Here is a 285,614-nt window from a genome sequence, read left to right on the forward strand (position 1 = left end):
TGTGTGATACTTTATCCTCCCTTAATATATCCCTGCATAGAAACTCCCCGACCCATATTCATGGCCATCCCCTCGACCTTGCCATCTCACGTGGCCTCTCGACTCCCGATCGTGTCAATCATGGATAAGGCCATCTCTGATCACTTCCTTGTGTCCCTCTCCACCCACATGGAATCATAGAATCATGGAAAGGTGAGAGGTGCTGTCCTTTGAATGAGGTGTTTCATGGGGGTCCCTGCTTTCTGCTCCGAAGAGTATAAGATCCCATGGCAATTTGTGAAGAGCCGTGTCTTGTTCCTTGTCTCATTGAGACTCTCAGTTAAATGGTCTGTTCTCTGCACAGATTCGGCCTGACTCGCTGAGTGTTTCCAGAATGTTCTGTGTGTGTTTCACTGAGACTCAGGTTTTACAGTAAATAATAAAATGATTGTCGTCAAACACTTGGCCATGAGCTGCTGAGTGACCTGTCGGGACATTGTTGCTTGCTTCCCTTCAGCTTGTGGGACTGGCTTTTTCGTGCACTGTCCCTTGAAGAGCTGTGGTCCGTCTCACTTCTCAGTGTGATTGAGGGACTGACACAGAAGCGAGGGAGGAAGCAGCAGCCACAGCCCGGACTGCAGGCAAATTGGGAGGCTGGGACTAAAAAGCTCTTATTTCCACACCAGGAATCGAACCTGGGCCGCTTGGACGAAAACCAGGAATCCTCACCGCTGGACCACATGGGAACGGAAAGAAAAAGCACCAGGAAGGGCACTGAGATTACACCTAGAAGGTTTAATGGAGGTTCACGATTATGACAGGTTTTGATACAGTAAATAAGGAGAAACTGTTTCCAGTGATGGGAGGGTTAATAATCAGAGGAAACAGATTTAAGATCAATGGGCATAAAAGCCACGGGCGGGGGAATGAGGAGAGATTTTTTTCGGTTGCGAGTTTTTGTGATCGGGAATGCACTGCCTGAAAGGGAGGGGGAAGCAGGTTCAATAGTAACTTTCAAAAGGGAATTGGATAAATACTTGACGTGAAAAAATTCACAGGGCTGTGGGGAAAGAGCCGGGGAGTGGGACTAACCCACTTCCTTCTGTGTTCATCCCTGGAAAAAACTCTCCCCCCAGGTCACTTACAACGGCACTTTCAAATTCCCAACTGTCCAGCCTTTGGCCCTCCATTCACCACGACATTTCTGCAGCTACTGATTTGCTCAATCACACCCTCACCTCTACCTTTGATGCCCTTGTCCCCATTAAAACCATTACTCTTCTCTCACCCTGGTCGATCCTCTTGGTGCTGCCCTCATTTCCACTCCTGTGAGCCCAAGGGACGCAGACTTGATCATTTATGGTGGAGAACTGGTTAACCATTCATCACCAGATCTGTGCTGGACCACATAAAGCACTATCGGGTCCTGCTCTCCTCTGACAAAACTGCTCACTATTCCAGGATGATGTAAAGATAACCCCCGGCTTCTCTTCACTACAAACCGTCTTCTGACATTTCCCTCCCCCCTATCTTCTGAAACATCTCAATTAGATCACCACTTAATCTCCGAAACTCAAGGGAATAAAAGTCTCGCCTACAAGACCTGTCCTCATAATTTAACCCTTTTAGCCCCGATATCATTCTGGTGAATCTGTTCTACACCCCAGTCAAGGCCAATATGTCCCTCCTGGGGTACGGTGCCCAGAACTGAACGCAGTTCTCCAGATGTGGTCTCACCAGGGCTTTATGCATCTGTATCATAACTTCCACCATTTGTATTCCAGCCCCTTCAGATGAAGGCTCACATTCCATTAATTATTTTTTGTACCTGCCCGCTAGTTTTTAGTGATTTCTGGAGATGGACCCCTGAACCTCTCTGCTCCTCCATAGTTCCTAGTTTCTCGTCATTTAGAAAATACTCTGATTTATCTTTTTAATGTTCCAAGTGGATTATATCTCACTTCCCCACATTGAACTCCATCTGCCACAGTTTTACCCTCTCATTTAATCATCAATGTCCCTTCACTACTTCCTGCTCCCATCTACACTATTTACTGCGCCACCTAACTTGCTGGTTTAGGGGTGAAAACTGCCCTCCGCTTCACTGTTAGTGCAAGAGACAACTTTGTAGATGCCGTGTAGTGTGACAGACCGGCTCGTTGGACCTGCTCGTTTCATCTCATCTCATTTTCAGCAAACCGGAATATTCCTGAAATAGAGGATGGTGAATCACAGCTCGAGAAACCGATCCCCTCGACCAATGGGGACTGCGCCTTCCAACAAATAGGCATTGATGGGGCAAAGTGAGTCTGCTGCTCAGAAATAATACAGCACAGATCATCACTCGTGCAAGCTTCACACCCTTTAGTTTGGAAAAGTAAACTGATGGGAGACAGCTGCTGTCGTGAATGGGTTTCCAAAACTCAAATCAAATGGATTTGTCCTGTGTTGTGAATTGCTATTTGTCTGATTCAGGTAATCAGAGCAGTGGGGACTGCATTTTGGACATTCCGAATACCAATGCCCTGTCACGTGAGCCTGTCGTTCTATTCCCGTTCCAAGTTCTCTTTTAAATTTCGATGACTTCCCCGAAATTTGCTTGGAAGACTGTTCGAATCGCAGTCCAGCCCTTCCCACTGTCGCATCCTCTAAATCTCCACCCAGGATTTTCACTGGTGCAACTTTCATCAACTTGGGCTACTTTTTAATTTCACAAGTAAAGTGCTGCGGATGCTGGAAATCTGAACTATAAACAGAAAATGCTGGATACACTCAGCCGGTCAGGCAGCATCTGTGGAGCGAGTTCTGATGAAAGGTCACCGACCTGAAACATTCCCTCTGTTTCTCTCTCCACAGAGGCTGTCTGACCTGCTGAGAGTTCGCAACATTTTCTGCTTCTACTTTTTAATTTGTTCTTTGCATTCACTGTGCCGATACGTTACTCGACCCACTGCGCGGCATCTGGTGGTTTGGATTCGGGGCTCTCACCACCGCGGTGTGGGTTTGATTCCTGGTCAGGGAAATAATTTTCACAAAACAATTATGAATTTTAATAAATGAACACATGAAACTCTGTGAAAGATGAATGATTGTTGTAATCGCCATGAATGAAGCGATAACTTTCTGCAGACTGACTGACGGAAATACTAACATGGTTACCGAGTGACACGTGGGGAAGTTATTGTGTTTTGCATTTGATGAATTTTCATCCGTTCTCATTTTAAAGACTGTATTTTAAGAGAGTGGTTAAAATGTTCAGTGTTTATGACACCAGGAATGTGGTGCAGCCGTTGTTAAATTTATCAGGAAAAGCCAATTATCTCCCACTTTTCACAAGAGCAAATTCCCAAATAATATTCCCACCTGGGAACCTTTCGCGTGTGAGGAAAACGCGATAACCGCTACACTCTGGAAACCGCTGCTCATGTTAATTTCATCGCGTGACTTCTCCATGAAACAACATCACTTCTGTCCCACACTAAAAGCTCTCAATCCTTCCCTTTCACAAACATTTCACTGATCAAAACTTCACAAGTCACACAGGAAAAACTCTTCATTCCAAAATCATTAAACTCCCGAAGGAGCTGCGGGGACAGACTGAGCAAACCTGCGTTCAGTCGTCAAAGGCGGTGTGTGAAGGGTGTGGGTGTCTCCTGAGAGACAGCGACAGGCCCGTGACACAGAGCGAAGGCAGGAACTGAGAAATGTGGCCATTCAGGTCCATAAATAGGCAGACACTCAGTCCCAGTCATTCATTCCGACACACGGTCCGGCAGTTAGTCAGTCAGTCGGGTCGGGAGGCCTGCAGACAGCAAACAAAGAGCCAGAGAATAAAGCAGCGACTCAATCAGACGGATAAACCGGGAGACAGACAGACAGACGGTGACGCGGGCGGGGACTCAGCCCTGTAGATAAGCAGACTGTATCCTTTGCCTTTTACTCTGATTTGTCAGTAATAATTTAAAACCACTTCTGGTTCGGTCCCTTCCTTTAATCCTGGACAGCAGCAGTGACAAAAACTTTGTGGATTTGAGGGTTGAGCCGAATCCGAGTCAGTTCCCCGGTCCCCGGGAGAAATTCCCCAATTCCTGGGCACTTTGTATCAAGCAGCAGTTAGCAGCAAAAAGTGTTATTAATGGGAGTAGTGGGACTGAGAAATACTTAAACAGCCGACACCCTGTAAAACAGAGCTCCAAGTATCGGTTTAAATAAAGTCCTGAACTGACAGAGCGGAGGGCAGATGAGGATTGAATTAAATCCCAATTCACTGAATCTAAACAAGGTTTAAAGAAGTGAATCTGTCCGGAGTGGGATTCCTGGGCCTGTGTGTGAGCTGCACCTGGATCGGTCCCGTTCAGTAAAGAGAGACCGGCAGGCGGCTCCCAGACACGGCTCAGGCCGGGACCGGCAGCTCTCCGCCGGCAGCGGCTGGATGAGAGAGCGGGGATCCTGAGCTGTTGTTGAGGCGGTCTGGCTGCTGCTGCTTCCGCCTCTCGCCCTCCGAGAGTCCCGGCGGCGGTCGGTACCAATCTCCCTCCTCTGGATCCGGATCCACCTCCTGTCGCAACTGACAGCGTCTGATTCCCGATCAGAAAGCTGCGAGTTCGAATCAGGTCGGGATCACAGCATTTTCACAGTGGCTCGGGGTCCTGGGACTGGTTTTAAATCAGTGTTTGAGGGATGGGCTGTTCAGGTTTCATGCTATAATAATGATCAGAATTAAGTTTGATGGATTAAAATGCTTTTTTCTGTTACTTTCTATTTACACACTCACCAGTTTCAGACAGAAACGGGTAACAATGTTTAAGGGATGTGATGTGCAGCCTCATCTCCCATCCTTTAAGTCCAAGGTCGCAGACTTGAACGTTTCTGGCAGACAACTGGTTCAGCCATTCATCGCCAGATCTGGCGGGAACACTTAAAGCACCATCAGGTCCTGCTCTCTGCCAAAACTGCTCCCTATTCCAGGATCATCCTGGAATGTAAAGATAACCCCGGCTTCTCTTCACTATGAACCATCTTCTTAAACCCCTCTCCCCTCCTCCCTCCACCCTCACCTCCAACAACAAGTGCGAGGAGCTCATGGATTTCTTTGTCACTAAGACTGGGACCATCCGTTCAGCTGCCTCTTCCGTTTCTCTCCCTTCCCCCAGCCCACAAGCTAAACTTCCCCTCAGGTTCCCCCTGCCCCAGCCCTGAACTCGCATCTTTCTCTAGTTTCTCTCCTATCTCCCCTCTTGCCCTCTCTGAGCTCATCTTGACCATGAGACCCACCCCCTACTCCTTCGACCCTATTCACACCAAACTACTGACCACCAAACTTCCCTTCCTGGCCACCATGTTAGCCCGATATTGTTAACGGTTCCCTCTCCTCAGGTACTGTCCCCCTCCCCTTCAAATCTGGCGTCATCGCACCCTCCTCAAAAAACTCACCCTTGACCTCTCGGTCCTTGCAAACTACTGCCCCCATCTCCAACCGAGTTGAAAAGTGGGATCATTATATCAAATCGAGAGACTTTTCACCTCCCCCTCCAAATATTCAAACCACCGTTCAGGAGGAGAACCCCTCTGCTCGCTGACCTACATTGGTTCCCAGTCCACCAACATCTCAAATTTTAAATTCTCATCCTCGTGTTCAAATCCCTCCATGACCTCGCCCCTCACGAGCTCTGAAACCTCCTCCACCCCTACAACCCTCCGAGATCTCTGAGCTCCTCCAATTCAGGCCTCTTGCGCATCCACGATTTTCATCGCTCCACCATTGGCGGCCGTGCCTTCAACCGACTGGGTCCAAAGCTCTGGATTTCCCTCCCTAAACCTCCCCGCCTCTCTACCTCTCTCTCCTCCCTTAAGATGCTCCTTAAACGCTCTCTGCTTGCTTAAAAACTGTTTAATCTTCAACCTTTTCCAGTTCTGACGAAGCGTCATCGACCTGAAACGTTAACTCTGTTTCTCTCTCCACAGACGCTGCCTGACTTGCTGATTATTTACAGCATTTTCTGTTTTTATTTCAGCTTTCCAGCATCTGCAGTATTTTGCTTCTAATATCTCCTTCTGTGGCTCGGGGTCAAATATTGTTTCAAAAAGCTCCTGTGAAGCGCCTTGGGACGTTTTGCTACCTGAAAGGCGCTATTTAAATAGTTCGGGCAGATCGCTAACCACTGACATGTGGCGCCGTGATCGTATAGTGGTTAGTACTCTGCGTTGTGGCCGCAGCAACCTCGGTTCGAATCCGAGTCACGGCATAGTGTGCGCTGCTCCTTTTATTCTCTCCCACGCTTGCAAATAAAATGCAACAATCGATCAATCCTTAATACGTGAAAAAAAAAAAATTTTGGTGGCGAAAACCTATTTATTCCATCAAATCCCAGCACTCTCACATGCCTGTACTTGATGTTCCACAGTTCAAACCCGCCTCTTCTCCCAGCTTTTTCATCCTTCCACAATCAATAGGCCGCCTTTACTTTCCTCCTTCCATTTCATGGACACTTTCCTGCTCCATTGCCGACTCTAACATTCACTTTCACGATCTCACGCCTGATAAGTTTGTTCTGCTCCGACCGCTGTTTCGATTGGGCACATGTCCCATTCACACCAATGTTCATCTGTGCCTTGAAACCAGTCGATACATTTCGATCTGCGTGACCGCTCGACAGACAAACACAAAAAAAGCAGGGCGAGTCTCTGGAAAGACAGCCGCCCGAATGTTCACGAAATTTACTTGGGGAATCTTGTGATCCAGGGGATGGTAACTGAAGAACTTGTTTTTGTTTTGATGCTTGTTGGCTCTTTTCTCTCAGCAGTTGAGTTGCGTGAGCGACGGGCAGCGCGACAGAGCTGTGAATGGAGGTTGAAAGGTTCACATTTGGCAAGTTGGGGCGGTGCAGTAAGATCGGAAGTGTTCCGCCTTGATCTTAATAGTTCTGTTGAAACATGCGATTGAATCGAGTAGAGGATAAATGTAAAGAGCGCCTGTGGGGAAAAAGGAGCGATTACAGGCCATGAGCGAAAGGTCTTTCAAATTCTCGTGGCGCAGGACGCTGTGTGCGGAAACGGCAGATTTTAAAGCGCGTGTGTCGGAAAGTAAAGTGTGATCTTGTGTGTGAGAAGAGCACAAGAAAGTTGTGCTTGAAGCCACGCCCTTGAGGCAAGTTGCAGGTTGTCAGGAAAACTGCTATAGTGAAAGGACAAAAATGAACCCAGAAACTGCTGGTAACACTCAGCAGGTCAGGTAGTATCTTTGGGGAGATACTCAAGTATTTATCCAATTCTCCTTTTAAAGTTACGATTGAATCGAGCTCCACCATCCTTTTAGGCAGTGCGTTCCAGATCATAACAATTCGCTGTGTAAAAAAATATCTCCTTATTTCCCTTCTGGTTCTTTTGCTAATTATCTTAAATCTGCGTCCGTTGGTTGCCGACCCTCCCGCCAGTGGGTGAAGTTTCTCCTTATTTACTCGATCAAAACCCCTCTTAATTTTGAACACGTGGATTACTTCTACCCTTAACCTTCATTGCTCGAAGCAGAACAATCCCAGGTTCTCGAGTCTCTCCACACAACTAAACCCCATCCCTGGTATAATTCTGGGAAATCTCCTCTCCATCCTCTCCAAGACCTTGACCTCCTTAATAAATTATAGTGCCCAGAATTGGACACAATACTTCAGATGAGGCCTGAACAATGATTTATAAACGTTTAACATAACTTCCTTGCTTTTGTGCTCTATTTCTCTATTATTAAGCCAAGGAACCGGATGCTGTTTTAACGGCTTCACCAACTTGTGCTGCCACATTCAAAGATGTTGATGAAAATTACCAGGAACACATTGAGTCAGCTCACTCGGCACAGGCCCTGGACTGAGCCTCGGCTTTTCTTGCTCCGTGTCTCAGTCGCACACTTCGTGAGATCAGCTCACTCAGTACAGGCTGGAGATTGAACATGTGCCCATCCTGCTCTGTGTGGGTCTCAGTACCACACCAGTTGAGATCAGCTCAATCAGTGCAGGCGGGGAGGGCGGAGAGAGACAGAGACACGTGTTGTGATCTGTAACTTTTTATAAACACTTCAGTTTATTGCACTCCGTGTCCAACACCGTGCGATCTCCCCTGGTGTGTCAGCTTTCTGTGTTTATACAGAGTGTAATGTATTGAATTGTCTCTTGGATCACACGGAGTGGTAGACGGGGGTCTGTGTGCGGAAGGTTCGGGGGGTGAGCTCTGATTCCCGCCCTCTTCTGGATTGAAAGGAGAAAAGAATGAATGAGAGAGAGAAGCGATGTGGGAGAAGGGGTGATGAAAGAATTTGTCCATGAACCTGATTAAAGTGGCCCAAAAACAAGATAATATTAAGATATCATCAGCAGAACATTAATACAAGCTGTAAAACAAAAGCAAAATACTGCAGATGCTGGAAATCTGAAGTAAAAACAGAAAATGCTGGAAATACTCAGCAGGTCAGGCAGCATCTGTGGAGAGAGTTCTGATGAAAGGTCATCGACCTGAAAGGATGTTTCTCTCTCCACAGATGCTGCCTGACCTGCTGAGTGTTTCCCGCATTTTCTGTTTTTATTATTAATATAACCTGAGCTCTGTCGAGCGTTTGTTGTTCGATTCACTGATAAAGCTGGGAATTGAGGGGAAGCTGGTTCATGGTGAACCCCAGCTCTGAATCCCCCCGGCAGAGAGTTCAAGGAATGTTTAATATAAATGAGATTCAACGACAGGATCAGAAAATCTCTCCTTGATGGTCGGTCTCATTCTCCCGAAGTGAGGAATGAGCGGGAGGGGCAATTCCACCCGGGGTTATATTTTATTCCAAGAGGATGACGCAAAAGTACTTCTTACAGTGGGGCCGAAATAGCTCAGTTGTGAGAGCGTTAGACTGAAGATCTAAAGGTCCCGGGTTTCGGCAGTTTTGGGTTATTTTGTTTCTTCTTTGGGCCGATTCTCAAACATTTATTTGCACTGACATTTTTACCCGACACTGAACGGTTGGGGATGGAATAGAGAGACATCAAGGATGTCTGTATTTAGCTTTTATTTCTTTATTTCCTTCTGCCTTTCTCTCTGGTTTTTGTCTCTCTCGGTGCCCGATGAACATTTGATTTGATGCATTTGTCCTAAACTGATGCCTTTTCCACATCTCAGGGCGGTCAGACACGCTCTGTCTGTCTGTTCTTGCTAGTGACCATTAACGGGAACAGGCCGCGAGTTAAACATTTATCAGCAAACCGCCAGAGAGATAACACAGCGGGAATAAAATACATTGCCTCACATTGTTAGACACCGAGTGACACAGATTGTAATGTGTGTCAGTAAACAGACCCGGAAAACAGAATCCGAGAAAGGAAAGAAATAGAGAGATAGAAAAGAGTGATAAAAAGACAGAAAACCCTTTCTCCACCCCAACAACAACAACTTGCATTTATATCGCGCCTTTAACGGAGTAAAACGTCCCAAGGCGCTTCACAGGAGCGATTATCAAACAAAATGTGACACGGAGCCACATAAGGAGATATTGGGACAGGTGAGGTAGGTTTTAAGTGTCTTAAGGGAGGAGAGAGAGGTAGAGAGGCGGGGAGGTTTCGGGAGGGAAATCCAGAGCTTTGGGCCCAGTCGGTTGAAGGCACGGCCGCCAATGGTGGAGCGATGAAAATCGTGGATGCGCAAGAGGCCTGAATTGGAGGAGCTCAGAGATCTCGGAGGGTTGTAGGGGTGGAGGAGGTGACAGAGATAGGGAGGGGCGAGGTCATGGAGAGATTTGAACACGAAGATGATAATTTAAAATTTGAGATGTTGGTGGACTGGGAGCCAATGTAGGTCAGCGAGCAGAAGGGGTTCTCCTCCTGAACGGTGGTTTGAATGTTTGGGGGGCGGGGCTGTGATAAATATCGAGATTTAATATAATGATCCCACTTTTCAACTACCCCGAATTATTACAATGCTGACCTGGAACAATCTTGAACATACCGCAAAACAAGACATTATGATCAATGGTCACTTTAGCAAGGAGTTTAAAAGATTCTTCTAAGAAGGAGAAGGCTGAAGAAACGGACTGTGAACATTTCATGACGGCCTATTTATTTGTGTCCAGGGACAGGGATGAGACACATGAAATGTTTCACACATTTCAAATCTCCGCGGTCAGACTGCCGATTGTTTATTGATCAGGAAGATAGCTGGTAATAATCTGAGACCCAGTGAAGAGGTGAGAACAGAGCAGCAGGGAATGATCCCAGAACAATAGGAGCCAGCAGCTCACCGTCTGGTCCCTGTGTCAGGGACAATACACAACACCTCAGCTCCAGACCAGGAACAGAGAGCTGCTGTTAACGTGGCCCAGCCCTCGCAAACTGCTGGAACTGTGGGATGGAAATCAGACTTTGGGTCTTGGAGGCTGCTTTAGGGGCTCCGTGGCTGATCGAAAGAATAATTTCTATTAAAGAGCAGGGCTCTGCTCCATCGCAGACTGATACTGTACAGTACATGGCAGAGTAAAGCTCCCTCTACACTGTGTCATCAAACATTCCGGGGGCAGGTGCATCAAGTGTTAGATCAAGATTAAATCTCCCTCTACACAGTCACAGAGGATGTCATTTGTGACTTTGACAAGGGCCGTTTCAGTACTGTGGCAGGAGTGGAAACCTGATTGGAGGGATTCAAACATGGTGTTGTGGGAAAGATGGACATGGATTTGGGAGGTGACAACACTTTGGAGAGGAAAGGGAGGTGGGAGATGGGGTGGTAGTTTACAAGGACACAGGGGTCAAGGGTGGGTCTTTTGAGAAGGAGGGTGATGACGGCAGATTTGATGGGGAGGGGGACAGTACCTGAGGAGAGGAGACCATTAACAATGTCAGCTAACATGGGGCCAGGAAGGGAGGTTGTGTGGTCAGCAGATTGTTGGGAATAGGGTCGAGGGAGCAGGAGGTGGGTCTCATTGTCAAGATGAGCTCAGAGAGGGCATGAGGGGAGATAGGAGAGAAACTTGGTGAGCTCGGGGAAGGGAGGGGAGCGGCAGAGGCAGCTGAATGGATGGTCTCAATCTTAGTGACAAAGAAGTCCATGAGCTCCTCGCACTTTTTGTTGGAGGTGAGGGTGGAGGAGTGAGGGGAGTGGGGTTTAAGAAGACGGTTTGTAGTGGAGAAGAGAAGTCGGGGGTTATCTTTACATTCCAGGATGATCCTGGAATAGTGAGCAGTTTTGTCAGAGGAGACAGGACCCGATAATGCTTTATGTGGTCCAGCCAGATCTGGCGATGAATGGCCAAAGCAGTTGTCCACCATAAACTTTCAAAGCTGTGTCCCTTGGACTTAAGGAAGCAGAAATGAGGGCAGACCCAGGGGGATTGACCAGGGTGAGGGAGAGTGATGGTTTTAATGGGTACAAGAGCGTCAAAGGTGGAGGTGAGGGTGTGATTGAGCAAATCAGTAGCTGCAGAAATGTCGTGGTGAATGGAGGGCCAAAGTCCAGAGAGTTGGGAATTTGAAAGTGCCGTTGTAAGTGACCTGGGGGAGGGTTTTTTCCAGGGATGAACACAGAAGGAAGTGGGTTAGTCCCACTCCCCGGCTCTTTCCCCACAGCCCTGCAATTTATTACACGTCAACTATTTATCCAATTCCCTTTTGAAAGTTACTATTGAACCTGCTTCCACCTCCCTTTCAGGCAGTGCATTCCAGATCATAACAACTCGCTGTGTAAAAAAATCTCTCCAAATCCCCCAATGATTTCTTTCAATTTATCTGAAATCTGTGTCCTCTGGTTATTAACCATTCCATCACTGGAAACAATTTCTCTTTACACACTCTGTCAAAACCTTTCATAATTGTGAATACCTCCTTTGAATCGTCCGTTAACTTTCCGGTTGTAGTCTCAGTGCCCTTCCTGCTGGTGTTTTGTTTCAGTTCCCATGTGGTCTAGCGGTTATGATTCTTGGTTTTCACCCAGGCGGCACGGCTTCGATTCCCGGTGTGGGAATAGTGAACTTTTAGTTTCAGCCTCCCAATTTGCCTGCAGTCCAGGCTGTGGCTGCTGCTTTCTCTCTCACTTCTGTGTCAGTCCCACAATCACACTGAGAAATGAGGCAAACCACGGGTCTTCAGGCGACAGTGCACCAAAAACTGAAGGGAAGCAAGCAACAATGTCACGACAGGTTGGGCAGCAGCTCATGGCCAAGTGTTTGACTACAGTCCTTTTATTATTTACTGTAAAACCCGAGTCTGAGTGAAACACACACAGAACAATCTGGAAACACTCAGTGAGTCGGGCCCCATCTGCGCAGAGAACGGACCAATTAACTGAGAGTCTCAATGAGACGAGGAACGAGACACGGCCCCCTGTGAGAAACAAGGAACTTGCATTTGTATAGCACCTTTCACATCCTCAGGACATCCCAACGCACTTCTCTCGAAGATCAGTCACTATCGTTTTTAAGAGAAGGTAGCAGACAAGTTGTGTACAGCAAGATCCCACAAACAGTGATGAGATATTGAGCCGATCTCCTGTTTGTTGGGTGCTGATGGTCGAGGGAAGAATGTTGGCCAGGACACCGGGAGAACTCCCTGCTCTTCACAAATTGCCACGGGATCTTTTACACCTCGGAGCAGAAAGAAGGGACCCCCATTAAACACCTCATTCAAAGGACAGCACCTCTCACGATGCAGCTCCCTCTCAGCACGACACAGTCAGTCTGGATCATGTGTCCCAGTCCTGGAACGGGAGCTGGAACCCACACCCTTCTGAACACCATCCTGACTCTCTGGTGTTACTCTCACCCCCGGCTAGTCATGAACCCGACTGTGCCACTCCCAGAGTAACTGATGACCACAGCCTCAGCCCTGGGTCCCGGTCTGCACCATAACCGCAGCCTGTTACCGCTCATAGAAAGTGGCGTGGGATTCCTGAGTTCATTCTATGATGTGCATTGGGGGAGGGGGACCAGCTGGATTGATCTTGCATGGAGCCGGTAAGGACTCGATGTGCCAAATGGCCTCCTTCCATGCTGTGACCTTTCTATGATTCTCTGATTCCATGTGGGTGGAGAGGGTTACAAGGAAGTGATCAGAGATGGCCTTATCCATGATTGACACGATCAGGAGAAGAGAGACCACGTGAGATGGCAAGGTCGAGGGGGTGGCCATGAATATGGGTCGGGGAGTTTCTATGCAGGGAGAGATTAAGGGAGGATAAAGTATCACACAATAGACTTGTTAGAAAAATTGAAGCCCATGGGATTAAACGGACAATGGCAGCATGGATACAAAATTGGCTAAGGAGCAGAAAACAGAGAGTAGTGGTGAACGGTTGTTTTTCAGACTGGAGGCAAGTATACAGTGGTGTCCCCCAGGGCTCGGTATTAGGACCACTGCTCTTTTTGATATATATTAATGACCGGGACTTGGGAGTACAGGGTATAATTTCAAAGTTTGCAGATGACACGAAACTCAGAAATGTAATAAACAATGTTGAGGATGGTAACAGACTTCAGGAGGACAGAGACAGACTGGTGAAATGGGCAGATGAAATTTAATGCAGAGAATTGTGAATTGATACATTTTGGTAGGAAGAATGAGGAGAGGCAATTTAAACGAAATGGCACAATTTTAAAGGGAGTGCAGGAATGGAGAGACCTGGGGGTGTAGTTACACAAATCTTTGAAGGTGGCAGGACAAGTTGAGAAGGCAGTTAAAAAAGCAAATGGGGCCCTTTGCTTTATTAATTGAGGCATTGAATACAAAAGCAAGGAATTGATACAAAACCTTTATAAAACACTGGTGAGGCCTCAGCTGGAGTATTGTGTTTAATTCTGGGCACGAAACATGAAGAAGGATGTCAAGGCCTTAGAGAGGGTGCACAGGAGATTTATTAGAATGGTACCAGGGATGAGGGACTTCAGTTATGTGGAGAGACTGATTAAAGTTCCATCTGAACTGCCCCATCAAACACTCCCAGGACAGGTACAGCACGGGTTATATGCAGAATGAAGCTTCCTCCACACTGTCAAATCAAACACTCCCAGGGCAGGTACAACACGGGTTAGATACACAGTAATGCTTCCTCTACTCTGTGCAGTTTATATCTCGCCTCAGATTTCAGATAAAAGGTTGGTTTCCTGGACACTCTGCTGGTGTCTCGCTGTCTCTCTTTACTCAGTTACACCGCTCTCTACCTCCCTCTGCTGGTGTCTCTCTGTATCTCTGTACCCAGTTACACCGCTCTCTACCTCCCTCTGCTGGTGTCTCTCTGTATCTCTGTACTCAGTTACACCGCTCTCTACCTCCCTCTGCTGGTGTCTGTCTGTATCTCTGTACTCAGTTACACCGCTCTCTATCTCCCTCTGCTGGTGTCTCTCTGTATCTCTGTACTCAGTTACACCGCTCTCTACCTCCCTCTGATGGTGTGTCTCTGTATCTCTGTACTCAGTTACACCGCACTCTACCTCCCTCTGCTGGTGTCTCTCTGTATCTCTGTACTCAGTTACACCGCACTCTACCTCCCTCTGCTGGTGTCTCTCTGTATCTCTGTACTCAGTTACACCGCTCTCTACCTCCCTCTGCTGGTGTCTCTCTGTATCTCTATTCCCAGTTACACCGCTCTCTACCTCCGTCTGCTGGTGTCTCTCTGTATCTCTGTACTCAGTTGCACCGCTCTCTACCTCCCTCTGCTGGTGTCTCTCTGTATCTCTGTACTCAGTAACACCGCTCTCTCCCTCCCTCTGCTGGTGTCTCTCTGTATCTCTGTACTCAGTTACACCGCTCAGTCTGTCCCCGCAGCTCCTTCGGGAGTTTAATGATGTTGAAATTAAGTCTTTTTCCTCTGTGACTTGTGAAGTTTTGATCAGTGAAATGTTTGAGAAAGAGATGGAATGAGAGCTTTAAGTGTGGGACAGAAGTTGTTTAACGGAGAAGGCACACGCTGCCTTAAATTGAGCAGTGGTTTCCCTCGTGCAGCGGTTATCATGTTTACATCACTCATGAAAGGTCTCTGATTCAATCCCGGGCGGGACCATTATTTGGGAAATTGCTCCGCGTGAATCTCCAGGATGAGTTTCTTCTCCTGTGAAAAGCGGGCGATAATTGATTTTTCCTGTTAAATTTGACAACCGCTGCACCACATTCCTTTCAGGGAGAAGGGATGATGGAAGAAAGTGCCCATGAACCTGATTAAATGAGGCCAAACACAAGATAATATTAAGATATCATCAGCTGAACATGAACATAACATGAGCTCCGAGATCTGACCGGGTCCCATTCCCCCAGAGTGAGGAATGAGCGGGAGGGGAAGTTCCACCCGGTTTATATTTTTGTCCAAGGTGATGTCACAAAGTCCAATTTACAGTGGAGCCGAAATAGTTGAGTTTGGAGAGCGTGAGATTGAAGATCTAAAGGTCTCTGGGTTTGATTCTGTGTTCGGTGATTTTTGTTGCTCTGTTCTCGTTCTTTGAGTCGATTCTCGCATTTATTTACACTGAAATTTTAACCGGCACAGAAAGGTTGGGGAAGAAATAGACAGGCATCAAGAATGGGAAATATTGATAGTGTCTTTATTGAGTTTTTATTTCTCTTTTCTCTTCTGCCTTTTTCTCTGGAATTTGTCTCTCTCGGTGCCGGGAGACCATTTGATTTGAGGCATTTGTCCTGAACTGATGTCTTTTCCACATCTCGGGGCGGTCAGACCCGCTCTGTCTGTTACTACTTGTGATCAATGACGGGAACAGGCCGCGAGTTAAACGTTTATCAGCAAACCGACAGAGAGAAAACACAACGGGAATCAAACTCATTGGGCATGATTTTATCGGGGAGGGGGGTCACGGGGGTCAAGAGGTCATGGGTGGGTCAGTCATCGGGGGCATCGGCGAGTCAGTCATCGGGGGTCGGGGGTCATCGCGGGGGTCGGAGATCATGGGGTTCGTAGCTCGTGCAGGGGTGTCGGAGATTTGGAGGGGGTCGGCCGATCGCCTGTGTGGAATCACGGCAGGTTGGCTTGTTGGGCCAGGGGGAAGCACTCCTGTTCCTCCGGGCCCACAAGCTGTGCTATAAAGGCAATTACCTGCTGTTTCGGGCCTTCTCGCCTCCTCTCATGTGGTGTGAAGGAGAAGGCCCAGGAATCCCGGCCCCCAAGAGTTTAAAATAAAAAAGCTGTAAAAATGGAGGCCCACATGCTAGCTACATAAACACTCACACACAGACATACACACACAAACATACACACACCAATAACATGAAAGTAACACAGGACTACTTGACAAACAGCATGCTGCAGACAGAGCGAAGCGATCCCACAAACAACGGATCAGATCAAAGCTCTGCAGTCCTGCCACACCCATTTGTGAATGATGGTGGATAATTAAACAACTAATGGGAAGAGGCTCTATGAACATCCCCATCCTCAATGATGGTAAAGCCCAGCATGTGAGTGCAAAGGTTCAGAAACCGTCTTCAGCCAGAAGTGCCGAGTGGATGATCCATCTCGGCCTCCTCCCGAAATCCCCACCATCACAGAAACCAGTCGAACATCGAGGTGAAGAGTGAAGCTGAGAGCAGATTTTAAAACCGCTGGAATGTCAGTGAAATTAAATTGGGGAAAGTGGGAAACTCCGAGTCAGTTTTGCACTGTATATTCCGCATCCAATATTGGAGATAAATGTGAGAAAAAGCTTTTCAAGGCGGCGAAAGTTTAATCTCCCCGTCGGGGAATTGAACCCCGGTCTCTCGCGTAACAGGCAGGAACACTCACCACTATACTAACGAGAAACTGCTGCATTGACTGTGCACTCATCCCAGATGGTGTCAGACATGCTTCACGTATCAGTGCATTTCTTTTAACTATTTATTTGATGACAGTTTGTTTCATTTTCCACGGGCCACTCTTGAAAGAACCATTTACATTTCCATCTCTTTGTTGGACAACGACAACTGACTCTGTCTTTCTTTCGTTCTTTCTTTCTCTCTTCTCGTGAGTTGCCCCACCTTCATCCGGGGTTTAATACCCCGACTGGGAGGTAGCAGTTTTCAGACGCTAACTTTTAATTTTATGTCTTCGCAGAGCTTCTTCCGAAACAAAAACTACAGAGCAAAAAAACAGGTGATTGTCACTTTCAGAATATCATTGTACGGAGACTATTTGAGGACTGGATGCAGAGCAATTGTGATTTTTACCAACTGGTGGGTTAGGTGACAAATTCGAAATTCATTCATTTCCCCCGCGGAGGTTCAAATCTGACAGACTTCAGATCCCGTCATTCATCAACCTGTTTCATCTCTGCGTTTCAAACTTCAACAAGTTTCTTGTAGAATTAATAATTCTTAAGTGAATTAAAATTCCACAGCATTGAGTACCTCGAGTTTTATGCTCATTTTAATTGATCTGCAAGATTTCACGAAATCTACGACAGAAATAGAACAAAAATCAGCCAAATTATCCATATTCTGACTCAGTATTTCTGAGTCAATCCATGTGTATGTGTGTCTGTCTGTCTGTCTGTGTATGTGCCTCATATTTTCTATATTTTCCTGAGAAGATCTGTCTCTTTCTGTCTCACTCTCTCCCGCGTTACCCACATCATGATCCAACATGAGATGGAAAAGTGGTCGGTAATTCTTCTTTCAACAGTGGTCCGTGGAAAGTGAAACAAACCGTCATCAAATGAACAGTTCAAACAGATTCACTGAAACGTGAAGCATCTGTGGTGAATATACGGCAAATATCTATACGAATTCCTCGTTAGTATAGTGGTGAGTATCCCCGCCTGTCACGCGGGAGACCGGGGTTCAATTCCCCGACGAGGAGGTTAATGCGGCTTTCGAAGCTTCACTTTCATTTATCTGCAATATTGGATGTTGAAAATACAATGAAAAACTGACAGCGATTTTAAATATCTGCTCTCTGCCTCACGCTTCAGCTCGATGTGAGAACCACAATAATGGGCAAGAAATAAAACGCAGAATCGCGCTGTCACCAGCCCGAAACAGAGAGAGACAGGTCTCGGAACAGGCGCAGACATGAAAGATCTCACATACAGCAATGAAAAGGATGCATGTTTCAGTGAATCTATTTTAACTACTTCTTTGATGACAATTTGATTAACTTTCCACATGCCACTGTTGAAAGAAGACTTACTTTCTATCTCTTTGTTAGTCAAGGTCCAGAGAAAAATTATTTGGGGAGCAGGTTAAAAGTGACAGATAGAAAGAAAGAGAGAGACACTCAGAAACGCATATAACAAGTGAGACAGACATAGTCATATTCACACATACACAAACACACACATTCCGAGCTACATAAACACTCGCACACAGACATATACACACACCAATAACCTGAAAGTAACACAGGACTACTTGCCAAACATTGGAAGCAGCATGCTGTAGACAGAGCTAAACGATCCCACAAACAACGGATCAGATCAAAGCTCTGCAGTCCTGCCACACCCATTTGTGAATGATGGTGGATAATTAAACAACTAATGGGAAGAGGCTCTATGAACATCCCCATCCTCAATGATGGTAAAGCCCAGCGTGTGAGTGCAAAGTTTTAGAAACCGTCTTCAGCCAGAAGTGCCGAGTGGATAATCCATCTCGGCCTCCTCCCGAAATCCCCACCATCACAGAAACCAGTCGAACATCGAGGTGAAGAGTGAAGCTGAGAGCAGATTTTAAAACCGCTGGAATATCAGTGAAATTAAATTGGGGAAAGTGGGAAACTCCGAGTCAGTTTTACACTGTATATTCCGCATCCAATATTAGAGATAAATGAGGGAAAAAGCATTAAAAGGCGGCAAAAGTTTAATCTCCCCGTCGGGGAATTGAACCCCGTTCTGATGCGTGACAGGCAGGGATACTCACCACTATACTAACGAGGAACTGCTGCATTGATTGTGCACTCATCCCAGATGACGTTAGACATGCTTCATGTATCAGTGCATTTCTTTTAACTATTTATTTGATGATAGTTTGTTTCATTTTCCACGGGCCACTCTTGAAAAAACCTTTTACATTTCATTCTCTTTGTTAGACAACGACAACTGACTCTGTCTTTCTTTCGTTCTTTCTTTCTCTCTTATCGTGGTGAGTTGCCCCACCTTCGTCCGGGGTTTAATACCCCGACTGGGAGGTAGCAGTTTTCAGACGCTAACTTTTAATTTTATGTCTTCGCCGAGCTTCTTCCTAAACAAAAACTACAGAGCAAAAAAACAGGTGATTGTCACTTTCAGAATATTATTGTACGGAGACTATTTGAGGACTGGATGCAGAGCAATTGTGATTTTTACTAACTGGTGGGTTAGGTGACAGATTAGAAATTCATTCATTGGTTCAAATCTGACAGACTTCAGATCCCGTCATTCATCAACCTGTTTCATCTCTGCGTTTCAAAATTCAACAAGTTTCTTGTAGAATTAATAATTCTTAAGTGAATTAAAATTCCACAGCATTGAGTACCTCGAGTTTTATGCTCATTTTAATTGATCTGCAAGATTTCACGAAATCTACGACAGAAATAGAACAAAAATCAGCCAAATTATCCATATTCTGACTCTCAGTATTTCTGAGTCAATCCATGTGCATGTGTGTCTGTTTCTGTGTGTCTGTGTGTCTGTCTGTGTATGTGCCTCATATTTTCTATATTTTCCTGAGAAGATCTGTCTCTTTCTGTCTCACTCTCTCCCGCGTTACCCACATCATGATCCAACATGTGATGCAAAAGTGGTCGGTAATTTTTCTTTCAACAGTGGTTCGTGGAAAGTGAAACAAACTGTCATCAAATGAACAGTTCAAACAGATTCACTGAAAAGTGAAGCATCTTTGGTGAATATACGGTAAATGTCTGTACCAATTCCTCGTTAGTATAGTGGTGAGTATCCCCGCCTGTCACGCGGGAGACCGGGGTTCAATTCCCCGACGAGGAGGTTATTGCTGCTTTCGAAGCTTCACTTTCATTTATCTGAAATATTGGATGTTGAAAATACAATGAAAAACTGACTCGGCCTTTCCCACTTCTGCAATTTGATTTCACAGCGATTTTAAATATCTGCTCTCTGCCTCACGCTTCAGCTCGATGTGAGAACCACAATGATGGGCAAGAAATAAAACGCAGAATCGCGCTGTCACCAGCCCGAAACAGAGAGAGACAGGTCTCGGAACAGGCGCAGACATGAAAGATCTTACATACAGCAATGAAAAGGATGCACGTTTCAGTGAATCTATTTTGATGACAATTTGTTTAACTTTCCACATGCCACTGTTGAAAGAAGACTTACTTTCTATCTCTTTATTAGTCAAGGTCCAGAGAAAAATTATTTGGGGAGCAGGGAAAAAGTGACAGATAGAAAGAAAGAGAGAGACACTCAGAAACGCATATAACAAGTGAGACAGACATAGTCATATTCACACATACACAAACACACACATTCCTAGCTACATAAACACACCAATAACCTGAAAGTAACACAGGACTACTTGACAAACAGTGGAAGCAGCATGCTGTTGAGAGAGCTTAGCGATCCCACAAACAACGGATCAGATCAAAGCTCTGCAGTCCTGCCACACCCATTTGTGAATGATGGTGGATAATTAAACAACTAACGGGAAGAGGCTCTATGAACATCCCCATCCTCAATGATGGTAAAGCCCAGCACGTGAGTGCAAAGTTTTAGAAACCGTCTTCAGCCAGAAGTGCCGAGTGGATGATCCATCTCGGCCTCCTCCCGAAATCCCCACCATCACAGAAGCCAGTCGAACATCGAGGTGAAGAGTGACGCTGAGAGCAGATTTTAAAACCGCTGGAAAATCAGTGAAATTAAATTGGGGAAAGTGGGAAACTCCGAGTCAGTTTTTCACTGTATATTCCGCATCCAATATTGGAGATAAAAGCTTTTGAAGGCGGCGAAAATTTAATCTCCTCGTCGGGGAATTGAACCCCGGTCTCCCGCGTGACAGGCGGGGATACTCACCACTATACTAACGAGGAGCTGCTACATTGACCGTGCACTCATCCCAGATGGCGTTAGACATGCTTCATGTATCAGTGCATTTCTTTTAACTATTTATTTGATGATAGTTTGTTTCATTTTCCACGGGCCACTCTTGAAAGAACCTTTTACATTTCCTTCTCTTTGTTAGACAACGACAACTGACTCTGTCTTTCTTTCGTTCTTTCTTTCTCTCTTATCGTGGTGAGTTGCCCCGCCTTAGTCCGGGGTTTCATTCCCCGACGGGGAGGAAGCATTTATCAGACGCCAACTTTTAATTTTATGTCTTCGCCGAGCTTCTTCCTGAACAAAAACTGCAGAGCAACAAAACAGGTGATTGTCACTTTCAGAATATTATTGTACGGAGACTATTTGAGGACTGGATGCAGAGCAATTGTGATTTTTACTAACTGGTGATTAAGGTGACAGATTAGAAATTCATTCATTGGTTCAAATCTGACAGACTTCAGATCCCGTCATTCATCAACCTGTTTCATCTCTGCGTTTCAAAATTCAACAAGTTTCTTGTAGAATTAATAATTCTTAAGTGAATTAAAATTCCACAGCATTGAGTACCTCGAGTTTTATGCTCATTTTAATTGATCTGCAAGATTTCACGAAATCTACGACAGAAATAGAACAAAAATCAGCCAAATTATCCATATTCTGACTCTCAGTATTTCTGAGTCAATCCATGTGCATGTGTGTCTGTTTCTGCGTGTCTGTCTGTCTGTCTGTGTATGTGCCTCATATTTTCTATATTTTCCTGAGAAGATCTGTCTCTTTCTGTCTCACTCTCTCCCGCGTTACCCACATCATGATCCAACATGTGATGCAAAAGTGGTCGGTAATTTTTCTTTCAACAGTGGTTCGTGGAAAGTGAAACAAACTGTCATCAAATGAACAGTTCAAACAGATTCATTGAAAAGTGAAGCATCTTTGGTGAATATACGGTAAATGTCTGTACCAATTCCTCGTTAGTATAGTGGTGAGTATCCCCGCCTGTCACGCGGGAGACCGGGGTTCAATTCCCCGACGAGGAGGTTATTGCTGCTTTCGAAGCTTCACTTTCATTTATCTGAAATATTGGATGTTGAAAATACAATGAAAAACTGACTCGGCCTTTCCCACTTCTGCAATTTGATTTCACAGCGATTTTAAATATCTGCTCTCTGCCTCACGCTTCAGCTCGATGTGAGAACCACAATGATGGGCAAGAAATAAAACGCAGAATCGCGCTGTCACCAGCCCGAAACAGAGAGAGACAGGTCTCGGAACAGGCGCAGACATGAAAGATCTTACATACAGCAATGAAAAGGATGCACGTTTCAGTGAATCTATTTTAACGACTTCTTTGATGACAATTTGTTTAACTTTCCACATGCCACTGTTGAAAGAAGACTTACTTTCTATCTCTTTATTAGTCAAGGTCCAGAGAAAAATTATTTGGGGAGCAGGGAAAAAGTGACAGATAGAAAGAAAGAGAGAGACACTCAGAAACGCATATAACAAGTGAGACAGACATAGTCATATTCACACATACACAAACACACACATTCCTAGCTACATAAACACACCAATAACCTGAAAGTAACACAGGACTACTTGACAAACAGTGGAAGCAGCATGCTGTTGAGAGAGCTTAGCGATCCCACAAACAACGGATCAGATCAAAGCTCTGCAGTCCTGCCACACCCATTTGTGAATGATGGTGGATAATTAAACAACTAACGGGAAGAGGCTCTATGAACATCCCCATCCTCAATGATGGTAAAGCCCAGCACGTGAGTGCAAAGTTTTAGAAACCGTCTTCAGCCAGAAGTGCCGAGTGGATGATCCATCTCGGCCTCCTCCCGAAATCCCCACCATCACAGAAGCCAGTCGAACATCGAGGTGAAGAGTGACGCTGAGAGCAGATTTTAAAACCGCTGGAAAATCAGTGAAATTAAATTGGGGAAAGTGGGAAACTCCGAGTCAGTTTTTCACTGTATATTCCGCATCCAATATTGGAGATAAAAGCTTTTGAAGGCGGCGAAAATTTAATCTCCTCGTCGGGGAATTGAACCCCGGTCTCCCGCGTGACAGGCGGGGATACTCACCACTATACTAACATTGACCGTGCACTCATCCCAGATGGCGTTAGACATGCTTCATGTATCAGTGCATTTCTTTTAACTATTTATTTGATGATAGTTTGTTTCATTTTCCACGGGCCACTCTTGAAAGAACCTTTTACATTTCCTTCTCTTTGTTAGACAACGACAACTGACTCTGTCTTTCTTTCGTTCTTTCTTTCTCTCTTATCGTGGTGAGTTGCCCCGCCTGAGTCAGGGGTTTAATTCCCCGACGGGGAGGAAGCATTTATCAGACGCCAACTTTTAATTTTATGTCTTCGCCGAGCTTCTTCCTGAACAAAAACTGCAGAGCAACAAAACAGGTGATTGTCACTTTCAGAATATTATTGTACGGAGACTATTTGAGGACTGGATGCAGAGCAATTGTGATTTTTACTAACTGGTGATTAAGGTGACAGATTAGAAATTCATTCATTGGTTCAAATCTGACAGACTTCAGATCCCGTCATTCATCAACCTGTTTCATCTCTGCGTTTCAAAATTCAACAAGTTTCTTGTAGAATTAATAATTCTTAAGTGAATTAAAATTCCACAGCATTGAGTACCTCGAGTTTTATGCTCATTTTAATTGATCTGCAAGATTTCACGAAATCTACGACAGAAATAGAACAAAAATCAGCCAAATTATCCATATTCTGACTCTCAGTATTTCTGAGTCAATCCATGTGCATGTGTGTCTGTTTCTGTCTGTCTGTCTGTGTATGTGCCTCATATTTTCTATATTTTCCTGAGAAGATCTGTCTCTTTCTGTCTCACTCTCTCCCGCGTTACCCACATCATGATCCAACATGTGATGCAAAAGTGGTCGGTAATTTTTCTTTCAACAGTGGTTCGTGGAAAGTGAAACAAACTGTCATCAAATGAACAGTTCAAACAGATTCACTGAAAAGTGAAGCATCTGTGGTGAATATACGGCAAATATCTGCTTGAATTCCTCGTCAGTATGTGGTGAGTATCCCCGCCTGTCACGCGGGACACCGGGGTTCAATTCCCCGACGAGGAGGTTATTGCTGCTTTCGAAGCTTCACTTTCATTTATCTGAAATATTGGATGTTGAAAATACAATGAAAAACTGACTCGGCCTTTCCCACTTCTGCAATTTGATTTCACAGCGATTTTAAATATCTGCTCTCTGCCTCACGCTTCAGCTCGATGTGAGAACCACAATGATGGGCAAGAAATAAAACGCAGAATCGCGCTGTCACCAGCCCGAAACAGAGAGAGACAGGTCTCGGAACAGGCGCAGACATGAAAGATCTTACATACAGCAATGAAAAGGATGCACGTTTCAGTGAATCTATTTTAACGACTTCTTTGATGACAATTTGTTTAACTTTCCACATGCCACTGTTGAAAGAAGACTTACTTTCTATCTCTTTATTAGTCAAGGTCCAGAGAAAAATTATTTGGGGAGCAGGGAAAAAGTGACAGATAGAAAGAAAGAGAGAGACACTCAGAAACGCATATAACAAGTGAGACAGACAAAGTCATATTCACACATACACAAACACACACATTCCTAGCTACATAAACACACCAATAACCTGAAAGTAACACAGGACTACTTGACAAACAGTGGAAGCAGCATGCTGTGGATAGAGCTTAGCGATCCCACAAACAACGGATCAGATCAAAGCTCTGCAGTCCTGCCACACCCATTTGTGAATGATGGTGGATAATTAAACAACTAACGGGAAGAGGCTCTATGAACATCCCCATCCTCAATGATGGTAAAGCCCAGCACGTGAGTGCAAAGTTTTAGAAACCGTCTTCAGCCAGAAGTGCCGAGTGGATGATCCATCTCGGCCTCCTCCCGAAATCCCCACCATCACAGAAGCCAGTCGAACATCGAGGTGAAGAGTGACGCTGAGAGCAGATTTTAAAACCGCTGGAAAATCAGTGAAATTAAATTGGGGAAAGTGGGAAACTCCGAGTCAGTTTTTCACTGTATATTCCGCATCCAATATTGGAGATAAAAGCTTTTGAAGGCGGCGAAAATTTAATCTCCTCGTCGGGGAATTGAACCCCGGTCTCCCGCGTGACAGGCGGGGATACTCACCACTATACTAACGAGGAGCTGCTACATTGACCGTGCACTCATCCCAGATGGCGTTAGACATGCTTCATGTATCAGTGCATTTCTTTTAACTATTTATTTGATGATAGTTTGTTTCATTTTCCACGGGCCACTCTTGAAAGAACCTTTTACATTTCCTTCTCTTTGTTAGACAACGACAACTGACTCTGTCTTTCTTTCGTTCTTTCTTTCTCTCTTATCGTGGTGAGTTGCCCCGCCTTAGTCCGGGGTTTCATTCCCCGACGGGGAGGAAGCATTTATCAGACGCCAACTTTTAATTTTATGTCTTCGCCGAGCTTCTTCCTGAACAAAAACTGCAGAGCAACAAAACAGGTGATTGTCACTTTCAGAATATTATTGTACGGAGACTATTTGAGGACTGGATGCAGAGCAATTGTGATTTTTACTAACTGGTGATTAAGGTGACAGATTAGAAATTCATTCATTGGTTCAAATCTGACAGACTTCAGATCCCGTCATTCATCAACCTGTTTCATCTCTGCGTTTCAAAATTCAACAAGTTTCTTGTAGAATTAATAATTCTTAAGTGAATTAAAATTCCACAGCATTGAGTACCTCGAGTTTTATGCTCATTTTAATTGATCTGCAAGATTTCACGAAATCTACGACAGAAATAGAACAAAAATCAGCCAAATTATCCATATTCTGACTCTCAGTATTTCTGAGTCAATCCATGTGCATGTGTGTCTGTTTCTGTGTGTGTGTCTGTCTGTCTGTGTATGTGCCTCATATTTTCTATATTTTCCTGAGAAGATCTGTCTCTTTCTGTCTCACTCTCTCCCGCGTTACCCACATCATGATCCAACATGTGATGCAAAAGTGGTCGGTAATTTTTCTTTCAACAGTGGTTCGTGGAAAGTGAAACAAACTGTCATCAAATGAACAGTTCAAACAGATTCACTGAAAAGTGAAGCATCTTTGGTGAATATACGGTAAATGTCTGTACCAATTCCTCGTTAGTATAGTGGTGAGTATCCCCGCTTGTCACGCGGGAGACCGGCGTTCAATTCCCCGACGAGGAGGTTATTGCTGCTTTCGAAGCTTCACTTTCATTTATCTGAAATATTGGATGTTGAAAATACAATGAAAAACTGACTCGGCCTTTCCCACTTCTGCAATTTGATTTCACAGCGATTTTAAATATCTGCTCTCTGCCTCACGCTTCAGCTCGATGTGAGAACCACAATGATGGGCAAGAAATAAAACGCAGAATCGCGCTGTCACCAGCCCGAAACAGAGAGAGACAGGTCTCGGAACAGGCGCAGACATGAAAGACCTTACACACAGCAATGAACACGGTGCACGTTTCAGTGAATCTATTTTAACGACTTCTTTGATGACAATTTGTTTAACTTTCCACATGCCACTGTTGAAAGAAGACTTACTTTCTATCTCTTTATCAGTCAAGGTCCAGAGAAAAATTATTTGGGGAGCAGGGAAAAAGTGACAGATAGAAAGAAAGAGAGAGACACTCAGAAACGCATATAACAAGTGAGACAGACAAAGTCATATTCACACATACACAAACACACATTCCTAGCTACATACACATATCAATAACCTGAAAGTAACACAGGACTACTTGACAAACAGTGGAAGCAGCATGCTGTTGATAGAGCTTTGCGATCCCACAAACAACGGATCAGATCAAAGCTCTGCAGTCCTGCCACGCCCATTTGTGAATGATGGTGGATAACTAAACAACTAACGGGAAGAGGCTCGATGAACATCCCCATCCTCAATGATGGTCAAGCCCAGCACGTGAGTGCAAAGTGTTAGAAACCGTCTTCAGCCAGAAGTGCCGAGTGGATGATCCATCTCGGCCTCCTCCCGAAATCCCCACCATCACAGAAGCCAGTCGAACATCGAGGTGAAGAGTGAAGCTGAGAGCAGATTTTAAAACCGCTGGAATATCAGTGAAATTAAATCGGGGAAAGTGGGAAACTCCGAGTCAGTTTTACACTGTATATTCCGCATCGAATATTAGAGATAAATGAGAGAAAAAGCTTTAAAAGGCGGCAAAAGTTTAATCCCCCCGTCGGGGAATTGAATCCCGGTCTCCCGCGTGACAGGCGGGGATACTCACCACTATGCTAACGAGGAACTGCTGCATTGACAGTGCACTCATCCCAGATGGTGTTAGACATGCTTCATGTATCAGTGCATTTCTTTTAACTATTTATTTGATGACAGTGTGTTTCATTTTCCACGGGCCACTCTTGAAAGAACCTTTTACATTTCCATCTCTTTGTTGGACAACGACAACTGACTCTGTCTTTCTTTCGTTCTTTCTTTCTCTCTTCTCGTGGTGAGTTGCCCCGCCTCAGTCCGGGGTTTAATTCTCCGACGGGGAGGAAGCATTTATAAGACGCCAACTTTTAATTTTATGTCTTCGCCGAGCTTCTTCCGAAAAAAAAACTACAGAGCAAAAAAACAGGTGATTGTCACTTTCAGAATATTAATGTACGGAGACTATTTGAGGACTGGATGCAGAGCAATTGTGCTTTTGACTTACTCGTGTTTCAGGTGACAGATTAAAATTTCATTCATTTCCCTCGCGCAGGTTCAAATCTGACAGACTTCAGATCCCGTCATTCATCAACCTGTTTCATCTCTGCGTTTCAAAATTCAACAAGTTTCTTGTAGAATTAATAATTCTGAAGTGAATTAAAATTCCACGGCATTGAACACCTCGAGTTTTATGCTCATTTTCATTGATCTTTGAGATTTCTCGAAATCTACGACAGAAATAGAACAAAAATCAGCCAAATTATCCATGTTCTGTCTCTCCATATTTCTGAGTCACTCCATGTGTATGCGTGTCTGTGTCCATCTGTCTGTGTTTGTGCCTCATATTTTCTTTGTTTTCTTGAGTCGGTCTTTCTCTGTCTCACTCTCTCCCGCACTCCCCACATCATGATCCAACATGAGATGGAAAAGTGGTCGGTAATTCTTCTTTCAACAGTGGTCCGTGGAAATTTAAACAAACTGTCACCAAAAGAATAGCTCAAACAGATTTACTGAAACGTGAAGCATCTGTGATGAACGGACATGCCCTTCCGGCACCAGTTCCTCGTTAGTATCGTGGTGAGTATCAGTGTCTATCACCCTGGAGGCTGGGAGCAATTCCCCGACGGGAAGGTCTGCCTTTAGAAGCTTCACTTTCATTTATCAGCAACATCGAATGAAGAAAATACAGTGAAAAACTGACTCGGACTTTTTCACTTTCTACTATTTAATTTCACTGATCTCCGAGCAGATTTTAAAATCCTCATCTCGATATCAGAACCACAATAATGAGGAAGAAATAAAACGCAGAATCGCCCTGTGAACAGACCCGGGCTAATTCACCAGCCCGAAACAGAGAGAGACAGAAAACTGGTCATTATTCCAGGATTATCCAGGAATCCAAAGATACCCCCGGTATCTCTTCTCGACCACAAACCGACTTCTTGCACCCCCTGCCTCCTCCACCCTCACCACAAAATTTGCGAGGAGCTCCTGGACTATTTTGTCACAAAGATTGAGACCATCCGTTCAGCTGCCGCTTCAGTGGAAAACTCTCCAGTGGCTGGAGTCAGAAGGAGCACAAAAGAAGATGGTAGTGGTTGTTGGAGGCCAATCATCTCAGCCCCAGGACATTGCTGCAGGAGTTCCTCAGGGCAGTGTCTTTGGCCCAACCATATTCAGCTGCTTCATCAATGAGCTTTCCCCCATCATAAGGTCAGAAATGTGGATGTTTGCTGATGATTGCGCAGTGTTCAGTTCCATTCGCAACCCCACAGATAAGAAGCAGTCCGTGCCCACATGCAGCAAGACCTGGACAATATCCAGGCTTGGGCTCATAAGTGGCAAGTAACATTGATGCGAGACAATTGCCAGGCAATGACAATCTCCAACAAGAGAGAGTCTGACCACCTCCCCTTGACATTCAACGGCACTACCATCGCCGAATCCCCCATCATCAACATCCTGGGTGTCACCATTGACCAGAAACTTAACTGGACCAGCCATATAAATACTGTGGCTACACGAGTAGGCCAGAAGCTGGGTATTCTGTGGTGAGTGACCCAGCTCCGGACTCCCCAAAGCCTTTCCACCATCTACAAGGCACAAGTCAGGAGTGTGATAGAATACTCTCCAGTTGCCTGGATGAGTGCAGCTCCAACAACATTCAAGAAGCTCGACACCATCCAGGAAAAAGTAGCCCACTTGTTCGGCACCCCATCCACCACCCTAAACATTCACTCCCTTCACCACCGGCGCACTGTGGCTGCAGTGTGTACCATCCACAGGATGCACTGCAGCAACTCGCCAAGGCTTCTTCGACAGCACCTCCCAAACCCACGACCTCTAACATATAGAAGGACAAGGGCAGCAGGCACATGGGAACAACACCACCTGCACGTTCCCCTCCAAGTCACACACCATCCCGACTTGGAAATATATCACCGTTCCTTCATCGTCGCTGGGTCAAAATCCTGGAACTCCCTACCTAACAGCACTGTGGGAGAACCTTCACCACATGGACTGCAACAGTTCAAGAAGGCGGCTCACCACCACCTTCTCAAGGGCAATTAGGGATGGGCAATAAATGGTGGCCTCGCCAGCGACGCCCACATCCCATGAACGATTAAAAAAAGGCAGTAATGGCGCGGCTGGGATGCAAAACCATGCTGGCAAAGCTCAATGGATTAGCAGTCCATCACCTCAACTACTCAGCCACCTGGTCGCAAGAACAGTGCAAAGAAAGCCCTTTTATTTGATTCTTTCAAGGCAAAAATCTTGGACTCAAAGGTCAGAGTCGGAAAGCCGCTTTTCAATCACCAGTTCCGAGATTCTGGACAACACTCTTGTGATGCGGTAGCGTGGCCGAGCGGTCCAAGGCGCTGGATTTAGGCTCCAGTCTCTGCGCTGCCATAATCTGAGCTGTTGAACATTTTAGCCTCATCACCAAAATCTTTCTTTTCTCAGCAGTGTCATGCGTGCCATTAATGTTGTTGGGGCACAACTGCCACACCTCATGTGCTGCGTCGTGATCGTTTTGAGGTTAACACTCTGCGTTGTGGTCGCAGTAACATCGGAGCAAATCCGAGTCTCCACAGAGTTTCATTTACCGATTTTTTCCTTTCCCACATGTGCTGAGAGGATGCAGCAAGAAATCAATCTTCAGAACATGAAAGAAAAATGTTTTGGTGAAAACCTTTCAATTCCGTCAAATCCCAGCTCTCTCACATGCCTGGACTTGATGTTCCACAGTTCAAACTCGCCTCTTCTCCCAGCTTTTTCTTCCTTCCACAGTCAATAGGCCGCCTTTCCTTTCCTCCTTCCATTTCATGGACACTTTCCTGCTCCATTGCCGACTCTAACATTCACTATCACGATCTCACTCCTTTAAGTTTGTTCTGCTCCGACCGCTTTTTCTATTGGGCACATGTCACATTCACACCAATGTTCATTTGTGCCTTGAAATCAGTCGACACATTTCGATCTGCGTGACCGCTCGACAGACAAACACGACGAAAGCAGGGCTGGTCTCTGGAAAGACAGCCGCCCGATTGTTCACGAAATTTACTTGGGGAATCTTGTGATCCAGGGGATGGTAACTGAAGAACTGGTTTTTGTTTTGATGCTTGTTGGCTCTTTTCTCTCAGCAGTTGATGTGCGTGAGTGACGGGCAGCGCTATAGAGCTGCGAATGGCGGTTGAAAGGTTCACATTTGGCAAGTTGGGGCGGTGCAGTAAGATCGGAAGTGTTCCGCCTTGATCTTAATAGTTCTGTTGAAACGTGCGATTGAATCGAGTATAGGATAAATGTAAAGAGCGCCTGTGGGGAAAAAGGAGCGATTACAGGCCATGAGCGGAAGGTCTTTCAAATTCTCGTGGCGCAGGACGCTGTGTGCGGAAACGGCAGATTTTAAAGCGCGTGTGTTGGAAAGTAAAGTGCGATCTTGTGTGTGAGAAGAGCACAAGAAAGTTGTGCTTGAATCTGCGCCCTTGAGGCAAGTTGCAGGTTGTCAGGAAAACTGCGATAGTGAAAGCACAAAAATAAACCCAGAAACTGCTGGCAACACTCAGCAGGTCAGGTAGTATCTGTGGAGAGATACTCAAGTATTTATCCAATTCTCCTTTTAAAGTTACGATTGAATCGAGCTCCACCATCCTTTAAGGCAGTGCGTTCCAGATCATAACAATTTGCTGTGTAAAAAAACCTGCTTATTTCCCTCTCGTTCTTTTGCCAATTATCTTAAATCTGCGTCCGTTGGTTGCCGACCCTCCCGCCAGTGGGTGAAGTTTCTCCTTATTTACTCGATCAAAACCCCTCTTAATTTTGAACACGTCGATTACTTCTACCCTTAACCTTCTTTGCTCGAAGCAGAACAATCCCAGGTTCTCGAGTCTCTCCACACAACTAAACCCCATCCCTGGTATAATTCTGGTAAATCTCCTCTCCATCCTCTCCAAGACCTTGACATCCTTAATAAATTATAGTGCCCAGAATTGGACACAATACTTCAGATGAGGCCTGAACAATGATTTATAAACGTTTAACATAACTTCCTTGCTCTTGTGCTCTATTTCTCTATTATTAAGCCAAGGAACCGGATGCTGTTTTAACGGTTTCACCAACTTGTGCTGCCACATTCAAAGATGTTGATGAAAACTGTCGAAACTTAACACTATACAAATGCATTAACACCCAAACAAGTAGTACAAGGAGAAACTTTATTGAACCCCAACTTGTATACAAGTGGATGTGCACCTCAAACAATGGTTGAGGGTGGAACTTCGCCGAGTCAATGAATCAGTTCATGTTTATACAATTCATGAGGCAACGCCCACCTGTTACAGAATATGGGCGTACACGTACATTCTTTATTGGCTCAGGTAGTTGGTCAATCAAGTAGTGAGCCAGCCGCCGAACATCCATAGACATCACGTAGGCCTGAGCAGATGTCAGCTATTTTCTTTCTCTCTGCATTCCTGTTCCTTGTTATCAGTCAGGCTGGAGCCAGTCTCTAGGCTTCATGGCCATTCATCAACTCTATTATTATTATATTCTGTCCTTCTCTCAAGGAAGGCCTGGCTGTGCTAGGCCTAATTATCAAAATAGCAAGGCTCAAACGCAATTACACAATTGTGCTTACTTTGTGTTTGTGGCTAATCCTATCATGTGAGTTAATAAAGAGTTAATATGGTCAAGTATCCCGTCATGCACTTCCACAAAATTACCAGTAACACATTGGGTGAGAACGAATAACAGAGCACAGGCCGGGATGGCGGAGAGAGACAGAGACACGTGTTGTGATCTGTAACTTTTTATAAACACTTCAGTTTATTTCACTCCGTGTGCAACACCGTGCGATCTCCCCTGGTGTGTCAGCTTTCAGTGTTTATACAGAGTGTAATATATTGAATTGTCTCTTGGATCAGAAGGAGTGGTAGACGGGGGTCTGTGTGCGGAGGGTTCGGGGGGTGAGCTCTGATTGCCGCCCTCTTCTGGATTGAAAGGAGAAAAGAATGAATGAGAGAGAGAAGTGATGTGGGAGAAGGGATGATGGAAGAATTTGTCCGTGAACTTAATTAAAGTGGCCAAAAATAAGATAATATTAAGATATCATCAGCAGAACATTAATACAAGCTGTAAAACAAAAGAAAAATACTGCAGATGATGGAAATCTGAAGTAAAAACAGAAAATGCTGGAAATACTCAGCAGGTCAGCCAGCATCTGTGGAGAGAGTTCTGATGAAATGTCATCGGCCTGAAAGGATGTTTCTCTCTCCACAGATGCTGCCTGACCTGCTGAGTGTTTCCCGCATTTTCTGTTTTTATTATTAATATAACCTGAGCTCTCTCGAGCGTTCATTGGTCGATTCACTGATAAAGCTGGGAATTGAGGGGAAGCTGGTTCATGGCGAACCCCAGCTCTGAATCCCCCCGGCAGAGAGTTCAAGGAATGTTTAATATAAATGAGATTCAACGACAGTCTCAGAAAATCTCTCCTTGATGGTCGGTCTCATTCTCCCGAAGTGAGGAATGAGCGGGAGGGGTTATATTTTATTCCAAGAGGAAGTCTCAAAGTGCAGTTCACAGTGGGGCTGAAACAGCTGAATTGGGCGAGCGTTCAACAGAAAATGTAAAGATTCCTGGTTCGATCCCGGGTTTCAGCAGTTTTCTGTTATTTTGTTTCTTCTTCTATGGGCCGATTCTCAAACATTTATTTACACTGACATTTTTACCCGACACTGAACGGTTGGGGATGGAATAGAGAGACATCAAGGATGTCTGTATTTAGCTTTTTTTCTCCATTTCCTTCTGCCTTTCTCTCTGGTTTTTGTTTCTCTCGGTGCCCGATGAACATTTGATTTGATGCATTTGTCCTAAACTGATGCCCTTTCCACATCTCAGGGCGGTCAGACACGCTCTGTCTGTCTGTTACTGCTTGTGACCATTAACGGGAACAGGCCGCGAGTTAAACATTTATCAGCAAACCGCCAGAGAGATAACACAGCGGGAATAAAACACATTGCCTCACATTGTTAGACACCGAGTGACACAGATTGTAATGTGTGTCAGTAAACAGACCCGGAAAACAGAATCCGAGAAAGGAAAGAAATAGAGAGATAGAAAAGAGTGATAAAAAGAAAGAAAACCCTTTCTCCACCCCAACAACAACAACAACTTGCATTTATATCGCGCCTTTAACGGAGTAAAACGTCCCAAGGCGCTTCACAGGAGCGATTATCAAACAAAATGTGAGACGGAGCCACATAAGGAGATATTGGGACAGGTGAGGTCGGTTTTAAGTGTCTTAAGGGAGGAGAGAGAGGTAGAGATGCGGGGAGGTTTAGGGAGGGAAATCCAGAGCTTTGGGCCCAGTCGGTTGAAGGCACGGCCGCCAATGGTGGAGCGATGAAAATCGTGGATGCGCAAGAGGCCTATTTTTTCATGCCCTCTCTTTGCTTTCCTATTTTCCTTTTTAATTTCACCAACGTTTAATGATTTCTCACCATTTAAAACATATTCTGATCTTTTATTCTTCCCATCAAAGTGAATAACCTCACATTTCCACACATTATACTCCATCTGCCACCTTCTTGCCCACTCACTTAACCTGTCTATATCCCTTTGCAGACACTTTGTGTCCTCCTCACAGCTTACTTTCCTATCTATCTTTGTATCGTCAGCAAACTTGGACACATTGCACTCGGTCCCTTCATCTAAGTCGTTAATACAGATTGAAAATAGCTGACGCCCAAAAACGGCCGGCATTGCTCTCTGTTCAGTCAAGAGGAACTTCCCTGCCTGGAAATTGGTCCCAGCCTTGTTGAGGTGCAACACGTCCATCTTGTGCAGGTGTTTAATATTAATCAATGCACAATGAGGCCCTGGGAAAGCGAGTATCTCTCCACAGATACTACCTGACCTGCTGAGTGTTGCCAGCAGTTTCAGGGTTTATTTTTGTGCTTTCACTATCGCAGTTTTCCTGACAACCTGCAACTTGCCTCAAGGTCGCAGCTTCAAGAACAACTTTCTTGTGCTCTTCTCACACACAAGATCGCACTTTACTTTCCGACACACGCGCTTTAAAATCTGCCGTTTCCACAAACAGCGTCCTGCGCCACGAGAATTTGAAAGACCTTTCGCTCATGGCCTGTAATCGCTCCTTTTTCCCCACAGGCGCTCTTTACATTTATCCTCGACTCGCTTCAATCTCACGCTTCAACAGAACTATTAAGATCAAGGCGGAACACTTCCGATCTTACTGCACCGCCCCAACTTGCCAAATGTGCACCTTTCAACCGCCATTCACAGCTCTGTCGCGCTGCCCGTCGCTCACGCAACTCAACTGTTTAGAGAAAAGAGCCAACAAGCATCAAAACAAAAACCAGTTCTTCAGTTACCATCCCCTGGATCATAAGATCACCCAAGTGAATTTCGTGAACAATCGGGCGGCTGTCTTTCCAGAGACCAGCCCTGCTTTCGTCGTGTTTGTCTGTCGAGCGGTCACGCAGATCGAAATGTGTCGACTGATTTCAAGGCACAAATGAACATTGGTGTGAAAGGGACATGTGCCCAATAGAAACAGCGGTCGGAGCAGAACAAACTTAAAGGCATAAGATCGTGAAAGTGAATGTTAGAGTCGGCAATGTTCATGAAATGGAAGGAGGAAAGTAAAGGCGGCCTATTGACTGTGGAAGGAAGAAAAAGCTGGGAGAACAGGCGGGTTTGAACTGCGGCACATGAAGTACAGGCATGTGAGAGTGCTGTGATTTGATGGAATATTTAGTTTTACTTCATGCATTAAAGATTGATACATTACTGCATTCGATGAGCAAGAGAGGCAGAAGACAAAAACTATGCCATGACTCGGATTCGAACCGAGGTTGCTGCGGCCACAACGCAGAGTACTAACCACTATACGATCACGGCACCACACCACAACTGGAACTACTCTACCTGTACGATTTATAAAGCTCCTTGAAAGTAGCAAAAGATCCCAAGGGGCTTCACAGTCACGTTTTCAAACAAAATTTGACACTGAAGGAGATATTAGAAGCAAAATACTGCCGATGCTGGAAATTTGAAAAAAACCCCAGAAAATGTTGTAAATAATCAGCAAGTCAGGCAGCATCTGTGGAGAGAGAAACAGAGTTAACGTTTCAGGTCGATGATCGGTCATCAGAACTGGAAAAGGTTGAAGATTAAACAGAAATTGTGAACTTTGATTGATACTTCACGTTATTCACATCTTACACTCGCAGCACCTCCGGCCGCCAATCAGGACTTTGCTGATTTGAGCAGAGTTCAGTGAGCAATGCAAAATTCATCCACCGTGGCTTCGGATTGGACTGAAACCCAGGACTTCTGGATGAATAAAATGAAGGAACCAACACATCAAACGGTAAATGTAATAATGGCGCGGATGGGATAAAAACCATGCGTGGAGAGAGAGGTCGAGAGTGAGCATGTGGCGGTGCGTGGCGTTGAGCGTGGATCTCAGGAAGCGGCGGGAGCAGTGGTTGGAGGAACGCTGAATATCATGGAGATATCTGGAATCATGGGTGGATCCGAAACTTGAAGGGTGGAATTTAAGTTGGAATCCACGTGGAATAAGTCGGAGCCGGACACAGTTGCTGAGGAAGGAGATGTGTCTGTGAAAGTGAGTTTTAGTAGAAACCTGATCAAACACTCTCTCTTCAGCAGCACCGACTCTCTCCACTTCAGAGCTGTCCTGGTCCGCAGTTCCATTTCATCCTTCGCCTCATCCGGCGCTTTAATGAAAAAAACTTTTTTCCTTCCTTTCAGGTGTCAAGGACCGCAAGTTTCAACAACTCTTAGATACCAACACCCCTCCCGATCCTTCTTCCCCTTCACTTTCCTCTGACCCCATCCCTCCCTCCAATCTCTTTGTCGTGTTTTCACCATTCCCTCTGACCTTCCCCTCTCTGACCCCGAACGTCAGTCCTCAGTAAAAGCCTCAGCTTCATCCCCTTACGCCCCCACCTCAATGAGTTTCGAGCTGGACTCGATGCTGAGCTCTTCTTCCATCACCTTCACCTCCGCGCCCATTTCTTTGTCCAGGAGTCTTCCCCCCGCACAGCGGACCCTTTCTCCCATCTTCAGAATTCCCGTTCCACCTGGACCCCTCCCTCTATCCTCTTACCCTCTCTTGAACTTTTCATTGCGAACTGCCAGCGTAACATCGACCGTCTCAATTTCTTTACTCCCCTCACTCACTCTGACCTCCCTCCCTCTGAACTCGCAGCACTCCGTTCTCTCGAGTCCGATCCTGACATTGTCATTAAACCTGCTGACAAGGGCGGCTCTGTTGTTGTTGTGAGGTGAGTAGACCTCTACCTAGTGGAGGCTGAACGCCAACTCTCCGATACCTCCTCCTACCTTCCCCTGGACCATGACCCCACCACCGAACATCAAGCCATAGTTTCCCAGACCGTTACTGACCTCATCTCCTCTGGAGATCTTCCCCCATGGCCTCCAACCTCACAGTCCCCCAACCCCGCACAGCCCACTTCAACCTCCTTCCCAAGATCTACAAACAGGACTGCCCTGGTAGATCCATCGTCTCAGCCTGTTCTCGTCCCACGGAACCAATTTCTTCCTATCTCGACTCTATTTTCTCTCCCCTCCTCCAGTCTATTCCGACCTACATCCATGACTCTTCCGACATCCTCCGCCACTTAAACAGTTTCCAGTTGCCCAGCCCTAACTGTCTCCATTTTTTCTGTGGACGTCCAGTCCGTCGACACCTCCATCTCCCTCCAGGGCGTCCTGCGGGCTCTCTGCCTCTTCCTTGAACGAAGACGCAACCAGTCTCCATCCACCACCCTCCTCTGCCTGGCTGAACTTGTTCTTACATTGAACAACTTCTCCTTTGACTCCACTCACTTCCTCCAAATAAAAGGTGTTGCTATGGTAACCCTTATGGGTCCTAGCTATGCCTCCCTTTTTTGTGGGATCCGTGGAACATTCTTTGTTCCAGTCCTACTCAGCTCCCCTCCCTCTCCTCTTTTTCTGGTACATTGATGACTGTATCGATGCCGTTTCCTGCTCCCGCCCTGAACTGGGAAATGTCATCAAGGTTGCTTCCAATTTCCACCCTTCCCTCGCCTTCACACGGTCCATCTCCGAATCTTCCCTTCCCTTCCTCGACCTCTCTATCTCCATTTCCGCGGATAGGCTGTCAACCAATATCTATTATAAGCCCACCGACCCTCACAGCTACCTTGATTACACTTCCTCCCACTCCGATTCCTGTAAGGACTCTATTCCCTTCTCACAGTTTCTCTGTCTCCATCACATCTGTTCTGACGATGCCGCCTTCCACTCCAGTGCTTCCGATAAGTCTTCCTTTCTCCTCAACCGATGATTCCCCTCCACTGTAGTTAACAGGGCCCTTGACCGTGTCCGTCCCATTTCCTCCACTTCTGCCCTCACACCCTCCCTCCCAGAACCATGACAGGGTTCCTCTTGTCCTTCCTTTCCACCCCACCAGCCTCCACATTCAACGTACCATCCTCCCCCATTTCAACCACCTCCAGCGGAATGCCACCACCAAACACAACACCCCCTCCACTCCCCTTTCAACATCCTGACGCGACTGCTCCCTCCTCAACACCCTGGTCCACTCTTCCATCACCCCCAACACCCGCTCTCCTCCCACCGCACCTTCCCATGCAACTCCTGCCCTTTCACCTCCTCCCTTCCCACCTCCCAGGGCCGTTATGGTTCTAATGTTGCCATTAACAGCTCCTCTAGACCCATCTTTTGTTTCTTTACTTGTCCCATTACCACCCTCCTTGACTTGCACCATCATGCCTTTTGTTATTTAATCACTCCTGCCCTCCACCCTATCAGAGACCTACCCTTTTGTTCTTTCCTCCCCTCCCCTTCCTCCCCCATCCCTTTTCCTGACTTTGTACTTGCTGAAAAACTGTTTAATCTTCAACTTTTTCCATTTCTGACGAAGGGTCATCGACCTGAAACATTAACTCTGTTTCTCTCTCCACAGACGCTGCCTGACTTGCTGATTATTTGCAGCATTTTCTGTTTTTATTTCAGATTTCCAGCATCCGCAGTATTTTGCTTCTAATATCTCCTTCTGTGGCTCAGTGTCAAATTTTGTTTAAAAAAGTTCCTGTGAAGCCCCTTGGGACGTTTTGCTACGTTTAATGTGTGATATAAATGGACGTTGTATTTGTAGTTGTTGTTGTTGAAACTGATTAAAGTTTCTCTCACACCCAGTGTCCATGTCAGTGTTTCTGTCAGTCTGCAGCAGAAAGTTATCGGTTGATCAATGGCGATTACAACAATTATTCATCTTTCACAGAGTTTCATTAATTTCCTGTAATTAATGTAATCAGGTTCTTGTCGCTGCAACCTCAAACTTTAGCTCGGTGAATTAATGGTTTAGTTTGTAACAAGTCGTGTTACCTGCGCAAAGCAGCCGCACAGGAGTTCCAAATCCACCCTCTCACCACCATAAGATCATAAGACCATAAGAGATAGGAGCAGGAGTCGGCCATTTGGCCCTTCGAGCCTACTCCGCCATTTAATGAGATCATGGCTGATCTTATTTTTACCTCAACTCCACTTTTCCGCCTTTTCCCCATATCCTTTGACTCCCTCGCCACTCGGCAATCACATTAACTGAACTTTGCTCTGGCCCAGTGTCACCGCGCTGAAATCACGTCTTTCTCCGGCAGATGATTTTAACATCAGGGTTGCTGGTTTACGAGTGCAAAGTGATCCCGCTTCACTCTAGGGGCATTGGACAAATGTGTAGATGCCGTGTAGTCGGTTCTGGGACCACTGCTTTTCTTGATATATATTAATGACTTGGACTTGGATGCACAGGGCACAATTTCAAAATGTGCAGATGACACAAAACCTGGAAGGGAGTGGCCAGTGAGGAGGATAGTGATAGACTTCAAGAGGATATGGACAGGCTGGTGGCATGGGCGGACACGTGGCAGATGAAATTTAACACAGAAAAATGCGACGTGATACATTTCGGTAGGAAGAACGAGGGGAGGCAAAATAAACTAGAGGACACAACTCTAAAAGGGGTACAGGAACAGAGAGATCTGGGGGTACATGTGCACAAATCGTTAAAGGTGACAAGGCAGGTTAAGAAAGTGGTTAAAAAGCATACGGGATCCTGGGCTTTATAAATAGAGGCATAGAGAAAAAATTATGGAAGTCATGATGAAACTTTGCAAAACACTGGTTTGGCCACAACTGGAGCATTGTGTCCAGTTCTGGGCACCGCACTTTAGGAAAGATCTGATGGCCTTGGAGAGGGTGCAGAAGAGATTTACAAGAATGATTCCAGGGATGAGGGACTTTCGTTACGTGGACAGACTGGAGAAGCTGGGGTTGTTCTCCTTGGAACAGAGACGGTTGTGAGGAGATTTGATCGAGGTATTCAAAATCATGAAGGGTCCAGACGGAGTCGATAGAGAGAAACTGTTCCCATTGGTGGAAATGTCAAGCACCAGAGGACACAGATTTGACGTGATTGGCAAAAGAACCAAAGGTGAAATGAGGAAAATCTTTTGACACAGCGAGTGGTTAGGATCTGGAATGCACTGCCCGAGGGGGTGGTGGAGGCAGATTCAATCATGGCCTTCAAAAGGAAATGGATAAGTACTTGAAATGAAAAGAATTGCAGGGCGACCGGAATAGGGCGGGTGAGTGGGACCAGCTGGATTGCTGTTGCATGGAGCCGGCGGGGACTCGATGGGCCGAATGGCCTCCTTCCGTGCTGTTGCCTTTCTATGATTCTAGGATTCTAGTGGGCCAAGTAAAGGATCAGGACAGATAATACCGAGAACAATTCAAAAAGAAGCACAAGTTGATGAAACCAGCACTGGTGAAATTGCTGGGTGGATATTAAAAGGATGGGCCGTGGGAGGGGCTGGACCGCTATTCTGCAACAATTTGAGGCGCTGCTTATTGCTGTGGTTCGGGTCTGGTAACAGCAGCTGAGGTGTGGCGCCGTGATCGTATAGTGGTTAGTACTCTGCGTTGTGGTCGCAGCAACCTCGGTTCGAATCCGAGTCACGGCATAACTTTCTCACCTCTTTTATCCTCTGCCACACATACTGATAGAATGCAGCAATATATCAATCTTTAATATATATAAGAAATATTTTTTGTTGGTGGCGAAAACCTATCCATTCCTTCAAATCCCAGCACTCTCACATGCCTGTACTTGATGTTCCACAGTTCAAACCCGCCTCTTCTCCCCGCTTTTTCTTTCTTCCATCGTCAATCGGCAGCCTTCACTTCCCTCCTTCCATTTCATGGACACTTTCCTGCTCCATTGCCGACTCTAACATTCACTTTCACGATCTCACGCCTTATAAGTTTGTTCTGCTCCGACCGCTGTTTCTATTGGGCACATGTCCCATTCGCACCAATATTCATTTGTGCCTTGAAATCAGTCGATACATTTCGATCTGCGTGACCGCTCGACAGACAAACACGACGAAAGCAGGGCTGGTCTCTGGAAAGACAGCCGCCCGAATGTTCACGAAATTTATTGGGGAATCTTGTGATCCAGGGGATGGTAACTGAAGAACTGGTTTTTGTTTTGATGCTTGTTGGCTCTTTTCTCTCAGCAGTTGAGTTGCGTGAGCGACGGGCAGCGCAACAGAGCTGCGAATGGCGGTTGAAAGTTGCACATTTGACAAGTTGGGGCGGTGCAGTAAGATCGGAAGTGTTCCGCCTTGATCTTAATAGTTCTGTTGAAACCTGTGATTGAATCGAGTAGAGGATAAATGTAAAGAGCGCCTGTGGGGAAAAAGGAGCGATTACAGGCCATGAGCGAAAGGTCTTTCAAATTCTCGTGGTGCAGGACGCTGTGTGCGGAAACGGCAGATTTTAAAGCGCGTGTGTCGGAAAGTAAAGTGCGATCTTGTGTGTGAGAAGAGCACAAGAAAGTTGTGCTTGAAGCTGCGCCCTTGAGGCAAGTTGCAGGTTGTCAGGAAAACTGCTATAGTGAAAGCTCAAAAATAAACCCAGAAACTGCTGGCAACACTCAGCAGGTCAGGTAGTATCTGTGGGGAGATACTCAAGTATTTATCCAATTCTCCTTTTAAAGTTACGATTGAATCGAGCTCCACCCTCCTTTAAGGCAGTGCGTTCCAGATCATAACAATTCGCTGTGTAAAAAAATCTCCTTATTTCCCTTCTGGTTCTTTCGCCAATTATCTTAAATCTGCGTCCGTTGGTTGCCGACCCTCCCGCCAGTGGGTGAAGTTTCTCCTTATTGACTCGATCAAAACCCCTCTTAATTTTGAACACGTGGATTACTTCTACCCTTAACCTTCATTGCTCGAAGCAGAACAATCCCAGGTTCTCGAGTCTCTCCACACAACTAAACCCCATCCCTGGTATAATTCTGGGAAATCTCCTCTCCATCCTCTCCAAGACCTTGACCTCCTTAATAAATTATAGTGCCCAGAATTGGACACAATACTTCAGATGAGGCCTGAACAATGATTTATAAACGTTTAATATAACTTCCTTGCTTTTGTACTCTATTTCTCGATTATTAAGCCAAGGAACTGGATGCTGTTTTAACGGCTTGAACAAATCGTGCTGCCACATTCAAAGATGTTGATGAAAATTACCAGGAACACATTGAGTCAGCTCACTCGGCACAGGCCCGGGACTGAGCCTCGGCTTCTCTTGCTCCGTGGCTCAGTCGCACACCTCGTGAGATCAGCTCACTCAGTACAGGCTGGAGATTGAACATGTGCCCATCCTGCTCTGTGTGGGATTCAGTACCACATCAGTTGAGATCAGCTCACTCAGCACAGGCCGGGATGGCGGAGAGAGACAGAGACACGTGTTGTGATCTGTAACTTTTTATAAACACTTCAGTTTATTTCACTCCGTGTCCAACACCGTGCGATCTCCCCTGGTGTGTCAGCTTTCAGTGTTTATACAGAGTGTAATGTATTGAATTGTCTCTTGGATCACACGGAGTGGTAGACGGGGCTCTGTGTGCGGAGGGTTCGGGGGGTGAGCTCTGATTCCCGCCCTCTTCTGGATTGAAAGGAGAAAAGAATGAATGAGAGAGAAGCGATGTGGGAGAAGGGATGATGGTAGAATTTGTCCATGAACCTGATTAAAATGGCCCAAAAACAAGATAATATGAAGATATCATCAGCAGAACATTAATACAAGCTGTAAAACAAAAGCAAAATGCTGCAGATGCTGGAAATCTGAAGTAAAAACAGAAAATACTGGAAATACTCAGCAGGTCAGGCAGCATCTGTGGAGAGAGTTCTGATGAAAGGTCATCGACCTGAAAGGGTGTTTCTCTCTCCACAGATGCTGCCTGACCTGCTGAGTGTTTCCCGCATTTTCTGTTTTTATTATTAATATAACCTGAGCTCTGTCGAGCGTTTGTTGGTCGATTCACTGATAAAGCTGGGAATTGAGGGGAAGCTGGTTCATGGCGAACCCCAGCTCTGAATGTTTAATATAAATGAGATTCACCGACAGGATCAGAAAATCTCTCCTTGATGGTCGGTCTCATTCCCCCGAAGTGAGGAATGAGCGGGAGGGGCAATTCCACCCGGGGTTATATTTTATTCCAAGAGGCTGACCCAAAAGATCAGTTTGCAGTGGGGCCGAAATAGCTCAGTTGGGAGAGCGTTAGACTGAAGATCTAAAGGTCCCTGGTTCGATCCCGGGTTTCGGCAGTTTTGGGTTATTTTGTTTCTTCTTCTTTGGGCCGATTCTTGAACATTTATTTGCACTGACATTTTTACCCAACAGTGAACGGTTGGGGATGGAATAAAGAGATATCAAGGATGTCTGTATTTAGCTTTTAATTCTCTATTTCCTTCTGCCTTTCTCTCTGGTTTTTGTCTCTCTCGGTGCCCGATGAACATTTGATTTGATGCATTTGTCCGAAACTGATGCCTTTTTCACATCTCAGGGCGGTCAGACACGCTCTGTCTGTCTGTTGCTGCTTGTGACCATTAACGGGAACAGGCCGTGAGTTAAACATTTATCAGCAAACCGCCAGAGAGATAACACAGCGGGAATAAAACACATTGCCTCACATTGTTAGACACCGAGTGACACAGATTGTAATGTGTGTCAGTAAACAGACCCGGAAAACAGAATCCGAGAAAGGAAAGAAATAGAGAGATAGAAAAGAGTGATAAAAAGAAAGAAAACCCTTTCTCCACCCCAACAACAACAACTTGCATTTATATCGCGCCTTTAACGGAGTAAAACGTCCCAAGGCGCATCACAGGAGCGATTATCAAACAAAATGTGACACGGAGCCACAAAAAGAGATATTGGGACAGGTGAGGTAGGTTTTAAGTGTCTTAAGGGAGGAGAGAGAGGTAGAGAGTCGGGGAGGTTTAGGGAGGGAAATCCGGAGCTTTGGGCCCAGTCGGTTGAAGGCACAGCCGCCAATGGTGGAGCGATGAAAATCGTGGATGCGCAAGAGGCCTGAATTGGAGGAGCTCAGAGATCTCGGAGGGTTGTCGGGGTGGAGGAGGTTACAGAGATAGGGAGGGGCGAGGTCATGGAGGGATTTGAACACGAGGATGAGAATTTAAAATTTGAGATGTTGGTGGACTGGGAGCCAATGTCGGTCAGTGAGCAGAGGGGTTCTCCTCCTGAACGGTGGTTTGAATGTTTGGGGGTGGGGCTGTGATAAATATCTCGATTTAATATAATGATGCCACTTTTCTACTACCCCGAATTATTACAATGCTGACCTGGAACAATCTTGAACATACCGCAAAACAAGACATTAAGATCAATGGTCACTTTAGCAAGGAGTTTAAAAGATTCTTCTAAGAAGGAGAAGGCTGAAGAAATGGACTGTGAACATTTCATGACGGCCTATTTATTTGTGTCCAGGGAGAGGGATGAGGCACATGAAATGTTTCACACATTTCAAATCTCCGCGGTCAGACTGGCGATTGTTTATTGATCAGGAAGATGGCTGGTAATAATCTGAGACCCAGTGAAGAGGTGAGAACAGAGCAGCAGGGAATGATCCCAGAACAATAGGAGCCAGCAGCTCACCGTCTGGTCCCTGTGTCAGGGACAATACACAACACCTCAGCTCCAGACCAGGAACAGAGAGCTGCTGTTAACGTGGCCCAGCCCTCGCAAACTGCTGGAACTGTGGGATGGAAATCAGACTTTGGGTCTCGGAGGCTGCTTTAGGGGCTCAGTGGCTCTTCGAAAGAATGATTTCCATTAAAGAGCAGGGCTCTGCTCCATCACAGACTGATACTGTACAGTACATGGCAGAGTAAAGCTCCCTCTGCACTGTGCCATCAAACATTCCGGGGGCAGGTGCATCAAGGGTTAGATCAAGATTAAATCTCCCTCTACACTGTCACAGAGGATGTCATTTGTGACTTTGACAAGGGCCGTTTCAGTACAGTGGCAGGTGTGGAAACCTGATTGGAGGGATTCAAACATGGTGTTGTGGGAAAGATGGACATGGATTTGGGAGGTGACAAGACTTTGGAGAGGAAAAAGAGGTGGGAGATGGGGTGGTAGTTTACAAGGACACAGGGGTCAAGGGTGGGTCTTTTGAGAAGGAGGGTGATGACGGTGAGCTCGGGGAAGGGAGGGGAGCGGCAGAGGCAGCTGAATGGATGGTCTCAATCTCAGTGACAAAGAAGTCCGTGAGCTCCTCGCACTTTTTGTTGAAGGTGATGGTGGAGGAGTGATGGGAGAGGGGTTTAAGAAGACGGTTTGTAGTGGAGAAGAGAAGTTGGGAGTTATCTTTACATTCCAGGATGATCCTGGAATAGTGAGCAGTTTTGTCAGAGGAGACAGGACCCGATAGTGCTTTATGTGGTCCAGCCAGATCTGGCGATGAATGGCCAAAGCAGTTGTCCACCATAAACTTTCAAAGCTGTGTCCCTTGGACTTAAGGAATCAGAAATGAGGGCAGACCCAGGGGGATTGACCAGGGTGAGGGAGACTGATGGCTTTAATGGGTACAAGGGCGTCAAAGGTGGAGGTGAGGGTGTGATTGAGCAAATCAGTAGCTGCAGAAATGTCGTGGTGAATGGAGGGCCAAAGACTGGACAGTTGGAAATTTGAAAGTGCCGTTGTAAGTGACCTGGGGGAGGGTTTTTTCCAGGGATGAACACAGAAGGAAGTGGGTTAGTCCCACTCCCCGGCTCTTTCCCCACAGCCCTGCAATTTATTACACGTCAAGTATTTATCCAATTCCCTTTTGAAAGTTACTATTGAACCTGCTTCCACCTCCCTTTCAGGCAGTGCATTCCCGATCATAACAACTCACTGTGTAAAGAAATCTCTCCAAATCCCCCAATGATTTCTTTCAATTTATCTGAAATCTGTGTCCTCTGGTTATTAACCATTCCATCACTGGAAACAATTTCTCTTTACACACTCTGTCAAAACCTTTCATAATTGTGAATACCTCCTTTGAATCGTCCGTTAACTTTCCGGTTGTAGTCTCAGTGCCCTTCCTGCTGGTGTTTTATTTCAATTCCCATGTGGTCTAGCGGTTAGGATTATTGGTTTTCACCCAGGCGGCACGGCTGCGATTCCCGGTGTGGGAATAGTCAACTTTTAGATTCAGCCTCCCAATTTGCCTGCAGTCCAGGCTGTGGCTGCTGCTTTCTCTCTCACTTCTGTGTCAGTCCCACAATCACACTGAGAAATGAGGCAAACCACGGCTCTTCAGGCGACAGTGCACCAAAAACTGAAGGGAAGCAAGCAACAATGTCACGACAGGTTGGGCAGCAGCTCATGGCCAAGTGTTTGACTACAGTCCTTTTATTATTTACTGTAAAGCCCGAGTCTGAGTGAAACACACACAGAACATTCGGGAAACACTCAGTGAGTCGGGCCCCATCTGCGCAGAGAACGGACCAATTAACTGAGAGTCTCAAGGAGACGAGGAACGAGACACGGCCCCCTGTGAGAAACAAGGAACTTGCATTTGTATAGCACCTTTCACATCCTCAGGACATCCCAACGCACTTCTCTCGAAGATCAGTCACTATCGTTTTTAAGAGAAGGTAGCAGACAAGTTGTGTACAGCAAGATCCCACAAACAGTGATGAGATATTGAGCTGATCTCCTGTTTGTTGGGTGCTGATGGTCGAGGGAAGAATGTTGGCCAGGACACCGGGAGAACTCCCTGCTCTTCACAAATTGCCACGGGATCTTTTACACCTCGGAGCAGAAAGAAGGGACCCCCATTAAACACCTCATTCAAAGGACAGCACCTCTCACGATGCAGCTCCCTCTCAGCACGACACAGTCAGTCTGGATCATGTGTCCCAGTCCTGGAATGGGAGCTGGAACCCACACCCTTCTAAACACCAGCCTGATTCTCTGGTGTTACTCTCACCCCCGGCTAGTCATGAACCAGACTGTGCCACTCCCAGAGTAACTGATGACCACAGCCTCAGCCCTGGGTCCCGGTCTGCACCATAACCGCAGCCTGATACCGCTCATAGAAAGTGGCGTGGGATTCCTGAGTTCATTCTATGATGTGCATTGGGGGAGGGGGACCAGCTGGATTGATCTTGCATGGAGCCGGTAAGGACTCGATGTGCCAAATGGCCTCCTTCCATGCTGTGACCTTTCTATGATTCTCTGATTCCATGTGGGTGGAGAGGGTTACAAGGAAGTGATCAGAGATGGCCTTATCCATGATTGACACGATCAGGAGAAGAGAGACCACGTGAGATGGCAAGGTCGAGGGGGTGGCCATGAATATGGGTCGGGGAGTTTCTATGCAGGGAGAGATTAAGGGAGGATAAAGTATCACACAATAGACTTGTTAGCAAAATTGAAGCCCATTGGATTAAACGGACAATGGCAGCATGGATACAAAATTGGCTTAAGGAGCAGAAAACAGAGAGTAGTGGTGAACGGTTGTTTTTCAGACTGGAGGCAAGTATACAGTGGTGTCCCCCAGGGCTCGGTATTAGGACCGCTGCTCTTTTTGATATATATTAATGACCGGGACTTGGGAGTACAGGGTATAATTTCAAAGTTTGCAGATGACACGAAACTCAGAAATGTAATAAACAATGTTGAGGATGGTAGCAGACTTCAGGAGGACATAGACAGACTGGTGAAATGGGCAGATGAAATTTAATACAGAGAATTGTGAATTGATACATTTTGGTAGGAAGAATGAGGAGAGGCAATTTAAACGAAATGGCACAATTTTAAAGGGAGTGCAGGAATCGAGAGACCTGGGGGTGCAGTTACACAAATCTTGGAAGGTGGCAGGACAAGTTGAGAAGGCAGTTAAAAAAGCAAATGGGGCCCTTTGCTTTATTAATTGAGGCATTGAATACAAAAGCAAGGAATTGATACAAAACCTTTATAAAACACTGGTGAGGCCTCAGCTGGAGTATTGTGTTTAATTCTGGGCACGAAACATGAAGAAGGATGTCAAGGCCTTAGAGAGGGTGCACAGGAGATTTATTAGAATGGTACCAGGGATGAGGGACTTCAGTTATGTGGAGAGACTGATTAAAGTTCCATCTGAACTGCCCCATCAAACACTCCCAGGACAGGTACAGCACGGGTTATATGCAGAATGAAGCTCCCTCCACACTGTCAAATCAAACACTCCCAGGGCAGGTACAACACGGGTTAGATACACAGTAATGCTTCCTCTACTCTGTGCAGTTTATATCTCGCCTCAGATTTCAGATAAAAGGTTGGTTTCCTGGGCACTCGGCTGGTGTCTCTCTGTCTCTCTGCCTCTCTGCACTCAGTTACACCGCTCTCTACCTCCCTCTGCTGGTGTCTCTCTGTATCTCTGTACTCAGTTACACCGCTCTCTACCTCCCTCTGCTGGTGTCTCTCTGTATCTCTGTACTCAGTTACACCGCTCTCTACCTCCCTCTGCTGGTGTCTCTCTGTATCTCCGTACTCAGTTACACCGCTCTCTACCTCCCTCTGCTGGTGTCTCTCTGTATCTCTGTACTCAGTTACACGGCTCTCTACCTCCCTCTGCTGTTGTCTCTCTATCTCTGTACTCAGTTACACCGCTCTCTACCTCCCTCTGCTGGTGTCTCTCTGTATCTCTGTACACAGTTGCATCGCTCTCTACCTCCCTCTGCTGGTGTCTCTCTGTATCTCTACTCAGTTACACCGCTCTCTACCTCCCTCTGCTGGTGTCTCTCTGTATCTCTGTACTCAGTTACACGGCTCTCTACCTCCCTCTGCTGTTGTCTCTCTATCTCTGTACTCAGTTACACCGCTCTCTACCTCCCTCTGCTGGTGTCTCTCTGTATCTCTGTACACAGTTGCACCGCTCTCTACCTCCCTCTGCTGGTGTCTCTCTGTATCTCTGTACTCAGTTACACCGCTCTCTACCTCCCTCTGCTGGTGTCTCTCTGTATCTCTGTACTCAGTTACACCGCTCAGTCTGTCCCCGCAGCTCCTTCGGCAGTTCAATGATTTTGAAATTAAGTCTTTTTCCTCTGTGACTTGTGAAGTTTTGATCAGTGAAATGTTTGAGAAAGAGATGGAATGAGAGCTTTAAGTGTGGGACAGAAGTTGTTTAACGGAGAAGGCACACGATGCCTTAAATTGAGCAGTGGTTTCCCGAGTGCAGCGGTTATCATGTTTACATCACTCATGAAAGGTCTCTGATTCAATCCCGGGCGGGACCATTATTTGGGAAATTGCTCCGCGTGAATCTCCAGGATGAGTTTCTTCTCCTGTGAAAAACGGGCGATAATTGATTTTTCCTGTTAAATTTGGCAACTGCTGCACCACATTCCTTTCAGGGAGAAGGGATGATGGAAGAAAGTGCCCATGAACCTGATTAAATGAGGCCAAACACAAGATAATATTAAGATGTCATCAGCTGAACATTAACATAACCTGAGCTCCGAGATCTGACCGGGTCCCATTCCCCCAGAGGGAGGAATGAGCGGGAGGGGAAATTCCACCCGGTTTATATCTTTGTCCAAGGTGATGTCACAAAGTCCAATTTACAGTGGAGTCGAAATAGTTGAGTTTGGAGAGCGTGAGATTGAAGATCGAAAGGTCTCTGGGTTTGATTCTGTGTTCGGTGATTTTTGTTGCTCTGTTCTCGTTCTTTGAGTCGATTCTCGCATTTATTTCACTGAAATTTTAACCGGCACAGAAAGGTTGGGGAAGAAATAGACAGGCATCAAGAATGGGAAATATTGATAGTGTCTTTATTGAGTTTTTATTTCTCTTTTCTCTTCTGCCTTTTTCTCTGGAATTTGTCTCTCTCGGTGCCGGGACACCATTTGAGTTGAGGCATTTGTCCTGAACTGATGTCTTTTCCACATCTCGGGGCGGTCAGACCCGCTCTGTCTGTTACGACTTGTGACCATTGTCGGGAACAGGCCGCGAGTGAAACGTTTATCAGCAAACCGACAGAGAGATAACACAACGGGAATCAAACCCATTGGGCATGATTTTATCGGGGAGGGGGGTCACGGGAGTCATGAGGTCATGGGTGGGTCAGTCATCGGGGGCATCGGCGAGTCAGTCATCGGGGGTCGGGGGTCATCGCGGGGGTCGGAGATCATGGGGTTCGTAGCTCGTGCAGGGGTGTCGATGATTTGGAGGGGGTCGGCCGATCGCCTGTGTGGGATCACGGCCGGTTGGCTTGTTGGGCCAGGGGGAAGCACTGCTGCTCCTCCGGGCCCACAAGCTGTGCGATAAAGGCATTTACCTGCTGTTTCGGGCCTTCTCGCCTCCTCTCATGTGGTGTGAAGGAGAAGGCCCAGGAATCCCGGCCCCCAAGAGTTTAAAATAAAAAAGCTGTAAAAATGGAGGCCCACATGCTAGCTACATAAACACTCACACACAGACATATACAGACCAACATACACACACCAATAACATGAAAGTAACACAGGACTACTTGACAAACAGTGGAAGCAGCATGCTGCAGATAGAGCGAAGCGATCCCACAAACAACGGATCAGATCAAAGCTCTGCAGTCCTGCCACACCCATTTGTGAATGATGGTGGATAATTAAACAACTAACGGGAAGAGGCTCTATGAACATCCCCATCCTCAATGATGGTAAAGCCCAGCACGTGAGTGCAAAGTTTTAGAAACCGTCTTCAGCCAGAAGTGCCGAGTGGATGATCCATCTCGGCCTCCTCTCAAAATCCCCACCATCACAGAAGCCAGTCGAACATCGAGGTGAAGAGTGACGCTGAGAGCAGATTTTAAAACCGCTGGAATATCAGTGAAATTAAATTGGCGAAAGTGGGAAACTCCGAGTCAGTTTTTCACTGTATATTCCGCATCCAATATTGGAGATAAAAGCTTTTGAAGGCGGCGAAAGTTTAAACCCCCCGTAGGGGAACTAAATCCCGGTCTCCCGCGTGACAGGCGGGGATACTCACCACTGCACCAACGAGGAACTGTTACATTCATCCCAGATGGTGTTAGACATGCTTCACGTATCAGTGCATTTCTTTCAACTGTTTATTTGATGACAGTTTCTTTCATTTTCCACGGGCCACTCTTGGAAGAACCATTTACATTTCCATCTCTTTGTTAGACAACGACAACTGACTCTGTCTTTCTTTCGTTCTTTCTTTCTCTCTTATCGTGGTGAGTTGCCCCACCTTAGTCCGGGGTTTAATTCCCCGACGGGGAGGTATCAGTTTTCAGACGCTAACTTTTAATTTTATGTCTTCGCCGAGCTTCTTCCGAAACAAAAACTACAGAGCAAAAAAACAGGTGATTGTCACTTTCAGAATATTATTGTACGGAGACTATTTGAGGACTGGATGCAGAGCAATTGTGATTTTTACTAACTGGTGGTTAAGGTGACAGATTCGAAATTCATTCATTTCCCCCGCGCAGGTTCAAATCTGACAGACTTCAGATCCCGTCATTCATCAACCTGTTTCATCTCTGCGTTTCAAAATTCAACAAGTTCCTTGTCGAATTAATAATTCTTAAGTGAATTGAAATTCCACGATGTTGAACACCGCGAGTTTTATGCTCATTTTAATTGATCTGCAAGATTTCACGAAATCTACGACAGAAATCGAACAAAAATCAGCCAAATTATCCATGTTCTGTATCTCTGTATTTCTGAGTCACTCCATGTGTATGTGTGTCTGTTTCTGTGTGTCTGTGTCTGTTCGTCTGTGTATGTGCCTCATAGTTTCTAGGTTTTCCTGCGTAAGTCTCTGTCTCTTTCTCTCTGAACAGAGTGAGACAGAAAACTGCTCACTATTCCATGATCATCCTGGAATCCAAAGATATCCCCTGTATCTCTTCTCGACGACAAACCGTCTTCTTGCACCCCCTGCCTCATCCACTCTCACCAAAAAAATTGCGAGGAGCTCCTGGACTATTCTGTCACAAAGATTGAGACCATCCGTTCAGCTGCCGCTCCGGTGGAAAGCTCTCCACTGGATCGGCATACCGAGCACAAAAGAAGATGGAGTGGTTGTTGGAGGCCAATCATCTCAGCCCCAGGACATTGCTGCTGGAGTTCCTCAGGGCAGTGTCTTTGGCCCAACCATCTTCAGCTGCTTCATCAATGACCTTTCCCCCATCATAAGGTCAGAAATGGGGATCTTTGCTGACGATTGCGCAGTGTTCAGTTCCATTCGCAACCCCACAGATAAGATGCAGTCAGTGCCCACATGCAGCAAGACCTGGACAACATCCAGGCTTGGGCTGATAAGTGGCAAGTAACATTCACGCCAGACAATTGCCAGGCAATGACAATCTCCAACAAGAGAGAGTCTAACCACCTCCCCTTGACATTCAATGGCATTACCATCGCCGAATCCCCCACCATCAACATCCTGGGGGTCACCATTGACCAGAAACTTAACTGGACCAGCCATATAAATACTGTGGCTACAAGAGTAGGTCAGAAGCTGGGTATTCTGTGGTGAGTGACCCACCTCTGGACTCCCCAAAGCCTTTCCACCATCTGCGAGGCACAAGTCAGGAGTGTGATGGAATACTCTCCACTTGCCTGGATGAGTGCAGCTCCAACAACATTCAAGAAGCTCGACACCATCCAGGACAAAGTAGCCCACTTGATTGGCATCCCATCCACCACCCAAAACAGTCACTCCCTTCACCACCGGCGCACTGTGGCTGCAGTGTGTACCATCCACAGGATGCACTGCAGCAACTCGCCAAGGCTTCTTCGACAGCACCTCCCAAACCGACGACCTCTAACATCTAGAAGGACAAGGGCAGCAGGCACATGGGAACAACACCACCTGCACGTTCCCCTCCTCGTCACACACCATCCCGACTATGAAATATATCACCGTTCCTTCAGCGTTGCTCAGACAAAAACCTGGAACTCCCTACCTAACAGCACATTGGGAGAACCGTCACCACATGGACTGCAACGGTTCAAGAAGGCGGCTCACCACCACCTTCTCAAGGGCAATTAGGGATGGGCAATAAATGGTGGCCTTGCCAGCGACGCCCACATCCCATGAACGATTAAAAAAATACAATAATGGCGCGGGTGGGATACAAAACCATGGGTGCAGAGCACAGTGGATTAGCAGTCCGTTCCCGTAACCACTCGGCCACCTTGTCGCATGAACAGTGCAAAGAAAGCCCTTTTATTTTGTAAAAGCAAAAGTCTTGGACTGAAAGGTCAGAGTAAGAAAGCCGCTTTTCAATCACCAGTTCCCAGATTCTGAGGGCAGCAGAGGTGACATGGTAGTGTGGCTGAGCGGTCGAAGGCGCTGGATTTAGGTCCCAGTCTCTGTGGGGGCGTGGGTTTAAATCCCACCGCTGCTACAATTTGAGGTGCTGGTTGTTTTGGCCTCATCGCTCAGAATCCTTCTTTTCGAAGCAGCGCCATTGCTGTTGTTCGGGCACAACTGCCACACCTGATGTCCCTCGTCGTGATCGTTTTGTGGTTAATACTCTGCGTTGTGGTCGCAGTCACCTCCGTTCGAATCCGAGTCTCCACAGAGTGTCATTTACCGATTTTCTCCTTTGCCACATATGCTGAGAGAATGCAGCAAGAAATCAATCTTTCGCACAAGAAATAATATTATTTTGGTGAAACATTTTAATTCCGTCAAATCCCACCTCTCTCACATGCCTGTACTTGATGTTCCACAGTTCAAACCCGCCTCTTCTCCCAGCTTTTTCTTCCTTCCACAGTCAATGGGCCGCCTTTACTTCCCTCCTTCCATCTCATGGACACTTCCCTGCGGCATTGCCGACTCTAACATTCACTTTCACGATCTCACGCCTTTCAGTTTGTTCTGCTCCGACCGCTGTTTCTATTGGGCACATGTCCCATTCACACCAATGTTCATTTGTGCCTTGAAATCAGTCGATACATTTCGATCTGCGTGATCGCTCGACAGACAAACACGACGAAAGCAGGGCTGGTCTCTGGAAAGACAGCCGCCCGAATGTTCACGAAATTTACTTGGGGAATCTTGTGATCCAGGGGATGGTAACTGAAGAACTGGTTTTTGTTTTGATGCTTGTTGGCTCTTTTCTCTCAGCAGTTGAGTTGCGTGAGCGACGGGCAGCGCTACAGAGCTGCGAATGGCGGTTGAAAGGTGCACATTTGGCAAGTTGGGGCGGTGCAGTAAGATCGGAAGTGTTCCGCCTTGATCTTAATAGTTCTGTTGAAACCTGTGATTGAATCGAGTAGAGGATAAATGTAAAGAGCGCCTGTGGGGAAAAAGGAGCGATTGCAGGCCATGAGCGGAAGGTCTTTCAAATTCTCGTGGCGCAGGACGCTGTGTGCGGAAACGGCAGATTTTAAACGCGTGTGTCGGAAAGTAAAGTGTGATCTTGTGTGTGAGAAGAGCACAAGAAAGTTGTGCTTGAAGCTGCGCCCTTGAGGCAAGTTGCAGGTTGTCAGGAAAACTGCTATCTTGAAAGCTCAAAAATAAACCCAGAAACTGCTGGCAACACTCAGCTGGTCAGGTAGTATCTGTGGGGAGATACTCGCTTTACCGGGGGCGTCATTGTGCACTTTGATTAATACTAAAGACCTGTACAAGATGGACGGGTTGCACCTCAACAAGGCTGGGACCAATGTCCTCGTAGGGATTTTACCCTTGACTTATCAGCGAGCGATACCGGCCTTTACTGGGCCTCAGCTATTTACAATGTATATGAGTGTAAAAAGATCTCTGACGCTAGCTCCGTGGGAAAGTAAGCTGTGAGGAGGACACAAAGTGTCTGCAAAGGGATACAGACAGGTTACGTGAGTGGACAAGGTGGCAGGTGGAGTATAATGTGGGGAAATGTGAGGTTATTCACTTTGATAGGAAGAATAGAAAAACAAAATGTTTTAAAATGGTGAGCAACTATTGAATATTCATGTTCAGAGAGACTTGGGTGTCCTGGTGCAAGAAACACAGAAAGTTAACATGTTGGTACAGCAAGCAATTAGGAAGGCAAATGGCATGTTGGCCTTTATTGCAAGGGGGCTGGAATACAAGAGTAAGGAAGTCTTGTTGCAATTGTACGGGGCTTTGGTGAGACCACACCTGGAGTAATGTGTACAGTTTTGGTCTCCTTATCTAAGCAAGGATAAACTTGCCTGAGAGGCGATGTAAGAAAGCTTCACTTGGAGATGAGGGTGATGATGCCTTTCCTCGTGGACTCTGCCATGCTGTCTGCCAGAAGCATATCCCCGTACACTTCCAGTCGGTCTGGGTCTATCCAGTCCCACAGAGCCAACGGCAGTTTCATGCCAGAGCGCCAGTACCGAATCTGCCCCGGTGACGAGGAGGTGTCGACATATGTCTTCACCACCTGGAGGTCATTTGGTGGGCGGATCGCCCGCCGTTTATACAAACCGCGGGAATTTCCCTGCCGTTCATTTCAATGGGAATCAGAATGGTCTTGGGCTGTAGCACAAAGTGGGTGATAGCGGATAGGCCGCCCATCACACATCCCACCTGATATTCAGTTCCCTTGACTTCAGTGGGACTTGACTGAATATCAGGAGGAAGCTTCAGCGAGCGATACCGGCCGTCAGGCGGTACCGTCCAGGAAAAATTCCTGCCCCAGGTGGTTTTAATAACGAGCGGTCAATCTGCAAGGCCAGTTTTACACCAGATCACCAAGCGGAAAATGTACCCCAGAGAGTCTGTAATTATTCGTTCTGGGAACTGAAGTATATAGAAATTCAAGACAATAAATTTTCTGAATTTGTACATTTCCTGTGACCAGAACCACGACCATCTCCTGTGGAACAAACGGATTTGTGTTAACATTGCAGAGAATCCATTGGAAATCCACATTGTGAATTGAAACATTCAGCATTGTACAAATTCCGGATTGGTGTCGGTCATTCAAACATTATCACAGACACTCGCTTTATTTCATCTTATTCATCTCTCTCCCACCGTGAGATAAATATCTAACCCTCTGACACCAAAATCAACGAGCGACATTTGTTTTCATCACGTTCATCGCTAAGAACTAATGGATAATCTTTAGTACAGCTGATTCAGACACTATGAGAGGCCTCTTTGGGCCTCTGTGAATGATCAATGAATGGATTGAAAAGGGCAGGTCAGTTAAAATCTGATTTTTTACCGTATTAACAAACAGCCAAGTGATTAGGAGATTCTAATTGCCAGTTCAGTGCAGACACCATGTGATGAGTTCAGCACTCACTCGAAAGCAAACTGAGAGCTGGTCTGTTTCTGGCTCTGTGATATTGGAAGGAGTGACTGGTTGTGTTTCAGAGGTCTGTGCTGTGCTGATGACTGGAGCTGAAAAAAAATCTTTGGGCTGAAATCTACGCCTGATTCTTTGATGCCTCGTGTGTTTGGACCTTTTGAACATCTGCTTTGCTCAGACAGCCTGCCATTGTCCTTCTTACAGAAACAAATATATGGAAAATATACAATCCTAGAATCTCACAGCACAGGAGGCCATTCGACCCATCGTGCAGTGGCCAGCTCTTTGAAGGATGTAACCGATTACTCCCATTCCCGTGCTCTTTACCCATAAACTTTGTAATTTTTACCTTTTCAAGTATTTATCCAATTTTCCTTTTCAAGTTACGATTGAATCGAGCTCCACCATCCTTTGAGGCAGTGCGTTCCAGATCATAACAATTCGCTGTGTAAAAAATCTCCTTATCTCCCTTCTAGTTCTTTTGCCAATCATCTTAAATCTGCGTCCGTTGGTTGCCGACCCTCCCGCCAGTGGGTGAAGTTTCTCCTTATTTACTCGATCAAAACCCCTCTTAATTTTGAACACGTGGATTACTTCTACCCTTAACCTTCATTGCTCGAAGCAGAACAATCCCAGGTTCTCGAGTCTCTCCACACAACTAAACCCCATCCCTGGTATAATTCTGGGAAATCTCCTCTCCATCCTCTCCAAGACCTTGACCTCCTTAATAAATTATAGTGCCCAGAATTGGACACAATACTTCAGATGAGGCCTGAACAATGATTTATAAACGTTTCACATAACTTCCTTGCTTTTGTGCTCTATTTCTCTATTATTAAGCCAAGGAACCGGATGCTGTTTTAACGGTTTCACCAACTTGTGCTGCCACATTCAAAGATGTTGATGAAAATGATCAGCAACACATTGAGTGAGATCAGATAACAGAGCACAGGCCGGGATGGCGGAGAGAGACAGAGACACGGGTTGTGATCTGTAACTTTTTATAAACACTTCAGTTTATTTCACTCCGTGTCCAACACCGTGCGATCTCCCCTGGTGTGTCAGCTTTCTGTGTTTATACAGAGTGTAATGTACTGAGGATGTGACAGGCGCTGGAGAAATGCAAGTTCCCCCTCCCCGGGGCCGCCCTCCGCTCTAATCCCATTGCCCGTCTCTCGGTCCTGTCCCCGGGCTCGGGGACTCTCGGCCGGTCCAGGGCCCTTTAAGAGGGACGCGCCACACTGCGCATGTGCGCCGTTTATTTAAATCAAACCGCGCGATTCAAAGGAAAAGTGACGTCAGTTTCCGTCACAATAAAAACCGCTCGTTCTCAACCGAAAAAACGGAAAGTTTGTCTCGCGACACAACAGGAAGCGGCCGCTGATTCGGCGGGTGATGTGCGCATGTGCGAACATTCTCCCAGAGTGCAGCGCGGCCTGTCCCACAGATGGGGCCTTTTCTCTGCCGCTCTGCATTGTGGGAGATTCGGCCGCCATGACGGGCCCGGGTCACCGAGTTCATCCAATCACAGGTTAAGCTTCCCGGATTGGTGGAACCGACAGAGTGCAGGTGGTCTGTGGAGCGAGAGAATCTCTGAGAAGAGGGGCAGCCAATTGGGGAAATCACAGGAGGTGGTGACCGGTCATAAACCCAATCGGTGAATGACGGATTGAACCAAGGAAAGGAATGAAGAAACTCGACTGGGACCTGTGGGAACAGGCGGACTAATAAATTTAACCCGTGTCCAGTTCAGGTCACCACATTACAGGAAAGATGGGATTGCACCAGAGAGGGTCCAGAGGAGATTTACAAGGATGTTCCAGGACTGGAGAATTTTAGCTATGAGGAAGGATTGGATCGGCTGGAGTTGTTTTCATTGAAACAGAGGATGCTGATGGGGGATTTAATTGAGGTGTATAAAATTATTGGGGGCCACGCGGACTGCGTCACTTCAAGGCGGCAACTCACCCCCACCTTCTCAAAGGCAAATGGGATGGGCAATAAATGCTGCCCTTGCCAGTAACACCCACATCCCATGAACAAATAAAAAAAGAATATGAAGGTCCGATATCCCTTAGCAGAGAGGCCAATAACCAGGGGGCATATATTTCAAATAATTGGAAGAATTCGAAGGGATCTGGGGATAATTTTTTTCACCCAGAGGGTGGTGTGGGTTTGAACCTGACTCGCTGAAAGGGTGGTAGAGGCAGAAACCAACATCGCTTTTTATAAGTACTTGGATGCGCACTTGAAGTCCCGTCACCTGCAAGGCTGCGGACCAAGACCAAGAGTGCGATTAGGCTGAATAGCTTTTTCAGCTGGCACAGACAATGGGCCGAATAGCCTCCTTCTGTGCTGTAAATTTCTATGATTCTATAACCCCTAGGTTCAAATGTAACATGGCAAAAGATACATGTCTACGGTTCAAAAAAATATCTTTATAGGGAGGGGACAATGTAGAGTTCTGCCCGAAAATGTTGTTCACACAGACTCCATGAATTATTTTAAATGGGAATAATAGTGGAGGCACCTTGGAACAGAGGAACATTAAATTGGATGAGGGGGCGAGAGGAAAGTCACCTGTTTCTGTCCTGTAAGATCCTAAGCTTCATTGAGAATGAATTCATGAAGCATTTCTACATGGTATTTTGTTGCAACATTTTAAAAATACCCCAAAGTAGTTCTCCTGGTGTCCTGGTCAGTATATCCAGTTTGTAAAGCCTCCCTGAAATGTTTACATGTAAATCAGACAACAGTCAGAAGAGGGTAGGATGGCCCTACACTACACTACAATGTATTGTCATCTATTGGGTTTAATGTTTCCTAACATTATTCATCAATAGTGTGAGGAAGCTCAGAGTGAAAGTGAGGAGGGGCCGTCTGACTGCAGTTTCCACTGGAAGAAAAATCACCTTGTGTGTAGTGAGCAGAAATGAATTGCTATTGTTAAAAGTTCCCACTAACTTATTGTGATTCTACTGCAACAGAACGAGCCTGGATCTCCTGCTATGTTTAAACACTAAACTTCAGTGATTATAGCTGAAGTAAAATATTACTATGATTTGATTTAAATGGAGAAGTGGTTTCCACCCACCAAAGAATGTTGTCTGAAGCGAGGGTGTTTACTGCTAACAGCTCCCATCCTGTTTAATAGACCCCCTGAATGTCTGATTTACCAAAAAGAAAAACCCAGCTCAGTAAAGATAAACAAATATGCTCTTATTAAATCTGAAGAACATTTTATGAACAAATTTCAGTATTTCAAAGGCAAGGTTGTCCCAGACATGGATTGTACCCAATTCACTGTAAAGTTATAAAGACACAGCCAGTTTAACGACCAGGGGACATAACCTCGAAGTTCGAATTAGGACTTTCAGGAATGAAGTTAAGAGACACTTCGACACACAACGAGTGGGAGAAGTTAGGAACACTCTTCCACAAATGGCAGTTGATGCTAGCTCAATTGTTAAATCTATTATCTCAGGTTAAAATTTTGTTAATCAAAAAGGTAAGGGATATGACTAAGGCAGGTATATGGAGTTATGTCACAGATCAACCATGATCTCATTGAATGGTGGACCAGGCGAGAGGGGCTAAATGACCTACTCCTGTTCCTATTGCCACCCCTCAAATATAGTGAATGATAAACAATAACGTAATCTGAAAAATAGGACTAACTACTTACAATACAATCCTGAGGGCCTGCCGTGAGGGGAAGCTGAGGATAACGAAACTTCAGTCTGTGCTCACGAGAAGACAGGTGAAATTCAAATCCAACAGAGGTAAATCACAACCGCTGGGCTCCCCGTCCCTCGCACTCTGTGCCTGTACCCAATGAGCACAACATTGCCCCCTGTGAACATTAATCTTTACACTGGGCATTGGAAATTTACTTGGAGCCCCAGCCCAACAAAACAAAGATCTTCACACCAGGGACAGAGATCTTCAATCTTGGAAGAGAGTTCAAGTCCACCCACTTTCAATCCTATTGGTGTTTGGACAATTAGCTCCAAATGGGAAAGTTTAGGAGTTTGGAGCCCATGTGCGGATTCGAGTGATCAATGGCCACAGAGCACCAAGGGAATGATTGGGCAGTCAACCACCCGGCACCAGTACTTCAGGCCAGTCCCACTGTCCCTTCAGAGCTCATTGACCTGCACAATGAGGGCCTGGCAAGCCTTCACCCATTGCTGCAGCCATCCCTGGACTGGGCCTGGATACACGATTACCAGCCATTTTGCCACTAGTTACATGGACCCATTTCAACCCATTTCACTAACAGGAGGAACTGACGGAGGAGTGCAGTGTGTTACTAACACGGTATTGAGCACTCATTGTGTCGTTGACTGGAGACAGTGAGAAATGAGCAACCAGCCATTAGAAGATACAAGTGGTCACTGCTTTATTGGTCATTTGATAACTAGTTAAACTGGGTTTGCTTGTGTTTCCTGTTCAGGAACAAGGCAATCCAAGAAGCAGAGATCAGAGAGACAGCGCTCACAGTCAGGGCCAAGATCAGGACCACCTCAGACGCCACACCTATAAAGCAACAAGAAACCAATGGTTAGTGAAGGAAATACTGAGGGGAAAATGGAAACGAGCAGTCGGCCAACTCACCACCTGGAGACCTCTCCTGCACCCTTGGCTCAACATCATTCAGGGGCTCAGTTGCCAGGTCTGTCACATGAGGATCCAGAATGACCAAGGGTCGAAGTGAGGCCTCACCCTCCCACTTCAACTCAGCATCACTCTCTGCAATATCAAACATTCCAGTTAGAGAGGGTAAAGGGTGACCTCCAACAATCAAGAGGATCAATGTCCTACCAGGTCCAGATACAAGATCCCTCCTTCCTCTGGAATCAACGAGGAAATCCCTTGTGGCACTGCAGTTGCCCAGATGACAACAGGCACACACGTCATTGGTCGATTCTTCCAATGGGGTCCAGCTCAACCAGAGAATCAGTTTATCAACCAGGTTGTCAATCATCCTTTAATCAACACATCCCTGAGCGAGAGAGGGCACTTACATATTCTGGAAAGTACAAGCTTTGTTCATGGAATCTCTCCGATCCACTGCAGCAACTTTCAGGTGACAGGTGATGAAAATCTGAGGGACACATTCAATACAAGTTGTTATTTAGTGACCTCCTCCCAACATGGGGAACCCAATGTTTGGCTTCCTCTTACCAAGGAACGGTCATCTCCAAAGAAGCGGAACGCATCCAGATCAAACTGGAGTTTGTCCAGCTCACGTTCACCTCTTGGCAACACAAAGGTTGAAAAGGAGTCCTCAGCTTTGCTGTCCAGGAGGCAACTGAAGAAAGATTTAAAAAGGGACAAAGTGAATTAAGTGAACCGATTGAGACAGAACCAGCTGGAGAAAGCAGAGAGCTCCTAACCCATGGGAGTCAATGATGTTGTATCTTGGGGTGGAATCCTTGTCTGGGCTCAATGCAGCTGCACAGCTGTCAATGTAGAGCTTCAAGGGCATGTGGTTGGTCATTGAAACAGAGGCCTCAATGTGAATGAGGTCACCCAGGTAGTAGACAGTCGAGGTGCGCTCTGTAAGCCAGTCATCTGAAGTACAAGAGGAAAAGGGTTGGAGACAGTGGGTGTAACTCCCAGTGGGAGACGACAGAAAAGCACTCCCCATCCACCCATCACATACCGTTCATAAGACGCAGTGAGAATGACAGAAGCCCTTCTCCAGACTTGGTCGAGCTGAATGGGATCCAGGTGGGCTTGATAGGGTCACTGCTCACATTGCCCTTCCTGAAAGGACAGTACAGTAATTTCAGGACAACTTCACAGAACTGCACCTGCTGTAGACCTTATTTGCAATAGAGTAAAGATTCTTACCTAAAATAGTGGCACTCAATGGGAATGACTGCTCCATTAGTTCTCACAATAACAGATCCACGAGCATTTGGGGTGTGGTTCAGGTGGGTGGTGCCATGAACCAATTGTCCCAAAAGCTATTTCTGGTCATTTTCCTGCCCTGTTGAGCAGCAGTTTGAGGGGTTTCAGTTGCTCCTCAATGACACATGATTGAAGCAGCTCCACCATTGGTGGAAGTTGCCTGGAGCAGCCTCTGTTACTCTGCTCAGTCCACCTTCTGTTACAGGGGACTTCAGGCCTGCAGTCAGAAACCCTGAAATGATTGGCACTGCCAGATTTGATGAGCATTCTTTCCCATATAGATTAGAGCTTTCACCTTAAGGGGCTCAAGTTACCCCTGATATGGAGCACAAAACACAACATCACTTTTAAATCTCATCTGTGTCCGTGGAATCAATGGTCTTGGCAGGTGTAACAACCAAAAGTGGAGTTCCCCTTTAATACAGTGCATCCCAATTATTGTTCCACTTGTTTCATCTTTCAAGGGAAGTCTCAACAGGAACTTCCACACTGAACATTCATTGACCACAAGTTGAGGCAACAGGCCTGAATATCCACAGGAAGGAACGGAAAAGATAAATCAATTGAGGCACAAAAGAACAGAGTGGTTTGGAGAAATGCAGGTGAAGGTTCAAGGTCAATCGAATTGAATCTCAGAGTTAGAGAGTAGCAATGACCCATTTAAGAAAGATGCAGTCCCTCAGTGACAAGTTGAAGTTCTTTTTAAATATAAAGCGAAGATTGACATGTCAACATAAAGAAGTAGTTTCACACAGGGTGATACTTCACAGTGGGCAAAAAATTTATACACAGATTTCATTCAGGGATCTCCTCAGTGGCTGGAGTTTCACCCGATGTTAATGAGTTCAGAGTGGGCAGTAATCTGCACAGTGAAATTGGAGCAAGAGTTGAGGAATCACATTACCTGCAATCTGCTGCCACATTCATGGAGCCCATTGTCAAAGAGGACAGTGTGGTTCTGTGAGTAGATCCCAGTTGGCCGACAACCTGCTGTCCCCAGGGTCAGGTCAGCAGCTTTAATCAGGTGCCTGGTTCTAAATAAATCCATGTCTCCCCTCACCAGCAGGTTCTGCTCTCCACACTGCACCATCACAGTCTGCAGTGGAGAGAGACTTCTCCCCTCAGACACACTGAAATGGGAACCAAAGGGAGGCACAGGGGGAGGGACTCTCTGGGGCACAGGGGTGGGTTTTACTCTTCTCCATGGAAATCTCTGGCCTCTAAACTGTTGCCAAATATCAGAGCAACAAACCGCTCCAACTAACACCAGCACTGGGAACAAACCTCTCACTACAAAATCCCCCATGATACCAAACAACTCAACTATCACTTTACCCACCAACCAGCACCTTTTTTTTTTCTTTTTTTTTGTGTTTTTTAGGCCCCCCTTTTATAAGAAGGGTGGGGGGGTGTAGGGTGTGCTTAAGTACAAAAAACCAAATAAAACGAAACCAGGCATCAAATTAAAATTTTATTTTCCTCGTCCAGGATGCACTCCAGCCCCTGCGGTGCCCACCGGTCGCGGAAAGCCTCAAGCGTACCGGCAGACACCGCGTGCTCCATCTCCAGGGCCACCCGGGCGCGGAGCAACCCGCGAAAGAGAGGCAGACAGGCCGAGCGCCCGCCCCCACGGACCGCGAGCATCCTGGACCTGTGGATATCCAGGATGCACTCCAGTTTTGTCTAGTTTTCTGGTGGGTCAGTGGCGGGTGGAGTCCCTGCCGGAGGAGCTCAGGCCTTTCGCCTGGAGTACCACGCACCTCCGGTACCTGGGAGTCGACCTCGGCCCTGCCGAGGAAGCCTGGCCGGCGAACTGGGAAGAGCTGGAGGCCAAGGTCGCCGCTCGCCTGGCGCGCTGGACAGGACTGCTCCGAGTGTTATCCTACAGGGGTCGAGTGCTGGTCATAAACCAGCTGGTGGCCGCCATGTTGTGGTACCGGTTGGTCACTTTGACCCCACCCCCCGAGTTTGTCGCCAAGATTCAGAGGAAGTTCGTCGACTTCTTCTGGGCCAGACGGATACACTGGGTCGCTGCTGCGGTACTGATTCTCCCGCTTAGGGAGGGCGGTCAGGGGCTGGTGTGCGTCCGCATCCAGGTGGCAACTTTCCGCCTTCGGACGCTGCGGCGATACCTGTACGTTGAGCGTCCTCTCAGATGGCGTGCGCTGGCGACGTATTTTTTCCGCCAGGTGCACGGCCTGAACTACGACACGCAGCTCCTGTTCGTCTCGCTGGTGGGCGGCCGCACGTCTTTGCGGGAGCTGCCTGTCTTTTACCAGGATCTGCTCAGGGTCTGGAACATGGTCGCCTCCAGTCGGAGCTCTCGCCCGTCAGGGGTTGCGGCCGTCCTGCAGGAGCCGCTGCTCGGGAATCCGTTCCTCCGCGATATCGGCTTCGGCCACTCGCGGCTGTCGGTGCGGAGGGCCGTGGCCGGTCGGGTGACCAGAGTCAGGGACGTCCTGGATGGCGGTGGGTCGGGTTGGTTGGAGTCGTGGGCGCTCGCCGCCCGGATGTCCTCGTGGCGTGCCGGGGACGCGGCCATCGCCATCCAGGCGTTGAAATCGGCGCTCGGCCCTGACTCCACTCGGGATGTGGAGGCGGCTCAGGCGTGCGGAGCCATCCTGTCCGACCTGACCCCCGTTCGGACGGAGTTCCTCCTCGGCGCCAAACCCCGGAACCTCCCTCGGGGGGCCGCGCCTCACAACTTGAGCCGTCTCTCGGAAATTCCCTCCGTGCCGTTTCACACTGCGTGGAGGGATTTCCTGTACGGGCTGCTCCTGCACACCATCCACTTCCTCGCCCTCGTCTCTCGGCCGGACACGCCCTGGCGTGCCATCCTGCCGTCCGGCGGAGATGGGGGTCCCCAGTGGGGGGCTCTCTACTCAGGGATCCTCCCGTGTTCCATCGGGGATCTGGGGTGGAGAGTGTTGCACGGAGCAGTCGCGTGCAACCGGCGGTTACGCCATTTCACGGACACCCAGGCCGCTTGTGATTTCTGCGGCCTGGAGGAGTCCGTGTTCCATCTGTACACTGGGTGTGCGAGACTGCAGCCCCTGTTTGATTATTTGGAGTGGCTGCTCCTCAAGTTCTGGCTGCACTTCAGTCCCACGCTCCTGATCTTTGGCCGCCTGGTGAGGAGGGGGGCGGGCAGGTCGGTGGACGTTCTCGTGGGCCTGCTCCTGGGCCTGTCCAAGGTGGCCATCCACAGGTCCAGGATGCTCGCGGTCCGTGGGGGCGGTCGCTCGGCCTGTCTGCCTCTCTTCCGCGGAATGCTCCGCGCCCGGGTGGCCCTGGAGATGGAGCACGCGGTGTCTCCCGGTACGCTCGAGGCTTTCCGCGGCCGGTGGGCACCGCAGGGGCTGGACTGCATCCTGGACGAGGAGAATAAAATTTTAATTTGAACACTTGGTTTTGGTTTGTTTGGTTTTAGTATTTAAGCACACCCCACACCCCCCTTCTTATAAAAGGGGGGCCTAACAAAATAAAAAAAAATAAAAAAGGAAAAAAAAAAATCTGAAAGTGAAAAAAAAAAGAAAAAAAAAAATCTGAAAGTTTCTCTTTGTTTCAATCTCTTGGAATCATAACTTTGAATTATTTGATAATAATTTGATATTTTCACTGAAGTGGCTTTTCATAATCTGGTCAATTTTATTACTTGTTAGTGATTGTGATGTTGAGACAATATTCAAAGCAATCAAGTTGTCTTGAGTGAATTTGCAAACCATCCATTGGTCAGAGAAATGGAAATTCCATCCCATGGATGGTGTGAATCGTCCCCAGTTCTAATATAGAGAATGGGTGTGTCTGAGGATTGGCAGCATGGGGGCATCAACTGGGCAAAGCATTGTGGGATGCATCATTTTTAGTTTTGATTCTCATGAAATGTTGTTTGGTAAAATTCAGGATATTCAGCGAGAATGAGAGGCAGTGAAGATTACTGAATGCAATGTCACCCACACAAACATCTCCATTTGTGTCAGCTGTGGCTCAGTGGCAGCACTCTCACCTCAGAGTCAGAAGGTTGTGGGTTCAAGTCATCATCTCGAGACTTGAGCACATAATCTAGGCTGACTAAGGGAGTGCTGTACTGTCGGAGGTGCCGTCTTTTGGATGTGATATTAAATCGAGGCCTCATCTGCTCTCTCAGGTGGACGTAAAATATCCCACAGCACTATTTCGAGGAAGAGCAGCGGAGTTCTCCCCAATATCTGGACCAATATTTATCCCTCAACTAACATCACTAAAACAGATTATCAGGTCAATATTTCATTGCTGTTTTTGGGTCCTTGCTGGAGGCAAATTGACTGCCGCATTTCTTACCTTACAACAGTGACTACACCTCAAAGGTGCGAACTATGCAGCAGTCAAAGCTACCAGATAATCCACACTGACTCGTAAAATTATGGCTCAACAACGTATGAAATGTGGTGACATTGATATCCCAAAAGTGCCTTTAGAGATCATAATATCCAACTATTACAGCACAGAAAGAAGCCATTCAGCCCATTGTGCCTATGCTGCCTCTTTGAAAGAGCTATCCAATTAGTCCCACTCCCCTGCTCTTTCCCCCTTCAAGTATTTATCCAATTTCCTTTTGAAAGTTATTAAATCTGCTTCCACCACCCGATGAGGCAATGCATTCCAGATCAGAACACTGAAAAAAGTTTCGTGTCACTTCTGGTTCTTTTACCAATCACCTTAAATCTGTGTTTGCTGGTTACTAACCGGTCTGCTACTGGAATCAGTTTCCCCTTATTTACTCCATCAATATAAAGATATTAACATGGACTGACTGAAGACGGCAATTCTATCACACCCAGTGCAAGTCACAAGTTCCTAAACTTCACTTGGAAACACTGGATAATTACAGCTACAGCATCAACATTTGAATCCATTCATAGGGGTGAAGGAGATGAATGGAGAACCCATAGGATTTGGAAAGGTTGATTACAATTTGGTATGGAACGCACAATAGGACTATAGGCAAATCGACACATTTATGGAGGAGCTGATTGTATTGTGTTTATGAATTGATGGCATTGGGATGTGGAGTTTCAGGCAAAATATCTATTTAACCTGGTTTAAATGAAATGGTGATCCAGTAGAATTTAGAATTGTAATCTAGTATTAACTGCACAATGGGATAAATACAAATTGATAGATTTATGGATGAGCTGCTTATATTGGGTTTATGAATTGATGGAACAGTAGTGGTATGGAAGAGTTTCGGAGCCTTATCTATTCAACTTAATGGTTCAAGTTAGTTGTTTAGTGCATTTACTACATCTCCCAGAAGGAAGATTTTGTTTGCTGGAGTTTAGTTCGAGGTATTTTTTCCTGTACCATACCCAATTTATTATTCATGGGGGAGATTAACAGGGGGTTGGGGGGGGGGCAGAAGATGAAAATGAAGGGAAATAGACAAACAGGGAACCTGCACTCCCCCCTATGAGACCTATTTGACTCCAAACAAACAGTTTATTAGGAGTAATAGTGAGTGATTTCATAAGCTACCCCAACTACCTACTGAGGTCTGTAGCATCTTTGAAAAAAAAAAGCATCTGGATTGTTCTTCCCCAGGCAGATACTATTCTTAAAAAAATTGCCGATTGGACTGAAATTACTAGTTCACTTTCCTTGTGTTTTATTGGAACAAAATGTTAAATCAGCTGATTTTGCATCATTAATGAGTTAAACAGTTGATAATATGCAGTACTAATAGGAACAGTAACTCATTACTGTATTGTTCTTTGCATTGAAATCAGCAGTAATCATTTTACTGCATAAATAGAATTTACACTCAAGGCAGACCCATTGGCCCTCAACACCCAAGTCACTACATTGATATGACCCCAGAAGAAAAAATGTCATAGGGCAGAATCTCACCCGAAAGCCAATACATAGCCCAATGTAATTTGTTACAACAGCTGAATTATGTTAATCTGAAAAATAAGCAATCACTCAATTTACAAGGAGCCAAAACCCAGTCTTCTGTAACAGTTTATTTCCAGTTACTATTACATTTCACATCAAGAGCCCAGGTCTCACAGCTCTTAGTACAAAGTCACCATTGCTACAGGATAGGGGTTCTTCAGACTATAAACAGGAGTACTGAACAATAAGCTTTATCCCTGCAGTCAGTTCAATCACTCTCCCCCAGGGTGAGCTTGTCAAACAGGTACACTCCCATGCCATTCTCAGGGGCTCCCAGTCTCTTCAGGTTGATGATGTGATCTCCAAGCTTCTTGATCATCTTCACTTGTTCATCCAAGTAGTGGGTCTCCAGGAAGTCACACAACTGGAAGAAAAGATGGAAAATAGTTATGTCCAGCAAGAGATGGAGGAAGATCTGAGCTTCTCCAAGGGTTTGGATTTTAATCTTCTTGGTCTGGAGGATAGTCAAGTGGTGCACTTTAGATTGATGCATTTTATACAGTAACTTTGCTCTATTAAGTGCTTAGATCCTGGGATCAGATACATTTACTTCTAATGCAGACAGTAGGGCAATCTCCCTTTCCTGTCTCCCCTCCCCAATAAAATTTGAGCATGACACCAACAAAGCTATTGGGTATGAAGATCTTTTGAATAGGCTCAAGGACAGTAAATTTCCACCACCTCGAACTTACCCAAAGGCCCACATTAAAAACTTACATGAGGGTCTGTCCTCTCAGTGGAGAGTTTGTGCAGATCCAGCAGACTCTGGTTCACATTCTTCTCCATCTGCAGAGCTCTCTGCATCGCCTCCAGACCATTGCTCCACTCATCCTGCTCTGGCTTCTGAAAAGGGAATCAGGTCTCAGCCAGTTCACTTAATGGATTAAACAAAATACACAAGAAAGTACTGAAGGAAAATAGGGGTGAAAAGCAATCAGATGTCCATGTTGCCATGAACCAATTGTCCCAAGAATATAGAATTACACCACCACAACCACGAGTCAAATAGTATAAATGTCTTTAAGGAGAAGTACTGAGGGAGACAGTAATAGATGGATGTGATGATAGGGCAAGATGAAGGTGGGAGGCAGCTCATGTGGAGCATAAACACCAGCATAGACCAGTTGGGCTAAATGTCCGGATTCTGTGCTGGACATTCTATGTAATTATGTGCATTAGAACAAATTGCTTTAGAAATATTTAAAATTGTCCATTTAAGGGGAGCCATTCAGAAGGCCACTCCATTAAATCTAACCTTGATATCCTCCAAGATGACTCGGCCCCCACGCTGATTCTGGAATTTCAGCAGTTTCTCAGCGTGCTCCCATTCCTCATGCGACTGCTCCTTGAAGAACTCAGCAAAGTGACGCAGGGCAACATCATCCCGGTCAAAGTAATAGGACTGGTGAGATCAAAAGTAGTTGGGTATCAGAATTATCATCATGGGTATTGTACATAAAGCCAACCTCAATATTTTGCTTTCTGTCAAGGGTTCAAGTCTCACTGAGCTTGTAGGCAGATGGTTCTGAAAACTAGCACAGGCTGACTTGCTTCACTAACCTGGTAGTGAGATAATCTCACTCCTAGCAATAGGGAAGCTGGCCAATGGAAAATTACCAATTCAGCTTTGAACATGCTCAACACAATATTTCACTTTAATCTTCACACCCAAGACTGAATTATATGTCTAGAAATTAGTGAAGGAACATAAAAGCTTACATCCTTTTCATGACTGAAATTTGAAACAAACCCCTTTCTACAACTACCACAAACAGCATTAACTTAGCACCTTCAACACTAAACATCAAGGCATTTCAGAGGAGAAACAGATACCAAGCAGTAAGAGTTGCATGACTAGAAACTGTTAGCATTTGAATGCTTTGAGAGACAGACAGAGGTAGGAAGGCAAAGGGATTAACAGTTACACTGAGTAGGACCAAAATGGCTGAAGGCCCTACCACCAATAGAGCAAAGGCAGAGAGAGAAGACAGACAGGGACAAGCTGGTACTTAAAAAGTGAAGGTTCAGAGCATAGAAACAGAAGTGGGACATACAGCCATTTGAGCCAACTCAATGATTTAATTAGAACATGGATCTGTACATCAACTCATCCTTCAATACCCTGACCCAACAAAAGATTTCAGTCTTGAAAGCACCAATTAATCCCCAACATCCACAGACTTTCAAGGGAGAGAGTTTTAGATTTCCAGTACCTTGGAGGGGAAAAGTGCTTCCTCACTTACCTCCTAAATGGACTAGCTCTAATTTAAGATTATGACCTCCCCCCTCCCCCCCCATTGCAAGGAGAATGTGGGGAAAGACTGTGGAGAGATGTAGAATAGAGGGTAAGAAATATGAATCCCAGGCATTGAATGCAGAGTGTATTGCAAAACACAACTTCAATAGAAAGCTCAGACACCAGGAAAGTGAACAATTGAGATTTAAGATATAGAATGTGGTGCAACTACTGCAAGGAAGAGGGAGACATTTTGATAATGACTGTACAATAAATCACATTATATTACAGCTTTAAAAAGACACTCACCATCCATCAATTGGGGGAGGGGGTGCAGATTAGAGAAAAGGCAATAGATGAGTTGGAGAAAACAGAATTTTGTAATGTCACATTAGAATCTCCAATGTGAAGGGGTCAAAGAAACAAAACTCACCATAGAAAGATAAACATAGGAGGAATAGAGCTCCATATTGATCTGCTTGTTGACACCATCCTCACACTCCTTGTGATAGTTCTGACACACTTGGGAAGCCATCTTTAAATTAACTTTAACAAAACTAAACAACTCTATTGAAGCAAGAAACTGAAAAACAGCCACCCAAAGCTCCATATTTATACTGCTGGTTAATCCTGGGCGTGGCAGCCTCGATGATGCGTGACAGTTGGCAATACCCAATCAGAAATTACATCCTCTCTCAGAACACCAATCAAGAAAAGAGAGGAGGGGAGATGACACCCAGAGCCAGTCAGAACTTTGAAGGAGGAGCATCATTGGCTGACAATTCAATAAAGATCCAATTGCTTTGACTTTCCTCAAACTGTAAAATCTGTTTCCGTGACCGGTGGGCACCGCAGGGACTGGAGTGCATCCTGGATCGATGTAATAAAATTATAATTTGACACTTATTTTGGGTTTATTGATTTACTGCACATAAACACAACCAAACCCCCCCTCCCCTTCTTATAAAAGGGGGGCCTAAAACACAAAAAAAGGAAAAGAAAAAAAACCATGGCTGCTCTTCCATCCCACACTCCAAAGAATAAAAAATCTGATCGTGACCATATTCTTGACCATAATCGACCTTTCTTTGATGGACCAATAAGGGAGACTCTGGGTTGCCCCAGGGTCACCAAACATAAACCATCACAAGTGGCCCTCTCAGGGCACCACTAATATTGGATGGTCCAATCAAACTGAAAAGATACCAAAATAAGCATCAAGTGCCACCAAAAACAACAGGATACTTTCCCAATTAAATCAGGATTCTATTATTGATGTCTGAAAGACAGTCTATACCCTGCGGTGCCCAGCGGTCGCGGAAGGCATCAAGCGTAACGGTGGACACCACATGCTCCCTCTCCGGGGCCACCCGGGCACTTGACCATAATGGACCAAATTGTCAATTGGTGGATCTGCCCCCATCCCATCGGTTATGGTCACTGATCGTGACGGTTCAAAGATCCAGAACCACAGGTTTAATTGTTGTTTGCGGGTCAGTGTCTTTGAATAATTCTGGATGGATCCGTGAGTTGGTTATTTGGCAAGTAGCTGCGGGTTTGAGGCAACATCCAAACAGATCAGAGCCTGTGAACAACAACCAACAGCGAGTCAGGCGAATGGAAAGTGGGTGTGATGAACGTGTTAAACACAAGTCCTTCAATACTCCATCAATTCTAGGGTCAGTGAGCATCTGTACACACATCGGCTGGAAAGTGAAGGGGGCCACGGCATGTTGAGTTCTTTTTTGGTCATCATGACATTTTACAAACAATAAAATGCAGAGCACTCCACGGGGAAGAGACTGTGGACCATTGACTGAAGGGATTTGGGGGGGGGGGCGGGTTTGGTGTTGGGAGGGATTGCGGTGAGAGGCAAACACTGTGTGTAGTGTTGGTTGTATATACAGTGAGCGAGAGTGGTGAACAGACTATCTGGTATTTCCTGGGTTTGGTAATCCCTTGTTTCAATGATTAATCTCTTGTACTTTTTGGACAGTCAAACACCAAGTGGAAAGAGTCGAGTGGTGAATTTTCTCATTAGAAAGGGGAGTTACTGATATTTCCCTAAATCCGGTCAGGGAAGGATGGGGCCCCGTGGATATGTTGTGTTCCAGAGCACATCAGAATACTGTCGGATCAACAACAAACAGCAGGCTAAAAAAAAATCAAAGGTGGAACCTAGTGAAGGAAAGATGAAGCAACGAAAAGTGGGGTCGATGGACTGATCTGATCATATGATCCCTGTGTGAGAATAGCCTGAACATCACTGGTGCAAACTCAGTTAAAGCTTTAAACAGACCAAGTAGTTGGTGGTTTAGCCTTTAATTAGATGGCTCTATTCTCCAACTCTTCAGTAGACTTACAAGTGGCAGTTTTGGCAATTGGGATCTAGTGTTATTTGGTTCCAGGCCAAAAAAGATTACACAAAGATTGTATTCGCAAGGAGAGGGGAATGGGGCAAGAACTGTTTAATGAAACAGAATCCAGCAAGGGAAACTTAGAGGGACTCTTAGATTTGCAACAGCAAATGGAAGTATTTTAGAGGCTATGGGGTCCAGGATATAAAAGGTGCAGGAGGTGAACAGAGACTGGAAAATAAAAATTGAGATTGAAACAAATAGCAGGAGCTGGACCAAAGTTCTGCACAGGAAGAAAAAGATGGGCTGAAGAGAAGGAGGAAAGAGCCAGGTAACACTAGCAGGAACAATTGGAGATTTGGTCTTACTTTGCTCCAGGATTTTTGTAACTACTTAAATTTGAATACCTGCTTCAGGGAACACTTCCCTCATGTCCTACAATGGACAAGTCAGCAGCAATGTGTGGGGTTGTTTATTCAGAAGGTTAACTACTGTAATCACCATTGATGCCCACATCCCATGAACAAATAGTAATAAAAAAATGCACACTCTCCAAAAGGGATTCAAGCCTATGTGGAGGAAGAGGTCTTACTGTAATCAGATTACACTTTAATCTCTACTACAGAACACCAAATATTGAAAGCTGTTAGGTACAAATCTAATTTTGGCCTGATGGCCATCCTAGGCTGCTACAAAACCAAATTAAGCCTTCTGGAGGGGAAGGGGTTAAAACATCCATGTGCCCAAACAAATCAGATTTTATCACGGTGACAACCTATTTCTTAGAATTTTTTTTTGTTTGACTCAAGGCCACGTGCATTGGTGTTAGAATGTGCTCAATTACTGAAGAAAAGGAACCAGTTCAACATCAAAATGTTTTATTTCAGCTGCAAGAACACTCAACTACAATGTTTGGAAGTTAATCTTAGACTTTGAATTCCATTCCCAGTTCAGAGAGATGGCAACATAAAACTTCAATACACAAGTTGAATATCTGCAACATGGACAACAGTCCAGTCACTCCTCCCCCAGGGTGTGCTTGTCAAACAGGTACACTCCCATTCAATTCTCAGGGGCTCCCAGTCTCTTCAGGTTGGTGATGTGATCTCCAAGCTTCTTGATCATCTTCACTTGTTCATCCAAGTAGTGGGTCTCCAGGAAGTCACACAACTGGAAAGGGAAAAATAAAAATCAAGCTAGCTACTTGAATCATTAGGTTCCTTTAATCTCACTTCCCTACTGGGGAATACTCAAGGTCTCATTACAAAATATGGCCAAGAGACTACTAGATCTAACTCCTTGCCCTCCCAGCCACTGGTATTGAAAATAAATGCTGCCATGCCCCAGTCCCTCATCTAAAGTCAGTATCCATTTGAAGGTTCCCTTCAAGCCCAAGATATCTCAACCCTTGAAACAGATTGATTTCAAGGACAGATTTTAATGCTCACCTTCAGTAGATTTAACAAACCTCAGATTTAGAAATGGAAAGTATTGAGCTGCATTCAGTCTGATGTGATTTTAAAGGACAGTGCTAAATTACACAATCCCAAATTAAAAATAAACCCAAAAGCTAAATGTCACTGATGCACTAAGGACTTACATGAGGGTCTGTCCTCTCAGTGGACAGTTTGTGCAGATCCAGCAGACTCTGGTTCACATCCTTCTCCATCTGCAGAGCTCTCTGCATCGCCTCCAGACCATTGCCCTACTCATCCTGCTCTGGCTTCTGAAAAGGGAAGTCTTTCAAGTCACAAAATGCTCAAGCTCCCATCTGCATCCCATGCAGTATTAATCTCAAACTAGCCTGAAACAAGAGGATGACGGGAGAGTGGAAGAAAATTGATTTTTGCCCTGATGTTAGCAACAAGTACTCTGTTCAGTTATAATGTAGAACATGTGGCTCATTAATGAGAAAACATCTTCTCTGCTGTGGAGAAATTTTCCACATTCTGAAAGCTGGATAGAGGCTGCACTGGGGACCAATCATTCAATATGAAAAAAAGCCTCAATAAATTACATTTGGTCCAGTCATGATCTCAACAACTGGCAGGTGGGTCATTAACCAGAGGACACACATTGAAGATAATGGGCAAAAGAACCAGAGGGAAGATAGAGATTTCATATATAAACAGTGAATTGTTACAATCTGGAATGAAATGCCTGAAAGGGAAGCTGATTCAATAGCAACTGTCAGAACAGATTTTTATGTATAGAATCATGAAAAGGAATAATTTACAGCTCTATGGGGAAAGAGCAGGGCACGAGGGACTAATTGGATATTCTTTCAAAGAGCCAGCACAGACACTATGAGCCAAATGGCCTGATTCTATGAACAAACCTTGATGTCCTCCAAGATGATTCGGCCTCCACGCTGATTCTGGAATTTCAGCAGTTTCTCAGCGTGCTCCCGTTCCTCATGTGACTGCTCCTTGAAGAACTCAGCAAAGTGACGCAGGGCAACATCATCCCGGTCAAAGTAATAGGACTGTAGGCACAAGAGTCAATTAAACAATCATACCAAATTAAGATCGAGAACAAACATCAGTACAGTGATTTCACCATGGATCAGGGAACCAAGGAGTTTGATCATTTTTAAAGAGTACTCATATTTCCTAACTCAGTTCACCTGGTGAAAGTAGACAACAGGTGGCCAGTGGAGAATGGAATCACCTCAGTCTTTGACCACACTGAGCAACTCAACTTAAACCCAAGCTTGAGCTACTTGGCCATTCAGGTACCTCCTGCCCACATCTCAATTTATACAAAGCATTAACCAGGAAGTCACATGACAGGTCCTCCTTCAGTGTTGGATACTGTGACCAAGGTGCCGAAAGCTACCTGTTCCACCACAAGTGATTCAGAAAGACCAGGGTGCACAATTAGTCAATTAACTCATGCAATGAGTCTCCTCCTTTTAGAGGGTCTGTGTACTAGATCAGAACTTGTGACATTCCAAGAAAATAAGTTGTAACAGAGACAAACAATGTGAGAGGATAAAACTCAAATTAGTTCAGATCACTAAATTAGGGAAAATTTAGATGTACATTTGACATCTGAAAAACTTGTCCAAATCAATAATCTGAACTCACCACAAACCCCCACCCCCTATTCACATGTCAAGGATCAGCACAGCCCAAGGAGGGCTGACCTGCTTCGTTCATGGTCTTGCCCAGTCCCATGTGGTCCAGGAGAGGGAGCATGCAGTGTCCACCAGTACACTCATTTGAGGCCATGACCAGTAGGCACCAGTGAAGAGTGAGATATAAATTTCCTTTTGCTCAAATTAGGCTTTATGTTCATTGCTTTGTAGCAATTGGGCACTTTCCTGATAACAACAGAGAGCAACCCAATGTCAGCCTTACTTGATTAAAAAAGGCACACATTTCTCCACTGTGTTCTATACAATTCCATCAATTACAAGTTTCTTGCTATTGTACAGACAAGGGTTACACTCCATCCCAAACCTGAACAAAACTCCCTTCATTAAGCAAGAAACTCCACCCATTTTGAAAATTCCCAATTTGATTTTAGAAACTTTGAGAAGTTCAATTAAACTTTTGGCTGGAAAAGACAGGTTACAAGATCAAGAGTATGGAGCTATGGCTAAGAATGCCCATGGATTTGTGTTTTGACTAAAGATTTCACCACAGGTGTTTCAAAGACCCCAACTATGGGCAAGTCACCTGTAACTCAAAAGACACTCACTGACCAATGTACTGAATAGGCTTTTTTTTGGGGGGTGGGGAATGCATTTCACAGTCTCAATGTAAACTCCAACATGGAAACTATATAAAAAAGGACCCAGACAATCCATTTGAAAGGATAATGAAACATCACAACTATAAAGATACTTAAAAGAAATATTAGAACAGCAAATTCAATTATTTTACTGAATTTAAAAGGTTAATTCACTAGAATTCAGTAAGTCTACATTAGTTAATAAGAAAAAATACCCAAAGATACCCAAAGCTCACCATAGAAAGATAAACATAGGAGGAATAGAGCTCCATATTTGTCTGCTTGTTGACACCATCCTCACACTCCTTGTGGTAATTCTGACACACTTGAGAAGCCATCCAAACTATTTTTTTTTTAATAGACCAGCAACTGACTATAAACAATATGAACATAAGGACCTCAAACCTAAGCTGCTATATTTATTCTTTCAGACCCAACCCATCTTTAACTACAGGATATGACATCACTGATGATAAATGTTTGGCAGCCAATCAAATAGCTGCTTTCTCATCACACGAACAGAAAAAACCCTAACCCCTCCCCCTGTAAAAAGTGGGGGGGGGGCCTAAAAACACCAAAAAAAAAGGAAAAACACACAAAAACCCAATATCTTCAGGATCCTCCTTTCATTCAATCACTTCTCTTGTTCTATTTCATAAGTTTCTTCACTTCATTTTAACCTGCTGTTTGTTTTTATTCTGTGACCTGTCTGTTTTTAACCTCTCTTTCCAAAGATTTCTCCCCCGCTCCTCATTTGTTCTGTTCTTTTCTCCCCATCTCCCCCATTCCCCAGAATCCCACCCATTCCCATGTCCCCTTGTAACACTGTGCAGTCTGCAGCCTGTGTGTCCATGTCCCTGTGCTTCAGTCAGCCTGAGTCACTCTCTTCAATAAAAAATATTCCTTCCACTACGAGCATGCTATCCAGTCCCTCGGTGCCATTGTCTCAATGTTACTCTTTTAATTGAACAAGAAGGAGACACTGAGTTTCTCTTTTTTTCTAATGGGTCTTTGAGCCCCAGTGTCAGGAACCCCGAAAACCTATTCAAGTGCTGTAAGAATTTTTTCTTGTGGCACACCCAATCATAGCAATGAAACCGAATTAAACCAAAATGTCACTGTCGTAATCAACTATCCACTCCAGTCCCCGGTCTCAAACATAACGGCAGACACTCCGTGCTCCTTCTCCAGGGCCACCCGGGCACGGAGAATGCTGCGGAAGAGAGACAGACAGTCGGAGTGACCGCCCCCCCATAGGCCATGTCTAGCCTGGACCTGTAGATGGCCACCTTGGACAGGCCCAGGACCAGACCCACGAGGACTTCAGTCCCACGCTCCTGATCTTTGCCCACCCGTTGAGGGGAGTGGGGAGTTTGGGGGGGGGAGGGGGCGTAGGCAAGTCGGAGGACATTCTCATGGGTCTGGCCCTAGGCCTGTCCAAAGTGGTCATCTACAGGTCCAGGCTCGACCCGCCCCATGGGGACGGTCGCTCCGACCGTCTGCCTCTCTCCCGCAGCATTCTTCACACCGCGATGGCCCTGGAGAGGGAGCACGTGGTGTCTGCCGGTACGTTTGAGGCTTTCCGCGACGGATGGGCACCGCAGGGATTGGAGTGCATCCTGGACCGAGATAATAAAATTATAATTTGACACTTATTTTTTTTTTGGATTTACTGCACATGAACACACCCTAACCCCCATTCTTATAAAAGGGGGGCCTAAAACACACACAAAAAAGCTGACTGCCCATAAAAAAAAAAATTAAAATTATTATTTGACTCTGTTATCATTTAGTTTTTGGATTTTAAAAAAATAAATAAAGTTACATCCTGAACCTCCCTCCCTCAATCTCATAAAAGGGGATCGAAACATACAAAAAAAGTCAACCTGATTCAGAAACAAATCTACTTAATTGAAAAAAAAAAGTTCTGATCGGCCTTAAATACAATCTCGACTACGCCTCTTTCTTGATTGGTGTCCTCAGTGGGCGTAGAGCTCTGAATGGCTAGTGTGAGTTTTTACTCATCATCGGGAATGCCACGCCTTGTATTACAGGCAGGCTGTCCCCAGACATATAAATAGAAGAGTTTGGGAATGCTCTGCGCCCGGGTGGCCCTGGAGATGGAGCACGTGGTGTCTGCCGGTACGCTCGAGGCTTTCCGCGACCGGGGGGCACCGCAGGGGCTGGAGTGCATCCTGGACGAGGATAATAAATTTTTAATTTGAACACTTGGTTTTGGTTTGTTTGGGTTTTTAGTATTTAAGCACACCCCACACCCCCCCTTCTTATAAAAGGGGGGCCTAATAGGAAAAAGAAAAAAAAGAAAAAAAAAGAGTTTGGGAAGACGTTAGCCTGGTTCAGCTAGTTAAAATACCTTCTTAGACAGTTAGAATGGATTCCCAGGTGTGTTAGAACTATCACAAGGAGTGAGGATGGTATCAACAAGCAGATCAATATGGAGCTCAATTCCTCCTATGTTTATCTCTCCATAGTGAGTCTTTTTTTTGGACCCTATTCAATCCCTCAATCTATGTACAGTGGGTGTATTTTTGAAACCTGTAATTGTGCAAGTTAAATTGAATTGTTATAAACAAACTGTCTCCCTGTTCCTTACAGTAATTGTACTATAGGCTGAGTTTCTTCAATCTCTGACTCACGTTCCTGGGCTCTGAGCTTCTTCAAATTTACTTTTGGAATACACTGCATTCAATGGGGGCATGATCCTGGTGAAAGGAATGTTATTATTGGTCCTTCACTAATTTCCAGATATACTATTGAGTGTCATAATTTCAAGTTAAGCAAGTATTGATTTGTGAGCATATTCAAGTAAAATTTGAATTAAAGCTGAATTGGTGATTATTTTCCATTGGCTAGCTTCCCAATTGCTGGGAATGAAATTATCCACCATCTTTACCAGATTAGTGAAGCAAGTTGGCCTGTGCTAGTTTTCATAACAATCTGCAGACCAGTTGAGTGAGCCAGAAAGCAAAATATTGAAGTTGGCTTCATGTACAATACCCATGATTGGTCTTTGAGATATCCAACTACTTTTGATCTCTCCACAGTCCTATTACTTTGACCGGGATGATGTTGCCCTGCATCACTTTGTCAAGTTCTTCAAGGAGCAGTCACAGGAGAAATATGAGGATGCTGAGAAATTGCTGAAATTCCAGAATCATCTTGGAGGATATCCAGGTTGGGTTCAGCAAACAAGTGGTCTTTTACATGGCACCACTTTGCTTGTTCCAATTTATATGGAATTTGCTTCACAGAAACAGGTCATTTGGTCCAACTGGTCTATGTTTATGTCCATGCTCCAGAAAAGCCTCCTCCCACTTTACTTGATCGAATGTGATCAGCATATCTTTCTATTTCTTTTGCACTCATGTACATGTCGAGCTCCCCTTTAAATGCATCGACACTAATTGTCATTAATTTGACTCTTGTGGTTGTGATGGCTTAATTCAGTAATTCTATATTCTTAACACAATTGGTTCATGGTAACATGGACTTTTACTTTTTCCACCCTATTTTCCTTCAATGCTTTCTGGTGTATTGTTCGTTTGTTTAATCCATTAAGTGAACTGGCTGAGACTTCCTTTTCAGAAGCCAGAGCAGGATGAGTGGAGCAATGGTCTGGAGGCGATGCAGAGAGCTCTGCAGATGGAGAAGGATATGAACCAGAGTCTGCTGGATCTGCACAAACTGTCCACCGAGGACAGACCCTCATGTAAGTTCCTAATGCTGTTAATGTGGGCTTTTGGGTAAGTTAGAGATGGAGGAACCTTGCTGTCCTTGAGCCTATTCAAAAGATCTTCATTCCTAATCGGTTTGTTTGTTTGTGTCTTTCTTGGAATTTTTTGGGGAGGGGGGAGACAGGCAAGTTGGCCTATTGTGTACATTAGCAGTAAGTGTGTCCCAGTGACCCCAGGATCTAAGCACTTACTGTACAGTAAGTTTGCTCCAATGATGCAAAAAATGCATCAATCTGAAGTGCAACACTTGCCAATCCTCCAGACCAAGAGGATTAAAATCCAAACGCTCGAGGGGAAACTTAGATGTTCCACGATATCTCCTGCTGGACATAACTATTCTCCATCTTTTCTTCCAGTTGTGAGACTTCCTGGAGACCCACTACTTGGATGAACAAGTGAAGATGATCAAGAAGCTTGGAGATCACATCACCAACCTGAAGAGACTGGGAGCCCCTGAGAATGGCATGGGAGTGTACCTGTTTGACAAGCACACATTGGGGGAGAGTGATTAAACTGACTGCAGGGATAAAGCCTATTGTGTTTAGTACTCCTGTTTATAGTCTAGTCAGACCCCCATCCTGTAGGATTGATAGCTTTTGACTTTCTACAAAGAGGTGAGATCTGGACTCTTGATGTGTAATTGTCATTAACTGGAAATAAACTGTTTCTAACATTGCACTGGGTTTTGTCTCTTAAATTGAGTCGTAGCTTTTTCAGATTAATGACATTTAACAGCTCCAGTGTCGGGTTCATTTCTGAGTTGTTTTTCTTCCCTTTTGGAGTAATTCTGAAGAATTAGATGTTCAGGGCCATGTGTTGAAGGTCAAATTTCAATTCTGTGTAAACCTTGAATGCAAATTTCATTCATGCATTTGAATGATTGTGTTGAAAGCAGAAGTAAAGAGCAATGCTGTAATAGAAGTTACTGTTGTCACTGGTGTTGTGTGTTGTCTTTGATGTAACAAAATATTAGATATTGTAACTTTTTTGTTGTTCCACACCACTCATCCATCAATTCATAAAGTCAATACAATCGCTCCTCCATAAATCTATCATCCTTTCCAAATCCTACCAGCTCTCCCTTTGTCTCCTTGACACTTAGGAGTGGATTCAAAGACTCTGGATGCAATAGCTGTAATTATCCAGAATTTACAACTGAAGTTAAGAATGTAGTAGAGGATTGCAGTTTTGTGAACCCAAAAAAAACTTTTTAACTGTCTGGATACGTTAGAAGTATATGATGTCATATTAAACATTTCATATGTTGCTGAGCAGCAACCGAGTTGGGTTGGATTTGCTGGTGGGTTTGATGGCTTCATTGTTCAGACAAACCAGTCTTTAATGTGCTGAACTTCCATGTGCATCAGCTGCAAGTATTCCCTCCACAGATTTCAACTGGGCTAACACTGGTTAACTGTTCACACCATACAGACTATTAGGTTAATAATCACCCCGTACCCAACTGATGTTTCCTACAGTCTGCCTACAACGAGGCAGAGCTCTGCTTCTTTGTAGGTAGACTCCCTACAAGTATTCCATACATAATTTAAAGGTCATGTGCAAAGCATAAATCAAGTACTCGCAGAGCCAGGAATCAAAGGACTTAATTGAAGTCTCTGGTGTGCACCTGCCTGGCTGTTGAGGATGAACTTGTGGTGTCCATCCATTTGGTCGAAGCTCTGCATGACTGCAGGTCATTCGCTACATCTTGGATCCTTTCTGGCCAATACAGGTATAAATACCAGCTATATTTCCAGTTCATGTGGGTCAACGATGCTCATGGGTTGTATCTCCCAAAAGACTAGTGTTTGTACAATGATTGGTGGCTCCAGCTGTGAATCACTTCCATCCCCTCCAGCCCATCTAAAAAAAAAATTTTTATTCCAAGGCAACATATCTCATCACATAATCCAGGACTGAAAACCTCAACCATTTTGCAATGAAACCAGCTGTCAAGACTTTGGATCTCAGAGAAACACCAATGTGATGAGCCAGACTGTTAGAGAACATCAGAGTCTCATTTCAATCAGATTTAAATATTCTTTAGCCTCATTGAACGCTGATCATAAAAGGAACACGATGGAAAAAATAGAAAGAAAGAAAGACTCCCATTTCTATAGCACCTTTAACAACCTCAGGACGCCCCAAAGTGCTTCACAGCCAATGAAGTACTTTTGAAGTCGAGTCACTGTTGTAATGTTGGGAACGGGGCAGCCAAATTGTGCACAGCAAGGTTCCACAAACAGCAATGTGATAATGACCAGATAATCTGCTTTAGTGATGTAGGTTGAGGGATAAATATTGGCCACTGGAGAGAATTCCCCTGCTCCTCCTCAAATTAGTGCCATGGGATCTTTTACAGGCAACTGAGAGAGCAGAGAGGGCCTCAGTATAATGTCTCATCTGAAAGATGGCACATCTGATGTGGGGAAATATGAGGTTATTCACTTTGGTAGGAAGAATAGAGAAACAGAATATTTTTTAAATGGTGAGAAACTAGTAAATGTTGGTGTTCAGAGAAATGTTGGGTGTCCTCGTACAAAGAAATACAAAAAGTTAGCATGCAGGTACAGCAAGCAATTTGGAAAGCAAATGGCATGTTGGCCTTTATTGCAAGGGGGTTGGAGTGCAAGACTAAGGAAGTCTTACTACAGTTTTACAGGGCTTTGGTGAGACCTCACCTGGAGGACTACGTACAGTTTTGGTCTCCTTATCTAAGCAAGGATATACTTGCCTTCGAGGTGAAGGTTCACTCAATTATTTCCTGTGATGAGAGGGTTGTCCTCTGAGGAGAGGTTGAGTAGAATGGGCCCAAACTCTCTAGAGTTTGGAAGAATGAGAGATGATCTCATTGAAACATATAAGGTTCTGTGGGGGCTTGACAGGCCTGAGAGATTGTTTTCCCTGGTTGGAGAGTCTAGAACTAGGGGGCATAGTCGCAGTATAAGGGGTCGGCCGTTCAGAGTGAGACAAGGAGGAATTTCTTCACTCAGAGAGTTGTGAATCTTTGGAATTCTCTACCCCAGAGGGCCATGGAAGCTGAGTATGAGACAGATAGATGTTTGAACTCAAGGGATATGGGTATTGGGCAGGAAAGTGGATTTGAGGTCGATGATCAGCCATGATCTGATTGAATGGCGGAACAGGCTCGAGGGGCCATATGGCCTACTCCTGCTCCTATTTCTTATGTTTTTATGTCTGACAGTGCAGCACTCCCTCAGTGTTGCACTGAAGTATCAGTCTAGACTTTGTGCTCCAGTCCCTGGAGTGGGACTTGAACCCACAACCTTCTGACTCTGAGGTGAGAGTGCTGCCACTGAGCCACAGCTGACACTAATGGAGATGTTTGTGTGGGTGACATTGCATTCAGTAATCTTCACTGCCTCTCATTCTCGCTGAATATCCTGAATTTTACCAAACAACATTTCATGAGAATCAAAACTAAAAATGACACATCCCACAATGCTTTGCCCAGTTGATGCCCCCATGCTGCCAATCCTCAGACACACCCATTCTCTATATTAGAACTGGGGGCGATTCCCACCATCCATGGGATGGAATTTCCATTTCTCTGTCCAATGGTTGGTTTGCAAATTCACTCAAGGCTACTTGATTGCTTTGAATATTGTCTCAGCATCACAGTTAATTGAATTTTGCACTTCAGTCCTGCGCTCCTGATCTTTAGCTGCCCGGTGCGGAGTGGGGGAGGCAAGTCGGAGGACCTCCTCATGAGTCTGCTCCTGGGCCTGGCCAAGGTGACCAGCCACGGGTCCAGGTTGGATATGGCCCATGGGGGCTGTCGCTCTGGCTGCGAACGTCTCTGCCGCGGCTTTCTCCATGCCTGGGTGGCCCTGGAGAAGGAGCATGCGTTGTCTGCAGGTACACTTGAGGCCTTCCACGACCGATGGGCACAGCAGGGACTGGAGTGTATGGTAGACACTGCCAATAATATTATGAGTTAATTTGCTAAGTTTTCTTTGTCTTTTGTTTGATTTTGGTGTTTATTAGTTGTGCCCCTTTGTTAGATATCCTTTATTTTGGGTTGATGACACGAGGGCAAACCCAGTGTCTCCTAAACGGGTTTATTTATATATTTCTTTTGCTTTTGATTTTATTTAAGCCCCTTTGGCTGGGGGTAGGTTTAGGATGACAACTTTATTTTTAATACAAATCAATAACCAGAGTCAAAGAAGAATTTTAATTTTCCTGATCAACTCTTTTTTTCTTTTTTTTTTATTAGGCCCCCCTTTTATAAGAAGGGGGGTGTGGGTTGTGCTTAAATACTAAAAAACCAAATAAACCAAAACCAAGTGTTCAAATTAAAACTTTATTATCCTCGTCCAGGATGCACTCCAGCCCCTGCGGTGCCCACCGGTCGTGGAAAGCCTCGAGCGTACCGGCAGACACCGCGTGCTCCATCTCCAGGGCCACCCGGGCGCGGAGCATTCCGCGGAAGAGAGGCAGACAGGCCGAGCGACCGCCCCCACGGACCACGATCATCCTAGACCTGTGGATGGCCACCTTGGACAGGCCCAGGAGCAGGCCCACGAGGACGTCCACCGACCTGCCCGCCCCCCTCCTCACCGGGCGTCCAAAGATCAGGAGCGTGGGACTGAAGCGCAGCCAGAACTTGAGGAGCAGCCCCTTCAAATAATGGAACAGGGGCTGCAGTCTCGCACACCCAGTGTACAGATGGAACACGGACTCCTCCAGGCCGCAGAAATCACAAGCGGCCTGGGTGTCCGTGAAATGGCGTAACCGCCGGTTGCACGCGACTGCTCCGTGCGCCACCCTCCACCCCAGATCCCCAAAGTAACACGGGAGGACCCCCGTATAGAGAGCCTCCCACTGGGGACCCCCGTCTCCGCCGGACGGCAGGCTGGGACGCCAGGGCGTGTCCGGCCGAGAGACGAGGGCGAGGAAGTGGATGGTGTGCAGGAGCAGCCCGTACAGGAAATCCCTCCGCGCGGTGTGAAACGGCACGGAGGGAATTTCCGAGAGACGACTCAAGTTGTGAGGCGCGGCCCCCCGAGGGAGGTTCCGGGGTTTGGCGCCGAGGAGGAACTCCGTCCGAACGGGGGTCAGGTCGGACGGGATGGCTCCGCACGCCTGAGCCGCCTCCACACCCCGAGTGGAGTCAGGGCCGAGCGCCGATTTCAACGCCCGGATGGCGGCGGCCGCGTCCCGGGCACGCCACGAGGACATCCGTGCGGCGAGCGCCCACGGCTCCAACCAACCCGACCCACCGCCATCCAGGACGTCCCTGACTCTGGTCACCCGACCGGCCACGGCCCTCCGCACCGACAGCCGCGAGTGGCCGAAGCCGATATCGCGGAGGAACGGATTCCCGAGCAGCGGCTCCTGCAGGACGGCCGCTACCCCTGACGGGCGAGAGCTCCGACCGGAGGCGACCGTGTTCCAGACCCTGAGCAGATCCTGGTAAAAGACAGGCAGCTCCTGCAAAGACATGCGGCCGCCCACCAGCGAGATGAACAGGAGCTGCGTGTCGTAGTTCAGGCCGTGCAGCTGGCGGAAAAAATACGTCGCCAGCGCACGCCATCTAAGAGGACGCTCAATGTACAGGTATCGCCGCAGCGTCCGAAGGCGGAAAGTTGCCACCTGGGTGCGGACGCACACCAGCCCCTGACCGCCCTCCCTAAGCGGGAGACTCAGGACCGCGGCAGCGACCCAGTGTATCCCTTTGGCCCAGAAGAAATCGACAAACTTCTTCTGAATCTTGGCGACAAACTCAGGGGGGGGGGGGGTCAAAGTGACCAACCGGTACCACAACATGGCGGCCACCAGCTGGTTTATGACCAGCACACGACCCCTGTAGGATAACACTCGGAGCAGTCCTGTCCAGCGCGCCGAGCGAGCGGCGACTTTGGCCTCCAGCTCTTCCCAGTTCGCCGGCCAGGCTTCCTCGGCAGGGCCGAGGTAGACTCCCAGGTACCGGAGGTGCGTGGTACTCCAGGCGAAAGGCCTGAGCTCCTCCGGCAGGGAGTCCACCCGCCACTGACCCACCAGGAGTCCGGAACATTTCTCCCAGTTGATCCTTGCGGAAGACGCCGCAGAGTAGACCTCTTGGCACTCGCGCATCCTCCGCAAGTCAAGGGGATCCGTGACCACGAGGAGCACGTCGTCGGCGTAAGCCGAAAGGACGACCTCCACGCCCGGCTCGCGCAGAGCCAGTCCCGACAACCTCTTGCGCAAGAGGCGCAGGAAAGGCTCCACGCAGACGGCGTATAATTGGCCGGACATGGGGCACCCCTGACGCACTCCTCTCCCGAAGCGAAGGGGCGCCGTCAAGGATCCGTTAACCTTAATCAGACACTCCGCGGCGGCGTACAGAAGTCGGATCCGGGCGACGAAATGCGACCCGAACCCGAAAGCGCGCAGAGTCCCGAATAGGTACTCGTGATCCACCCTGTCGAACGCCTTCTCCTGATCTAAGGAAAGGAAGGCGACCGACAGACCAGCCCTCTGGGAATGGTGGATCAGGTCCCGGACCAGGTGGATGTTATCGTGGATCTTCCGGCCCGGGATCGTGTAGGACTGGTCGGGGTGGATCATGTGGGTCAGCACGGTGCCCAGGCGAGCAGACATCGCCTTGGCAAAGACCTTATAATCCGTGCTGAGGAGGGAGACCGGGCGCCAGTTTTTAAGGTTGCGGAGATCCCCCTTCTTAGGCAGCAGGACCACGACCGCCCTGCGCCACGAAAGGGGCATCTCCCCGGTCGCCAGACATTCCCCCAGGACCCGCGCGTAGTCGCCCCCCAGGACGTCCCAGAAGGCCCTGAGGAACTCCACGGTCAGCCCGTCCTGCCCCGGGGACTTGCCCCTGGAGAGCTGGTGGAGGGCGCCCGTCAGCTCCGCCAAACTGAGCGGAGCGTCCAGACGCTCAGCGTCCTCCGGGCCGACCTTCGGCAGGTCCTCCCACAAAACTCTGCGCGCCTCCTCGCTGGACGGATCCGGAGAGAACAGAGCCTCGTAGTAAGATCGAGCACGGGCCCTGACTCCCTCCGGGTCCGAGACGAGGGACCCGTCGTCGGCCAGCAGCGTAAGGAGCTGCTTACGAGCCCCCCGCCACTTTTCCAGCGAGTAGAAGAAGGGAGAGCCGCGGTCCAGGTCCCGCAGGAGCTGGAGCCGCGACCTCACGTACGCTCCTCGGGACCCGACCAGTTGCAGGTCCCTCAGAGCGTCCCTCCTCTCTTCGTACACCTGCCGCAGGGCCGGATCCTCGGCGGCCTGACCGAGACGGGACTCCAGGCCAAGCACCTCCTGCTGCAACCGCTTGACCTCAGACTCCCGTCTCTTAGTCGACCCCCTCGCGTACTCTTGACAGAAGAGGCGGACGTGAGCCTTGCCCACGTCCCACCATAGCCTCAAGGAGGAGAAGCCTCCCCGCTTCCCTCTCCAGTCGCTCCAGAACAGACGGAACGAGTCCCGGAACCGCGCGTCCTCCAGCAGCCGGTTGTTAAAGTGCCAGTACGCGGACCCCGACCGGGCGCGGAGCAGAGCGAGCTCCATCCATACCAGGTGGTGGTCCGAGCACGACACCGGCCGGATGGAGGCCGACGGGACGCAGGAGACGTACGCCCGCGAAACGTACAGGCGGTCGATTCTGGTGCTCCCTCCTGCAGCCCTCACAAAGGTGAACTGGCTGGAGTCGGGATGGAGATTCCGCCAGACGTCCACCAAGTCGAAGGACCCGACCAGGTCCCTCAACTTCCCCGTCGCCGACCGGCGATCCGCGGGACCGGAACGGTCCCTCGCCTCGAGGGTACGGTTAAAATCCCCCCCGAGGATAATGCACTCGCCGGCGTCGATGGAGTTTAGGTAAGTGGACACTTCTTCAAAGAAGCTCACTTGCTCGGCTCCGGACCAGGGGGCGTACACGTTCACCAGGTGAAGCGGCACGTCCCCGTGGCGAAGGGCTACGTGGAGCAAGCGGCCCGGCACCGGCTCCTTGACCCCCAAGATCTCCGGCTGAAAAGTCGGGGCCAACAAGATGGCCACCCCGCTCGAAACGCTGGCGAGGTGACTCAAGTAGACCCCCCCTCCCCATTCCAGGATCCACGTGGCCTCGTCTCCCGGAACGGTGTGGGTTTCCTGCAGAAAGCACACCGCATACTTCCTGTCCCGAAGGACCGAGAACTTGTCAAATCTACGGCGGGCGTCTCTGCCGCCGTTGATGTTGAGGCTGGCTATGGTGATCTCCATGGCGAGAGCACAGCGCAACCTACTTCAAGCTAACGCGCGGAGGGAGCGGGGCCGCTAGTCGACCGCCACTCCCTCAAGAGCCCGGTGAGGAGGGATCTGAGCCGACGCAGCCCGACCCCGCCGCCGTCCCCCTCCGCGGCCACGGACGCGACGGCGGCCCGGACCGAGCGGATTAACTGCGCCGGCTCCGACCAACGGTCGAGGGCCAGCCGGACGCCATCGCGACGACGGCTCCAACCGGACGCAAAATCCCGGAGTTCCTCAACGGGGATGAGGGGAGACTCGGTGCAGGGCACGAGGGCATCCACCACCTCACTGGCGGCGAACTCTAAATCCTCCCCAGTGCCCACCACCGAGTCCCCGTCCTCCTCCGGATCATCGTCGCCCGCGGCCGACCCGCTCCCCGCACAAAGCGCGGGGAACGAGACGGCCGCGCCGGCCGGCCCCGCCTCCGCCACGATCCCACCCCCAGGATCGTCGGCAGAGGAGTCCTCCCCGGGCTCCACCGGGGGGTCCGAGTCAGACGGCGGCGCCGGGCGGGGACCCTCCCCAGCCTCCGAGCGGTGAAAAACCGGCACCCGGATATAAGGGGAACCCGGGGAAACCGGGGAGAACGTGTACTCAAGTTCTCCCACCTCCCCCGGCTCCGTGCCCAGAGACTGAGAGGAGGGGGTCCCCGCACCCACGTCGCCACCGACCGACCCGGCCGGTGAGATATTTTGATTAAAACCCACCACCAGGTCGAGCAGGTCCTGGGAGAGGTCGAGCCGGGGGCAGACGAATTTGGCCGCAACGGCCTCGCCCACCCCGGCACCCAGGACACCCGACCCGGTGAACAGGGTAGTGTCGGGTAAATGCGGATCCGCGACCCCCCCCATCGGCGGGGTCTCTCCATCCCCCCCGGGAGGCACGGGCACGATCTCCTCCCCCCGAGAGGTAGATGACCCCCGCCGCTGTTCGGATGTCACGGGCGGGGCCGCAGGATCCGCGACCGGCACCGACTCCCCTTCCACGGGGGGCCGTCCCTTAGCAGGGAGCCCGTTCGCTTCCGGGGAGTGGTGCCTCTTTTTCTTCCAGGAGGGTCGCGGAGGGAGGGGGGACTCCATGTCTGCTGGGACCCCCGCCTCCGCTCCCTCCTGATCACCCGCCAGCCCGGGCTCTGTCGCGACCGCGAGATGTTGACTGGCCGCGGTCACGGCCTCGGGCTGACTCAGATCTTCTCTGTCCCGGGGACCAGCCTCTAGATTCTTCCTCTTTCTCCGCGCCTTTCTCTGGCGAGGGTTCCCCTCCTCCCCCCTGGCGGAGGCCTCGACGCCAACCTCCACCCGCGCAGTTGACTCTCCCGACGCGGGGGCGGGGTTGGGGGGAGGAGCGGTGGCGGCGCCAGCCCCGGCCGCCGTAGCTGTTTTGGCGGCCTGAGAGGCAGGGCAGTTCCTCTTCAGGTGCCCCACCTCCTTACAGGCATGGCACCGCCCACCCTCTGCCGTCCAAAAGACACGGTAAGGGGTCCCCTCGTGGAGGGCGTTAAAGCCCCCCTCCGTAACCTCCTCCCGTGCCAGCTTGACGAATGCCTGGCGACGGAAGGAGTAAACATGCCGGAGGCTGTTCTCCCTGAGTCCGAGCGGCAGCGGCGTTACCCCCGACCTCACCTCCCCCAGTTGACGTAGGTGGGGGAGGAGGAGCTCGTCCGACAGGAAAGGCGGGACGTTGGATAAAATGACTCGCTGCGCGGTGGCCTCCAGCGGGTCCACCGGCAGGAAGGTCCCGCCCACCGTGAGCCCCTTACTAAGGGCCAGGGACACCGCCCGCTCGGACCTCAGGAAGAACACCGCCCTCCCGTACATTTTCGAGGCCGCGACGATGGCCGAGGGGCCGACAACCTCGGCCATGGCCTTTACGCAGGCCTCAATGGTCATGTTGGGGTGGGCGTAGCTCTTCACCCCATGCTTCCTCGTAATGAGGCGGAAAGGCGCCGGCCCAGCAGGAGCGGCACGAACTGTAGGAGCGGCCCCCGAGGTAACCGCCGCATACGTCCTGCTGGGTCCCGGCACCGGCGAAGATGGTGACGCCATGACCTAGAGAGCCACACCCACCCCAAGTCTCGGGCCTACTGATGAAATTAGGCCTTTTTAAAAGAAGCCCTGAGGAAACCTCTCTCCCCGAATCCCAGAGCTTGGTTGGGAGAGGGGCCCCTTTGCTGGTTTTATTTTCCCCCAGAATATCCGGGAGAGCAAGAGAAGGTGGGAGGGATTAATGGTGGAATGGGAAGGAGGGAGTCTGCAGGGGTAGGCTGCTGCAGATGTGGGTGGAAGTGGGGCGGGGTTGCACCTTAAAAGGTGGATCTTCTTCTGTCTGTCTTCCGGTGGGCAGGGGGAGGAGATGTCTTCCCCTAGACAGCTGGAGCTGCCTAGGCTCAGTCCTCCAAAGATTGAAAAAGTAACTTCACCCAGGCAGCTCCAGCTGTCCTGGGCCAGACACTTGGGGGGGACCCCCTGTCCTCTAAGGTCTTCTTCCTCCCCCTACCTTCAGCCGACGCACCTCACTGCACCGACCTCCTCTTCCTCCCTCTGTTCGGTGTCGCAAACCAGCAGCAGCAGCACAACCCCTCCCGGCTGCTCTTTGGTCGTATTCTTCTTCTCCCTCCCTCCTTGTTGATGGTGGTTTCTCCTTCTCCTTCTCCTTCTCCTTGACTCAGAGGGACCCGGGCAAGGGCCTGCTCTCTCTGCTCTCTCTGCTCTCCACTCAGTGGCAGTTCAGCCACAAACACCTCCAATGCCGAGCTGGTGTGTCTCAAAGACAACCCAACAGAGATGTGATCAGATTTTTTTTTAATTTTTTTTATTAGGCCCCCCTTTTATAAGAAGGGGGGGTGTGGGGTGTGCTTAAATACTAAAAACCAAATAAACCAAAACCAAGTGTTCAAATTAAAATTTTATTATCCTCGTCCAGGATGCACTCCAGCCCCTGCGGTGCCCACCGGCCGCGGAAAGCCTCGAGCGTACCGGCAGACACCGCGTGCTCCATCTCCAGGGCCACCCGGGCGCGGAGCATTCCGCGGAAGAGAGGCAGACAGGCCGAGCGACCGCCCCCACGGACCACGATCATCCTAGACCTGTGGATGGCCACCTTGGACAGGCCCAGGAGCAGGCCCACGAGAACGTCCACCGACCTGCCAGCCCCCCTCCTCACCGGGCGGCCAAAGATCAGGAGCGTGGGACTGAAGCGCAGCCAGAACTTGAGGAGCAGCCCCTTCAAATAATGGAACAGGGGCTGCAGTCTCGCACACCCAGTGTACAGATGGAACACGGACTCCTCCAGGCCGCAGAAATCACAAGCGGCCTGGGTGTCCGTGAAATGGCGTAACCGCCGGTTGCATGCGACTGCTCCGTGCGCCACCCTCCACCCCAGATCCCCAAAGTAACACGGGAGGACGCCTGTATAGAGAGCCTCCCAATGGGGAACCCCGTCTCCGCCGGACGGCAGGCTGGCACGCCAGGGCGTGTCCGGCCGAGAGACGAGGGCGAGGAAGTGGATGGTGTGCAGGAGCAGCCCGTACAGGAAATCCCTCCGCGCGGTGTGAAATGGCACGGAGGGAATTTCCGAGAGACGGCTCAAGTTGTGAGGCGCGGCCCCCCGAGGGAGGTTCTGGGGTTTGGCGCCGAGGAGGAACTCCGTCCGAACGGGGGTCAGGTCGGACGGGATGGCTCCACACGCCTGAGCCGCCTCCACATCCCGAGTGGAGTCAGGGCCGAGCGCCGATTTCAACGCCCGGATGGCGATGGCCGCGTCCCCGGCACGCCACGAGGACATCCGTGCGGCGAGCGCCCACGGCTCCAACCAACCCGACCCACCGCCATCCAGGACGTCCCTGACTCTGGTCACCTGACCGGCCACGGCCCTCCGCACCGACAGCCGCGAGTGGCCGAAGCCGATATCGCGGAGGAACGGATTCCCGAGCAGCGGCTCCTGCAGGACGGCCGCAACCCCTGACGGGCGAGAGCTCCGACCGGAGGCGACCATGTTCCAGACCCTGAGCAGATCCTGGTAAAAGACAGGCAGCTCCTGCAAAGACGTGCGGCCGCCCACCAGCGAGATGAACAGGAGCTGCGTGTCGTAGTTCAGGCCGTGCAGCTGGCGGAAAAAAATACGTCGCCAGCGCACGCCATCTAAGAGGACGCTCAACGTACAGGTATCGCCGCAGCGTCCGAAGGCGGAAAGTTGCCACCTGGGTGCGGACGCACACCAGCCCCTGACCGCCCTCCCTAAGCGGGAGACTCAGGACCGCGGCAGCGACCCAGTGCATCCCTTTGGCCCAGAAGAAGTCGACGAACTTCCTCTGAATCTTGGCGACAAACTCGGGGGGTGGGGTCAAAGTGATCAACCGTTACCACAACATGGCGGCCACCAGCTGGTTTATGACCAGCACACGACCCCTGTAGGATAACACTCGGAGCAGTCCTGTCCAGCGCACCAGGCGAGCGGCGACTTTGGCCTCCAGCTCTACCCAGTTCGCCGGCCAGGCTTCCTCGGCAGGGCCGAGGTAGACTCCCAGGCACCGGAGGTGCGTGGTACTCCAGGCGAAAGGCCTGAGCTCCTCCGGCAGGGAGTCCACCCGCCACTGACCCACCAGGAGTCCGGAACATTTCTCCCAGTTGATCATTGCGGAGGACGCCGCAGAGTAGACCTCTTGGCACTCGCGCATCCTCCGCAAGTCAAGGGGATCGGTGACCACGAGGAGCACGTCGTCGGCGTAAGCCGAAAGGACGACCTCCACGTCCGGTACGCGCAGAGCCAGTCCCGACAACCTCTTGCGCAAGAGGCGCAGGAAAGGCTCCACGCAGACGGCGTATAATTGGCCGGACATGGGGCACCCCTGACGCACTCCTCTCCCGAAGCGAAGGGGCGCCGTCAAGGATCCGTTAACCTTAATCAGACACTCCGCGGCGGCGTACAGAAGTCGGATCCGGGCGACGAAATGCGACCCGAACCCGAAAGCGCGCAGAGTCCCGAATAGATACTCGTGATCCACCCTGTCGAACGCCTTCTCCTGATCTAAGGAAAGGAAGGGGACCGACAGACCAGCCCTCTGGGAATGGTGGATCAGGTCCCGGACCAGGTGGATGTTATCGTGGATCTTCCGGCCCGGGACCGTGTAGGACTGGTCGGGGTGGATCATGTGGTCCAGCACGGTGCCCAGGCGAGCAGACATCGCCTTGGCAAAGACCTTATAATCCGTGCTGAGGAGGGAGACCGGGCGCCTGTTTTTAAGGTTGCGGAGATCCCCCTTCTTAGGCAGCAGGACCACGACCGCCCTGCGCCACGAAAGGGGCATCTCCCCGGTCGCCAGACATTCCCCCAGGACCCGCGCGTAGTCGCCCCCCAGGACGTCCCAGAAGGCCCTGAGGAACTCCACGGTCAGCCCGTCCAGCCCCGGGGACTTGCCCCTGGAGAGCTGGTGGAGGGCGCCGGTCAGCTCCGCCAAACTGAGCGGAGCGTCCAGACGCTCGGCGTCCTCCGGGCCGACCTTCGGCAAGTCCTCCCACAAAACTCTGCGCGCCTCCTCGCTGGACGGATCCGGAGAGAACAGAGCCTCATAGAAAGATCGAGCCCGGGCCCTGACTCCCTCCGGGTCCGAGACGAGGGACCCGTCGTCGGCCAGCAGCGTAAGGAGCTGCTTACGAGCCCCCCGCCGCTTTTCCAGCGAGTAGAAGAAGGGAGAGCCGCGGTCCAGGTCCCGCAGGAGCTGGAGCCGCGACCTCACGTACGCTCCTCGGGACCCGACCAGTTGCAGGTCCCTCAGAGCGTCCTTCCTCTCCTCGTACACCTGCCGCAGGGCCGGATCCTCGGCGGCCTGACCGAGACGGGACTCCAGGCCAAGCACCTCCTGCTCCAACCGCCTGACCTCGGACTCCCGCCTCTTAGTCGACCCCCTCGCGTACTCTTGACAGAAGAGGCGGACGTGAGCCTTGCCCACGTCCCACCATAGCCTCAAGGAGGAGAAGCCTCCCCGCTTCCCTCTCCAGTCGCTCCAGAACAGACGGAACGAGTCCCGGAACCGTGCGTCCTCCAGCAGCCGGTTGTTAAAGTGCCAGTACGCGGACCCCGACCGGGCGCGGAGCAGAGCGAGCTCCATCCACACCAGGTGGTGGTCCGAGCACGACACCGGCCGGATGGAGGCCGACGGGACGCAGGAGGCGTACGCCCGCGAAACGTACAGGCGGTCGATTCTGGTGCTCCCCCCTCCGGCCCTCACAAAGGTGAACTGGCCGGAGTCGGGATGGAGATTCCGCCAGACGTCCACCAAGTCGAAGGACCCGACCAGGTCCCTCAACTTCTCCGTCGCCGTTCGGGCACGCGCGGGACCGGAGCGGTCCCTCGCCTCGAGGGTACGGTTAAAATCCCCCCCGAGGATAATGCACTCGCCGGCGTCGACGGAGTTTAGGTAAGTGGACACTTCCTCAAAGAAGCTCACTTGCTCGCCCTCGGACCAGGGGGCGTACACGTTCACCAGGTGAAGCGGCACGTCCCCGTGGCGAAGGGCTACGTGGAGCAAGCGGCCCGGCACCGGCTCCTTGACCCCCAAGATCTCCGGCTGAAAAGTCGGGGCCAACAAGATGGCCACCCCGCTCGAAACGCTGGCGAGGTGACTCAAGTAGACCCCCCCTCCCCATTCCAGGATCCACGTGGCCTCGTCTCCCGGAACGGTGTGGGTTTCCTGCAGAAAGCACACCGCATACTTCCCGTCCCGCAGGACCGAGAACTTGTCAAATCTACGGCGGGCGTCTCTGCCGCCGTTGATGTTGAGGCTGGCTATGGTTATCTCCATGGCAAGAGCACAGCGCAACCTACTTAAACCTAACGCGCGGAGGGAGCGGGGCCGCTAGTCGACCGCCACTCCCTCAAGAGCCCGGTGAGGAGGGATCTGAGGCGACGCAGCCCGACCCCGCCGTCGTCCCCTTCCGCGGCCACGGACGCGACGGCGGCCAGGACCGAGCGGATTAACTGCGCCGGCTCCGACCAACGGTCGAGGGCCAGCCGGACGCCATCGCGACGACGGCTCCAACCGGACGCAAAATCCCGGAGTTCCTCAACGGGGATGAGGGGAGACTCGGTGCAGGGCACGAGGGCGTCCACCACCTCACTGGCGGCGAACTCCAAATCCTCCCCAGTGCCCACCACCGAGTCCCCGTCCTCCTCCGGATCATCGTCGCCCGCGGCCGACCCGCTCCCCGCACAAAGCGCGGAGAACGAGACGGCCGCGCCGGCCAGCCCCGCCTCTGTCACGATCCCACCCCCGGATCGTCGGCAGAGGAGTCCCCCCCGGGCTCCACCGGGGGGTCCGAGTCAGAGGGCAGCGCCAGGCAGGGACCGTCCCCAGCCTCCGGGCGGTGAAAAACAGGCACCCGGATATAGGGGAACCCGGGGAAACCGGGGAGAACGTATACTCCAGTTCTCCCACCTCCCCCGGCTCCGTGCCCAGATACTGGGAGGAGGGGGTCCCCCCACCCACGTCGCCACCGACCGACCCGGCCCGTGAGATGTTTTTATTAAACCCCGCCACCAGGTCGAGCAGGTCCTGGGAGAGGTCGAGCCGAGGGCAGACGAATCCGGCCTCTTCGGCCTCGCCCACCCAGGACGCCCGACCCGGTGAACGGGGTACTGTTCCCTCTGCCCGGATCCGCGACCCACCCTATTGGCAGGGTCTCTCCATCCCCCCCGGGAGGCACAGGCTCTGTCTCCTCCCCCCGAGAGGTGGATGACTCCCGCCGCTGATGGGAAATGGTGGGTGGGGCCGCAGGATCCGTTGCGGGCGCCGACACCCCTTCCACGGGGGGCCATCCCTTTGCAGGGTTCCCCTCCGCTCCCAGGGAGTGGCGCCTCTTTTTCTTTCCGGAGGGTCGCGGAGGGAGGGGGAGCTCCATGTCTGCTGGGGCTCCTCCCTCCGCTCCCTCCTGATTAACGGCCAGCCCGGGCTCTGTCGCGACCACGAGGTGTTGACTGGCCGCGGTCAAGACCACGGCCTCGGGCTGACTAGGAGAATTTGTTTCTCGGGGACCAGCCTCTAGACGTTTTGATTTGCTCCGCGCTTTTTTCCAGCGAGGGTTCCCTCCCTCCCCCCCGGCGGAGGCCTCGACGACAACCTCCGCCCGCGCAGTTGACACTCCCGACGCGGGGGCGGGGTTGGGGGGAGGAGCAGTAGCGGTGCCAGCCTCGGCCGCCGTAGCTGCTTTGGCGGCCAGGGAGGCGGGGCAGTTCTTCTTCAGGTGCCCCACCTCCTTGCAGGCATGGCACCGCCCACCCTCTGCCGTCCAAAAGACGCGGTAGGTGGTCCCCTCATGAAGGGCGTTAAAGCCCCCCTCCGTCACCTCCTCCCGTGCCAGCTTGACAAATGCCTGGCGACGGAAGGAGTAAACATGCCGGAGGCTGCTCTCCCTGAGCCCGAGCGGCAGCGGCGTTACCCCCGACCTCACCTCCCCCAGTTGACGTAGGTGGGGGAGGAGGAGCTCGTCCGGTAGAAAGGGCGGGACGTTAGATAATATAAGCCGCTGCGCGGTGGCCTCCAGCGGGTCCACCGGCAGGAAGGTCCCGCCCACCGTGAGCCCCTTACTAAGGGCCAGGGACACCGCCCGCTCGGACCTCAGGAAGAACACTGCCCTCCCGTACATTTTTGAGGCCGCGACGATGGCCGAGGGGCCGACAACCTCGGCCATGGCCTTAACGCAGGCCTCAATGGTCATGTTGGGGTGGGCATAGGTCTTCACCCCATGCTTCCTCGTGATGAGGCGGAAAGGTGCCGGCCCAGCAGGAGCGGCAGAAACAGCAGGAGCGGCCGCCGCGGCAACTCCCGCATACGTCCTGCTGGGTCCCGGCACCGGCGAAGATGGTGACGCCATAGTCTCAGGCCGATGGATGCAGACGGCCTTAATGGACGTCGGGATAACCGCCTCTCCCACGTCTGCCAATATTAAGTTGGGAGAGGGGCTCCTTTGTCCGATGTTTGTGTCTTAAAAAAAGGTGTAGCTCGCAAGAGCAGGAGAGCAAGTGAGGGAGGGATGGCGCCCGAAAAAAGGAGGGAGTCCGCAGGGGTGGGCTGCCGCTGAAGTGGGTCGAAGCGGGGCGGGGCTGCACCTTCTTCCTTCTTCTTTCCTTCCGGTGGGCAGGGGGGAGGAGATGTCTTCCCCTGGACAGCTGGAGCTGCCGAGGCTCAGTCCTCCAAGAATGGAAACAAAGAAAAGTAACTTCACCCAGGCAGCTCCAGCTGTCCCAGGCCAGACACTTGGGGGGAAAACCCCCTGTCCTTTTATGGTCTTCTTCCTCCCCCTACCTCCACACGGCGCCGACCTCCTCTTCCTCCCTCTGTTTGGATGACCGAAACCGGCAGCAGCACACCCCTCACGGCTGATGTTGATGGTGATGGTGTTCTCCTTCTCCCTCCTTCCCTGTCGATGGTTCCTCTCGTCTCCTTCTCCTCTCCTCTGGCTGACTCTGCTCTGCTCTGCTCTCAGCAAGTTGTCAGTGTCACAGTGATTAACCTCTCACTACAAAATCCCCCATGATACCAAACAACTCAACTATTCCTTTACCCACCAACCAACACCTTTTATACACTGCAGTCACCTGACTCCAATTCAATGAGTCGCTGTTGTGATACGATTGGATGTCTTTCAGAAAAAAACTCAATATCTTTCTGATCCTCCTTTCATTCAATCACTTCCATTGTCCTATTTCATAAGTTTCTTTAGAAAAAAAAGAAAAAAAGAAAAGAAAAAAGACGGAGGGAGAGCGCGGTGCAACTGAGTACAGATAAAGAGAGACACCAGCAGAGGGAGGTAGAGAGCGGTGTAACTGAGTACAGAGATGCAGAGAGACACCAGCAGAGGGAGGTAGAGAGCGGTGTAACTGTGTACAGAGATGCAGAGAGACACCAGCAGAGGGAGGTAGAGAGCGGTGTAACTGTGTACAGAGAGACACCAGCAGAGGGAGGTAGAGAGCGGTGTAACTGGGTACAGAGATGCAGAGAGACACCAGCAGAGTGTCCAGGAAACCAACCTTTTATCTGAAGTCTGAGGCGAGATCTGAACTGCACAGTGTAGAGGAAGCATTACTGTGTATCTAACGCGTGTTGTACCTGCCGTGTGAGTGTTTGATTTGACAGTGTCGAGGGAGCTACATCTGCATATAACCCGTGCTGTACCTTCCCTGGGAGTGTTTGATGTCACAGTTTGGAGGGAGCTTTGCTCCCTATCTGACCTGTAACTGCCCTTCTGCAACTGGAAAGTTTCTCCTTCTTTACTCTTTGACAACCCTTCACAATTTTGAACACCTCTATCAAATCTCCACTTTATGTTCTCTGTTCTAAGGAGAACAGCCCCAGTTTCTCCAGTCTCTCCACAGAACTGAAGTCCCTCATTCCTGGCACCATTCTAGTAAATCTCCTCTGCATCCTCTCTAAGGCCTTGACATCCTTCCTAATGTTTGGTGCCCAGAATTGAACACAATACTCCAGCTGAGGCCTAACCAGTGTTTTATCAAGATTTTGTATCAATTCCTTCCTTTCTATTCTGTGCCTAAATTAATAAAGCCAAGGGCCCCACTTGATTTTTTTAACAGCTTTCTCAATTTGTCCTGCCACCTTCAAAGATTTGTGTAACTACAACCCCAGGTCTCTCTATTCGTCCACTCCATTTAAAATTGTTCCATTTAGTTTACATTACATCTCCTCATTCTTCCTACCAAAATGTATCGCTTCACAATTCTCTGTATTAAATTTCATCTGCCATGTTTCTACCCATTTCACCAGTCTGTCCATGTCCTCCTGAAGTCTGTTACTATCCTCAACATTGTTTATTACATTTCTGAGTTTCCTGTCATCTGCAAACTTTGAAATTATACCCTGTACACCCAAGTCCCGGTCATTAATATATATCAAAAAGAGCAGTGGTCCTAATACCGAGCCCTGGGGGACACCACTGTATACTTGCCTCCAGTCTGAAAAACAACCGTTCACCACTACTTTCTGTTTACTGCTCCTTCGCCAATTTTGTATCCACGCTGCCATTGTCCCTTTAATCCCATGGGCTTCAATTTTGCTGACAAGTCTATTATGTGATACTTTATCCTCCCTTAATCTCTCCCTGCAGAGAAACTCCCCGACCCATATTCATGGCCACCCCCTCGACCTTGCCATCTCACGTGGCCTCTCTACTCCCGATCGTCTCAATCATGGATAAGGCCATCTCCGATCACTTCCTTGTAACCCTCTCCACCCATATGGAATCATAGAATCATAGCAAGGTTACAGCACGGAAGGAGGCCATTCGGCCCATCGAGTGATTACCGTCTCTATGGAAGATCAATCCATGCAGTCCCACTCCGCCAATGCACATCACAGAATGAACTCAGGAATCCCACCCCACTTTCTATGGGTCGGGGAGTTTCTATGCAGGGAGAGATTACGGGAGGATAAAGTATCACATAATAGACTTGTTAGCAAAACAGGCTGCGGTTATGGTGCAGACTGGGATCCAGGGCTGAGGCTGTGGTCATCAGTTAGTCTGGGAGTGGCACAATCTGGTTCATGACTCGCCGGGTGTGAGAGTAACACCAAGGAGTCAGGCTGGCGTTTCGAAGGGTGTGGGTTCCAGCTCCCAGTGTTTCCAGAATGTTCTGTGTGTGTTTCACTGAGACTCGGGCTTTACAGTAAATATTAAAAGGATTGTAGACAAATACTTGGCCATGAGCTGCTGAGTGACCTGTCGGGAGATTGTTGCTTGCTTCCCTTCAGCTTGTGGGACTGTGTTTTTGGTGCACTGTCCCTTTAAGAGCTGTGGTCTGCCTCATTTCTCAGTGTGATTGTGGGACTGACACAGAAGCGAGGGAGGAAGCAGCAGCCATAGCTCGGACTGCAGGCAAATTGGGAGGCTGGGATTAAAAGGCTGTTATTCCTACACCGGGAGTTGAACCCACGCCACCTGCAGGAAAACCAGGAATCCTAACCACCAGACCACATGGGAATGGAAGGAGGAATCAACAGCAAGGGCACTGAGACAACACCCAGAAGGTTAAGGGGCGATTTAATATAGGTGTTCACAATTATGAAAGGTTTTGACAGACGAAATAAGGAGAAACTGTTTCCAGTGATGGGAGGGTTAATAACCAGAGGACACAGATTAAAAATAAATGGGAAAAAAAGCCACGGGCGGGAGGAATGAGGAGAGATTTTTTTACGCAGCGAGTTTTTATGATCGGGAATGCACTGCCTGAAAGGGAGGTGGAAGCAGGTTCAATAGTAACTTTCGAAAGGGAATTGGATAAATACTTGACCGGAAAAAAATCACAGGGCTGTGGGGAAAGAGCCGGGGAGTGGGACGAACCCACTTCCTTCTGTGTTCATCCCTGGAAAAAACTCTCCCCCCAAGTCACTTACAACGGCACTTTCAAATTCCCAACTGTCTATTCTTTGGCCATTCATCGCCAGATCTGGCTGGACCACATAAAGCACTATCGGGTCCTGTCTCCTCTGACAAAACTGCTCACTATTCCAGGATCATCCTGGAATGTAAAGATAACCCCCGGATTCTCTTCACTACAAACCATCTTCTTAAACCCCTCTCCCATCCCCTCTCCACCCTCACCTCCAACAACAAGTGCGAGGAGCTCATGGACTTCTTTGTCACTAAGATTGAGACCATCCATTCAGCTGCCTCTGCCGTTCCCCTCCCTTCCCCGAGCTCACCAAGTTTCTCTCCTATCTCCCCTCATGCCCTCTCTGAGCTCATCTTGACCATGAGACCCACCTCCTGCTCCCTCGACCCTATTCCCTCCAAACTTCTGAATACACAACCTCCTTTCCTGGCCCCATGTTTGCTGACATTGTTAACGGTCCCCTCTCCTCAGGTACTGCCCCCTCCTCATCAAATCTGCCGTCATCACCCTCCTTCTCAAAAGACCCACCCTTGACCCTCTGTCCTTTCAAAAGACCGCCCCATCTCCCACCTCCCTTTCCTCTCCAAAGTCCTTCAATGTGTTTTTGCCTCCTAAATCCGTGTCCATCTTTCCCACAACACCATGTTTGAATCCCTCCAATCAGGCTTCCACTCCTGCCACAGTACTGAAACGACCCTTGTCAAATTCACAAATTACATCCTCTGTGACTGTGTCGAGGGAGATTTCATCTTGATCGAACCCTTGATCGAACCAGATTCACTGAAATGTGAAGCATCTGTGGTGAATGTACGTTAAAAGCCTGCACCACTTCCTCGTTAGTATAGTGGTGAGTATCCCCGCCTGTCACGCGGGAGACCGGGGTTCAATTCCCCGACGAGGAGGTTATTGCTGCTTTCGAAGCTTCACTTTCATTTATCTGCAATATTGGATGTTGAAAATACAATGAAAAACTGACTCGGCCTTTCCCACTTCCACAAATTGATTTCACAGCGATTTTAAAAATCTGCTCTCTGCCTCACGCTTCAGCTCGATGTGAGAACCACAATGATGGGCAAGAAATAAAACGCAGAATCGCGCTGTCACCAGCCCGAAACAGAGAGAGACAGGTCTCGGAACAGGCGCAGACATGAAAGATCTCACATACAGCAATGAAAAGGATGCACGTTTCAGTGAATCTATTTTAACTACTTCTTTGATGACAATTTGTTTAACTTTCCGCGTGCCACTGTTGAAGGAAGACTTACTTTCTATCTCTTTGTTAGTCAAGGTCCAGAGGAAAATGATGTGGTGAGCAGGGAAAAAGTGACAGAAAGAAAGAAAGAGAGACACTCAGAAACCCGTATAACAAGTGAGACAGACATAGTCATATTCACGCATACACAAACACACACATTCATCGCTACATAAACACACACACACAAACAGAGTGAATTAAAATTCCACGGCTTTTAACACCTCGAGTTTTATGTTTATTTTAATTAATCTGCAAGATTTTACGAAATCTACGACAAAAATCAGCCAAATTATCCATATTCTGACTCACTCCATGTGTATGTGTGTCTGTTTCTGTGTGTCTGTCTGTGTATGTGCCTCATATTTTCTATATTTTCCTGAGAAGATCTGTCTCTTTCTGTCTCACTCTCTCCCGCGTTACCCACATCATGATCCAACATGTGATGCAAAAGTGGTCGGTAATTTTTCTTTCAACAGTGGTCCGTGGAAAATGAAACAAACTGTCATCAAATGAACAGTTCGAACAGATTCACTGAAACGTGAAGCATCTGTGGTGAACGTACATCCCCTTCCGGCTCCAGTTCCTCGTTAGTATCATGGTGAGTATCAGTGTCAATCACCCTGGAGACTGGGGTCAATTCCCCGACGGGAAGGTCTGCCTTTAGAAGCTTCACTTTCATTTACCTGCAACATCGGATGAGGAAAATACAGTGAAAAACTGACTCGGACTTTTCCACTTTCCACGATTTAATTTCACTGATATTCCAGCAATTTTAAAATCTGCTCTCTGCCTCACTCTTCACCTCGATGTCAGAACCACAATAATGAGGAAGAAATAAAACGCAGAATCGCTCTGTGAACAGACCCGGGCTAATTCACCAGCCCGAGACAGGGAGAGACAGAAAACTGCTCATTATTCCAGGATCATCCTGGAATGCAAAGATATCCCCGGTATCTCTTCTCGAGACAAAACGACTTCTTGGACCCCGCCCCCCACCCCCCCCCCCCCCCACCCCCCTGCCTCCTCCACCCTCACCACAAAAATTGCGAGGAGCTCATGGACTATTCTGTCACTAAGATTGAGACCATCTGTTCAGCTTCCGCTCCAGTGGAAAACTCTCCAGTTTCTGGAGTCATACCGAGCACAAAAGTACCCGCGACATCGACCACCGAGAAGGAAAAGGGCAGCAGGTGCACGGGAACAACACCACCTGCACATCCCTTTCAATTCACACACCATCCTGACTTGGAAGTTCATCGTCGCTGCGTCAAAATCCTGGAACACCCCATCTGACAGCACTGTGGGTGAACCTTCGCCACACAGACTGCAGCGGTTGAAGAAGGAGGCTCACCACCACCTTCTCAAGGGCAATTAGGGATGAGCAATACCTGCTGGCCTTGCCAGCAATGCCCACATCCCATGAAAGAATTTTAAAAATCGTCCAAATTACCTATGATCTGTCTCTCCGTATGTCTAAGTTACTGTATGTTCATATGTATGTGTCTGTTTCTTTGTGTAGGTGTGTCTTTCTGTGTGTATGTATCTGTCTGTCGATGCATGCGTGTGTCTGTGTGTGTCTCACATTTTCTATGTTTTCCTGAATGCATCTGTTTCTCCTTCTTTCTCTCCCACTCTCTCCCGCGCTCCCCACATAATTTTACTCTGGACATAATCGAACAAAGAGAAGATCTTCCGAGTCTGCTTTCTCATCTGCGCCTGTTCCGAGACCTGTCTCTCTCTGCATCTCCGTCTTTCAACAGTGGCCCATGGAAAATTAAACAAACTGTCATCAAATAGTAGTTCAAAAAGAGTCAGTAAAACATGAAGCATCTGTGGTGAATGTACGATCACAACCAACATCAATTCCTCGTTAGTATAGTGGTGAGTATCCCCGCCTGTCACGCGGGAGACCGGGGTTCAATTCCCCAACGAGGAGGTTATTGCTGCTTTCGAAGCTTCACTTTAATTTATGTTGGATGTTGAAAATACAAAGAAAAACGAACTCGGCCTTTCCCACTTCCACAATTTGATTCCACAGTGATTTTAAAATCTGCTCTCTGCCTCACGCTTCATCTCGATGTCAGAACCACAATGATCGACAAAAAATAAAATGCAGAATCGCACTGTGGACAGACCGGGTCTGAGTCACCAGCCCGAGACAGGGAGAGACCAATCGACAGAGAGAGAGAGAGACATTCAGAAAGAAAAAAGACGGAGATACAGAGAGAGACAGGTCTCGGAACAGGCGCAGATGAGAAAACCGACTCGGAAGATCTCACATACAGCAATGAAAAGGATGCATGTTTCAGTGAATCTATTTTAACGACTTCTTTGATGACAGTTTGTTTAACGTTCCACGCACCACTGTTGAAAGAAGACTTATTTTCTATCTCTTTGTTAGTCAAGGTCCAGAGAAAAATTATGTGGGGAACAGGGAAAAAGTGACAGAAAGAAAGAAAGAGAGAGACACTCAGAAACGGGTAGAAAAAGTGAGACACACGCAGACATATTCACACATACACAAACACACACATCCATAGCTACATACACACTCACACACAGACACACCGCATGTACACACAAACACACACCCTCCAATAACCTGAAAGTAACACAGGACGACTTGCCAAACAGCAGAAGCAGCATGCTGCAGACAGAGCTAAGCGATCCCACAACCAACGGATCTTCTGCAGTCCTGCCACACCCAGTTGTGAATGGTGGTGGTCAATTAAACAACTAACGGGAGGAGGCTCTGTGAACATCCCCATCCTCAATGATGGTAAAGCCCAGCACGTGAGTGCAAAAGACAAGGCTGAACTGTGAGCAACCATCTTCAGCCAGAAGTGCCGAGTGGATGATCCATCTCGGCCTCCTCCCGATATCCCCACCATCACAGAAGCAAGTCTTAGATCGAGGTGAAGAGTGACGCGGAGAGCAGATTTTAAAACCGCTGGACTATCAGTTCATTGAAATTGAGGAAAGTGGGAATCTCCGAGTCAGTTTCACACTGCATTTTCCACATCCAATGTTGCAGATAAAAACTTTGACAGGCGGCGAAAATTTAACGTCCTCGTCGGGGAATTGGACCCCGGTCTCCGGCGTGACAGGGGGGGATACTCACCACTAGACTAACGATGAATTACTGCATTGATTCTACACTCACCCCAGATGGTGTTAAAAATGCTTCATGTGTCAGTGAATTTCTTCAACGATTTATTTGATGACAGTTTGTTTAATTTTCCACGGGCCACTGTTGAAAGAACCTTTTACATTTCCTTCTCTTTGTTAGACAACGAACAACTGACTCTGTCTTTCTTTCGTTCTTTCTCTCTATTATCGTGGTGAGCATTTATAAGACGCCAACTTTTAATTTTATGTCTTCGCCGAGCTTCTTCCTAAAAAAAACTACAGAGAAAAATAAACAGCTGATTGTCGCTTTCAGAATATTATTGAACAGAGACTGTTTGGAGACTGGATGCAGAGCGATTGTGATTTTAACTGACTCGTGGTTAAGGTGACAGATTAAAATTTCATTCATTTCCCTCACACAGGTTCGAATCTGAGAGACTTCAGATCCCGTCATTTATCAACGTGTTCATCTCTGCGTTTCAAAATTCAACAGGTTTCTTGTGGAATTAATAATTCTGAAGTGAATTAAAATTCCACAGCATTGAACACCTCGAGTTTTATGCTCATTGATCTGTGAGATTTCACGAAATCTACGACAGAAATAGAACAAAAATCAGCCAAATTATCCATGTTCTGTCTCTCCATATTTCTGAGTCACTCCATGTGTATGCGTGTCTGTGTCCATCTGTCTGTGTATGTGCCTCATATTTTCTATGTTTTCTTGAGTCGGTCTTTCTCTGTCTCACTCTCTCCCGCACTCCCCACATCATGATCCAACATGAGACGGAAAAGTGGTCGGTAATTCTTCTTTCAACAGTGGTCCGTGGAAAGTTAAACAAACTGTCATCAAAAGAATAGTTCAAACAGATTTACTGAAACGTGAAGCATCTGTGGTGAACGGACATCCCCTTCCGGCACCAGTTCCTCGTTAGTATCATGGTGAGTATCAGTGTCTAACACCCTGGAGACCGGGGTCAATTCCCCGACGGGAAGGTCTGCCTTTAGAAGCTTCACTTTCATTTATCAGCAATATTGGATGAAGAAAATACGGTGAAAAACTGACTCGGACTTTTTCACTTTCTCCGATTTAATTTCACTGATCTCCGAGCAGATTTTAAAATCCTCACCTCGATGTCAGAACCACAATAATGAGGAAGAAATAAAACGCAGAATCGCGCTGTGAACAGACCCGGGCGAATTCACCAGCCCTAAACAGAGAGAGACAGAAAACTGCTCATTATTCCAGGATTATCCAGGAATCCAAAGATACCCCCGGTGTCTCTTCTCGACCACAAACCGACTTCTTGCACCACCTGCCTCCTCCACCCTCACCACTAAAATTGCGAGGAGCTCCTGGACTATTTTCTCACAAAGATTGAGACCATCCGTTCAGCTGCCGCTCCAGTGGAAAACTCTCCAGTGGCTGGAGTCAGACGGAGCACAAAAGAAGATGGTAGTGGTTGTTGGAGGCCAATCATCTCAGCCCCAGGACATTGCTGCAGGAGTTCCTCAGGGCAGTGTCTTTGGCCCAACCATCTTCAGCTGTTTCATCAATGACCTTCCCCCCATCATAAGGTCAGAAATGGGGATGTTTGCTGATGATTGCGCAGTGTTCAGTTCCATTCGCAAACCCACAGATAAGAAGCAGTCCGTGCCCACATGCAGCAAGACCTGGACAATATCCAGGCTTGGGCTCATAAGTAGCAAGTAACATTCATGCCAGACAATTGCCAGGCAATGACAATCTCCAACAAGAGAGAGTCTGACCACCTCCCCTTGACATTCAACGGCACTACCATCGCCGAATCCCCCACCATCAACATCCTGGGTGTCGCCATTGACCAGAAACTTAACTGGACCAGCCATATAAATACTGTGGCTACACGATTAGGCCAGAAGCTGGGAAATTCTGTGGTGAGTGACCCACCTCCGGACTCCCCAAAGCCTTTCCACCATCGACAAGGCACAAGTCAGGAGTGTGATGAAATACTCTCCACTTGCCTGGATGAGTGCAGCTCCAACAACACTCAAGAAGCTCGACACCATCCAGGACAAAGTCGCCCACTTGATTGGCACCCCATCCACCAACCGAAACATTCACTCCCTTCACCACCGGCGCACTGTGGCTGCAGTGTGTACCATCCACAGGATGCACTGCAGCAACTCGCCAAGGCTTCTTCGACAGCACCTCCCAAACCCACGACCTCTAACATATAGAAGGACAAGGGCAGCAGGCACATGGAATAACACCACCTGCACGTTCCCCTCCAAGTCACACACCATCCCAACTTGGAAATATATCACCGTTTCTTCATCGTCGCTGGGTCAAAATCCTGGAACTCCCTACCTAACAGCACTGTGGGAGAACCTTCACCACATGGACTGCAACGGTTCAAGAAGGCGGCTCACCACCACCTTCTCAAGGGCAATTCGGGATGGGCAATAAATGGTGGCCTCGCCAGCGACGCCCACATCCCATGAACGATTAAAAAAAGGCAATAATGGCGCGGCTGGGATACAAAGCCATGCTGGCAAAGCTCAATGGATTAGCAGTCCATCACCTCAACCACTCAGCCACCTGGTCGCAAGAACAGTGCAAAGAAAGCCCTTTTATTTGATTCTTTCAAGGCAAAAATCTTGGACTCAAAGGTCAGAGTCGGAAAGCCGCTTTTCAATCACCAGTTCCGAGATTCTGGACAACACCCTTGTGAAATGGTAGCGTGGCCGAGCGGTCTAAGGCGCTGGATTTAGGCTCCAGTCTCTGCAGGGGCGTGGGTTCGAATCCCACCGCTGCCATAATTTGAGCTGTTAATTATTTTACCCTCATCACCAAAATCTTTCTTTTCTCAGCAGTGTCATGCGTGCCATTAATGTTGTTGGGGCACAACTGCCACACCTGATGTACATCGTCGTGATCGTTTTGTGGTTGACACTCTGCGTTGTGGTCGCAGTAACATCGGTGCGAATCCGAGTCTCCACAGAGTTTCATTTACCGATTTTTTCCTTTCCCACATGTGCTGAGAGGATGCAGCAAGAAATCAATCTTTAGAACATGAAAGGAAAATGTTTTGGTGAAACCTTTCAATTCCGTCAAATCCCACCTCTCTCACATGCCTGTACTTGATGTTCCACAGTTCAAACCCGCCTCTTCTCCCAGCTTTTTCTTCCTTCCACAGTCAAGAGGCCGCCTTTCCTTTCCTCCTTCCATTTCATGGACACTTTCCTGCTCCATTGCCGACTCTAACATTCACTTTCACGATCTCACTCCTTTAAGTTTGTTCTGCTCCGACCGCTGTTTCTATTGGGCACATGTCCCATTCGCACCAATGTTCATTTGTGCCTTGAAATCAGTCGATACATTTCGATCTGCGTGACCGCTCGACAGACAAACACGACGAAAGCAGGGCTGGTCTCTGGAAAGACAGCCGCCCGATTGTTCACGAAATTTACTTGGGGAATCTTGTGATCCAGGGGATGGTAACTGAAGAACTGGTTTTTGTTTTGATGCTTGTTGGCTCTTTTCTCTCAGCAGTTGAGTTGCGTGAGTGACGGGCAGCGCGACAGAGCTGCGAATGGTGGTTGAAAGGTTCACATTTGGCAAGTTGGGGCGGTGCAGTAAGATCGGAAGTGTTCCGCCTTGATCTTAATAGTTCTGTTGAAACATGCGATTGAATCGAGTAGAGGATAAATGTAAAGAGCGCCTGTGGGGAAAAAGGAGCGATTACAGGCCATGAGCGGAAGGTCTTTCAAATTCTCGTGGCGCAGGACGCTGTGTGCGGAAACGGCAGATTTTAAAGCGCGTGTGTTGGAAAGTAAAGTGCGATCTTGTGTGTGAGAAGAACACAAGAAAGTTGTGCTTGAAGCTGCGCCCTTGAGGCAAGTTGCAGGTTGTCAGGAAAACTGCGATAGTGAAAGCTCAAAAATAAACCCAGAAACTGCTGGCAACACTCAGCAGGTCAGGTAGTATCTGTGGGGAGATACTCAAGTATTTATCCAATTCTCCTTTTAAAGTTACGATTGAATCGAGCTCCACCATCCTTTAAGGCAGTGCGTTCCAGATCATAAAAATTCGCTGTGTAAAAAAAAATCTCCTTATTTCCCTTCTGGTTCTTTTGCCAATTATCTTAAATCTGCGTCCGTTGGTTGCCGACCCTCCCGCCAGTGGGTGAAGTTTCTCCTTATTTACTCGATCAAAACCCCTCTTAATTTTGAACACGTGGATTACTTCTACCCTTAACCTTCATTGCTCGAAGCAGAACAATCCCAGGTTCTCGAGTCTCTCCACACAACTAAACCCCATCCCTGGTATAATTCTGGGAAATCTCCTCTCCATCCTCTCCAAGACCTTGACCTCCTTAATAAATTATAGTGCCCAGAATTGGACACAATACTTCAGATGAGGCCTGAACAATGATTTATAAACGTTTAACATAACTTCCTTGCTTTTGTGCTCTATTTCTCTATTATTAAGCCAAGGAACCGGATGCTGTTTTAACGGCTTCACCAACTTGTGCTGCCACAGTCAAAGATGTTGATGAAAACTGTCGAAACTTAACACTATACAAATGCATTAACACACAAACAAGTAGTACAAGGAGAAACTTTATTGAACCCCAACTTGTATACAAGTGGAAGTGCACCTCAAACAATGGTTGAGGGTGCAACTTCGCCGAGTCAATGAAACAGCTCATGTTTATACAATTCATTATGCAACGCCCACCTGTTACAGAATATGGGCGTACACGTACATTCTTTATTGGCTCAGGTAGTTGGTTAATCAAGTGGTGAGCCAGCCCCCGAACATTCACAGCCATCACGTCGGCCTGAGCAGATGTCAGCTATTTTCTTTCTCTCTGCATTCCTGTTCCTTGTTATCAGTAAGGCTGGAGCCAGTCTCAAGGCATCATGGCCATTCATCAACTCTATTATTATTCTATTCTGTCCTTATCTTAAGGAAGGCCAGGCTGTGCTAGGCTTAATTATCAACATACCATGGCTCAAACGCAATCACACAATTGTGCTTACTTTGTGTTTGTGGCTAATCCTATCATGTGAGTTAATAAAGAGTTAATATGGTCAAGTATCCCGTCATGCACTTCCACAAAATCACCAGTAACACATTGGGTGAGAAAGAATAACACAGCACAGGCCGGGATAGCGGAGAGAGACAGAGACACGTGTTGTGATCTGTAACTTTTTATAAACACTTCAGTTTATTTCACTCCGTGTGCAACACCGTGCGATCTCCCCTGGTGTGTCAGGTTTCAGTGTTTATACAGAGTGTAATGTATTGAATTGTCTCTTGGATCACACGGAGTGGTAGACGAGGGTCTGTGTGCGGAGGGTTCGGGGGGTGAGCTCTGATTCCCGCCCTCTTCTGGATTGAAAGGAGAAAAGAATGAATGAGAGAGAGAAGCGATGTGGGAGAAGGGATGATGGAAGAATTTGTCTGTGAATTAATTAAAGTGGCCAAAAATAAGATAATATTAAGATATCATCAGCAGAACATTAATACAAGCTGTAAAACAAAAGCAAAATACTGCAGATGCTGGAAATCTGAAATAAAAACAGAAAATGCTGGAAATACTCAGCAGGTCAGGCAGCATCTGTGGAGAGAGTTCTGATGAAATGTCATCGGCCTGAAAGGTTGTTTCTCTCTCCACTGATGCTGCCTGACCTGCTGAGTGTTTCCCGCATTTTCTGTTTTTATTATTAATATAACCTGAGCTCTCTCAAGCGTTTGTTGGTCGATTCACTGATAAAGCTGGGAATTGAGGGGAAGCTGGTTCATGGCGAACCCCAGCTCTGAATCCACCCGGCAGAGAGTTCAAGGAATGTTTAATATAAATGAGATTCACCGACAGTCTCAGAAAATCTCTCCTTGATGGTCGGTCTCATTCTCCCGAAGTGAGGAATGAGCGGGAGGGGCAATTCCACCCGGGGTTATATTTTATTCCAAGAGAATGACCCAAAGTGCAGTTTACAGTGGGGCTGAAACAACTCAATTGGGCGAGCGTTCAACAGATTGTAAAGGGCCCTGGTTCGATCCCGGGTTTCAGCAGTTTTGGGTTGTTTTGTTTCTTCTTCTTTTGGCCGATTCTCGAACATTTATTTGCACTGACATTTTTACCCGACACTGAACGGTTGGGGATGGAATAGAGAGACATCAAGGATGTCTGTATTCAGCTTTTATTTCTCTATTTCCTTCTGCCTTTCTCTCTGATTTTTGTCTCTCTCGGTGCCCGATGAACATTTGATTTGATGCATTTGTCCTAAACTGATGCCTTTTCCACATCTCAGGGCGGTCAGACACGCTCTGTCTGTCTGTTACTGCTTGTGACCATGAACGGGAACAGGCCGCGAGTTAAACATTTATCAGCAAACCGCCAGAGAGATAACACAGCGGGAATAAAACACATTGCCTCACATTGTTAGACACCGAGTGACACAGATTGTAATGTGTGTCAGTAAACAGACCCGGAAAACAGAATCCGAGAAAGGAAAGAAATAGAGAGATAGAAAAGAGTCATAAAAAGAAAGAAAACCCTTTCTCCACCCCAACAACAACAACAACTTGCATTTATATCGCGCCTTTAACGGAGTAAAACGTCCCAAGGCGCTTCACAGGAGCGATTATCAAACAAAATGTGAGACGGAGCCACATAAGGAGATATTGGGACAGGTGAGGTCGGTTTTAAGTGTCTTAAGGGAGGAGAGAGAGGTGGAGAGGCGGGGAGGTTTATGGAGGGAAATCCAGAGCTTTGGGCCCAGTCGGTTGAAGGCACGGCCGCCAATGGTGGAGCGATGAAAATCGTGGATGCGCAAGAGGCCTATTTTTCCATGCCCTCTCTTTGCTTTCCTATTTTCCTTTTTAATTTCACCAACGTTTAATGATTTCTCACCATTTAAAACATATTCTGATCTTTTATTCTTCCCATCAAAGTGAATAACCTCACTTTTCCACACATTATACTCCATCTGCCACCTTCTTGCCCACTCACTTAACCTGTCTATATCCCTTTGCAGACACTTTGTGTCCTCCTCACAGCTTACTTTCCTATCTATCTTTGTATCGTCAGCAAACTTGGACACATTGCACTCGGTCCCTTCATTTAAGTCGTTAATACAGATTGAAAATAGCTGACGCCCAAAAACGGCCGGCATTGCTCTCTGTTCAGTCAAGAGGAACTTCCCTGCCTGGAAATTGGTCCCAGCCTTGTTGAGGTGCAACACGTCCATCTTGTGCAGGTGTTTAATATTAATCAATGCACAATGAGGCCCTGGGAAAGCGAGTATCTCTCCACAGATACTACCTGACCTGCTGAGTGTTGACAGCAGTTTCAGGGTTTATTTTTGTGCTTTCACTGGAGCAGTTTTCCTGACAACCTGCAACTTGCCTCAAGGTCGCAGCTTCAAGAACAACTTTCTTGTGCTCTTCTCACACAAAAGATCGCACTTTACTTTCCGACACACGCGCTTTAAAATCTGCCGTTTCCACACACAGCGTCCTGCGCCACGAGAATTTGAAAGACCTTCTGCTCATGGCCTGTACTCGCTCCTTTTTCCCCACAGGCGCTCTTTACATTTATCCTCGACTCGCTTCAATCTCACGCTTCAACAGAACTATAAAGATCAAGGCGGAACACTTCCGATCTTCCTGCACCGCCCCAACTTGCCAAATGTGAACCTTTCAACCGCCATTCGCAGCTCTGCAGCGCTGCCCGTCGCTCACGCAACTCAACTTTTTAGAGAAAAGAGCCAACAAGCATCAAAACAAAAACCAGTTCTTCAGTTACCATCCCCTGGATCATAAGATCACCCAAGTGAATTTCGTGAACATTCGGGCGGCTGTCTTTCCTCAGAACAGCCCTGCTTTCGTCGTGTTTGTCTGTCGAGCGGTCACGCAGATCGAAATGTGTCGACTGATTTCAAGGCACAAATGAACATTGGTGCGAATGGGACATGTGCCCAATAGAAACAGCGGTCGGAGCAGAACAAACTTAAAGGCGTGAGATCGTGAAAGTGAATGTTAGAGTCGGCAATGGAGCAGGAAAGTGTCCATGAAATGGAAGGAGGAAAGTAAAGGCGGCCTATTGACTGTGGAAGGAAGAAAAAGCTGGGAGAACAGGCGGGTTTGAACTGCGGCACATGAAGTACAGGCATGTGAGAGTGCTGGGATTTGATGGAATATTTGGTTTTATTTCATGTATTAAAGGTTGAAATATTACTGCATTCGATGAGCAAGAGAGGCAGAAGACAAAAACTATGCCGTGACTCGGATTCGAACCGAGGTTGCTGCGGCCACAACGCAGAGTACTAACCACTATACGATCACGGCACCACACCACAGCTGGAACTGCTCGGCCTGTAGTATTTATAAAGCTCCTTTAAGGTAGCAAAAGATCCCAAGGGGCTTCACAGTCACGTTTTCAAACAAAATTTGACACAACCACAGAAGGAGATATTCGAAGCAAAATACTGCCGATGCTGGAAATTTGAAAAAAAAAACAGAAAATGTTGTAAATAATCAGCAAGTCAGGCAGCATCTGTGGAGAGAGAAACAGAGTTAACGTTTCAGGTCGATGATCCGTCGTCAAAACTAGAAAAGGTTGAAGATTAAACAGAAATTGTGCACTTTGATTGATACTTCACGTTATTCACATCTTACACTCGCAGCACCTCCGGCCGCCAATCAGGACTTTGCTGATTTGAGCAGAGTTCAGCGAGCAATGCAAAATTCATCCACAGTGGCTTCGGATTGGACTGAAACCCAGGACTTCTGGATGAATATAATGAAGGAACCAACACATCAAACGGTAAATGCAATAATGGCGCGGATGGGATAAAAACCATGCGTGGAGAGAGAGGTCGAGAGTGAGCATGTGGCGGTGCGTGGCGTTGAGCGTGGATCTCAGGAAGCGGCGGGAGCAGTGGTTGGAGGAACGCTGAATATCATGGAGATATCTGGAATCATGGGCGGATCCGAAACATGAAGGGTGGAATTTAAGTTGGAATCCACGTGGAATAAGTCGGAGCCGGACACAGTTGCTGAGGAAGGAGATGTGTCTGTGAAAGTGAGTTTTAGTAGAAACCTGATCAAACACTCTCTCTTCAGCAGCACCGACTCTCTCTACTTCAGAGCTGTCCTGGTCCGCAGTTCCATTTCATCCTTCGCCTCATCCGGAGCTTCAACAAAAAACTTTTTTCTTCCTCTTAGGTGTCAAGGACCGCAAGTTTCAACAACTCTTAGATACCAACACCCCTCCCGATCCTTCTTCCCCTTCACTTTCCTCTGACCCCACCCCTCCCTCCAATCTCTTTGTCGTGTTTTCACCATTCCCTCTGACCATACCCTCTCTGACCCCGAACGTCAGTCCTCAGCAAAGGCTTCAGTTTCATCCCCTTACGCCCCCACCTCAACGGGTTTCGAGCTCGACACGATGCTGAGCTCTTCTTCCGTCGCCTTCACCTCCGCGCCCATTTCTTTGTCCAGGAGTCTTCCCCCCGCACAGCGGACCCTGTCTCCCATCTTCAGATTTCTCATTCCACCTGGACCCCTCCCTCTATCCTCTTACCCTCTCTTGATCTTTCCATTGGGAACTGCCAGCGTGACATCGGCCGTCTCAATTTCTTTACTCCCCTCACTCACTCTAACCTCCCTCCCTCTGAACTCGCAGCACTCCGTTCTCTCAGGTCCAACCCTGACATTGTCATTAAACCTGCTGACAATGGCGGCGCTCTTGTTGTTGTGAGGCGAACAGACCTCTACCTAGCGGCGGCTGAACGCCAACTCTCCGATACCTCCTCCTACCTTCCTTTGGAGCGTGATCCCACCACCGAACATCAAGCCATAGTTTCCCAGACCGTCAATGACCTCATCTCCTCTGGAGATCTTCCTCCCCAAGGCCTCCACCTCATTGTCCCCCAACCCCGCTTCTAACTCCTTCCAAGATCCACATGCAGAACTGACCCAGGAGATCCATCGTCTCAGCCTGTTCGTGCCCCCGGATAATTATTTCTTCCGAGTTTAACTCTACTTTCTCTCCCCTCGTCCAGTCTATTCCGACCTATATCCACGAATCTTACAACTCCATGCGTCACTTGAACAATTTCCAGTTCCCCGGCACTAACCATCTCCTTTTCACCATGGACTTCCAGTCCGTCTACACCTCCACCACCACCCCCCCCCCCACCCCCACCCCCAACAACAGGACGGCCTGCGGGCCCTCCGCCGATTCCATGAACGAAGGCCCAACCTATCCCCATCCTCCACCACTCTCCTCCGTCTGGCTGAACTTGTTCTTACTTTGGACAACTTCTCCTTTGACTCCACTCACTTTCTCCAAATGAAAGATGTCACTATGGGAACTCATGTGGGTCCGAGCTATGCCTGACCTTTTCTGGGGGATACGTGGAAGATTCTTTGTTCCAGTACTACTCTGTTCCCCTCACCTCTTTTTCTGGTACATCGATGTCACTTCCTGCTCTCGCCCCAATCAAGTTCGCTTCCAATTTCCACCCTCCCCTCGCCTTCACACGGTCCATCTCTGAACCTTCCATTCCCTTCCTCGACTTCTCTATCTCCATTTCCGGGGATGGTCTGTCAACCAATGTCTGTTATAAGGCCACCGACCCCAACAGCTACCTTGATTACACTTCATCCCACCCCGCTTCCTGTAAGGACTCTATTCTGTTCTCCCAGTTTCTCCATCTCCGTCGTGTCTGTTCTGATGATGCCACCATCCACACAAATGCTTCCGATATGTCTTCCTTTTTCCTCAATCGAGGATTCCCCTCCACTGCAGTTGACTGGGCCCTCGACTGTGTCGGTCCTATTGACTCCACTTCTGCCCTTACCCCTTCCCCTCCCTCCCTCCCAGAACCATGAATGGGTCCCCCTTGTCCTTACCTTCCACCTCACCAGCCTCCACATTCAATGTATGATCCTCCGCCATTTCCTCCACGTAAAAGCGCGATGCCACCACCAAAAACATCTTCCCCGCCCCTCCCCTTTCATCCTTCATAATGGACCGCTCCCTCCACAACACCCTGGTCCACTCTTCCATCACCCCAAACACCCGCTCTCCTCCCCACGGTACCTTCCGACTCGAGCGCAGGAGATGCAACACCTGCCCTTTCACCTCCTCCTTTCCCACCTTCCAGGGCCCCAAACATTCCTTCCAGGTGAAACAGCGATTTATTTGTAATCGTTTTGCTGAACACCTCCGCTCAGTCCACAAGCGTGTCCCTGAGCTTCCGGTCTGTTGCCATTTTAATTCCCCGTCCCAATCCCACTCTGACCTCTCTGTCCTCGGCCTCCGACTCCGTTCCAATGAAGCTCAACATAAGCTCGAGAAACAGCACCTCATCTTTCGATCAGGCTCTTTACAACCTTCTGAACTCAACATTGATTTCAATAACTTCAGATCATAAACACTGCTCACATTTTTTCGGAGATCAAGTGCTGATTGTGGTTCTAATGTTGCCATTTACAGCTCCTCTTGACCCATCTTTTTGTCCCATCACCACCCTCCTTGCCTTGCACCATCATCCCTTTTGTTATTTAATCACTCCTGCCCTCCACCCTATCAGAGAGCTTCCCTTTTGTTCTTTCCTCCCCTCCCCTTCCTCCCCCATCCCTTTTCCTGACGCTGTACTTGCTTAAAAACTGTTTAATCTTCAACCTTTTCCATTTCTGACGAAGGGTCATCGACCTGAAACGTTAACTCTGTTTCTCTCTCCACAGACACTGCCTGACTTGTTGAGTATTTACAGCATTTTCTGTTTTTATTTCAGATTTCCAGCATCTGCAGTATTTTGTTTCTGATATCTCCTTCTGTGGCTCGGTGTCAAATTTTGTTTAAATACGCTCCTGTGAAGCGCCTTGGGACGTTTTGCTACGTTAAAGGTAAATAGTAGAGACAACGTTTGCACAGGTGGGATGTGGTGCCGTGATCGTATAGTGGTTCGTACTCTGTGTTGTGCGCTGCGTCTTTTGTCTTCTGCCTCTCATGCGAATAGAATGCAGTCATCTTTGATACGTGAAAGCAAATCTAATATTCCATCAAATCCCAGCACTCTCACATGCCTGTACTTGATGTTCCACAGTTCAAACCCGCCTCTTCTCCCAGCTTTCTCTTCCTTCCACAGTCAATAGGCCGCCTTTACTTTCCTCCTTCCATTTCATGGACACTTTCCTGCTCCATTGCCGACTCTAACATTCACTTTCACGATCTCACGCCTTTAAGTTTGTTCTGCTCCGACCGCTGTTTCTATTGGGCACATGTCCCATTCACACCAATGTTCATTTGTGCCTTGAAACCAGTCGATACGTTTCGATCTGCGTGACCTCTCGACAGAAAAACACGACGAAAGCAGGGCTGGTCTCTGGAAAGACAGCCGCCGGATGTTCACGAAATTTACTTGTGGAATCTTGTGATCCAGGGGATGGTAACTGAAGAACTGGTTTTTGTTTTGATGCTTGTTGGATCTTTTCTCTCAGCAGTTGAGTTGCGTGAATGACGGTCAGCGCGACAGAGCTGCGAATGGAGGTTGAAAGGTGCACATTTGGCAAGTTGGGGCGGTGCAGTAAGATCGGAAGTGTTCCGCCTTGATCTTTATAGTTCTGTTGAAATTTGTGATTGAATCGAGTAGAGGATAAATGTAAAGAGCGCCTGTGATGAAAAAGGAGCGATTACAGGCCATGAGCGAAAGGTCTTTCAAATTCTCGTGGCGCAGGACGCTGTGTGTGGAAACGGCAGATTTTAAAGCGCGTGTGTCGGAAAGTAAAGTGCGATCTTGTGTGTGAGAAGAGCCCAAGAAAGTTGTTCTTGAAGCTGCGCCCTTGAGGCAAGTTGCAGATTGTCAGGAAAACTGCTATAGTGAAAGCTCGAAAATAAACCCAGAAACTACTGGCAACACTCAACAGATCAGGCAACATCTGTGGAGAGATATTCGCTTTCCCAGGGCCTCATTGTGTATTGATTAATATTAAAGACCTGCACAAGATGGACGTGTTGCACCTCAACAAGGCTGGGACGAATTTCCAAGCAGGGAAGTTCCTCTTTACTGAACAGAGAGCAATGCCGGCCGTTTTTGGGTGTCAGCTATTTTCAATCTGTATTAACGACTTAGATGGAGGGACCGAGTGCAATGTGTCCAAGTTTGCTGACGATACAAAGCAAGATGGGAAAGTAAACTGTGAGGAGGACACAACGTGTCTGCAAAGGGAGATAGACAGGTTAAGTGAGTGGGCAAGAAGGCGGCAAATGGAGTACAATGTGTGGAAATGTGAGGTTATTCACTTTGATGGGAAGAATAAAAGAACAGATTATGTTTTAAATGGTGAGAAATAATTAAATGTTGGTGAAATTAAAAAGGAAATTAGGAAAGCAAAGAGAGGGCATTAAAAATACTGGCAAGTAAAATTGAGGAAAACCCAAAATATTTTATAAATACATAAAGAGCAAGAGGATAACTAAGGAAAGAGTAGGGCCTATTAGAGGCCAACAAGATAACCTATTCGTGGAGGTGGAAGACGTGGGAATGGTTCACAATGAATAATTTGCGTCTGTCTTCACAAAAGAGGGGGACGATGCAGAGATTGTAGTTAAGGAGGAGGAATGTGAAATATTGGATGGGATAAACATAATGAGAGAGGAAGTATTAAGGGGTTTAGCATCTTTGAAAGTAGATAAATTGCCAGGCTCGGATGAAATGTATCCCAGGCTGTTTAAAGAAGCAAGGGAGGAAATAAGGGAGGTTCTGACCATCATTTTCCAATCGTCCCTGGCTACAGGCATGGTGTCGGAGGATTGGAGGACTGCTAAAGTTGGCCGTTCTTTAAAAATGGAGAAAAGGACAGACCCAGTAAATACAGGCCAGTCAGTCTAACCTCGGTGGTGGGCAAATTATTGGAATCAATTCTGAGGGACAGCATGAACCTTCATTTAGAAAGGCACGGATTAATCAAGGACAGTCAACATGGATTTGTTAAGCGAAGGTTTTGTCTGACTGACTTAATTGAATTTTTTGTGGAGGTGACAAGGAGGGTTGATGAGGGTCATGCGTTTGATGTAGTGCACATGGATTTTCGCAAGGCTTTTGACAAGGTCCCACATGGCAGACTGGTCAAAAAAATAAAAGCCCATGGGATCTAGGGGAAAGTGACAAATTGGATTCAAAATTCGCTGAGTGGCAGGAAGCAAAGGGTCATGGTTGACGGATTGTGACTGGAAGGCTGTTTCCATTGGGGTTCACGGGGTTCAGTACGAGGTCCCTTGCTTTTCGTGGTATATATTAATGATTTAGACTTAAATGTAGCGGGCATGATTAAGAAGTTGGCAGATGATACAAACATTGGCCGTGTGGTTAATAGTGAGGACGAAAGCAGTAGAATGCAGAAAGATATCAGTGGACTGGTCAGGTGGGCAGACAAGTGGCAAATGGAATTCAATCCAGAAACGTGTGAGGTAATGCATTTGGGGAGGTCAAACAAGGCAAGGGAATACACAATAAATGGGAGAATACTGAGAGGTGTAGAGGGAGAGAGAGACCTTGGAGTGCGTGTCCACTGATCCCTGAAGGTAGCAGGACAGGTAGATAAGTTGGTTAAGGAGTCATACGGAATACTTTCCTTTATTAGCCGAGGCATACAATATTAGAGCAGGGAAGTTATGCTAGAACTGTATAAAACACTAGTTAGGCCACAGCTTGAGTGCTGTGCACAGTTGTGGTCACCACATTACAGCAAAGATGTGATTGCACTTGAGAGGGTACAAAGGAGATTTATGAGGATGTTGTCAGGACTGGAGAATTTTAGCTATGGGGAAAGTTTGGACAGGCTGGGGTTGTTTTCTTTGGAACAGAGGAGCCTGAGGTGTGGTTTAATTGAGGTGTATAAAATTATGAGGGGCCTGGATAGAATGGACAGGAAGGACCTATTTCCCTTAGCAGAGGGCCCATTTAGCAGGGGATTGGTCGGAGGATTAGAGATGAGATGAGGAAAACAAAATTCACTCAGAGGGTGGTGGGGTTCTGGAACTCACTTCCTGAAAGGGTGGTAGAGGCAGAAACCATCATCACATTTAAAAAGGACTTGGATATGCACTTGAATTGCCGTAACCTAAAGGGCTACGGACCAATTGCTGGAAAGTGGGATTAGGCGGGGTGGCTCTTCTACGACCTGTAGAGACATGATGGCCTGAATGGCCTCCATCTGTGCCATAAATTATCCATGTTTCCATGTTGATGTTCATTTTGCTGTCTTGTACATGAAATACAAGAAGTTAACATGCAGGTACAGCAAGCAATTAGGAAGGCAAATGGTATGTTGGCCTTTATTGCAAGGGGGTTGGAGTACAAGAGTAAGGAAGTCTTGTTGCAATTATACAGGGCTTTGGTGAGACCACACCTGGGGCATTGTGTGCAGCTTTGGTTTCCTTATCTAAGAAAGGACATACATGCCTTAGTTGCGGTGCAATGAAGGTTCACTAGATTAATTCCTGGGATGAGAGGGTTGTCCTATGAGTGGAGATTGCGTAGAATGGGCCTATACTCGCTGGAGTTCAGAAGAATGAGAGGTGATCTCATTGAAACATGAAAAATTCCGAGACGGATCGACAGGGTAGATGATGAGAGGCTGTTTCCCCCGGCTGTGGAATCCACAACTAGGGTTCTTAGTCTCAGGGTAAAGGGTCAACCATTTAGGACTGAGGTGAGGACGACTTTCTTCATTCAGAGGGTTGTGAATCTTTGGAATTCTCTATCCCAGAGGGCTGTGGATATTGAGTGTATTCAAGTCTGAGATCGATAGATTTTTGGACTCTAAGGGAATCAAGGGACATGTGGATCGGGCGGGAAAGTGGAGTTGAGATCGAAGATCAGCCATGATCTGAGTGAATGGTGGAGCAGGCTCGAGGGGCCGCATGGCCTCCTCCTGTTCCTATTTCTTATGTTCTTAAAATGTGGAACTCGGTACCACAAGGAATAGTTGATGATACTAGTATAGATGCATTTAGGGAAAGCTAGACAAACACATGAGGGAGAAAGGAATAGAGGATATGTTGATAGGGTGCGGTGAAGAAGGGTGGGAATGTGGAGCATGAACACAGTCATGGAACATTTAGGCAGAATGGACCGTTTCTGTGCTGTAAATTCTATGTAATTCTACGATAGACAAGTTAATAGAAGGTGCAGACAGTTGATAAGTTGAATTTAATGTGGAAATTATGAGATAATATATTTTAGGAGGAAAAACCAGGACTGGAAGTGCACACTCAATAGAACGGCACAGACCCTGTGAATGAACAGAGAGACCTCGCGTTTCAAATATATATTCCATGAAAGTGCAGATCCAGGTCGATAATGCCCATCTCCAACCTCCCTTTCCTCTCCAAAGTCCTTGAACGTGTTGTCGCCTCCCAAACCCATGCCCATTTCAACCGCAATTGCATGTTTGAATCCCTCCAATCAGTTTTCCGCCCCTGCCACAATACTGAAACGGCCCTTATCAAAGTCACAATTTACATCCTCTGTGACTGTGACCGTGGTGAACTATCCCTCCTCATCCTTCTCGACCTGTCTGCAGCCTTTGACATGGTTGACCACACCATCCTCCTCCATTGTCTCTCCTCCGTCTTCCAGCTGGGTGGAACTGAGCTCGTCTGGTTCCATTCCTATCTCTCCAATCGTAGCCAGGGAATCAAATGGAATGGCTTCTCTTCCTGTTCCTGCACCATTACCTCTGGCGTTCCCTAAGGATCTATCCTTGACCCCCACCTATTTCTCATCCACATGCTGCCTCTTGCGATATCATCCGAAAGCATAATTTCAGGTTCTACATGTACGCTGACAACACCCACCTCGACCTCACCACCTGTCTCGACCCCTCCACTGTCTCTGATTTCTCACACTGCTTTTTCAACATCCAGTAATGGATGAGAAAAACATTCCTCCAACTAAATATTGGCACAAACTCCGTTCCCCAGTCACCGACTCCATCCCTCTCTCTGGCCACAAATAAATAGACCATCATGAAATGTTCACAGTCCGTTCCTTGAGCCTTCTCCTTCGTCGAAGAATCTTTTAAACTCCTCGCACAAGTGACCATTGATCTTAATGTCTTGTTTTGCGGTATGTTCTAGATTGTTCCAGGTCAGCATTGTAAAAATTCGGGGTAGATGAAAAGTGGGATCATTATATGAAATCTCGATATTTATCACAGCCCTGCCCCCCAAACATTCAAACCACCGTTCAGGAGGAGAACCCCTCTGCTCGCTGACCGACATTGGCTCCCAGTCCACCAACATCTCAAATTTGAAATTCTCATCCTCGTGTTCAATTCCCTCCATGACCTCGCCCCTCCCTATCTCTGTAACCTCCTCCACCCCGACAACCCTCCGAGATCTCTGAGCTCCTCCAATTCAGGCCTCTTGTGCATCCACAATTTTCATTGCTCCACCATTTTTTTTTTATTTGTTCACGGGATGTGGGTGTTGCTGGCAAGGCTGGCATTTATTGCCCATCACTCAGAGGGCAATTAAGAATCAACCACATTGGGTCTGGAGTCACATCTCGGCCAGACCGGGTGAGGACGGCAGGTTTCCTTCCCGAACGGACATTCGTGAACCAGATGGGTTTTTACGACAATCCGGTAGTTTCATGGCTATCATTACTGATGCTAGTATTTTAATTCCAGATTTTTATTTAATTAATTGAATTTAAATTCGCCAGCCGCCGTGGTGGGATTTGAACTCGTGACTCTGGATTTTAGTCCAGGCCTCTGGATTCCTCGCCCAGTAACATAACCACTACGCTACCGTGGCGGCCGTGCCTTCAACGGACTGGGCCCAAAGCTCTGGATTTCCCTCCCGAAACCTCCCGCCTCTCGACCTCTCTCTCCTCCCTTCAGACGCTTAAAACCGACCTCACCTGTCCCAATATCTCCTTTTGTGGCTCCGTGTCACATTTTGTTTGATAATCGCTCCTGTGAAGCGCCTTGGGACGTTTTACTCCGTTAAAGGCGCGATATAAATGCAAGTTGTTGTTGTTGGGGTGGAGAAAGGGTTTTCTTTCTTTTTATCACTCTTTTCTATCTCTCTATTTCTTTCCTTTCTCGGACTCTGTTTTCCGGGTCTGTTTACTGACACACATTACAATCTGTGTCACTCGGTGTCTAACAATGTGAGGCAATGTGTTTTATTCCCGCTGTGTTATCTCTCTGGCGGTTTGCTGATAAATGTTTAACTCGCGGCCTGTTCCCGTTAATGGTCACAATCAGTAACAGACAGACAGAGCGTGTCTGACCGCCCTGAGATGTGGAAAAGGCATCAGTTTAGGACAAATGCATCAAATCAAATGTTTATCGAGCACCGAGAGAGACAAAAACCAGAGAGAAAGGCAGAAGGAAATAGAGAAATAAAAGCTAAATACAGACATCCTTGATGTCTCTCTATTCCATCCCCAACCGTTCAGTGTCGGGTAAAAATGTCAGTGCAAATAAATGTCGGAGAATCGGCCCAAAGAAGAAACAAAATAACCAAAAACTGCCGAGACCCGGGATCGAACCAGGAACCATTTCAGATCTTCAGTCTAACGCTCTCCCAACGAAGCGACTTCGGCCCGACTGGAAACCTAAGTTTTGCCTCAGCCTCTTGGAATAAAATATAACCCCGGGTGGAATTGCCCCTCCCGCTCATTCCTCACCGGGAGAATGAGACCGACCATCAAGGAGAGATTTTCTGAGACTGTCGTTGAATCTCATTTATATTAAACATTCCTTGAACTCTCTGCCGGGGGGATTCAGAGCTGGGGTTCGCCATGAACCAGCTTCCCCTCAATTCCCAGCTTTATCAGTGAATCGAACAACAAACGCTCGACAGAGCTCAGGTTATATTAATAATAAAAACAGAAAATGCGGGAAACACTCAGCAGGTCAGGCAGCATCTGTGGAGAGAGAAACATCCTTTCAGGTCGATGACCTTTCATCAGAACTCTCTCCACAGATGCTGCCTGACCTGCTGAGTATTTCCAGCATTTTCTGTTTTCACTTCAGATTTCCAGCATCTGCAGTATTTTGCTTTTGTTTTACAGCTTGTATTAATGTTCTGCTGATGATATCTTAATATTATCTTGTTTTTGGGCCATTTTAAGCAGGTTCATGGACAAATTCTTCCGTCATCCCTTCTCCCACATCGCTTCTCTCTCTCATTCATTCTTTTCTCCCTTCAATCCAGAAGAGGGCGGGAATCAGAGCTCACCCCCCGAACCCTCCGCACACAGAACCCCGTCTACCACCCCGTGTGATCCAAGAGACAATTCAATGCATTACAGTCTGTATAAACACAGAAAGCTGACACACCAGGGGAGATCGCACGGTGTTGGACACGGAGTGAAATAAGCTGAAGTGTTTATAAAAAGTTACAGATCACAACACGTGTCTCTGTCTCTCTCCGCCATCCCGGCCTGTGCGGAGTGAGCTGATCTCAACTGGTGTGGTACTGAGTCCCACACGGAGCAGGGTGGGCACATGTTCAATCTCCAGCCTGTACTGAGTGAGCTGATCTCATGAGGTGTGCTCCTGAGACACGGAGCAAGAAAAGCCGAGGCTCAGTCCAAGGCCTGAGCCGAGTGAGCTGACTCAACGTGTTCCTGGTAATTTTCATCAACATCTTTGAATGTGGCAGCACAATTTGGTGAAGCCGTTAAAACAGCATCCGGTTCCTTGGCTTAATAATGGAGAAATAGAGTACAAAAACAAGGAAGTTATGTTCAACGTTTATAAATCATTGTTCAGGCCTCATCTGAAGTATTGTGTCCAATTCTGGGCACTATAATTTATTAAGGATGTCAAGGTCTTGGAGAGGATGGAGAGGAGATTTACCAGAATTATACCAGGGATGGGGTTTAGTTGTGTGGAGAGACTCGAGAACCTGGGATTGTTCTGCTTCGAGCAATGAAGGTTAAGGGTAGAAGTAATCCACGTGCTCAAAATTAAGAGGGGTTTTGATCGAGTAAATAAGGAGAAACTTCACCCACTGGCGGGAGGGTCGGCAACCAACGGACGCAGATTTAAGATAATTGGCAAAATAACTAGAAGGAAAATAAGGAGATTTTTTTACACAGCGAATTGTTATGATCTGGAACGCACTGCCTTAAAGGATGGTGGAGCTCGATTCAATCGTAACTTTAAAAGGAGAATTGGATAAATACTTGAGTATCTCTCCACAGATACTACCTGACCTGCTGAGTGTTGCCAGCAGTTTCTGGGTTTATTTTTGAGTTTTCACTATCGCAGTTTTCCTGACAACCTGCAACTTTCCTCAAGGGCGCAGCTTCAAGCACAACTTTCTTGTGCTCTTCTCACACACAAGATCACACTTTACTTTCCTGCACACGCGCTTTAAAATCTGCCGTTTCCGCACACAGCGTCCTGCGCCACGAGAATTTGAAAGACCTTTCGCTCATGGCCTGTAATCGCTCCTTTTTTTTCTTTCAACCGCCATTCGCAGCTCTGCAGCGCTGCCCGTCACTCACGCAACTCAACTGCTGAGAGAAAAGAGCCAACAAGCATCAAAACAAAAACCAGTTCTTCAGTTACCATCCCCTGGATCACAAGATTCCCCAAGTAAAGTTCGTGAGCAATCGGGCGGCCAGACCTGTTTGTCTGTCGAGCGGTCACGCAGATCGAAATGTATCGACTGATTTCAAGGCACAAATGAATATTGGTGCGAATGGGACATGTGCCCAATAGAAACAGCGGTCGGAGCAGAACAAACTTAAAGGCGTGAGATCGTGAAAGTGAATGTTAGAGTCGGCAATGGAGCAGGAAAGTGTCCGTGAAATGGAAGGAGGAAAGTAAAGGCGGCCTATTGACTGTGGAAGGAAGAAAATGCTGGGAGAAGAGGCGGGTTTGAACTGTGGAACATCAAGTACAGGCATGTGAGATTGCTGGGATTTGACGGAATGGATAGATTTTCGCCACCAATAAAAAATATTTCTTATATATATTTAAGATTGATATATTGCTGCATTTTATTGGTATGTGTGGCAGAGAATAAAAGAGGCGAGAAAGTTATGCCGTGATTCGAATTTGAACCGAGGTTGCTGCGACCACAACGCAGAGTATTAACCACGATACGATCACGGCGCCACACCTCAGCCATAGTTACTGGTCCCGAACCGCAACAATAGGCAACGCCTGACTGCTTTGTGACGAAGGATTTTTGGAGAAGAGGTCAAAATAAGCAGCGCCTCAAAACTGTGTCAGAATGGCGGTCCAGCCCCTCCCACGGCCCATCCTTTAAATATCCACCCAGCAATTTCACCAGCGCTGGTTTCATCAACTTGTGCTTCTTTTTAATTTGTTCTCGGCATTATCTGTCCTGATCCTTTACTTGGCCCTCTAGAATCCTAGAATCATAGAAAGGCTACAGCACGGAAGGAGACCATTCGGCCCATCGAGTCCGCGCCGGCTCCATGCAACAGCAATCCAGCTGGTCCCACTCACCCGCCCTATTCCGGTAGCCCTGCAATTCTTTTCCTTTCAAGTCCTTATCCAGTTCCCTTTTGAAGGCCATGATTGAATCTGCCTCCACCGCCCCCTCGGGCAGTGCATTCCAGATCCTAATCACTCGCTGTGTAAGAAAGTTTTTCCTCATGTCACCATTGGTTCTTTTGCCAATCACCTTAAATCTATGTCTTCTGGTGCTTGACCCTTCTGCCAATGGCAACAGTTTCTCTGTATCTACTCTGTCTAAACCATTCATGATTTTGAATAACTCCGTCAAATCTCCTCGCAACCGTCTCTGTTCCAAGGAGAACAGCACCAGCTTCTCCAGTCTGTCCACGTAACTAAAGTCCCTCATCCCTGGAATCATTGTCGGAAATCTCTTCTGCACCCTCTCTCAGGCCATCAGATCTTTCCTAAAGTGTGGTGCCCAGAACTGGACACAATGCTCCAGTTGTGGCCAAACCAGTGTTTTATAAAAAGTTCATCATAACTTCCAAAATTTTTTACTCTATGCCTCTATTTATAAAGCCTAGGATCCAGTATGCTTTTTTATCGGCTTTCTCAACCTGCCTTGTCACCTTTAACGATTTGTGCACATATACCCCCAGATCTCTCCGTTCCTGTACCCCTTTTAGAGTTGTGCCCTTGTGTTTATTTTGCCTCTCCTCGTTCTTCCTACCGAAATGAATCACGTCGCATTTTTCTGCGTTAAATTTCATCAGCCACGTGTCCGCCCATGCCACCAGCCTGTCTATATCCTCTTGAAGTCTATCACTATCCTCCTCACTGGTTACTACCCTTCCAGGTTTTGTGTCATCTGCAAATTTTGAAATTATACCCTGTACCCCCAAGTCCAAGTCATTAATATATATCAAGAAAAGCAGTGGTCCCAGCACCGACTACACGGCATCTACACATTTGTCCAATGCCCCTAGAGTGAAGCGGGATCACTTTTCACTCGTAAACCAGCAACCCTGATGTTAAAATCATCTGCCGGAGAAAGACGTGATTTCAGCGCGGTGACACTGGGCCAGAGCAAAGTTCAGTTAATGTGATTGCAGAGTGGCGAGGGAGTCAAAGGATATGGGGAAAAGGCGGAAAAGTGGAGTTGAGGTAAAAATCAGACCAGCCATGATCTCATTAAATGGTGGAGCAGGCTCGAAGGGCCAAATGGCCGACTCCTGCTCCCATCTCTTCTGGTCTTGTGATCTTATGGTGGCGAGAGGGTGGATTTGCAACTCCTGTGCGGTGTCTCTCCGTTTCACTCACTGTACTCAGACACACTTCTCTCTATCTCCCTGCTGGTGTCTTCTTTATCGATCGAAACTACGAGAGAATATTTAATCCAGAAGCTGTTTTATTAATGCTGCCGATCGTGAATGTGTGTCGGTGATGCAGTGAATGTTGCAGAAAGACACCACCAGAGGGAGGTGGAGAGGGGATAACTGAGCATCGTGAGTGATGCAGAGAGACCTGCAAACGGAGTGAGAGAGAGAGAGGGAAGGGCTCTGATTTGGGCCAATCTGGTTCAATAAACCCAAAAGTGTTTAGCGACTAAAATAACTGATCAAAAGGAAAGTTTTTAAATTGTGCAATCTTTAATAGAAAGTCATGGGAATGTGGAGCTGATCAGTCAGTGCCTGCAGGAGAAAGTGCCCGACTCAGGATATTGTGGAAGGGGCTCTCCAGGAACATTCAGCTCTCTGATTGACCTGCTGTACATTTCCGGCATTCTCGGGTTTTAATGCAAAAAAGGACAGAAATCATCAGGCGAGTCGGGCACTTCCGCTGTTCTTCTATTTGTCTGATCTTCACAGCAACGTCCGCAAAACTAACGCTGCACAAGAGCGGTTGATTTTCGTTCACAAATCCATTTCCAACGCTTGGCGCAGCAATCGTCGTTCCAGCCCGTGGAAGAGGTGATGGCGCAGTTCTCATCCTTACAGTGTGCGCTCTTGTAGTTATTTGGTTGATGGCTGCGCCAAAATCTGTACAGACCAATCAAAAATCCACACAAATAACTATGACGGAAATGTTCCTTTTAGTTAAATGGAAGTGAATATTTTGTTTCTCTGATTGTAATCCAGTTCCTCAGTTATAGAAATTGACCTCCTCATAACCTCAATCACTCGGCACTATAGGTGTCTCAGGGGCTCAGTCCCCTTTCCAGGGTCTAATGTGCTGCACAGGAACAGAAGGCCCTGGGTTCCAGTGCTGGCTTGTCTGGAGTCAGCTGATTGGAAAGGTTGGTGGTGGGTGATGGATTTATCCACAGTCATCCCTGAGCACAGGGTGGATTCAGACCCCTGACCCAATCCCAATCGCTGCCCAGTGGCCTCGGCTGCAAACCAATGAGGTGAATGTTTGAGGTTCTCCGACTGCGCTGCCGTAACTTTGGTGGGATTTCGGCGGAAACCCCATTCACGTGTCTAAATGGACATCAGGCAAAGTTACAGCAGCAGAGTGGGAGAGTCCGGAGGAAATTCAGCCCCACATATCTGAGGGCCATCTGTGCAGGAGAGGGAAGGATCTGCTCTGCTGGGTCCTACGGGCAGAGCCTGTCAAAGCTCATTGGGAGGTGAATTCACCATCGACAGTGGCACAAAACGGGCGGTAGTGAATTGGGAGCAGGTCCGAGAAATTACCGAATATCTGTGAGTTTCTGCTGATCTTCTACCGATGTTGCTGGCGGCCAATCAGGAGAGCCACGGAGGGAATTACCGGCAGAAGTATCGGGCTTATCGGGTACAGTAGTGTAGGGGTTATAGAGTACAGTAGTGTCGGGGTTATAGGTTATAGGTTATGGAGTGTCGGAATTATAGTGAACGGTAGTGTATGACGTCGAGGGTGTGTCAGTGTAGGTAGAATAGGGTGCAGTAGTGTGGGGTGAAAAGGTCCTGCAGTTTAGGAGTTATAGGGTTCGGTAGTTTAGTGGTTATAGGGTACGGTGGTGTATGGGTTATAGTGTACGGAGTGCAGGGGTTATAGTGTACGGAGTGCAGGGGTTATAGGGTACGGAGTGCAGGGGTTATAGGGTACCGAGTGTAGGTGTTTAGGGTACGGAGTGCAGGGGTTATAGGGTACGGAGTGCAGGGGTTATAGGGTTCGGTCGTGTAGCGTTTATAAGATACAGTAGTTAAGTGATTGAAGGTTATTCGGTATGGTAGTTCAGGGACTATAGGGTGCGGTAGTTTATTGGTTAAAGGTTGTATGGTGCGATAATGGGGTTTTAGAGTACGGTAATGCAATGTTATTGGGTACGGTACTGTAGTGTTCATCGGGTACGGTAGTGTCGGGATTATATTCTACAGTACTGTAATTGTTAAAGAGTAGTTCAGTGGTGGTAAGATATGGTGGTTTAGTAATTAAAGGAGATGGGATTCGGTAGTTAAGGGTTTTCTGGTACATTAGTGTAGGGATTATAGGTTACGGAGTATTGGAGTTATAGAGTCCACTAGTACAGTGGTTATAGGATAGTTCAGTGGTTAAAGGTTATAGGCTATGGAGTATATGATTTGTAGGGCGCGGTAGGGTGCGGGGCCGTAGGCTGCGGTAGGGTGTGGGGCCGCAGGGCGCGGGGCCATCGGGCATGGGTAAGACGTGGGGCCGTAGGGCGCGGGGCCATCGGGCGTGGTCGGGCGCGGGGCCATAGCGCGGGTCGGGTCGGGGCCGTCGGGCGCGGTAATGCAAACATGTAACAAGGTGATTAAGGGCCGATATATCAGCTGCAGGATGATGAGGGCCCTGATACCTGAGGAAGGGTATTGCCCCTTTAAGAACCTCACCTTTAGCAGGAAGGGTATTGTCCCCTTTAAGAACCTCGCCTTTAAGAGGTAATTTCTCCTGGAGTGAGTAGAGACCTCGCCCCAGACAGGTGAGCATCAAAGGGTGAGGTTCAACAGAAGCAGGGGAACTGGACGAGGCTGGGAGTTGGAGAGTTTTCTCGGTCCTGCTGAATTGATTGTACTGTGTAGTTTTGTGTTCTGTAAACTATGAGAAGTGTTTAAAGTACGGATTGTTCTTGGACCACTGTTTGTAGGACAAAGGAAGCTCTGAGACGATAGTGCCGTGTAACATGTGGTGTCAGAAGTGGGATCGGTGTCTCCAATAGAGAAATAAAGAGACCAAATCATAATGGAGGAAATGTTTAGAGAGCTGGTGCGGGCCACACGAGGTCTGGAAGAGCCGACCGAGACATAAATGAGAGGACCACTCAGATCCTTGAGGCCCAGCAGGAGATCACCCAACTATTATTGAACCAGGCTGCCCAGAGTGGGGTAGAGCTCGCTGAATTGAGGCAGCAGCGGGGCCAGATGGAGGGTCAGGAGTTCCCCATCCAACCTACTAGAGCCAGTCTCATGCTGCAGAAACTGACTCCCGACGATGAACCTCTTGGCCTTTGAAAGGTGTGCCGAGTGGGAGAGGTCGGCCCAAGACCAATGGGTTGGCATGTGGCCCCCTTCTTAGTGGGTGGTGCTCCGAGGGCCAACTTTGACCTGGAGCCGCAGGTGGAGGCCAATACCCAGAGCTGAAGTCGGAGATCCTCGGGAGGGCTGGCGTCACCTTAACTGTGTGACTCAGAGGTTCAAGGCCTGTTCCTACCAGGAGGGCAAGGCCCCCCCACTCTCACATGTATCACTTGATTCATATGGTCAGACGGTGGCTTCAACCTGACAGCGACTCGCCTGCCAGGATGGTGGAGTTGTTTGATGATGGACCACAACCCACGGGCTCTTCACCCCAGATCAGGAAGTGGGTGGGTCAAGGGGACCCGGCCAATGCCCAAGATTTGATCGCGTTGGTTGAAAGACAATTCGCAGCAGAGGAACTGGTCAAATCCCCGACGTTCTCCAGGCCACAAAACCCTGGGCGACCCCCTGAGTCCAAAGAATGGGACTGGATCACGGGCGGATAAAACTCTGGGGGGAGCGGGGCCGCGCGATACAGGCGGGGGGGGGGAGCGGGGCCGCGCGATACCAGCGGGGGGAGTGGGGCCGTGAAGCGACACGCTGCCCGAACCAGGATACCCTGATACGAAGGACGGGAGGTGATATAGACGGCCGACAGGAAAGGGGGCAGGTTGGGAGCCTCTCCCGAGTCTTCCCTTCTCCGATCCGGAGTTGTATCAGGCATCCGAGAAACCCACAAAATCGAAAAGGGAACAGAAGAGAGATGAAGCACAGGGGAGTAGGGCAGAGAATCCTAGAGTTTTAGTCGGGGACCAAGGCTATTTAAAAAAGGAGAGAGAAAACAGGGAACTACAGACTGGTTTGCCGAACATCAGTAGTAGGGAAAATGCGAGGGTCTATTATAAAGGATGTGATAACAGGACACTTCGAAAATATCAACGGGATTAGACAAAGTCAACATGAATTTATGAAAGGGAAATCGTGTTTGACAAACCTACTGGAGTTTTTTGAGGATGTAACTGGTAGAATAGATAAGGGAGAACCAGTGGATGTGGTGTATTTGGATTTTCAGATGGCCTTTGTTAAAGTCCCACATAAGAGGTTAGTGTGCAAAATTAAAGCACATGGGATTTGGGGTAATGTGCAGACGTGGATTGAAAATTGGTTAACAGACAGGAAACGGAGAGTAGGAATAAATGGGTCTTTTTCAGGGTGGCAGGCAGTGACAAGTGGGGTACCGCAGGGATCAGTGCTTGGGCCCCGGCTGTTCACAACATACATCAATGATTTGGATGAGGGAACCAAATGTAATATTTCCAAGTTTGCCGATGACACAAAACAAGGTGGAATTGTTAGTTGTGAGGTGGATGCAAAGAGGCTTCAAGGCGATTGAGACAAGTTGAGAGAGTGGGCAAATACATGGCAGATGCAGTATAATGTGGATAAATGTGAAGTTATCCACTTCGGAAGGAAAAACAGAAAGGCAGAGTATTATTTAAATGGTGATAGATTGGGAAATGTTAATGTACAAAGGAACCTGGGTGTCCTTGTACACCAGTCACTCAAAGCAAACATGCAGCTGCAGCAAGCAGTTCGGAAGGCAAATGGTATGTTGGCCTTCATTGCAAGATGATTTGAGTACAGGAGCAAGGATGTCTTACTGCAGTTATACAGGGCCTTGGTGAGACGACACCTGGAGTATTGTGTGCAATTTTGGCCTCCTTACCTAAAAAAGGATATACTTGCCATAGAGGGACCGCAGCGAAGGTTCACCAGATTGATTCCTGGGACGGCAAGACTGTCGTATGAGGAGAGATTGGGTCGACTAGGCCTGTATTCACTCGAGTTTAGAAGAATGAGAGGGGATCTCATTGAAACATATTAAATTCTGACAGGGCTAGACAGACTGGGTGGATGACTCCCCTGGCTGGAGGGTCTAGAACAAGGGGTCACAGTCTCAGGATACGGGGTAGGACATTTAGGACTGAGATGAGGAGAACTTTCTTCAGTCAGAGGGTGGTGAACCTGTGGAATTGTCGACTACAGAAGACTGTGTCACTGAATATATTTAAGAAGCAGCTAGATAGATTTCGAGACACAAAAGGCATCAAGGGATCTGGGGAGAGAGCTTTAATATGGTATTGAGATCAGCCATGATCATATTGAATGGCGGAGCAGGCTCGAAGGGGCGAATGGCCTACTCCTGCTCCTATTTTCTATGTTTCAAAGACCCCGACGCCTCGGCTTCTCTGGCCCCAGAGGGGAACCAGGGCCTGGTACGAGTGGGGAGAGAGAAGCCCCTCAGGCCAACCTCCCAGCAGAGGAAGGGATAAATTCTGAGGGACTGGATGTGTGTAATTCAGACTTTCAACGGCAGCAGTTAACTGATCCAGTCCGTCATGTGAAGAGGTAGTGGAGGAAACGCGTGGAGTCTGAGGGCGGGAGGGGAGTCCAAGGGCGGGATGGGAGTCCGAGAGGTGAGCGCAGTGTAAAAGGAAAGTCCCGAGAGCGGGATGAGAGTCCGAGAGGTTAACGCAGAGTAACTCTAAGTCAAGTCATGGCAGCAGAGCTGGCACCTGTGATATGCTCCTCCTACACTATGTGGGAATTCATGGACACTACCGGTGTCCCTGGCGACCATGTGTGCAGGAAGTGTGTCCAGCTGCAGCTACCGGCTAACCGCATTTCGGAGCTGGAGCTGCGGGTGGACTCACTGTGGAGCATCTGCGATGCTGAGATTATCGTGGATAGCACGTTCAGTGAGGTGGTCAGACCACAGGTAAAGATTACACAGTCAGAAAGAAAATGGGTGACTGCCAGGCAGAGTAAAAGGACTAGGCAGTTAGAGCAGGAGTCCCCTGGGGCCATCTCCCCTCTCAAACAGATATGCCGCTTTGGATACTGTTGGGGGAGATGGCTTATCAGGAGAAAGCAGCAAGAGCCAAGTTCGTGGCACCACGGGTGGCTCTGCTGCACACGAGGGGAGGAATAAGAGTGGCAGGGCTATAGTGATAGGGGATTCAATTGTAAGGGGAACAGCTTGGTGCTTCTGCGGCCGCAAACGTGACTCCAGGATGGTATTTTGCCTTCCTGGTGCGAGGGTCAAGGATGTCACGGAGCAGCTGCAGGGCATTCTGGAGGGGAGGGTGAACAGCCATTAGTCGTGGTCCATATCGGTACCAACGACATAGGTAAAAAAAGGGATGAGGTCCTGCAAGGTGAACTTAAGGAGTTCGGAGATAAATTAAAAAGCAGGATCTCAAAGGTAGTGATCTCAGGATTACTACCAGTGCCACGTGCTAGTGAGTATAGGAACAGGAGAATAGACTAGATGAATACGTGGCTGCAGGGATGGTGTAGGAGGGAGGGATTTAGATTCCTGGGACATTGGGACCTGTACAAGTGGGACGGGTTACACCCGAGCAGGAACGGGACCGATGTCCGCGTGGGGGTGTTTGCTAGTGCTGTTGGGGAAGGTTTAAACTAGAATGGCAGGGGGATGGGAACCTGAGCAGTGAGACAGAGGAGGGGGAAACAAGGATAGAAACAAAAGACAGAAAGGGAAGAAGCAATAGTGGAAGACAGAGAAAACAAGGGCGAGAAACAAATTGGGTCATAGTGCAAAATAAAGCTAAGATGACTAGCAATCTTAAAAAGACAAGTCTAAAGGCATCGTGTCTTAATGGGTGGAGCATTCGCAACAAGGTAGATGAATTAGCAGTGCAGATAGATATTAACGGTTATGATATAGTTGCGATTACGGAGACATGGCTGCAGGGTGACCAAGGATGGGGACTCAACATCAAGGGGTATTCAATATTTAGGAAGGACAGGCAAAAAGGGAAAGTAGGTGGGGTAGTGCTGTTAGTAAAGGAGGAAATCAATGCAATAGTGAGGAAGGATATTGGCTCGGAAATTCATGATGTGGAATCTGTATGGGTGGAGCTAAGAAACACCAAGGGGCAGAAAACGTTGGTGGGGGTTGTCTGTAAGCCCCCAAACAATAGTGGAGATGTAGGGAAGGCATTAAACAGGAAATTAGAGACGCATGCAAGAAGGGTACAACTATAATCATGGGTGACTTTAATTTACATGTAGATTGGTCAAACCAAATTAGCAATAATACTGTGGGGATGAATTCCTGGAGTGTGTACATGATGGTTTTCTAGACCAATACGTTGAGGAACCAACTAGAGAACAGGCGATCCGAGACTGGGTATTGTGCAATGAGAAAGGATTAATTAACAATCTTGTTGTGCGGGGTCCCTTAGGGAAGAGCGACCATAACATGATAGAATTCCTCATTAAAATGGAGAGTGAAGTCGTTGAATCCGCAACTAGGGTCCTGAATAAAGGAAATTACAAAAGTATGAGGTGCGAGTTGGCTATGATAGATTGGGGAACTTTACTAAAAGGGATGATGGTGGATAGGCAATGGCTAATATTTAAAGAACATGTGCAGGAATTACAACAATTATTCATTCCTGTCTGGCACAAAAATAAAATGGGAAAAGTGGCTCAACCGTGGCTTACAAAAGAAATTAGGGATAGTATTAGATCCAAAGAGGAGACATATAAAATTGCCAGAAAAAGCGGCAAGCCTGAGGATTGGGAGCAGTTTAGAATTCAACAAAGGAGGACAAAGAGATAAAAACTGACTGTAAAAGCTTCGATAAATATGTCAAGAGAAAAAGATTAGTGAAGACAAATGTAGGTCCCTTAAAGTCAGAAATGGGAAATTATAATGGGGAACAAAGAAATGGCAGAACAATTAAACACACACTTTGGTTCTGTCTTCACAAAGGAGGACACAAATAACCTCCCAGAAATGTTAGGGAACGAAGGGTCTAGTGAGAGGGAGGAACTGAAGGAAACCAGTGTTAGTAAAAAAAATAGTGCCAGGGAAATTAATGGGGCTAAAGGCCAACAAATCCCCAGGGCCTGATAATTTACATCCCAGAGTACTAAAAGAAGTGGCCCTGGAAATAGTGGATGCATTGGTGATCATCTTCCAAAATTCTACAGGCTCTGGAACAGTTCCTACAGATTGGAGGGTGGCAAATGTAACCCCACTATTTAAAAAAGGAGGGAGAGAAAACAGGGAATTTGAGACCAGTTAGCCTAACATCAGTAGTGGGGAAAATGCTAGAGTCTATTATAAAATATGGGATAATAGAACACTTGGAAGGCATTAACGGGATTGGACAAAGTCAGCATGGGTTTATGAAAGGGAAATCATGCTTGACAAATCTACTGGAGTTTTTTGAGGATGTAACTAGTAGAATAGATAGGGGAGAACCAGTGGATGTGATGTACTTGGATTTTCAGAAGGCTTTTGATAAGGTCCCACACAAGAAGTTAGTGTGCAAAATTAAAGCACATGGGATTGGGGGAATATACTGGCATGGATTGAGAATTGGTTGACAGACAGGAAACAGAGAGTAGGGATTAACGGGTCTTTTTCCGGGTGGCAGGCAATGACTAGTGGGGTACTGCAGGGATCAGTGCTTGGGCCCCAGCTATTCACAATATATATCAATGATTCGAATGAGGGAACGAAATGTAACATTTCCAAGTTTGCAGACGACACAAAGCTGGGGTGGAATGTGAGCTGCGAGGAGGATGCAAAGAGGCTCCAATGTGATTTAGACAAGTTGGGTGAGTGGGCAAGAACATGACAGATGCATTATAATGTGGATAAATGTGAGGTTATCCACTTTGGTTGTTAAGACAGAAAGGCAGATTATTATCTGAATGGTGAGAGATTGGGAAAAGGGGAGGTGCAACGAGACCTGGGTGTCCTTGTACACCAGTCGCTGAAAGCGAGCATTCAGGTGCAGCAAGCAGTTAGGAAGACGAATGGTATGTTCGCCTTCATTGCAAGAGGATTTGAGTACAGGAGCAGGGATGTCTTACTGCAGTTATACAGGGCCTTGGTGAGACCACATCTGGAGTATTGTGTGCAGTTTTGGTCTCCTTATCTGAGGAAGGATGTCCTTGCCATGGAGGGAGTGCAACAAAGGTTTACCAGACTGATTCCTGGATCAGGACTGACGTATGAGTTGAGATTGGGTCGACTAGGCCTATATTCACTCGAGTTTAGAAGAATGAGAGGTGATCTCATCGAAACATATAAAATTCTAACAGGACTAGCCAGGTAAGATGCAGGGAGGATGTTCCCGATGGCTGGGGAGTCCAGAACCAGGGGTCACAGTCTCAGGATACTGGGATTGCCATTTAGAACTGAGATGAGGAGAAATTTCTTCACTCAGAGGGTGGTGAACCTGTGGAATTCTCTACCACAGAAAGCAGTGGAGGCCAAGTCATTAGATGTATTCAAGAAGAGAGATATATTTCTTAATGCGAAAGGGATCAAGGGATATGGGGAAAAAGCGGGAGCAGGGTACTGAGTTAGACGATCAGCCATGATCATTTTGAATGGCAGAGCAGGCACGAAGGGCCGAATGGCCGACTCTTGCTCCTATTTTCTATGTTTCTATGACCCCAGGGTACAATGAACAGTTCACCTCTCTATACTGATCTTCAGACAGTTCAGTAGACAGGCTCTGCACAGAGTAGATCAGAACCACGATGTATTCACCTCTCAACCCAGGAGGACGAGGGTGATCTGCCGTGAACTGGTGACGCCCCTGGGTTGACAATAAAGGTAAGACCGTACAGAGTCCCAGCAGCCAAACAGAGGGAAGTTAGTCCGGAGATGAAGAGGATGTTGGAGCGAGGTATGATTGAAGAATCACATGGTGAATGGAGTAGCCCCATTGTTTGGTTCCAAAGAGTCATGGAGCAAGTATTGAGGACTCATACCCGGTATGCGGCAACACACGTGGATGAAGAAATCATCTATAATACAGACTGGGGTTCCCATTTACGTAAAGTAGAGGCAGAATAAGGATATTTGGGATCACAGCAAACCCAGAGAAGTGCCACATTGGGTTGTCAGATACCAAGTACTTAAGTTCCACTGTAAGGGGTGAGGTGAAGCCTCAGGTGAGCAAAGTTGAAGCTATAAAAGCCTGGCCCCGACAGTGAATGGGAATCAAGTCGGAGCCTTTCTGGGTATCGCGGTTATTTCCGACGACTTATTCCTGGCTTTGCTCCTGAGTCGCCCCCTTACCAACCGGACCAAAGCAAAAGGTACAGAGGAACCCTAGAGCTTTCAGGGACCTGAGCCAAGCCCTGTGTAATGATCCTGTGCTCATGGTCCCAGACTTTAGCCTAAAGTTCATTCTGTAGACCGATGCTTCAGAGGTGGGTTTCGGAGTTGTACTTTCTCAAATAATTGAGGGAGAGGAACATCCCATGCTTTACCGGAGCAGAAAACTGTTGCCGAGGGAGCAACGATGGGCGACGGTAGAGAAGGAGTGCCTGTCAATTAAATGGGCGGTGGAAACTCGAAGGTACCACCTGCTGAGGCGCCAGATTCTCCTGGTGACCGATCACGCGGCCCTCAGGTGGATGCGGACTAACAAGGAGAAGAATTCCTGTGTTTCTCGGTGGTTTTTGTCGCTCCAGCCCTACTGGTTGAGGTGGAACACCGGGCAGGAGTGGTTCATGGGAATGCCGCTGCCCGCTCCCGATGTACTGCCTCGTGGTGCAGGCTGCTGGAGCAGGTGGGTCTATGCTGGGGAGAGGGGTGGCTGGAGGGGGATGTAACAAGGTGATTGAGGGCCAGTATTTCAGCTGCAGGCAAATGAGGGCCCTGACACCAGAGGAAAGGTATTGCCCTTTTAATATCTCGCCTTTAAGGGGAAGGGTATTCCCCTTTAAGAACCGCACCTTTAGGAAGATAGAGGCACTGGAGAAAGTGCAAAAAAGATTTACTAGGATAATACCACAACTGTGAGGTTATACCTATCAGGAAAAACTGGGCAGGCTGGGGCTCTTTTCTCTAAAAAAGAGAAGACTGGCGGTGGGGGGGTGGGGGGTGACCCGATAGAGGTCTTTAAGATAATGGAAGGATTTGATAGGTTAGACAAAGAGAAAATGTTTCCACTTAGAATCATAGAAAGATTACAGCACGGAAGGAGGTCATTCAGCCCATCGAGGCCGTGCCAGCTCTATGCATGAGCAATCTAGGTAGTCCCACTCCCCCGCCCTTTCCCCGTAGCCCTATTTTTTTTTCCTTTCGAGTACTTATCCAGTTCCTTTTCGAAGGCCATGATTGAATCTGCCTCCACCACCCCCTCGGGTGCAAACCAGATCCTAACCTTTCGCTGTGTAGAAAAGTTTTTCCTCATGTCACCTTTCGTTCTTTTGCCAATCACCTTAAATCTAACCCCTCTGGTTCTTGACCCTTCCACCAATGGGAGCAGTTTCTCTCTATCTGGACCCTTCATGATTTTGAATACCTCTATCAAATCTCCTCTCAACCTTCTCTGTTCCACGGAGAGCAATCCCAGCTTCTCCAGTCTATCCACGTAATTTAAGTCCCTCATCCCTGGGGAGGGTCCCTCATCCTTGTGGGGAAGACCAAATTAGGGGCCATTAATATAAGGTAGTCACTAATAAATCCAATAGGGAATTCAGGAGAAACTTCTTTACCCAGAGAGTTGTAGAATGTGGATCTTGCTGCCACAAGGAGTAGTTGAGGTGAATAGCATCGATGCATTTAAGGGGAAGCTAGAGAAACACATGAGGGATAAAGGAATAGAAGGATATGCTGATAGGGTTCGATGAAGTAGGGAGGAGGCTCGTGTGGAGCATAAACACAGGCATGGATCTGTTGGGCCGAATGGCCTGCTTCTGTGATTTACATTCTATGTAAGAGCTAATTGCTACTGCAGTGGTTGGAGACCTCCCCCCAGCCAGGTGAGCATCGAAGGGCGAGGTTCAACAGAAGCAGGGGAACTGGTCGAGGCTGGGAATTGGAGAGTTTTCTCGGTCCTGCTGAATCGAATGTACTGTGTAGTTTTGTTTAGTGTTCTGTTAACTATAAAAAGTGCTTTAAGTGCGGCTTATTCTAGGACGACTGTTTGTGGGACAAAAAGGCTCCGAGGTGGTAGTGCCCTGTAACAAGGGTTATAGGGAACGGTAGTGTAGGGGTTATATGTAATAGACTATGGTAGTGCAGGGGTTATAGGTTATAGGGAACGGTAGCGTAGGGGTTATAGGTTACGGTAATGCAGGGATTACAGGTTACAGGGTGTGGTCGTGTTGGAGTTCTAGGATATAGGTTACAGTAGTGTAGGGGTTATAGGGGACAGCGGTGGGGGTGTTGGAGGGCCGGCAGTGGATTGGTGGTAGTGTAGGGGTTATGGGGTACTGTGGTGTAGCGGTTATGGGGTACGGTTATGTAGGGGTTATAGGTGACGTTAGTGGAGTGCTTGTAGCGTAAAGGTTATGTAACTGGATTAATAATCCCGAATCCCAGACTAATAATCCAGAGAACGTAAGTTCAAATCCCACCAAGGCAGTTTGAGAATTTGATTTCAGTGAAAAAAGGTCTGTTAATGAAAGGCTGGTATTGGTGAAAGTGACCGTGAAGCTGTCGGATTGTGGTAACAACACAACTGGTTCACTAATGTCCTTTAGGGAAGGAAACCTGCCGCCCTTACCCGGTCCGGCCTATATGTGACTCCAGTCCCACACCGTCCTGCTTGACTCTGAAGTGGCCTCGCAAGTTACTCAGTTGTATCAAACCGCTACCATTCGAAGTATAATGACCACCACCTTCTCAGGGTAACTGGGGCGGGCAATAAATACCCACCTCGCCAGCGATGCCCACATCCCCAGATTGAATCATTTATTTTAAATATCCTTTTATCATTTCCTACTGCAGTTGGTAATTCAGTCGGGAACTACACGCCGTGCGGTTCATTTTCATTCTTCCCGCCCGACGGTAAACGGGTGACAGGAGATCCGCCGCCCGCTGACATTCCGCTCGATAGTCGTTCCCATCGAAGTGAGTGGAGATTAAAATCGTACAGAATGTAAAACCACCGGCCGATTCGCTCCCGCCCGTTTTATCCCGACGGTAAAAGTGAACATTCAGCCCAGAATGGTTTCTCAGGCCCCACCCCCGGCCCAGGGGCGAATTTTAACATTTTCACAAAGACAATTGGAAAGGAAAATGGTGGGAGGTGTAGAACGGGCGGCCGATCCGATATCGCCCGTTTTACACTATCGCCTGAAGTTAAAATGAAGCCCAGACTGTTCCTTGTACAGTCAGACTGTGCAGACTAATCACACAGTGAACACTGGAACCGACAAACACACGGGATTTTATTCCGGGAATCTGATTGGATTTGAGGTCAAGCTCCGAAGATCACTGAGCCGAGGTCTCACCACCCAGTTTCCCGGGAATATTGTTCTGCGTCCCCTCCATTCACTCACACCTCTCAGTACTCACTCAGGTTCAGAGAGCGGGCCTGCACCATCCACCCATTGCCAGGTGCCTTCCTTTTCCTCGTCCGTCAATCCAATCCAGTGTGGATCATCTCCGCCCTTAACAAAATCCTTCAGGGAATGTGAAAATATTACACAGCTTGTAAGATTATTATTACTATTTTTAATTGAAAAACTAGGAGCAGGGCCAATGCTTATTGTGTAACACTGCTCAATGGTTGTAGACAGTAAGGAAGGAGACAAGGCAATTAAATAACAGTGAGTGTGTGACGTTTAACTCGTGTTTTAAAGTATGTTGATTGTGGGAGGAAGAGAAAAAAAGAAACCAAAGAACGACCTTGCATTTATACAGCGCCTTTCACGACCTCAGGACGCACCAAAGCGTTTCACAGCCAATTAATATATTTGAAGGTCAGTGACTTTTGAAATGAGGGGAAACTCAGCAGCCAGTTTGAGAACAGCAAGTCACCACAGTAATTAGATAACGACCAGATCAACTGGTTTAGTGATGTTGGTTGAGAATAAGTAATAGTCAGGATGCTGGAAGATCTCCCCTGCTCTTCTTCGAATAGTGCCATGGGATCTTTTACACCCACCTGAGAGGGCAGATGGAGACTTGGGGCCCGATATTACCATGGCGGCGGGGGGTCGATTGGACGCGTGGGGAACGCACCCGGTGAAATCAGTCTGCTCCGCGCGCAATCGCAGACTGATTGGATCCACTGACCTGTTCTCCACATCGGCGGACTGCGCATGCGCAGTAAGGTTTGCCAGCTGGAGGAGCTCTGTTTGAAGGGGCAGTCCTCCACTGACTGATGCTGCAAGAAATCGGAAAAATTACAGCATGGAGCAGCCCAGGGGGAAGGCTGCTCCCAGTTTAATGATGCCTCACTCCAGGTATCATTAGATGGGGTGAGGAAGAAGGGGAGGACAGAGATCATCCCCCCGGCGGGCGGGAGGAAGCGGCCTGCTTCTGCCACCAAGAAGGCCTGGCACAAGGTAGCAGAGGAGGTCACCAGCACCACCAACATATCGCCCACCTGCATACAGTGCAGGAGGCGTTGCAATGACCTAAGTAGGTCAGCCAAAGTGAGTACACTTACTCATTCCCCTACACTCCATCTGCCACATCACTGCCCCCACCCCACATCTCCTTCTGCACTGCCAACACTACTCTGTCACATCACCCCTCACACCCACTCAAACCTCATCCTCATCTTACCTGCACTTACTCACCTCGCCAGTACTCATCCCGCCACTACCACTCAACCCAATCCTCATACAATCTCATGGCTCTATCTCAGACTTACCCTCTCATGCATCTCTTTCACAGTCAGCCTCACTCAACCTGCCACTACCTGTGCTGCAACCACAGGGCATGCATCACATATGTGCAGTAGGAAGCGTAAGGCAAACGTGTCGTGAGCATGAAGGGGATGTACAATGGTGTTTGAGGGTTTGTCATGGTTTTTACTTATATTTAATTTCTGATCAACTCACATCACATATTATATTGGCACCACCAGTGCCATGTCTTTGCGAATCTTGTCTGGTTTGTGCAATAATGCCCTTTCCTGAGGATCACTAAGACCCACAACTGATGCCATCCATCGTGTCACTGCAGAGTGGGTGTAGGTGTATTTGCAGGGCTCTTTTGTGCAGACGACTGAGAGACGTCGGCGATGTCCCCGGTGGCACCCTGGAAGGATGCGGAGGAGAAGTTGTTGAGGGCAGTGGTGACTTTGACAGCGACAGGTAAGAAGATGGTGCTCGGGCCAGCCAGGAGCAGCTCGGCATGAAGGAGGCTGCAGATGTCCACGACTACATGTCTAGTGACTCTGAGCCTCCGTGTGCACTGCTGCTCAGAGAGGTCCAGGAAGCTGAGCCTCTGTCTGTGGACCCTGTGGTGAGGGTAGTGCCCTCTGCGACACATCTCTCTCTGCGGTTGCCATCCCTCCTGCTGTGCAGGTGGCTGTGTCACAGCACTGTGTTGTGGAGCTCCACGTGTCAGAGGTGGACGGCGAGGCTGGTGATGCTGTTCGTCCTCCGAGGAGGTCATGACTGCAGCTATGGCGGCCCCCATCCGGAAGATGTACATCTGAGGGGTCCGCAAGTTAGGTACATGTGTCTGGACACCGGGTTAAGTGTGCAAGTTGGTGAATTTTATTGTTAGGAGGGTGGTGGTGGAGGCCAAACTTTGTCCAAAGTGACAGAGTGGCCTCCTGCAATGAGTGAGGGACTCCCCCCGCCCCCGACCTGTCAAATAGACCTTTGCAGCTGCCACAGGCTGATGGCTGCAACACGTCCATTTGAACTGGGAGTGTTTCCCCCAGTACGGGAAACAGTCCCAGTCAGTTGCAAAATCCCATCCCTGCTAAAATAACTGGTCAATCAGGACTGTAAACGACCTGAAGTACCTGTTCAATTACTTTAAGTGGCACCCTGCCGGCTTTAATTGCTGGCGGGAGTCCCACATGCGGGGGCTGCGTGCATGTGAGCGCGTCAGTGGGGAACCCGGAAGTGGGCGGGTTGGAGCCGGGCTCCCGCCCCGGGAATCCCCGATTTTCGCAGCCCCCTCCCCGCCACCAACGCACCCGACTGCGAGTGCGAAAATCGAGCCCTTGGTTTCATTGTTTCATAGAATCATAGAATGATGCAACACAGAAGGAGGCCATTCGGCCCATTGTGCCTTTGAAAGAGCTATCCGATTAGTCCTATTCCCCTGCCCTTTCCCCATCGCCCTGCAATTTTTTCCCCTTCAACAATTTATCCAATTCCTTTTTGAAAGTTATTATTGAATCTGCATCCACCATCCTTTCAGGCAGTGCATTCTAGATCATAACAACTCGCTGTTTAAAACAATTTCTCCTCATCTCCCCTCTGGCTCTTTAACCAATTACCTTAAATCTGTGTCATCTGGTTACCGACACTTCTGCCACTGGAAACAGTTACTCACTTATTTAGTAAAACCCTTCATGGTTTTCAACACCTCTAATAAATCTCCCCTTAACTTTCTCTGCTCGAAGGAGAACAGTCCCAGTCTCAAAAAGAATTGAGGAATAAGAGAGGACTTAAAACTATAAATGGGAGTTGTCTACAGACCTCCTGATGCGACAATGAAGTGGTAGTATGTATTAATTCAGAGATTAGAGAAGCTTGTAGCAAAAACTGAGTTATTTTCATGGGAGACTTTAATGTTCAAATGGATTGAGAAGAGCAGACGAGCTCAAGTCAGAAAGGTAGTGAATTTCTTGAGTGCATTCAAGATAGCTTTCTGGAACAATGTGTTCTAGAACCAATTGAGCAGGACAAGAAGAAGAGGGCAGGCCATACTAGATTTAGTGATGAGTAATGAGCCAGACTTAGTTAATAATCCAACAGGAAGGGAACATTTATCTGACAGTGATCACAATATCATCGAGTTCCATGTTAGATTTGAAAAGGAGAAACGTCACACAGTTACTTAGATTCTAGATTTTGGGAATGTTAACGGGATGAGACAGAGACTGACGACGGCAAACTGGTCAAAACTGTTATCGGGTAAAACTACTGATGAACAGTGGGAGGTGATCAAAAAATAATTTCGCTTAATACAGGACCAGTGTATAAGCCTAAAGGGCAAGAGCTCTACTTCCCAAATAAAACAGCCATGGTGGACAAAAGAAGTGAGAGATAACATAAAACGAAAGGAAGGAGCATATAAAAGTGCAAAGAATCTCATAGATCCAGGGGCCTGGGAGAGACAGCAAGAACAGCAAAGGAAGACAAAAAAAGATAGTGAGAGCTGCAAAAAAAGAATAATAAAAGAAACTTGGGAGGGATATCAAGATTAACACAAAAAGTTTTTACAATTATATTGGAAGAAAAGGGGTCGTCAATGGTAACGTGGGTCCTTCCGAAACAGATGTGGGTAATGTTGCAAATGAAAAAATAGAAACGGCAGAATTGTTGAATAATTACTTTTGGCATAATTTTAGCTCCGAGCCGGGAAGGTGGGTGGAGGCGCTGGGTTGGTCGAATTGCGAACGGGAAACCCGGAAATACGGGTTTCCAAGATGTCCTTATGATTTTGACGTCAGGACATTTTTTTTTTTGTCTTTTTCCCGTCTCTCAGACGAGACTGATTGACAGGCTGGACTCAATCGGACGGGAGAAGAGCAAGGAAGAGGTAAGTGAACAGATAAATCTTAGATTGTGTGGATGGGGGGGCAGCATGGTGGGGGAGTCGCGATCGTCGGGGGGAGGGGGTCGCAGTAGGTCGGCCTGTTGGGTTTGGGGGAAGCACTCCTGCTTCTCCGTGCGCACAAACTGTGCGATAAAGGAACTTACCTGCAGTTTCGGGTGTTCTCCTCCTCCTCTCACATGGCGTGAAGGAGAAGGCCTGGGAATCCTGGCCCCCAGAGGTTGAAATCGCAGAACCTTTCAAAATGGAGGCCCGCAGCCTCCTTGGAAGGTTTTAGTGACCAACCCGCCTCCTGGGAATGGGTTGGTTCCCCGCCCCTCGTCCCGCCCCTTGTCCCGGCCCCGTGAAAACCAGAAATGGGCGAGTTGGAGGTGGGTCTGAAATTGTTACAATTTTCAATGCCCCCCCGCCCCCAGCCCACCCGTTTTTCCCACTTAATATCCTGCACTTTGTATCAGTCTTCACAGTAGAGGAAGAGGATAATATATCTGACATTCCAGGGAAACTAAAAATAAGTCAAAGTCTGGAACTTACCAAAGTTAACATAAGCAAGAAAATAGTATCAGCAAATAAAGCTCCCATCTACACAACACTACACTAAAGACTGACAAATCCCCAGGACCTGATGGTTTCCACCCCAGGGTTTTAAAGGAAGTAGGTTAGGAAATTGCAGATTGCGGGTGGACTCACTGTGGAGCATCCGCGATGCAGAGAAACTCGTGGATAGCACGTTTAGCGAGTTGGTCACACCGCAGGTAAAGGGTATACAGGCAGGAAGTGAATGGGTGACCACCAGGAAGAGTAAGAGATGCAGGCAGGTAGTGCAGGGGTCCCCTGTGGCCATCCCCCTCTCAAACAGATATGCCACTTTGGATGCTGTTGGGGGGGATGACTTATCAGGGGAAGGCAGCAGCAGCCAACTTCCTGGCACCACGGGTAGCTCTGCTGCACAGGCTGGGAGGAAAAAGAGTGGCAGAGCTATAGTGATAGGGGACTCAATTGTAAGGGGAATAGACAGGCGTTTCTGCGGCCGCAACCGAGACTCCAGGATGGTGTGTTGCCTCCCTGGTGCAAGGATCAAGGATGTCTCGGAGCGGCTACAGAACATTTTGGAGGGGGAGGGCGAACAGCCAGCTGTCGTGGTGCACATAGGCACCAACGATATAGGTAAAAAAGGGGATGAGGTCCTAAAAGCAGAATATAGGGAGTTAGGAGGTAAATTAAAAAATAGGACCTCAAAGGTAGTAATCTCAGGATTGCTGCCAGTGCCACGTGCTAGTCAGAGTAGAAATAGGAGGATATTTCAAATGAATACGTGGCTAGAGGAATGGTGCAAGGGGGAGGGATTCAAATTCCTGGGACACTGGAAACGGTTCTGGGGGAGGTGGGACCAGTACAAACCGGACGGTCTGCACCTGGGCAGGGCCGGGACCGCTGTCCTAGGAGGAGTGTTTGCTAGTGCTGTTGGGGAGGGTTTAAACTAAAGTGGCAGGGGGTTGGGAACCTGAGCAGGGAGAGAGAGGAAAGCGTAACAGGAAGGGACAGAAGGTATGGAGTAATAGGTAAAGTGTTAAAAAAGGAAAAAGCAGGAACTAAGCGTCACAAAACAGATTTGAAAGTTCTTTATCTGAATGCACGTAGCATTCGTAATAAAATGGACGAGTTAACGGCACAAATAACTACGTATGGGTATGATCTTGTGGCCATTACAGAAACATGGCTGCAGGGTGACAACGACTGGGAATTAAATATGCCAGGGTATTTAACAATCAGGAAGGACAGGCAGGAAGGAAGGGGAGGTGGGGTGGCTATGTTAATAAAGGAAGGAATCACTGTAATACAGAGAAATGATATTGGGACAAAGCATCAAGATAATGAAACAGTTTGGGTGGAGATAAGGAATAATAAGGGAAAAAAAACATTAGTGGGCGTAGTATATAGGCCTCCTAATAGTTGCAACTCTGCTGGAAGAAGTATTAATCAGGAGATAGTCGGGGCATGTAATAAGGGAACAGCCATAATTATGGGGGATTTTAATTATCATATTAACTGGACAAATCAAATTGGGCAGAGCAGCCTTGAGGACGAGTTCATTGAGTGCATCAGGGATGGATTTCTTGAGCAGTATGTAACTGATCCTACAAGGGGGCAGGCAACCTTGGACCTGGTCCTGTGTAATGAGTCAGGATTAATTAATAATGTCCTAGTTAAGGATCCCCTTGGAACGAGCGACCACAACATGGTTGAATTCCATATCCAATTAGAGGGTGAGAAGGTTGATTCTCAAACAAGCGTACTGAGCTTGAATAAAGGAGACTATGATGGTATGAGAGCGGAATTGATTAAAGTGGACTGGGAAAATAGATTAAAGGGTAAGACGGTACATGAGCAGTGGTGTTCATTTAGGGAGTTATTTTACAACTTTCAAAATAAATATATTCCACTGAGGAAAAAAGGGTGTAAAAGAAATGACAGCCACCCGTGGCTAAGTAAAGAAATCAAGGATAGTATCCGACTAAAAACAAGGACATATAAGGTAGCCAAACTTAGTGGGAGGATAGAAGATTGGGAATTCTTCAAAAGACAGCAAAAAGTAACTAAAGGATTGATTAAGAAAGGGAAGTTAGATTATGAAAAGAAACTAGCAAAAAATATAAAAACAGATAGCAAGAGTTTCTATAGTTATATAAAAAGAAAAAGGGTGGCTAAGGCAAACATAGGTCCCTTAGAGGATGAGACCGGGAAATTAATGGTGGGAAACATGGAGATGGCAAAAATGCTGAACAAATATTTTGTTTCAGTCTTTACAGTAGAGGACACTAAGAATATCCCAACACTGGACAAACAGGGGACTCTCGGGGGGGAGGAGCTAAATACGATTAAAATCACTCAGGAGATGGTACTCAGTAAAATAATGGGACTCAAGGCGGATAAATCCCCTGGACCTGATGGCTTCCATCCTAGGGTCTTGAGGGAAGTGGCAGTAGGGATTGTGGATGCTTTGGTGATAGTTTTCCAAAATTCCCTGGACTCAGGAGAGGTCCCGGCAGATTGGAAAACTGCTAATGTAACACCGTTATTTAAAAAGGGTAGTAGGCAGAAGGCTGGAAATTATAGGCCAGTTAGCTTAACATCTGTGGTGGGTAAAATTTTGGAGTCTATTATTAAGGAGACAGTAACGGAACATTTAGATAAGCATAATTTAATAGGACAAAGTCAGCATGGCTTTATGAAGGGGAAGTCATGTCTGACAAATTTGCTTGAGTTCTTCGAGTATATAACGTATAGGGTGGATAAAGGGGAACCAGTGGACATAGTGTATTTAGACTTCCAGAAGGCATTCGACAAGGTGCCACATAAAAGATTATTACTTAAGATAAAAAATCACGGGATTGGGGGTAATATTCTGGCATGGGTGGAGGATTGGTTATCAAACAGGAAGCAGAGAGTTGGGATAAATGGTTCATTTTCGGACTGGCAACCAGTAACCAGTGGTGTTCCACAGGGGTCGGTGCTGGGTCCCCAACTCTTTACAATCTATATTAACGATTTGGAGGAGGGGACCGAGTGCAACATATCAAAATTTGCAGATGATACAAAGATGGGAGGGAAAGTAGAGAGTGAGGAGGACATAAAAAACCTGCAAGGGGATATAGACAGGCTGGGTGAGTGGGCGGAGATTTGGCAGATGCAATATAATATTGGAAAATGTGAGGTTATGCACTTTGGCAGGAAAAATCAGAGAGCAAGTTATTTTCTTAATGGCGAGAGACTGGAAAGTACTGCAGTACAAAGGGATCTGGGGGTCCTAGTGCAAGAAAATCAAAAAGTTGGTATGCAGGTGCAGCAGGTGATCAAGAAAGCCAACGGAATGTTGGCTTTTATTGCTAGGGGGATAGAATATAAAAACAGGGAGGTATTGCTGCAGTTATATAAGGTATTGGTGAGACCGCACCTGGAATACTGCATACAGTTTTGGTCTCCATACTTAAGAAAAGACATACTTGCTCTCGAGGCAGTACAAAGAAGGTTCACTCGGTTAATCCCGGGGATGAGGGGGCGCACATATGAGGAGAGGTTGAGTAGATTGGGACTCTACTCATTGGAGTTCAGAAGAATGAGAGGCGATCTTATTGAAACATATAAGATTGTGAGGGGTCTTGATCGGGTGGATGCAGTAAGGATGTTCCCAAAGATGGGTGAAACTAGAACTAGGGGGCATAATCTTAGAATAAGGGGCTGCTCTTTCAAAACTGAGATGAGGAGAAACTTCTTCACTCAGAGGGTGGTAGGTCTGTGGAATATGCTGCCCCAGGAAGCTGTGGAAGCTACATCATTAGATAAATTTAAAACAGAAATAGACAGTTTCCTCGAAGTAAAGGGAATTAGGGGTTATGGGGAGCGGGCAGGAAATTGGACATGAAGCTGAGTTCGGATCGGTCAATGCCCTGTGGGTGGCGGAGAGGGCCCAGGGGCTATGTGGCCGGGTCCTGCTCCGACTTCTTGTGTTCTTTAGATTTGTGGTTGGGATCAGATCAGCCATGATCTTATTAAATGGCGGAGCAGGCTCGAGGGGCCGATTGGCCTACTCCTGCTCCAATTTCTTATGTTCTTATGTTCTTAAGCCATAATCTTCTAAAGTTCTCTCCATTGAGGAATTGGATTGGAACATTGCAAACATAACTCTATTATTTAAGAAAGGTGAGAGAGAGAAACCAGAATTGGCCTGATAGTCTAACATCTGTTGTGGGGAGGCTATTGGAATCTATAATTAAGGACAAATTGAGTGAACACTGAGAGAAATTTGAGCTGATTAGAGAGAGGCAACATGGCTTTGTAAAGGATTGGTCATGTCTAATTAACCTAATTACATTTTTTCAGGAATATCTATGGATGTAGGTTATATGGACTTCCAGAAGGCATTTGATGAAGTTCCTCACAAGAGACTGGAAGCAAAAAGTAAAGCTCATGGAATTGAAGGCGAATTATTGACCTGGTTAGGGGATTGGTTCGGCGGTAGAAGAGAGAGGGCTCTAAATTGGGTCGTGTAGCGCCCATTGTTTCAGCGCAACACGGCCTCTCCGACATCCAAGATGGCGTCTTGGATGCGCACGCACGTTTCCAGCATGACATGCACCAGATGTCATCTTGGTATAGGAGTTTGCACAGGCGCAGATGGCGAACACTGAAATCATGTAAAGTAGGGAGAAAATGGATGAAATCAGTGTGCAACGCTGATTTAAAGTGATAGACACCATTTTGTGACTTAACGCTCAACTCAACGCACAGTCTTAACCCCGACCATCTAAACGTATCGTAGAGTTCCTGGAGGACCCCCCATCGGCGCTATTTAAAAGAGACCTTGCAGGATTTACAGGTTTGTGGCTAGATTTTTGCTTCTGGCTGCCGAGACATTTTAAACTGTTTTTAGAGGTCTCCTAGACTTGAATACGAGGACGCGGGGACATAGCCTAACATTTAGAGCCAGGACGTGCAGGAGTGAAGTTAGAAAATGCTTCTACACACAAAGGGTGAGAGACATTTGGAACATTCTTCTGCAGATGGTGATGCTAGCTCACGAGTGAAAGTTAAATCTGAAACTGATAGATTTCTGTGAACCAAGCGTATTAAGGGATGGAGCTAAGGCGGGTATATGGAGTTAGATCACAGGTCCACCATGATCTTATTGAATGGCGGAACAGGCTCGAGGGGCTAAATGCCACTGCCACTTGCTGCCTCTTGATATGCGCCACCTTCTCCTGCAAGAATGCGTGTTGTCTGGGTGATGTGCCTGTTATGGTTGAATAGCTGCCAGCTTGTGGCTTGTGAGTTGTGGGTGGGCGGCTTGAAACAGTGGTAATGTGTGAGGGTGAGAGGAAGCATCTGGTTGGAAGAGTTGAGTACTGATGGAAAGAGTTTGTTGGTGTGTGGGTGATGGGTGTGTGGTACATTGTGCAGTTGGTAGGAGACATTACTTAAAGTTGACCTCACTCACCTTGACCAATCATGTCAAAGCACTGAACTTCTTCCTGCACTGCATCCATGTTCATGATGCTGTGCGCCTGGCACTGACTTCGTCCCCTACTGCCTCCCACTGCCGTTTGGGTGTATGTCTAGAGGGACTATTGCCCCCCTCCCTCCCCCCACTGCAGATATAGGATGCCCCTCTTTTTGTCCAGCTCTTGCACCAACGCCCTTGGTGCATCAGCAGAGAACTTTGGTGCACACCATCTCGCAGGCCTCGTACAAACTCAGATCAGCAGATTGGTGAGGTCTGGCATGCAGATTGGAGGATGTGGGATTTAGTGGTGCACATCCTTTATTCAATGTGTTAACATAACTCAGTGTGTAAACATAGGGACGGGACCTGCATCTGTGCTTTACGTGTGCGATGCCTGATCTCCGTTCAGACGTTATTTTCAGCAAATAAGAGGTACCAGCTGCATTGAAGAGCTTTCTAACAGACAGTCTGCCTTTAAGAGATTGAGCTCCCCCGGTGGTGGAAAGTGTGAATTGCACTGATTCCATGAGCAAGGCCCGGAATGGAACGCTGATTGCAATTGAGTCCACCGCGCCAGGAAACTTGCATCCTGCCTGCGCAGGAACCATTGGGCGCGGGGTAACAGCACATCATGCTATCCTGGCCCAAAAACGGCCACTGTCCAATTTGTCCCCCAGAGAGTCTTGTAATGTGTACTCGAATTGGAAGAAAATGACTAGTGGTATCCCAGGGATCTCTGCTGGGGTCTTAACTATTCACTACATTTATTAATAACTTAGAATACAAGTTAGAGAGCCATATATCCAAGTTTGCCAATGAAACAAAGATGGGTGGCATAGTAAGTAGTGTAGAAGGGAGCTTAAAATTACAGAGACATTGATTGATTAAGTGAATGGGCATAACTGCGGCAGATGGATTTCAATGCAGGAAAATGTGAGGTCATCCATTTCGGAACAAGAAAACATCGATCTGAGTATTTTTTAAATGGTGAAAATCCAGGAACAGTGGAGGTTCAAATAGATTTGGGGGCCCATGTACATAGATCACTATAATGTAGTGGTCAGGTACAAAATATAATCATAAAGGCTAATGGAATGTCAACCTTTAAAGCTGGAGGGCTGGAATATAAAGGGGAGGAAGTTACGTTACAGCTATAAAAGCCCTGGTTGGACCACATCTGGGGCACTGTGTACAGTTCTGGGCACCGCACCTTAGAAAGGATATATTGGCCTTGGAAGGAGTGCAGCGCAGATTCACCAGAATGTTACCAGGGCTCCAAGGGTTAAATTATGAGGAGAGATTACATACATTAGGCTTGTATTAGCTTGTATAGAAGGTTAAAGGGTGATGTGATTGAGGGTTTTAGGAAATGAAAGGAATCGATAGGGTCGATAGAGAGAAACCTTTTTTGCTTGTAGGGGAGTCTAGGACAAAGGGGCCTATCATTAAAATCAGAGCCAGGCCATTCAGGAGACTTTAGGAAACACTTCTTCACAGAAAGGTTGGAGAAGTGAGGAACTCTCTCCCACAGAAAGCAGTAGATGCTAGTTCAATTAATAATTTTAAATCTGAGATCGATAGATTTTTGCTAGCCAAGAGTATTAAGGGATTATGGAGCCAAGGCGGGTGGATGGAGTTAGGATACAGATCAGCCATGATCTCATTGAATGGCGGAACAGGCTCCAGTGGTTGAATGGCCTACACCTGTTCCTATGTTTTCTAGTCTCTCCATGCAACTGAATTCCCGCATTCCTGGTACCATTCTAGTAAATATCCTCTTCACCCTCTCTAAGGCCTTGATATCCTTTCTAAAGTGTGGTACTCAGAATTGAACATAATACGCCAGCTGGGACCTAACTAGTGATTTATAAAGGTTTAACAGAACTTCCATGCTTTTGTATTCTATGCCTCTGTTTATAAAATCCAGGATCCCATATGCTTTTTTAACAGCCTTCTTAACTTGTCCTGCCATCTTCAAAAGATCCCCAGGTCTCTCTGTTCCTGCACCCCCTCCAAAATTGTACCATTTAGTTTATATTGTCTCTTCTCATTCTTCCCACCAAAATGTATCACTTCACACTTCTCTGCTTTAAATTGTCTCTGCCATGTGTCCACCCATTTCACCAGTCTCTCTCTGTCCTCCTGAAGCCTTTTACTATCATCGTCACTATTTACTACATTTTCGAGTTTCATGTCATCTGCAAACGTTGAAATTATATCCTGTATACACGAGTCCAGGTCATTAATATAGATCAAAAAGAGCAGTGGTTCTGATAACGACCCCTGGGGGACATGGCTGTGTACTTCACTCCAGTCTGGAAAACAACCATTCACCAATACTCTCTACTTTTGTCTCTTAGCCAATTTTGCATCCAAGCTGCCACTGCCCCTTTAATCCCATGGACTTCAATTTTGCTAACAAGTCTATTATGCGGTACTTTATCAAACACCTTTTGAAAGTCCAGATACACCACATCAACCACACTACCCTCATCAACCCTCTCCGGTACTTCATCAAAGAACTCAATCGAGTTAGTCAAACAGTATTTGAGTTTAACAAATCCGGGCAGTCTGTCATTTATTAACCCATATTTTTCCAAGTGACAATTAATTTTGTCTCAGATTATTGTCTCTAAAAGTTTCCCCACCACCGTCATTAGGCTGACAGGCCTGTAGATACCGGGTTTATCCCTCTCCCCTTTTTTGAACAGGCGTGTAACATTTGCAATCCTCCAGCACCACTCCCCTATCCAAGGAGGATTGAAAGATTGTGGCTAGAGCCTCAGCTATTTCCACCCTTACATCCCTCAGCATCCGAGGATGCATCCCATCCAGACCAGGTGACTTTTCTACTTTCAGTGCTGCCAACCTTTTCAGCATCTCCTCTTTATCTATTTTTATCCTATCCAATTTCCCTACTATCTCCTTCTTTACTGTGACATTGGCAGCATCCTCCTCTTTAGTGAAGACAGATGGAAAGTACTCATTTAGTACCTCAGCCATGCCCTCTGCCTCCAAACGATGATCTACTTTTTGTACCCTAATCGGCCCTACCTTTCCTTTGACTGCCCTTTTAGTATTTATATGTTTACAAAAGACTTTTGGGTTCCATTTTATGTTGTCCGCTAATCTATTCTCATATACTCTCTTTGCCCCTCTTATGTTCTCCTCTGGTTTAACATTTCATCTGAAAGACGTTACCTCCGACAGTGTAGCACTCCCTCAGTACTGTACAGGAGTATCAGACTGGATTCCGTGTTCACGTCTCTAGAGTGGGACTTAAACCAATGAACTTTCAACTTCGAGGCGATAGTGCTAACTCTGAGCTAAGGCTGGAACCGAAAATTCGGAGAGACCTGAGGAGTCCACGGTTTTAGATCTTGCGGATAATGAGCATGACCACAAGGAGATGATGACCCTTGATTTAAACCCAGTGCAGATTGATAGAGCGGAGGGAAGAAGAATGTACGGGTCATCGAGGTAAGAGGAAGAAGAGATGAATAACTGTAAATATATTGACACAATAGAAGACAAAAGAAAGGCTACAACGCAGAGAGACAGAGATAGAGAAGGAGGTAGAAATAGAGACAGTGGCAGATAGACTACACAACAGAATGGTCTTCTCTTTATAAGGCAATAGGCTCCTGCTAGGATCCTCTTATTAGTTAGTTAGAAAATAAGTTTGTGTGTGAGCACGTGTGTGAGAGAGCGTACCAATGTCTGTCTGAGTGTATGAGCGTGTGTGTGTGACTGAGTGCTTGAGTGTGTGAGTGAGACTGCTTGAGTGTGAGTGTGTGTGTGTGTGTGAGAGTGCATAAGTGTGAGTGTGAGAATCAACCGTGTGTAACACTGGAACTCTTAACTTTGTTTTGTACGACCCTACAGGAAGTGAGAGCGCAAAATCATTGGCAGTGTGAAAATACCGGGGGATAAATTCCTCTTGCGCGGTGGCACAAACCGAGTGATAGTGAATCGGCCGCCCGTTTCACGCCACGCTCGTTTCACACCCCGCCATTGAAGACGATGGAAATGAAAACACTACTGCTAAGCCGAATTAATTCCTCACCATGCCGAGGGAGTCTACGGGATGATATTTGACCTGCCGCCAGTCCTGAGCACCCGTTATAGACACCGCCCGATACCACTCAGATGGTGAAGACAAAATCTACCCAGTGGGGAAATTCCACTTCTTTGCTCCTGTGCACACAGTTCTTCATCCATTTATTTAATGAAATCAAACATCGCAGGCTGACGAGTACAGGATCGAAATATCTACCCCATAATCATTGGTCTAATTAAAGTGATATTATATTCTCACGGTACGATGAACTCTCACCTGTTCCTCTTGACTAGTGATCACCACAAGATGGGATTTATTCCCACTGCAATACTTGGCACTTGCAGTCCAATTTCGTCGTTCAGTTGAAAAAAAGTAACAACTTCCGTTAAAAAACTTCCATTCCTTTGGACAAAATATCTCATCACACTCTGTAAGACAACAGGTTTTGTTGGCATATTTCACTAGAGATAGAGAAACAATTGGATTATATAGAGCGATAGATAGAGAGAGAAATAGATGGGCAGATAGAAATGAACCCTAGTGCTTGATTTGCCTTTTTTAAAGCCTTATTAACCTGCGTTGTTACTTTTAATGATTTGTGTATCTGTACCCCGTGATCCCTTTGCTCCTCTATCCCATTTAGACTCTGATTATGCAAGCAGTATGTGGCCTCCTTATTCTTCCTACCAAAATGCATCACCTCACACTTACCAATATTGAAATTCATTTGCTAATTACATGCCAATTCTGCACGTTTATTAATGTTCTCTTACATTTTGATGCATTTTTCCTTTGTATTAACTACACCCCCCAATTTGGTTCATCCGCAAATTTTGAGATTGTACTTCCAATTCCCGAATCCCTGTGGAACACCACTTCCAACCTTTTGCCAGTCTGAGTAGCTACCCTTAACTGCTGCTCTGTTTTCTGTTTCGTACCAACTTGCTATTCATTCTGCTACCTGTCCCGTGGCTCTACCTGCTCTGACCTTAGCCATGAGTCTACAATGTGGCACCTTATCAAAGGCCTTTTGGAAATCCAAATATATTACATCCACTAAATTACCTTTGTCTACTCTTTCTGTTACTTCTTCGAAGAATTCAATAAGGTTGGTCAAGCATGACTTTCCCTTCTGAAATCCGTGCTGACTATTCTTTATTATATTTTCATTCTCCAGATGTCTTTCTATTACATCTTCAAGTAAAGATTCCATTATCTTTCCTACCACCAGCGTTAAGCTAACTGGTCTATAGTTGCCTGGACTTATTCCATTTACCTTTTTAAATATAGGAATAACATTAACTGTCTCCCAGTCCTCTGGCACTACTCCTTTTTCTAGTGAATTTATATATATGTAACAGTGCCTCTGCTATCTCCTCCCTAACATCTTTTAATATTCGCCGATGCAATCCATCCAGACCAGGGGTCTTATCCTCCCTAAGTTTAATTAGTTTATCAATTAACTCACCCCTTTCTATCTGAAGTGTTTAAATATCTTTTTCGACTTCTTCTAATGTCCTGTCCACCTTGTTAGTTTCCCTGGTAAATACGGAGGCAATGTAACTACTCAATATTTCTGTCATTTTGCTGTCATTACCTGTGAGTTTATCTTGTGCATCCCTTAGTGGCCCTATCCCTATTCTGTTTTTCCTTTTGTTATTTATGTGCCTGTAGAATACTTTACTATTTGTTTTTATATTTTTTGATAAATTAATCTCGCAGTTCCTCTTTGCTTTCCTAATTGTTTTGTTTTACTTATTTCCTAACCTCTTCGTATTCCCTTTTGTCATCCTCTCCTTCATTGTCTATGTCATTTGTGTATGCATGTTTCTTTAGTTTCAATTTTACCCTTATTTCTTTATTCATCCATGGTGTTTCATTACTGGCGAGTTTGTTCTTGCTTTTCAGAGGTATATATTTCTCCTGAACTCTATTGATCACCGTTTTGATTTTCAGAGGTATATATTTCTCCTGAACTCTATTGATCACCGTTTTGATTATTACCCACTGCTGTCCCATTTCTTTGTCTGTCTAATTTTTTTCCAGTTTACCTTCCGTAGTTCCACTCCCATCCCCTCAAAACTCGCTTTTTTTCCAGTCAATTACTTTGGCCTTTGTCTTATTATGTCTTTCTCAATCATTACTTTAAACTTTATTATGTTATGATCATTATTGCCAAGATAGAACCATAGAATCATTACAGCACAAAAGGAGGCCATTTGGCCCATCGAGCCAGTGCTGGATCTTTGTAAGAGCAATCCAGTTAGTCCGATTCCCCCGCTCTTTCCCCGCAGCCCTGCAAATTATTTCCCTTCAAGTATTTGTCCAATTCCTTTTTGAAAACCACAATTGAATTTGCTTCCACTACCCTTTCTGGCAGTGCATTCCGGATCATAACTATTCGCTGAGTAAAAATAAATTTCCTCATGTCGCCTTTGGTTCTTTTGCCAATCACCTTAAATCTCTGGCTCTGGCTCTTGACCCTTCTGCCAATGGGAACAGTTTCTCTCTATTTACTTTATCTAAACACTTCATGATTTTGAACACTTCTATCAAATCTCCTCTCAACCGTCTCTGTTCTAAGGAGAACAACCCCAGCTTCTCCAGTCTATCCACGTAACTGAAGTCCCTCATCCCTGGAACCATTCTGGTAAATCTTTTCTGCACCCTCTCTAAGGCCTTCACATCGTTCCTAAAGGGCGGTGCCCAGAATTGTACACAATACTTCAGTTGTGGCCGAACCAGTATTTAATAAAGTTTCAACTTAACTCCGTTGCTTTTATACTCTTTGCCTCTGTTCATAAGCTCAGGATCCCGTATGCATTTTTAACTGCTTTCTCAACCTGTCCTGCCACCTTCAAAGATTTGTTCACATATACCCCCAAGTATCCCTGTTCCTGCACCCCCTTTAGAATTGTACCATTTAGTTTATATTGCCTCTCCTTGTTCTTCCTGACAAAATGTATCACTTCGCACTTCACTGCATTAAATTTCACCTGTCTTGTTTCCGTCCATCCCACCAGCCTGTCTATGTCCTCTTGAAGTCTATTACTCTCCTCCTCACTGTTTACTACACTTACAAGTTTTGTGCCAAGCGTAAATTTTGAAATTGTGTCCTGTACACCCAAGTCCAGGTCATTAATATATCAACAAAAGCAGTGGTCCTAGAACCGACCCCTGGGGAACAACACTGTACATCTTCCTCCAGTCCGAAAACTGTTCACCATTATTCTCCATTTCCTGTCACTTAGCCAATTTCGTATCCATGCTGCCACTGCCTCTTTTATTCCATGGGTATCAATTTTGCTGACAAGCCTATTATCTGACACTTTATCAAATGCCTTTTGAAAGTCCATATACACAACATCAATCGCATTGCCCTCATCAACCCTCTCTGTTACCTCATCAAAAAACTCAAATCAAGTTGGTTAAACACGATTTGCCTTTAGCAAATCCGTGTTGGCTTTCCTTAATTAATCCACACTTGTCCAAGTGACTATCAATTTTGTCCCGGATTATCGTCTCTAAATGTTCCCTACCACCGAGGTTAAAATGACTGGCCTGTCTTAGCCGGGTATATATTTACACCCTTTTTTGAACGAGGGTGTAACATTTGTGTGTTGTGAACATTGTAAGATGTTCCCCAATTCTTACTTTCCTTATCTGTTCTAGTTCATTTCCCATTAGTAGATCCAGCAGCGATTCCTCTCTTGTTGGGCTTCTCACATACTGGATAAGAAAGGAGTCCTGTACACACTGTAAAAACTCTATTCCCCTTTCTCCTTTCCCTGCCTCTCTTCTTGCCAGTTTATTTAGGGGTAGTTGAAATCTCCCATCATTATTATTCGATGCTTTTTATTCATTTCATAGATTTGCGTACATATTTCTTCCTCCACTTCCCTTCCACTATTAGGTGGTCTGTAGAATACCCCTATTAACGTGATCGATCCCTTCTTATCCTTTGTCTCAATCCATAAGGATCTAGTTTCTATCCTAAAGTTACTTATGTCCCTTTTTTCTATTTCCATTATGTTGTCTCTAATTAGTATGGCTACCCCAAACCCTCCCACCTTCCTTCTCTCTCCTTTCTAAATACATTATACCCTGCAATATTTAACTGCCATTCCTGTTCCGTTTGTAACCATGTTTGAGTTATCCCTTTCACATCTGGCTCCTCGCTATGAATTATTGACTCCAATTCCCCCGTTTTATTTCGGACACTGTACACATTGCTGTACAGGCAATTTAATTTGTTTTCAGTAATTGTTCCCATCCCTTTGTTTCTAAGTCATTTTGCACTCATGTTCTGTAACTGTATTTGTTCCCTGACCGTTTGTTACTGATATTCCTTAACTTGGTCTGACCTTTTCTCTCATTTCCTATTTCTTTTTCCTTCAGACTTATGTTCTCTTCCCCAGATCCCTCCTCCCGTCCTACGAGTTTAAAGTCCTATTGATAGCCCTATGTATCCTTTCCGCTAGGACACTGTCTCATTCCGGTTCAGGTGGAGCCCATCCCAACGGTACAGCTCCTTCTTGTCCCAGTACTGGTGCCAGTGTCCCATGAAATGGAACCCCTCCTTCCCACCCCAGTCTTTCAGCCACACATTCACCTTCCTGATCTGTCTATCTCTATGCCAATTAACTCATGGCTCGTGTAGTAATCCCGGGGTAACCATCCTTGAGGTTCTGCTTTTTAATTTAGTTCCCAACTTCTGACATTCTCTTAGCAGGACCATATATACATACATACATACATACATAGATTGATAGATACATAGATGGATAATAGATAGACAGCCAGACAGACAAAAAAACAAGTTAATAACCAAATGGGTGTATATGTATGGATAAGGGAATGAATCGGTGGGGACATGGATGAGTGGCTGGTTACGTCAATAGGTGGAAGGATGAATAGATTCCTAAAATATGAATAATTATTATACATACCTGGAGCACGATTCTGATCACAAAACCTCATCCAAAGTTGCATGTATTTTTCCTGGAGGTGTATAAAATTGCCGTTCACTTTCTCAAGTTCCTTGTTAACGAAATAGCCTTAAAATAATGAGAAACTCTTTACAATGTCAAAAATAACTCACAATTAACGTGAAATAAACACGGAACCTAAGATAAACTATAAAACAAGCTTGGTGATATATTGGGGCAGAAATTGCTTGTAAAATTATTGTGAGCTCAGTAGCACTCTCCGTTGTTAGTGGTGAAATGGAGGAGCAAGTTTCAGTGTTCACAGATGCACAGTGAAGCGTGAAAATCCAGAACTTACTCCTACTGGTTCGCCGGCGATAAGACAGCTTTGAATTAAAGGTATATCGCCCGCTGCAATCAGAGAAATCATTGAAAATGCGCCAACTTGATTATCTGCCCAGCTGGAAATAAACTAATATCGCTACAAAACAGGTACGCTTAAAAATACCAGATCTAAACTAAGTTTTAACAGTGCAGTAAGTCTTAATGACTGCCAAACAACTAAAAATTAACTTTTAAAAATGTGGAGTCTCATTAGTCCTTATTTTCATAGTTTTTGGTCACTAAAAAAAAAACTTTATTGTTTTTACTTTTCCCTTCTGTCTCTTATTTAATTAAATTGTTTCTTACGCTCTCTTTTGTCGCTGATTATAACAATTCTACAATGATTTTAATGTTGCACCTTTCACTTCCTGGTTTTCAAGTTGGAAGGTAGAGCAGGAATCCCCTGGGGCCATCTCCCTCTCAAACAGATATTCTGCTTTGGATACTGTTGGGGGAGATGGCTTATCAGGGGAAAGCAGCAAGAGCCAAGTTTGGGGCACCACGGGTGGCTCTGCTGCACAGGAGGGGAGGAAGAAGAGTGGCAGGGCTATTGTGATAGGGGATTCAATTGTAAGGGGAATAGATAAACGTTTCTGCTGCCGCAAATGTGACTCCAGGATGGTATGTTACCTCCCTGGTGCTAGGGTCAAGGATGTCACTGAGCGGCTGCAGGGCATTCTGGAGAGGGAGGGTGAACAGCCAGTCGTCGTGGTCCATATTGGTACCAACGACATAGGTAAAAAAAGGGATAAGGTCCTGCAAGGTGAATTTAAGGAGTTAGGAGATAAATTAAAAAGCAGGACTTCAAAGGTAGTGATCTCAGGATTACTACCAGTGCCACATGCTAGTGAGTATAGGAACAGGAGAATAGACAGGATGAATGCGTGGCTGCAGGGATAGTGTAGGAGGGAGGGATTTAGATTCCTGGGACATTGGGACCGGTTCTGGGGAAGATGGGACCTGTACAAGCGGGACGGGTTACACCCGAGCAGGACCGGGACAAATGTCCTCGCGGGGGTGTTTGCTAGTGCTGTTGGGGAAGGTTTAAACTAGAGTGGCAGGGGGATGGGAACCTGAGCGGGGAGTCAGAAGGGAATAAAGTTGAGAGCAGCAAGAGAGGGGAATACCCAGGGGAAATTTATAATACAAATAGTTAAAAAACATTTGTTCAAGAACAAGTGAAGGGGAAAAGCGTAGAGCAGCGGAAAGAAAGTGTACTTTAGGCACAACAGATAAAATTAAAACTAGAAGGTGTAAGGTGATTAACCCAGCATCAAAGCTGAAGGTCAGGCTTGGGTGTAGCCCAACTAAGAATTCTATATACAAATGCACGGAGTATAAGGAATAAATTAAATGAACTACTGGTTCAAATTCAAATTGGAGGGTATGACATGATAGCTATTACTGAGACATGGCTGCAGGATGGTCAGGATTGGGATCTAAATATACCGGGTAAAAAGGTCTACAGGAGAGATAGGGAAAATGGAAGAGGGGGAGGAGTAGCCTCAATGACTGGAGATGAAATCACTTCAATGATAAAGGGGGATATAACGAGAGGTAAGCAGCCAACAGAGACCTTATGGGTTGAACTGAGAAATAGGAAAGGATCTAAGACTATAGTGGGAGTTGTATATAGGAGCCCTGGCAGCAGCTCTGAAGTGCTAGATTGTATAAATGCAGAGATTAGACAAGCGTGTAAGAAAGGCATAGTGGTCTTAATGGGGGACTTTAACATTCACATTGATTGGGAAAAGCAGACTAGCAACTGTCAGAAAGGTAGTGAATTTCTTGAGTGAGTCCAGGATAGTTTTCGACAGCAGTATGTCCTAGAGGCAACAAGGGGGCAAGCCATACTAGATTTAGTAATGAGTAATGAACCAGATTCAGTTAACAGCTTAACTGTGCGTGAACATCTATCCAATAGTGATCATAACATGATCGAGTTCAATGTAGTGTTTGAAAGGGAAAAAAGTGAATCAGCTGCTAAGATTCTAGACTTGGGCAAGGCCGACTTCAATGGGATGAGACAGAGACTGTCCACAGTAAACAGCAAATCTGTTAATGGGTAAAACGACTGACGATCAGTGGGAAATGTTTAAAGAAACATTTAACGTGATACAGAATCAGTTTATACCCCTGAGGGGCAAGAACTCTACTTGCCAAAAAAAACAGCCATGGACAGTATAAGACATAAGGAAAGGGCATACAAAAAGGCAAAAATGGCACAGATCCTGGCGAATGGGAAAGATACAAAGATCAACAAAGGGTCACAAAACAGATAGTAAGGGTTATGAAAAGAAACTCGCAAGGGATATCAAAACCAATACGAAGAGCTTTTGTAGTTATATTAGGAAAAAGAGGGTGGTCAGGAGCAGTGTTGGCCCCTTAAAAACTAAAAGTGGGGATATTGTCATTGACAATGGGGAAATGGCGGACATGTTGAACAATTACTTTACGTCAGTATTTACAGTCGAAAAAGAGGATAGCATGCCGGAAATCCCAAGAAAACTAATATTGAATCGGGGACAGGGACTCGATAAAATTAACATAAGTAAAGCAACAGTAATGAGGAAAATAACAGCACAAAAGAGTGACAAATCCCCAGGACCAGATGGTTTCCATCCCAGGGTTTTAAAGGAAGTAGGTGAGCACATTGCGGATGCCCTAACTACAATCTTTCAAAGTTCTCTAGATTCAGGAACTGTCCCTCTAGATTGGAAAATTGCACATGTCACTCCGCTTTTTAAGAAAGGAGAGAGAGAGAAACCGGGGAATTATAGACCAGTTAGCCAAACATCTGTTGTGGGGAAAATGCTGGAGTCTATAATTAAGGATAGGATGACTGAACACCTCGAGAATTTTCAGTTAATCAGAGAGAGCCAGCATGGATTTGTGAAAGGTAGGTCGTGCCTGACAAACCTGATTGAATTTTTTGAAGAGGTGACTAAAGTAGTGGACAGGGGAATGTCAATGGATGTTATTTATATGGACTTCCAGAAGGCATTTGATAAGGTCCCACATAAGAGATTGTTAGCTAAGATAGAAGCCCATGGAATCGAGGGAAAGGTACGGACTTAGGCTGAGCGAAAGGTGACAGAGAGTAGGGATAATTGGAAGGTACTCACATTGGCAGGATGTGACGAGTGGAGTCCCGCAGGGATCTGTCTTGGGGCCTCAATTATTCACAATATTTATTAACGACTTAGATGAAGGCATAGAAAGTATCATATCTAAGTTTGCCGATGACACAAAGATTGGTGGCATTGTAAGCAGTGTAGATGAAAACGTAAAATTACAAAGCGATATTGATAGATTAGGTGAATGGGCAAAACTGTGGCAAATGGAATTCAATGTAGACAAATGTGAGGTCATCCACTTTGGATCAAAAAAGGATTGAACAGGGTACTTTCTAAATGGTAAAAAGTTAAAAACAGTGGATGTCCAAAGGGACTTAGGGGTTCAGGTACATAGATCATTGAAGTGTCATGAACAGGTGCAGAAAATAATCAGTAAGGCTAATGGAATGCTGGCCTTTATATCTTGAGGACTAGAGTACAAGGGGGCAGAAGTTATGCTGCAGCTATACAAAACCCTGGTTAGACCGCACCTGGAGTACTGTGAGCAGTTCTGGGCACCGCACCTTCGGAAGGACATATTGGCCTTGGAGGGAGTGCAGCGTAGGTTTACTAGAATGATACCCGGACTTCAAGGGTTAAGTTACGAGGAGAGATTACACAAATTGGGGTTGTATTCTCTGGAGTTTTGAAGGTTAAGGGGTGATCTGATCGAAGTTTATAAGATATTAAGGGGAACAGATAGGGTGGATAGAGAGAAACTATTTCCGCTGGTTGGGGATTCTAGGAGTAGGGGGCACAGTCTAAAAATTAGAGCCAGACCTTTCAGGAGCGAGATTAGAAAACATTTCTACACACAAAGGGTTGTAGAAGTTTGGAACTCTCTTCCGCAAACGGCAATTGATACTAGCTCAATTGCTAAATTTAAATGTGAGATAGATAGCTTTTTGGAAACCAAAGGTATTAAGGGGTATGGGCCAAAGGCAGGTATATGGAGTGAGATCACAGATCAACCATGATCTTATCAAATGGCGGAGCAGGCACGAGGGGCTGAATGGCCTACTCCTGTTCCTAAGTTCCTAAGTCTGCAGAGAGAGTCACGCGACTTGACAAAAGTGCTGTGATCTGACAGGGCGAGGGGAGAGATCGACCCTCTTGCTTCTCCCAGGGTCGGAGCTTCGCTTGAACTGACGCTGGACTCTTCTCCACTTCCTATTCGAGGAAGTGCCCGAAGAAAAGACGGCGGTAAGTTAGAGGGTTCGTATAAATCTATGGAGCGGCGAGCGCTGTTGGTTCGCCGCTCCGAGCAATTTCTGCTCCAAAGCTTCACTGTTTCTGAAATCCTTTGAAATTATATAACATTGCAAATATTGAGAGGCATTTGTGGACTTCAATAATACGATAGCAACAGTTGGAAAATGTTGTGGGGAAAAACTGTATCTCGAGACTTTACATTGCTTCTAACCTGCTTTACAGGACACTGTAATGAAGATGATAATCTGCATCTAACCCGTGCTCTACCTGATAAGGAACGATTGTTGAGGAAATTTATTCCATATTAAATCTGAAGTGTATCAGTCTGGGACGCATTTCACAGGGAAACTGTTTGGATCGAACATGTGGTGTAGTGCCCTGGGAGTGTTTGATGGAGCAGTGTAGAGGGAGCTTTACTCTGTAATTCGTGCTGCAGCTGAGCTAGAAGTGTTTGATGGGACAGTGTAGAGACAGCTTTACTCTGTATCTAACCCGCAATGTACCTGCCCTGAGAATATTTGATGGGTTAGTGTAGAGGGAGCTTTACTCTGTATCTAACCTGTGCTGTACATTTCCTGGGATTATTTTGATGGGATAGAGACAGCTCTAATGATCCCTCCTCCCCCGTTGGGCCAACAGTGTGAACCAGGATGAATTAGGAATGAGTGATGAAGAGAAAAATAATAAAATTAATTTTACTGACCAGTTATTATTTGTGAAACAAGTGCTGCTTTTAGAGCAGAACAGATGACCAGAAGGACTATTGCCAGCACTTTCCAGGAGGCAGGTTTCTTGGTATCTAAAATTAGAAATGGTTTGACGAATGAAAAAATACAACAAATACTGGAACGTACACGGCTCTGGGCTGATCATTTAAATCAAAGGAGTTTAGGAAACTTTCAAGAGCAACTAAAATAATTAGCATCAGAAATAATTTGTTGGTGACGCGTATCACAAACTATTTGTGTGAAGGAGGAAGTGAGCACTGAACTTATCATTTAAAGGCCATGGATTTGGTAATCAGGAAATGTTTTGTCCCGTATTGAGAGACGGTGTTTGATGAAGGACAGTTGAAGTATTTGGGTGTGAGGAGTTTATGATTTTCGGGAATGCTGGGGATACTGGGCTTGATCTGTTTGGAAAAAGCCCAGGGGGTAATTTTAACTTTTAGCGATGGTGTAAAACGGGTGATATCAGATCCACCGCCCATTATACTCCCGCCCATTTTACATCATCGCTGAAATTTAAAATGACCCCCCAGACTTCGAGATATTGGGGTACATTGTCAACTTGCCACTCGGGCGTAAGTTGAAAAGGGGTGATTTTAACCCACGTCACCCGGCGTAGTTCACCTTCTGTCCTCTCTGCTTATCCTCATGTGCCTCGGTCACATTCTCCCCTTCCCAGTTCACCGTAATGGGCCACAATTCACTGTAGCCAGCGAACAAACGGCGTCCATCGTTCATTAGACTTGCCTGTGCCCGTTCCGTTTCCATGAGCTTTTGTACAGCAAGTTGCTGTAAGTGAGAGAGCCAAACAGCGCGGCGCCCTCTGCAGGGCACGTGGGACCTCTGTGAACAGGACAAGCAACTGTGTATCTCCTTAATCAATCGGATTAAAGCATCGTTAATGAACAGTGCAGAGTCCGAACCAGGAAATGTAAGTTAGAATAGTGAATTCAATGTCAAATCAGTTACAGAAAGTGAAATAAAGAGGGAAATGAAAGATTGGACTAAGAGAGAGAAAAAAAGAGACAGAAAGAAAAAAGCAAAACAAAAATTTAATTAAAAAAAAAAATCTCCAACAATTAACAGCTGAAAGAATGAGACTCCACACTGGTAAAAGTTAATTTTCAGTGCCAGAGAGGTAGATTGGCAGTAATTAAGATTTATCACACCATTAAAATCGGTACTTAGACTGAAATGGACAAGCCCTAACTTTCTGTGGTGAGTTTAGTTCCTATCACCCACACAAATACAGGAACTTCACGCTGTTCAATGTAACTGTCAGTCAGACAGCGAGATGTTGTTTCGTGCTGCATCTCGGACAGCAACTTCCGGATTTTCGTGTTTAACACTCGAGGGTCGCTCTCCAGTCGGATCAGCAATTTGTTTTCGGTACTGTTCCTAAAATAATATTCTAAGGAATATCCACTGATGCGGACTCTTTAATCCCCTGCCACCCCATATGTTAAGGAAGAGTTTGCCAAGAGAAGTTGGGATTGTTCTCCTTAGAGCGGGGAAGGTTAAGGGGAGATTTGATAGAGGTGTTCAAAATCATGAGGTGTTTTGATAGAGTAAAGAAGGAGGAACTGTGTCCAGTGGTCAAAGGGTCGGTAACCAGAGGACGCAGATTTAAAGTAATTGGCAAAAGAGCCAGAGGTGAGTTGAGGAAAAATGTTTTTACGCAGCGAGTTTTTATGATCTGGAATGCACTGCCTGAAAAGGTGGTGGAAGTAATTTCAATAGTAACTTAAAAAATGGAATTGGATAAACACTTGAAGGGGAAAATTTTGCAGCGCTATAGGGAAAGAGCAGGGGAGAGGGACCAATTGGACAGCTCTTTCAAAGAGTCGGCACAGGCATGATGGGCCGAATGGCCTTCTTCTGTGCTGTATCATTCTATGATTTTGATCCAAGCATCTGCCCCTCACCTGCAGTTGCTGTGCGATTTGCACATAAACAACAGTGAGAGTCATTAACCTCACCATTATTCTGACAGTAAATTCTGACCGTAAATTCTGACCCATTACCTTTCTATTGCAATTTCTCAACTGCCAAGTTCACGCTCTCCCTTGTCTGGTTCATCTTCCCAGCTGTGCACATCACATCCTCACTCATCTGGCTTATCTTCACATCTGTCTACTGCACCACCTCATTTATCCAGTTCTGCTTTTCACACGCCAAGGAACATTGTCACTTTCCCAGTTCAGCTTATGTCCAGCTCACCTTCTCTCGTGTATTAGTTGCCCTTCAGAGATGTCCAGGTCATCCTCTCACCTGTGAAGTCCATACTCACTTTTGTCTAGTTCACCTTCTGAACATTTATGCCTCACCTTTTCATCCAACCAGTTCACCTTTTCACTTCTCTATGTCACCTTCCCACATACCTTTTCTCTTGTGTACTTCCATCTTCTCATCTGTGTATCTCACATTCGCACTTGTATGAGTAACTCACCTTCTCGTTCTCCTGCCAACCTATCAAATTCACCTCATCACCTGTTCAGTTCAGATTCCGGACTTACAAATTCACCTTCTCACTTGTATAGGCCTCCTCCTCCCTCATCTGTTTCACCTTCTCACTTTACTAATTCACTATCTCGCGTGTAGACCAACTGCCCTGTTCACCATCGCACTCGTCTTCTTCACCTTCTCACCTGCTAATTCACCTTTTTACTGTCTGGTTTATCTACTCACCTGAACAGTTCACATACTCACCTGTTAATTCACATTCTCACCTGCTTAGCTCATCATTTCACCAGCCTATTCAATCTTATCTCTTGTCTAGTTCACCTTCTTACCTGGCTAGTTCACTTTCTTACTTGTCTTGTTCAACTTCTCACTCATCCAGTTGACTTTCTAATTGGCCCCTTGGGTTGACAAGTTAACCGGTAGACTCACATCCAGTCACTCAGCCACTTTCTCCAGCATCGACCTAATCTAAAGATTTCAGCTAAGACTGTGGATTGGGTGAAGGAATTCCCACGAGTCATGTTCAATCACCCCAGAAATGCGATGCAGGATTACTCTGATGCGCCAGGTGATGGACATGAACAAGAAGATATGGTCATCAGATCTTCCGCTTCCAACAAAGCTTGGCTTGTATTAAACTTGCATCATTCCAATTCTCCTGTATACATCAGAGACTTGAACTGTCTCGCAAGCACACCAGGCAAACATTGATATACAGTGAACCAGTGGCGTCAATGCTTCATCTACTATATTCAGTGGTGTGACATAGGACGTTAGTCGCAGTTTGGGCATGTGGTCAGGCTTGACGGCACGCGGCACATCCAGGATACTCACAGCCTGTCGTCCGAAGACCTGGAAATGTTGCCTAAAAGTCTCAGAAGCACCTGGCTCTCTGATCGTTACAGCTGACCTCAGATCCCAGAATATAGGGCTCATCTCCGCCATGATGAGAGCTGAGGACTGAGAGAGTTGGAGACGTGCGATCCACCAAGCAACACTCCGAAAGAGCATGTTCCAATCACCATCGTGTTCACTTGCTGCATTGTCTAGTTCACCGTCTCAGCTGTGTAATTCACCTAGTCACCAGTCAAAGTTCATCTTCTTAGTTAATCTGGTTCAACATCTATTACATCTGATTCACTTTCCCACTTTTCGAGCTCACTTTCTCACCGGCCAAGTTTTTCTTCTCATGTGTATGATTCACCTTCTCATATGTGTGGGTCTCAAAATCAAATGTTTCGTTCACCTTCGCACCTGGTTAGTTTAGTTTAACGTTTATCTGGTCTCTTTCATCTTCTCACCTATCTGGGTCACCTTATCACCTGAATCATTAATCTATCCCCTGCCTCATTCACCGTCACACCTGAATCAATCATCTCTCACTTGTCTGGTTCACCCTCTCACCTAAATCGTTAATGTCTCACCTGCCTGGGTCACCATGTTACCTGTCCAGGTCACCGTCTCACCTGAATATTTAATCTCTCAATTGTCTTGTTCATTGTCTCACCCGTCTGGGTCACCGTTTCACCCGTCTGGGTCACCGTGTCACCTGTCTAGTTTGCCTTCTCATCTGTTTACTTCATCTACTCACTTCTCTTCCTCACCTGTCAGTTGAGCTTTTCTCGTGTCCAGTTCACATTCTCCCCTATCTAGTAAACCTTTTCATCTGTCTATGGCACCTGATTATTTGTCTCGTTCCCTTTCTATCCTGTGTGGTTCACCCTGTAACCTATATTTTTCAGTATCACGTCAGACAGTACATTTACTGGATGATAAGCGGGTAGCAACATTATTGTTCTTAGAATCATAGTATGATACAGCACAGAAGGAGGCCATTCAGCCCATTTTGCCTGTGCCAGTTCTCTGAAAGAGCTACCAATTAGTCCCACTCTCCTGCTCTTTCCCTGTAGCCCTGCATTTTTTCCCTTTTAAATATATATCCAATTCCCTTTTGAAAGATACTATTGAATCTGCTTCCACCACCCTTTCAGGCAGTGCATTCCAGATCATAACATCTCACTGATTAAAAAAATGTCTCCTTATTCCCCACTGGCACTATTTTTGCCAATTATCTTCAGTGTCCTCTGGTTACCTTCCCTTCTGCCAATGGAAACCGTTTCTCCTTATCTACCCTACCAAAACTTTTGAACACCTCTATTAAATCTCACCTTAACCTTCTGTGTTCTCAGGAGAACAATCCCAGCTTCTCCAGCCTCTCGACATAACTGAATTCCCTCATCCCTGTAAACATTCGGGTAAATCTTCTCTGCACTCTCACCAAGGCTGTGACATCCTTTCTGAAATGTGGCGCCCAGAGTTGGACACAATACTCCAGCTGAGGTCTAACCAGTGATTTATAAATGTTTACCAGAACATCCTTGTTTTTGTACCTTTTCCCTTTATTAATAAATCAAAGGATTTTTTATGCTTTGTTAACAGCCTTATCGACTTGTCCTGCCACCTTCAAAGATTTGTGGAAGTGAACCCCCAGGTCTCTCTGTTCCTGCAAACCCTTTAAAATTTACTTTATGCTGCCTCTCCTTTTTCCTTCCAAAATGCATCACTTCACACTACTCTGAGTTCAAATTCATCTGCCTTGTGTCTGCCTCTTACACCGGTCAGTCTATGTCCTCCTGAGTCTCTTACTATCCTCCTCACTGTTTGCTACATTTCCAAGTTTTGTGTCATCCGCAAACTTTGAAATTATGCCCCCTTTACCCGTCCAGGTCATTAATGGCAAGAGAACCATGAGAAAAAACTTTTTACACAGTGAGTGGTTATGATCTGGAATGCACTACCTGAGGGGGCGGTGGAGGCAGATTCAATCGTGGCTTTCAAAAGGGGATTGGATAAGTACTTGAAGGGAAAAAAATTGCAAGGCTACCGTGATAGGGCAGGGGAGTGGGACTAGCTGGATTGCTCTTGCATAGAGCCAGCATGGACTCGACGGGCCAAATGGCCTCCTTCCATGCTGTAACCATTCTATGATTCTATGTATACCAAAAGAGCAGTGGTCCTAATACTGACCTCTGAGGGAGAACATCATAGACTGCCCTCCAGTTTGAAAAACATTGTTCACTATTGCTCTTTGCTTGTGTCTCTCGGCCAATTTTGTATCCATGCTGCCAGTGCCCCTTTAATCCCACGGGCTTGAATTTTGCGAACAAGTCTATTATGTGGCACTTTATCAAATGCCTTTTCAAAGTTCATATGTACCTCATCAACTGCACAACCTTCATCAAATATCTGTTATTTCCTCAAAGAATTCAATGAAGTTAGTCAGGCACGATTTTCCTTTAACACATCCGTGTTGGCTGTCATTATTTTTTTATTTGTTCATGGGATGTGGGCGTCGCTGGCAAGGCTGGCATTTATTACCCATCCCCAATTGCCCTTGAGAAGGTGGTGGTGAGCCGCCTTCTTGAACCGATGTAGTCCGTGTGGTGAAGGTTCTCCCACAGTGCTGTTAGGTAGCGAGTTCCAGGATTTTGACCCAGCGACGATGAAGGAACGGCGATATATTTCCAAGTCGAGATGGTGTGTGACTTGGAAGGGAACGTGCAGGTGGTGTTGTTCCCATGTGCCTGCTGCCCTTGTCCTTCTAGGTGGTAGAGGTCGCGGGTTTGGGAGGTGCTGTCGAAGAAGCCTTGGCGAGTTGCTGCAGTGCATTCTGTGGATGCTACACACTGCAGCCAAGGTGCGCCGGTGGTGAAGGGAGTGAATGTTTTGGGTGGTGGATGGGGTGCCAATAAAGCTGGGTGCTTTGTCCTGGATGGTGTCGAGCTTCTTGAGTGTTGTTGGAGCTGCACTTATCCAGGCAAGTGGAGAGTATTCCATCACACCCCTGACCTGTGCCTTGTAGATGGTGGAAAGGTTTTGGGGAGTCAGGAAATGAGTCACTCGCCTCAGAATACCCAGCCTCTGACCTGCTGTTGTAACCACATTATTTATGTGGCTGGTCCAGTTAAGTTTCTGGTCAATGGTGACCCCCAGGATGTTGATGGTGGGGGATTCGGCGATGGTAATGCCGTTGAATGTCAAGAGGAGTTGGTTAGACTCTTTCTTGTTGGAGATGGTCATTGCCTGGCACTTGTCTGGCGCGAATGTTACTTGCCACTTATCAGCCCAATCCTAGATGTTGTCCAGGTCTTGTTGCATGCGGGCACGGACTGCTTCATTATCTGAAGGGTTGCGAATGGAACTGTAACCCATGTTCTTCCAAGTGACAGTTAACTTTGTCTCGGGTTATTGTCTCTAAACGTCTCACCACCACGGACTTTAGGCTGACTGGTCTGTAGCTAGCGGGTTTACCTCTCTCCCCTTTTTTGAAAAGGGGTGTAACATTTACAACCCTCCAGTCTTTCTGGTACCACTCCCATATCCAAGAAGGATTGACAGATTGTGGCCAGAGCCTCTGCTATTTCCACCCTTACTTCCTTCAGCAACCTAGGATGCATTCCATCCGGACCGGGTGACTTTTCTACCTTGGGCGCTGCCAAACTTTTAAGTACCTCCTCTTTATCTATTTTTATCCGATCTAATTCTTCTAGCCCTCCTCCTTCACTGTAACATTGGCACCATCCTCTTCTTTGGTGAATCCAGATGCAAAGTATTTATTTAGAACATCAGTCATTCCCTCTGACTCCACACGACAATTTAATTTTTGGTCCTTAATCAACCCGACCTTTCCTTTGACTATACATTTGCTCTTTATGTGTTTGTTTCCCACTAATCTTTCCTCAAATATTATCTTTGCCCCTCTTATTTCCTTTTCCAGTTCTCCTCTGCTCTCTTTGTATTCAGCTTCATTCTCTACTGTATTGTGAAACTGACATTTATCATAAGCCTCCTTTTTCTGTTTCCTTTTAACTTCTATTTCTTTAGTCACCCAGGGAGCTCTGGTTTTGGATGCCCTTCCTTCCCCCCTCATTGAAATGCATCCATTCTGTACCCGAACTATCTCACCTTTGAAGATTTCCCATTGCTCATTTACTGTTTTATCTGCCAATCTTTGTTTCCAATCCACCTGGGCCAGATCCATTTTCAACTCACTGAAATTCACCCTCTTCCACTTGAGTATTTTCACCATTCGTTTTTCCTTGTCCTTTTCCACAGCTACTCTAAACCTAATAATATTGTGATGACAATTTCCCAAATGCTCTCCCACTGAAACTTGCTCCACTTGCCCCACTTTATTCCCCAGAACTAGATCCAGCACTGCTTCCTTCCTCATTGCACTGGAAACATACAAGAAAGTTATCTTTTACACATTTCAGGAATTCCTTCCCCTCTTTGCCCTTTACACTGTTTCTTCCCGAGTCTATGTTCGGATAATTGAATTCCCCCATTATCACTACTCTATTGCGTTAACATCTATCTGAAATTTGCTCCATCTCCTTCCCACTATTTGGTGGTCCACAGTAAACACCCAGCAGTGTAACAACTCCTCTGTTTTTCCTTATCTCTCGCCAAATAGATTCTGTCCTCGAAACCTCAAACACACCATCCCTTTCCAGGGCCGTAACAGTATCTTTGATCAATTCTTATTTGCAAAATATGAATTTTAATGAAACAGTCGTGAAATAATCAGCAGCTGGTAAGGAAAAAAATAAAACCTTCTCAGTAACGATGTTGCAACTTCCCTTTGTTCTCCTGATGCTCAGGAAACCTCTGTTCTAGACCATGACCATGTCGTCAAATCAGGAAGTCACTGCAGACCACAACAGTTATGTGAACCACCGATAGCGGCAGGTTCCTGGTTCTGTACATAAGTAACGTTCAAAACATGATGTTGAACAGGATAAGGTTCACATCAGTCACCAAAGGCTAGTGCTACTGATCCTGGGAGTGCAGAAATGAAAAGGCCATGGAAGGTTACAGGAGGACAACAGTATGCTTTGGCTCACTGAGAGCTAGCACTGCTCGAAATATAGTGCCAGGTTGAGTTACCATAGACACACACTAAAGAAAACAAATACATATGCGGATAGAAAAATCCACGATGTGCCTAAAATATCTCCCCCCTACTCCCGCAAAAAAACCCTCCTTTACCCTCACTTCAATCAGATCTGAACACTGTTTTATTGACATCGGTGATGTTTCTGGTCGCTGGCCCGAGCGGTCATTCTTCCTGTAGGAGCCGGTCAGTGAGCGTTGTCTGAATATTTAAGCCTGAGGGAATCCCGTCCAATGCAGCTCCCATTAGGGCCTCTCACCCACTGTTTCCTGCCAGAGTAACTGGATGGCAAACCCGCAGCTCCAATCCTCGCTCACCCTCCTCCCTAAAACGAGAGCCCTCCGATCCTTAATATTTCGCTGTCAGGACCGTGTCCCGGATCAGCAAACTCTGAGGAGAACAGGCTTCCTACCTGGAACCTCCGTGGCCCTTTGTGACTTCGGTGCCGCTCCGAAACTCTCAAGAATCTCAGAGATAAACTGGCACGAGTTCAAAAGGTGAGAATAAAATGGGACATTCCTGTCCGCAGAGCACCGCAGTGAAACTAAAATAACAGCCTGGTCACATTAAAGCTACGTTACTATTGACTGAACAGGTGGGTCAGGTACCTGCATTGCTGGGAGAAGGTGCTGGAAGTTGTTGCTTCAGAGAAGATTGAGAGAACCTCAGATCTGCATCAATTCCATGAGCTTCCATTCCACCGATCAGCCTGCAGCATCTGTGAAGCTGTATTGTTGAGGGGCGGTGTGATAGTGAACAGTGTCAGACAGGATGGGACGTTAGTCAGAGGCGGGGTTCACTATTTCTCCTTTTCTCTCCTTTGCTGAAGATGTGACGGGTTTTTGGAGGTTTTACAAGTGTCTCGAACATCTGTTGCAGCAGAGACCAGTTTTGTTTCATTGAATTATAACAGAACACGGTTATAATTATTAGATTTTACTTCATTATAAACATCATGGGGGGAGGATTTTACTTGAGCGGTGGCTCAAAACCAGCGGTCTGGTTTTTATCGCCCGTTCCAGGCCCCGCCCGATATACAGTTCTATTGGCCTCGATATTAAACCCCCCGCCCACCCTCCCACGACCGGCGGAAGAGGGTCTGGGGATTGGGGGGGGGGGGTTTAAAAATTAAGTAATGGGGAACGTGTCCCCACCCCGCTGCGTAAACACCAGTTGTCGGTTTCACGGTGGTGGGTTTCATGGCGTCCAAGCAGCCCAACATGGACTCCTCATTAACATATAAATAGAGGCATAGAGCACAAAAGCAAGAAAGTTAAGTTGAACCTTTATGAAACACTGGTTCGGCCACAACTGGAGTATTGGGCTCGATATTAGGAGGGCGGCGGGTTCTCAGCGGGGGGTCGACTGAGCGCGTGGGTAACGCACCCGGTGAAATCAGTGTGCTCTGCACGGAATCGCAGGCTAATTGGAGCCACTAACCTGTGCTCACAGGTTTCCCACTGCAAAGCTGCGCGTCGGGCGGACTGCGCATGCGCAGCAAGGTCTGTCAGCTGGAGGAGCTCTATTTAAAGGGGCAATCCTCCACTGACTGATGCTGCAGAAAATAGAAAAAATTACAGAATGGAGCAGCCCAGGGGGAAGGCAGCTCCCAGTTTAATGATGCTTCACACCAGGTATCAATGGATGGGGTGGGGAGGAGGGGGAGGACAGAGATCTTCCCCACGGCGGGCGGGAGGAAGCAGCCTGCTTCTGCCACCAGGAAGGCCTGGCTCGAGGTGGCAGAGGAGGTCACCAGCACCACCAACATATCGCCCACCTGCATACAGTGCAGGAGGCGCTCCAATGACCTCAGTAGGCCGGCCGAAGTGAGTACACTTACTCATTCCCCTCCCCTCTGTCTGCCACATCACCGCCCCCACCCCACATCTCCTTCTGCACAGCCAACACTACTCTGTCACATCACCCCTCACACCCACTCAAACCTCATCCTCATCTTACCTGCACTTACTCACCTCCCAGTACTCATCCCGCCACTACCACTCAACCCAATCCTCATATAATATCATGGCTCTATCTCATACTCACCCTCTCGTGCATCTCTTTCACGGTCAGCTTCACTCAACCTGCCACTACCTGTGCTGCAGCCACAGGGCATGCATCACATATGTGCAGTAGGAAGCGTAAGGCAAACGTGTCGTGAGCATGAAGGGGAAGCACAAGGGTGTTTGAGGGTTTGTCATGGTGTTTACCGATATTTAATTTCTGATCAACTCACATAACATATTATATTATATTGTCACCATTACTGCCACGTCTTTGCGAATCTTGTCTGGTTTGTGCAATAATGCCCTTTCCTGAGGATCACTAAGACCCGCAACTGATGCCACCCATTGTGTCACTGCAGATTGGGTGTAGGTGTATTTGCAGGGCTCTTTTGTGCAGATGACTGAGAGATGTCGGCGATGTCCCCGGTGGCACCCTGGAAAGATGCGGAGGAGAAGTTGTTGAGGGCAGTGGTGACTTTGACAGCGACAGGTAAGAAGATGGTGCTCGGGCCAGCCAGGAGCAGCTCGGCATGAAGGAGGCTGCAGATGTCGAGTGACTCTGAGCCTCCGTGTGCACTGCTGCTCAGAGAGGTCCAGGAAGCTGAGCCTCGGTCTGTGGACCCCGTGGCGAGGGTAGTGCTCTCTGCGACGCATCTCTCTCTGCGGTTGCCCTCCCTCCTGCTGTGCAAGTGGATGTGTCACAGCACTGTGTTGTGGAGCTCCACGTGTCAGAGGTGGATGGCGTGGCTGGTGATGCTGTTCGCCCTCCGAGGAGGTCATGACTGCAGCTACGGCGGCCCCACAGCTGGAAGATGTACATTTGAGGGGGTCCGCAAGGTCGGTAAATGTGTCTGGACACCGGGGTAAGTGAGCAAGTTGGTGAATTTTATTGTTAGGAGGGTGGTGGAGGCCAAACTTTGTCCAAAGTGACAGAGTGGCCTCCTACAATGAGTGAGGGTCTCCCCCCTCACCTGTCAAATGGACCTTTGCAGCTGCCACAGGCTGATGGCTGCAACACGTCCATTTGAACTGGGAGTGTTTCCCCCAGTACGGGAAACAGTCTCAGTTAATTTCAAAATCCCACCCCTCCTAAAATATCAGGTCAATCAGGTCTGTAAATGACCTGAAGTACCTGTTTAAGTACTTTAAATGGCACCCCGCCGGCTTTAATTGCCGGCGGGAGTCCCACATGCGGGGGCTGCGTGGGCATGTCAGCGCGTCACTGGGGAACCCGGAAGTGGGTTGGAGCCGGGCTCCAGACCCGCCCCAGGAATCCCCGATTTCCGCAGCACCCCCCCCCCCCCGCCACAAATGCACCCGATCACGGGTGCGAAAATCGAGCCCATTTTGTCCACTGAACTTTAGGAAGGCTGTAAAGGCCTTAGAGAGGGTGCAGAGAAGATTTACTTGAATGGTTCCAGGGATGAGGGGCTTTAGTTACATCAATAGACTGGAAAAGCTGGGTTTGCTCTCCTTGGAACAAAGAAGGTGGAGAGGAGATTTGATAGAAGTGTTCAAAATCATGAAGGGTTTCGACAAAGTAAATAAAGAGAAACAATTCCCAATGGCGGAAGGGTCCAGAAGAGAGGACACAGATTTAAGGTGATTGGCAAAAGAACCAAAGGCGACATGAGGAAAAACTTTCTTAAGCAGCTATGACCTGGAATGCGCTGCCTGGAAGGGTGTTGGAAGCCCTTTCAATCGTGGCTTTCAAAAAAGGAATTCGATAAATACTTGAAGGGAAAAATTTGCAGGGCTGCGGGGAAAGAGCAGGAGAATGGGACGAACTGGATTGCTCTTACAAAGAGTCAGCACGGGCTCGATGGGCCAAATAGCCTCCTTCTGTGCTGTAACCAATGTATGATTCTGTGATTCAATGAGAAACAGCTGGGCATCGTCAGTTCTACATGGGGAATCTGACACTGTGTTTTCAGTTGATGTCACCGATGGGCAGCATGAAGATGAGAAACAGGAGGGGGCCAATGATAGATCCTTGGGGGACTCCAGAGGTAACGGTTCAAGAACGGGAAGAGAAGCCATTGCAGGCGATTCCCTGGCTATGACTGGATAGATAGGTATGGAACCAGACGATGGCAGTCCCACCCAGCTGGACAACGGAAGAGAGGCATTGGAGGAGGATGGTGTGGCCAACTGTGTCATAGGCTGTAGACAGGTCGAGCAGGATGAGGAGGGATAGTTCACCACGGTCACAGTCACAGAGGATGTCATTTGTGACTTTGCTGAGGGCTGTTTCAGTGCTGTGGCAGGAGTGGAAACCTGATTGGAGGGATTCAAACATGGAACATAGTAACAGGAGTAGGCCATTCAGCCCCTCAAGCCTTTCAATTCGATCATAGCTGATCTGTATCTTAACTCCATCAACCAGCCTTAGTTCCCTAACCTTTAATACCTTTGCCGAACAAAAATCTATCAATCTCAACATCTTTTTGGTGGAGAGTGTTCCAGATTTCCACCGCCCTTGATGTGAAGAAGTCATTTCTGACATCAGCCCTGTACGGCCTACCTCTAATTTTAAGGTTATGCCCCCTTGTTCTGGACTCCCCGTCTGCCCCGCCCCCCACCAGAGGAAATACTTTCTCTCTATCTACCCTATCAACTCCTTTGATCATCGTGAACACCTCAATTAGATCACCCCTTAATCTTCTGTACTCAAGGGAATACAGGCCTAATCTATATAACCTGTCCTCAATATTAACCCTTTTAGACCCGGTATCATTCTGAATCTGTGCTGCACCCTCTCCAAGGTCAATACATCCTTCCTGAGGTGCGCTGCCCAGAGCTGAATGCAGTCCTCCAGATGGGGTCTAACCATGGCACTCGACAGCTATAACATAACTTCCAACCCTTTGCATTCCAGCCCTCTTGAGATAAAGGCAAACATTTAAATTATTTTTAATACCTGTCCACTAAATTTTATTGATTTTCGCACTTGGATCCCTATATCTCTCTGCCCATCCACAGATCCTAGCTTCTCACCATTTAGATAATACTCTGATCTATCTTTCTTAGGGTCAAAGTTGATGAGCCTGTACTTTCCCACGTTGAATTCCATCTGCCAATGTTTTTCCCACTCACTTAATCTATCAATGTCCTTTTGCAACTTTCTGTTCCCATCTGCACTATTTAGTGCGACCTAACTTAGTGCCGTCAGCAAACTTAGATATACGGATCTCTATTCCTTCATCCAAGTCATTTATAAATACAATGAAAAGCTGAGGCCCCAGTACAGATCCCTGGGTGACAGCACTAGTCACATCCTGACAATTTGAGCACATACCCATTATCTCTACTCTGTTTCCTACCTCCTGACCAATTCCCGATCCAAGCCAATGAGTTGCCACCAATCCCACGCGCTCTCACTTTAGTTAACTTTCTCTTATGTGGAACCTTGTCGAATGCCTTCTGGAAGTCCATTTAAATATCAATAGATACTCCTTTATCGACCACTTTTGTTACCTCTTCAAAAAACTCAACTCAGTTCATTAAACATGACTTACCCTTTACAAATCCATGCTGGCTTTCTCCGATCAGCTCATATTTGTTCAAATGCTCAGTCACTCTGTCCCTAACAACAGATTCTAGTAACTTCCCCACTACTGACGTTGGACTAATAGGTCTGTAACTTCCTAGTTTATTTCCCCTACCCTTAAACAATGGAGTTATATTGGCAGTTTTCCAATCCAAGGGAACAATTCCTGAATCAAGAGAGTTTTGGAAGATCTTGAAGCATCAACAATTTCCTCACCTACACTGGGATGGAAACCATCGGGTCCTGGGGTTGTGGGAGAGATGGGCACAGATAACAGAAAAGATGGAGAGAGAGTCTGTGTGTATAATGGAATTGGTGGAGAGAGAGTCTGTGTGTATAATGGAATTGGTGGAGAGAGAGAGTCTGTGTGTATAATGGAATTGGTGGAGAGAGAGAGTCTGTGTGTATAATGGAATTGGTGGAGAGTCTGTGTGTATAATGGAATTGGTGGAGAGAGAGTCTGTGTGTATAATGGAATTGGTGGAGAGAGAGTCTGTGTGTATAATGGAATTGGTGGAGAGAGAGTCTGTGTGTATAATGGAATTGGTGGAGAGAGAGTCTGTGTGTATAATGGAATTGGTGGAGAGAGAGTCTGTGTGTATAATGGAATTGGTGGAGAGAGAGAGTCTGTGTGTACAATGGAATTGGTGGAGAGAGTCTGTGTGTATAATGGAATTGGTGGAGAGAGTCTGTGTGTGAGAGAGAAAAGAGGAGGCAGAATCTGAGAGAAGGGGAGAGAGTGTATGAGTGAAAGAAGGGACAGAGAGCTTGTGTGTCAGAGCGAAGGGGACAACAAGTCAGGGTGTATGAAAGAGGTGATTTTAAACCCCAAGAACGGGTGGGTTGTGGGCGGGTGGGAGTTGAAAGTAGTTTTTTGGGTCATGACCGCAACTCGGCTTTATTTCTGGGTTTAGCGTCAGCGTGTAAAAGTACAGGCTTCCCATTGGGGATGCAAAGTCCGAAAATTTTGCGGTGGCGACCCAAAAACACAACTATTTTCAACTCCCACCAGTCCCCAACCGGCCGATTCTTGGGGTTTAAAATCAACCCCCTAGGTGTCTGTGCAAGAGATGGGAGAGAGAATCTGTGTATAAAGGAGGAGACCGAGGACCTGAGTACAACAGTGTGAGATAGTGAGTCTCAGAGAGTCTGTGTATGAGGGAGTGAGTCTCAGAGAGTCTGTGTATGAGGGAGTGAGTCTTTGAGACAGACTCTCAGAGAGTCTGGATGTGGATGAGGGACAGTCTGAGAGGTAGGGTGGGAGGGAGATATGGGGCCCGCTATTAGGAGGGAGGAGGGTTGGCAGTGGGGGGTCGACTGGGCGCGTGGGTAACCCGCCCAGTGAAATATGTGGGTTTGGCACGCGATCGTAAGTAAATTGAAGCCAATTACCTTGGCTTCTGGGTTTCATGCTGGAAAGCTGCACAGTGGGCGGACTGCGGACCCGCATCATACGCTGTCAGCTGGAGGAGCCCTATTTAAAAGGGGCAATCCTCCACTGACTGATGCCGCAGAAAATAGGCCCAGGGGGAAGGCTGCTCCCAGGTTTAACGATGCCTCACTCCAGATCTTACTGGATGGGGTGAGGAGGAGGAGGGAGATCTTCCACCCGGCGGACGGGAGGAAGTGGCCTGCCTCTGCCACCACGAAGGCCTAGCTCAAGGTAGCAGAGGAGGTGACCAGCACCACCAACATATCGCCCACCCGCATACAGTGCAGGAGGCGCTTCAATGACCTAACCAGGTCAGCCGAAGTGAGTACTCTTACTCATTCCCCTACACTCCGTCTGCCAATCACCGCCCCCACCCCACATCTCATTCTGCACTGCCAACACTTCTCAATCACAATACTCCTCACACCCACTGAACCCTCATCCTCATCTTACATGCACTTCCTCACTTCCCCAGTATTTATCTCACCACTACCACTCAACCCAATCCGTAAACAATCTCATGGCTCTGTCTCATACTCACCCTCTCATGCATCTCTTTCACGGTCAGTCTTGCCCCACCTGCCACTACCTGTGCTGCAGCTACAGGGCATGTATCATGTATGTGTAGTTGGAAGCATAAGGCAAACGTGTCGTGAGCATGAAAGGGATGCACAAGGATGTTTGAGGGTTTGTCATGGTTTTTACTTATATTTGATTTCTGATCAACTCACATTACATATTATATTGTCATCACTACTGCTACATCTTGGCCATTCCTGACTGGCTTGTCCAACCAGGCCCTTTCGTCAGGTTCTCCATAAACACCCTGGATGCCACCCATTGGGTCACCCTACAGTGGGTGTCTGTGTAGTTGCATGACTACTTTGTGCAGGTGCCTGTTGCGCAGCACTGTGTTGTGTAGCTCCATGTGGCAGAGGTGGACGGCGTGCCTGGCGAGGCTGGTGATGTTGCTCGTCCTCCAATGGAGTGATGAATGCAGCGATGGAACCCCCCACCACCATCCTGACGCTGTGAGTGTGAGGGGGTCCGCAAAGTAGGCAAATGTGTTTGGACAGCAGAGTTTAGGGTATGATGTAATAATTATGAGTGTGGATACAACGGTGTGGCAGACAAAACTTTGTCTGAGGTGGCAGAGTGCCCTGCTGCAATGAATGAGGTATTCCCCCCAACTCTCAAGGAATCCTCTGCATCTTTCAATGGCTGCTGACTGAAACACATCTGCAACAACAGGGAGTATTTCCCACAGCATGGGAAACACGCTGAGGATAGTCCAAAATCACATCCCTGCTAAAATCTCTTCCCAATGAGGTGTGTCAACGACCTCAAGTACCTCCCTAACTATCTAAACTGTCATCCCGCCGGCTTTAATTGGCGGTGGGAGGCCCGCACGCGGGGGCTGCGCACGCACCGATTCGCGTCATTGGGGAAACTAGAAGGGGGCAGGTTGGAGCCGGGCTCCGGACCTGCTCCGGGATTCCCCAATTTTAGGAACCCCCCGCCACGAACGCACCCGATCGGTCATCCTAAAATTGACCCCATGGTGTGTGTATATAAGAGTGAGAAAGGAAAAGAGAGGATACGGGAGACAAGGGAGAGAAAGTCTGTGTGTATGAAAGAGAGGAAAGGGGAAGAGAGTCTGTTTGTGTATGAGAACTGAGGGATAGAAATATGAGAAGTTGGAGAGGAGAAATGAGAGAGAGGGAGAGAGAGGGGATGGGTAAAGGACAGAAAATTGAGAGTCGTGGTTAACAGATGTTTCTTGCACTGGAAGGGTTCAAACCGTGGTGATCCCCGGGGTCAGTGTTGGCACCATTGCTTTTCTCAATATCTGTGGATAGAAATGATCTGGACCTGGGTGTAGGGGGCACAATGTCAAAATTTGCAGCTGCCACAAAGATAAGGAGGGAGATTAACCATGAAGATGATTGTCAACAAATTCAGGAGGAGGCAGACAGGTGAGAAGATTGGGCAGGTAGATGTGAGATAGAATTTAATGGGAAGAGATGTGAGGTGAGGAGAATAAGGAGAGGAAATAGACACTATACTGTAAAACTGTAAAAGGAGTAGAGGAGCAGAGAGATTTAGTGATTCAGATACACAAATCTTTAAAAGTGGGAGGACAAGTTGATAAAGCTGTTTTACAAAAAAAACCCATGGGATCAGAGGATTTATAAATAGGGGCATAGAGTATAAAAGGAAAGAGTTAATGCTACACCTGGACAAATCATTGGTTAGGTCACAGTCAGAATACTGTGTCCAGTTTTTGGTGCATTACTTTAGTAAGAATGTCGCGGCCATGGAGAGGGGCAGAAGAGATTCACTAAGATGATCCCAAGGATGAGAGTCTTCACATAACTTTTCATGAGAGCAGAGAAGTTTAAATAAGATCAGAGAGTGGGGATCAAAATTATGAGGGGATTTTGATAAAGTAAATGAGGGATATCTATTTCCACCAGTTTGTGAGTCGGTAACTGGAGGGCATCAAATTAAGACCAAAAGAATGAAGTGAGAGGTTGGTTTTCTTTTTGATGCAGAGGGTTGTTCGGACAATGGAATGTCCGACCAGAAACACCGAGGGAAGCAGAATTTAAAAAGGAAGTGAATAAATATCTGAAAAAGAAAACCTTGAAAGGCCTTCGATAAGGTATCGCATAGTGGACTCATGACCAAGGTCAGAGCTTGTGGAGTCAGGGGACAGGCAGCAGAATGGATAGCAAGCTGGCTACAAAACAGAAAACAGAGAGTAGGGATGAAAGGTAGTTACTCACACTGGTAAAAGGTGTGAAGTGGTGTTCCACAAGGATCGGTGCTGGGAACACTGTTGTTCACCATTTGCATAAATGATTTGGACTCAGGAATCGGGAGTACAATTTCAAAATTTGCTGACGACACCCAATTGGGAGGTACAGTTAATACTGAAGAGGACTGCGACAAAATACAGGAAACCATTAATAAATTTGCAAAATGGACGTGTAATTGGCAAATGAATTTCAATGTAGATAAGTGTGAGGTGGTACATTTTGGTCGGAAGAATAAGGAGGCCGCATACTGCTTGGATAATAAGAGTCTAAATGGGGTAGAGGAGCAAAGGAATTTCGGGGTACAGGGACACAAATAATTAAAAGTAGCAAAGCAGGTTAATAAGGCATTAAAAAAGCAAACAAGGCACTTGGGTTCATATAAAAATGATACAGAGGCACCGGAGAAGGTGCAAAAAAGATTTACTAGGATGATACCAGAACCGAGAGGTTAAACCTATCAGGAAAAAGTGAACAGACTGGGGCTCTTTTCTCTACAAAGGAGAAGGCTGGGGGAGGGGGGGGACTTGATAGAGGTTTTTAAGATTATGAAAGGGTTTGATCGGGTAGAGGTGGAGAAGAAGTTTCCACTTGTGGGGGAGACCAGAACTTGGGGCCATGAAAATAAAATAGTCACTAATAAATCCAGTAAGGAATTCAAAAGGAAATTATTTACCCAGAGAGTGGTTAGAATGTGGAACTTGCTAACACATGGAGTAATTGAGGCAAATAGCATAGATGCTTTTAAGGGGAAGCTGGATAAGTACATGAGGGAGAAAGGAACAGAAGGATATACAGATAGGGATAGATGAAGAGAGGTGTGAGGAGGCTCGTGTGAAGCATAAACACCAGCACAGACCAGTTGAGCCGAATGGCCTGTTTCTGTGCTGTAAATTCTATGTAATTCCAAAGAGTCCATAAATACGGAGAATAAAAGTGGGCCCAGCACTGACCCCTGGGGTAACCACTTCCAACCCTTCTCCAATCACTTCCACACCGCCTGAGGAAGGGGAAAGCCCCCGAAATCTTGTGGAATTAAAAATAAAATCGTTGGACTATAACTTGGTGTTGTAAAATTGTTTACAATTCTCCAATCTCAGCAACTCCCATTAACCCGGACCCTCTGTTTCCGGTCCCCAGACAACTTTCTCCCCGCACTTTTCCATTTCCTTTTAAACGGCCCACCTGAACAGACTGGACATTACCCCGGGGATCCCCCAGTTACCTTCACACCGTTGCTCGCCATGTCCCTGATTTCACTTGACATCCTTCACAGTCTCATCGAATTGTCTTGGTGCCTCCCGGCCGTGTGAACATCCAAAGAGATTTCCAGTCGGCCTCAAGTATTTTCCAACAGATTGATTCAAATCCGGTGCGGTTTTCCTCAAAACTCCTGGAAGTTCAGGCACGAATTCTCCTGTGGAAGAAAGTCACATCATGTTACGGGACGGAAGAATTAACGACCCTTCTGAAGTACTCGGTGTCGGCCTTGGCTCATTTGTCGCACTCTCTCAACTCTAGAATCATAAAGGTTGTGGGTTAAAGCTCCCCTCCAGAGACCTGAGCACAAAATCTAGGCTCACACTCCAGTGCAGTACTGAAGGAGTGCTACACTGTCGGAGGTGCCGTTTTTCAGATGAAATATTAAACCGAGGCCCCGTTTGCCCTCTCAGGTGGCTGTAAAAGATCCCATGACACTATTTGGAAGAAATGCAGGGGAATTCTCCCCAGTGTCCTGGCCAATATTTATCCCTCAACCAACATCACTAAAACAGATTATCCGGTCATTATCACATTGTTGTTTGTGGGATCTTGTTGTGCAAGAAATGGTAGCCCACTTTACAACAGTGACGTTATTTCCAAAGCCCCCGATTGGCTGCGAAGATTTGGGACACGAGGATGTGAAAGGCGCTGGAGAAATGCAAGATCCTCCCTCCCCCTATCCGGGGCCGCCCTTCCCTCTAATCCCATTTCCCATCTCTCAAATTCGAGGACGCTGCAGGGCCCTTTAAGAGGCCTTGGGCCGATCTCCGGAGTCAGGGTCCTGAGTCAGGGTTCATCGACTGGGCTCTTTAGCGCTGAGTGGAGGATGGAGACGGTCTGTAACCTCTGACCCTGAATCCCAGGTGAGAATCCGCCAATCACGGGACCCATGATGCCACAGAAAGGATTGTGGCGTCATCCACCGCGTGACGGCCATGTTTGCGTGACGGTCACACTGCGCATGTGTGCCGTTAATTTACATAGAATTACATGGAATGTACAGCACAGAAACAGGCCATTCGGCCCAACTGGTCTATGACGGCGGTTGTGCTCCACACGAGCCTCTTCATCGAACCCGATCAGCATAACCTGCTGTTCCTTTCTCCCTCATGTGTTTCTTTAGCTGCCCTTTAAATGCATCTATGTTATTTGCCTCAACTACTCCTTATGGCAACACGTTCCACATTCTGACAATTCTTTGGGGAAAGAGGTTTCTCCCGAATTCCCAATTACATTTATTAGTGACGATCTTATATTGATGACCCCTTGTTTTGGTCTCCCCCACAAGCAGAAACATTTTCTCTACGTCTCCCCTATCAAACCCTTTCATTATCTGAAAAGACCTCGATCAGGTCACCCCTCAGCCTTCTCCTTTCTGGAGACAAGAGCCCCGGCCTGTTCAATCTTTCCTGATAACTCGATCCTCTCAGTTCTGGTACCATCCTTGTGAATCAGTTGGGTGTTATTGATTGATTGCTGTGATTTGTTGAGCGATTGATTATTGATTAGTTGGGTGTTATTGATTGATTGCTGTGATTTGTTGAGTGATTGATTATTGATTGCTGCTCTGCCCATACCTGATGTCTGTCAGGAGCCTGCAGTCAAAGGCTGCGTGTGCAGAGCCGCAGAAGGTCAGGGCCCAGGCGCGGATCCACATGGTTTTGGCGGAAGTTTTCTCTTCTTTGTTAAACGGTGCCTCGAACTCGAAAGACTGGAGTCGGCGGTGAGACTGGAGTCGGCGGGTGTCGCCATTCTCCGCCCAAGGCCGCAGCGGCTCACAGGCCTCGCCCGTCACCCCCAGCAACGGCCCCCCGCCCTCCCCCCGCCCCGTCGCCTCCAGCAACGAAGAAGAGCAGGGGAGTTCTCTCCGGTGTCCTGGCCAATATTTAATCCTCAACCAACACCTATAAACAGATTATCTGGTCATTTATCACATTGCTGTTTGTGGGATCTTGCTGTGCACAAAATGGCTGCCCACATTACAACAGTGACCTCATTTCCAAAGCTCCCCATTGGCTGCGAGGCTTTGGGTCGTCCTGAGGATGTGACAGGCGCTGGAGAAATGCAAGTTCCCCCTCCCCGGGGCCGCCCTCCGCTCTAATCCCATTGCCCGTCTCTCGATCCTGTCCCCGGGCTCGGGGACTCTCGGCCGGTCCAGGGCCCTTTAAGAGGGACGCGCCACACTGCGCATGTGCGCCGTTTATTTAAATCAAACCGCGCGATTCAAAGGAAAAGTGACGTCAGTTTCCGTCACAATAAAAACCGCTCGTTCTCAACCGAAAAAACGGAAAGTTTGTCTCGCGACACAACAGGAAGCGGCCGCTGATCCGGCGGGTGATGTGCGCATGTGCGAACATTCTCCCAGAGTGCAGCGCGGCCTGTCTCACAGATGGGGCCTTTTCTCCGCCGCTCTGCATTGTGGGAGATCCGGCCGCCATGACGGGACCGGGTCACCGAGTTCATCCAATCACAGGTGAAGCTTCCCGGATTGGTGGAACCGACAGAGTGCAGGTGGTCTGTGGAGCGAGAGAATCTCTGAGAAGAGGGGCAGCCAATTGGGGAAATCACAGGAGGTGGTGACCGGTCATAAACCCAATCGGTGAATGACGGATTGAACCAAGGAAAGGAATGAAGAAACTCGACTGGGACCTGTGGGAACAGGCGGACTAATAAATTTAACCCGTGTCCAGTTCAGGTCACCACATTACAGGAAAGATGGGATTGGACCAGAGAGGGTCCAGAGGAGATTTACAAGGATGTTCCAGGACTGGAGAATTTTAGCTGTGAGGAAGGATTGGATCGGCTGGAGTTGTTTTCATTGGAACAGAGGAGGCTGAGGGGGGATTTAATTGAGGTGCATAAAATTATTGGGGGCCACACAGACTGCATCACTTCAAGAAGGCAGCTCACCACCACCTTCATGAGGGCAATTGGGGATGGGCAATAAATGCTGCCCTGGCCAGCGACGCCCACATCCCATGAACAAATAAAAAAAGGATATTGAGGTCCTCTCTCCCTTAGCAGAGAGGCCAATAACCAGGGGGCATATATTTCAAGTAATTGGTAGAAGGATTAGAGGGGATCTGTGGATAATTTTTTTTACCCAGAGGGTGGTGTGGGTTTGGACCTTACTGGCTGAAAGGGTGGTCGAGGCAGAAACCCACATCGCTTTTTAAAAGTACTTGGATGTGCACTTGAAGTGCCGTCACCGACAAGGCTGCGGACCAACACCAAGAGTGCGATTAGGCTGGACAGCTCTTCTTCAGCTGGCACAGACACAATGGGCCGAATAGCCTCCTTCTGTGCTGTAAATTTCGATGATTCTATAACCCCTAGGGTCAAATGTAACATGGCAAAAGATACATGTTTATGGTTCAAAAAAATATCGTGACAGGGAGGGAGGGGACAATGTAGAGTTCTGCCCGAAAGCGTTGTTGACACAAACTCCATGAATTATTTTCAATGGGAATAATAGTATCGGGACCTTGGAACAGAGGAACATTAAATTGGATGAGAGGCGAGAGGAAAGTCACCTGTTTCTGTACTGTAAGATCCTAAGCTTCATTGAGAATGAATTCATGAAGCATTTCTACATAGTATTTTTTTTGCAACATTTTTAAAATATCCCACAGTAGTTCTCCTGGTCAGTATATCCAGTTTGTAAAGTCTCCCTGAAATGCTTATATGTAAATCAGACAACAGTCAGAAGAGGGTAGGATGGACCTACACTACACTTGAATGTATTGTCATCTATTGAGTTTAAAGTTTCCGAACACTATTTATCAATAGTGTGAGGAAGCTCAGAGTGAAAGTGAGGAGGGGCCGTCTGACTGCAGGTTCCACTGGAAAAAAAAATCACCTTCAGTGTGTACAGTGAGCAGAAATGAATTGCTATTATTAAAAGTTCCCACTAACTCATTGTTATTCTACTTCAACAGAACAAGCCTGGATCTCCTGCTATGTTTAAACACTAAACTTCAGTGATTATAGCTCAAGTAAAATATTACCATGATTTGATTTAAATGGAGAAGTGGTTTCCACCTGCCAAAGAATGTTGTCTGAAGCGGGTGTTTACTGCTAACAGCTCCCATCCTGTTTAATAGACCCCCTGAATGTCTGATTTAACAAAAAGAAAAACACAGCTCAATAAAGTTCAACATTCTCTTATTAATCTGAAGACCATTTTATGAACAAATTTCAGGATTTCACAAGGGTGTCCCAGACATGGATTGGACCCAATTCACTGTAAAGTTATAAAAACACAGCCAGTTTAGCGACCAGGGGACAGAACCTAAAAATTAGAATCAGGACTTTCAGGAGTCAAGTTATGAGACACTTCTACACGCAAAGAGTGGGAGAAGTTAGGAACACTCTTCCACAAAGGGCAGTTGATGCTAGCTCAATTGTTAAATCTATTACCTCAGCTTAAAATTTTGTTGAGCAAAACAAGGTAAGGGATATGACGAAGGCAGGTATATGGAGTTATGTCACAGATCAACCATGATCTCATTGAATGGTGGACCAGGCTCGAGGGGCTAAATGGACTACTCCTGATCCAATGACCACCCCTCAAATACAGTGAATGATAAACAATGTAATTTGAAAATAGGACTAACGACTTACAATACAATCCTGAGGGCCTGTCGTGAGGGGAAGCTGAGGATAAAGAAACTTCAATCTGTGCTCAAGATGACAGGTGAAATTCATATCCAACAGAGTTAAATCACAACCGCTGGGCTCCCCGTCCCTCACATTCTCACTGTGCCTGTACCCACTGGGCACAACATTGCCCCCCGTGTACATTAACCATTACACTGAACATTTGAAATCTACCTGGAGCCCCACCCCCACTAAACAAGAATCTTTACACCAGGGGCAGAGATATTCAATCTTGGAGGAGAGTTCCAAGTCCACTGACTTTCAATCCGATTGGTGTTTGGACAATTAGCTCCAAAAGGGGAAGTTTAACTGGAGTTTGGAGCCCGTTTTGGATTCGAGCGATCAATGGCCACGGGACACCAAGGGAATGATTGGGCCGTCAACCAGCCAGCACCAGTACCTCAGGCCAGTCCCACTGTCCCTTCAGAGTTCATTGACCTGCACAATGAGGGCCTGGCAAGCCTTCACCCATTGCTGCAGCCATCCCTGGACAGGGCCTGGATACACTATTAACAGCCATTCTGCCACTACTTACATGGACCCATTAAAACCCATTTCACTAACAGGAGGAACTGTGGAGGAGTGCGGAGTGTTACTAACAGAATTGAGCACTCGTTGCATGCTGATTGGAACCAGATAATGAAAAATGAGCAACCAGCCATTAGAAGATACAAGTAGTCACTGCTTTATTGGTCATTTGATAACTAGTTGAACTGGGTTTGCTTGTGTTTCCTGTACAGGAACAAGGCGATCAAAGAAGCAGAGATCAGAGAGACAGCGGTCACAGTCAGGGCCAGGATCAGGACCACCTCAGTCTCCACACCTAAAAAGCAACAAGAAACCAATGGTTAGTGAAGGAAATACTGAGGAGAAAATGGAAACTAGCAGTCAACCAACTCACCACCCGGAGACCTCTCCTGCATCCTTTGCTCAACCTCATTAAGGGACTCAGTTGCCAGCTCTGTCACATCAGGATCCAGAATGACCAGGGGTCCAAGTGAGGCTTCACCCTCCCACTTCAATTCAGCATCACTCTCTGCAATATCAAACATTCCAGTTAGAGAGGGTAAAGGGTGACCTCCAACATAGAGGGGATCAATGTCCTACCAGGTCCAGATGCAAGATCCCTCCTTCCTCTGGAATCAAGTCGGAATTCCCTCGTGGAACTACAGCTGCCCAGATGACAACAGGCACACACATCATTGGTAGATTCTTCTAATGGGGTCCAGCTAAACCAGAGAATCAGTTTATCAACCAGGTTGTCCATCACCCTTTAATACAACACATCCCTGAGCGAGAGAGGGAACTTACATATTCTGGAAAGTACAAGCTTTGTTCATTGAATCTCTCTGATCCACTGCAGCAACTTTCAGGTGACAGGTGATGAAAATCTGAGGGACACATTCAATACAAGTTGTTATTTAGTGACCTCCTCCCAACATGGGGAACCCAATGTTTGGCTTCCTCTTACCAAGGAACGGTCATCTCCAAAGAAGCGGAACGCATCCAGGTCAAACTGGAGTTTGTCCAGCTCACGTTCACCTCTTGGCAACACAAAGGTTGAAAAGGAGTCCTCAGCTTTGCTGTCCAGGAGGCAACTGAAGAAAGATTAAAAAAGGGACAAAGTGAATAAAGTGAACCTATTGAGACATAACCAGCTGGAGAAAGCAGAGAGCTCCTTACCCATGGTAGTCAATGATGTTGTATCTTGGGGTGGAATCCTTGTCTGGGCTCAATGTAGCTGCACAGCTGTCAATGTAGAGCTTCAAGGGCATGTGGTTGGTCATTGAAACAGAGGCCTCAATGTGAATGAGGTCACCCAGGTAGTAGACAGTCGAGGTGCGCTCTGTAAGCCAGTCATCTGAAGTACAAGAGGACAAGGGTTGGAGACAGTGGATGAAACTCCGAGTGGGAGACCACAGAAAAGCACTCCCCATCCACCCATCACATACCGTTCATAAGACGCAGTGAGAATGACAGAAGCCCTTCTCCAGACTTGGTTGAGCTGAATGGGATCCAGGTGGGCTTGATAGGGTCACTGCTCACATTGCCCTTCCTGGAAGGACAGGAGAGTAATTTCAGGACAACTTCAGAGAACTGCACCTGCTGTAGACCTTATTTGCCACAGAGTAAAGTTTCTTACCGAAAATAATGGCACTCAATGGGAATGATGGCTCCATTCGTTCTCACAATGACAGATCCATGAGCATTTGGGGTGTGGTTCAGGTGGGTGGTGTAGACCAGGAAATCTCCAGCCATCTGAAAGACATCAGGTTAAGGAATGAAGAGCTGGTCTCATTGGACAAAAGCTATTTCTGGTCATTTTCCTGCCCTGTTAAGCAGCAGTTTGAGGTGTTTCAGCTGTTCCTCAATGACACATGATTGAAGCAGCTCCACCATTGGTTGAAGTTGCCTCGAGCAGCCTCTGTTCCTCTGCTCAGTCCACCTTCTATTACAGGGGACTTCAGGCCTGCAGTCAGAAACCCTGAAATGATTGGCACTGTCGGAATTGATGAGCATTCTTTCCCATGTAGAATAGAGCTTTCACCTTAAGGGGCTTCAAGTTAACCCTGATATGGAGCACAAAACAACATCACTTAAATCTCATCTGTGTCCGTGGAATCAAGGGGATTGGCAGGAGTAATAACCAAAAGTGGAGTTCCCCTTTAATACATTGTATCCCAATTATTATTCCACTTGTTTCATTTTTCAAGAGAAGTCTCAACAGGAACTTCCACATTGAACATTCATTGACCACAAGTTGAGGCAACAGGCCTGAATATCCACGAGAAGGCACGGAAAAGATAAATCAATTGAGGCACAAAAGAACAGACTGGTTTGGAGGAATGTCGGTAAAGGTTCAAGGTCAATAGAATTGAATCTCAGAGTTAGAGAGTAGTAATGACCCATTTAAGAAAGATGCAGTCCCTCAGTGACAAGTTAAAGTTCTTTTTAAATATAAAGCTAAGATTAACAGGTCAATATAAAGTAGTTGTTTCACACAGGGTGATATTTAACAGTGGGCAAGAATTTATACACTGATTTCATTCAGGGATCTCCTCAGTGGCTGGAGTTTCAGCCGACGTGAATGAATTCAGAGTGGGCAGTAAACGACACAGTGAAATTGGAGCAAGAATTGAGGAATCACATTACCTGCAATCTGCTGCCACATTTTTTTTTTTCTTTTTTTTTTGTTTTAGCACTCTCCTCACAGGCCTCTCACTGGGAAGTTTTCTCTTTTTTTTTTGTTTTTGTGTATTAGGCCCCCCTTTTATAAGAAGGGGGGGGTGTGGGGTGTGCTTAAATACTAAAAACCAAATAAACCAAAACCAAGTGTTCAAATTAAAATTTTATTCTCTTTTTTTTTTTTCTTTTTTTTTGTATCAGAAGAAAATAGTTCCAGAACTTTTTTTTTTTTTTTTTTTTTTCATTTTTTTTAGTCTGAAAGACATCTTTTTTTTTTTTTTTTCTTTTAATAGTTCCAGAACTTTTTTTTTGTTCTTTTTTCTAATTAGGCCCCCCTTTTATAAGAAGGGGGGGTGTGGGGTGTGCTTAACAACTAAAAACCAAACAAACCAAAACCAAGAGTTCAAATCAAAATTTTATTCTCCTCGTTCAGGATGCACTCCAGCCCCTGCGGTGCCCACCGGTCGCGGAAAGCCTCGAGCGTACCGGCAGACACCGCGTGCTCCATCTCCAGGGCCACCCGGGCGCGGAGCATTCCGCGGAAGAGAGGCAGACAGGCCGAGCGACCGCCCCCACGGACCACGATCATCCTAGACCTGTGGATGGCCACCTTGGACAGGCCCAGGAGCAGGCCCGCGAGAACGTCCACCGACCTGCCCGCCCCCCTCCTCACCGGGCGGCCAAAGATCAGGAGCGTGGGACTGAAATGCAGCCAGAACTTGAGGAGCAGCCCCTTCAAATAGTGGAACAGGGGCTGCAGTCTCGCACACCCAGTGTACAAATGAAAAACGGACTCCTCCAGGCCGCAGAAAATGCAAGCGGCCTGGGTGTCCGTAAAATGGCGTAAACGCCTGTTGCACGGGACTGCTCCGTGCAACACCCTCCACCCCAGATCCCCAAAGTAACACGGGAGGACCCCTGTATAGAGAGCCTCCCACTGGGGACCCCCGTCTCCGCCGGACGGCAGGATGGTACGCCAGGGCGTGTCCGGGCGAGAGACGAGGGCGAGGAAGTGGATGGTGTGCAGGAGCAGCCCGTACAGGAAATCCCTCCGCGCGGTGTGAAACGGCACGGAGGGAATTTCCGAGAGACGGCTCAAGTTGTGAGGCGCGGCCCTCCGAGGGAGGTTCCGGGGTTTGGCGCCGAGGAGGAATTCCGTCCGAACGGGGGTCAGGTCGGACGGGATGGCTCCGCACGCCTGAGCCGCCTCCACACCCCGAGTGGAGTCAGGGCCGAGCGCCGATTTCAACGCCTGGATGGCGGCGGCCGCGTCCCCGGCACGCCACGAGGACATGCGAGCGGCGAGCGCCCACGGCTCGAGCCAACCCGACCTCCCGCCATCCAGGACGTCCCTGACTCTGGTTACCCGACCGGCCACAGCCCTCCGCTCCGTCAGCCACGAGCGGCTGAAGCCGACATCGCGGAGGAACGGATTCCCGAGCAGCGGCTCCTGCAGGACGGCCGCTACCCCCGACGGGCGAGAGCTCCGGCTGGAGGCGACCATGGTCCAGACCCTGAGCAGATCCTGGTACAAGACAGGCAGCTCCTGCAAAGACGTGCGGCCGCCCAGCAGCGAGACGAACAGGAGCTGCGTGTCGTAGTTCAGGCCGTGCAGCTGGCGGAAAAAATACGTCGCCAGCGCACGCCATCTAAGAGGGCGCTCCGCGTACAGGTATCGCTGCAGCATCCGAAGGCGGAAAGTTGCCACCTGGGTGCGGACGCACACCAGCCCCTGACCGCCCTCCCTAAGCGGGAGACTCAGGACCGCGGCAGCGACCCAGTGCATCCCTTTGGCCCAGAAGTCGACGAACTTCCTCTGAATCTTGGCGACAAAATCAGGGGGGGGGGTCAAAGTGACCAACCGGTACCACAACATGGCGGCCACCAGCTGGTTTATGACCAGCACTCGACCCCTGTAGGATAACACTCGGAGCAGTCCTGTCCAGCGCGCCAGGCGAGCGGTGACTTTGGCCTCCAGCTCTACCCAGTTCGCCGGCCAGGCTTCCTCGGCAGGGCCGAGGTAGACTCCCAGGTACCGGAGGTGCGTGGTACTCCAGGCGAAAGCCCTGAGCTCCTCCGGCATGGAGTCCACCCGCCACTGACCCACCAGGAGTCCGGAACATTTCTCCCAGTTGATCCTTGCGGAAGACGCGGCAGAGTAGACCTCTTGGCACTCGCGCATCCTCCGCAATTCAAGGGGATCCGTGACCACGAGGAGCACGTCGTCGGCGTAAGCCCAAAGGACGACCTCCACGTCCGGCTCGCGCAGATCCAGTCCCGACAACCTCTTGCGCAAGAGGCGCAGGAAAGGCTCCACGCAGACGGTGTATAATTGGCCGAACATGGGGCACCCCTGACGCACTCCTCTCCCGAAGCGAAGGGGCGCCGTCAAGGATCCGTTAACCTTAATCAGACACTCCGCGGCGGCGTACAGAAGTCGGATCCGGGCGACGAAATGCGACCCGAACCCGAAAGCGCGCAGAGTCCCGAATAGATACTCGTGATCCACCCTGTCGAACGCCTTCTCCTGATCTAAGGAAAGGAAGGCGACCGACAGACCAGCCCTCTGGGAATGGTGGATCAGGTCCCGGACCAGGTGGATGTTATCCTGGATCTTCCGGCCCGGGACCGTGTAGGACTGGTCGGGGTGGATCATGTGGGCCAGCACGGTGCCCAGGCGAGCAGACATCGCCCTGGCGAAGACCTTATAATCCGTGCTGAGGAGGGAGACCGGGCGCCAGTTTTTAAGGTTGCGGAGATCCCCCTTCTTAGGCAGCAGGACCATGACCGCCCTGCGCCACGAAAGGGGCATCTCCCCGGTTGCCAGACATTCCCCCAGGACCCGCGTGTAGTCGCCCCGCAGGACGTCCCAGAAGGCCCTGAGGAACTCCACGGTCAGCCCATCCAGCCCCGGGGATTTGCCCCTGGAGAGCTGGTGGAGGGCGCCGGTCAGCTCCGCCAAACTCAGCGGAGCGTCCATACTGTCGGCGTCCTCCGGGCCGACCTTCGGCAGGTCCTCCCACAAAACGCTGCGCGCCTCCTCGCTGGACGGATCCGGAGAGAACAGAGCCTCGTAGTAAGATCGAGCCCTGGCCCTGACTCCCTCCGGGTCCGAGACGAGGGACCCGTCGTCGGCCAGCAGCGTAAGGAGCTGCTTACGAGCCCCCCGCCGCTTTTCCAGCGAGTAGAAGAAGGGAGAGCCGCGGTCCAGGTCCCGCAGGAGCTGGAGCCGCGACCTCACGTACGCTCCTCGGGACCCGACCAGTTGCAGGTCCCTCAGAGCGTCCTTCTTCTCTAATTACACCTGCCGCAGGGCCGGATCCTCGGCGGCCTGACCGAGACGGGACTCCAGGCCAAGCACCTCCTGCTCCAACCGCCTGACCTCGGACTCCCGCCTCTTGGTCGACCCCCTCGCGTACTCTTGACAGAAGAGGCAGACGTGAGCCTTGCCCACGTCCCACCATAGCCTCAAGGAGGAGAAGCCTCCCCGCTTCCCTCTCCAGTCGCTCCAGAACAGACGGAACGAGTCCCGGAACCGCGCGTCCTCCAGCAGCCGGTTGTTAAAGTGCCAGTGCGCGGACCCCGACCGGGCGCGGAGCAGAGCGAGCTCCATCCACACCAGTTGGTGGTCCGAGCACGACACCGGCCGGATGGAGGCCGACGGGACGCAGGAGGCGTACGCCCGCGAAACGTACAGGCGGTCGATTCTGGTGCTCCCTCCTGCAGCCCTCACAAAGGTGAACTGGCCGGAGTCGGGATGGAGATTCCGCCAGACGTCCACCAAGTCGAAGGACCCGACCAGGTCCCTCAACTTCCCCGTCGCCGTTCGGCAACGCGCGGGACCGGAGCGGTCCCTCGCCTCGAGGGTACGGTTAAAATCCCCCCCGAGGATAATGCACTCGACGGAGTTCAGGTAAGTGGACACTTCTTCAAAGAAGCTCACTTGCTCGGCTCCGGACCAGGGGGCGTACACGTTCACCAGGTGAAGCGGCACGTCCCCGTGGCGAAGGGCTACGTGGAGCAAGCGGCCCGGCACCGGCTCCTTGACCCCCAAGATCTCCGGCTGAAAAGTCGGGGCCAACAAGATGGCCACCCCGCTCGAAACGCTGGCGAGGTGACTCAAGTAGACCCCCCCTCCCCATTCCAGGATCCACGGGGCCTCGTCTCCCGGAACGGTGTGGGTTTCCTGCAGAAAGCACACCGCATACTTCCCGTCCCGAAGGACCGAGAACTTGTCAAATCTACGGCGGGCGTCTCTGCCGCCGTTGATGTTGAGGCTGGCTATGGTTATCTCCATGGCAAGAGCACAGCGCAACCTACTTAAACCTAACGCGCGGAGGGAGCGGGGCCGCTAGTCGACCGCCACTCCCTCAAGAGCCCGGTGAGGAGGGATCTGAGCCGGCGCAGCCCGACCCTGCCGCCGCCCTCCTCCGCGGCCACGGACGCGACGGCGGCCCGGACCGAGCGGATTAACTGCGCCGGCTCCGACCAACGGTCGAGGGCCAGCCGGACGCCATCGCGACGACGGCTCCAACCGGACACAAAATCCCGGAGTTCCTCAACGGGGATGAGGGGAGACTCGGTGCAGGGCACGAGGGCGTCCACCACCTCACTGGTGGCGAACTCGAAATCCTCCCCAGTGCCCACCACCGAGTCCCCGTCCTCCTCCGGATGATCGTCGCTCGCGGCCGACCCACTCCCCGCACAGGGTGCGGAGAACGAGACGGCCGCGCCGGCCGGCCCCGCCTCTGTCACGATCCCACCCCCCGGATCGTCGGCAGAGGAGTCCCCCCCGGGCTCTACCGGGGGCTCCGGGTCAGAGGGCGGCGCCGGCCGGGGACCCTCCCCAGCCTCCGAGCGGTGAAAGACCGGCACCCGGATATAAGGGGAACCCGGGGAAACCGGGGAGAACGTATACTCCAGTTCTCCCACCTCCCCCGGCTCCGAGCCCAGAGACTGAGAGGAGGGGGTCCCCCAACCACGTCGCCACCGACCGACCCGGCCGGCGAGATATTCTGGTTAAAACCCACCACCAGGTCGAGCAGGTCCTGGGAGAGGTCGAGCCGGGGGCAGACGAATTTGGCCGCAACGGCCTCGCCCACCCCGACACCCAGGACGCCCGACCCGGTGAACAGGGTAGTGTCGGGTAACTGCGGAGCCGCGACCCCCCCTATCGGCGGGGTCTCTCCATCCCCCCCGGGAGGCACGGGCACGATCTCCTCCCCCCGAGAGGTGGATGACCCCCGCCGCTGTTCGGATGTCACGGGCGGGGCCGCAGGATCCGCGACCGGCACCGACTCCCCTTCCACGGGGGGCCGTCCCTTAGCAGGGAGCCCGTTCGCTTCCGGGGAGTGGTGCCTCTTTTTCTTCCAGGAGGGTCGCGGAGGGAGGGGGGACTCCATGTCTGCTGGGACCCCCGCCTCCGCTCCCTCCTGATCACCCGCCAGCCCGGGCTCTGTCGCGACCGCGAGATGTTGACTGGCCGCGGTCACGGCCTCGGGCTGACTGAGATCTTCTCTGTCCCGGGGACCAGCCTCTAGATTCTTCCTCTTTCTCCGCGCCTTTCTCTGGCGAGGGTTCCCCTCCTCCCCCCTGGCGGAGGCCTCGACGCCAACCTCCACCCGCGCAGTTGACTCTCCCGACGCGGGGTTGGGGGGAGGAGCGGTGGCGGCGCCAGCCCCGGCCGCCGTAGCTGTTTTGGCGGCCTGAGAGGCAGGGCAGTTCCTCTTCAGGTGCCCCACCTCCTTACAGGCATGGCACCGCCCACCCTCTGCCGTCCAAAAGACGCGGTAAGGGGTCCCCTCGTGGAGGGCGTTAAAGCCCCCCTCCGTAACCTCCTCCCGTGCCAGCTTGACGAATGCCTGGCGACGGAAGGAGTAAACATGCCGGAGGCTGTTCTCCCTGAGTCCGAGCGGCAGCGGCGTTACCCCCGACCTCACCTCCCCCAGTTGACGTAGGTGGGGGAGGAGGAGCTCGTCCGACAGGAAAGGCGGGACGTTGGATAAAATGACTCGCTGCGCGGTGGCCTCCAGCGGGTCCACCGGCAGGAAGGTCCCGCCAACCGTGAGCCCCTTACTAAGGGCCAGGGACACCGCCCGCTCGGACCTCAGGAAGAACACCGCCCTCCCGTACATTTTTGAGGCCGCGACGATGGCCGAGGGGCCGACAACCTCGGCCATGGCCTTTACGCAGGCCTCAATGGTCATGTTGGGGTGGGCGTAGCTCTTCACCCCATGCTTCCTCGTAATGAGGCGGAAAGGCGCCGGCCCAGCAGGAGCGGCACGAACTGTAGGAGCGGCCCCCGAGGTAACCGCCGCATACGTCCTGCTGGGTCCCGGCACCGGCGAAGATGGTGAAGCCATGACCTAAAGAGCCACACCCACCCCAAGTCTCGGGCCTACTGATGAATTTAGGCCTTTTTAAAAGAAGCCCTGAGGAAACCTCTCTCCCCGAATCCCAGAGCTTGGTTGGGAGAGGGGCCCCTTTGCTGCTTTTATTTTCCCCCAGAATATCCGGGAGAGCAAGAGAAGGTGGGAGGGATTAATGGTGGAATGGGAAGGAGGGAGTCTGCAGGGGTAGGCTGCTGCAGAAGTGGGTGGAAGAGGGGCGGGGTTGCACCTTAAAAGGTGGATCTTCTTCTGTCTGTCTTCCAGTGGGCAGGGGGAGGAGATGTCTTCCCCGAGACAGCTGGAGCTGCCCAGGCTCAGTCCTCCAAAGATTTGAAAAGGAAAGTAACTTCAACCAGGCAGCTCCAGCTGTCCTGGGCCAGACACTTGGGGGGGACCCCTGTCCTCTGAAGTCCTCTTCCTCCCCCTACCTTCAGCCGACACACCTCACTGCACCGACCACCTCTTCCTCCCACTGGTTGGTGCTCTTTTTCTCCTTCTCCCTCCCTCCTTGTTGATGGTGGTTTCTCCTTCTTTCTCCTTCTCCTTCTCCCCAAGGGACCCAGGCAAGGGCCTGCTCTCTCTGCTCTCTCTGCTCTCCACTCCACTCAGTGGCAGTCCAGCCACAAACACCTCCAAGGCCTTGCTGGTCTGTATTGCAAAGCTCTGATTGGCTCTGGATATCAATCTCTCCCCCAGAGCCCTGTCCTTTGTTAATTGGTGCCTGGATTCATGGAAGATTCCTGATTGGCTATCAGGGATTGTCAATCATCATTGGTGCTGTCCATTCCTGGTTTCAATGCAGGCTGTCCCAGTAGTAGAAATACAAGAGCTTGGATCAGAAGAAAATAGTTCCAGAACTTTTTTTTTTTTTTTTTTTTCCTTTTTTTTTGTTTTTTTGTGTATTAGGCCCCCCTTTTATAAGAAGGGGGGGTGTGGGGTGTGCTTAAATACTAAAAACCAAATAAACCAAAACCAAGTGTTCAAATTAAAATTTTATTATCCACGTCCAGGATGCACTCCAGCCCCTGCGGTGCCCACCGGTCGCGGAAAGCCTCGAGCGTACCGGCAGACACCGCGTGCTCCATCTCCAGGGCCACCCGGGCGCGGAGCATTCCGCGGAAGAGAGGCAGACAGGCCGAGCGACCGCCCCCACGGACCACGATCATCCTAGACCTGTGGATGGCCACCTTGGACAGGCCCAGGAGCAGGCCCACGAGAACGTCCACCGACCTGCCCGCCCCCCTCCTCACCGGGCGGCCAAAGATCAGGAGCGTGGGACTGAAATGCAGCCAGAACTTGAGGAGCAGCCCCTTCAAATAATGGAACAGGGGCTGCAGTCTCGCACACCCAGTGTACAGATGGAACACGGACTCCTCCAGGCCGCAGAAATCACAAGCGGCCTGGGTGTCCGTGAAATGGCGTAACCGCCGGTTGCACGCGACTGCTCCGTGCGCCACCCTCCACCCCAGATCCCCAAAGTAACACGGGAGGACCCCTGTATAGAGAGCCTCCCAATGGGGACCCCCGTCTCCGCCGGACGGCAGGATGGTACGCCAGGGCGTGTCCGGCCGAGAGACGAGGGCGAGGAAGTGGATGGTGTGCAGGAGCAGCCCGTACAGGAAATCCCTCCGCGCGGTGTGAAACGGCACGGAGGGAATTTCCGAGAGACGACTCAAGTTGTGAGGCGCGGCCCCCCGAGGGAGGTTCCGGGGTTTGGCGCCGAGGAGGAACTCCGTCCGAACGGGGGTCAGGTCGGACGGGATGGCTCCGCACGCCTGAGCCGCCTCCACATCCCGAGTGGAGTCAGGGCCGAGCGCCGATTTCAACGCCCGGATGGCGATGGCCGCGTCCCCGGCACGCCACGAGGACATCCGTGCGGCGAGCGCCCACGGCTCCAACCAACCCGACCCACCGCCATCCAGGACGTCCCTGACTCTGGTCACCCGACCGGCCACGGCCCTCCGCACCGACAGCCGCGAGCGGCCGAAGCCGATATCGCGGAGGAACGGATTCCCGAGCAGCGGCTCCTGCAGGACGGCCGCTACCCCTGACGGGCGAGAGCTCCGACCGGAGGCGACCGTGTTCCAGACCCTGAGCAGATCCTGGTAAAAGACAGGCAGCTCCTGCAAAGACGTGCGGCCGCCCACCAGCGAGATGAACAGGAGCTGCGTGTCGTAGTTCAGGCCGTGCAGCTGGCGGAAAAAATACGTCGCCAGCGCACGCCATCTAAGAGGACGCTCAACGTACAGGTATCGCCGCAGCGTCCGAAGGCGGAAAGTTGCCACCTGGGTGCGGACGCACACCAGCCCCTGACCGCCCTCCCTAAGCGGGAGACTCAGGACCGCGGCAGCGACCCAGTGTATCCCTCTGGCCCAGAAGAAGTCGACAAACTTCTTCTGAATCTTGGCGACAAACTCAGGGGGGGGGGGTCAAAGTGACCAACCGGTACCACAACATGGCGGCCACCAGCTGGTTTATGACCAGCACACGACCCCTGTAGGATAACACTCGGAGCAGTCCTGTCCAGCGCGCCAGGCGAGCGGCGACCTTGGCCTCCAGCTCTTCCCAGTTCGCCGGCCAGGCTTCCTCGGCAGGGCCGAGGTAGACTCCCAGGTACCGGAGGTGCGTGGTACTCCAGGCGAAAGGCCTGAGCTCCTCCGGCAGGGAGTCCACCCGCCACTGACCCACCAGGAGTCCGGAACATTTCTCCCAGTTGATCCTTGCGGAAGACGCCGCAGAGTAGACCTCTTGGCACTCGCGCATCCTCCGCAAGTCAAGGGGATCCGTGACCACGAGGAGCACGTCGTCGGCGTAAGCCGAAAGGACGACCTCCACGTCCGGCTCGCGCAGAGCCAGTCCCGACAACCTCTTGCGCAAGAGGCGCAGGAAAGGCTCCACGCAGACGGCGTATAATTGGCCGGACATGGGGCACCCCTGACGCACTCCTCTCCCGAAGCGAAGGGGCGCCGTCAAGGATCCGTTAACCTTAATCAGACACTCCGCGGCGGCGTACAGAAGTCGGATCCGGGCGACGAAATGCGACCCGAACCCGAAAGCGCGCAGAGTCCCGAATAGATACTCGTGATCCACCCTGTCGAACGCCTTCTCCTGATCTAAGGAAAGGAAGGCGACCGACAGACCAGCCCTCTGGGAATGGTGGATCAGGTCCCGGACCAGATGGATGTTATCGTGGATCTTCCGGCCCGGGACCGTGTAGGACTGGTCGGGGTGGATCATGTGGGCCAGCACGGTGCCCAGGCGAGCAGACATCGCCTTGGCAAAGACCTTATAATCCGTGCTGAGGAGGGAGACCGGGCGCCAGTTTTTAAGGTTGCGGAGATCCCCCTTCTTAGGCAGCAGGACCACGACCGCCCTGCGCCACGAAAGGGGCATCTCCCCGGTCGCCAGACATTCCCCCAGGACCCGCGCGTAGTCGCCCCCCAGGACGTCCCAGAAGGCCCTGAGGAACTCCACGGTCAGCCCGTCCAGCCCCGGGGACTTGCCCCTGGAGAGCTGGTGGAGGGCGCCGGTCAGCTCCGCCAAACTGAGCGGAGCGTCCAGACGCTCGGCGTCCTCCGGGCCGACCTTCGGCAAGTCCTCCCACAAAACTCTGCGCGCCTCCTCGCTGGACGGATCCGGAGAGAACAGAGCCTCGTAGAAAGATCGAGCCCGGGCCCTGACTCCCTCCGGGTCCGAGACGAGGGACCCGTCGTCGGCCAGCAGCGTAAGGAGCTGCTTACGAGCCCCCCGCCGCTTTTCCAGCGAGTAGAAGAAGGGAGAGCCGCGGTCCAGGTCCCGCAGGAGCTGGAGCCGCGACCTCACGTACGCTCCTCGGGACCCGACCAGTTGCAGGTCCCTCAGAGCGTCCTTCCTCTCCTCGTACACCTGCCGCAGGGCCGGATCCTCGGCGGCCTGACCGAGACGGGACTCCAGGCCAAGCACCTCCTGCTCCAACCGCCTGACCTCGGACTCCCGCCTCTTAGTCGACCCCCTCGCGTACTCTTGACAGAAGAGGCGAACGTGAGCCTTGCCCACGTCCCACCATAGCCTCAAGGAGGAGAAGCCTCCCCGCTTCCCTCTCCAGTCGCTCCAGAACAGACGGAACGAGTCCCGGAACCGCGCGTCCTCCAGCAGCCGGTTGTTAAAGTGCCAGTACGCGGACCCCGACCGGGCGCGGAGCAGAGCGAGCTCCATCCACACCAGGTGGTGGTCCGAGCACGACACCGGCCGGATGGAGGCCGACGGGACGCAGGAGGCGTACGCCCGCGAAACGTACAGGCGGTCGATTCTGGTGCTCCCTCCTGCAGCCCTCACAAAGGTGAACTGGCCGGAGTCGGGATGGAGATTCCGCCAGACGTCCACCAAGTCGAAGGACCCGACCAGGTCCCTCAACTTCTCCGTCGCCGTTCGGGCACGCGCGGGACCGGAGCGGTCCCTCGCCTCGAGGGTACGGTTAAAATCCCCCCCGAGGATAATGCACTCGCCGGCGTCGACGGAGTTTAGGTAAGTAGACACTTCTTCAAAGAAGCTCACTTGCTCGCCCTCGGACCAGGGGGCGTACACGTTCACCAGGTGAAGCGGCACGTCCCCGTGGCGAAGGGCTACGTGGAGCAAGCGGCCCGGCACCGGCTCCTTGACCCCCAAGATCTCCGGCTGAAAAGTCGGGGCCAACAAGATGGCCACCCCGCTCGAAACGCTGGCGAGGTGACTCAAGTAGACCCCCCCTCCCCATTCCAGGATCCACGTGGCCTCGTCTCCCGGAACGGTGTGGGTTTCCTGCAGAAAGCACACCGCATACTTCCCGTCCCGAAGGACCGAGAACTTGTCAAATCTACGGCGGGCGTCTCTGCCGCCGTTGATGTTGAGGCTGGCTATGGTTATCTCCATGGCAAGAGCACAGCGCAACCTACTTAAACCTAATGCGCGGAGGGAGCGGGGCCGCTAGTCGACCGCCACTCCCTCAAGAGCCCGGTGAGGAGGGATCTGAGCCGACGCAGCCCGACCCCGCCGCCGTCCCCTTCCGCGGCCACGGACGCGACGGCGGCCAGGACCGAGCGGATTAACTGCGCCGGCTCCGACCAACGGTCGAGGGCCAGCCGGACGCCATCGCGACGACGGCTCCAACCGGACGCAAAATCCCGGAGTTCCTCAACGGGGATGAGGGGAGACTCGGTGCAGGGCACGAGGGCGTCCACCACCTCACTGGCGGCGAACTCCAAATCCTCCCCAGTGCCCACCACCGAGTCCCCGTCCTCCTCCGGGTCATCGTCGCCCGCGGCCGACCCGCTCCCCGCACAAAGCGCGGAGAACGAGACGGCCGCGCCGGCCAGCCCCGCCTCTGTCACGATCCCACCCCCAGGATCGTCGGCAGAGGAGTCCTCCCCGGGCTCCACCGGGGGGTCCGAGTCAGACGGCGGCGCCGGGCGGGGACCCTCCCCAGCCTCCGAGCGGTGAAAAACCGGCACCCGGATATAAGGGGAACCCGGGGAAACCGGGGAGAACGTGTACTCAAGTTCTCCCACCTCCCCCGGCTCCGAGCCCAGAGACTGAGAGGAGGGGGTCTCCCCACCCACGTCGCCACCGACCGACCCGGCCGGTGAGATATTTTGATTAAAACCCACCACCAGGTCGAGCAGGTCCTGGGAGAGGTCGAGCCGGGGGCAGACGAATTTGGCCGCAACGGCCTCGCCCACCCCGACACCCAGGACGCCCGACCCGGTGAACAGGGTCGTGTCGGGTAACTGCGGAGCCGCGACCCCCCCTATCGGCGGGGTCTCTCCATCCCCCCCGGGAGGCACGGGCACGATCTCCTCCCCCCGAGAGGTGGATGACCCCCGCCGCTGTTCGGATGTCACGGGCGGGGCCGCAGGATCCGCGACCGGCACCGACTCCCCTTCCACGGGGGGCCGTCCCTTAGCAGGGAGCCCGTTCGCTTCCGGGGAGTGGTGCCTCTTTTTCTTCCAGGAGGGTCGCGGAGGGAGGGGGGACTCCATGTCTGCTGGGACCCCCGCCTCCGCACCCTCCTGATCACCCGCCAGCCCGGGCTCTGTCGCGACCGCGAGATGTTGACTGGCCGCGGTCACGGCCTCGGGCTGACTGAGATCTTCTCTGTCCCGGGGACCAGCCTCTAGATTCTTCCTCTTTCTCCGCGCCTTTCTCTGGCGAGGGTTCCCCTCCTCCCCCCTGGCGGAGGCCTCGACGCCAACCTCCACCCGCGCAGTTGACTCTCCCGACGCGGGGGCGGGGTTGGGGGGAGGAGCGGTGGCGGCGCCAGCCCCGGCCGCCGTAGCTGTTTTGGCGGCCTGAGAGGCAGGGCAGTTCCTCTTCAGGTGCCCCACCTCCTTACAGGCATGGCACCGCCCACCCTCTGCCGTCCAAAAGACGCGGTAAGGGGTCCCCTCGTGGAGGGCGTTAAAGCCCCCCTCCGTAACCTCCTCCCGTGCCAGCTTGACGAATGCCTGGCGACGGAAGGAGTAAACATGCCGGAGGCTGTTCTCCCTGAGTCCGAGCGGCAGCGGCGTTACCCCCGACCTCACCTCCCCCAGTTGACGTAGGTGGGGGAGGAGGAGCTCGTCCGACAGGAAAGGCGGGACGTTGGATAAAATGACTCGCTGCGCGGTGGCCTCCAGCGGGTCCACCGGCAGGAAGGTCCCGCCCACCGTGAGCCCCTTACTAAGGGCCAGGGACACCGCCCGCTCGGACCTCAGGAAGAACACCGCCCTCCCGTACATTTTTGAGGCCGCGACGATGGCCGAGGGGCCGACAACCTCGGCCATGGCCTTAACGCAGGCCTCAATGGTCATGTTGGGGTGGGCGTAGCTCTTCACCCCATGCTTCCTCGTAATGAGGCGGAAAGGCGCCGGCCCAGCAGGAGCGGCACGAACTGTAGGAGCGGCCCCCGAGGTAACCGCCGCATACGTCCTGCTGGGTCCCGGCACCGGCGAAGATGGTGAAGCCATGACCTAAAGAGCCACACCCACCCCAAGTCTCGGGCCTACTGATGAATTTAGGCCTTTTTTTTTTTAAAAGAAGCCCTGAGGAAACCTCTCTCCCCGAATCCCAGAGCTTGGTTGGGAGAGGGGCCCCTTTGCTGGTTTTATTTCCCCCAGAATATCCGGGAGAGCAAGAGAAGGTGGGAGGGATTAATGGTGGAATGGGAAGGAGGGAGTCTGCAGGGGTAGGCTGCTGCAGAAGTGGGTGGAAGAGGGGCGGGGTTGCACCTTAAAAGGTGGATCTTATTCTGCCTGTCTTCCAGTGGGCAGGGGGAGGAGATGTCTTCCCCGAGACAGCTGGAGCTGCCTAGGCTCAGTCCTCCAAAGATTTGAAAAGGAAAGTAACTTCAACCAGGCAGCTCCAGCTGTCCTGGGCCAGACACTTGGGGGGGACCCCTGTCCTCTGAAGTCCTCTTCCTCCCCCTACCTTCAGCCGACACACCTCACTGCACCGACCACCTCTTCCTCCCACTGGTTGGTGCTCTTTTTCTCCTTCTCCCTCCCTCCTTGTTGATGGTGGTTTCTCCTTCTTTCTCCTTCTCCTTCTCCCCAAGGGACCCAGGCAAGGGCCTGCTCTCTCTGCTCTCTCTGCTCTCCACTCCACTCAGTGGCAGTCCAGCCACAAACACCTCCAAGGCCTTGCTGGTCTGTATTGCAAAGCTCTGATTGGCTCTGGATATCAATCTCTCCCCCAGAGCCCTGTCCTTTGTTAATTGGTGCCTGGATTCATGGAAGATTCCTGATTGGCTATCAGGGATTGTCAATCATCATTGGTGCTGTCCATTCCTGGTTTCAATGCAGGCTGTCCCAGTAGTAGAAATACAAGAGCTTGGATCAGAAGAAAATAGTTCCAGAACTTTTTTTTTTTTTTTTTTTTTTTCTTTTTTTTTTCTTTTTTTTTCTTTTTTTTTTTTTTTTTTTTTCCTCCTCTAATTAGGCCCCCCTTTTATAAGAAGGGGGGGTGTGGGGTGTGCTTAACAACTAAAAACCAAACAAACCAAAACCAAGAGTTCAAATCAAAATTTTATTATCCTCGTTCAGGATGCACTCCAGCCCCTGCGGTGCCCACCGGTCGCGGAAAGCCTCAAGCGTACCGGCAGACACCGCGTGCTCCATCTCCAGGGCCACCCGGGCGCGGAGCAACCCGCGAAAGAGAGGCAGACAGGCCGAGCGCCCGCCCCCACGGACCGCGAGCATCCTGGACCTGTGGATAGCCACCTTGGACAGGCCCAGGAGCAGGCCCACGAGGACGTCCACCGACCTGCCCGCCCCCCTCCTCACCGGGCGGCCAAAGATCAGGAGCGTGGGACTGAAGTGCAGCCAGAACTTGAGGAGCAGCCCCTCCAAATAATGGAACAGGGGCTGCAGTCTCGCACACCCGGTGTACAAATGAAAAACAGACTCCTCCAGGCCGCAGAAAATGCAAGCGGCCTGGGTGTCCGTAAAATGGCGTAACCGCCGGTTGCACGCGACTGCTCCGTGCAACACCCTCCACCCCAGATCCCCAAAGTAACACGGGAGGACCCCTGTATAGAGAGCCTCCCACTGGGGACCCCCGTCTCCGCCGGACGGCAGGATGGTACGCCAGGGCGTGTCCGGGCGAGAGACGAGGGCGAGGAAGTGGATGGTGTGCAGGAGCAGCCCGTACAGGAAATCCCTCCGCGCGGTGTGAAACGGCACGGAGGGAATTTCCGAGAGACGGCTCAAGTTGTGAGGCGCGGCCCCCCGAGGGAGGTTCCGGGGTTTGGCGCCGAGGAGGAATTCCGTCCGAACGGGGGTCAGGTCGGACGGGATGGCTCCGCACGCCTGAGCCGCCTCCACACCCCGAGTGGAGTCAGGGCCGAGCGCCGATTTCAACGCCTGGATGGCGGCGGCCGCGTCCCCGGCACGCCACGAGGACATGCGAGCGGCGAGCGCCCACGGCTCGAGCCAACCCGACCCTCCGCCATCCAGGACGTCCCTGACTCTGGTTACCCGACCGGCCACAGCCCTCCGCTCCGTCAGCCACGAGCGGCTGAAGCCGACATCGCGGAGGAACGGATTCCCGAGCAGCGGCTCCTGCAGGACGGCCGCTACCTCCGACGGGCGAGAGCTCCGGCTGGAGGCGACCATGGTCCAGACCCTGAGCAGATCCTGGTACAAGACAGGCAGCTCCTGCAAAGACGTGCGGCCGCCCAGCAGCGAGACGAACAGGAGCTGCGTGTCGTAGTTCAGGCCGTGCAGCTGGCGGAAAAAATACGTCGCCAGCGCACGCCATCTAAGAGGACGCTCCGCGTACAGGTATCGCTGCAGCATCCGAAGGCGGAAAGTTGCCACCTGGGTGCGGACGCACACCAGCCCCTGACCGCCCTCCCTAAGCGGGAGACTCAGGACCGCGGCAGCGACCCAGTGCATCCCTTTGGCCCAGAAGAAGTCGACGAACTTCCTCTGAATCTTGGCGACAAAATCAGGGGGGGGGGTCAAAGGAACCAACCGGTACCACAACATGGCGGCCACCAGCTGGTTTATGACCAGCACTCGACCCCTGTAGGATAACACTCGGAGCAGTCCTGTCCAGCGCGCCAGGCGAGCGGTGACTTTGGCCTCCAGCTCTACCCAGTTCGCGGGCCAGGCTTCCTCGGCAGGGCCGAGGTAGACTCCCAGGTACCGGAGGTGCGTGGTACTCCAGGCGAAAGCCCTGAGCTCCTCCGGCATGGAGTCCACCCGCCACTGACCCACCAGGAGTCCGGAACATTTCTCCCAGTTGATTCTTGCGGAGGACGCGGCAGAGTAGACCTCTTGGCACTCGCGCATTCTCCGCAAGTCAAGGGGATCGGTGACCATGAGGAGCACGTCGTCGGCGTAAGCCGAAAGGACGACCTCCACGCCCGGCTCGAGCAGAGCCAGTCCCGACAGCCTCTTTCGCAAGAGGTGCAGGAAAGGCTCTACGCAGATGGTATATAATTGGCCGGACATGGGGCACCCCTGACGCACTCCTCTCCCGAAGCGAAGGGGCGCCGTCAAGGATCCGTTAACCTTAATCAGACACTCCGCGGCGGCGTACAGAAGTCGGATCCGGGCGACGAAATGCGACCCGAATCCGAAAGCGCGCAGAGTCCCGAATAGATACTCGTGATCCACCCTGTCGAACGCCTTCTCCTGATCCAAGGAAAGGAAGGCGACCGACAGACCAGCCCTCTGGGAGTGGTGGATCAGGTCCCGGACCAGGTGGATGTTATCGTGGATCGTCCGGCCCGGGACCGTGTAGGACTGGTCGGGGTGGATCATGTGGTCCAGCACGGTGCCGAGGCGAGCAGACATCGCCCTGGCGAAGACCTTATAATCCGTGCTGAGGAGGGAGACCGGGCGCCAGTTTTTAAGGTTGCGGAGATCCCCCTTCTTAGGCAGCAGGACCACGACCGCCCTGCGCCACGAAAGGGGCATCTCCCCGGTCGCCAGACATTCCCCCAGGACCCGCGCGTAGTCGCCCCCCAGGACGTCCCAGAAGGCCCTGAGGAACTCCACGGTCAGCCCGTCCAGCCCCGGGGACTTGCCCCTGGAGAGCTGGTGGAGGGCGCCGGTCAGCTCCGCCAAACTGAGCGGAGCGTCCAGACGCTCGGCGTCCTCTGGGCCGACCTTCGGCAAGTCCTCCCACAAAACTCTGCGCGCCTCCTCGCTGGACGGATCCGGAGAGAACAGAGCCTCGTAGAAAGATCGAGCCCGGGCCCTGACTCCCTCCGGGTCCGAGACGAGGGACCCGTCGTCGGCCAGCAGCGTAAGGAGCTGCTTACTAGCCCCCCGCCGCTTTTCCAGCGAGTAGAAGAAGGGAGAGCCGCGGTCCAGGTCCCGCAGGAGCTGGAGCCGCGACCTCACGTACGCTCCTCGGGACCCGACCAGTTGCAGGTCCCTCAGAGCGTCCTTCCTCTCCTCGTACACCTGCCGCAGGGCCGGATCCTCGGCGGCCTGACCGAGACGGGACTCCAGGCCAAGCACCTCCTGCTCCAACCGCCTGACCTCGGACTCCCGCCTCTTAGTCGACCCCCTCGCGTACTCTTGACAGAAGAGGCGGACGTGAGCCTTGCCCACGTCCCACCATAGCCTCAAGGAGGAGAAGCCTCCCCGCTTCCCTCCCCAGTCGCTCCAGAACAGACGGAACGAGTCCCGGAACCGCGCGTCCTCCAGCAGCCGGTTGTTAAAGTGCCAGTACGCGGACCCCGACCGGGCGCGGAGCAGAGCGAGCTCCATCCACACCAGGTGGTGGTCCGAGCACGACACCGGCCGGATGGAGGCCGACGGGACGCAGGAGGCGTACGCCCGCGAAACGTACAGGCGGTCGATTCTGGTGCTCCCTCCTGCAGCCCTCACAAAGGTGAACTGGCCGGAGTCGGGATGGAGATTCCGCCAGACGTCCACCAAGTCGAAGGACCCGACCAGGTCCCTCAACTTCTCCGTCGCCGTTCGGGCACGCGCGGGACCGGAGCGGTCCCTCGCCTCGAGGGTACGGTTAAAATCCCCCCCGAGGATAATGCACTCGCCGGCGTCGACGGAGTTTAGGTAAGTAGACACTTCTTCAAAGAAGCTCACTTGCTCGCCCTCGGACCAGGGGGCGTACACGTTCACCAGGTGAAGCGGCACGTCCCCGTGGCGAAGGGCTACGTGGAGCAAGCGGCCCGGCACCGGCTCCTTGACCCCCAAGATCTCCGGCTGAAAAGTCGGGGCCAACAAGATGGCCACCCCGCTCGAAACGCTGGCGAGGTGACTCAAGTAGACCCCCCCTCCCCATTCCAGGATCCACGTGGCCTCGTCTCCCGGAACGGTGTGGGTTTCCTGCAGAAAGCACACCGCATACTTCCCGTCCCGCAGGACCGAGAACTTGTCAAATCTACGGCGGGCGTCTCTGCCGCCGTTGATGTTGAGGCTGGCTATGGTTATCTCCATGGCAAGAGCACAGCGCAACCTACTTAAACCTAATGCGCGGAGGGAGCGGGGCCGCTAGTCGACCGCCACTCCCTCAAGAGCCCGGTGAGGAGGGATCTGAGCCGACGCAGCCCGACCCCGCCGCCGTCCCCTTCCGCGGCCACGGACGCGACGGCGGCCAGGACCGAGCGGATTAACTGCGCCGGCTCCGACCAACGGTCGAGGGCCAGCCGGACGCCATCGCGACGACGGCTCCAACCGGACGCAAAATCCCGGAGTTCCTCAACGGGGATGAGGGGAGACTCGGTGCAGGGCACGAGGGCGTCCACCACCTCACTGGCGGCGAACTCCAAATCCTCCCCAGTGCCCACCACCGAGTCCCCGTCCTCCTCCGGGTCATCGTCGCCCGCGGCCGACCCGCTCCCCGCACAAAGCGCGGAGAACGAGACGGCCGCGCCGGCCAGACCCGCCTCTGTCACGATCCCACCCCCAGGATCGTCGGCAGAGGAGTCCTCCCCGGGCTCCACCGGGGGGTCCGAGTCAGACGGCGGCGCCGGGCGGGGACCCTCCCCAGCCTCCGAGCGGTGAAAAACCGGCACCCGGATATAAGGGGAACCCGGGGAAACCGGGGAGAACGTGTACTCAAGTTCTCCCACCTCCCCCGGCTCCGAGCCCAGAGACTGAGAGGAGGGGGTCTCCCCACCCACGTCGCCACCGACCGACCCGGCCGGTGAGATATTTTGATTAAAACCCACCACCAGGTCGAGCAGGTCCTGGGAGAGGTCGAGCCGGGGGCAGACGAATTTGGCCGCAACGGCCTCGCCCACCCCGACACCCAGGACGCCCGACCCGGTGAACAGGGTCGTGTCGGGTAACTGCGGAGCCGCGACCCCCCCCTATCGGCGGGGTCTCTCCATCCCCCCCGGGAGGCACGGGCACGATCTCCTCCCCCCGAGAGGTGGATGACCCCCGCCGCTGTTCGGATGTCACGGGCGGGGCCGCAGGATCCGCGACCGGCACCGACTCCCCTTCCACGGGGGGCCGTCCCTTAGCAGGGAGCCCGTTCGCTTCCGGGGAGTGGTGCCTCTTTTTCTTCCAGGAGGGTCGCGGAGGGAGGGGGGACTCCATGTCTGCTGGGACCCCCGCCTCCGCACCCTCCTGATCACCCGCCAGCCCGGGCTCTGTCGCGACCGCGAGATGTTGACTGGCCGCGGTCACGGCCTCGGGCTGACTGAGATCTTCTCTGTCCCGGGGACCAGCCTCTAGATTCTTCCTCTTTCTCCGCGCCTTTCTCTGGCGAGGGTTCCCCTCCTCCCCCCTGGCGGAGGCCTCGACGCCAACCTCCACCCGCGCAGTTGACTCTCCCGACGCGGGGGCGGGGTTGGGGGGAGGAGCGGTGGCGGCGCCAGCCCCGGCCGCCGTAGCTGTTTTGGCGGCCTGAGAGGCAGGGCAGTTCCTCTTCAGGTGCCCCACCTCCTTACAGGCATGGCACCGCCCACCCTCTGCCGTCCAAAAGACGCGGTAAGGGGTCCCCTCGTGGAGGGCGTTAAAGCCCCCCTCCGTAACCTCCTCCCGTGCCAGCTTGACGAATGCCTGGCGACGGAAGGAGTAAACATGCCGGAGGCTGTTCTCCCTGAGTCCGAGCGGCAGCGGCGTTACCCCCGACCTCACCTCCCCCAGTTGACGTAGGTGGGGGAGGAGGAGCTCGTCCGACAGGAAAGGCGGGACGTTGGATAAAATGACTCGCTGCGCGGTGGCCTCCAGCGGGTCCACCGGCAGGAAGGTCCCGCCCACCGTGAGCCCCTTACTAAGGGCCAGGGACACCGCCCGCTCGGACCTCAGGAAGAACACCGCCCTCCCGTACATTTTTGAGGCCGCGACGATGGCCGAGGGGCCGACAACCTCGGCCATGGCCTTAACGCAGGCCTCAATGGTCATGTTGGGGTGGGCGTAGCTCTTCACCCCATGCTTCCTCGTAATGAGGCGGAAAGGCGCCGGCCCAGCAGGAGCGGCACGAACTGTAGGAGCGGCCCCCGAGGTAACCGCGGCATACGTCCTGCTGGGTCCCGGCACCGGCGAAGATGGTGAAGCCATGACCTAAAGAGCCACACCCACCCCAAGTCTCGGGCCTACTGATGATTTTAGGCCTTTTTTTTTAAAAGAAGCCCTGAGGAAACCTCTCTCCCCGAATCCCAGAGCTTGGTTGGGAGAGGGGCCCCTTTGCTGGTTTTATTTCCCCCAGAATATCCGGGAGAGCAAGAGAAGGTGGGAGGGATTAATGGTGGAATGGGAAGGAGGGAGTCTGCAGGGGTAGGCTGCTGCAGAAGTGGGTGGAAGAGGGGCGGGGTTGCACCTTAAAAGGTGGATCTTATTCTGCCTGTCTTCCAGTGGGCAGGGGGAGGAGATGTCTTCCCCGAGACAGCTGGAGCTGCCTAGGCTCAGTCCTCCAAAGATTTGAAAAGGAAAGTAACTTCAACCAGGCAGCTCCAGCTGTCCTGGGCCAGACACTTGGGGGGGACCCCTGTCCTCTGAAGTCCTCTTCCTCCCCCTACCTTCAGCCGACACACCTCACTGCACCGACCACCTCTTCCTCCCACTGGTTGGTGCTCTTTTTCTCCTTCTCCCTCCCTCCTTGTTGATGGTGGTTTCTCCTTCTTTCTCCTTCTCCTTCTCCCCAAGGGACCCAGGCAAGGGCCTGCTCTCTCTGCTCTCTCTGCTCTCCACTCCACTCAGTGGCAGTCCAGCCACAAACACCTCCAAGGCCTTGCTGGTCTGTATTGCAAAGCTCTGATTGGCTCTGGATATCAATCTCTCCCCCAGAGCCCTGTCCTTTGTTAATTGGTGCCTGGATTCATGGAAGATTCCTGATTGGCTATCAGGGATTGTCAATCATCATTGGTGCTGTCCATTCCTGGTTTCAATGCAGGCTGTCCCAGTAGTAGAAATACAAGAGCTTGGATCAGAAGAAAATAGTTCCAGAACTTTCTAGGCAATAGAAATTAGTCCCAATATATAAATAGTGAAGATGGTTTCCCAAGTATGTCAGAACTACCACAAGGAGTGTGAGGATGGTGTCAACAAGCAGATCAATATGGAGCTCTTTGCCTCCTATGTTTATCTTTCTATGGTGAGTTTTGTATTTTTGGGACTGTGTTTCAAAATTAAGGCTGTGATGCCATTGTATTCCAAGCAAGTAGAATTTTTCTTGGTCATTGAATTGGCTTCAGAGTGTATCTCTGTGACCCTCCCCAGTCTCAATTCAGTGAATAATCTTAACACAATGATCTCTTTGAAGGTCTCAGGAATAATTTGTTCCCTGCTCTGTAATAGCTATGTTTCTATCTGAAACTAACTCTCTAGGGTTTTATGATTAAGTTTGTATTGAGGATTCATGTTGAAGGTGCAAAACCTGGTTAATTAAATGCTATTGGTGACTATTTAGTGAAATGCTGGCTGGTTTTGGCCTGTTTTGTTTCCCTTTTTCTAATTGAATCAAGTTCTGAGAATCTGGTTGTTGAAGTTTTCCTCACTAAGGCTGGATCCTTACACTAACAATGGTTCAAGGTGTTAAAACTTGTGAACTTGAAAGATTTTTCTCTGCTCCTTAACATCCAACTGGGAACTGAAGTAGGTGCCACTGTCAAGTTGTTGTAAGTAGAGGGTGAGTGCTGAAATGAAGCTTTAATCCAAAAATTAACATTGTTCCTTAATGTTTTCTACTGATGAAACCTTTTACCTTGAGCTACTTTACAGGGAGGGACTTTCAACATATTATAGGGGGTGGTGGTGTGTGTCAGCTTCACTTCTGACAGGTCTGAATCGCTCCCACTCCCTGGGTTCTCGACCCTGGACTTATTTGGGGGTTGTGACCAAGTGCAGCAGACAACTGGTTTTGGTGCAAGAAACTTTGACCTTTATTCGAGAGGAAATACAACACAACAATCTTAACACTCTCTAATAAAATGGGGAACACTTCAGTACATGTGAGGGAAATTATAGTAGAAAGATGCCTCACCCCTCCCAATCCCACTGTAATAGCTAAGTTGGGCTCTAAAGGGCCAGAGATAATGCTCACCAAACAAATCTTTGACCGTAATTCACCCAGAGGTAAGTCAGAAATAGATTGTAGAGTGGAAACTTTGCGGATCTTCGGTTTTCTCTCGAGTTGATTTTCTTTGGTCGCAGTGGCTCAATATTACCCGGTTGGTGGTAATATTCAGTTGGTTGTTTTGTAAGGCCCTTGTTGCTGTTAGGTGTCTGATGGTCATTGGGGCTGTTGCTCTGGTTTTGTCTTGTCAGCCTGCTTCTAGAGCTGCTGACCTTTCCTGGCAAACTGCCTTCCCCTCGCCTTGTTTGCTGGAAACTGTGCTTCGAGAGAGACCTGCTGTCTGTTTTGCATTGAAACAGAGACATGTCTGAATCATTAATTCTCCGAAGTTCCTTGGTGTGGTGTTGATTTCGTCTGGTGACCTCTCTCTCTTATACTTCCATTTTAGAATTATAGTCAATGGCCAAAGTTTTCCCATACTCGGTTTTTCTGAGTTGGGGATCTGTGAATTTTGAGAATTATAATATTTAGGAAAGTTCAATGAAGCAAATTAAGTTTGACTTCTTAAAAAAAAAACACTTTTTTTTTTCTTAGACACTGAGCCCCTTAATTGAAAGCAGAGAATGGGTAACTTATCTGCAATGATGTTACCACAATTTGAGTTGGCCATGGATGAGATTTAGATCTGACCTGATGTCTCTATCCATTTTGTTTTTCTCCAGTCCTATTACTTTGACCGGGATGATGTTGCCCTGTGTCACTTTGCTGAGTTCTTCAAGGAGCAGTCACATGAGGAATGGGAGCACGCTGAGAAACTGCTGAAATTCCAGAATCAGCGTGGAGGCCGAGTCATCTTGGAGGATATCAAGGTTAGATTTAATTAAGGAGGGGTCTTCTGTGATGCATCTTGGGTAGCTTAAAAATTATCCTCATTGTTTTAAATAGCTTGGTATCTTAGCATTTCATACACGTTCCTGAAAGCAAGTGAGATTAATAAGTTAAATAGCTAGTGTTGTGATTGAGTTCTCTGAAAGGCATAAACTGATGATCAGTTGGTATGGCTTTGGGTCACTGGAAGAAAATTTGTAGCATGGATAGGGAATTGGTCTTGGAGGCAAGAGGAAGAATTGGGGTTTGAAGGAATATTGTCATGTAGCAAGTTCATTTAAAAAAAAAAAATGCCTCCTTTCCCTTTTTGTTGAGGCCTCCAGGATAAACTACTTGAATTTGGGAGGAGAGTAGATCTAAAATTATTAGTAATCCTAAAGCTGGACATGGTCTTCTGTTCACCTCAATAATACACTGCTAAAGGGTGGTGGCAGATGTATTGTACTGGAAAGTATAAACAAGAATGGTGGATGGGAGTAAAGGCAGAATGTTGAGGAGGAGGTGGGGACATTAAAATGAATTTTAGTGATGTGAAGATCTAGGCAGGTGTGAACTTTTAAACCAATTTGCAAGTGTGAAAACAGATCTGAGTGAAGAATATAGTACCAGAAATTGTATTTCAATTAGTGCTGGTTAGTGTGCTTGAACTGTTGCTTTCCAGTTTTTTTGTGCCCCACCTTGAGTGCACTGGCCTTAACCAAAGAACCTGGTCTCTATTGAAGCATCATTGATTTGTGATCCATCTTGAAGATGGAGGTTAGTGATCGAATGGTGCTGTCTGAAAATTCACTTGGTCAATAGGTTCTCTCTATCCACCCTATCTGTTCCCATTTTTATCATATAAACTTCGATCAGATCACCACTTAACCTTTGAAATTCTGGAGAATACAACCCCAATTTGTGTAATCTCTCCTTGTAACTTAATCCTTGAAGTCCAGGTATCGTTCCAGTAAACCTACGCTGCACTCCCTCCAAGGCTAATGTCCTTCCAAAGGAGCGGTGCCCAGAACTGCTCACAGTACTCCAGGTGCGGTCTAACCAGGGTTTTGTATAGCTGTAGCATAACTTCTGCCCCCTTGTACTCTAGTCCTCTGGATATAAAGTCCAGCATTCCATTAGCCTTACTGATTATTTTTTGTACCTGTTCATGACACTTCAATGATCTATGTACCTGAACCCCGACATCCCTTTGGACATCCACTGTTTTTAACTTTTTTTACCATTTTAGAAAGTACCCTGTTCGATCCTCACATTTCTCTGCATTGAATTCCATGTGCCACAGTTTTGCCCATTTACCTAATCTATGAATATCGCTTTGTAATTTTACATTTTCTTCTACACTGCTTGCAATGCCACCAATCTTTGTGTAATCAGCAAACTTAGATGAGTCTTTCTATGCCTTCATCTAAGTCATTAATAAATATTGTGAATAATTGAGGCCCCCCCCCCCCCCCCCCCAAGACAGATCCCTGCAGGACTCCACGAGTCACATCCTGCCAATGTGAGCACTTACCCATTATCCCTACTCTCTGTTGCCTTTCGCTCAGTCAACTTCCGAACCAAGTCCGTAATTTTTCCTCTATTCCGTGGGCTTCTATCTTAGCTAACAGTCTCTTATGTGGGACCTTAGCAAATGCCTTCTGGAAGTCCATATAAATAACATCATTGACATTAGATTACAACTGCTATGACCACGAACATAGCAGTTAATGGACTGATCTGCTCTTCGTGTCCAGTAATTGCCTCCAATGTCATCCCAGTGATTGACTCAACAGTCCTTCCTCATATTCTTATTGAGGTGCACCGATTAATTTCTGTTTCTTCTAACCCAGTGTCCTTGTGCAGAACATCCCTTGAACTTTCAATGTCCCTTGTAGTTGAATGCACTGACACGACAACTCTTCCCTTTTCAGAAGCCAGAGCAGGATGAGTGGCTCAGTGGTCTGGAGGTGATGCAGATGGAGAATGTGAACTTTTTTTATTGAGGCCCTAACCACTTTAGGATAAATGACCTATATTTTGGAGAAGACAGATCAAAGCTTGTCAGTAATCCTGGAGTAAGACATAACCTTCTGTTCTCAATAATTCCCTGCTAAAAGGTGGTGGCAGATATTTATACTGCTTTCCAGTACCAGAATGGGAGTACCTACTAGAGTGAATTTTGGTGGAGGAGGAGGGGATATTTTTTAAACATGTCTTGAGCCCAAGTAGGAGCTTGGGATTGGGGGAGGGGGAGGGGGAGGAAGAAAGTAAGTGGAGAGTTAAAAGCCAATCAGAGAATAGAATAAAATATTACCAGAAATCGATTTCAATTAGTGCTGGTCAGCCTTGATCTGATTGAATGGCAGAGCAGGCTCAAGGTGTCTTTTGGCCCACTTGCCCCTATTTCTTATGTTCTTGCTGCAGTTAGACAGTTACATTCCAGTTTTTTGTGACCCACCTTGAGTATGTTGGTCTGAACCAATAAACCCAGTCTCCATTGAAGCATCACTGTAGTGTTACCTTCCTTGAAGATGGAGGTTAATGATCGAATGGTGCAAGCTGAAGAAAATTGACCCAATAAACAGGGACATGAGGATAATTTTAAAATTTGAGCTTAGCTAGTTATTGAAAGGGCAGACTGAGGGAGCTGCAAGTTGAATGACTATAGAAAGCCATAAATGCAAAATCAATTGAGTTTTTTTTAAAAAGCAAGACAGCAACTTGGAGGGGATTTGGATTATGGGAATAAAGGTGAGGATTGGAGCTTCCATGGCTAATAAAATAACCAAGTCAAAGGACTGATCTACTCCTCATGTCCAGCAATGGCCTCCACTGTCATCCCAGTGATTGACTCCACAATCCTTCCTCATATTCCTATTCTTGAGGCGCACAGATTAACTTCTGTTGCTTCTAACCCTGTTGTCCTTGTGCAGAACATCCCTTGGACTTTCAACTTCCATTGTAGCTGAATGTGCTGACAAGATAACTCTTCCCTTTTCAGAAGCCAGAGCAGGATGAGTGGAGCAATGGTCTGGAGGTGATGCAGAGAGCTCTGCAGATGGAGAAGGATGTGAACCAGAGTCTGCTGGATCTGCACAAACTGTCCACTGAGAGGACAGACCCTCATGTAAGTTGAGGGTGATACTGGAATCTGCCACTTATTAATCTTTCTACCAATGTAGATTTTCATCAGTTTGTTTCACACTTGGAGTATTGAGGATTTTTCTGCAAAAGGTCATTTACTCTGTTGATGTCGATCACTAAGCTAGTCCCAGGGTATGAGATATATGAAACCTCAAAATGGATCTTGAGACAACTCTAGTTTAATGGAATTGATGGTTTGCCACTTGTTGGGTAATCTTGGTCTTGTCTAGCTGAATGTGGCATCCCCACTGCACTACTTACCATTATTCCAGCCCAGGAAACAATCAAGAATAATTGCTGAAGATCCTCATCTAACAGCTGTTTGAGCTAACTACACTCACTAGTTTTTCTCTTCCAGTTGTGTGACTTCCTGGAGACCCACTACTTGGATGAACAAGTGAAGATGATCAAGAAGCTTGGAGATCACATCACCAACCTGAAGAGACTGGGAGCCCCTGAGAATGGCATGGGAGTGTACCTGTTTGACAAGCACACCCTGCATTGACTGGGGTTCGATAACCATTAGTTCTAGACTTGGTGAATGCTTTGGTTGTGGTTATTTCCCAGTTTTCTCATCTGTTATACATGGAAATAAAAGTTATTCATTGAACTGGTTTCTCTTTGTTGTATAATTAAGTAGCTGATCTGATTATCCGGATCACCAAGATCTCCACTGCACCACACCCAGCTGAGTAACTTATGATCCAAGTTAGAACTTTTTCCAGGCCAAAAAATATAAAAAGCCCCTCCTGGTCCAGTTTCCTCACTTGACTCTGTGCCAATCCAGGATGGTTATGATTACATCTCCAAATTGTTACTGGGATGTCTGAAATACATAATTTCTGCAACTATAACCTCAGTAACAATTCCTGCAGAAAAGGGATTTCATAACATCTGCAAGCAAAGCATCATCAATATGTTGTGCTTTAAAACAATAAAGTGGGAGGGGTGCTGTATTAGTGGCTGGAGAATGATGAGTATTGGTTAGGACAAGGGAGGGGATCCCTGCAATTTAGCTGCCCTCGCATTAGGCTGATGCCACAAATCACTCACTGGGGTGCTAGAGTTGTAGCCTGTGTAGAGTACACAATTAACAACCTGAGACTCTTCCTTCGGGCAGACTGTTCTGTTTAACGTCCCCTCATTCGGGGCAATATTTGCCCATTCTTTGTGATTGAGTAAACCAGCTATCTGTAGAAAACATCAAACTGCAGTCTGTCCTGTGTGGTGTTTGCTGTTGGTTAACCTGTACTGGTAGAGGAATCATTTGCTTTAATTTCATTTCGATCACCCAACAACTTAAACTGCCTTCCTTTTGATTATTGCATCACTAACTGTTATAAGGAGCCACAAGTGAATTGTAATCCAATAGTTTCTGTACATTATCTTCCATATTTCATGTATTCTTTGCAACCACCTCAACTTGCACAAAAAGGCTGCCCTTAACCCACAAATATTGTGGTGATTTTTTTTCACCCTGAAGATATCAGAAATGAAACCATCAAGTTTGTGAGCCCACTACATAAATATTCTCTTGGGCTGAGGTTGCAGACAAAGGGAGCTGTTATACATGGTTACACTACCGACAAATTAAATATTGGCTCGACTGTCAGGGGATGGAGGATGTCTGCATGAGCAAGACTGGATAACAGGGTAGGCCTATGGGATTAAGACTACTGCTTGTGTGAAGGATAAACACCAACATGAACTTGTTGGGCCAAACAGCCTGTTGCGATGTAAGTTTTATGCAATTCACTCTTCTCTGTTCTTGAGGCTTTGTGGTCCTTCTGTTCAATGCCTGGTAGTTGCACCAGAGATACAACAGGATAGGAACAAAATACTGAAGATACTGGAAAACTCAAACACAAACAAAAAATGTTGGAGATACTCACCAGATCAGGCAACATTGGTCTAGAAAACACAAGACAGTTGACATATCAGATATAAAACCTTTCCTCACAACAGACTCGAGATTTGCAGGAGATGAATAAACAGTGCAAACTAAACACTGGACTTTACAGGTTCTAAATTTCATGGGGATAAAACTCCACATCGCACTTTACAGTGATGGAGCAACAGAGTTCTGTTTGACGATCCCAACTGATCCACTTTCCATTTCCCCAACTCGTTGTCGGTTGGTTTGCGGACTCACTGCGGACTGTCTGGTGAAGGTCAGTCTCCTTCAATCTATTGTGGTGATCAACATTGTGAATCTTGGTATAATGGACTCTTTCAGGACACACCGAGATGCCCATCAATTGTCCAAGAGTTGCGATAACTTAGAAACGATTGTGCTCGACACCATCTACGGGATGGGATTTCCATTTGTAAACTCATCGATCTCTTTGAGAAATGTTGTGAAGCTCTGATTCTGGAAACAGAGATGTTATCAGATTCCGTCTGAGGAAAATCAAAGAAACCAACAGCAATGACATCACAGAATAATTCTCCAATCCCACCTGTATTCCAAAGCTCTGATTGGTTCTGGGAATCACACCCCACCTTCTGTCCTTTGTTAATTGGTGCCTGGATTCATGGACGATTCCTGAGTGGTTGTCAGGGATTGTCAATCATCATTGGTGATGTCATACCCTGTGTAAATGCAGGCTGTCCCAGTAGTATAAATACAAGAGCTTGTGAGGGAAGAGGTTAGGTTGTTTTTGCAGTTTGAAGTGTGATTGTGGTTAATAGTAAAAGTTAAAATGGCCTCCCAAGTGTGTCAGAACTATCACAAGGAGTGTGAGGATGGTGTCAACAAGCAGATCAATATGGAGCTCTATTCCTCCTATGTTTATCTTTCTATGGTGAGTTTTCTATCTGAGGTATTATTTCAAAATTATGGCTGTGGTGTCATTTTAATCTGAGCAGGTAGAATTCTCTGAAAATGAATTGGCTTTGGAGTGTACCTCTGTGACCCTCCCAATTTTTTTTCTGATTTTGGTTCTGAGCTGCCAGTTATCTTCAATCTCTGTCCTCTGGTTACTGACCCACCTACCAGTGGAAACAGTTCCTCTTAATTTCCTCTATCAAAACCCTTCATATATTTTGAACACCTCCATTAAATCTCCCTTTAACTTTTTCTGTTCTAAGGAGAACAATCCCAGTTTCTCTAGTCTCCCTCATCCCTGTAGGTTGAATGTGGAAATGAAAATTAAATCCAAAAGCATTATTGCTTTCCTGTTTTCTATTACTACAACCTCTTGTCTTGTTGAGCTACTTCACAGGGAGGGACTTTCAACATATTCAGTAAAGATCAATGAAGCAAAGTGAGATTGACTTTTAAGAAAAATGCTTTTTTTTTTTAGACACTGAGCCCCTTAATTCCAAGCACTGTGGCAGAGAATGGGTAATTTGTCTACTGTGATGTTGCTGCCATTTTGAATTGGCCATTAATGAGATCTCTGTCTGACCTGACTCTTCCATTTTATCTCTCTAGTCTTATTACTTTTACCGGGATGATGTTGCCCTGCGTCACTTTGCTGAGTTCTTCAAGGAGCAGTCACACGAGGAACGGGAGCACGCTGAGAAACTGCTGAAATTCCAGAATCGGCGTGGGGGCCGAATCATCTTGGAGGACATCAAGGTTCGGTTCAGCAAACTGAAGAATTGCCTTGGTTTTGTGAAAAGTGGACTAGTTTGGTCTTGCTCAATAGATTTTCAATTGAGTTGTCTGGAGGAGGATTAATATTATAAAAATGGATCCTCAAAGTAGGAGATTTCAGGCTCTAATTTAAGTGAGAAATTAGAAGTAACCTTGTGACACCAGCAAAGCTGTGTGGAGCAGGAGGCAGAGTTGGGATCAAATAGATCAACTTTGAGTAGATCATGACAATTAGTGCTAATGCTCTGTAATTGCAAATAGTGGCATAGTGAGCTCTGAAGAGCAAAAATTGAGGGAGCAAGTGGATGATTATGATGGTCGATGCAGTTTAATGAAGTAGTCCACATCAGATGGCAGTATGAGCAAAGGGATCAGGGAGTCTCGAGGACAAATGTCAAGTTAGCTTGTAGGTGGAATAAAAGACTAATTGGGTTCATCCCAAGGCACAGAATTTAAAAGCAAGGAAGTGTTAGTGCTAGTTAGACCTCATTGGAATGATCTTTCTTGGGATACCTGAAAGCATATACTGCTGTGAATGAAGTGCAACAACTCATTCCCAGGGTATCTCCTAGGATGAACAGACTAGCCGAACCTGTGTGGTCCCCTGGTTTGGGGAATCTAGAAGTGACATTGACTTGTGATCCTACTAATGCCTGTTATGCTCAAGGACAAGTAATTTTCAATTTCATATACTAACCACTTATTTAATTGTTGACTAGAATAATTTTTTCTCCATTCTTAATCTTCCCTTTCCAGAAGCCAGAGCAGGATGAGTGGAGCAATGGTCTGGAGGTGATGCAGAGAGCTCTGCAGATGGAGAAGAATGTGAACCAGAGTCTGCTGGATCTGCACAAACTGTCCACTGAGAGGACAGACCCTCATGTAAGTCCTTAATGTCCATAAAAGGATTTGCATTTATATAGTTTTTCAGGATGTCTCAAAGTGCTTTACAGCAAACAAGCTATTTTTGAAGTGTAGTCACTGGTGTAATGAGGGAACAGGGCAGACAATTTGCACATGGCAAGGTCCCACCCACAGTGATGTCCAGGTAATCTGTTAGTTGGTTAAGGGCTGCTAGCCAGGACACTGGAGAAAACTCCCCTGCTGTTATTCAAATAATGCCAGGGGTTCTTTTGCATTCAGCTGAGGGCAGATGCAGCCTCTAGTTAACATCTCATCTGAAAGATGGCCCTTCTGACCATGCAGCATTCCCTCACTTCTGCAGTGAAGTGTGAGCTTGGATTGTGCTCCACTCTCTGGAGTGGACTTGAATCTCTGGCACGAGTGCTACCATTGCCAACAATTGGTATGTTTGTTTTTGGGTGATTTGAAGACTCTCTGCTTAATCTGTTATGATATTTAGAAATGTTTCTCTATCCAGTAGCTTTGTGTTGATCTTTCACAAGAGAATGCAACACTGGAATCTTCTTAAAATGGGTTAGTGCATTAAGGGTTTAGGGCACTCCAGTAAATTCTTTTTAAAATACTAATCAGTGGTTCCAACTCTAAATTAATAAATATATTTCCTCCAGGAGTAATGCAATCTGACACACAATCCACCAATCTGTGCAGGAGTTGTACCAGTTATCCAGTCCAGAAGAGGATCATGAATAATCCCCAGGGGAGGTTAAGCTCAGACCCTGGATATTGTCTCCTCTGAGCTAATGTACTTCATATTTTTCTTCCAGTTGTGTGACTTCCTGGAGAGCCACTACTTGGATGAACAAGTGAAGATGATCAAGAAGCTTGGAGATCACATCACCAACCTGAAGAGACTGGGAGCCCCTGAGAATGGCATGGGAGTGTACCTGTTTGACAAGCACAGCCTGCATTGACTGGGATTCTATAACCATTAGTTCTATACTTGGTGAATGCTTTGCTTGTGGTTATTTTCCAGTTTTCTCACCTGTTGTACATGGCAATAAAAGCTATTCATCAAACTGGTTTGTCTTTGTTGTATAATTAAGTATCTGATCTGATTATCCAGATCACAAAGCTACCCACTGCACCACACCCAGCTGAGGAACTTATGATCCAAGTTAGAACTTTCTCCAGGTGTAAAAATATAAAAACCCCTCCTGGTCCAGCTTCCTGACTTGACTCTGTGCCAATCCAGGATGGTTATGATCACATCTCCAAATTGTTACTGGGATGCCTGAAATACATAATTTCTACAACTACAATCTCAGTAAACAATTCCTGCAGAAAAGGGGTTTTCATAACATCTGCAAGCAAGACAACATCAATATGTCGTGCTTTAAAACAACAAAAGGGGAGGTGTGGCTGGAGAAAGATGAATATGTCAGGACAAGGGAGGGGATCCCTGCAATTTTGCTGTAGTCTGATGCCATAAGTCACTCACTAGGTTGCTCGAGTTGTGGCCTGTACAAAGTATACTGTTGACAACCCTAGAGTCTTCCTTTGGGCAGACTGTCCTGTTTAACGTTCCCTCATCCAGGGCAATATTTGCCCATTCTTTGTGTTTGAGTAAACCAGCTGTTTGCAGAAAACACCAAACTGCAGTCTGTCCTGTGTGGTGTTTGTTGTTGGGTAACCTGTGCTGGTAGATGAATCATTTGATTTCATTTCTATCACCCAACAACTTGAACTGCCTTCCTTTTGATCATTGCATTACTAACTGTTAAATGGAGCCACAAGTTAATTGTAATCCAATAGTTACTGTACATTATCTTCCATACTTCATGTATTCTTTCTAACTACCACAACCTGCACAAAAACACTGCACTTAACCCACAAATAGTGTGATTTTTTTTTTCCTGAAGGTATCAGAAATGAAACCATAAAGTTTGTGAGCCCACTACATAAATATTCTCTTGGACTGAGGTTGCAGACAAAGGGAGCTGTTATACATGGTTACACTACCTACAAATTAAACATTGGCTTGACTCGCAGGGGATGGAGGATGTCTGTATGAGCAAGACTGGATAACAGGGTAGGCCTATGGGATTAAGACTACTGCTTGTGTGAAAGATAAACACCAACATGAACTGGTTGGGCCAAACAGCCTGTTTCGGTGTAAGTTTTATGCAATTCACTCTTCTCTGTTCTTGAGGCTTTGTGATCCTTGTATTCAATGCCTGATAGTTGGACCAGAGATACAACAGGAGAGGGACAAGATACTGCAGATATTGGAAAACTCAAACACACAGAAAATGCTGAACATACTCACCAGATCAGGCAACATTGGTCTCGAAAACAGGAGACAGTTGACATATCAGATATAAAACCTTTCCTCACAACAGACTCGAGATTTGCAGGAGATGAATAAACAGTGCAAACTAAACACTGGACTTTACAGGTTCTAAATTTCATGGGGATAAAACTCCACATCGCACTTTACAGTGATGGAGCAACAGAGTTCTGTTTGACGATCCCAACTGATCCAATTTCCATTTCCCCAACTCGTTGTCGGTTGGTTTGCGGACTCACTGCGGACTTTCTGGTGAAGGTCAATCTCCTTCAATCTATTGCGGTGATCAACATTGTGAATCTGGGTATAACGGACTCTTTCAGGACACACCAAGATGCCCATCAATTGTCCAAGAGACAGGATAACTCAGAACCAAATGTGCTCGACACCATCTACGGGATGGGATTTCCATTTGTAAACTCATCGATCTCTTTGATATATGTTGTGAAGCTCTGATTCTGGGAACAGAGATGTTATCAGATTCAGTTTGAGGACTCAATAACTGGGATGACATTGGAGGCCATTGTTGGATCCAAGGAGCCGATCAGTCCTTTGAGGAAAACAACAGCAATGACATCACAGAATAATCATCCAATCCTGCCTGTATTCCAAAGCTCTGATTGGCTCTGGGAATCAACTCGCCCCCTCTCTCCTTTGTTAATTGGTGCCTGGATTCATGGAAGATTCCTGATTGGCTATCAGGGATTGTCAATCATCATTGGTGATGTCATACCCTGTGTAAATGCAGGCTGTCCCAGTAGTATCAATACAAGAGCTTGTGAGGGAAGAGGTTAGGTTGTTTCATGCAGTGGTGTTTGAAGTGAGGTTTCTGTTAACAGTAAAAGTTAAGATGGTTTCCCAAGTGTGTCAGAACTACCACAAGGAGTGTGAGGATGGTGTCAACAAGCAGATCAATATGGAGCTCTATTCCTCCTATGTTTACCTCTCCATGGTGAGTCTTGTACTGTCTCTTCATTCTGAGAACTTGGAATTTTTTTTTTGTTCAGAATTGGATTCAAATTACATTTCTCTTGAGTTCCTTTTCCTCCCTGGGGTGGAATATCTTTGGGCAGTGAGTACTTTGTGTGTAATATGGGGTGATCTTGTGTTAATGGACTGCTCCTTACAGCACCTGCACTCTATTGAGGGGCTTAATATATGAACCTGGCTCAGCTGCTGCTTGAATTTGTAAGAGAAGAGCAGAAACCTGGTCAAGTGCTTGTCAACAATTGACTTAAAAGGTTCAGTTTCAATGGGGTGACTGTTGCCAGTGAAATGTTGACAGGTCCTCACTAGTTTTCTTGCATTTTTACTTGCAGGTGAAGTACTATGAGAGTCCTAGGCTTTTGTCACTGCCTTGATCCTTAACACAGATTGTGGAGTTTGAAACTTCTGGAATATAAGAATTTTCTTGTTCCTTGCCCAATTTTAGATTAGAATAGCAAGTAGAAGGAGGGGCTACTTACTGTAAGTACAGTTTAGTTTGCGTTACTAGTTAACATAGTATTTTTTAAAAGAAACTTTGAGCACTCATTAACTGGGGAGGGGAGAGAAAGATAATTGTATGTCGGTGAGATCTAGGTCTGACATGATTCTGTTTAAAATTCCAGTCCTATTACTTTGACCGGGATGATGTTGCCCTGCGTCACTTTGCTGAGTTCTTCAAGGAGCAGTCGCATGAGGAACGGGAGCACGCTGAGAAACTGCTGAAATTCCAGAATCAGCGTGGAGGCCGAATCATCTTGGAGGACATCAAGGTTTGTTCATAGAATCAGGCCATTTGGCTCATAGTGTCTGTGCTGGCTCTTTGAAAGAATATCCAATTAGTCCCTCGTGCCCTGCTCTTTCCCCATAGAGCTGTAAATTATTCCTTTTCATGATTCTATACATAAAAATCTGTTCTGACAGTTGCTATTGAATCAGCTTCCCTTTCAGGCATTTCATTCCAGATTGTAACAATTCACTGTTTATATATGAAATCTCTATCTTCCCTTTGGTTCTTTTGCCCATTATCTTCAATGTGTGTCCTCTGGTTAATGACCCACCTGCCAGTTGTTGAGTTCATGACTGGGCCAAATGTAATTTATTGAGGCTTATTTTCATATTGAATGATTGGTCCCCACTGCAGCCTCTATCCAGCTTTCAGAATGTGGAAAATTTCTCCACAGCAGAGAAGATGTTTTCTCATTAATGAGCCACATGTTCTACATTATAACTGAACAGAGTACTTGTTGCGAACATCAGGGCAAAAATCAATTTTCTTCCACACTCCAGTCATCCTCTTGTTTCAGGCTAGTTTGAGATTAATACTGCATGGGATGCAGATGGGAGCTTGAGCATTTTGTGACTTGAAAGACTTCCCTTTTCAGAAGCCAGAGCAGGATGAGTGGGGCAATGGTCTGGAGGCGATGCAGAGAGCTCTGCAGATGGAGAAGGATGTGAACCAGAGTCTGCTGGATCTGCACAAACTGTCCACTGAGAGGACAGACCCTCATGTAAGTCCTTAATGCATCAGTGGCATTTAGCTTTTGGGTTTATTTTTAATTTGGGATTGTGTAATTTAGCATTGTCCTCTAAAATCACATCAGACTGAATGCAGCTCAATACTTACCATTTCTAAATCTGAGGTTAGTTAAATCTACTGAAGGTGAGCATTAAAATCTGTCCTTGAAATCAATCTGTTTCAAGGGTTGAGATATCTTGGGCTTGAAGGGAACCTTCAAATGGATACTGACTTTAGTTGAGGGACTGGGGCAGGGCAGCATTTATTTTCAATACCAGTGGCTGGGAGGGCAAGGAGTTAGATCTAGTAGTCTCTTGGCCATATTTTGTAATGAGACCTTGAGTATTCCCAGTAGGGAAGTGAGATTAAAGGAACCTAATGATTCAAGTAGCTAGCTTGATTTTTATTTTTCCCTTTCCAGTTGTGTGACTTCCTGGAGACCCACTACTTGGATGAACAAGTGAAGATGATCAAGAAGCTTGGAGATCACATCACCAACCTGAAGAGACTGGGAGCCCCTGAGAATGGCATGGGAGTGTACCTGTTTGACAAGCACACCCTGGGGGAGGAGTGACTGGACTGTTGTCCATGTTGCAGATATTCAACTTGTGTCTTGAAGTTTTATGTTGCCATCTCTCTGAACTGGGAATGGAATTCAAAGTCTAAGATTAACTTCCAAACATTGTAGTTGAGTGTTCTTGCAGCTGAAATAAAACATTTTGATGTTGAACTGGTTCCTTTTCTTCAGTAATTGAGCACATTCTAACAGCAATGCACGTGGCCTTGCGTCAAACAAAAAAAAATTCTAAGAAATAGGTTGTCACCGTGATAAAATCTGATTTGTTTGGGCACATGGATGTTTTAACCCCTTCCCCTCCAGAAGGCTTAATTTGGTTTTGTAGCAGCCGAGGATGGCCATCAGGCCAAAATTAGATTTGTACCTAACAGCTTTCAATATTTGGTGTTCTGTAGTAGAGATTAAAGTGTAATCTGATTACAGTAAGACCTCTTCCTCCACATAGGCTTGAATCCCTTTTGGAGAGTGTGCATTTTTTTATTACTATTCGTTCATGGGATGTGGGCATCAATGGTGATTACAGTAGTTAACCTTCTGAATAAACAACCCCACACATTGCTGCTGACTTGTCCATTGTAGGACATGAGGGAAGTGTTCCCTGAAGCAGGTATTCAAATTTAAGTAGTTACAAAAATCCTGGAGCAAAGTAAGACCAAATCTCCAATTGTTCCTGCTAGGGTTACCTGGCTCTTTCCTCCTTCTCTTCAGCCCATCTTTTTCTTCCTGTGCAGAACTTTGGTCCAGCTCCTGCTATTTGTTTCAATCTCAATTTTTATTTTCCAGTCTCTGTTCACCTCATGCACCTTTTATATCCTGGACCCCATAGCCTCTAAAATACTTCCATTTGCTGTTGCAAATCTAAGAGCCCCTCTAAGTTTCCCTTGCTGGATTCTGTTTCATTAAACAGTTCTTGCCCCATTCCCCTCTCCTTGCGAATACAATCTTTGTGTAATCTTATTTGGCCTGGAACCAAATAACACTAGATCCCAATTGCCAAAACTGCCACTTGTAAGTCTACTGAAGAGTTGGAGAATAGAGCCATCTAATTAAAGGCTAAACCACCAACTACTTGGTCTGTTTAAAGCTTTAACTGAGTTTGCACCAGTGATGTTCAGGTTATTCTCACACAGGGATCATATGATCAGATCAGTCCATCGACCCCACTTTTCGTTGCTTCATCTTTCCTTCACTAGGTTCCACCTTTGATTTTTTAGCCTGCTGTTTGTTGTTGATCCGACAGTATTCTGATGTGATCTGGAACACAAAATATCCACGGGGCCCCATCCTTCCCTGACCGGATTTAGGGAAATATCAGTAACTCCCCTTTCTAATGAGAAAATTCACCACTCGACTCTTTCCACTTGGTGTTTGACTGTCCAAAAAGTACAAGAGATTAATCATTGAAACAAGGGATTAACAAACCCAGGAAATACCAGATAGTCTGTTCACCACTGTCGCTCACTGTATATACAACCAACACTACACACAGTGTTTGCCTCTCACCGCAATCCCTCCCAACACCAAACCCCCCACCCCCCAAATCCCTTCAGTCAATGGTCCACAGTCTCTTCCCCGTGGAGTGCTCTGCATTTTATTGTTTGTAAAATGTCATGATGACAAAACAAGAACTCAACATGCCGTGGCCCCCTTCACTTTCCAGCCGATGTGTGTACAGATGCTCACTGACCCTAGAATTGATGGAGTATTGAAGGACTTGTGTTTAACACGTTCATCACACCCACTTTCCATTCGCCTGACTCGCTGTTGGTTGCTGTTCACAGGCTCTGATCTGTTTGGATGTTGCCTCAAACCCGCAGCTACTTGCCAAATAACCAACTCACGGATCCATCCAGAATTATTCAAAGACACTGACCCGCAAACAACAATTAAACCTGTGGTTCTGGATCTTTGAACCGTCACGATCAGTGACCATAACCGATGGGATGGGGGCAGATCCACCAATTGACAATTTGGTCCATTATGGTCAAGTGCCCGGGTGGCCCCGGAGAGGGAGCATGTGGTGTCCACCGTTACGCTTGATGCCTTCCGCGACCGCTGGGCACCGCAGGGTATAGACTGTCTTTCAGACATCAATAATAGAATCCTGATTTAATTGGGAAAGTATCCTGTTGTTTTTGGTGGCACTTGATGCTTATTTTGGTATCTTTTCAGTTTGATTGGACCATCCAATATTAGTGGTGCCCTGAGAGGGCCACTTGTGATGGTTTATGTTTGGTGACCCTGGGGCAACCCAGAGTCTCCCTTATTGGTCCATCAAAGAAAGGTCGATTATGGTCAAGAATATGGTCACGATCAGATTTGTTTTTCTTTGGAGTGTGGGATGGAAGAGCAGCCATGGTTTTTTTGCTTTTCCTTTTTTTGTGTTTTAGGCCCCCCTTTTATAAGAAGGGGAGGGGGGTTGGTTGTGTTTATGTGCAGTAAATCAATAAACCCAAAATAAGTGTCAAATTATAATTTTATTACATCGATCCAGGATGCACTCCAGTCCCTGCGGTGCCCACCGGTCACGGAAACAGATTTTACAGTTTGAGGAAAGTCAAAGCAATTGGATCTTTATTGAATTGTCAGCCAATGATGCTCCTCCTTCAAAGTTCTGACTGGCTCTGGGTGTCATCTCCCCTCCTCCCTTTTCTTGATTGGTGTTCTGAGAGAGGATGTAATTTCTGATTGGGTATTGCCAACTGTCACTCATCATCTAGGCTGCCACGCCCAGGATTAACCAGCAGTATAAATATGGAGCTTTGGGTGGCTGTTTTTCAGTTTCTTGCTTCAATAGAACTGTTTAGTTTTGTTAAAGTTAATTTAAAGATGGCTTCCCAAGTGTGTCAGAACTATCACAAGGAGTGTGAGGATGGTGTCAACAAGCAGATCAATATGGAGCTCTATTCCTCCTATGTTTATCTTTCTATGGTGAGTTTTGTTTCTTTGACGCCTTCACATTGGAGATTCTAATGTGACATTACAAAATTCTGTTTTCTCCAACTCATCTATTGCCTTTTCTCTAATCTGCACCCCCTCCCCCCAATTGATGGATGGTGAGTGTCTTTTTAAAGCTGTAATATAATGTGATTTATTGTACAGTCATTATCAAAATGTCTCCCTCTTCCTTGCAGTAGTTGCACCACATTCTATATCTTAAATCTCAATTGTTCACTTTCCTGGTGTCTGAGCTTTCTATTGAAGTTGTGTTTTGCAGTACACTCTGCATTCAATGCCTGGGATTCATATTTCTTACCCTCTATTCTACATCTCTCCACAGTCTTTCCCCACATTCTCCTTGCAATGGTGGGGGTCATAATCTTAAATTAGAGCTAGTCCATTTAGGAGGTAAGTGAGGAAGCACTTTTCCCCTCAAAGGTACTGGAAATCTAGAACTCTCTCCCTTGAAAGTCTGTGGATGTTGGGGATTAATTGGTGCTTTCAAGACTGAAATCTTTTGTTGGGTCAGGGTATTGAAGGATGAGTTGATGTACAGATCCATGTTCCAATTAAATCATTGAGTTGGCTCAAATGGCTGTATGTCCAACTTCTGTTTCCATGCTCTGAACCTTCACTTTTAAGTACCAGCTTGTCCCTGTCTGTCTTCTCTCTCTGCCTTTGCTCTATTGGTGGTAGGGCCTTCAGCCATTTTGGTCCTACTCAGTGTAACTGTTAATCCCTTTGCCTTCCTACCTCTGTCTGTCTCTCAAAGCATTCAAATGCTAACAGTTTCTAGTCATGCAACTCTTACTGCTTGGTATCTGTTTCTCCTCTGAAATGCCTTGATGTTTAGTGTTGAAGGTGCTAAGTTAATGCTGTTTGTGGTAGTTGTAGAAAGGGGTTTGTTTCAAATTTCAGTCATGAAAAGGATGTAAGCTTTTATGTTCCTTCACTAATTTCTAGACATATAATTCAGTCTTGGGTGTGAAGATTAAAGTGAAATATTGTGTTGAGCATGTTCAAGGCTGAATTGGTAATTTTCCATTGGCCAGCTTCCCTATTGCCAGGAGTGAGATTATCTCACTGCCAGGTTAGTGAAGCAAGTCAGCCTGTGCTGGTTTTCAGAACCATCTGCCTACAAGCTCAGTGAGACTTGAACCCTTGACAGAAAGCAAAATATTGAGGTTGGCTTTATGTACAATACCCATGATGATAATTCTGATACCCAACTACTTTTGATCTCACCAGTCCTATTACTTTGACCGGGATGATGTTGCCCTGCGTCACTTTGCTGAGTTCTTCAAGGAGCAGTCGCATGAGGAATGGGAGCACGCTGAGAAACTGCTGAAATTCCAGAATCAGCGTGGGGGCCGAGTCATCTTGGAGGATATCAAGGTTAGATTTAATGGAGTGGCCTTCTGAATGGCTCCCCTTAAATGGACAATTTTAAATATTTCTAAAGCAATTTGTTCTAATGCACATAATTACATAGAATGTCCAGCACAGAAACAGGACATTTAGCCCAACTGGTCTATGCTGGTGTTTATGCTCCACATGAGCTGCCTCCCACCTTCATCTTGCCCTATCATCACATCCATCTATTACTGTCTCCCTCAGTACTTCTCCTTAAAGACATTTATACTATTTGACTCGTGGTTGTGGTGGTGTAATTCTATATTCTTGGGACAATTGGTTCATGGCAACATGGACATCTGATTGCTTTTCACCCCTATTTTCCTTCAGTACTTTCTTGTGTATTTTGTTTAATCCATTAAGTGAACTGGCTGAGACCTGATTCCCTTTTCAGAAGCCAGAGCAGGATGAGTGGAGCAATGGTCTGGAGGCGATGCAGAGAGCTCTGCAGATGGAGAAGAATGTGAACCAGAGTCTGCTGGATCTGCACAAACTCTCCACTGAGAGGACAGACCCTCATGTAAGTTTTTAATGTGGGCCTTTGGGTAAGTTCGAGGTGGTGGAAATTTACTGTCCTTGAGCCTATTCAAAAGATCTTCATACCCAATAGCTTTGTTGGTGTCATGCTCAAATTTTATTGGGGAGGGGAGACAGGAAAGGGAGATTGCCCTACTGTCTGCATTAGAAGTAAATGTATCTGATCCCAGGATCTAAGCACTTAATAGAGCAAAGTTACTGTATAAAATGCATCAATCTGAAGTGCACCACTTGACTATCCTCCAGACCAAGAAGATTAAAATCCAAACCCTTGGAGAAGCTCAGATCTTCCTCCATCTCTTGCTGGACATAACTATTTTCCATCTTTTCTTCCAGTTGTGTGACTTCCTGGAGACCCACTACTTGGATGAACAAGTGAAGATGATCAAGAAGCTTGGAGATCACATCACCAACCTGAAGAGACTGGGAGCCCCTGAGAATAGCATGGGAGTGTACCTGTTTGACAAGCACACCCTGGGGGATAGTGATTGAACTGACTGCAGGGATAAAGCTTATTGTTCAGTACTCCTGTTTATAGTCTGAAGAACCCCTATCCTGTAGCAATGGTGACTTTGTACTAAGAGCTGCGAGACCTGGGCTCTTGATGTGAAATGTAATAGTAACTGGAAATAAACTGTTACAGAAGACTGGGTTTTGGCTCCTTGTAAATTGAGTGATTGCTTATTTTTCAGATTAACATAATTCAGCTGTTGTAACAAATTACATTGGGCTATGTATTGGCTTTAGGGTGAGATTCTGGCCTATGACATTTTTTCTTCTGGGGTCATATCAATGTAGTGACTTGGGTGTTGAGGGCCAATGTGTCTGCCTTGAGTGTAAATTGTATTTATGCAGTAAAATGATTACTGCTGATTTCAATGCAAAGAACAATACAGTAATGAGTTACTGTTCCTATTAGTACTGCATATTATCAACTGTTTAACTCATTAATGATGCAAAATCAGCTGCTGTAACATTTTGTTCCAATAAAACACAAGGAAAGTAAACTAGTAATTTCAGTCCAATAGGCAATTTTTTAAAGAATAGTATCTGCCTGGGGAAGAACAATCCAGATGCTTTTTTTCAAAGATGCTACAGACCTCAGTAGGTCGTTGGGGTAGCTTATGAAATCACTCACTATTACTCCTAATAAACTGTTTGTTTGGAGTCAAATAGGTCTCATATGGGGGAGTGCAGGTTCCCTGTTTGTCTATTTCCCTTCATTTTCATCTTCTGCCCCCCAACCCCCTGTTAATCTCTCCCATGAATAATAAATTGGGTATGGTACAGAAAAAATACCTCGAACTAAACTCCAGCAAACAAAATCATCCTTCTGGGAGACGGAGTAAATGCACCAAACAACTAACTTGAACCATTAAGTTGAATAGATAAGGCTCCTAAACTCTTCCATACCACTACTGTTCCATCAATTCATAAACCCAATATAAGCAGCTCATCCATAAATCTATCAATTTGTATTTATCCCATTGTGCAGTTAATACTAGATTACAATTCTAAATTCTACTGGATCACCATTTCATTTAAACCAAGTTAAATAGATATTTTGCCTGAAACTCCACATCCCAATGCCATCAATTCATAAACACAATACAATCAGCTCCTCCATAAATGTGTCGATTTGCCTATAGTCCTATTGTGCGTTCCATACCAAATTGTAATCAACCTTTCCAAATCCTATGGGTTCTCCATTCATCTCCTTCACCCCTATGAATGGATTCAAATGTTGATGCTGTATCTGTAATTATCCAGTGTTTCCAAGTGAAGTTTAGGAACTTGTGACTTGCACTGGGTGTGATAGAATTGCCGTCTTCAGTCAGTCCATGTTAATATCTTTATATTGATGGAGTAAATAAGGGGAAACTGATTCCAGTAGCAGACCGGTTAGTAACCAGCAAACACAGATTTAAGGTGATTGGTAAAAGAACCAGAAGTGACACGAAACTTTTTTCAGTGTTCTGATCTGGAATGCATTGCCTCATCGGGTGGTGGAAGCAGATTTAATAACTTTCAAAAGGAAATTGGATAAATACTTGAAGGGGGAACGAGCAGGGGAGTGGGACTAATTGGATAGCTCTTTCAAAGAGGCAGCATATGCACAATGGGCTGAATGGCTTCTTTCTGTGCTGTAATAGGATATTATGATCTCTAAAGGCACTTTTGGGATATCAATGTCACCACATTTCATACGTTGTTGAGCCATAATTTTACGAGTCAGTGTGGATTATCTGGTAGCTTTGACTGCTGCATAGTTCGCACCTTTGAGGTGTAGTCACTGTTGTAAGGTAAGAAATGCGGCAGTCAATTTGCCTCCAGCAAGGACCCAAAAACAGCAATGAAATATTGACCTGATAATCTGTTTTAGTGATGTTAGTTGAGGGATAAATATTGGTCCAGATATTGGGGAGAACTCCGCTGCTCTTCCTCGAAATAGTGCTGTGGGATATTTTACGTCCACCTGAGAGAGCAGATGAGGCCTCGATTTAATATCACATCCAAAAGACGGCACCTCCGACAGTACAGCACTCCCTTAGTCAGCCGAGATTATGTGCTCAAGTCTCTAGATGATAATTGAACCCACAACCTTCTGACTCTGAGGTGAGAGTGCTGCCACTGAGCCACAGCTGACACAAATGGAGATGTTTGTGTGGGTGACATTGCATTCAGTAATCTTCACTGCCTCTCATTCTCGCTGAATATCCTGAATTTTACCAAACAACATTTCATGAGAATCAAAACTAAAAATGATGCATCCCACAATGCTTTGCCCAGTTGATGCCCCCATGCTGCCAATCCTCAGACACACCCATTCTCTATATTAGAACTGGGGACGATTCACACCATCCATGGGATGGAATTTCCATTTCTCTGACCAATGGATGGTTTGCAAATTCACTCAAGACAACTTGATTGCTTTGAATATTGTCTCAACATCACAATCACCAACAAGTAATAAACTTGACCAGATTATGAAAAGCCACTTCAGTGAAAATATCAAATTATTATCAAATAATTCAAAATTATGATTCCAAGAGATTGAAACAAAGAGAAACTTTCAGATTTTTTTTTTTCATATTTTTTTCACTTTCAGATTTTTTTTTTTCCTTTTTTATTTTTTTTTATTTTGTTAGGCCCCCCTTTTATAAGAAGGGGGGTGTGGGGTGTGCTTAAATACTAAAACCAAACAAACCAAAACCAAGTGTTCAAATTAAAATTTTATTCTCCTCGTCCAGGATGCACTCCAGCCCCTGCGGTGCCCACCGGCCGCGGAAAGCCTCGAGCGTACCGGCAGACACCGCGTGCTCCATCTCCAGGGCCACCCGGGCGCGGAGCATTCCGCGGAAGAGAGGCAGACAGGCCGAGCGACCGCCCCCACGGACCACGATCATCCTAGACCTGTGGATGGCCACCTTGGACAGGCCCAGGAGCAGGCCCACGAGAACGTCCACCGACCTGCCCGCCCCCCTCCTCACCGGTCGGCCAAAGATCAGGAGCGTGGGACTGAAGTGCAGCCAGAACTTGAGGAGCTGACCTTCGGCAGGTCCTCCCACAAAACTCTGCGCGCCTCCTCGCTGGACGGATCCGGAGAGAACAGAGCCTCGTAGTAAGATCGAGCCCGGGCCCTGACTCCCTCCGGGTCCGAGACGAGGGACCCGTCGTCGGCCAGCAGCGTAAGGAGCTGATTACGAGCCCCCCGCCGCTTTTCCAGCGAGTAGAAGAAGGGAGAGCCGCGGTCCAGGTCCCGAAGGAGCTGGAGCCGCGACCTCACGTACGCTCCTCGGGACCCGACCAGTTGCAGGTCCCTCAGAGCGTCCATCCTCTCTTCGTACACCTGCCGCAGGGCCGGATCCTCGGCGGCCTGACCGAGACAGGACTCCAGGCCAAGCACCTCCTGCTCCAACCGCCTGACCTCGGACTCCCGCCTCTTAGTCGACCCCCTCGCGTACTCTTGACAGAAGAGGCGGACGTGAGCCTTGCCCACGTCTCACCATAGCCTCAAGGAGGAGAAGCCTCCCCGCTTCCCTCTCCAGTCGCTCCAGAACAGACGGAACGAGTCCCGGAACCGCGCGTCCTCCAGCAGCCGGTTGTTAAAGTGCCAGTACGCGGACCCCGACCGGGCGCGGAGCAGAGCGAGCTCCATCCACACCAGGTGGTGGTCCGAGCACGACACCGGCCGGATGGAGGCCGACGGGACGCAGGAGGCGTACGCCCGCGAAACGTACAGGCGGTCGATTCTGATGCTCCCTCCTGCAGCCCTCACAAAGGTGAACTGGCCGGAGTCGGGATGGAGATTCCGCCAGACGTCCACCAAGTCGAAGGACCCGACCAGGTCCCTCAACTTCTCCGTCGCCGTTCGGGCACGCGCGGGACCGGAGCGGTCCCTCGCCTCGAGGGTACGGTTAAAATCCCCCCCGAGGATAATGCACTCGCCGGCGTCGACGGAGTTTAGGTAAGTAGACACTTCTTCAAAGAAGCTCACTTGCTCGCCCTCGGACCAGGGGGCGTACACGTTCACCAGGTGAAGCGGCACGTCCCCGTGGCGAAGGGCTACGTGGAGCAAGCGGCCCGGCACCGGCTCCTTGACCCCCAAGATCTCCGGCTGAAAAGTCGGGGCCAACAAGATGGCCACCCCGCTCGAAACGCTGGCGAGGTGACTCAAGTAGACCCCCCCTCCCCATTCCAGGATCCACGTGGCCTCGTCTCCCGGAACGGTGTGGGTTTCCTGCAGAAAGCACACCGCATACTTCCCGTCCCGCAGGACCGAGAACTTGTCAAATCTACGGCGGGCGTCTCTGCCGCCGTTGATGTTGAGGCTGGCTATGGTTATCTCCATGGCAAGAGCACAGCGCAACCTACTTAAACCTAACGCGCGGAGGGAGCGGGGCCGCTAGTCGACCGCCACTCCCTCAAGAGCCCGGTGAGGAGGGATCTGAGCCGACGCAGCCCGACCCCGCCGTCGTCCCCTTCCGCGGCCACGGACGCGACGGCGGCCAGGACCGAGCGGATTAACTGCGCCGGCTCCGACCAACGGTCGAGGGCCAGCCGGACGCCATCGCGACGACGGCTCCAACCGGACGCAAAATCCCGGAGTTCCTCAACGGGGATGAGGGGAGACTCGGTGCAGGGCACGAGGGCGTCCACCACCTCACTGGCGGCGAACTCCAAATCCTCCCCAGTGCCCACCACCGAGTCCCCATCCTCCTCCGGGTCATCGTCGCCCGCGGCCGACCCGCTCCCCGCACAAAGCGCGGAGAACGAGACGGCCGCGCCGGCCAGCCCCGCCTCTGTCACGATCCCACCCCCAGGATCGTCGGCAGAGGAGTCCTCCCCGGGCTCCACCGGGGGGTCCGGATCAGAGGGCGGCGCCGGGCGGGGACCCTCCCCAGCCTCCGAGCGGTGAAAAACCGGCACCCGGATATAAGGGGAACCCGGGGAAACCGGGGAGAACGTGTACTCAAGTTCTCCCACCTCCCCCGGCTCCGAGCCCAGATACTGGGAGGAGGGGGTCTCCCCACCCACGTCGCCACCGACCGACCCGGCCGGTGAGATATTTTGATTAAAACCCACCACCAGGTCGAGCAGGTCCTGGGAGAGGTCGAGCCGGGGGCAGACGAATTTGGCCGCAACGGCCTCGCCCACCCCGACACCCAGGACGCCCGACCCGGTGAACAGGGTAGTGTCGGGTAACTGCGGAGCCGCGACCCCCCCTATCGGCGGGGTCTCTCCACCCCCCCGGGAGGCACGGGCACAATCTCCTCCCCCCGAGAGGTGGATGACCCCCGCCGCTGTTCGGATGTCACGGGCGGGGCTGCAGGATCCGCGACCGGCACCGACTCCCCTTCCACGGGGGGCCGTCCCTTAGCAGGGAGCCCGTTCGCTTCCGGGGAGTGGTGCCTCTTTTTCTTCCAGGAGGGTCGCGGAGGGAGGGGGGACTCCATGTCTACTGGGACCCCCGCCTCCGCTCCCTCCTGATCACCCGCCAGCCCGGGCTCTGTCGCGACCGCGAGATGTTGACTGGCCGCGGTCACGGCCTCGGGCTGACTGAGATCTTCTCTGTCCCGGGGACCAGCCTCTAAATTCTTCCTCTTTCTCCGCGCTTTCTTCTGGCGAGGGTTCCCCTCCTCCCCCCTGGCGGAGGCCTCGACGCCAACCTCCACCCGCGCAGTTGACTCTCCCGACGCGGGGGCGGGGTTGGGGGGAGGAGCGGTGGCGGCGCCAGCCCCGGCCGCCGTAGCTGTTTTGGCGGCCTGAGAGGCAGGGCAGTTCCTCTTCAGGTGCCCCACCTCCTTACAGGCATGGCACCGCCCACCCTCTGCCGTCCAAAAGACGCGGTAAGGGGTCCCCTCGTGGAGGGCGTTAAAGCCCCCCTCCGTAACCTCCTCCCGTGCCAGCTTGACGAATGCCTGGCGACGGAAGGAGTAAACATGCCGGAGGCTGTTCTCCCTGAGTCCGAGCGGCAGCGGCGTTACCCCCGACCTCACCTCCCCCAGTTGACGTAGGTGGGGGAGGAGGAGCTCGTCCGACAGGAAAGGCGGGACGTTAGATAAAATGACTCGCTGCGCGGTGGCCTCCAGCGGGTCCACCGGCAGGAAGGTCCCGCCAACCGTGAGCCCCTTACTAAGGGCCAGGGACACCGCCCGCTCGGACCTCAGGAAGAACACCGCCCTCCCGTACATTTTTGAGGCCGCGACGATGGCCGAGGGGCCGACAACCTCGGCCATGGCCTTTACGCAGGCCTCAATGGTCATGTTGGGGTGGGCGTAGCTCTTCACCCCATGCTTCCTCGTAATGAGGCGGAAAGGCGCCGGCCCAGCAGGAGCGGCACGAACTGTAGGAGCGGCCCCCGAGGTAACCGCCGCATACGTCCTGCTGGGTCCCGGCACCGGCGAAGATGGTGAAGCCATGACTGAGAGAGCCACACCCACCCCAAGTCTCGGGCCTACTGATGAATTTAGGCCTTTTTTTTTAAAAGAAGCCCTGAGGAAACCTCTCTCCCCGAATCCCAGAGCTTGGTTGGGAGAGGGGCCCCTTTGCTGGTTTTATTTCCCCCAGAATATCCGGGAGAGCAAGAGAAGGTGGGAGGGATTAATGGTGGAATGGGAAGGAGGGAGTCTGCAGGGGTAGGCTGCTGCAGAAGTGGGTGGAAGAGGGGCGGGGTTGCACCTTAAAAGGTGGATCTTATTCTGCCTGTCTTCCAGTGGGCAGGGGGAGGAGATGTCTTCCCCTAGACAGCTGGAGCTGCCTAGGCTCAGTCCTCCAAAGATTGAAAAAGTAACTTCACCCAGGCAGCTCCAGCTGTCCTGGGCCAGACACTTGGGGGAACCCCCTGTCCTCTAAGGTCTTCTTCCTCCCCCTACCTTCAGCCGACGCACCTCACTGCACCGACCTCCTCTTCCTCCCTCTGTTCGGTGTCGCAAACCACCAGCAGCAGCAGCACAACCCCTCCCGGCTGCTGTTTGGTAGTATTCTTCTTCTCCCTCCCTCCTTGTTGATGGTGGTTTCTCCTTCTCCTTCTCCTTGACTCAGAGGGACCCGGGCAAGGGCCTGCTCTCTCTGCTCTCTCTGCTCTCCACTCAATGGCAGTTCAGCCACAAACAGCTCCAATGCCGAGCTGGTGTGTCTCAAAGACAACCCAACAGAGATGTTATCAGATTCAGTTTGAGGACTCAATAACTGGGATGACATTTTTTTTTTTTTTTTTTTTTTTTTTTTTTTCTTTTTTTTTTTTTTTTTTCTTTTTTTTTTTTTCTTTTTTTTTTTCTTTCTTTTTTTTTTTTTTTTACCAAGTGTTCAAATTAAAATTTTATTTTCCTCGTCCAGGATGCACTCCAGCCCCTGCGGTGCCCACCGGCCGCGGAAAGCCTCGAGCGTACCGGCAGACACCGCGTGCTCCATCTCCAGGGCCACCCGGGCGCGGAGCATTCCGCGGAAGAGAGGCAGACAGGCCGAGCGACCGCCCCCACGGACCACGATCATCCTAGACCTGTGGATGGCCACCTTGGACAGGCCCAGGAGCAGGCCCACGAGAACGTCCACCGACCTGCCCGCCCCCCTCCTCACCGGGCGGCCAAAGATCAGGAGCGTGGGACTGAAATGCAGCCAGAACTTGAGGAGCAGCCCCTTCAAATAATGGAACAGGGGCTGCAGTCTCGCACACCCAGTGTACAGATGGAACACGGACTCCTCCAGGCCGCAGAAATCACAAGCGGCCTGGGTGTCCGTGAAATGGCGTAACCGCCGGTTGCACGCGACTGCTCCGTGCGCCACCCTCCACCCCAGATCCCCAAAGTAACACGGGAGGACCCCTGTATAGAGAGCCTCCCAATGGGGACCCCCGTCTCCGCCGGACGGCAGGATGGTACGCCAGGGCGTGTCCGGCCGAGAGACGAGGGCGAGGAAGTGGATGGTGTGCAGGAGCAGCCCGTACAGGAAATCCCTCCGCGCGGTGTGAAACGGCACGGAGGGAATTTCCGAGAGACGACTCAAGTTGTGAGGCGCGGCCCCCCGAGGGAGGTTCCGGGGTTTGGCGCCGAGGAGGAACTCCGTCCGAACGGGGGTCAGGTCGGACGGGATGGCTCCGCACGCCTGAGCCGCCTCCACATCCCGAGTGGAGTCAGGGCCGAGCGCCGATTTCAACGCCCGGATGGCGATGGCCGCGTCCCCGGCACGCCACGAGGACATCCGTGCGGCGAGCGCCCACGGCTCCAACCAACCCGACCCACCGCCATCCAGGACGTCCCTGACTCTGGTCACCCGACCGGCCACGGCCCTCCGCACCGACAGCCGCGAGTGGCCGAAGCCGATATCGCGGAGGAACGGATTCCCGAGCAGCGGCTCCTGCAGGACGGCCGCTACCCCTGACGGGCGAGAGCTCCGACCGGAGGCGACCATGTTCCAGACCCTGAGCAGATCCTGGTAAAAGACAGGCAGCTCCTGCAAAGACGTGCGGCCGCCCACCAGCGAGATGAACAGGAGCTGCGTGTCGTAGTTCAGGCCGTGCAGCTGGCGGAAAAAATACGTCGCCAGTGCACGCCATCTAAGAGGACGCTCAACGTACAGGTATCGCCGCAGCGTCCGAAGGCGGAAAGTTGCCACCTGGGTGCGGACGCACACCAGCCCCTGACCGCCCTCCCTAAGCGGGAGACTCAGGACCGCGGCAGCGACCCAGTGTATCCCTCTGGCCCAGAAGAAGTCGACAAACTTCTTCTGAATTTTGGCGACAAACTCAGGGGGGGGGATCAAAGTGACCAACCGGTACCACAACATGGCGGCCACCAGCTGGTTTATGACCAGCACACGACCCCTGTAGGATAACACTCGGAGCAGTCCTGTCCAGCGCGCCAGGCGAGCGGTGACTTTGGCCTCCAGCTCTTCCCAGTTCGCCGGCCAGGCTTCCTCGGCAGGGCCGAGGTAGACTCCCAGGTACCGGAGGTGCGTGGTACTCCAGGCGAAAGGCCTGAGCTCCTCCGGCAGGGAGTCCACCCGCCACTGACCCACCAGGAGTCCGGAACATTTCTCCCAGTTGATCCTTGCGGAAGACGCCGCAGAGTAGACCTCTTGGCACTCGCGCATCCTCCGCAAGTCAAGGGGATCCGTGACCACGAGGAGCACGTCGTCGGCGTAAGCCGAAAGGACGACCTCCACGTCCGGCTCGCGCAGAGCCAGTCCCGACAACCTCTTGCGCAAGAGGCGCAGGAAAGGCTCCACGCAGACGGCGTATAATTGGCCGGACATGGGGCACCCCTGACGCACTCCTCTCCCGAAGCGAAGGGGCGCCGTCAAGGATCCGTTAACCTTAATCAGACACTCCGCGGCGGCGTACAGAAGTCGGATCCGGGCGACGAAATGCGACCCGAACCCGAAAGCGCGCAGAGTCCCGAATAGATACTCGTGATCCACCCTGTCGAACGCCTTCTCCTGATCTAAGGAAAGGAAGGCGACCGACAGACCAGCCCTCTGGGAATGGTGGATCAGGTCCCGGACCAGATGGATGTTATCGTGGATCTTCCGGCCCGGGACCGTGTAGGACTGGTCGGGGTGGATCATGTGGGCCAGCACGGTGCCCAGGCGAGCAGACATCGCCTTGGCAAAGACCTTATAATCCGTGCTGAGGAGGGAGACCGGGCGCCAGTTTTTAAGGTTGCGGAGATCCCCCTTCTTAGGCAGCAGGACCACGACCGCCCTGCGCCACGAAAGGGGCATCTCCCCGGTCGCCAGACATTCCCCCAGGACCCGCGCGTAGTCGCCCCCCAGGACGTCCCAGAAGGCCCTGAGGAACTCCACGGTCAGCCCGTCCAGCCCCGGGGACTTGCCCCTGGAGAGCTGGTGGAGGGCGCCGGTCAGCTCCGCCAAACTGAGCGGAGCGTCCAGACGCTCGGCGTCCTCCGGGCCGACCTTCGGCAAGTCCTCCCACAAAACTCTGCGCGCCTCCTCGCTGGACGGATCCGGAGAGAACAGAGCCTCGTAGAAAGATCGAGCACGGGCCCTGACTCCCTCCGGGTCCGAGACGAGGGACCCGTCGTCGGCCAGCAGCGTAAGGAGCTGCTTACGAGCCCCCCGCCGCTTTTCCAGCGAGTAGAAGAAGGGAGAGCCGCGGTCCAGGTCCCGCAGGAGCTGGAGCCGCGACCTCACGTACGCTCCTCGGGACCCGACAAGGTGCAGGTCCCTCAGAGCGTCCTTCCTCTCCTCGTACACCTGCCGCAGGGCCGGATCCTCGGCGGCCTGACCGAGACGGGACTCCAGGCCAAGCACCTCCTGCTCCAACCGCCTGACCTCGGACTCCCGCCTCTTAGTCGACCCCCTCGCGTACTCTTGACAGAAGAGGCGGACGTGAGCCTTGCCCACGTCCCACCATAGCCTCAAGGAGGAGAAGCCTCCCCGCTTCCCTCTCCAGTCGCTCCAGAACAGACGGAACGAGTCCCGGAACCGCGCGTCCTCCAGCAGCCGGTTGTTAAAGTGCCAGTACGCGGACCCCGACCGGGCGCGGAGCAGAGCGAGCTCCATCCACACCAGGTGGTGGTCCGAGCACGACACCGGCCGGATGGAGGCCGACGGGACGCAGGAGGCGTACGCCCGCGAAACGTACAGGCGGTCGATTCTGGTGCTCCCTCCTGCAGCCCTCACAAAGGTGAACTGGCCGGAGTCGGGATGGAGATTCCGCCAGACGTCCACCAAGTCGAAGGACCCGACCAGGTCCCTCAACTTCTCCGTCGCCGTTCGGGCACGCGCGGGACCGGAGCGGTCCCTCGCCTCGAGGGTACGGTTAAAATCCCCCCCGAGGATAATGCACTCGCCGGCGTCGACGGAGTTTAGGTAAGTAGACACTTCCTCAAAGAAGCTCACTTGCTCGCCCTCGGACCAGGGGGCGTACACGTTCACCAGGTGAAGCGGCACGTCCCCGTGGCGAAGGGCTACGTGGAGCAAGCGGCCCGGCACCGGCTCCTTGACCCCCAAGATCTCCGGCTGAAAAGTCGGGGCCAACAAGATGGCCACCCCGCTCGAAACGCTGGCGAGGTGACTCAAGTAGACCCCCCCTCCCCATTCCAGGATCCACGTGGCCTCGTCTCCCGGAACGGTGTGGGTTTCCTGCAGAAAGCACACCGCATACTTCCCGTCCCGCAGGACCGAGAACTTGTCAAATCTACGGCGGGCGTCTCTGCCGCCGTTGATGTTGAGGCTGGCTATGGTTATCTCCATGGCAAGAGCACAGCGCAACCTACTTAAACCTAACGCGCGGAGGGAGCGGGGCCGCTAGTCGACCGCCACTCCCTCAAGAGCCCGGTGAGGAGGGATCTGAGCCGACGCAGCCCGACCCCGCCGTCGTCCCCTTCCGCGGCCACGGACGCGACGGCGGCCAGGACCGAGCGGATTAACTGCGCCGGCTCCGACCAACGGTCGAGGGCCAGCCGGACGCCATCGCGACGACGGCTCCAACCGGACGCAAAATCCCGGAGTTCCTCAACGGGGATGAGGGGAGACTCGGTGCCGGGCACGAGGGCGTCCACCACCTCACTGGCGGCGAACTCCAAATCCTCCCCAGTGCCCACCACCGAGTCCCCGTCCTCCTCCGGATCATCGTCGCCCGCGGCCGACCCGCTCCCCGCACAAAGCGCGGAGAACGAGACGGCCGCGCCGGCCAGCCCCGCCTCTGTCACGATCCCACCCCCAGGATCGTCGGCAGAGGAGTCCCCCCCGGGCTCCACCGGGGGGTCCGGGTCAGAGGGCGGCGCCGGGCGGGGACCCTCCCCAGCCTCCGAGCGGTGAAAAACCGGCACCCGGATATAAGGGGAACCCGGGGAAACCGGGGAGAACGTGTACTCAAGTTCTCCCACCTCCCCCGGCTCCGAGCCCAGAGACTGAGAGGAGGGGGTCTCCCCACCCACGTCGCCACCGACCGACCCGGCCGGTGAGATATTCTGGTTAAAACCCACCACCAGGTCGAGCAGGTCCTGGGAGAGGTCGAGCCGGGGGCAGACGAATTTGGCCGCAACGGCCTCGCCCACCCCGATACCCAGGACGCCCGACCCGGTGAACAGGGTAGTGTCGGGTAACTGCGGAGCCGCGACCCCCCCTATCGGCGGGGTCTCTCCATCCCCTCCGGGAGGCACGGGCACGATCTCCTCCCCCCGAGAGGTGGATGACCCCCGCCGCTGTTCGGATGTCACGGGCGGGGCCGCAGGATCCGCGACCGGCACCGACTCCCCTTCCACGGGGGGCCGTCCCTTAGCAGGGAGCCCGTTCGCTTCCGGGGAGTGGTGCCTCTTTTTCTTCCAGGAGGGTCGCGGAGGGAGGGGGGACTCCATGTCTGCTGGGACCCCCGCCTCCGCTCCCTCCTGATCACCCGCCAGCCCGGGCTCTGTCGCGACCGCGAGATGTTGACTGGCCGCGGTCACGGCCTCGGGCTGACTGAGATCTTCTCTGTGCCGGGGACCAGCCTCTAGATTCTTCCTCTTTCTCCGCGCCTTTCTCTGGCGAGGGTTCCCCTCCTCCCCCCTGGCGGAGGCCTCGACGCCAACCTCCACCCGCGCAGTTGACTCTCCCGACGCGGGGGCGGGGTTGGGGGGAGGAGCGGTGGCGGCGCCAGCCCCGGCCGCCGTAGCTGTTTTGGCGGCCTGAGAGGCAGGGCAGTTCCTCTTCAGGTGCCCCACCTCCTTACAGGCATGGCACCGCCCACCCTCTGCCGTCCAAAAGACGCGGTAAGGGGTCCCCTCGTGGAGGGCGTTAAAGCCCCCCTCCGTAACCTCCTCCCGTGCCAGCTTGACGAATGCCTGGCGACGGAAGGAGTAAACATGCCGGAGGCTGTTCTCCCTGAGTCCGAGCGGCAGCGGCGTTACCCCCGACCTCACCTCCCCCAGTTGACGTAGGTGGGGGAGGAGGAGCTCGTCCGACAGGAAAGGCGGGACGTTAGATAAAATGACTCGCTGCGCGGTGGCCTCCAGCGGGTCCACCGGCAGGAAGGTCCCGCCAACCGTGAGCCCCTTACTAAGGGCCAGGGACACCGCCCGCTCGGACCTCAGGAAGAACACCGCCCTCCCGTACATTTTTGAGGCCGCGACGATGGCCGAGGGGCCGACAACCTCGGCCATGGCCTTTACGCAGGCCTCAATGGTCATGTTGGGGTGGGCGTAGCTCTTCACCCCATGCTTCCTCGTAATGAGGCGGAAAGGCGCCGGCCCAGCAGGAGCGGCACGAACTGTAGGAGCGGCCCCCGAGGTAACCGCCGCATACGTCCTGCTGGGTCCCGGCACCGGCGAAGATGGTGAAGCCATGACTGAGAGAGCCACACCCACCCCAAGTCTCGGGCCTACTGATGAATTTAGGCCTTTTTTTTTAAAAGAAGCCCTGAGGAAACCTCTCTCCCCGAATCCCAGAGCTTGGTTGGGAGAGGGGCCCCTTTGCTGGTTTTATTTCCCCCAGAATATCCGGGAGAGCAAGAGAAGGTGGGAGGGATTAATGGTGGAATGGGAAGGAGGGAGTCTGCAGGGGTAGGCTGCTGCAGAAGTGGGTGGAAGAGGGGCGGGGTTGCACCTTAAAAGGTGGATCTTATTCTGCCTGTCTTCCAGTGGGCAGGGGGAGGAGATGTCTTCCCCTAGACAGCTGGAGCTGCCTAGGCTCAGTCCTCCAAAGATTGAAAAAGTAACTTCACCCAGGCAGCTCCAGCTGTCCTGGGCCAGACACTTGGGGGAACCCCCTGTCCTCTAAGGTCTTCTTCCTCCCCCTACCTTCAGCCGACGCACCTCACTGCACCGACCTCCTCTTCCTCCCTCTGTTCGGTGTCGCAAACCACCAGCAGCAGCAGCACAACCCCTCCCGGCTGCTGTTTGGTAGTATTCTTCTTCTCCCTCCCTCCTTGTTGATGGTGGTTTCTCCTTCTCCTTCTCCTTGACTCAGAGGGACCCGGGCAAGGGCCTGCTCTCTCTGCTCTCTCTGCTCTCCACTCAATGGCAGTTCAGCCACAAACAGCTCCAATGCCGAGCTGGTGTGTCTCAAAGACAACCCAACAGAGATGTTATCAGATTCAGTTTGAGGACTCAATAACTGGGATGACATTCGAGGCTATTGTTGGATCCAAGGAGCCGATCAGTCCTTTGAGGAAAACAACAGCAATGACATCACAGAATAATCATCCAATCCTGCCTGTATTCCAAAGCTCTGATTGGCTCTGGGAAACAACTCGCCCCCTCTCTCCTTTGTTAATTGGTGCCTGGATTCATGGAAGATTCCTGATTGGCTATCAGGGATTGTCAATCATCATTGGTGATGTCATACCCTGTGTAAATGCAGGCTGTCCCAGTCGTATAAATACAAGAGCTTGTGAGGGAAGAGGTTAGGTTGTTTCATGCAGTGGTGTTTGAAGTGAGGTTTCTGTTAACAGTAAAAGTTAAGATGGTTTCCCAAGTGTGTCAGAACTGCCACAAGGAGTGTGAGGATGGTGTCAACAAGCAGATCAATATGGAGCTCTATTCCTCCTATGTTTACCTCTCCATGGTGAGTCTTGTACTGTCTCTTCATTCTGAGAACTTGGAATTTTTTTTTTGTTCAGAATTGGATTCAAATTACATTTCTCTTGAGTTCCTTTTCCTCCCTGGGGTGGAATATCTTTGGGCAGTGAGTACTTTGTGTGTAATATGGGGTGATCTTGTGTTAATGGACTGCTCCTTACAGCACCTGCACTCTATTGAGGGGCTTAATATATGAACCTGGCTCAGCTGCTGCTTGAATTTGTAAGAGAAGAGCAGAAACCTGGTCAAGTGCTTGTCAACAATTGACTTAAAAGGTTCAGTTTCAATGGGGTGACTGTTGCCAGTGAAATGTTGACAGGTCCTCACTAGTTTTTGTGCATTTTTACTTGCAGGTGAAGTACTATGAGAGTCCTAGGCTTTTGTCACTGCCTTGATCCTTAACACAGATTGTGGAGTTTGAAACTTCTGGAATATAAGAATTTTCTTGTTCCTTGCCCAATTTTAGATTAGAATAGCAAGTAGAAGGAGGGGCTACTTACTGTAAGTACAGTTTAGTTTGCGTTACTAGTTAACATAGTATTTTTTAAAAGAAACTTTGAGCACTCATTAACTGGGGAGGGGAGAGAAAGTTAATTGTATGTCGGTGAGATCTAGGTCTGACATGATTCTGTTTAAAATTCCAGTCCTATTACTTTGACCGGGATGATGTTGCCCTGCGTCACTTTGCTGAGTTCTTCAAGGAGCAGTCGCATGAGGAATGGGAGCACGCTGAGAAACTGCTGAAATTCCAGAATCAGCGTGGAGGCCGAATCATCTTGGAGGACATCAAGGTTTGTTCATAGAATCAGGCCATTTGGCTCATAGTGTCTGTGCTGGCTCTTTGAAAGAATATCCAATTAGTCCCTCGTGCCCTGCTCTTTCCCCATAGAGCTGTAAATTATTCCTTTTCATGATTCTATACATAAAAATCTGTTCTGACAGTTGCTATTGAATCAGCTTCCCTTTCAGGCATTTCATTCCAGATTGTAACAATTCACTGTTTATATATGAAATCTCTATCTTCCCTCTGGTTCTTTTGCCCATTATCTTCAATGTGTGTCCTCTGGTTAATGACCCACCTGCCAGTTGTTGAGTTCATGACTGGGCCAAATGTAATTTATTGAGGCTTATTTTCATATTGAATGATTGGTCCCCACTGCAGCCTCTATCCAGCTTTCAGAATGTGGAAAATTTCTCCACAGCAGAGAAGATGTTTTCTCATGAATGAGCCACATGTTCTACATTATAACTGAACAGAGTACTTGTTGCTAACATCAGGGCAAAAATCAATTTTCTTCCACTCTCCAGTCATCCTCTTGTTTCAGGCTAGTTTGAGATTAATACTGCATGGGATGCAGATGGGAGCTTGAGCATTTTGTGACTTGAAAGACTTCCCTTTTCAGAAGCCAGAGCAGGATGAGTGGGGCAATGGTCTGGAGGCGATGCAGAGAGCTCTGCAGATGGAGAAGGATGTGAACCAGAGTCTGCTGGATCTGCACAAACTGTCCACTGAGAGGACAGACCCTCATGTAAGTCCTTAATGCATCAGTGGCATTTAGCTTTTGGGTTTATTTTTAATTTGGGATTGTGTAATTTAGCATTGTCCTCTAAAATCACATCAGACTGAATGCAGCTCAATACTTACCATTTCTAAATCTGAGGTTAGTTAAATCTACTGAAGGTGAGCATTAAAATCTGTCCTTGAAATCAATCTGTTTCAAGGGTTGAGATATCTTGGGCTTGAAGGGAACCTTCAAATGGATACTGACTTTAGGTGAGGGACTGGGGCAGGGCAGCATTTATTTTCAATACCAGTGGCTGGGAGGGCAAGGAGTTAGATCTCGTAGTCTCTTGGCCATATTTTGTAATGAGACCTTGAGTATTCCCAGTAGGGAAGTGAGATTAAAGGAACCTAATGATTCAAGTAGCTAGCTTGATTTTTATTTTTCCCTTTCCAGTTGTGTGACTTCCTGGAGACCCACTACTTGGATGAACAAGTGAAGATGATCAAGAAGCTTGGAGATCACATCACCAACCTGAAGAGACTGGGAGCCCCTGAGAATGGCATGGGAGTGTACCTGTTTGACAAGCACACCCTGGGGGAGGAGTGACTGGACTGTTGTCCATGTTGCAGATATTCAACTTGTGTATTGAAGTTTTATGTTGCCATCTCTCTGAACTGGGAATGGAATTCAAAGTCTAAGATTAACTTCCAAACATTGTAGTTGAGTGTTCTTGCAGCTGAAATAAAACATTTTGATGTTGAACTGGTTCCTTTTCTTCAGTAATTGAGCACATTCTAACAGCAATGCACGTGGCCTTGCGTCAAACAAAAAAAAATTCTAAGAAATAGGTTGTCACCGTGATAAAATCTGATTTGTTTGGGCACATGGATGTTTTAACCCCTTCCCCTCCAGAAGGCTTAATTTGGTTTTGTAGCAGCCGAGGATGGCCATCAGGCCAAAATTAGATTTGTACCTAACAGCTTTCAATATTTGGTGTTCTGTAGTAGAGATTAAAGTGTAATCTGATTACAGTAAGACCTCTTCCTCCACATAGGCTTGAATCCCTTTTGGAGAGTGTGCATTTTTTTATTACTATTCGTTCATGGGATGTGGGCGTCAATGGTGATTACAGTAGTTAACCTTCTGAATAAACAACCCCACACATTGCTGCTGACTTGTCCATTGTAGGACATGAGGGAAGTGTTCCCTGAAGCAGGTATTCAAATTTAAGTAGTTACAAAAATCCTGGAGCAAAGTAAGACCAAATCTCCAATTGTTCCTGCTCGGGTTACCTGGCTCTTTCCTCCTTCTCTTCAGCCCATCTTTTTCTTCCTGTGCAGAACTTTGGTCCAGCTCCTGCTATTTGTTTCAATCTCAATTTTTATTTTCCAGTCTCTGTTCACCTCATGCACCTTTTATATCCTGGACCCCATAGCCTCTAAAATACTTCCATTTGCTGTTGCAAATCTAAGAGCCCCTCTAAGTTTCCCTTGCTGGATTCTGTTTCATTAAACAGTTCTTGCCCCATTCCCCTCTCCTTGCGAATACAATCTTTGTGTAATCTTATTTGGCCTGGAACCAAATAACACTAGATCCCAATTGCCAAAACTGCCACTTATAAATCTACTGAAGAGTTGGAGAATAGAGCCATCTAATTAAAGGCTAAACCACCAACTACTTGGTCTGTTTAAAGCTTTAACTGAGTTTGCACCAGTGATGTTCAGGTTATTCTCACACAGGGATCATATGATCAGATCAGTCCATCGACCCCACTTTTCGTTGCTTCATCTTTCCTTCACTAGGTTCCACCTTTGATTTTTTAGCCTGCTGTTTGTTGTTGATCCGACAGTATTCTGATGTGATCTGGAACACAAAATATCCACGGGGCCCCATCCTTCCCTGACCGGATTTAGGGAAATATCAGTAACTCCCCTTTCTAATGAGAAAATTCACCACTCGACTCTTTCCACTTGGTGTTTGACTGTCCAAAAAGTACAAGAGATTAATCATTGAAACAAGGGATTAACAAACCCAGGAAATACCAGATAGTCTGTTCACCACTGTCGCTCACTGTATATACAACCAACACTACACACAGTGTTTGCCTCTCACCGCAATCCCTCCCAACACCAAACCCCCCACCCCCCAAATCCCTTCAGTCAATGGTCCACAGTCTCTTCCCCGTGGAGTGCTCTGCATTTTATTGTTTGTAAAATGTCATGATGACAAAACAAGAACTCAACATGCCGTGGCCCCCTTCACTTTCCAGCCGATGTGTGTACAGATGCTCACTGACCCTAGAATTGATGGAGTATTGAAGGACTTGTGTTTAACACGTTCATCACACCCACTTTCCATTCGCCTGACTCGCTGTTGGTTGCTGTTCACAGGCTCTGATCTGTTTGGATGTTGCCTCAAACCCGCAGCTACTTGCAAAATAACCAACTCACGGATCCATCCAGAATTATTCAAAGACACTGACCCGCAAACAACAATTAAACCTGTGGTTCTGGATCTTTGAACCGTCACGATCAGTGACCATAACCGATGGGATGGGGGCAGATCCACCAATTGACAATTTGGTCCATTATGGTCAAGTGCCCGGGTGGCCCCGGAGAGGGAGCATGTGGTGTCCACCGTTACGCTTGATGCCTTCCGCGACCGCTGGGCACCGCAGGGTATAGACTGTCTTTCAGACATCAATAATAGAATCCTGATTTAATTGGGAAAGTATCCTGTTGTTTTTGGTGGCACTTGATGCTTATTTTGGTATCTTTTCAGTTTGATTGGACCATCCAATATTAGTGGTGCCCTGAGAGGGCCACTTGTGATGGTTTATGTTTGGTGACCCTGGGGCAACCCAGAGTCTCCCTTATTGGTCCATCAAAGAAAGGTCGATTATGGTCAAGAATATGGTCACGATCAGATTTTTTTTTCTTTGGAGTGTGGGATGGAAGAGCAGCCATGGTTTTTTTGCTTTTCCTTTTTTTGTGTTTTAGGCCCCCCTTTTATAAGAAGGGGAGGGGGGGTTGGTTGTGTTTATGTGCAGTAAATCAATAAACCCAAAATAAGTGTCAAATTATAATTTTATTACATCGATCCAGGATGCACTCCAGTCCCTGCGGTGCCCACCGGTCACGGAAACAGATTTTACAGTTTGAGGAAAGTCAAAGCAATTGGATCTTTATTGAATTGTCAGCCAATGATGCTCCTCCTTCAAAGTTCTGACTGGCTCTGGGTGTCATCTCCCCTCCTCCCTTTTCTTGATTGGTGTTCTGAGAGAGGATGTAATTTCTGATTGGGTATTGCCAACTGTCACTCATCATCTAGGCTGCCACGCCCAGGATTAACCAGCAGTATAAATATGGAGCTTTGGGTGGCTGTTTTTCAGTTTCTTGCTTCAATAGAACTGTTCAGTTTTGTTAAAGTTAATTTAAAGATGGCTTCCCAAGTGTGTCAGAACTATCACAAGGAGTGTGAGGATGGTGTCAACAAGCAGATCAATATGGAGCTCTATTCCTCCTATGTTTATCTTTCTATGGTGAGTTTTGTTTCTTTGACCCCTTCACATTGGAGATTCTAATGTGACATTATAAAATTCTGTTTTCTCCAACTCATCTATTGCCTTTTCTCTAATCTGCACCCCCTCCCCCCAATTGATGGATGGTGAGTGTCTTTTTAAAGCTGTAATATAATGTGATTTATTGTACAGTCATTATCAAAATGTCTCCCTCTTCCTTGCAATAGTTGCACCACATTCTATATCTTAAATCTCAATTGTTCACTTTCCTGGTGTCTGAGCTTTCTATTGAAGTTGTGTTTTGCAATACACTCTGCATTCAATGCCTGGGATTCATATTTCTTACCCTCCATTCTACATCTCTCCACAGTCTTTCCCCACATTCTCCTTGCAATGGGGGGGGGGGGGGGGGAGGTCATAATCTTAAATTAGAGCTAGTCCATTTAGGAGGTAAGTGAGGAAGCACTTTTCCCCTCAAAGGTACTGGAAATCTAGAACTCTCTCCCTTGAAAGTCTGTGGATGTTGGGGATTAATTGGTGCTTTCAAGACTGAAATCTTTTGTTGGGTCAGGGTATTGAAGGATGAGTTGATGTACAGATCCATGTTCTAATTAAATCATTGAGTTGGCTCAAATGGCTGTATGTCCCACTTCTGTTTCTATGCTCTGAACCTTCACTTTTTAAGTACCAGCTTGTCCCTGTCTGTCTTCTCTCTCTGCCTTTGCTCTATTGGTGGTAGGGCCTTCAGCCATTTTGGTCCTACTCAGTGTAACTGTTAATCCCTTTGCCTTCCTACCTCTGTCTGTCTCTCAAAGCATTCAAATGCTAACAGTTTCTAGTCATGCAACTCTTACTGCTTGGTATCTGTTTCTCCTCTGAAATGCCTTGATGTTTAGTGTTGAAGGTGCTAAGTTAATGCTGTTTGTGGTAGTTGTAGAAAAGGGTTTGTTTCAAATTTCAGTCATGAAAAGGATGTAAGCTTTTATGTTCCTTCACTAATTTCTAGACATATAATTCAGTCTTGGGTGTGAAGATTAAAGTGAAATATTGTGTTGAGCATGTTCAAAGCTGAATTGGTAATTTTCCATTGGCCAGCTTCCCTATTGCTAGGAGTGAGATTATCTCACTACCAGGTTAGTGAAGCAAGTCAGCCTGTGCTAGTTTTCAGAACCATCTGCCTACAAGCTCAGTGAGACTTGAACCCTTGACAGAAAGCAAAATATTGAGGTTGGCTTTAAGTACAATACCCATGATGATAATTCTGATACCCAACTACTTTTGATCTCACCAGTCCTATTACTTTGACCGGGATGATGTTGCCCTGCGTCACTTTGCTGAGTTCTTCAAGGAGCAGTCACATGAGGAATGGGAGCACGCTGAGAAACTGCTGAAATTCCAGAATCAGCGTGGGGGCCGAGTCATCTTGGAGGATATCAAGGTTAGATTTAATGGAGTGGCCTTCTGAATGGCTCCCCTTAAATGGACAATTTTAAATATTTCTAAAGCAATTTGTTCTAATGCACATAATTACATAGAATGTCCAGCACAGAAACAGGACATTTAGCCCAACTGGTCTATGCTGGTGTTTATGCTCCACATGAGCTGCCTCCCACCTTCATCTTGCCCTATCATCACATCCATCTATTACTGTCTCCCTCAGTACTTCTCCTTAAAGACATTTATACTATTTGACTCGTGGTTGTGGTGGTGTAATTCTATATTCTTGGGACAATTGGTTCATGGCAACATGGACATCTGATTGCTTTTCACCCCTATTTTCCTTCAGTACTTTCTTGTGTATTTTGTTTAATCCATTAAGTGAACTGGCTGAGACCTGATTCCCTTTTCAGAAGCCAGAGCAGGATGAGTGGAGCAATGGTCTGGAGGCGATGCAGAGAGCTCTGCAGATGGAGAAGAATGTGAACCAGAGTCTGCTGGATCTGCACAAACTCTCCACTGAGAGGACAGACCCTCATGTAAGTTTTTAATGTGGGCCTTTGGGTAAGTTCGAGGTGGTGGAAATTTACTGTCCTTGAGCCTATTCAAAAGATCTTCATACCCAATAGCTTTGTTGGTGTCATGCTCAAATTTTATTGGGGAGGGGAGACAGGAAAGGGAGATTGCCCTACTGTCTGCATTAGAAGTAAATGTATCTGATCCCAGGATCTAAGCACTTAATAGAGCAAAGTTACTGTATAAAATGCATCAATCTAAAGTGCACCACTTGACTATCCTCCAGACCAAGAAGATTAAAATCCAAACCCTTGGAGAAGCTCAGATCTTCCTCCATCTCTTGCTGGACATAACTATTTTCCATCTTTTCTTCCAGTTGTGTGACTTCCTGGAGACCCACTACTTGGATGAACAAGTGAAGATGATCAAGAAGCTTGGAGATCACATCACCAACCTGAAGAGACTGGGAGCCCCTGAGAATGGCATGGGAGTGTACCTGTTTGACAAGCTCACCCTGGGGGAGAGTGATTGAACTGACTGCAGGGATAAAGCTTATTGTTCAGTACTCCTGTTTATAGTCTGAAGAACCCCTATCCTGTAGCAATGGTGACTTTGTACTAAGAGCTGTGAGACCTGGGCTCTTGATGTGAAATGTAATAGTAACTGGAAATAAACTGTTACAGAAGACTGGGTTTTGGCTCCTTGTAAATTGAGTGATTGCTTATTTTTCAGATTAACATAATTCAGCTGTTGTAACAAATTACATTGGGCTATGTATTGGCTTTCGGGTGAGATTCTGCCCTATGACATTTTTTCTTCTGGGGTCATATCAATGTAGTGACTTGGGTGTTGAGGGCCAATGGGTCTGCCTTGAGTGTAAATTGTATTTATGCAGTAAAATGATTACTGCTGATTTCAATGCAAAGAACAATACAGTAATGAGTTACTGTTCCTATTAGTACTGCATATTATCAACTGTTTAACTCATTAATGATGCAAAATCAGCTGATTTAACATTTTGTTCCAATAAAACACAAGGAAAGTGAACTAGTAATTTCAGTCCAATCGGCAATTTTTTTAAGAATAGTATCTGCCTGGGGAAGAACAATCCAGATGCTTTTTTTTTTCAAAGATGCTACAGACCTCAGTAGGTAGTTGGGGTAGCTTATGAAATCACTCACTATTACTCCTAATAAACTGTTTGTTTGGAGTCAAATAGGTCTCATATGGGGGAGTGCAGGTTCCCTGTTTGTCTATTTCCCTTCATTTTCATCTTCTGCCCCCCCCCCCCCCCAACCCCCTGTTAATCTCCCCCATGAATAATAAATTGGGTATGGTACAGGAAAAAATACCTCGAACTAAACTCCAGCAAACAAAATCTTCCTTCTGGGAGATGTAGTAAATGCACTAAACAACTAACTTGAACCATTAAGTTGAATAGATAAGGCTCCGAAACTCTTCCATACCACTACTGTTCCATCAATTCATAAACCCAATATAAGCAGCTCATCCATAAATCTATCAATTTGTATTTATCCCATTGTGCAGTTAATACTAGATTACAATTCTAAATTCTACTGGATCACCATTTCATTTAAACCAGGTTAAATAGATATTTTGCCTGAAACTCCACATCCCAATGCCATCAATTCATAAACACAATACAATCAGCTCCTCCATAAATGTGTCGATTTGCCTATAGTCCTATTGTGCGTTCCATACCAAATTGTAATCAACCTTTCCAAATCCTATGGGTTCTCCATTCATCTTCACCCCTATGAATGGATTCAAATGTTGATGCTGCAGCTGTAATTATCCAGTGTTTCCAAGTGAAGTTTAGGAACTTGTGACTTGCACTGGGTGTGATCGAATTGCCGTCTTCAGTCAGTCCATGTTAATATCTTTATATTGATGGAGTAAATAAGGGGAAACTGATTCCAGTAGCAGACCGGTTAGTAACCAGCAAACACAGATTTAAGGTGATTGGTAAAAGAACCAGAAGTGACACGAAACTTTTTTCAGTGTTCTGATCTGGAATGCATTGACTCATCGGGTGGTGGAAGCAGATTTAATAACTTTCAAAAGGAAATTGGATAAATACTTGAAGGGGGAAAGAGCAGGGGAGTGGGACTAATTGGATAGCTCTTTCAAAGAGGCAGCATAGGCACAATGGGCTGAATGGCTTCTTTCTGTGCTGTAATAGTTGGATATTATGATCTCTAAAGGCACTTTTGGGATATCAATGTCACCACATTTCATACGTTGTTGAGCCATAATTTTACGAGTCAGTGTGGATTATCTGGTAGCTTTGACTGCTGCATAGTTCGCACCTTTGAGGTGTAGTCACTGTTGTAAGGTAAGAAATGCGGCAGTCAATTTGCCTCCAGCAAGGACCCAAAAACAGCAATGAAATATTGACCTGATAATCTGTTTTAGTGATGTTAGTTGAGGGATAAATATTGGTCCAGATATTGGGGAGAACTCCGCTGCTCTTCCTCGAAATAGTGCTGTGGGATATTTTACGTCCACCTGAGAGAGCAGATGAGGCCTCGATTTAATATCACATCCAAAAGACGGCACCTCCGACAGTACAGCACTCCCTTAGTCAGCCTAGATTATGTGCTCAAGTCTCGAGATGATGACTTGAACCCACAACCTTCTGACTCTGAGGTGAGAGTGCTGCCACTGAGCCACAGCTGACACAAATGGAGATGTTTGTGTGGGTGACATTGCATTCAGTAATCTTCACTGCCTCTCATTCTCGCTGAATATCCTGAATTTTACCAAACAACATTTCATGAGAATCAAAACTAAAAATGATGCATCCCACAATGCTTTGCCCAGTTGATGCCCCCATGCTGCCAATCCTCAGACACACCCATTCTCTATATTAGAACTGGGGGCGATTCACACCATCCATGGGATGGAATTTCCATTTCTCTGACCAATGGATGGTTTGCAAATTCACTCAAGACAACTTGATTGCTTTGAATATTGTCTCAACATCACAATCACTAACAAGTAATAAACTTGACCAGATTATGAAAAGCCACTTCAGTGAAAATATCAAATTATTATCAAATAATTCAAAGTTATGATTCCAAGAGATTGAAACAAAGACAAACTTTCAGATTTTTTTTTTCTTTTTTTTTCACTTTCAGATTTATTTTTTTCCTTTTTTCTTTTTTTTTATTTTGTTAGGCCCCCCTTTTATAAGAAGGGGGTGTGGGGTGTGCTTAAATACTAAAACCAAACAAACCAAAACCAAGTGTTCCAATTAAAATTTTATTCTCCTCGTCCAGGATACACTCCAGCCCCTGCGGTGCCCACCGGTCGTGGAAAGCCTCGAGCGTACCAGCAGACACCGCGTGCTCCATCTCCAGGGCCACCCGGGCGCGGAGCATTCCGCGGAAGAGAGGCAGACAGGCCGAGCGACCGCCCCCACGGACCACGATCATCCTAGACCTGTGGATGGCCACCTTGGACAGGCCCAGGAGCAGGCCCACGAGAACGTCCACCGACCTGCCCGCTCCCCTCCTCACCGGGCGGCCAAAGATCAGGAGCGTGGGACTGAAATGCAGCCAAAACTTGAGGAGCAGCCCCTTCAAATAATCAAACAGGGGCTGCAGTCTCGCACACCCAGTGTACAGATGGAACACGGACTCCTCCAGGCCGCAGAAATCACAAGCGGCCTGGGTGTACGTGAAATGGCGTAACCGCCGGTTGCACGCGACTGCTCCGTGCGCCACCCTCCACCCCAGATCCCCAAAGTAACACGGGAGGATCCCTGTATAGAGAGCCTCCCACTGGGGACCCCCGTCTCCGCCGGACGGCAGGATGGTACGCCAGGGCGTGTCCGGCCGAGAGACGAGGGTGAGGAAGTGGATGGTGTGCAGGAGCAGCCCGTACAGGAAATCCCTCCGCGCAGTGTGAAACGGCACGGAGGGAATTTCCGAGAGACGGCTCAAGTTGTGAGGCGCGGCCCCCCGAGGGAGGTTCCGGGGTTTGGCGCCGAGGAGGAACTCCGTCCGAACGGGGGTCAGGTCGGACGGGATGGCTCCGCACGCCTGAGCCGCCTCCACATCCCGAGTGGAGTCAGGGCCGAGCGCCGATTTCAACGCCCGGACGGCGATGGCCGCGTCCCCGGCACGCCACGAGGACATCCGTGCGGCGAGCGCCCACGGCTCCAACCAACCCGACCCTCCGCCATCCAGGACGTCCCTGACTCTGGTCACCCGACCGGCCACGGCCCTCCGCACCGACAGCCGCGAGTGGCCGAAGCCGATATCGCGGAGGAACGGATTCCCGAGCAGCGGCTCCTGCAGGACGGCCGCTACCCCTGACGGGCGAGAGCTCCGACCGGAGGCGACCATGTTCCAGACCCTGAGCAGATCCTGGTAAAAGACAGGCAGCTCCTGCAAAGACATGCGGCCGCCCACCAGCGAGACGAACAGGAGCTGCGTGTCGTAGTTCAGGCCGTGCAGCCGGCGGAAAAAATACGTCGCCAGCGCACGCCATCTAAGAGGACGCTCAATGTACAGGTATCGCCGCAGCGTCCGAAGGCGGAAAGTTGCCACCTGGGTGCGGACGCACACCAGCCCCTGACCGCCCTCCCTAAGCGGGAGACTCAGGACCGCGGCAGCGACCCAGTGTATCCCTCTGGCCCAGAAGAAGTCGACAAACTTCCTCTGAATCTTGGCGACAAACTCGGGGGGTGGGGTCAAAGTGACCAACCGGTACCACAAGATGGCGGCCACCAGCTGGTTTATGACCAGCACTCGACCCCTGTAGGATAACACTCGGAGCAGTCCTGTCCAGCGCGCCAGGCGAGCGGCGACCTTGGCCTCCAGCTCTTCCCAGTTCGCCGGCCAGGCTTCCTCGGCCGGGCCGAGGTAGACTCCCAGGTACCGGAGGTGCGTGGTACTCCAGGCGAAAGGCCTGAGCTCCTCCGGCAGGGAGTCCACCCGCCACTGACCCATCAGAAAACTAGACGAAACTGGAGTGCATCCTGGATATCCACAGGTCCAGGATGCTCGCGGTCCGTGGGGGCGGGCGCTCGGCCTGTCTGCCTCTCTTTCGCGGGTTGCTCCGCGCCCGGGTGGCCCTGGAGATGGAGCACGCGGTGTCTGCTGGTACGCTTGAGGCTTTCCGCGACCGGTGGGCACCGCAGGGGCTGGAGTGCATCCTGGACGAGGAAAATAAAATTTTAATTTGATGCCTGGTTTCGTTTTATTTGGTTTTTAGTACTTAAGCACACCCTACACCCCCCGCCGTTGTTATAAAAGGGGGGCCTAAAAAACACAAAAAAAAAGAAGAAAAAAAAGGGTGCTCGTTGGTGGGTAAAGTGATAGTTGAGTTATTTGGTATCATGGGGGATTTTGTAGTGAGAGGTTTGTTCCCAGTGCTGGTGTTCGTTGGAGTGGTTTGTTGCTCTGATATTTGGCAACAGTTTGGAGGCCAGAGATTTCCATGGAGAAGAGTAAAACCCACCCCTGTGCCCCAGAGAGTCCCTCCTCCTGTCCCTCCCTTTGGTTCCCATTTCAGTGTGTCTGAGGGGAGAAGTCTGTCTCCACTGCAGACTGTGATGGTGCAGTGTGGAGAGCAGAACCTGCTGGTGAGGGGAGACATGGATTTATTTAGAACCAGGCACCTGATTAAAGCTGCTGACCTGACCCTGGGGACAGCAGGTTGTCGGCCAACTGGGATCTACTCTCAGAACCACACTGTCCTCTTTGACTATGGGCTCCATGAATGTGGCAGCAGATTGCAGGTAATGTGATTCCTCAACTCTTGTTCCAATTTCACTGTGAAGATTACTGCCCACTCTGAACTCATTAACATCGGGTGAAACTCCAGCCACTGAGGAGATCCCTGAATGAAATCTGTGTATAAATTTGTGCCCACTGTGAAGTATCACCCTGTGTGAAACTACTTCTTTATGTTGACATGTCAATCTTCGCTTTATATTTAAAAAGAACTTCAACTTGTCACTGAGGGACTGCATCTTTCTTAAATGGGTCATTACGACTCTCTAACTCTGAGATTCAACTCTATTGACCTTGAACCTTCACCTGCATTTCTCCAAACCACTCTGTTCTTTTGTGCCTCAATTGATTTATCTTTTCCGTTCCTTCCTGTGGATATTCAGGCCTGTTGCCTCAACTTGTGGTCAATGAATGTTCAGTGTGGAAGTTCCTGTTGAGACTTCCCTTGAAAGATGAAACAAGTGGAACAATAATTGGGATACAGTGTATTAAAGGGGAACTCCACTTTTGGTTGTTACACCTGCCAATACCATTGATTCCACGGACACAGATGAGATTTAAAAGTGGTGTTGTGTTTTGTGCTCCATATCAGGGGTAACTTGAGCCCCTTAAGGTGAAAGCTCTAATCTATATGGGAAAGAATGCTCATCAAATCTGGCAGTGCCAATCATTTCAGGGGTTTCTGACTGCAGGCCTGAAGTTCCCTGTCACAGAAGGTGGACTGAGCAGAGTAACAGAGGCTGCTCCAGGCAACTTCTACCAATGGTGGAGCTACTTCAATCATGTGTCATTGAGGAGCAGCTGAAACCCCTTAAACTGCTGCTTAACAGGGCAGGAAAATGACCAGAAATAGCTTTTGTTCACTGAGACCAGCTCTTCATTCCTCAACCTGATGTCTTTCAGATGGCTGGCGATTTCCTGGTCGACACCACCCACCTGAACCACACCCCAAATGCTCGTGGATCTGTTATTGTGAGAACTAATGGAGCAGTCATTCCCATTGAGTGCCACTATTTTAGGTAAGAATCTTTACTCTATTGCAAATAAGGTCTACAGCAGGTGCAGTTCTGTGAAGTTGTCCTGAAATTACTGTACTGTCCTTTCAGGAAGGGCAATGTGAGCAGTGACCCTATCAAGCCCACCTGGATCCCATTCAGCTCTACCAAGTCTGGAGAAGGGCTTCTGTCATTCTCACTGCGTCTTATGAACGGTATGTGATCGGTGGATGGGGAGTGCTTTTCTGTGGTCTCCCACTGGGAGTTACGCCCACTGTCTCCAACCCTTTTCCTCTTGTACTTCAGATGACTGGCTTACAGAGCGCACCTCGACTGTCTACTACCTGGGTGACCTCATTCACATTGAGGCCTCTGTTTCGATGACCAACCACATGCCCTTGAAGCTCTACATTGACAGCTGTGCAGCTACATTGAGCCCAGACAAGGATTCCACCCCAAGATACATCATTGACTCCCATGGGTAAGGAGCTCTCTGCTTTCTCCAGCTGGTTCTGTCTCAATCGGTTCACTTAATTCACTTTGTCCCTTTTTAAATCTTTCTTCAGTTGCCTCCTGGACAGCAAAGCTGAGGACTCCTTTTCAACCTTTGTGTTGCCAAGAGGTGAACGTGAGCTGGACAAACTCCAGTTTGATCTGGATGCGTTCCGCTTCTTTGGAGATGACCGTTCCTTGGTAAGAGGAAGCCAAACATTGGGGTTCCCCATGTTGGGAGGAGGTCACTAAATAACAACTTGTATTGAATGTGTCCCTCAGATTTTCATCACCTGTCACCTGAAAGTTGCTGCAGTGGATCGGAGAGATTCAATGAACAAAGCTTGTACTTTCCAGAATATGTAAGTTCCCTCTCTCTCACTCAGGGATGTGTTATATTAAAGGGTGATGGACAACATGGTTGATAAACTGATTCTCTGGTTGAGCTGGACCCCATTGGAAGAATCGACCAATGACGTGTGTGCCTGTTGTCATCTGGGCAACTGCAGTGCCAGGAGGGAATTCCGACTTGATTCCAGAGGAAGGAGGGATCTTGTATCTGGACCTGGTAGGACATTGATCCTCTTGATTGTTGGAGGTCACCCTTTACTCTCTAACTGATATTGCAGAGAGTGATGCTGAGTTGAAGTGGGAGGGTGAGGCCTCACTTGGACCCTTGGTCATTCTGGATCCTCATGTGACAGACCTGGCAACTGAGCCCCTTAATGATGTTGAGCAAAGGATGCAGGAGAGGTCTCCAGGTGGTGAGTTGGCCGACTGCTAGTTTCCATTTTCCCCTCAGTATTTCCTTCACTAACCATTGGTTTCTTGTTGCTTTATAGGTGTGGCGTCTGAGGTGGTCCTGATCTTGGCCCTGACTGTGAGCGCTGTCTCTCTGATCTCTGCTTCTTGGATTGCCTTGTTCCTGAACAGGAAACACAAGCAAACCCAGTTTAACTAGTTATCAAATGACCAATAAAGCAGTGACCACTTGTATCTTCTCATGGCTGGTTGCTCATTTCTCACTGTCTCCAGTCAACGACACAATGAGTGCTCAATACCGTGTTAGTAACACACTGCACTCCTCCGTCAGTTCCTCCTGTTTGTGAAATGGGTTGAAATGGGTCCATGTAACTAGTGGCAGAATGGCTGGTAATAGTGTATCCAGGCCCAGTCCAGGGATGGCTGCAACAATGGGTGAAGGCTTGCCAGGCCCTCATTGTGCAGGTCAATGAGCTCTGAAGGGACAGTGGGACTGGCCTGAAGTACTGGTGCTGGGTGGTTGACTGCCCAATCATTCCCTTGGTGCTCTGTGGCCATTGATCACTCGAATCCGCACATGGGCTCCAAACTCCTAAACTTTCCCATTTGGAGCTAATTGTCCAAACACCAATAGGATTGAAAGTGGGTGGACTTGAACTCTCTTCCAAGATTGAAGATCTCTGCCCCTGGTGTGAAGATCTTTGTTTTGTTGGGCTGGGGCTCCAAGTAAATTTCCAATGCCCAGTGTAATGATTAATGTTCACAGGGGGCAATGTTGTGCTCATTGGTTACAGGCACAGAGTGCGAGGGACGGGGAGCCCAGCGGTTGTGATTTACCTCTGTTGGATTTGAATTTCACCTGTCTTCTCGTGAGCACAGATTGAAGTTTCGTTATCCTCAGCTTCCCCTCACGGCAGGCCCTCAGGATTGTATTGTAAGTAGTTAGTCCTATTTTTCAGATTACGTTATTGTTTATCATTCACTATATTTGAGGGGTGGCAATAGGAACAGGAGTTGGCCATTTAGCCCCTCTCGCCTGGTCCACCATTCAATGAGATCATGGTTGATCTGTGACATAACTCCATATACCTGCCTTAGTCATATCCCTTACCTTTTTGATTAACAAAATTTTAACCTGAGATAATAGATTTAACAATTGAGCTAGCATCAACTGCCATTTGTGGAAGAGTGTTCCTAACTTCTCCCACTCGTTGTGTGTAGAAGTGTCTCTTAACTTCATTCCTGAAAGTCCTAATTCGAACTTCGAGGTTATGTCCCCTGGTCGTTAAACTGGCTGTGTCTTTATAACTTTACAGTGAATTGGGTACAATCCATGTCTGGGACAACCTTGCCTTTGAAATACTGAAATTTGTTCATAAAATGTTCAGATTTAATAAGAGCATATTTGGTTATCTTTACTGAGCTGGGTTTTTCTTTTTGGTAAATCAGACATTCAGGGGGTCTATTAAACAGGATGGGAGCTGTTAGCAGTAAACACCCTCTTCAGACAACATTCTTTGGCAGGTGGAAACCACTTCTCCATTTAAATCAAATCATAGTAATATTTTACTTGAGCTATAATCACTGAAGTTTAGTGTTTAAACATAGCAGGAGATCCAGGCTCGTTCTGTTGCAGCAGAATCACAATAAGTTAGTGGGAACTTTTAACAATAGCAATTCATTTCTGCTCAATACACACAAGGTGATTTTTCTTCCAGTGGAAACTGCAGTCAGACGGCCCCTCCTCACTTTCACTCTGAGCTTCCTCACTATTGATGAATAATGTTAGGAAACATTAAACCCAATAGATGACAATACATTGCAGTGTAGTGTAGGGCCATCCTACCCTCTTCTGACTGTTGTCTGATTCACATGTAAACATTTCAGGGAGGCTTTACGAACTGGATATACTGGCCAGGACACCAGGAGAACTACTTTGGGGTATTTTTAAAATGTTGCAACAAAATACCATGTAGAAATGCTTCATGAATTCATTCTCAATGAAGCTTAGGATCTTACAGGACAGAAACAGGTGACTTTCCTCTCGCCCCCTCATCCAATTTAATGTTCCTCTGTTCCAAGGTGCCTCCACTATTATTCCCATTTAAAATAATTCACGGAGTCTGTGTGAACAACATTTTCGGGCAGAACTCTACATTGTCCCCTCCCTATAAAGATATTTTTTTGAACCGAAGACATGTATCTTTTGCCATGTTACATTTGAACCGAGGGGTTATAGAATCATAGAAATTTACAGCACAGAATGAGGCTATTCGGCCCATTGTCTGTGCCAGCTGAAAAAGCTATCCAGCCTAATCGCACTCTTGGTCTTGGTCCGCAGCCTTGCAGGTGACGGGACTTCAAGTGCGCATCCAAGTACTTATAAAAAGCGATGTTGGTTTCTGCCTCCACCACCCTTTCAGCGAGTCAGGTTCAAACCCACACCACCCTCTGGGTGAAAAAAATTATCCCCAGATCCCCTCGAATTCTTCCAATTATTTGAAATATATGCCTCCTGGTTATTGGCCTCTCTGCTAAGGGATATAGGACCTTTATATTCTTTTTTTATTTGTTCATGGGATGTGGGTGTTACTGGCAAGGGCAGCATTTATTGCCCATCCCATTTGCCTTTGAGAAGGTGGGGGTGAGTTGCCGCCTTGAAGTGACGCAGTCCGCGTGGCCCCCAATAATTTTATACACCTCAATTAAATCCCCCCCTCAGCCTCCTCTGTTTCAATGAAAACAACTCCAGCCGATCCAATCCTTCCTCATAGCTAAAATTCTCCAGTCCTGGACCATCCTTGTAAATCTCCTCTGGACCCTCTCTGGTGCAATCCCATCTTTCCTGTAATGTGGTGACCTGAACTGGACACGGGTTAAATTTATTAGTCCGCCTGTTCCCACAGGTCCCAGTCGAGTTTCTTCATTCCTTTCCTTGGTTCAATCCGTCATTCACCGATTGGGTTTATGACCGGTCACCACCTCCTGTGATTTCCCCAATTGGCTGCCCCTCTTCTCAGAGATTCTCTCGCTCCACAGACCACCTGCACTCTGTCGGTTCCACCAATCCGGGAAGCTTCTCCTGTGATTGGATGAACTCGGTGACCCGGGCCCGTCATGGCGGCCGAATCTCCCACAATGCAGAGCGGCAGAGAAAAGGCCCCATCTGTGAGACAGGCCGCGCTGCACTCTGGGAGAATGTTCGCACATGCGCACATCACCCGCCGGATCAGTGACCACTTCCTGTTGTGTCGCGAGACAAACTTTCCGTTTTTTCGGTTGAGAACGAGCGGTTTTTATTGTGACGGAAACTGACGTCACTTTTCCTTTGAATCGCGCGGTTTGATTTAAATAAACGGCGCACATGCGCAGTGTGGCGCGTCCCTCTTAAAGGGCCCTGGACCGGCCGAGAGTCCCCGAGCCCGGGGACAGGACCGAGAGACGGGCAATGGGATTAGAGCGGAGGGCGGCCCCGGGGAGGGGGAACTTGCATTTCTCCAGCGCCTGTCACATCCTCAGTACATTACACTCTGTATAAACACAGAAAGCTGACACACCAGGGGAGACCGCACGGTGTTGGACACGGAGTGAAATAAACTGAAATGTTTATAAAAAGTTACAGATCACAACTCGTGTCTCTGTCTCTCTCCGCCATCCCGACCTGTGCTCTGTTATCTGATCTCACTCAATGTGTTGCTGATCATTTTCATCAACATCTTTGAATGTGGCAGCACAAGTTGGTGAAACCGTTAAAACAGCATCCGGTTCCTTGGCTTAATAATCGAGAAATAGAGCACAAAAGCAAGGAAGTTATGTGAAACGTTTATAAATCATTGTTCAGGCCTCATCTGAAGGATTGTGTCCAATTCTGGGCACTATAATTTATTAAGGAGGTCAAGGTCTTGGAGAGGATGGAGAGGAGATTTACCAGAATTATACCAGGGATGGGGTTTAGTTGTGTGGAGAGACTCGAGAACCTGGGATTGTTCTGCTTCGAGCAATGAAGGTTAAGGGGAGAAGTAATCCACGTGTTCAAAATTAAGAGGGGTTTTGATCGAGTAAATAAGGAGAAACTTCACCCACTGGCGGGAGGGTCGGCAACCAACGGACGCAGATTTAAGATAATTGGCAAAAGAACTAGAAGGGAGATAAGGAGATTTTTTACACAGCGAATTGTTATGATCTGGAACGCACTGCCTTAAAGGATGGTGGAGCTCGATTCAATCGTAAATTTAAAAGGAAAATTGGATAAATACTTGAAAAGGTAAAAATTACAAAGTTTATGGGTAAAGAGCACGGGAATGGGAGTAATCGGTTACATCCTTCAAAGAGCTGGCCACTGCACGATGGGTCGAATGGCGTCCTGTGCTGTGAGATTCTAGGATTGTATATTTTCCATATATTTGTTTCTGTAAGAAGGACAATGGCAGGCTGTCTGAGCAAAGCAGATGTTCAAAAGGTCCAAACACACGAGGCATCAAAGAATCAGGTGTAGATTTCAGCCCAAAGATGTTTTTTCTGCTCCAGTCATCAGCACAACACAGACCCCTGAAACACAACCAGTCACTCCTTCCAATATCACAGAGCCAGAAACAGACCAGCTCTCAGTTTGCTTTCGAGTGAGTGCTGAACTCATCACATGGTGTCTGCACTAAACTGGCAATTAGAATCTCCTAATCACTTGGCTGTTTGTTAATACGGTAAAAAATCAGATTTTAACTGACCTGCCCTTTTCAATCCATTTATTGATCATTCACAGAGGCCCAAAAGTGACCTCTCAGAGTGTCTGAATCAGCTGTACTAAAGATGATCCATTAGTTCTTCGCGATGAACGTGATGAAAACATATGTCGCTCGTTGATTTTGGTGTCAGAGGGTTAGATATTTATCTCACAGTGGGAGAGAGATGAATAAGATGAAATAAAGCGAGTGTCTGTGATAATGTTTGAATGACCGACACCAATCCGGAATTTGTACAATGCTGAATGTTTCAATTCACAATGTGGATTTCCAATGGATTCTCTGCAATTTTAACACAAATCCGTTTGTTCCACAGGAGATGGTCATGGTTCTGGTCACAGGAAATGTACAAATTCAGAAAATTTATTGTCTTGAATTTCTATATACTTCAGTTCCCAGAACGAATAATTACAGACTCTCTGGGGTACATTTTCCGCTTGGTGATCTGGTGTAAAACTGGCCTTGCAGATTGACCGCTCGTTATTAAAACCACCTGGGGCAGGAATTCTTCCTGGACGGTACTGCCTGACGGCCGGTATCGCTCGCTGAAGCTTCCTCCTGATATTCAGTCAAGTCCCACTGAAGTCAAGGCAACTGAATATCAGGTGGGATGTGTGATGGGCGGCCTATCCGCTATCACCCACTTTGTGCTACAGCCCAAGACCATTCTGATTCCCATTGAAATGAACGGCAGGGAAATTCCCGCGGTTTGTACAAACAGCGGGCGGTCCGCCCACCAAATGACCTCCAGGCGGTGAAGACAAATGTCGACACCTCCTCGTCACCGGGGCAGATTCGGTACTGGCGCTCTGGCATGAAACTGCCGTTGGCTCTGTGGGACTGGATAGACCCAGACCGACTGGAAGTGTATGGGGATATGCTTCTGGCAGACAGCATGGCAGAGTCCACGAGGAAAGGCATCATCACCCTCATCTCCAAGTGAAGCTTTCTTACATCGCCTCTCAGGCAAGTTTATCCTTGCTTAGATAAGGAGACCAAAACTGTACACATTACTCCAGGTGTGGTCTCACCAAAGCCCCGTACAATTGCAACAAGACTTCCTTACTCTTGTATTCCAGCCCCCTTGCAATAAAGGCCAACATGCCATTTGCCTTCCTAATTGCTTGCTGTACCAACATGTTAACTTTCTGTGTTTCTTGCACCAGGACACCCAAGTCTCTCTGAACATGAATATTCAATAGTTGCTCACCATTTTAAAACATTTTGTTTTTCTATTCTTCCTATCAAAGTGAATAACCTCACATTTCCCCACATTATACTCCACCTGCCACCTTGTCCACTCACGTAACCTGTCTGCATCCCTTTGCAGACACTTTGTGTCCTCCTCACAGCTTACTTTCCCACGTAGCTAGCGTCAGAGATCTTTTTACACTCATATACATTGTAAATAGCTGAGGCCCAGTAAAGGCCGGTATCGCTCGCTGATAAGTCAAGGGTAAAATCCCTACGAGGACATTGGTCCCAGCATTGTTGAGGTGCAACCCGTCCATCTTGTACAGGTCTTTAGTATTAATCAAAGTGCACAATGACGCCCCGGTGAAGCGAGTATCTCTCCACAGATACTACCTGACCTGCTGAGTGTTGCCAGCAGTTTCTGGGTTTATTTTTGAGCTTTCACGATAGCAGTTTTCCTGACAACCTGCAACTTGCCTCAAGGGCGCAGCTTCAAGCACAACTTTCTTGTGCTCTTCTCACACACAAGATCGCACTTTACTTTCCGACACACGCGCTTTAAAATCTGCCGTTTCAGCGTCCTGCGCCACGAGAATTTGAAAGACCTTCCGCTCATGGCCTGTAATCGCTCCTTTTTCCCCACAGGCGCTCTTTACATTTATCCTCTACTCGTTTCAATCACAGGTATCAATAGAACTATTAAGATCAAGGCGGAACACTTCCGATCTTACTGCACCGCCCCAACTTGCCAAATGTGAACCTTTCAACCGCCATTCACAGCTCTGCAGCGCTGCCCGTCACTCACGCAACTCAACTGCTGAGAGAAAAGAGCCAACAAGCATCAAAACAAAAACCAGTTCTTCAGTTACCATCCCCTGGATCACAAGATTCCCCAAGTAAATTCCGTGAACAATCGGGCGGCTGTCTTTCCAGAGACCAGCCCTGCTTTCGTCGTGTTTGTCTGTCGAGCGGTCACGCAGATCGAAATGTATCGACTGGTTTCAAGGCACAAATGAACATTGGTGTGAATGGGACATGTGCCCAATAGAAACAGCGGTCGGAGCAGAACAAACTGAAAGGCATGAGATCGTGAAAGTGAATGTTAGAGTCGGCAATGGAGCAGGAAAGTGTCCATGAAATAGAAGGAGGAAAGTCAAGGCGGCCCATTGACTGTGGAAGGAAGAAAAAGCTGGGAGAAGAGGCGGGTTTGAACTGTGGAACATCAAGTACAGGCATGTGAGAGTGCTGGGATTTGACGGAATTAAAAGGTTTCACCAAAATAATATTATTTCTTGTGCGAAAGATTGATTTCTTGCTGCATTCTCTTAGCATATGTGGCAATGGAGAAAAATCGGTAAATGACACTCTGTGGAGACTCGGATTCGCACGGAGGTGACTGCGACCACAACGCAGAGTATTAACCACAAAACGATCACGACGAGGGACATCAGGTGTGGCAGTTGTGCCTGAACAACAGCAATGGCGCTGCTTCGAAAAGAAGGATTCTGAGCGATGAGGCCAAAACAACCAGCACCTCAAATTGGAGCAGCGGTGGGATTTAAACCCACGCCCCGACAGAGACTGGGACCTCAATCCAGCGCCTTCGACCGCTCAGCCACACTACCATGTCACCTCTGCTGCCCTCAGAATCTGGGAACTGGTGATTGAAAAGCGGCTTTCTTACTCTGACCTTTCAGTCCAAGACTTTTGCTTTCACAAAATAAAAGGGCTTTCTTTGCACTGTTCATGCGACAAGGTGGCCGAGTGGTTACGGGAACGGACTGCTAATCCACTGTGCTCTGCACCCATGGTTTTGTATCCCACCCGCGCCATTATTGTATTTTTTTAATCGTTCATGGGATGTGGGCGTCGCTGGCAAGGCCACCATTTATTGCCCATCCCTAATTGCCCTTGAGAAGGTGGTGGTGAGCCGCCTTCTTGAACCGTTGCAGTCCATGTGGTGACGGTTCTCCCAATGTGCTGTTAGGTCCGGAGTTCCAGGTTTTTGTCTGAGCAACGCTGAAGGAACGGTGATATATTTCCAAGTCGGGATGGTGTGTGACGAGGAGGGGAACGTGCAGGTGGTGATGTTCCCATGTGCCTGCTGCCATTGTCCTTCTAGCTGTTAGAGGTCGTGGGTTTGGGAGGTGCTGTCGAAGAAGCCTTGGCGAGTGGCTGCAGTGCATCCTGTGGATGGTACACACTGCAGCCACGATGCGCCGGTGGTGAAGGGAGTGACTGTTTTGGGTGGTGGATGGGATGCCAATCAAGTGGGCTACTTTGTCCTGGATGGTGTCGAGCTTCTTGAATGTTGTTGGAGCTGCACTCATCCAGGCAAGTGGAGAGTATTCCATCACACTCCTGACTTGTGCCTCGCAGATGGTGGAAAGGCTTTGGGGAGTCCAGAGGTGGGTCACTCACCACAGAATACCCAGCTTCTGGCCTACTCTTGTAGCCACAGTATTTATATGGCTGGTCCAGTTAAGTTTCTGGTCAATGGTGACCCCCAGGATGTTGATGATGGGGGATTCGGCGATGGTAATGCCATTGAATGTCAAGGGGAGGTGGTTAGACTCTCTCTTGTTGGAGATTGTCATTGCCTGGCAATTGTCTGGCGTGAATGTTACTTGCCACTTATCAGCCCAAGCCTGGATGTTGTCCAGGTCTTGCTGCATGTGGGCACTGACTGCATCTTATCTGTGGGGTTGCGAATGGAACTGAACACTGCGCAATCGTCAGCAAAGATCCCCATTTCTGACCTTATGATGGGGGAAAGTTCATTGATGAAGCAGCTGAAGATGGTTGGGCCAAAGACACTGCCCTGAGGAACTCCAGCAGCAATGTCCTGGGGCTGAGATGATTGGCCTCCAACAACCACTCCATCTTCTTTTGTGCTCGGTATGCCGATCCAGTGGAGAGCTTTCCACCGGAGCGGCAGCTGAACGGATGGTCTCAATCTTTGTGACAGAATAGTCCAGGAGCTCCTCGCAATTTTTTTGGTGAGGGTGGAAGAGGCAGGGGGTGCAAGAAGACGGTTTGTGGTCGAGAAGAGATACAGGGGATATCTTTGGATTCCAGGATGATCCTGGAATAGTGAGCAGTTTTCTGTCTCACTCTGTTCAGAGAGAAAGAGACAGAGACCGACGCAGGAAAACATAGAAACTATGAGGCACATACACAGACAAACAGACACAGACACACAGAAACAGACACACATACACATGGAGTGACTCAGAAATACAGAGATACAGAACATGGATAATTTGGCTGATTTTTGATCGATTTCTGTCGCAGATTTCGTGAAATCTTGCAGATCAATTAAAATGAGCATAAAACTCGCGGTGTTCAACATCGTGGAATTTCAATTCACTTTAGAATTATTAATTCGACAAGGAACTTGTTGAATTTTGAAACGCAGAGATGAAACGGGTTGATGAATGACGGGATCTGAAGTCTGTCAGATTTGAACCTGCGCGGGGGAAATGAATGAATTTCGAATCTGTCACCTTAATCACCAGTTAGTAAAAATCACAATTGCTCTGCATCCAGTCCTCAAATAGTCTCCGTACAATAATATTCTGAAAGTGACAATCACCTGTTTTTTTTCTCTGCAGTTTATTTTTTGGAAGAAGCTCGGCGAAGACATAAAATTAAAAGTTGGAGTCTTATAAATGCTTCCTCCCCGTCGGGGAATGAAACCCCGGACGAAGGCGGGGCAACTCACCACGATAAGTGAGAAAGAAAGAACGAAAGAAAGACAGAGTCAGTTGTCGTTGTCTAACAAAGAGATGGAAATGTAAAAGGTTCTTTCAAGAGTGGCCCGTCGAAAATGAAACAAACTGTCATCAAATAATTAGTTGAAAGAAATGCACTTGTACATGAAGCATGTCTAACACCATCTGGGATGAGTGCACGGTTAACGCAGTAGTTAGTATAGTGGTGCGTATCCTCGTCTGTTACGCGGTCGACCGGGGTTCAGTTCTCAGACGGGGCGATTAAACTTTCTCCGCCTTCAAAAGCTTTTCTCTTATTAATTTCCAATATTGGATGCGGAAGAACAGTGTAAAACTGACTCGGAGTTTCCCACTTTCCCCAATTTAATTTCACTGATATTCCAGCGGTTTTAAAATCTGCTCTCAGCGTCACTCTTCACCTCGATGTTCGATTGGCTTCTGTGATGTTGGGGATTTCGGGAGGAGGCCGAGATGGATCATCCACTCGGCACTTCTGGCTGAAGACGGTTTCTAAAACTTTGCACTCACGTGCTGGCCTTTACCATCATTGAGGATGGGGATGTTCATAGAGCCTCTTCCCGTTAGTTGTTTCATTATCCACCATCATTCACAAATGGGTGTGGCAGGACTGTAGAGCTTTGATCTGATCCGTTGTTCGTGGGATCGCTTAGCTCTATCGACAGCATGCTGCTTCCACTGTTTGTCAAGTCGTCCTGTGTTACTTTCAGGTTATTGGTGTGTTTATGTAGCTAGGAATGTGTGTGTTTGTGTATGTGTGAATATGACTCTGTCTGTCTCACTTGTTATATGCGTTTCTGAGTGTCTCTCTCTTCCTTTCTATCTGTCACTTTTTCCCTGCTCCTCAAATAATTTTTCTCTGGACCTTGACTAACAAAGAGATAGAAAGTAAGTCTTCTTTCAACAGTGGCATGTGGAAAGTTAAACAAATTGTCATCAAAGAAGTAGTTAAAATAGATTCACTGAAACATGCATCATTTTCATTGCTGTATGTGAGATCTTTCATGTCTGCGCCTGTTCCGAGACCTGTCTCTCTCTGTTTCGGGCTGGTGACAGCGCGATTCTGCGTTTCATTTCTTGCCCATCATTGTGGTTCTCACATCGAGCTGAAGCGTGAGGCAGAGAGCAGATTTTTAAAATCGCTGTGAAATCAATTTGTGGAAGTGGGAAAGGCCGAGTCAGTTTTTCATTGTATTTTCAACATCCAATATTGCAGATAAGTGAAAGTGAAGCTTCGAAAGCAGCAATAAACTCCTCGTCGGGGAATTGAACCCCGGTCTCCCGCGTGACAGGCGGGGATACTCACCATTATACTAACGAGGAATTAGTGCAGACAGTTGCCGTATATTCACCACAGATGCTTCACGTTTCAGTGAATCTGTTTGAACTGTTCATTTGATGACAGTTTGTTTCACTTTCCACGGACCACTGTGGAGCATTCGCGATGCAGAGAAACTCGTGGATAGCACGTTTAGCGAGTTGGTCACACCGCAGGTAAAGGGTATACAGGCAGGAAGTGAATGGGTGACCACCAGGAAGAGTAAGAGATGCAGGCAGGTGGTGCAGGGGTCCCCTGTGGCCATCCCCCTCTCAAACAGATATGCCACTTTGGATGCTGTTGGGGGGGATGACTTATCAGGGGAAGGCAGCAGCAGCCAACTTCCTGGCACCACGGGTAGCTCTGCTGCACAGGCTGGGAGGAAAAAGAGTGGCAGAGCTATAGTGATAGGGGACTCAATTGTAAGGGGAATAGACAGGCGTTTCTGCGGCCGCAACCGAGACTCCAGGATGGTGTGTTGCCTCCCTGGTGCAAGGATCAAGGATGTCTCGGAGCGGCTACAGAACATTTTGGAGGGGGAGGGCGAACAGCCAGCTGTCGTGGTGCACATAGGCACCAACGATATAGGTAAAAAGGGGATGAGGTCCTAAAAGCAGAATATAGGGAGTTAGGAGGTAAATTAAAAAATAGGACCTCAAAGGTAGTAATCTCAGGATTGCTGCCAGTGCCACGTGCTAGTCAGAGTAGAAATAGGAGGATATTTCAAATGAATACGTGGCTAGAGGAATGGTGCAAGGGGGAGGGATTCAAATTCCTGGGACACTGGAAACGGTTCTGGGGGAGGTGGGACCAGTACAAACCGGATGGTCTGCACCTGGGCAGGGCCGGGACCGCTGTCCTAGGAGGAGTGTTTGCTAGTGCTGTTGGGGAGGGTTTAAACTAAAGTGGCAGGGGGTTGGGAACCTGAGCAGGGAGAGAGAGGAAAGCGTAACAGGAAGGGACAGAAGGTATGGAGTAATAGGTAAAGTGTTAAAAAAGGAAAAAGCAGGAACTAAGCGTCACAAAACAGATTTGAAAGTTCTTTATCTGAATGCACGTAGCATTCGTAATAAAATGGACGAGTTAACGGCACAAATAACTACGTATGGGTATGATCTTGTGGCCATTACAGAAACATGGCTGCAGGGTGACAACGACTGGGAATTAAATATGCCAGGGTATTTAACAATCAGGAAGGACAGGCAGGAAGGAAGGGGAGGTGGGGTGGCTATGTTAATAAAGGAAGGAATCACTGTAATACAGAGAAATGATATTGGGACAAAGCATCAAGATAATGAAACAGTTTGGGTGGAGATAAGGAATAATAAGGGGAAAAAAACATTAGTGGGCGTAGTATATAGGCCTCCTAATAGTTGCAACTCTGCTGGAAGAAGTATTAATCAGGAGATAGTCGGGGCATGTAATAAGGGAACAGCCATAATTATGGGGGATTTTAATTATCATATTTACTGGACAAATCAAATTGGGCAGAGCAGCCTTGAGGACGAGTTCATTGAGTGCATCAGGGATGGATTTCTTGAGCAGTATGTAACTGATCCTACAAGGGGGCAGGCAACCTTGGACCTGGTCCTGTGTAATGAGTCAGGATTAATTAATAATGTCCTAGTTAAGGATCCCCTTGGAACGAGCGACCACAACATGGTTGAATTCCATATCCAATTAGAGGGTGAGAAGGTTGATTCTCAAACAAGCGTACTGAGCTTGAATAAAGGAGACTATGATGGTATGAGAGCGGAATTGATTAAAGTGGACTGGGAAAATAGATTAAAGGGTAAGACGGTACATGAGCAGTGGTGTTCATTTAGGGAGTTATTTTACAACTTTCAAAATAAATATATTCCACTGAGGAAAAAAGGGTGTAAAAGAAATGACAGCCATCCGTGGCTAAGTAAAGAAATCAAGGATAGTATCCGACTAAAAACAAGGACATATAAGGTAGCCAAACTTAGTGGGAGGATAGAAGATTGGGAATTCTTCAAAAGACAGCAAAAAGTAACTAAAGGATTGATTAAGAAAGGGAAGTTAGATTATGAAAAGAAATTAGCAAAAAATATAAAAACAGATAGCAAGAGTTTCTATAGTTATATAAAAAGAAAAAGGGTGGCTAAGGCAAACATAGGTCCCTTAGAGGATGAGACCGGGAAATTAATGGTGGGAAACATGGAGATGGCAAAAATGCTGAACAAATATTTTGTTTCAGTCTTCACAGTAGAGGACACTAAGAATATCCCAACACTGGACAAACAGGGGACTCTCGGGGGGGAGGAGCTAAATACGATTAAAATCACTCAGGAGATGGTACTCAGTAAAATAATGGGACTCAAGGCGGATAAATCCCCTGGACCTGATGGCTTCCATTCTAGGGTCTTGAGGGAAGTGGCAGTAGGGATTGTGGATGCTTTGGTGATAGTTTTCCAAAATTCCCTGGACTCAGGAGAGGTCCCGGCAGATTGGAAAACTGCTAATGTAACACCGTTATTTAGAAAGGGTAGTAGGCAGAAGGCTGGAAATTATAGGCCAGTTAGCTTAACATCTGTGGTGGGTAAAATTTTGGAGTCTATTATTAAGGAGACAGTAACGGAACATTTAGATAAGCATAATTTAATAGGACAAAGTCAGCATGGCTTTATGAAGGGGAAGTCATGTCTGACAAATTTGCTTGAGTTCTTCGAGGATATAATGTATAGGGTGGATAAAGGGGAACCAGTGGACATAGTGTATTTAGACTTCCAGAAGGCATTCGACAAGGTGCCACATAAAAGATTATTACTTAAGATAAAAAATCACGGGATTGGGGGTAATATTCTGGCATGGGTGGAGGATTGGTTATCGAACAGGAAGCAGAGAGTTGGGATAAATGGTTCATTTTCGGACTGGCAACCAGTAACCAGTGGTGTTCCACAGGGGTCGGTGCTGGGTCCCCAACTCTTTACAATCTATATTAACGATTTGGAGGAGGGGACCGAGTGCAACATATCAAAATTTGCAGATGATACAAAGATGGGAGGGAAAGTAGAGAGTGAGGAGGACATAAAAAACCTGCAAGAGGATATAGACAGGCTGGGTGAGTGGGCGGAGATTTGGCAGATGCAATATAATATTGGAAAATGTGAGGTTATGCACTTTGGCAGGAAAAATCAGAGAGCAAGTTATTTTCTTAATGGTGAGAGACTGGAAAGTACTGCAGTACAAAGGGATCTGGGGGTCCTGGTGCAAGAAAATCAAAAAGTTGGTATGCAGGTGCAGCAGGTGATCAAGAAAGCCAACGGAATGTTGGCTTTTATTGCTAGGGGGATAGAATATAAAAACAAGGAGGTATTGCTGCAGTTATATAAGGTATTGGTGAGACCGCACCTGGAATACTGCATACAGTTTTGGTCTCCATACTTAAGAAAAGACAGACTTGCTCTCGAGGCAGTACAAAGAAGGTTCACTCGGTTAATCCCGGGGATGAGGGGGCGGACATATGAGGAGAGGTTGAGTAGATTGGGACTCTACTCATTGGAGTTCAGAAGAATGAGAGGCGATCTTATTGAAACATATAAGATTGTGAAGGGGCTTGATCGGGTGGATGCAGTAAGGATGTTCCCAAGGATGGGTGAAACTAGAACTAGGGGGCATAATCTTAGAATAAGGGGCTGCTCTTTCAAAACTGAGATGAGGAGAAACTTCTTCACTCAGAGGGTGGTAGGTCTGTGGAATTTGCTGCCCCAGGAAGCTGTGGAAGCTACATCATTAGATAAATTTAAAACAGAAATAGACAGTTTCCTAGAAGTAAAGGGAATTAGGGGTTATGGGGAGCGGGCAGGAAATTGGACATGAAGCTGAGTTCGGATCGGTCAATGCCCTGTGGGTGGCGGAGAGGGCCCAGGGGCTATGTGGCCGGGTCCTGCTCCGACTTCTTGTGTTCCTTAGATTTGTGGTTGGGATCAGATCAGCCATGATCTTATTGAATGGCGGAGCAGGCTCGAGGGGCCGATTGGCCTACTCCTGCTCCAATTTCTTATGTTCTTATGTTCTTATGAAAGAAGAATTGCCGACCACTTTTCCATCTCATGTTGGATCATGATGTGGGTAACGCGGGAGAGAGTGAGACAGAAAGAGACAGATCTTCTCAGGAAAATATAGAAAATATGAGGCACATACACAGACAGACACATACACATGGATTGACTCAGAAATACTGAGAGTCAGAATATGGATAATTTGGCTGATTTTTGTTCTATTTCTGTCGTAGATTTCGTGAAATCTTGCAGATCAATTAAAATGAGCATAAAACTCGGGGTTACTCAATGCTGTGGAATTTTAATTCACTTAAGAATTATTAATTCTAGAAGATACTTGTTGAATTTTGAAACGCAGAGATGAAACAGGTTGATGAATGACGGGATCTGAAGTCTGTCAGATTTGAACCTGCGCGGGGGAAATGAATGAATTTCGAATCTGTCACCTGAACCACCAGTTCGTGAAAATCACAATTGCTCTGCATCCAGTCCTCAAATAGTCTCCGTACAATAATATTCTGAAAGTGGCAATCACCTGTTTTTTTTCTCTGTAGTTTTTGTTTGGGATGAAGCTCGGCGAAGACATAAAATTAAAAGTTGGCGTCTTATAAATGCTTCCTCCCCGTCGGGGAATTAAACCCCGGACTGAGGCGGGCCAACTCACCAGGATAAGAGAGAAAGAAAGAACGAAAGAAAGACAGAGTCAGTTGTTGTCTAACAAAGAGATGGAAATGTAAAAGATTCTTTCAAGAGTGGCCCGTGGAAAATTGAACAAACTGTCATCAAATAAATAGTTAAAAGAAATGCAGTGACACATGAAGCATGTCTAACACCATCTGGGGTGAGTGTACATTCAATGCAGCAGTTCCTTGTTAGTGTAGTGGTGAGTGTCCCTGCTTCTTACGCGGGAGAACGGGGTTCAATTTCTCAATCGCGGCGATTCAACGTTTTCAAAAGTATTTATCTCCAATGTTGGATGTGGAATGTGCAGTGCAACTGACTCAGAGTTTCTCAATTTAATTTCACTGATATTCCAGCGGTTTTATAATCTGCTTTCTGCATCACTCTTCACCTCGATGTTCGACTGGCTTTTGTGATGGTGGGGATTTCGGGAGGAGGCCGAGATGGATCATCCACTCGGCACTTCTGGCTGAAGGCGGTTGCGAACACTTTGCACTCACGTGCTGGGCTTTACCATCATTGAGGATGGGGATTTTCATGGAGCCTCTTCCCGTTAGTTGTTTAATTATCCACCATCATTCACAACTGGATGTGGCAGGACGGCAGAGCTTTGATCTGATCCTTGTTTGTGGGATCGCTGAGCTCGATCCACAGCATGCTGCTTCCACTGTTTGTCAGGTCGTCCTGTGTTACTTTCAGGTTATTGGTGTGTGTATGTTTGTGTGTCTCTGTCTGTGTGTGTGTTTATGTTGCTCGGATGCGAGCCTCCATTTTCACAGCTTTTTTATTTTTAGCTCCTGGGGGCCGGGATTCCTGGGCCTTCTCCTTCACACCACATGAGAGGAGACGGGAAGGCCCGAAACAGCAGGTGAATGCCTTTATAGCACAGCTTGTGGGCCCGGAGGAGCAGGAGTGCTTCCTCCAGGCCCAACAAGCCAACCTGCCGCGATCCCATATAGGCGATCGGCCGACCCCCTCCAAATCTCCGACACCCCTGCACGAGGGACAAACCCCATGATCTCCGACCCCCGCGATGACCCCCGAACACAGCCCCCGATGACTGAGTCCTCGCACCGATGACTGTCCAACCCATGACCCCTGACCAGCTCCCATGACCCCTGACCGCCTCCCATGACCCCCCCCCCCCTCGATAAAATCATGCCCAATGAGTTTGATTCCCGTTGTGTTATCTCTTTGTCGGTATGCTGGTAAACGTTTAACTCGCGTCTGTTCCCGTCAATGGTCACAAGTAGTAACAGACAGAGCGGGTCTGACCGCCCCGAGATGTGGAAAAGACATCAGTTTAGGACAAATGCCTCAAATCAAATGGTCTCCCGGCACCGAGAGACAAATGCCAGAGAAAAAGGCAGAAGAGAATAGAGAAATAAAAGCTCAATAAAGACACTACCAATATTTCCCATTCTTGATGCCTGTCTATTTCTTCCCCAACCTTTCTGTGCCGGTTAAAATTTCAGTGCAAATAAATGCGAGAATCGACTCAAAGAATGAGAACCAAGCAACAAAAATTGCCGAACACAGAATCAAACCCAGAGACCTTTAGATCTTCAATCTCACGCTCTCCAAACTCAACTTTTTCGGCTCCACTGTAAATTGGACTTTGTGACATCTCCTTGGAGGAAAATATAAACCGGGTGGAATTTCCCCTCCCGCTCATTCCTCACTCTGGGGGAATGGGACCAGACCAGATGTCGGAGCTCAGGTTATGTTAATGTTCAGCTGATGACATCTTAATATTATCTTGTGTTTGGCCTCATTTAATCAGCTTCGTGGGCACTTTCTTCCATCATCTCGTCTCCAAAATCCCTTCTCCCCCGAAGGAATGTGGTGCAGCCGTTGCTACATTTAGCAGGAAAAGCCAATTATCGCCCCCATTTCACAGGAGAAGAAACTCACTCTGGAGATTCACATGGAGCGAATTACCAAAATAGGTTCCCGCCCGGGACTCGCACGCGTGGGAGGCAAACGTGATAACCGCCACAGGACAGAAACCACTACTCAATTTATAGCATCTTGTGGCTTCTCCATTAAATAACATCACTTCTGTCCCACACTACAAGCTCACAATCCGTCTCTTTCACAAACATTTCACTGATCAAAACTTCAGAAGTCACACAGGAAAAAGTCTTCATTTAAAAATCATTGAACTCCCGGAGGAGCTGCGGGGACAGACTGAGCGGTGTAACTGTGCACAGAGATACAGAGAGAAACCAGCAGAGGGAGGTAGAGAGCGGTGTAACTGAGTAAAGAGATACAGAGAGACACCAGCAGAGGGAGGTAGAGAGCGGTGTAACTGAGTACAGAGATAAAGAGAGACACCAGCAGAGGGAGGTAGAGAGCAGTGTAACTGAGTACAGAGATACAGAGAGACACCAGCAGAGGGAGGTAGAGAGCAGTGTAACTGAGTACAGAGATACAGAGAGACACCAGCAGAGGGAGGAAGAGAGCGGTGTAACTGAGTACAGAGATACACAGAGAAACCAGCAGAGGGAGGTAGAGAGCGGTGTAACTGTGTACAGAGATACAGAGAGACACCTGCAGAGGGAGGTAGAGAGCGGTGTGACTGAGTACAGAGATACAGAGAGACACCAGAAGACGGAGGGAGAGAGCGGTGTAACTGAGTACAGAGATACAGAGAGACACCAGCAGAGGGAGGTAGAGAGCGGTGTAACTGAGTACAGAGATACAGAGAGACACCAGCAGAGGGAGGTCGAGAGCGGTGTAACTGTGCACAGAGATACATGATGTGGAGATGCCGGTGATGGACTGGGGTTGACAATTGTAAACAATTTTACAACACCAAGTTATAGTCCAGCAATTTTATTTTAAATTCACAAGCTTTCGGAGATTTTCTCCTTCCTCAGGCAAATGTTTGCTGAGGAAGGAGAAAATCTCCGAAAGCTTGTGAATTTAAAATAAAATTGCTGGACTATAACTTGGTGTTGTAAAATTGTTTACAGAGATACAGAGAGACACCTGCAGAGGGAGGTAGAGAGCGGTGTAACTGAGTACAGAGATACAGAGAGAAACCAGTAGAGGGAGGTAGAGAGCGGTGTAACTGAGTACAGAGGGACAGAGACAACAGAAGAGGGAGGTAGAGAGCGGTGTGACTGAGTACAGAGATACACAGAGAAACCAGCAGAGGGAGGTAGAGAGCGGTGTAACTTTTTTTTTCAAAAAATATACTTTATTCATCAAATTTGCAGCAGTACATACAATACAGTTGTCATATCACTTTCCAAACGTACACAATACAGATTATACAATTTGCAGGTTACGTCAAGTACAGTTCATTGAACACATTGGACATAATTACAGTTCATGACACTCTCGGGTGTCTCATTGCATCATACTCAACACAGATTATTGCTTACAGATTCATTTCAGATTCATTACAGGTACATTACAGCAATTTGAATTTTACATTCTGCCCGAGGGGGTTTTTCCCTGATTGCAGCCCCTCGGTTTACAATGGCGGGAAGGCTCTAAACGGTTGCCTTTCCCCACAGGGCCTTTGCGGCGGCCGCACCCATCCTCAGTGCATCCCTCAGCACGTAGTCCTGGACCTTGGAATGTGCCAGTCTGCAACACTCGGTCGAGGACAGCTCCTTGTGCTGGAAGACCAGCAAGTTTCGGGCAGACCAAAGGGCGTCTTTCACCGAGTTGATGGTCTTCCAGCAGCAGCCGATGTCCGTCTCAGTGTGCGTCCCCGGGAACAGCCCGTAGAGCACAGAGTCCTGTGTTACGGAACTGCTCGGGACGAACCTGGACAGATACCACTGCATCACTCTCCAGACCTTCTTTGCAAAGGCACATTCCATAAGGAGATGGGTGACGGTCTCGTCTCCACCGCAGCCTCCTCTGGGACAGCGCGCGGTGGCGCTGAGAGTCCGGGAGTGCATGAAGGATCTGACGGGAAGGGCCCTTCTCACCACCAGCCAAGCTAGGTCTTGGTGCTTGTTTGAGAGCTCTGGCGATGAGGCGTTCTGCCAAATGACATTGACAGTCTGCTCGGGGAACCAACCGACAGGATCCACCATCTCCTTTTCCCGCAGGTTCTCGAGGACGTTACGTGCGGACCACTTGCTGATCGCCTTGTGGTCAAAGGTGTTTTCCTGCACAAACCTTTCCACGAAGGACAGGTGGGGCGGAACGGTCCAACTGGACGGAGCGTTCCGTGGCAGCGTGGCCAGGCCCATCCTTCTCAACACCGGGGACAGGTAGAACCTCAGCACGTAGTGACACTTTGTGTTTGCGTACTGAGGGTCTATGCACAGCTTGATGCAGCCGCACACAAAGGTGGCCATCAGGATGAGGGCCACGTTGGGCACGCCTTTCCCCCCTTTCTCTGGAGATTTGTACATCGTGACCCTGCAGACACGGTCCATTTTTGATCTCCAGACAAAGTGGAAGATGGCTCGGGTGACTTTCGCGGCGCAGGAGCGAGGTATGGGCCAGACCTGCGCCACGTACAGCAACACCGAGAGCACCTCGCACCTGATGACCAGGTTCTTGCCCACGATCGAGAGGGATCGTTGATGCCACAGTCCCAGTTTCTGCTTAACCTTGGAGATACGCTCCTCCCAGTTTTTGGTGCACGCCCCGGCCCCCCCGAACCAGATCCCCAGCACCTTCAGGTAATCCGACCTGACGGTGAAGGGGACAAAGGATCGGTCGGTCCAGTTCCCAAAGAACATGGCCTCGCTCTTGCTACGATTTACCCTGGCCCCCGAGGCCAGTTCGAACTGGTCGCAGATGCTCATCAATCTGCGGACCGACAGCTGATCCGAGCAACTGTGTACAGAGATACACAGAGACACCTGCAGAGGGAGGTGGAGAGCGGTGTATCTGAGTACAGAGATGCAGAGAGGCACAAACAGATGGAGGTGGAGAGCGGTGTAACTGGGTGCAGAGATACAGAGAGACAACAGCAGACTGTGCAGCAAAGCAACCTTTTATCTGAAATCTGAGGCGAGATCTAAACTGCACAGAGTAGAGGAAGCATTACTGTGTATCTAACCCGTGTTGTACCTGCCCTGGGAATGTTTGATTTGACAGTGTAGAGGGAGCTTCATTCTGCATATATCCCGTGCTGTCCCTGTCCTGGGAGTGTTTGATGGGGCAGTTCAGATGGAACATTAATCAGTCTCTCCACATAACTGAAGTCCCTCATCCATGGCAC

The 285,614-nt window shown here is 48.4% G+C and overlaps 9 protein-coding genes, 14 non-coding genes and 1 pseudogene across 25 annotated transcripts in view; 14 read left to right on the forward strand and 10 right to left on the reverse strand.

The window, feature by feature from the left end:
• LOC137302345 (zona pellucida sperm-binding protein 3-like) overlaps positions 1-62,141 on the reverse strand; it is a 1,023,493-nt gene extending 961,352 nt beyond the window's left edge. The window contains exons 1-2 of the mRNA XM_067971982.1: positions 62,038-62,141; positions 61,769-61,946 (exon numbers count right to left, since the gene is read on the reverse strand). Coding sequence (XP_067828083.1) covers positions 61,769-61,946; positions 62,038-62,044 — 185 coding nt within the window. The 5' untranslated portion in view covers positions 62,045-62,141. The remainder of the gene's footprint in view (positions 1-61,768; positions 61,947-62,037) is intronic.
• Positions 654-725, reverse strand: trnae-uuc (transfer RNA glutamic acid (anticodon UUC)). Its single transcript has one exon. It is a non-coding gene; the product is annotated as a tRNA-Glu (tRNA).
• trnah-gug (transfer RNA histidin (anticodon GUG)) lies at positions 6,153-6,224 on the forward strand. Its single transcript has one exon. It is a non-coding gene; the product is annotated as a tRNA-His (tRNA).
• Positions 17,695-17,766, forward strand: trnad-guc (transfer RNA aspartic acid (anticodon GUC)). Its single transcript has one exon. It is a non-coding gene; the product is annotated as a tRNA-Asp (tRNA).
• Positions 19,811-19,882, forward strand: trnad-guc (transfer RNA aspartic acid (anticodon GUC)). The gene has a single exon. It is a non-coding gene; the product is annotated as a tRNA-Asp (tRNA).
• On the reverse strand, positions 20,872-20,943 carry trnad-guc (transfer RNA aspartic acid (anticodon GUC)). The gene has a single exon. It is a non-coding gene; the product is annotated as a tRNA-Asp (tRNA).
• Positions 21,916-21,987, forward strand: trnad-guc (transfer RNA aspartic acid (anticodon GUC)). Its single transcript has one exon. It is a non-coding gene; the product is annotated as a tRNA-Asp (tRNA).
• On the reverse strand, positions 25,084-25,155 carry trnad-guc (transfer RNA aspartic acid (anticodon GUC)). The gene has a single exon. It is a non-coding gene; the product is annotated as a tRNA-Asp (tRNA).
• Positions 35,540-35,611, reverse strand: trnah-gug (transfer RNA histidin (anticodon GUG)). The gene has a single exon. It is a non-coding gene; the product is annotated as a tRNA-His (tRNA).
• On the forward strand, positions 40,699-40,770 carry trnah-gug (transfer RNA histidin (anticodon GUG)). Its single transcript has one exon. It is a non-coding gene; the product is annotated as a tRNA-His (tRNA).
• On the forward strand, positions 43,347-43,419 carry trnaf-gaa (transfer RNA phenylalanine (anticodon GAA)). The gene has a single exon. It is a non-coding gene; the product is annotated as a tRNA-Phe (tRNA).
• An 11,554-nt stretch (positions 62,142-73,695) lies between the features above and the next one.
• Positions 73,696-76,911, reverse strand: LOC137302047 (ferritin heavy chain, oocyte isoform-like; annotated as a pseudogene).
• A 24,876-nt stretch (positions 76,912-101,787) lies between these two features.
• trnad-guc (transfer RNA aspartic acid (anticodon GUC)) lies at positions 101,788-101,859 on the forward strand. Its single transcript has one exon. It is a non-coding gene; the product is annotated as a tRNA-Asp (tRNA).
• Positions 101,860-108,055: 6,196 nt separating this feature from the next.
• trnal-uag (transfer RNA leucine (anticodon UAG)) lies at positions 108,056-108,137 on the forward strand. The gene has a single exon. It is a non-coding gene; the product is annotated as a tRNA-Leu (tRNA).
• Positions 108,138-113,607: 5,470 nt separating this feature from the next.
• On the reverse strand, positions 113,608-113,679 carry trnah-gug (transfer RNA histidin (anticodon GUG)). Its single transcript has one exon. It is a non-coding gene; the product is annotated as a tRNA-His (tRNA).
• Positions 113,680-128,427: 14,748 nt separating this feature from the next.
• On the reverse strand, positions 128,428-185,852 carry LOC137302048 (CD209 antigen-like protein E). 3 transcript variants are annotated; one of them, XM_067971742.1, is made up of 7 exons: positions 185,690-185,851; positions 175,266-175,527; positions 166,214-166,309; positions 160,820-160,927; positions 156,147-156,331; positions 141,631-141,737; positions 128,428-128,840 (listed from the first exon to the last, which is right to left on the reverse strand). In XM_067971742.1, the coding sequence occupies exons 2-7, from the start codon at positions 175,351-175,353 to the stop codon at positions 128,684-128,686; spliced, it is 741 nt and encodes a 246-aa protein (XP_067827843.1). In that variant the 5' UTR covers positions 175,354-175,527; positions 185,690-185,851; the 3' UTR covers positions 128,428-128,683. The 3 variants fall into 3 exon arrangements, with proteins under 3 accessions (XP_067827843.1, XP_067827844.1, XP_067827845.1); XM_067971743.1 differs by having other exon boundaries at positions 156,147-156,298; positions 185,690-185,849; XM_067971744.1 differs by lacking the exon at positions 166,214-166,309 and having other exon boundaries at positions 185,690-185,852.
• Positions 185,853-191,070: 5,218 nt separating this feature from the next.
• Positions 191,071-191,773, reverse strand: LOC137302353 (zona pellucida sperm-binding protein 3-like). The gene is made up of 4 exons (XM_067971987.1): positions 191,698-191,773; positions 191,494-191,615; positions 191,288-191,422; positions 191,071-191,209 (listed from the first exon to the last, which is right to left on the reverse strand). The coding sequence occupies exons 1-4, from the start codon at positions 191,724-191,726 to the stop codon at positions 191,091-191,093; spliced, it is 405 nt and encodes a 134-aa protein (XP_067828088.1). The 5' UTR covers positions 191,727-191,773; the 3' UTR covers positions 191,071-191,090.
• Positions 191,774-214,874: 23,101 nt separating this feature from the next.
• LOC137302228 (ferritin heavy chain B-like) lies at positions 214,875-220,521 on the forward strand. The gene is made up of 5 exons (XM_067971883.1): positions 214,875-214,976; positions 216,620-216,766; positions 218,699-218,752; positions 219,769-219,894; positions 220,270-220,521. Exons 1-5 carry the CDS (start codon positions 214,875-214,877, stop codon positions 220,414-220,416), a joined length of 576 nt encoding a protein of 191 aa, XP_067827984.1. The 3' UTR covers positions 220,417-220,521.
• Positions 220,522-222,557: 2,036 nt separating this feature from the next.
• On the forward strand, positions 222,558-225,452 carry LOC137302050 (ferritin heavy chain, oocyte isoform-like). Its single transcript, XM_067971745.1, has 4 exons — positions 222,558-222,715; positions 223,348-223,494; positions 224,269-224,394; positions 225,201-225,452. The coding sequence occupies exons 1-4, from the start codon at positions 222,614-222,616 to the stop codon at positions 225,345-225,347; spliced, it is 522 nt and encodes a 173-aa protein (XP_067827846.1). The 5' UTR covers positions 222,558-222,613; the 3' UTR covers positions 225,348-225,452.
• A 2,004-nt stretch (positions 225,453-227,456) lies between these two features.
• Positions 227,457-230,333, forward strand: LOC137302051 (ferritin heavy chain A-like). Its single transcript, XM_067971746.1, has 4 exons — positions 227,457-227,675; positions 228,334-228,480; positions 229,093-229,218; positions 229,648-230,333. Exons 1-4 carry the CDS (start codon positions 227,466-227,468, stop codon positions 229,798-229,800), a joined length of 636 nt encoding a protein of 211 aa, XP_067827847.1. The 5' UTR covers positions 227,457-227,465; the 3' UTR covers positions 229,801-230,333.
• A 2,299-nt stretch (positions 230,334-232,632) lies between these two features.
• LOC137302229 (ferritin heavy chain B-like) lies at positions 232,633-235,771 on the forward strand. The gene is made up of 4 exons (XM_067971884.1): positions 232,633-232,734; positions 233,992-234,138; positions 234,551-234,676; positions 235,030-235,771. The coding sequence occupies exons 1-4, from the start codon at positions 232,633-232,635 to the stop codon at positions 235,183-235,185; spliced, it is 531 nt and encodes a 176-aa protein (XP_067827985.1). The 3' UTR covers positions 235,186-235,771.
• Positions 235,772-249,534: 13,763 nt separating this feature from the next.
• On the forward strand, positions 249,535-252,253 carry LOC137302052 (ferritin heavy chain A-like). Its single transcript, XM_067971747.1, has 4 exons — positions 249,535-249,699; positions 250,358-250,504; positions 251,117-251,242; positions 251,672-252,253. The coding sequence occupies exons 1-4, from the start codon at positions 249,598-249,600 to the stop codon at positions 251,822-251,824; spliced, it is 528 nt and encodes a 175-aa protein (XP_067827848.1). The 5' UTR covers positions 249,535-249,597; the 3' UTR covers positions 251,825-252,253.
• Positions 252,254-254,657: 2,404 nt separating this feature from the next.
• LOC137302053 (ferritin heavy chain B-like) lies at positions 254,658-257,577 on the forward strand. The gene is made up of 4 exons (XM_067971748.1): positions 254,658-254,759; positions 256,030-256,176; positions 256,589-256,714; positions 257,068-257,577. The coding sequence occupies exons 1-4, from the start codon at positions 254,658-254,660 to the stop codon at positions 257,221-257,223; spliced, it is 531 nt and encodes a 176-aa protein (XP_067827849.1). The 3' UTR covers positions 257,224-257,577.
• An 18,064-nt stretch (positions 257,578-275,641) lies between these two features.
• trnad-guc (transfer RNA aspartic acid (anticodon GUC)) lies at positions 275,642-275,713 on the reverse strand. The gene has a single exon. It is a non-coding gene; the product is annotated as a tRNA-Asp (tRNA).
• Between the last annotated feature and the right edge of the window lie 9,901 nt (positions 275,714-285,614).

This window comes from Heptranchias perlo, chromosome 35 (assembly GCF_035084215.1).
Source record: "Heptranchias perlo isolate sHepPer1 chromosome 35, sHepPer1.hap1, whole genome shotgun sequence".
In the NCBI taxonomy this organism is placed as follows: domain Eukaryota; kingdom Metazoa; phylum Chordata; class Chondrichthyes; order Hexanchiformes; family Hexanchidae; genus Heptranchias; species Heptranchias perlo.

Coding starts and splice junctions, on each gene's coding strand:
- LOC137302048 (XM_067971742.1), bottom strand. CDS start 175,353: ATGGAAGCTCATGGAATTGATGCAGATCTGAGGTTCTCTCAATCTTCT. Junction 166,310..175,265: donor ACCTTCTCCCAGCAATGCAG/GTACCTGACCCA, acceptor TTCTAATTTTAG/ATACCAAGAAACCTGCCTCC. Junction 128,841..141,630: donor GGCCCGCTCTCTGAACCTGA/GTGAGTACTGAG, acceptor TGGTCTGTACAG/ATTTTGGCGCAGCCATCAAC.
- LOC137302229 (XM_067971884.1), top strand. CDS start 232,633: ATGGCTTCCCAAGTGTGTCAGAACTATCACAAGGAGTGTGAGGATGGT. Junction 232,735..233,991: donor CCTATGTTTATCTTTCTATG/GTGAGTTTTGTT, acceptor TGATCTCACCAG/TCCTATTACTTTGACCGGGA. Junction 234,139..234,550: donor TCATCTTGGAGGATATCAAG/GTTAGATTTAAT, acceptor TTCCCTTTTCAG/AAGCCAGAGCAGGATGAGTG.
- LOC137302052 (XM_067971747.1), top strand. CDS start 249,598: ATGGTTTCCCAAGTGTGTCAGAACTGCCACAAGGAGTGTGAGGATGGT. Junction 250,505..251,116: donor TCATCTTGGAGGACATCAAG/GTTTGTTCATAG, acceptor TTCCCTTTTCAG/AAGCCAGAGCAGGATGAGTG. Junction 251,243..251,671: donor CTGAGAGGACAGACCCTCAT/GTAAGTCCTTAA, acceptor TTCCCTTTCCAG/TTGTGTGACTTCCTGGAGAC.
- LOC137302353 (XM_067971987.1), bottom strand. CDS start 191,726: ATGAACAAAGCTTGTACTTTCCAGAATAT. Junction 191,616..191,697: donor GCTTGTACTTTCCAGAATAT/GTAAGTTCCCTC, acceptor TCTCTGGTTTAG/CTGGACCCCATTAGAAGAAT. Junction 191,423..191,493: donor GGATCTTGCATCTGGACCTG/GTAGGACATTGA, acceptor TTGATATTGCAG/AGAGTGATGCTGAATTGAAG.
- LOC137302051 (XM_067971746.1), top strand. CDS start 227,466: ATGCAGGCTGTCCCAGTAGTATCAATACAAGAGCTTGTGAGGGAAGAG. Junction 228,481..229,092: donor TCATCTTGGAGGACATCAAG/GTTTGTTCATAG, acceptor TTCCCTTTTCAG/AAGCCAGAGCAGGATGAGTG. Junction 229,219..229,647: donor CTGAGAGGACAGACCCTCAT/GTAAGTCCTTAA, acceptor TTCCCTTTCCAG/TTGTGTGACTTCCTGGAGAC.
- LOC137302053 (XM_067971748.1), top strand. CDS start 254,658: ATGGCTTCCCAAGTGTGTCAGAACTATCACAAGGAGTGTGAGGATGGT. Junction 254,760..256,029: donor CCTATGTTTATCTTTCTATG/GTGAGTTTTGTT, acceptor TGATCTCACCAG/TCCTATTACTTTGACCGGGA. Junction 256,177..256,588: donor TCATCTTGGAGGATATCAAG/GTTAGATTTAAT, acceptor TTCCCTTTTCAG/AAGCCAGAGCAGGATGAGTG.
- LOC137302050 (XM_067971745.1), top strand. CDS start 222,614: ATGGCCTCCCAAGTGTGTCAGAACTATCACAAGGAGTGTGAGGATGGT. Junction 222,716..223,347: donor CCTATGTTTATCTTTCTATG/GTGAGTTTTCTA, acceptor TTATCTCTCTAG/TCTTATTACTTTTACCGGGA. Junction 224,395..225,200: donor CTGAGAGGACAGACCCTCAT/GTAAGTCCTTAA, acceptor TTTTTCTTCCAG/TTGTGTGACTTCCTGGAGAG.
- LOC137302228 (XM_067971883.1), top strand. CDS start 214,875: ATGGTTTCCCAAGTATGTCAGAACTACCACAAGGAGTGTGAGGATGGT. Junction 214,977..216,619: donor CCTATGTTTATCTTTCTATG/GTGAGTTTTGTA, acceptor GTTTTTCTCCAG/TCCTATTACTTTGACCGGGA. Junction 218,753..219,768: donor AGGTGATGCAGATGGAGAAT/GTGAACTTTTTT, acceptor TTCCCTTTTCAG/AAGCCAGAGCAGGATGAGTG.